The sequence below is a fragment of the Nelusetta ayraudi genome, unplaced genomic scaffold (genome assembly GCF_046127955.1).
Source record: "Nelusetta ayraudi isolate G7.1 ecotype Tasmania unplaced genomic scaffold, CSIRO-AGI_Nayr_v1 ptg000011l, whole genome shotgun sequence".
Lineage (NCBI taxonomy): Eukaryota > Metazoa > Chordata > Actinopteri > Tetraodontiformes > Monacanthidae > Nelusetta > Nelusetta ayraudi.
Genome location: NW_027466061.1, coordinates 8,212,980 through 8,489,978, shown reverse-complemented (window position 1 = coordinate 8,489,978; position 276,999 = coordinate 8,212,980). Strand labels below are relative to the sequence as shown.

The window sequence follows — 276,999 nt, the reverse complement described above, 5'->3', positions numbered from 1 at the left end:
CACCAGCAGCTCTCACACGTTCTCAGACAGCCACCGCAAAGCAGCATCAGCCTGCTGCAGTGCAGAAATGCACCAAACTGTTTCACGAGCATAAATATCTTTTAGCGCAGAACAACGACAGGAACTCTGATTTAAGATTTGATGCGATATGATTCGAAACACAAATTTGTCCTGGATTCCGTATCGGTAGCAAGCAGAGACAAGAAACAAATGCAAGAAATACAGCAGCATCATAACAGTGACTCAGCAGTGTTGAGTGTCCTGTCCAGTCAACACAGGCATGTGCACACCCATTGGTGAACAGCATCAAAATAAAAATGCCATTAAAGACTTTACTGCACATTCTAACAGCCTTTTTTAGGAATTTGATGGTGGCTGCGACAGATGAGTTTTTGGAATGGTTTGCAATAAAAAATCCTAATTGTCAGTGTTTTCAATTATTAACACTGTTTTGATGGCTAATTATGTCACACGTTCAGATGATTCATTGTCGCTGTTATTTCTAAGGTGTAAGACGCGGCTGTGCGAGAGGAGCAGTAGAAAGTGATGACAACAGTGAAAGAAAAGTGCCTCGAGCCAAAGTTTATCGAAGATTAAAAAAAAAGTATATCACTGAAAAACAAAAACCTGAAAAAGTGCTGAATATCAAGCGTGATAATCTCGGTTTTTCCGCTGCCGTGAGATCCGCCTCGCTGAGTCACAAGGCCAATGTTTTTCTTATTGGCGGGATGCCTCCCCTCCCCTCCTCTTTGCCACTCTTTTGAAACAGTCTCACTCAAACAGTTGCTTTCTCCACATGCGAAAAAGATGAAAAATGTCAGACTGACAGGAGGAAGGACGACAACGTCAGACAATGAGACGCTCCACAATTTTTCTCCGACCTTCAGGAGGATTTCTTTTTTTCTCCATCTCCCAGTTGGAGTGATTGCGTATGTTTACTTCAGAGATGAGCTTAATCAAATTCAGTCCTGAGACACTTCAACTGCACCTGCTGTTACACCTGCACCTCCACCTGCAACTCAACTCAATGTGTTCAGCAAAAATGCAAACGCATCAGTGAATTTTCATTTATTGCGCAACAGGTTTGTACGATTCAAAATAATTGGCATCTAATAAACTTGGTTCAGTTAATTATTAGACTTTTAATGATGACATTTATATGCATTTCTGAGCGCCCTAAAGTATTAAAGCCCTCATAATTCAAAATTCACTTTACCGATGCTTTCCTAAAGAAAAAAAAAAAAAAATGCCTTCAAGATGTCAATTAAGAGAAAACAAGAGAGAGGCTGTCCAATCTGGAGCAGACTAGCGCGTGACTGGGGCCCCTGGTGCAGTCCGAGCCCAGTGCTCAGGTGGTGGTGGCGGCCCCGATGACACATGACTGTTGGCAGCTTTCGGTTCAACTCGGCAACATCTTGAACAACCAATCACAGCGCCCTGCATGGGGCCCTGAAGATTAAAACCAGTGGGACTGGCCGTGCCCGCGAAGCCACTCTTTCACGCCTGTTTACACAAATATAACAGATGCACATGAATGTCCCCCTCATCGAGGGCAAATGTTGTCGTTTTTCAGTTCCGAAATATGTTTCTTGCGAATCGACTTGGACAGTTTGGCTGATGTGATTTTGTTTTTTTTGTTGGTGTTGTTATTATTTCTGCCACTGTCTGGCCAGAGGAGGCGAGTCTCCTCTGACCAGCCGCCGCTGCTGCTGCTTTGATACACAGCTGCAGGGAAGGAAAAAGGTATCAGTGCTTCTTTTCTGTGGATGTATTTTTCGTTTTTGGAGCACACAAAGATTCATCCACATTAAGCTTATGTCGATCTTTGATCTTCACCTTTGAAGAGATGAATCAAGCTCTTGTTGGCCTTCATTTGAGATGAAGCGTTTTGTATTCGTGGCTGGTTTCACACCGATGGCACGAAGAGAGGAGAATTTTAAAGTTAAAGTATCATATCATTTTTACTAAAGGGTCACACGCGTCGGTGTGTCTACAGCATGAGCAGAAAATGTGTGCGACACACTAACAGCGAAGAGAAAAACAAGGCAAAATTACATTTTAGTTAAAGAGCCACATTGAAAGTCGGCAGCTTTGCCATCCACACCAGGGCCTTATACCTGCAGGACGGGCTTTATTAATGTGTGTGTGTGTGTGTGTGTGTGTGTGTGTGTGTGTGTGTGTGTGTGTGTGTGTGAGAGAGAGAGAGAGAGAGATAGAGAAAGAGACTTAAAGTGAAGTACCACCGAGGCAGAGGGTGAAAAAAAGCAACGTGCATGTGCCCGAGTCAAGGCAGTGAGGCTATGCGACCCGTCTCTGTGCCTCTTTCAACCTGTTCAGTCAGCCGTGTGCTCGTCCTTGTAAACTCTCGTGCTACTTGATTACTTTGTCACTCTCTTTCACTGACTTTTGCTCGGTGGCGGGAAAAACACAGCGACGTGCCTGACAGAGGATGTCCATGCAGACGGCTGGGGGTGGAGACGCTGCATCCCAAAGAGGGAAAAATTACACGCTGTTGTCCAGTGAGTGAATAATGGAGCATCGCAGGCCTCATCAAGACTTCTGACGTGCCGGATTGTATGCGTCAGATCTTATCAGACAGGCTTGTCATCGTAAGGTGCTTCTTTAGAAAGAGAAACGTTCTCCCACCGGCTTGAAAAAATACATCCACCCTCCACAACAAGTTTGGAAATACAACAATTATATGCATAACAAAACCTTAAAGAGTTTTAAGGGAATTAAAATGTCACATCATTTTTTTCAATAAATTGAGTTTACCCAAATTTCTAAAGTTTGCTTTTTATTTTTCCACTTGCTAGGATGGATCCTGTCAGACAGTGCCCCCCCTTGGCAAGACCTGGTAAACAGATGTATGAATCTTGAAGACAACATTCATTGTAAATCCCAAAAAGAAATAAGGAAAAAACAGAAAGCGTATTATTCTAAGGCAGGAAGTTACAGACCACAGCAGGTTGCTATTGCAATGACGTGTACATTTAAAGAGGTTTGAATTATGTCTTTGACTGTTGTTGTCTGTTGGCAAACGGGGCACAGGTATAAGCAACAGCCCGTCATCAGAAGTTGCTTTGTGCTGCCAGTGGTTCATGTTTGACTGTACTAAATAGGCTGTACTTCTATTCACAACTTCCCAAGACAAAAACGTCTTTGTCCATCAAACATTGGGGAGTAGGGCCTCTCTGTGATCAAAGCGATTCAGGGAGTATCTGTGCAGTTTTAACTGCAGGACAGTGTTGGCACACCTGCTTCCCTGCTCTTTCATCAAAGTTCTCTTCCATATTCATCATAATTGTGTCCATTTGATCGGTGTATATAAGATAAGATAAGGTGGAGAATTTGGAGAATAACTGCCGGGGGAGACGCTGTGTCGTCACCTCTGAGCACTGTGCTGATTTTAATGGACAGGAACATGATGAGATAGTACAATGAAGCAGGGCAGAACAGCAGTGATGGGGCAGCAGAGGATCATGCAAACATAAAAGGCTGATGAAGGCTAGTGATGTTTTTTCTATGTTCTTGAATGTAGCCTCTTAATGATCAAACAGTCTCGTAATGGCTCTGGAGTTGCTGTTACACGGCTTGGTCTGTCTTTTCTTTGAGGTAATTTTAGTTCACTTCAAATGCTTTTTTACCCCTGTTGTTTCAGTATGACCCTTAAAAGTCAGGGCTTAACCTCCCTCTGAGAGAGAAGTGAGGCAGGTGGCAGGAGGGACATGACACATCTGAGGTCTTGAGTTAGGCTAGGAATGCATGCTCAAAGCTAACAGAGCTGTAATCCCATGGCTAATATTGACCTTGGAGTCTGGCTAAATATAGAGTGAAAAATCCGAGCAGTGTATTGATGTCTTTATGTGACCATGAGTCTGGACGGCAGCCCCCTTCCACCTTCCCCCTGCCCCCCCAAAACACACACACACACACACACACACACACACACACACACACACACACACACACGTAAACAAACATATATACAGTATATCTACTGTATACGTATTGTCAGATTTAATGTAATCGTTCGCTCCTTTATTGTGGCAGGACGAAAACAAGAGAAGTGACGTCATGTTCAAGGGCGGGACTACATTCTTGCTTTTTTTTTTTTTTTTTTCCCCACCAATGAGATGCCCGCCTAGCAAGATATGAAAATGGCGGCTCTCTGTAGCGAATTCGGGGACTTGGTGAAAATCAAGAAACAGCTAATATCTGTGATTTCCCTCTGTAAAGAAAGAGGACTTTTACACAGCGCCAAGTGGTGAGAGTGGACGTGTCAAACGTGTGATTAACTGCTTGTGTTTCAGTTCTGTTGTCTCGCCGTCGATGTCAACACAGCCAGTCAATGTTCCCGGTTGGCTAGCCGAGTTAGCGGTGCTATTGACAGGTCCATATGAACAGTTAGGTTTGCGTTCAAGCACCTTTACATTCCGTACACATTCAACAAAATGAATACTGCAATTTTAAAGATGAACTTCGGTTGACCGTGAAATCATTTTTATTAAAAGTCTGTAGCATTGCCTGTGAAGGCACCCAGTCAGCGCCCGCGTTTTGCACTCAGCCATAAATATTGTGTTTAGTACTGTTTAAATGCAAACAAAAATATTTTTGGTTTATTAGTTTTTGTCAGAGCGATGTGTTTGACTCCCTGTAACGCTAAAAGAAAAATATACTCCTCATCGATGTCCCAATCTGCTGCTGCTGATGATTTAAAAGTTGTGTTTTCCACAAATAGTGCCCCTACTTATAGCCTTACTCCGGAAATGATTCCTTTTACCTGTTTTCCCTTTCAGGGCCTCTGAGCTGGCATTTGCTTTGGAACCTCTTCCTAAGAATGAATTACCTCCATCGCCTCCTTTCATTGAGGTTTGTACACCACATTACACTTTTAATATTGTAATGTCTGCCACTAGTCATTTCGTCCTCAAAGTATAACAAGATTTACATTTCTGCCAGTGTGTTGTTGCACCCTAAATGTGGCAACAGTAGATTTAATGGATAGCTTCAAGAACTTTGTGATGGTTTGATGGTTTTTGTTTTTCCAAAAACCAAAAACATTTTTTATCTTTTAGATATTTTAATGTTTCTTCACTTTACTGCTGTATAATCCAGGAAAAAATAATTGAACTCTAAATCACTTCATATGTTCCACAAAAGTGGAAAATGAAGTTGCAGCCACAACTGATGAAGGTCGGTGTAATACCGCCCCCTAGCGACAGTTTGTATTGTAACAAACAATTGGCCATTAATAATCTCAAAAAACTTTATGAAAACGTTCTCGTTTCTCCCCCACTATTGTACTCAGGATTATATACAGTATAATAGTAATTACCTGGTAAAGATGTTTGGTATTATTTTCTTGTTCCAATCACAGGAAGATGCACAGGACTTGGATGCACTCACACTGGCCAAATCCTACTTTGACCTCAAGGAATACGATCGCGCTGCCTACTTTCTAAAAGGCTGCTGCAGTCAGAAGGCCTACTTCCTCTACATGTATTCTCGCTATCTGGTAAGATATTTTTAGTACTTACATTTTTTTTCCTCTGCATTTAATCAATTCATCAGCTTGCAAGGTTGTAAAAAGAAAATTTGGACTTTTTCTTTTTTTGTTTTTTAGTCGGGTGAGAAAAAGAAGGATGATGAAACGGTGGACAGCTTGGGTGAGGATTTGACTGCTTGTCCTTCTCTCTACTGACCGAACTGAAAGTTTTCCTGTCCTGCCAATCGTTTTCCTTCCTTCTGTGCGATGGCAGGTCCTCTGGAAAAGGGTCAGGTACGCAATGAAGCCTTACGAGAGCTGAGGGTGGAGCTCAGTAAGAAGCACACGGCAGGAGAGCTGGACGGTTTCACCCTGTACCTGTAAGAACATTTCTTTCAAGGTGTACTGACTTTCTCCTCAGCACTGTCATCATTTAAGAATGTCTCTGTGTGTGGGGGCGGGGTCGCAGGTACGGTGTGGTGCTACGGAAGCTGGATCTGCTCAAGGAGGCCGTGGAGGTGTTTGTCGAGGCAATTCACGCACTCCCACTCCACTGGGGAGCCTGGCTGGAGCTGAGTAACCTTGTTACCAACGGTGAGATGGTAAGCACCTCCTGTGTTCACATGTACACAACCATGGACAGCAGTGCAGCACACAGTATGCACCCATAATGAAACCTATGAGATTTAGAAGCAGCCGCTTGGAAAACATGTTGCAAGTTAATTTCTGTGCTGGTACGGCAATCAGAAGAATTGCAGTTGGACTCGTTGGCAGAGCGAACTGCTTCCATGTCAGTCTGCCAAGATTCCTCTCATTGCCAAATCCCATGTGGGAAAGTCCACACTGATGCTGGTCCCATTTTTCTGATGGTTCACTTGACTCCACATCTTTCTCCTGCGAGCTGTTAAATATTCTTTCTGCACTATTGCAGGTGCATGGTGGTGCTGGATGACAGCACCTTGTGGATCCACTCTTTAATTAAATCAAAGTTCCATAGTATTTCTGAATTGGCATCCTTTCATAAACTAAACGATAACAGAAAACACTCTCTTCCATCTGATGCCAATAAACATTTGTCAGTGCTGTAACAGAGGCACGGTATTGCTTCACAGAGTAGCAAAGCAAAATAATTCAACGTATCTCTCCAAAGGTTTGATTTTGTTTTTGTGTGTGTCTTTGTTTTCTCCCCAGCTGAAGTCGCTGTCCCTGCCAGACTGCTGGATTAAAGACTTCTTTATGGCCCACATGTACACAGAGTTGCAGATGATCAAAGAAGCGTTACAGAAATACCAGAACCTCATTGAGGCTGGCTTTTCTAAGAGCACCTACATCATTTCACAGATCGCTGTTGCGTATCACAACATCAGAGGTTTGTTTTGCACGTTGCCAATAAAGATGTTGCTCATCCAAAGGTTGTTGTGGGGCAGCTCTGGGACTCACAGCCCTGCGGCTCCTTTTTAATTTTAGATATAGACCAAGCTCTGGCTCTGTTCAACGAGTTGAGGGATCAGGATCCGTATCGCATCGACAACATGGACACATTCTCCAACCTGCTCTACGTCAAAGTGAGCACAACGCTCGTAAATTCACCGCCTCGTTCATTAACTTGAGAGATGTTTTGAGCATTGTTCCCCCTGTGTGTCGGCATGAATAACAAACAACATCCCGTCTGTGCATTAATTGATTTACTGCAAATGCTTCCTCAGAGTATGAAGCCAGAGCTGAGCTACTTGGCCCACACACTGGTTGAGATTGACAAGTACCGCGTGGAGACGTGCTGTGTTATAGGTAAGTCACTCGTGGTTTGATTACGAGATTGAGGTACTTAAGTTTTTTGATTGATATCTTTATTTCAATCATGTAAGTGATAAAGTAAAAAACAGATTAAAATATAAAAAAATCAATCAATCAAAACAAACAAATTAATAACTGCATCTGTAAGTAACTCAGTTTACATGAGTGAAAAGGAGTAGGAAGAAGTATAAACTTAGACTTAAACTTAAGTCAAGTCAGTTTCACCAGTTAACATACAAAATGCCAATTAGTTTTAGCTTCATTTGATTTGGTTGATCGGACTTCACACTAAAGGCATAATCCAAACCCTTTTTGTTCACCACCTGCAGGTAACTATTACAGTTTACGATCTCAGCACGAGAAAGCAGCTCTGTACTTCCAGCGGGCCCTCAAACTGAACCCTCGCTGTCTTGGTGCCTGGACCCTCATGGGCCACGAATACATGGAAATGAGGAACACATCAGCAGCCATCCAGGCCTACAGGTCAGGCTCAAGATGTTGCAGTTGGTGTGTTTATGGCACACATCATATTCACATGGCATTTACTGAGATTTTCTTGTTGTGAAATGAATTCAGACACGCTATTGAAGTGAACAAGCGTGACTACCGAGCCTGGTACGGCCTGGGTCAGACCTACGAGATCCTCAAGATGCCTTTTTACTGTTTGTACTATTACCGGAAGGCTCACCAGCTCAGGTACAGCAAAGAACCTTAATGATCATTCTTCACCTGTTTAACAGCAGTTGTTCATATGCTGCAATATATCATTTCATTTTTTTTTTTAGGCCCAACGACTCACGCATGTTGGTTGCACTTGGAGAAAGTTATGAAAAATTGGCGCAGCAGGTGGAAGCCAAAAAGGTACAAAGCAACTCTGAGTCAACATCGCTGTCGTGTGTGTGTGTGTGTGTGTGTGTGTGTGTGTGTGTGTGTGTGTGTGTGTGTGTGTGTGTGTGTGTGTGTGTGTGTGTGTGTGTGTGTGTGTGTGTGTGTGTGTGTGTGTGTGTGTGTGTGTGTTCTGACCTGCTCTGTGTCTGTGCAGTGTTACTGGAGGGCCTACTCGGTGGGGGACGTGGAGAAAATGGCTCTGCTCAAACTGGCAAAGTGAGTGACTGTGTCAAAGCTCCCAGGTCACATCCAACTTGACCTGGCCTGCAGTCACAAAATTCAATGTCTGAACATACTTTTTTTTTTTTTTCTTTTTCAACTTTTTAAAGGCTACATGAGCAACTGAACGAGTCCGATGACGCTGCCCAGTCCTACATGCTCTACATCCAAGACATTTATTCATGCGGGGTGAGTAACTGACAGATGGCACTTAACATAGATGATTAAACGCCTTGTCTATAGTTTCATATTTCCTTCAACGCAGTTGTCTTTGAGTGTCAACCAAGGGGACAAATAAAGTTAATTCAAATTGACTTAAAGGGTACGTGTGTAATATTTGGAGATTTTGAGAAAAAACAGTGACATCAAGTGGTTACATTTTAGATTGCAGCGCTCTTACGTCCGGTTCACTCTGGACGCGGAAGCGCCGCGAAGCGCCTCGCGCCATGCATTTAACGTCAGTTCACTGGACGTGGAAGCGAAGCGCCGAGCGCTTCCATTCGGCGCCCACGTTAATCAATGTGGTGGTTCACATTAGACGCGAGCAGGTGCGCGGCTCGCGCCATGCATTTGTCGTTTCGGCATCTGTTCTATTTTGTGCGCGAGCCGTGAGTGATCCTCACCAATAGTACAGGAAGTCGCTAAAAAAAAAACAAGAAAATCCGGTGAATTTTCAAAATAAACTAATTTCAAAATAAAAACCGAATGACAAATTCGATCATATTTGTATGTTGTATTTGTCAGTACATTGTATCAGATGAAGAAAATGATTTTTAAAAAAAGACAGCAGCTGAGCAGAAGCGCGTGTCGACCGTCGCGGAGCTGTTCACGTGTGGTGTGAACCAGTTCGAGCCTCGCTCGCGATTTTCGTCGGCGCTCCGCTTCGCGGCGCTTCCGCTTCCGCTTCCATTGAAATGAATGGCACAAGCCGCGCGCCTGTTTGCGTCTGGTCTGAACCACTACATTGATTAACATGGGCGCCGAACTGAAGCGCGCGGCGCTTCTGCGTCCAGTGTGAACCGGGCGTTATACTCCTCCCTCTCCCATGCTTGCCAGTGAACTACGGTGGCTAGCGCAGACTTGGGCACATGATTCACTTTCCTCATTGGTTTATTTGAGGACATGAGCGTTCACTTTAAAAGCGAAACGTGTTGTCAGACGGGATTGGATTGTCCACATCAACTTCCTTAGAAATACAGTAATACTGCAAGATGGCAGCGAGCTGGGAGCAAGACCCTTGCTCTATGTGTATTCTTATATATACTGTAAATAAGAACCGCTCTGTGGGTATGAAAGCCAAATTACTTTTATAGTTCTGTGAGTATAAACTTACAGAAATGTATTTATGGGTAGTACATTAAGCTTTTACCAATGCAAAAATTGTAAATCAAGCCAAATTTTACACACTGGACCTTTAAGGCAACATTTCCATTTGGCTGCCAGACAGAAGAAACTCCTTTCTAATCAGATTTCCTCTCAGGAACAACTGGAGCACGCCGAGGTCAGCACAGCACTGCGCTACCTGGGTCAGTACTACCTGAAGAACAAGCTGTATGACGAGGCGTCCCTCTGCGCCCAGCGCTGCTGCGACTACAATGACGTGAGTCTTCGCTAAAAGTATCGTAGCGCCTCGATCTCGCCGGCACTAACTGGTGTGGCGGTCACTTGTGCTTGCAGGCCCGCGAGGAGGGCAAGTCTCTGCTGAGGCAGATCTCCCAGGTCAGAGACCAGACGGAGCCGCCAGCAGCGCAGCTCTTCGCCCCCATCTCAAATAACAACACGCCAGTCAGGCGGGTGTCGCCCCTGAACCTCATCTCCTTCACACCCTGACAGACACCCCGCCTCTGAATTGTATTATAGTATTATTTGTATACTGTGACTTAATGTGGGAAGAATTTACTTGTTATTGCCATTAAAGTTGCACCTGTTTGTGTAGTACGCAGCCATGAGAGTTTTTTATGCCAACAAGTTAATAGATTTATTTTAAGGCCTTACATTATTAAAGTGGCGCTCTTTCTGAAAAACATGCTGATACCAACTCGTATCCTTTGTAAGCCGTTGCATTATCAATGTAAATCCAATTTAATCTCATTTTAAACTCAGTAAATAGGCCACATCTTAAATTGGCTGTATTAAAGCCAGCTATCAGCAATCTACAGTAGCCACAAACATGCATATACACTCGTCTTTAGTCAACTGCACAGATTTAATAAGAGAAGAAAAATACAACAGGGAACAGAAACAAAACAAGAACATGTGACTGTAAAAAGGCAGGGTTTTTTTTGAGAGTGAAAGTCATCAGCAGTCAGGTTCCTTTTACTTTTCTACCAGAATGTGGAAGCTATACAATGCACCAACATTTGTTACTGTGAGAACAGCAATATAGTTGCAGTAAATAGTGTCAAAAACAGTGCAGATTACATGCGTGGCGCGGCACACAGTCTCAGACCATCAGCCTAGGTGGAGTTTTGTTGGTGCACCTCGGTTCCGATAACAGCACAAAACAACACTATCAAGGTAAAGCCGTGATATTTGGTCAAGAATGTCAGAATTGTATTTGGCATTGCGGTGATTCAACAAAAATATATAGACACATATATAAAAACACTGTATATATATATATATAAAAAAAGTTAGAAGCATATGTATACATATATATATATATATATATATATATATATAAAAAACTCTGTTTTGCATAATATCCAGGCAGTCTTGCTGGCAGACAGCTCAGTACTTTCCCCTGAGACTGCGGGTGGTCAGGGCAGGGCTGGGAGGGGGCGACTGCTGACGAGAGCGCAGGATCCGTGAGTAGGGGGTGATGTTAGCGTCCTCCGCAGCGCGGGTGTTATATCTGCGGGTGGGGGTGCACGTGGGGAACAGGGACGTGAAGAAGGGACGTTTAACGGGCGGCTTGTTCTCAGCGTCACTCGGTGCCGCGGCCCCGCAGCCCCTCTTCTTGCAGGAACCCGGTGTGGCCGAGGCCAGCTGCTGCCGGATGGTCTCAGTCTGAGCCAGGGTCTCCACCTTCCGCCTTAAATCAGCCTTGACCAGCATGAAGTTGTTCTGCAGCTCCACCAGGATCTGGTCCTGAGAAGAAGTCAGTCAACAGGGTTAGAGGAGGCCAGAGAGGTGGCAGTTATGGTGATGGGCAGGTTGGAAGAGGGAGTGAAGGAGAGAAAAGTGAGGCTAGAGCAGGCGTCGGTGCGATCACGGCATGCAGTGGTGGTCAAGACTCGAGATTTCATTTTAAAAGCTCGCTGCGAATCGAGGTTATTGGAAGAAAAAGAGCAAAAAAGAGGGAACAAGATTTAGAGTTCAAAGAATTAAACAACAGAACTTAAATAACAATTTTTTAATAATAAATTATTCTATATAAAACTCCTACAGTTTTTACAGTCACAATTTGTAATCAGGAGAAATAGAGCAGAAAATATTGGCATATTTTTTGGGGGCTTTTTAAGGAAGAAAAAAACCCGAAATGAAATCATTCTTCTAAAACGTAAAGGCAGATGTTTTTTTTTTTTTTTTAAGTAAACAAAACCTAATGAAAGTGTAGCATCCCTCCAGCCTCCAGGGTCCTACCTGTTTGGCCAGCATGTCATCAGAAGACGTTATGGCCTGCCGCAGCCTCTCCCCTCCTGTGTTCCGGCAGCAGGCTCGCTCGCCAGACTGCAGCTCAGCCCCGAGCTTCTGCAGATCCACACGCAGCTGACGAAGGTTCTTTTGGGGAGGGAAAGAAAAAAAAACACTGCATTAAATCTAAAGTCTTGTGGGCTTCATGGTTTCACGATGGCGACAGTTAAAACACCGACCCGCTGGCCCTCCTCCAGTTTGCGGTCGGCGGTGCAGGTGAGACTTCCTGTCGAACCCGGAACTTCGAGCTGCATCTTCAGCTTCCTCAGCTCTGCGAGCGGAGAAGAAGAGCAACACGGTCAACATCACCCCGAAAGATCAAAACACAGCCATGGCAACGTCCTCATCCTGAGCTCACCCTGCATCCTGGCAGACAGCTCGGCGCGGCACTGGTCCAGCTCGGCCTGCAGCCTGCTCTGGTCTGCCTGGGTCATGAGGCGCTGAGAGCGGCGGGGCCCCTCCACGTCGACGGGCGGGACCGGCACAACGGCCTGGTCGGCCTCCTTCCTTTTTTCAAGGGCAGCGGACAAAGCTTCGATATCCTGGTCTCGCTCCTGAAGGTGAGCAAAGACAACAATCAGCGGGGAAAGACGAATTTCAGGTGGACTTCCGGTTGACAGCCATATGGAGGAGACGCAGGAAACTTGTGCTCCCGTTCGTTTTTACTTTTTCAGATATTCTTACCCCTACTTGACACGCGGTCGAACCGATCTAACCCGCTTGTGTAACTTAATCACAATGTCTTACTCAATATGACGTCGAAGAGTAGTAAATCCGGGAAAAAAGACGACTCGTCGGCAGCTCGCTTAACGCTGGACGCCGTGTCTACCATGCTAGACCAGCACAGAGAAGCACTGGCAACTGATTTCAGAGCCTCTTTTAGCTCACTGGAAAACAAGTTCGACAACATTCAGTCCGTCACGGAAGACCACGGTCAACGTCTTTCCTCTCTGGAGCTTGCCACTGATGACTTGAGTCAAGGGGTTGTTGACCTGGAAAACGTCTGCTCTGGACTAAAGGAAGACAACTGGCGAAGGTGGTTGACCTCGAGAGCCGGAGCCGACGGCAGAACCTGCGCATTCTCGGCCTAGCCAAGTCGACCGAGGGACCACGACCCACAGAATCTTTCTCAGGTCTACTTGCTGAAGTGTTTGGACGAGACACTCTCCCTTCCACGCCTGAAATCGACCGCGTTCACCGCTCACTAGCAGCCAAGCCGGCCCCTGGCCAGACACCGCATCCAGTGATTCTACGGCTCCACCGCTTCCAGGTGAAGGAACTTCTGATCTGCGAGGCCAGACAAAGAGGGAAGCTGGACTACTGTGGCCAGCAGATCCGGATTATATAGATTATATCAGTAGACCAAACAGGCTTCATTAAAAACCTATTCCTATTTTAATATTCGTTGTGTACTTGATAGTCTATACTTCCTCAAATGATACCCCTGAATGTGTCCTGTCCCCAGTCACAACCCTTGAACCTGATGAGAGGTACTCTCCATTACTATTCAATTTGGCAATAGAACCTTTAGCAATTGCGTTACGCTCCGGTAAAGATATTTCAGGTATTTCAAGTGTCCCTTTATGCGGATAACCTACTAGTATTCTTATCAAAACCACATACTTCTCTACCCCACGTGTTATCAATACTCACCCGATTTGGCTATTTCTTCTGGTTATAAACTGAATTTAAATAAAAGTGAACCTTTTCCGGCACTTGCACTTAACTACTCTAACCTTCCTTTCAAGATTCAAGATTTACCTCGGCATCACAATCACAAGAAAATATAGCAGTCTCTGTAAAGAAAATGTTCTCACTCTGATAAACCAGGTGAAGCAGAGCCTAATGCAGTGGTCCCCCTTATGGATTTCCTCGATTGGCCGGATTAATTCGGTTAAAATGAATATCCTGCCTACATTTTTATACATATTCCAGTCCATACCAATTTTTATACCCAAATCCTTTTTTGATTCCTTAGACTCCATCATATCATCCTTTATATGGAAAGATCAAACGTCCCCGAATAAGTCAAGTCCACCTTCAGAAACCAAACTGTCGTTTTTACTACTGGGCAGCCAATATACGTTGCGTGGTGTTTTGGTTCCACTTTTACAATCACACAGATTGTCCAGCTTGGGTGTGTATGGAGGTGAACTCAGCCATGAATCTCTCTATTCCAGGACTGCTCAGCTCCCACCTTCCCCTACCCCCAAACAATTCAAGTGACATTTGAAATGTATGTCTAACAAAGTGTCCTGTTGTTAGACATACATTGAGAATATGGGTCCAATTCAGAAAACATTTTGATCTTTATGACCTCTCTTTTGAGTCCTATCCTGTCTAATCATCTTTTCCAACCTTCTCCTGACGATGTTCCAAGTATCTTAAGGACTTGTACTTGTACTATGACATTTTTGCATCTTTCGAACAGCTACCTGAAAAATAAATCTGTTTTTTAAAATTATTTTTCTCATTTCTTCTTGCAATATTGTATACAGATGAACAGTTGTATTCTGTTTAAGGAAAAGAAAAAAAAACAATAAAAAGCATTTCAGGTGAGTCTAATCCACAACTTGCCGACCACAAAACTGCGGCAAACAGCAGTTCTGACCTTCAGCTCCTCGGTGTAGAACGTCTTCAAACTGTTCTGAATATTGTTTATCTTGTCTTCATATCTCTTCTCAAGGAGATCTTCCTGTGTTTCCAGGTTCTCTCTATTGGACAAAAAAAAAAAGCTACCTCAGTTTCTGGCATTTACAAAGAACCACTGAATGTTTTGAGTAGACTTTAATCCGTTTGTACAAATCAATCAGAAATTTGAGATTTTCAAAATCATAAACAAACCTTCTTAGTAACTGTAACTGTCACTAAGACTTTTTGGTTTACAGCCCCTTTGACATCACAGACACACGTACCTGAAACCATTCTGCATCTCATTAATGACCTCCATCATTTCGGAGACCACCTGCTCTCTCACATTTGCTTCAAGAACCTCCTTCTCTTCCCGCTGACGCTGAACCTCTTTCTTCAAGACATCGATGGCTTGCAGCAAAGCCTGAATGAGGACCAACAAACTTCCGTCAACATATATTAAAGGGAAAAAGAAAAAGAAAAAAACAAAGGAATTTACTGTTACTTTGTGCCATGTTACCTCGGTATCCAGCATTGTGATGTCTCCATCTTCAACATCGCTGTTCTCCTCCTCTTCCTCCTCCAATAAGGTGCTTTCATTACCATTGCCTGCTGGCTGGCGAAGCAGGGACAGGATGTAGGCCACCCTGGTCTTGGTGGATGGGCCGTGGACAAGCTGCAAAGATGCAACAGACCTTTTTTTCCCGTTGCTTTTTACTCCCTACACACTGACATGCGACCAACTGTTTTTTATTTTTTTGAGCGAAAGAACCTCGCGTTTCTTACTTGCGTGGCGATTGCAGAAAACTTGAGAGCTTGAAGGGTCTCATCATAGATGGACACGCACGGGTTGATGTTGACCACCATGCAGGAGGCTCCCCGGCCGCAGAAGAAGCCCTGCAGGACGCGGGTCAGCTTGCTGTCCCTGAACGGCACCACTTGAGCAGGACGAGACCTGGGAGGGAATTTAGTTTGTCAGTTCAAAGTGAGAGGAGGATGCGTCAGTGCTCATTGGAGGAGCTGGTCTCGGGCGGCAGGTAAAGACGCACTTGTTGCTCTGGTTGTGCCTCAGAATGGTGATGCAGCGGCCCAGAGTTAAAAGGGAGGTGTTGATGTTTGTGGCCTCCTTCATCCTCTCGCCGTTGACCTGCTCTCTGCAGCGTTCCGAGCCGGCCAGATCGCACACGGTCAGTCTAAGAGGGAAGGTGGCACACGCGGGTCTGTTCAATCAACTGGCCACACGTAAGTGACAATAGAGCACGTACTGGTGGTTAACTTACTCGCTAATGTGCCTGGCTGAGGAGGAGAGCATCTCTGGGTGGACGTGCAGGATGCGGACAGAGAAGATGCTGTGGCTGTGTGGGTTCAACATGCATGTTGGGGTAAATGTACAGAGACTTTACTGATTTTCACAAGAGGAAAGGCGTGTGGTCCCACCTGCGGCTGGAGTTTTGGTTCAGGTGCGTGCTGGCGAAGCTCTGATTGCGTTGGCCAGCTCTCAGAAGCCTCCAAGCTTCCTCGGCGCTGCGAACCTGGATCCACATCAGGTCTGGTTCCAAAGGAGAAAGGAATAAGTTTCTGAAACATTTTTCATATTCAGAGAGCCAGTTCAGGAAAAAAAAAAGAAGGTGGTTACTGTGAACCGTGCAGACGCTGTGTGTTCACCTTTCACGTAGGGGTTGCCATGCCTGTCATCGCTCAGCCGCAGCGTCACCCTCTTCTTCAGCGACAGGCTGTGTGGGGCGTCCAGCAGGTCGTACAGAAACTCATTGTAGATCTCGTAGAAGGACACCCAGATGGAATACTGCATTCCCTCGGGCAGGTCATCTCCTCCGCTGTGCGACAGGCTGTCAGGCTCCAGACAAACGCTCTCGCTGTCTGCAGATGGTTGAAAATAGTTGGGAGTGCTCGGGTAAATCACAATGGCAGAGTTCAGCTTGAAAGATAAATTTTAATGTGCTGCGACACATAACACTTCTCGTACTCACCTTCAAGCTGGGTGACCATGTGACTGGTGGAAGAGAGTCCTCCGATGCCACTGTCCCAGACTGAGGTGTTGCCACCTCGACGACAATTCAAACTCTCATCCTGGAACAAACAGTAAATACATCTATGTATTATGTTTCAATACTTTATACAGCTCTTTATTATCACTGTGATTTACGGTCACTTCTGAAACTGCCTCTTTGCACAGGTGAAGATGAGTGATTTTCTCCAAACCTCTTTCAGTAGGGAGTTTTTCCGAAATTCCTCCACTTTGACCTCTCCTTTGCTGAGATGCCTCACGTCCTGATACATGACAGGCTTCAGGTCCATCGCGTCATAGAGACGACCCTGCACTTTCTTGAAGAGGGACGATAGGGCCCGGGGCAGGAGGCCTGCCTCTCGTCCACTGCCTGTAGTGTCGCAGTGTTAGATTTGCTGGGCTGCAAGCACTGTTTCTACAGTCTGTGGGCAACATGTGTGTGCAGGAAGAACAAGAGAGCCTCACCTTGAATGGTGTAAGTCTTTCCAGAATTGGTGACGCCATAAGTGTACAGGAGTCTGTTTTCCCCATGAAGCACGTCCTTGACCATTTTTCTCATGGTGCTGTCATAAAACTGTTGCTGTGTAGTCTCTGGTGGAAAGATCTATGGAGGGCAATAAAAATATTACATTTTTTAAGATAAAAATCTAACTTGCGGTCAGCTCAATGAAAAATAGTTAGTTAATGAGTGAACTTGCACTATACATCATACAGAGATCCAACCTCCAGCCCCTACCTTTGTAAAACTGAACTTGTGCATGCTCTGTGTGATGCCCCGCTCTGCAGTCTTCATGTTCTGAGATTCTTTGGGCGCTTTGAGCAGCAGAGTCTCTTCGTTTTGAACAGACACACAACCCTGAAAGCAGAGGTGAACCTTGAGCACACAGAACAAGTGGACTATATCTAAAAAAAAAAAAAAAAAAGAAAAAAGAAAAACAAATAAAGGAAAAAAAAAAGCTGTCTGGTCAGTTGACGGAGAGGCGAGGCCAGTGTCACACCTGCTCTTCCCCCTTGTTTCTCTCTGCATCAGTTAGTGGACGGATGCGCAGAAAAACATTCATCCTCTCTGCGTTTCCTTCATCAGCGTTGCCACGGCTCACCAGAGGTTGAACTCCCACTTTCTGCGAGAACAGGGTGTTTCAAAATAGATATACATACATACTGTATGTCTTGCTGCTGTATGTGTACATATTTGGAATATTTTAGGACAGAATGCCAAGCATTTAAACAACCTTTGTTTTTTCAAAAGAAAATGATGGAGCAAGACAAAAGTAGCACGCAGCTGTTGACCCTCACCGGCTCTGTGATGGACAGCTGGCTGTCCAATCCCGGCGAAATGACTGATATCTCAGGCAGCCGTGGTCTGGAGGGGCCTCTGTACTCCGCCGCCGTCGACTCAAGCACGGCTATTTCCTCATCCTCGTCGTAGGGGTATCCACTTGGGGAGGACAAAGCCAGCGCCATGCTCACCTGAACAGTGCAACAGAACATTAAGACAATTCGGACTGGTATAAGTGAGCAGGAACATTTTGCCGTCGTGCAAACAAGGCCAAAGCCAGAGCTGATAAATTGAATAAATCTCTCAGTGAATGACTGAATTAATCCTTGAAAACAATGAAACTCACTTTACCCTCACTGACAAACACCAGCAGTTGGTAATTTTTTGCAGTGGTGAAAACAAGTCGCTCACTGAATTTAAAGAAGTGGTGTGTCACAAAATGCCATGGGTAGTTCCTGCAGAAACTTGCCAGAAGTTTTCCCGCCTTTGAAATGAACTTATGGAAAGTAGTCAAACCGGATGGAGGGCTGAGATCCTGTGGCGCTACTAGCGGTGCAGCAAAATTACATCACAGAGAGCTCTGAGGAAAAGGTCAACTGCACAGAAACAGACCGACGGGCTAAATTCTCATGACCTTCATACCGACTACATGACACTTGACGCTGTTGAACCTCATACATCTCTCTCTCTCTCTCTCAGGTCAAGTCTGCTTTGCTTCATGAGGAATGTTTAAGAGTAACAGTGCGTGTCCTCTAGAATAACACCACCACCATGAAAGAACAAAAACCTAGTGTTCACACGTTTCAGGAGTTCCCTTTTCAGAGGGCAATCTGTTCAGAATTTCACTGATCTCTGGCCGGTTTCGCCCTGAGTATCCACTGGAAAAAACCAAGGCACTGCCGCAGAAGCGCCTCCTGCTGGCATTACATCGGCATTACTTCTGGCTTCGGGTATGAGTGGAATACGATTGTATGTATGTGGACAGCAATTAATAGTGAAGTAGCCACGCGACAGGCAACTTTTGACCATTAACATTGAACAACCTTGAAGGGACGTTATGAGGCTTTAAAATTAGAACTAAGATAACCTTTATCCGCGTAATAAAAAACAAAAAACACAGGTTGGGTCATTGTTGACCATTGTCTTCGCACTAACGCGTGATTAAAGATGACGGGACATTAAACATTGAACTAAACTACACAGCAAACGCACGCACACGTTTATATATATATATATATATATATATATATATATACATATATATATATATATATATATATATATATATATATATATATATACATATATATATATATATATATACATATATATACATATATATATATATATATATACATATACATATATATATACATATACATATATATATATATATACATATATATATATACATATATATATATACATATATATATATATATATACATATATATATATATATATACATATATATATATACATATATATATATACATATACATATATATATACATATACATATATATATATACATATATATATATATATATACATATATATATATATATATATATACATATATATATATATATACATATACATATATACATATATATATATATATATATATATATATATATATATATATATATATATATATATATATATATATATATATATGATTGCTCAGTCGAAACAAAAAGCGACAATTTCTGAAATTGAGCGTCTCCTGCAGTCACGATAATGCAGAGAAAGCAGCCTGAGTGTTCAAATATCACTGTATCACTGGATCAACTCGAGACAAATATGGTTCGCCATTACACTGCCGTTGTCACCAACAAGGCACTCTAATGCAACGAAACCTTTTTTCTATCTCTCACCTCCACTGCGAAGTTATCGTGTTAGCTGTTCCTGACGTCGACGGTCACTCACCAAAACTCGGGCTAAAACCAAAAGGTGCGAATACAGCTGGTACCGTAGTGGCCTTGACGAAAACACTGAGCTCCCCTATGTAGCCAGAGGACGTTTAGCTTTTGAACGATGCGCGTCCAAGCAAAGAGTGTCGTTGATTGGGTAACGCTCATGACGTTAGATTCAAATGGCTGTCGCTGCCCGTTCTGATTGGCTCCTGATTTGTGCGCCGTTTAAAGTGTGCCCTCCTGAACAAGAACGTTTTTAATGAGTTCCCATCTTTGTTACGCAACGAGCGTCGACGTCTTCAAAAAAAAAAATAAAATACATGCACGGTTTAACTGACGCTTCAAGGTAATAATAATAATAATAATAATAATAATAATAATAATAATAATAATAATAATAATAATAATAATAATAATAATAAGTTGATTTATTGTAATAGATAAATAGAAATTATCTGCTGAGTTCACTTACGCCAACAGAGAGAAAGGCATTTGAAGCTGAGAATTCTGTTGTATTTATTGAAATTCATTCAAACATATTTTTTGTTACTGGAAAATAAATCAATTCCTTGTCAAATCTGCTTATAAGAACACCTTACATTTACATGATAATAAACATATTGCTATTATAATTTTATTAAGCACATTAGGAGTCACCTTCAGTGGATTCAAAGGCTTTGCGGCAATATAAAATAACAGCTACAAAAACATCAGTGGGCTTACGAAGATAAAACAACAACAACAAAAAATGCATGAATCCTGAGCAGTGGAAAATAGGACACTAATATCGTAATGCCACATCTATCAAAATGGAAAATCACTTTCCAACCGTTTGAATTTCCAAGCTTGAATTTGTCTTCCATTATTTGCTTGTAATTAGTTATCCATCCAAACTCTGTTCAGAGTTCTGCGCCATGGTTGTGGTGATACTGTGAAGACTGACGTGATGATTTGAGTTTTGGAGCCTTTGTTTCTGCACACTGTGCTGAACGCCGTAAGAGAAATAGATGATTAGACCTGTTGAAGAAAGAGTACACCTGACATGTTAGCATTTGTTGAAATAACGATTTTTTTTTTAAAGGGATATTTAATCATATTTTATTGCTTTTACAAACCAACTGCCATCCACACTGCATAGCGGATCCAAGTGTCTGATCCCAGTTGCACCATTAGGTAGATATTGACAAATGTGCTGAAAATGGGAAGTATTGGCACAAATGGAACCTAAAGAAGCAGATACACGGTCAAAGACAAAACACTTATAAATCACGGAGGTCTCTGATGTTTTGTTTGTGGTACATTTAGATAGATAGATAGATAGATAGATAGATAGATATATGTACTTTATTGATCCCAAATTGGGAAACTACACTACACACTACTTTTATTAGACATACCATAAAAGCAGCTTTAGATGGACTCTGTGGTTGTCTCCATATGATCGTAACAAGGAAGATCAACATTAGCAAGATCGCAGAGACACATAGTAAACTCCACCACTGTAGGCCTCTAAGAGAGTCTGAGGCCCTATTGATAAAGACACTGAGGATGACAGCTAAAAAGACTGAGAAAGACAAATTGTGTTTTAGCATAATTTACAAAGACAACTGCAACATAAAAGTGAGGGAAATATTGTGGTTTACTTACCAATAAAAACAGATGAAACAGATACAGTTTTTGAAGTCTGTGGAGTGGCTTGGAAAGGTGGACATAATATTGCAGTAGTAGTTAAAGACTGTGGATTGCCTAAACTGGAATCCATGCTGACATCTGCTTGGTATCTGAAAAGGTAAGTTATGTAAAATTAAAACTACAAAAAAGTGCTTTAACACAATATTTCTTTCTGCATATCCATGCAAAGGTGATAACATTTCATGCACCAGCAAAGAATGTGTATGTCTGTGAACATTGTACTAGGATTAAATCAGTAAGTTTTGCATCATTGTCAGCTGTAGTGAGTTATCATACCTTAATATAAGGATACATATGGCAACAAGTGTGTAAGCAAAGAGAGTTCCAATAGACATCATATCAACTAGGGCCTTTAGGTCAAACAGTAAGGCCATAATAGCTGCAAAGATGAGAAAAAAGTTTTTTTTTTCACAATGAAATGACAAGCCACAAGACTTGTACAAGTGTCATTATTATCAACTGTAGCTGATAATATCTCATAAGTGTGAGGTCAAAGCAAGCTGGGATGACATATTAAAACAAACAATGCTTTTGATAGGAGCAGTAGTGTTTTCACCTGCTACAACTCCTGAAGCCAGGGTTGCAATGACGGGACTCTGTCTGTCACTCATTTTACTGAGAGGTGTGAACAGAAGTCCATCTCTCGCCATGGCAAAGAGAACACGCGGCATTGGGAACATCGATCCTAGTAAACTGTTAACAGGTTGAAATGACTCATCAATCAACATTCAGCTATGATTACTTTGTTGTCACTCACCACCTATGCAGTGCATGTTTGCTTGGGACAAACAAAGCAAAATACAAACCAGCTGGAATTAGCTAAGTATTTGAACATTTAAGGTGAGGCCTTTGTTTGCACAGCACGGTGCTCATACCTTGTTGACAGGGCACAGAGGGATCCCACAGCCACAACAAACTTTGCAGGGTCCCATCCTATATATGTAAACGCTACAGGCAATGGACTGTGAACACTCAGCAAATAGTACGGCATCATAAGAGTCAGGGCAGCAGACACGCCAAAATATGCCAGGAAGCAGATGATGAGGGACACCACAATTCCAATAGGGATTGACCTCTGAGGGTTCTGGACTTCCTCTCCTGCAGCAAACACACATTCAGCTTTAAAATAAAGTCACTGCCCTCTACATCGCACCATGTTGCTGTGCTAACTCTCTGGAGTTTTGTTACCTGCTGTGGCAATGCAGTCAAATCCGACAAATGCATAAAAGCAGGTGGCTGCTCCTGCTAATGTCCCCTCGAAGCCAAAGGGGAAGAAACCTCCAGTGCCAAACGTGGTGGTCCCGTTCAGTGATGTACGGTTTCTGCAAGAAAAACACGATTTGCTTCAAGCCTGGTTCCACATGGAATTCTGCCAGATTGTTGGCTTGAAACTGTGTTTAGCCCTGGGGGCCGAGTTTTATCGAACAATGGAATGCAACAATATGAATAAACATAATGGCCCGTACTCATATTGATCCAAGAGAGAAGCTTCATTGAGGTGCCAGTTATTAATGTTGCCCATAATGACTCCCGAGAGGATGACAAACAGCAACACCATGATGTTCACAGCTGTGAAAATCTTATTGACGATTGCTGATTCCTTGACCCCAAATGCAAGAATTCCTACAAAAAAGAAATTATGATAACAGTGGGGGAAAAAAAGAGGTGGTGGGTTAAGTAGCGGGATACATTTGTTACTGTTGGAAGCAGTTTTTGCTAGATATGATAATGTGGGTGGCTTTAATGCATATTTCATCATTAATGCAGATTACTCATGTACGTCTGTCTTTCCAGTCTGTTGTTTTTTTTGTTTGTTTGTTTGTTTGTTTTTTACTACTGGAGGAACTGAAGACAGCTGCAACTTTTATTTATGCTCAAGAACGAAACATGAGCATGTGACCCTGGGTGACAAAACAATAACGGATACAGGATTTTACCCATTTGAAATGGAAGTCATTTATATAAACCTGCCTGCCAGTAGCAGTATTAGGCCAGCAGCAAAGAAGTCTGGATAGGGAGCTAATCCAGGTAAATCCATCGCGGCCTGTTTTCCCAGGGAGTTAGCGATTGCATTCCCAATGAGGTCGTCAAAGGTCCCGCTCCACGCTCTGGCAACACTCGATGTCCCTGAGCAAAGACAACATGGGCTGACCATCCACAGTATGCAATACAATACAATACACTGCACTACGCGTTCTATTCTCTGTACCTATGACGTAAGACAGCAACAGGTTCCAGCCAGTGATAAAAGCCCATATCTCGCCCACAGTAACATAGCTGTAGAGATAAGCCGAGCCAGTCTTGGGAACACGGGCGCCAAACTCTGCATAGCAAAGCCCAGCAAAAACGGAAGCAACGGCAGCTATCAGGAAGGCGATGATGATACTGGGCCCGGCCACAGCTCGCGCCACTTCTCCCGAGAGCACGTAGACGCCTGCCCCCAGCGTGCTGCCGACCCCCAGGGCTACCAGGTCCAGGGTGGTCAGGCATCGGCAAAAGTTGGATTCCTCTCCCTCGGGTTCCAGAGGTTTCTTGCGAGACAAGCTCTGCAGCAGTAGCACCGACCTTGAACCTGACATCCTAAAAAAATTAAATGATTAAACGATTAATTGTTTCTGACATTTTTTTTTTTTTTTAGGGTTTTATTTTAACAATAAAATACAATATGACGATCACTTCGTAAGAGGAAGAACAAAAATGAAGTGTGTTTTTCATTTTTTTTCTGCAAACAATAATTTTGTGAAAAGGAAACACATGCCCCTGTTTTTTTAAAGACGTAAAATGTGATCTATTTTTTTTTTCATTTCAAAAAATCTAATTTGAGATGTCAGACATTAATTTGCAATCACAAATTATAAAATACACCCTAAATGTGAACAATTTATTTCAAAACCGAAGAAAAACAGCAAGAGGGACACAAAGCAAATTCATGGCAAATTATTAAAAGCTCCAACAAAAGTAATTTGTGCTTGCAGTCCGGTTAATCCATCAGTAAGTAACCTGAACGGGCCCTGTATCCAGCCAGATATTAAAGTAGGTGGTAATTTACGGCTGTAATTATTTTACTGTTAATATGCAGTATCAGCTTTTCATTCCTGAGTAAATGACTGGTCTGCTGATATCTTTTAATTTGAAAAATAAAAAGACTAAACAAAGTTATCCAGCAGTTTAAGTAAATTCAGTTTTTAATTAGATTCTATTCAGTGGATGTCTTTCTTATCAAAAGGGAAATAACCTTACCTCTCCAACTGAATGCTGCTGCGATCTGAAACCAGTCTTCCACAACGTTTGAGCAGATGAATCCATGCACTGCCAAGTTGCCACGGCTCAACATTTTTGACACTTTATGTTACATTTCAGAAGCATGTGTCATTTCTGAAAAAGATTGCATTTACTTGAGGACATGTTGGGCCTGTCAGATCATAACATCTATTGGTACGTGTGTGTGTGTGTGTAAGAGGTCTTTCCTGATTCCACATCTGTGAAGAAGCGAGCCCTTCTAAAATGCACCGCAAACAGTTGTATAATTTTATGATGTATGTTTGTATTTGTCAATAAGTAAATATACTTAAATGTAAAAAAGATTAATGGCTTTACAGAACTTATCAAAATGTTGTTTTATTTATTTTACTTCAGTTTAACAGTTAAACAGAAATACCATTATAGCCATTAAAATGAAGCATATACTATCTGCTGTAATTCCCCTTTTTCTGGCCTTCATGGTAATAAAGAAATGCATGTATGCACATGTACATGCAGGGATGTCTTCAGCTGCAGTGCCCTGAAAACAGGGGGAGGAAAAAGAGGGACACCTCCACCATCCAGAAATAATAAGTAAATTTACAGAGCAGGCTTTTCATCCTATAGGGTCTAGCGGGTGCGTGATGTCTCATGGACACAGTGTGGACACAGGTTTCAGATAAGTCAACATATTGTAAACTGAAATGGTTTTCACTGGAAACTTCTGCTCGGCAACAAATTGAAGACTCGCTCATCAGGGAGATGCAACGGATAGCTCACTGACCTGGAGGGTTTTCAACACCATGCTGCAGTTCCTTTTTAGACAAGCTGACTTTCTGAACAATGCTCGAACCTGCATGATTGCACAGGGAAACCACCGCAAAAGGCCAAACGTTTTGTTTGAGAGAATAATAAACCAAGAAAATGGTTTTGATTTGCTGACAATATCAATGCACACTGTACGGCTGTTTATCAATGTGCCACACAGTTATCAATTCAAAAGAGAAATTAAAAATGTGTTGGTTAAGAAACAGTGTAAATAATTGCACAGGTAGCCGATTGTAACTCCATCTAAAAAGCTGTTATTTTCCAAACAGCCGTCCTGCCACTTCAGGTGGTGTTGACTTTACTTCAGGAGGAGTGAACTGTAAGACTTCATTAGCTGAAGGAAATGGACCACCCCTCTCTCTGTTAATGATTCATCTGCACAAAAAGCCTCAGGAAACTCACACCATCATCTGGTGAATTCATTCAGCATGTTGGAGATGTTGGGAAGAAGCCTGGAAGACCAACGTGAAGCTGCGGATGATCTGTTTCAAGTGCACGGTCATCACAGTCAGGAGCTCAGGAGGTAAAGTTTGTTGAGAGTTTATTATTCTTTTTTTTTTAATTTTTAATTACATTAAAATACCTAAAATAATTCAGTGACGTGAGCTTTATTAAACAGCATTGGTCATGGACAACCATACTTTCCCCCTTTCTATTAAAAACTGTAAATTATTCAATTGTGTTCCATAATATAACAAATATAGAAATATACAATTCTGTAATAACTGAGTTGAAACTAATCATTTTAGGTTGAAAGTGTTTGCCATCCAATATCACAGATTGGACCAATAAGCAATAATAGATTTAGCTGTGCACAGAACTCAGTATTGGAAGGAAAGAAAAAGTAAGAGTAAACAGCAGACTGGCTGGCTCAGTCACTTGTTTCATTATCTCAGCTCTGCCCCAGCATTTTTCCAGCACTATTTGCCAGATGCAGAGGGCTTCTCTCCATGGTGACTGGGTTCACTGGCCACAGCGTGAGGTCGAGGCTTCACAGGAAGGAGGGTCAGCAGAGTGTGACTTTAGTCTTAGCTGATGTAAATTTGCCGTCTATTTTGGTTTGAATGGAATAGCTTATGTTTTGTTTAAGGTTTTTTTTTCCCCAGCAAAATATCTGTGAGTTTGCTGTTGAGTAAGATGTGAATATTTATGTCTTGTTAAATACAATCCAGATGGAAGGGAGTTGGTAGAAAGGAAAATGAAATCCTACTCTAGTGCTGGAGTGGTAACTAATAGCCTGAGGTCATGATGGCCTTTAACACAACTGAGCACCATGGAATTAATTAGATGGTTTTTCACACCGTTGTAGTACAAAAAAAACTGTAAAACTATAGATGTCATTCTACCCCACTACCACTAAATAAAACTTTTTTTTCTTTTCATTTTTCTTCCTCCTTCAGTCTCATCAGTGCAAACAAAAGCAGCATGGAACAATGCAGGAGACAGACTGTTGGGAGAAGATAAGACCAAGTAAATTTAGATTCTGAGGGATTTCTTGAAAGCAAACTTACATATCAGAAAGAGAATAAAGATGAGACTGCTTCTGTTTTATCTGACACTGATGGAGTCCAGTTATGTCATTTCAACATATGGGCCCAATCAAAGGGCGCAGATGACCGGCGATATTCTGCTCGGAGGTCTTTTCCCAATACACTTTGGTGTCGCCTCCAAAGATCAAGACCTTGCTGCTCGGCCTGAATCTACAAAGTGTGTAAGGTAAAACAAAACTGTTTTATACACAATTTAAAATAAGATTGAAGATTATTCTGATATTAGTAATAGCAAATATGCCAAATTTATTTGTATCCCTACCTTGTGTGTTCCTCCAGGTTCAATTTCCGTGGTTTCCGTTGGCTCCAGGCTATGATATTTGCCATTGATGAGATAAACAACAGCAGTACACTTCTGCCTAACATCACCCTTGGCTACAGGATCTTTGATACGTGCAACACGGTGTCAAAAGCCCTGGAAGCTACGCTTAGTTTCGTGGCTCAAAACAAGATTGACTCTCTAAATCTGGATGAGTTTTGCAACTGCACTGACCATATCCCGGCGACCATCGCAGTTGTAGGAGCTGCAGGATCAGCCGTCTCTACAGCAGTCGCAAACCTTCTGAGTCTCTTCTATATTCCTCAGGTATAGTATAATCATTAATGCATCATCACAGCAAGTCAACCATGGCCTCAGGACTTAAAAAAAAAAAAAGATTGCACTTCTGTGTTTCCTGTGATTTGTGTTTTATGGAGAAATATGACTAATGGGAAGTGGCTAAATGTGAAAAAAAAGAACATAAACAAGGAGAACATACTTTTATCATTTTGGACGACTCAAACTTTTATTTTCTGTTTTAGATAAGCTATTCCTCCTCAAGCCGTTTACTGAGCAACAAGAATCAGTACAAGTCCTTTATGAGAACCATTCCTAATGATGAGTACCAGGCCACAGCCATGGCAGACATTATCGAATACTTCCAGTGGAACTGGGTCATTGCTGTGGCATCAGACGACGATTACGGCCGTCCGGGGATTGAGAAGTTTGAGAAGGAGATGGAAGAGCGAGACATCTGCATTCACTTAAACGAACTTATTTCTCAATACTTTGATGAACATGAGATCCAGGCGTTGGCAGACAGAATCGAAAACTCCTCTGCCAAAGTAATTGTTGTGTTCGCCAGTGGCCCAGATATTGAACCCCTGATCAAAGAAATGGTCAGCAGAAACATCACAGATCGCATGTGGCTAGCCAGCGAAGCCTGGGCCAGCTCTTCACTTATTGCAAGACCTGAATATCTTGATGTTGTGGCTGGAACTATTGGCTTCGCTCTAAAGGCAGGGAGGATACCTGGCTTCAGGGAGTTTTTGCAGCAAGTCCAACCAAGGAAGGACAATAACAATGAGTTTGTCAGGGAGTTTTGGGAAGAAACCTTCAACTGTTATCTGGAAGACAGCCCAAGACTACAAGACAGTGAGAATGACAGCACTAGTTTCAGACCTCTGTGCACTGGTGAGGAAGACATCACAAGTGTTGAGACCCCATACCTGGACCACACACATCTGCGGATCTCCTATAATGTGTATGTGGCAGTTTATTCCATTGCAAAGGCGCTTCAGGATCTTCTGTCATGCACACCTGGGCATGGACTGTTTGCCAACAACTCCTGTGCAGATATGAAGACAATGGAAGCATGGCAGGTAGAATGTTAACATTAACGGCTTGTGAAAAGTGTAGAATTTAACATTTCTTGCACATTTTTTTTGTTCATCCAAATATGTGGTTGTGCTTTGCAGGTCCTGAAGCAGCTGAGACATCTGAATTACACTGACACTATGGGAGAAAAGGTTCACTTTGATGAGAACGCCGACACAGAGGCCAACTATACGATCATAAACTGGCACAGGTCTGCTGAAGACGGCTCAGTTGTTTTCAGAGAGGTTGGATACTACAGTATGCACGAGAGAAGAGGGGCCAAGTTGGTTATTGACAAGACAAAGATAATGTGGAACGGATACAGTTCTGAGGTCAGTAAAATGTTGTTGTCGTTGTTGTTTTATGTGACTTAATCTGCATTTCAGTCTTTTTGTTTTAATTCAGCTGGTTCTCTCTTTTCTTAACATAATCAACTTAATTTTTGGAGCAAAGTTTTCGTGAGCGGGATTGAGGGGAGAGCAGTTCTTTGAGATAGGGAGGGGCATTGCCGTGGATGCATTGGTGGGTAAGTAGGGAGATTTTGGAGTCGATCCTGTAGGAAATGGGGAGCCACGGTAATGTCTGAATGATGGGAGTGATGTGCTCATATTTTCGTCCTCTCATCAGGGTCCTGGCAGGGCTATTTTGAATGTAATGGAGCTTCTGTAGGTTCTTGCTAGGGATCCCGGTGAGAAGTGCATTGTAGTAGTCCATTCTTGCGAACACAAAGGCGTGTACAAGTTTTTTGTGTGGGACGGAGTTTGGCGAAGTTTCTTAGATGGTAGTAGGCGTTCTTGCACAGGTGCTTAATATGGGTCAGATGAGGGTCCATTGTCACGCCAAGGTTGGTTACTGCTGAGGAGAGGGAGATGTTCTTGCCATTCTTGCCAGAGAAGGTGATGCTTGTTATGGAGGATGACTGGACCTGGTGTGGGGTGCCGTCTCAAATTGCTTTTGTTTTGTAGCAGTTGAGTTGCAGAAAATTGTGATCCACGCCTTTATTTCCTCCCGGTAGATGGAAATTGTGGATGATGATGGAGATGTTGACAGTGGTGCGCTGGCAGGAGGGGGGGTTTGGTCAGTTTCCATGTAGAGTTGAGTGTCATCAGCATAGCAGTGGAATGACATTCAATGCCGGCTGATGATACGTCCGGGGGTGGGGGTGGGGAGGTATTAACATGAATAATATTCACATTATATTCACATAATATTCACATGATTAATTCAAATGGTACAATGATTATTAAAGGTCCAGTGTGTAAAATTTGGCATTGTCTATATTGGTAAAAGCTTAACTTACTGCCCATAAATACATTAAGAAAAGTGTATACTCGCAATACAATAAAAGTAATTTGGTTTTCCAACCTTTAGAATGTTTACTATATTTGTAAGAATATACATAGAGCAAGGGTCTTGGTCCTAGTTAGCTGCCATCTTGCGGCAATATTTTTTTTTAGGGATGCCCAATATTTAAGGAAGCCTGCATGACAGGGCCCTTAATACAAAGCACGCTGTCAGGGGGGCTTCCCTTATTTAAAAAAAAATTACACACTGGAGCTTTAAATTTTTGTTGAATATGAATCACTCTAACTTTCCAAACCAAATGGTGGTATATATGGTATTTATGTACAAATGCTGTAGCTGTTGTTTTCTAATGGAACTTTCTTGTCATCCTGAAGGTGCCATTTTCTAACTGTAGTGAAGACTGTGAACCTGGCACAAGAAAGGGCATCATCGACAGTATGCCCACATGCTGCTTTGAATGCACTGAGTGCTCTGATGGAGAGTACAGCGACCATAAAGGTATTATGAAGCCCAACATGCACAGTCGCACGTTCAGTAAAAACCCAACTAAAGTTGTTCCTGTTTATTTTTCTCCCTGTTTTTCAGATGCCAGCATTTGCACTAAGTGTCCAAATAACTCTTGGTCAGATGGGAATCACACATTCTGCTTCTTGAAGGAAATTGAGTTTCTCTCCTGGTCAGAACCCTTTGGGATTGCTTTGGCGATATGTGCAGTGCTGGGTGTTCTCCTAACAGCTTTTGTGATGGGAGTTTTTGTCAAGTTTCGCAACACCCCAATAGTCAAGGCCACAAACCGGGAACTGTCCTACGTCCTCCTGTTCTCGCTCATCTGCTGTTTCTCCAGCTCACTCATCTTCATTGGGGAGCCACAGGATTGGTCATGTCGTTTACGCCAACCCACCTTTGGGATCAGTTTCGTCGTTTGTATCTCTTGCATACTTGTGAAAACTAACAGAGTGCTCTTGGTATTTGAAGCCAAGATCCCGACAAGCCTGCATCGTAAATGGTGGGGATTAAACCTGCAGTTCCTCCTGGTATTTCTGTGCACTTTTGTCCAGGTTATGATTTGCGTGGTCTGGCTTTACAATGCTCCTCCCTCCAGCTACAAGAACCACGATATCGATGAGATAATATTCATCACGTGCCACGAGGGCTCCATAATGGCACTTGGTTTCCTTATTGGCTACACGTGCCTCTTGGCTGCCATATGCTTCTTCTTTGCTTTCAAATCCCGCAAACTTCCAGAAAACTTCACAGAGGCCAAATTCATTACTTTCAGCATGCTTATATTTTTTATTGTGTGGATTTCTTTTATCCCTGCATATTTCAGTACCTATGGCAAGTTTGTTTCAGCGGTGGAGGTTATCGCAATACTTGCATCCAGTTTTGGGTTGCTGGCTTGCATCTTTTTTAACAAGGTCTACATCATCCTGTTCAAGCCCTCCAGGAACACCATTGAGGAGGTCCGTTGCAGCACAGCAGCCCATGCTTTTAAAGTGGCTGCCAAGGCCACGCTGAAACATAACACGGCTGCAAAAAAGAAGTCTGGCAGCATTGGTGGGTCATCTTCCTCGACTCCATCCTCATCCATCAGCCTAAAGACCAACTGCAACGACTGCGACCCTTCTACAGGAAAGAATAGGCCAAGAGTGAGCTTTGGCAGTGGAACAGTTACTCTGTCTCTGAGCTTTGAAGAATCCAGAAGGAGCTCTCTTATGTGAATGACAAATGTTTTTCAAACCTCTGTTTAAAGTTCATGCAACGCAACATCTTTCGGAACTGAGCCCGTGCAAATGGCTGGCTTGAAGGAGCCTGTCTGCACCATGGTGAAGAGCCTATTGTATTTGTCATGTTTCTTTATTATTTTTATCATTATTATGGACTGAGCCCGAGTGTATGGCTGGCTCAAACAAAGCCAGTCTACACTAAGGCAAAGACTCTATCGCATTTGTAATGTTTCTTTATTATTGTCATTATTATTATTTTACTTAGCCCCCTTACCATGATCCAAAACTCCCCAAATTTGGCACACAGGTCAAGAGTGGTGCTTGTGCACATAATTCACACAATTCAAACTCTGTAACCCTTGATGATTCCTGCTTGCAGGGCTTGGACTGTTTTTAGGATTGCATCTGGAGAATACAACCCATTTTAATACACTGCCAGAAAGATACTGTTTTAATAGGAATGGCAGATTCAGATCCACCCCTGTACAATCTGATAAAAAATAAAATATTTTGTACATTTAAAACAATCTATTTGATTCTGATTAGTGCTGACCCCGACAAGAGACACGGCTCGAACATGCTTTGAGCCACGTCTTTTGCAAGGGCGAAAAACCCATTGTTTTCCGAATGAAAAAAAATTGACCAGTTTTTAAACATCTTCTCTTAAAACCGCAAATGTTTGAGGCATGAAAATTAGAATAATATAGCCAAGACTGTGAAGATCAAACACTGCGGTGTATGTCAGCGAGATCCCCTCAATTTTATTTTTTTTTTGGTGAATATTTACATATGGGGTATACGGACAAGTGACACCATTCTTATGCATCTTTCCACCTCATTTTGACTCTTTTAATATAATCCAAAATGAGCAAAAATTGGAATGCAGGTCAGGACCGATGAAAAATTTTATAAAATGCAAAAATGAAAACTCTAGGTGCTCCATAAAGCCACCTACAGGCTTAAAACACAGACCAGGACTAGAATGACTTTAGTGGTTGTAGATACATTGAACAAGATTTTTTTTTTTCTTTTACAGTTCTTTAATATGGAGTTCCACAAACAGGTGGCAGTAAAGTTAGAGTGAAAGAGTTCCTACCGAAGCCGTTTACTCAAGGTTTTTTAAACTTCCGTATATGACAGGAAACAGTTTGATGAACAAAAATCTCCTTAGGATCATTTCACAAAAATACAGCATGTTCATTTGACAGCTCATATTGGTCCGGACAGCACAATTCAAGCCTTTTAAGGCAAGCAGAAGAAGTTTCATACTGAAAAATATTTTTAACTATACCGCACAATAACAGGAGGGTTAAGATACAGTCACACACCGAAGCAGTTTACTCGGTTTTAGGCTCTGCCCCATCAACCTGCTCTACATTCCATTTGTTTTTCTTTATTCACTCTTGTGGCGTTTGGCCTAAAGGTCCTGTACTTCTAGATATTGCTGATATGAGGATGCCCTGAAATCCTGTAATAACATCCTCTCCGAGATGATTTTGGACATGCGTGTCTTGATTTATGGTGCAGAAGAAGGTAGTTGCTTGCCACATTTTTGGCTATCCCCTTGCTGAAAAAGAACAAACCGCCGACTGTCTACTGGTATCTTGCAGCTCGCATATCACAAGTCTCTGACACCTGGAGACACCACAAGCCAATCTCACATGGTAATGCCATTTACACAGGAACTTACAGTACACAGATACATCCCACCGAGGAAGTGGGGAGGCCTTTCATGTTCAACTCAATGGTGTTTGGTTCAGAAAACAAAGAGACACACACACACACACGTACATATGTATATATATATATATATATATATATATATATATATATATATATATATATATTGGCCGGATTTATGATTTATATATAGATAAAGCTTGATTTACTGCCCACAAATACATTAATGCAAGTGTTTACTCACAGTACAATAAAAGTTATTTGGTGTTCCTACCCATGGAACGTTCTTCTGTATATATATATATATGTATATATGTATACACACACACACACACACACACACACACACACACACACACACATATATATATATACACACACACACATATATATATATATATATATATATATATATATATATATATATATATATATATATATACATATATATATATATATATATACATATATATATATATATACATATATATATATACATATATATATATAAATACAGAAGAACGTTCCATGGGTAGGAACACCAAATAACTTTTATTGTACTGTGAGTAAACACTTATTAATTAATTAATGTATTTGTGGGCAGTAAATCAAGCTTTATCTATATATAAATCATAAGTCCGGCCAAATATTTTACTTGTTGCCTGGACCTTTCAAAGGAGTCATCCAGTGCAGCTACATTCTTAAACTTTATATGTTTTTGAATACTGTGACTTCCTAGTTGACTTCATAATATTTACCAGTTTATACTTGTTTACTGTAAGAAATGTAGTGTTTGTAGGTGTGCCAATGAACCTAAATGTGAGATTAGGTTCAGATAAAAGTATTTTATGTTGGAGGGGTTTTTGTGACATGTTTTATCCTGTTGTGCAGGTCCCACCTCCCCGCACTGGTTTTACTGAAGAAACTTCTCTTCTCGACAAAGCCTCTCCCCGCCCTCGTTTGTCTTTACGAAGTTCTCCTCTCGACAAAGCTCAACATCAGTCGATTGATGTTGACTTCACACGCTATACTCGTGTCCTTGTTGGCTGGTGAACTGATGAAGGTATGTACGCCAGTGATTATAAAACGAACTTGATCTAAAATAAATAAATAAATAAATACAAAAATAAACAATATATATTTACATTTAATGAGAGGAAAATGTGGCTCTGACACGTATAGTGCGGCTGGCACGGCGTATTTATCCGCCGAAGGTTATGTTTTTTACAGGAGCTAGAAGTCTAGCTGAGCATCGTCGCACACACTGGCTGGCTAGCCACGTTAGCATCGCCATGGCTGCGTTGTTAGAGGATTTGCCGTAGACTCGTGTAAATTAAACTACTGCCAAATTGTTTCATACGTCGGTCTTACTCGACATTTACAGCCACACTGTCAATACGAAGAATCCGTTACTCGGACGTTTGAGGTGCCGCTCTGACCCCTGTGTAAACAATTACCGTTAACTAAACGATAGATAACGTCATGTTGTAATCAGGTCTTCTCCAGTTGACCAGCATCAGCGTCGTCGTGTTGAATAGACCAAGTAAAAAAACCAAGTAGTTTAAAATAAAACTTCGGCATTACCTACGAGGGGCAGGAAGCCATGAAATATAACGCCGTTATTACAACTGAGAGGGTTTCCTTGTTGAGATGACACGAAGGCGATCGTGTTCGTCGCCAGTGGGGGATAACACTACGTTTTTGTTTGCTACAGGCTGCTGCCATCGTTTGGCTTAATTAAAGAATGCCCACATTCCTCGAGTGTATTTTGTTTCAATGTAACTACAGTACTCGACGACAAACTAATGTGATTTGTGTATGTTTATTTCGCGATCAAAAGTGTTCACTGAGTTCAGGGCACTACAGGAGTCTTGCGCTGTTGGTGTGCAATTACAAAAAAGAGTTGGTCGCAAAGCAACAACAATGGACATCGTAGCTTCTTCTGAATCACATTGTCATGCAAAAACAGTGAGTTGGTTCAAGGAAATGTTAACCCGACATTGGCTGGCTTATTGTCAGTAGTCAATCAGCAAAATTGCCACTAATCAAATTGATCAGCATTTAATCTTATTAGTATAGGGGAAATGCATGGGGGTGAGTTTGGTAATGTGGCACTGATCACTCTCAAGGGGGTTACTGGGGTTGGTGTGAAGTTACAGGGTGTGACTCAGTGAGAGAAGTGCTGCAGCACAATAGGCAAAGAATTCAGGTGTGCGTGCACCAAAGACATCAGTATCCTAGGGTGTTTTTATTTTCAAATGGCAATATGATCACCATGAATTTGTTGTGTTTGTGTAAAAACTTTTCAACTGGTTGTCGTTTATCTCCACAGAATTTGTAGCATTGTCATTTCTATTCAATAGGTTGTTTTCTGTCCTCTCATTTATCCACAGTCACCAGAGACCTATTTTTGATTCAACCCCTGGAACTGCATTGGAGATGTCAGCGATGGACCCTCACTAATAACTCTGAAGCACTCCACAGCTATGTGATAAACATTCACGAACTGTAACTGGAACAAACTTTCCAGATTACCGAAGAAAATGACTGTTGTATGGAATGCCCATTAAGCACATCGCTGGCTGCTCTGGAGTTTTATTACGATGTGTAGAACAGGAAGAAAAAAAAACTTTGTTTATAACTGACATCAACCGCTGGTAAGGTTAATATTGATCCGCCTCAACAATGGGCTCCCGTTTGGCCGTGTGCAAGATCTTACGACGTGGAAAGTGCATCGCGCTGCTGCTCATCTCGTTGTGGGTAGTGGCGTGGATCACTTTTTCAGGGGAAAACAAGAAGTTGTTTCATGTTTTCTACCCCATGAGTCTGACGCTTGTCAGTCAAGACAGCACGGACAATACAGTGAACTTGAGGACGGCGGTGCCTGAAGACAGACGCACCCAACCACCCAAAGCTGAATGTCCTCAGGAGTCACCATTGCTCAGTAAGTGCACACTCACAGATGTCAAAGAGAGGTGTGTGTGGCTGTGTTTCAAACAGGTTTTTTTTTTCTTTCTTTTTTTAATCACAGTTCAGTTTTCATTTCCTGGACTCTTGTTGAGTTTGCTGTGTAGAATTCTTCTAGACTGCTTCTTTTGCATTTGTCTCATTTCCTTTACACTGACAACATGAATGTGAAGAATGGCACAGGTAAAGAAGATAATTACTAGGCAGCGAACCAGACAACCAGGGTGTGTCCCGGTCGTTCATCTGCTGTGTCCACAGGGACACTGGCTATTGCACAGGGCGTGTTCACGCTGTGCAATGTGATGACTTGACACCACCAGTGGAGCAGTACCTTTCGTAGCTCAACCCGCAGGCTGTGACCGCGATTTGTTTGTTTTGGGTTACAGTGGAAACAATCTGGGACAACATGGCAGGAAAAGGCTGTTCCGTCTGTAGATATAACTTTTCTTATTGTGAAGTATCATAACACTATCAGTTTTGTTCCTGGCAATTAAATGCAATACCATCCAATTTTCAATACCCACTTCTTCCTGAACTCGGGGTTGCAAATGTCAGCTGGAGCCTATCCCAGCTGTCATAGGCGAAGTGCAATACCTTTACCTGTAATTTCCTCCTTGCCCCAAAAAAGGTCTACAAAAGAAACTCCAGTAAACATTTTAGCCTGGTATCTTTTAACCAGCAAGGAGTCTTTATGAGTGTTGGGAGTGTAGCTCTAAATTCATTTTCGTCTCGCAACATTTTTCCGTCTGTCACCGGTGCCTAACCCTTAGGTTTAATGTTAAAACATTCACAGAGGGGGCCGTGAAGTTGTCCTTTGAGCCCACCCTGACTCTGAAGGATGTGCAGATGGAAAACAAAGCAGTGGCCAAGGGCGAGTACGAGCCCCCAGACTGCAGCGCCAGGCAGAGTGTGGCGATCCTCATCCCACAACGCAGCAGAGAGAGGCACCTCCTCTACCTGATGCACCACCTGCACCCCTTCCTGCAGCGCCAGCAGTTACATTACGCCATCTATGTCATCCAGCAGGTGTTGCTCAAGTCATCCGCTGCATTTATTACAACAAGTCAGTTCCGCTTTACTCAGGGGACCAGAGTGATATTTATCTTGTGCTTCCTCTGTGCAAAACGTTTGTCATTAACATGAAGGCTGGCAATGCAACTTTCAACCGGGCAAAGTTGCTGAACATTGGCTATTTGGAAGCGCTGAAGGACTACAGCTGGGACTGTTTCATCTTCCATGACGTCGACCTCGTGCCTGAAAATGATCGCAACGTCTATGTCTGTGACAGGCAGCCCAAACACTTTGTGGTTGGCCGGAATGCCACCGGATACAAGTAAGTACAAGCCACAAGTCAGTGATTAATGCTTACTTATTGTCTAATGATGAATGGACATTGCAGGAGCAACAAAATCTAACTTCCTCACAGCTGATACCATATTTTGCATATTTGTTTTTTCGTCCCAGGTTGCGTTACAAAGGTTACTTTGGAGGAGTCACAGCTCTGACCAGAGACCAGTTTCATCAAATCAATGGGTTCTCAAACGCCTACTGGGGTTGGGGCGGAGAAGATGATGACCTGCTCATCAGGTGTGGGGGACACACAGACAACTGCTTCGTAATATCAGATGTTTGGTTTCTTATCTTGATAAGCGGCGATGGTTTGTCTTTAGTCTAGTTCCAAACTAATTCTCAGTGCTGTTCTTTGGATTGATATAGAAATAGGAGTGAGAATAAACAGAGTTGTATTTAGGTAGGTTTTGTTGCACTTATTCTTACTAAATCAGTTTATAAAGAGCCCAAGATAAGTGCATGTAAACTAAAGGCTTCAACAGGTTTAATATTTGATTAAAAAAAAAAAAAAAAGAGTAACAAAATAGAAGATCAGATTTGGGTGAGTATGGATATCACACGTTAATGCTAAGTCCAGGTCAATAAAGTAAAATGCACTGCTTTGATGTTTGTGTCCCCTGCAAGGACAAAGTAATCAGGCAGACCTGTTAAAATCAGATATGTTGCACCCAGCCTCTAGAATAAATCTCCTGAGCAGACTTCTGTCCAAAAATGCAATGCACTAACACCTTTGCAAAGTCACTAATGATAACACAACACCCTTCCTGCTGATGTAATTGAATTAACTGCGGGCTGTTGTAGTTCTGTTTAAAGAAGAGTTAACATTCCTTCTTTCGTCAAATTGTGTGTGTGTGTATGTGTGTGTGCGTGTGTGTGCGTGTGTGTGTGTGTGTGTGGGTGTGTGTGTGTGTGTGTGTGGGTGTGTGTGGCGCCTCCCGCAGAGTCCAGCTGCAGAAGATGGAGATAGTTCGACCCCCAGCCGAAGTGGCTCGCTACACCATGGTGTTCCACAAACGAGACGACGGCAACAAGGTCAACAAAAACAGGTGCGCGATATGTTTGACCTTTTTAACCCAATAAAGATGCTGCCCACAGTGCCGAGCCCTCTGAACGACCTCTCTCTTCCCAGGATGAAGTTGTTGGTGCAGACGTCCCAGGTGTGGCAAAAGGACGGACTGAACAGCTGCTCGTATAAGACTCTGTCGCTAGAGAGGACGCCTCTTTACGTGAACATTACGGTGGACATTGGCAAGCCGTCCAGCTGAGGAGTCTAACTGTGATCAAATGGAAATGGAGGTATATTTTTAACAGTCTGTTATGGGGGAGGGAAGGTGTATGCGGGATGCTGTTACGCACACAGAATGCACATTGTTGTCATGAGATTACATATTGTGTACGCCGACGTTGAAGCTGGCGTTTTGCACATTTTTGCACATCATGTGGCCTTTATTTGTTTTTATAACAACCTGCAAACATTGTCCAACCTTTGTGTTTTTAATGACACTGGCTTGAAAATAATCATCTATTTATAATAATATATACTTCCAGAACCTGACTGAATATTTCTGAGCTTTCAAATTGCAGGTGTCGCCATTTATTATTCTTTAAAGCTTTTCTCAGGATCGACAGGCGTTTTCCAAATATTTCTCCTGTTAAGAGTTTGTCACTGGAGCGTAAACTTTATTGCATAATCAAACTTCTGTTCATGTGGATTGCCTTTAACCTGCCAGATCATTATCCATTGCAGTGCAAGGCAGAGAGAGTGCAGGCTACCTCATGGACATTGGGTTTTAATGTTACTGTTTATCACAAAATGTAGACAATGTGTAATCTGATGTGACGTGAACGTTGAATCAGTTCACCAGAATAATGTGCATTAAGTGACTTTTTCTGACCAGTAGATGGCAGACAAGAGAACATTATGATATGTTGTTTTGTTTTGTTTTTTTAGCATATCAGTTTTTATTAACTTTAAAAGTAATTGGTGTGAATGTCAGTGAGATCTTAGTAATAACATCCAAGGTCTTCCTCACCTCAAACTTCCCTGCTAAATTTCTTTATCTGAATCACAAAGTGAGGGATCAACTAAGCCAGAAGCAATAATCATTTGTGAAGTGGTGATAATATCTACTGCCGGGAAAGACTGAATGTTATTTTAAAAGACGGTGATACTGTGTATTGTGTATTATAAGTTGACACAGTGTCTTGGGACACTAAGCAAAGCTTTATGATGTGTGAAAATGTGAGCGTGTAAATGGCCATAGATATATATTCACAAACGACACCTTTATTGAGCCTGGTGAGTTAGCCTGAATTCCATCTGTCATGGAAAGAATAAGCTGAAAACAATTTTTTCATGAGATCTTCATTCAGTTGGTGGTGGGTTCATATATTCTTATATTTAAGATGTATAATATTTACTGGGCACCAGAGGGTTCAGTGGCTTCCTGTAAAGAAGATGGTGGCCCTCTGTGTATGGAGACTGTGTGTTCAGTTATGGCTCAGGACATTCACATCATTGCAAGTTCTAAATCATCTGCGAGAGTGTAAAAGGTATTTGTATGAACAACCAAACCAACCAGGCTGTGGCCAGTCTTTGTTCAAGGAGAGACCTTGAATGGGTGAATAAAGCCTCTTCAAATAACAATCAATTTGACCTGTATGAAAAAGATTTCAGTCATCAAAGGATCTGCCATGTTTGCATGCTACTGTAATGTCTGGGATTTATGGGTTGTAACAATTAATACAATACAAGATGTGTTTGCTTTTAATAAATGTTTTTCTTCCAATACGTATTGTTTGTTTTTGCACTCATTCTCTAATATTTGATAAGGGTGTGTGTGTGTGTGGGGGGGGGGGGGTTGTGTGTCGGGGGCGGGCACACATCTACAGTGAGAGTCTGTTTCAAAAAAAAAAAAATCACACTGACTGTACTGTGTAGTCAGTCAATGTGCAACGCTTGAATCTGACCACAAGGGGTCGTTCAGAGTGCAGTTAACCAGTGGACAGTCAACTATGGTCACTTCTAGTCTCCTTATGGTCTCATTTGTCGGTCTGCACGGCATTTAAAAAAGCAGAGGACTCAGGTCTCTCCTTATTTGAATTTTAGGACAGTTACAGAGCTTATGGCATGGGCATGCAGTGGTATTTAGTCCCAAAAGGAACTATTTTAATAACCCAATACAGAAAGTGGAAGAAAAAAAAGTTTCAACAAAATGGCTTGTGTTTTTCCTCTGTAAAATTGATATTGGTGTAGGAAAAAACTAATAACTTGAGGTTTATGACTTTGGCATTTTACAGGCAAAAAAATCAGTCAGTCCCATTTCTTCCAAAAGCCATTCAGCCTCTCAGTGACTCATTCTATCTCAACTAAGATTTGTTTAGTGGCAAAAAAGGAAGTTGCTAAGGAAAAGCAAAATGCCACTGTTATAGCTGACTCATCATGTTTCCTTTTTATAATGCACTATGTGTCATTGTTTCACAATCCGATTATTATGCAACTGGCCACAAAGCCAAAGATTTGCACAATTTTGTTGTGACTAGAAAAAAAGGACACATCCTGCTATGTTTTGTTGACTTAACAGCTTTAAAAGTTAGGGTTATTTTGAATCTAGCGTGCAATTTGAAAACTGTAATCTCGATGTTCCAATCAACAACTGAAGTGGGGGGTAAACAACCATGCTTTCGGTGCTCAACATCCCCTCGGTGGCATTTAGCAGGAGTTGAGTCGTGTTGCAGCTCAGTGTCAGTCAGAGGACATTTTCCAAAATTAAAACCATAATGAGCCCTTATGTTTGAGACACAATGAAACGAGTTCTCAGCATCGGCCTGCTTCTCCCCACCCCCTCCTGCCAAACCCATTGCAAAGAAAGAGTGGGATGTCTGAGGGCTTGTATGGACAACATGATGTCATCTCCTCTTCCTATGCTGCAACAAGAGCGCTTTGTCTAGTGGAGGCAGCCCACATGTGACACGTTTAGCTCAGACCTCCAGCTACCGACTCTGAAGGCTTAACAATAAGGCTGACCGCACAAGCCAATTGTATAAAACTGACAAATTAGGACAACTCCTCTGAGACCTCGACAATAGGTTGTTTACACACATCCACATGTGACGAGAACATTATGGAAATATGACACTAATAAGTAATCTGTCAACTTTATGCGAATTCTTCTAGACTAGTGGTTCTCATCTGGTGGAGTCTCAGGACCCACATTGTTGTCCTTGATCATGAAGTCACAACCCAAATGTTTTCCACAAAAATAAAAACACAAGCCAACTTTCTATCATGTCTAGTAAAAAAAAAAAGGCGGGGGAGAAATGCCTACAAAGCTGCAACCCAATCAAAACAGCCCGTTTTGGGGTCCCGACCCACCAGTTGAGAAACACTTCTAGACCAGCCGATGGATATCAAACTCACTGATCACTGGGTGGTATTTCAGCGCAACACAGTTCCACCTCTGCACAACAAGATGCAGATAAGGCAGCACCCTTTGTGTTTGGACTTCCCTCTGTGTGCGTTCCAGATTGATTTTTTTTTTTTTTTTTTTCAAGCGGTCACTTGAACTGTAAACACAGCCTGCAGATGTGTGGCTGTGTGCATCGTTTGTACTGTGTGTTGAGACTGTTGCTGGGACAGAGCCCTCGGTGTGAAAATAGTTCAACTGCTTGATTAGCAAACTGACCATAACCAGAATAACCAGCATGAGAATGGAACATTATTCACTGATATAGAAAAGTGAGAGACAGTTCCTAGCCTTGGAGGCTGCACAGATTTTACTTTTTAAATTTTCTATAATAAGTCTAATTTCTAAGACTGAAATAAAGCAGTTGCTTATTATCCCAAAAATAATAAAGACATCTCCAGAAAGTAGGATATTTAGTCGTCAATGGTTGAGTACGTTTTAGAGTTTAGATGGCAGTTGTTTCATTTAGTTAAAATAGTGATCAGGTTCTCTCGTCAGTTTGTGCCATCCAGGGTTTGGGTTTGTGCAGTTGATTTTTTATTTGTGCGGTTAATACAGGGGAATTCATCTTTGTGATTCTATTTTGGGAGGTTTGAGGAGCTCGACACCTGATGGGGATTTGCCAACAATTCCAGAGAGACGAGCTGCAACACTGAGGCTTTTTACCTCAACTCTGACTTGTACAGCTTCAGTCACGTCGTGCCATTTGGAACCGTTTTAATCTTTCTTGACTGAAGTTGTAATTGTGGGCCATGAGTGTCTTCACGTGTCAAACCAAAATTCAATCACTGTCTGGGAGTTTAATCATCATAAAACTAGCCGAGCACCAGAGCAAAGTGTCCACCGGGCAAAAAAGAAACAACAAAAACAAAAACACCAATTGCTTCAAATGAAGTTAATGCGCTGATTACATTGTCTCTAGAATTAAGTTGCGGTAGAGTTTGGAAAAAGTAAAAACATGAAACGCATAGCAGTTAGTAACCAGAACCATGTGTGTCTTCCAATTCCACCACCCACCTCCGACCCCTCCCATACACACGCAGCCTCCCCCCCATTTCCCATCTGTGCCCTTCAGGCCCTCGCCTCAGTCACCTCCCACTTCCCTTTTCCTTCAGTACCCGTCTGTTTTTGTTTTTCGAGCCCGGGCTCTTTGCACAGGAAATTGTATACATTGGGAGCATTCAGGAAGGCAGAGTGCAGCTTTCCCGTTAGCTCTGAGTCTGGGCACTTGTAAGAAGAGAGAGAGAGAGAGAGATGGATGAAAGGGTTCAGTAATTCCCAAACTCCTCGACCAGGACAGAAACAGAAGTCAGCTGTTCTCCTCCCCTCGCTTCACTTCCCTCCCCTTTTTCACAGTCTCAGCGTTTGAAAAATCCCTGCCACGAGGTCACTTCCAAAACACACAAGTCGCTAAAAAATGTCTCAACAAAGTATTAAAAATAAGGAATGAATGTTTCTCAGGAGGGTTGAAAGGAGGGATGAATGTGTGGTTCCTCAGATCACAGAGGAGCCAGTGAGAAGGGGAGACTGCGTGGAATGAGGGGAAAGAGGAGGAGATAAAGAAGGAGCCGGGCGAGGGAGAGAGTTTGGCTGGGGGTAAAAAAACAACAGGAAACCAGCCGATTCTAACGGTGCTCCTGCAAATCCTCCTGAGATAAAGCAGCCGGCTGCCACGTCCCCCCCTGGATCCACAGCCCCTCTGCACTTTTCTTTTAACATTGTCTCAATTACGGAGCGTTTAAAGGACTAAAACTTTCAGAGCGTGACGTCACTTCTGCTCCCAGCCTTCGACGGTGCGCTCGGTCAGAAGTCAGAATGTGAGCGGACACGAGCTTTCTGGGAGCCGACTGCTGCTGGGATTTCTTCACGCTTGATTTTATTTTTTTTTTCCTTTTCCTTTTCTACTGGGATCACAAACTCAACCTTCACCCGGAGGCCATATGGATCTATGGCTGCGTTTTCACGGATCTGTTTGCTGCCGTGATTTGGACCACTAACTGGAGCCACATGAAGAATAAAGGGACGAAGCAGAAGAGCAAAAAGAAAGGAAGTGACAATGCGTTCGGCTGTAACTTGATAGAACATCTGCAGAGTTCAGGGCAAGATGGTAAAGGCTTTTTTTCTGCTTCTTGAGAAATCTTAACTCTGTCCTTCACCAGCAGTTACGCAAACTTTTAAGCAGTTCCTCTAAATAGTTTCTCCACTCCCGTAGAAGATAACATTCCTACTTATTATTACTGCTATTAAAACGTCTCGGATGGCCATCATGTGGTGGACTGAAGGCAGAGAAAGTCTTAAAGGGAATGTTATGTAACCAACAATGACTTTGTTTCAAACTGGTCACACACTCACAACTTATTGCAATGCATTTGTTTTACTTTAAACACAGCCATTCATTTTTGCACAGTGGTATTAAATAGTCTATTTCTGTGATCCAGGGTGTGGCTCTCAGATTGTTCTGGTTAGTTTCCTATACGATGACTAAAGCTCCTGTGACTAGTCCTGTGTCTGGCTGGGCGGCGCTGCTGGATATAGATGAGAAAATAATGAGCCAAGCCTAAACAATGAGAGGAAACAAAATGCGTCAATTATTCAAATATGAAGTCAGAGCTTTTTCAAAACATATTATATGTATATATATATGTATATATATATATATATATATATATATATATATATGTGCCGCATAAATATATATATATATATGTGTGTGTGTGTGTGTGTGTGTGTGTGTGTGTGTGTGTGTGTGTGTGCGTATACATATATATAGTATAATAAATATCTGTATATATATTTATATATATATACATACATACATACATACATACATACACACACACACACACACACACACACCTAGTATAATGAAATTATTCTTTTTTTCCTCTAATTTGTTACGGTTTTTGTTTCATAGGAGCACTACCATGGCCACTATAGTATATATATATATATATTTTTTTTTTTTGTGTGTGTGTGTGTACATACATATCTATATTGTTGCAGTGTTTGTGATAACTCTAAGTAAAGACCTATGTGAGTGGTCACTCTGTGAGGCAGGGCGTTCAGGGCAGGAAGTGAGGGAGGAGGTTTAGGTCAGACCCTCCGTGCAGCAGACATATTGTGTTTTTAGACTGTGAAGCTTGGCTGCATTGTTTCGCACTGGAAGCTACTGACAGACCTCCAGACACATAAATCATCAAACATCAGGATGCAGTGACATAAAGCAAATATCTTCAAAGATTTTAAAGATATTACCAGAGAATTTACGGAGTCTATTGTATCCATGCCAGCAGCCCACTTGTGTTTTTAACCTTTTCAATTCTATTGGCATCTTCAAAAGAAATCCTTACATAGCATATGAGGCAGCACTCATTACTGCATATCATAACATTTGTGTTATGCTGCCAATCAAACATCTACAGGACAGCTGAACTTTAATTCACAGCCATATTTTTCCTAAGGGCGAAAAAACACACTAAACAAAGGCTTCAGGCTCAGTCTCAGAATCCTGCTTCTGACCACACTGGTGTCACTCACAAGTCCAATAAAGTCAAATAGAACGGTGTGTAATGACAGGCCCCTGGTGTTATTACTGAGAAACTACACAATGGAACGACTAAAATGCCTCCATTTTTAGGTTACATGGAAACATAATTACAATTGTTCCAAAGTGCTTATAATTAAAAGGGATGATTCTGCTGAAAGTCCTCTGTTTTCTCACAGTGACTCACATTTCCAGTCAAAAAAGAAATTCCCATGCAGTCAAAGGCAGAAATGTCAACAACCACTTTATTTCAGCTGATTCACAACCAATTGCCACTTTCAGGTCAAGGTGTGCGGGGGGCTGCAGTTAGAACACGTGACCACACACCTCCACCCCCGAACCCCCACCTCCGAAGCTACATGTAAACCGTGTTTAGTTGTTTATTTTGTTGATGGCACACGCAGAGCCAGCAGCGAACACTGGGTGGTGTCCTGCAGTTTAATGCTGCAGGTTGCCTGTAATATTTCAAAAGCTGTTTTCTATTAGAGGAAATGGCGTAAGTAATAGCAGCTACAAGGACTGGGTGTGTCAACCTTCCTCTGAAATAAACAAACCATTTTTCACTTCCTGTCACAGTCCACCTACAATCAGTGGCCCAAAGGAATAGAAAGCTGACACACTGGAGCAAAATTAAGTCAACGTTATTTGCATTGCGACTGCCCATGCAGAAAAGTTAACTTTGACTCATTTTCCTCCTTATTTAATTCAAAGAATCAATAGTGCCATGGAGATGTGTGCATTTAAAGTGTGCAAAGTGTTTTCCCTGTATCTGGTATTTAAGTCACTTATATATCATCATCGCCTTTCTTGACCTCAGTTCCTCAGGTTCTGAAGACTTGCGCAGAGTTTATTGAGGAGCATGGGATTGTTGACGGGATCTACAGGCTGTCAGGGGTCACCTCAAACATCCAGCGTCTCAGGTACACACGCACTATTGTTTACTACTACTGCTGGTCAAAAGTCCCTCATTGTTACAAGATAAATACATACTTATTATGTAAGACTGCCTCAGGATGCAAAATAACAGTCTGAAAACAAAGTAATGTTGCTAAACTGTAAAAAGGATTAAACACAGTGAGTTTCTGCCGAGAGCGATCCATCCATTCCCTGTTTGGCTTGCGCCACCTTTTATAAAAGTGTGTATTTAACTACACTATTGGTGAAATTCCACAATTTGTGATGTCACAGAGGGTGCAGAAACTGCTCTGAAACCATTTTCCATATTAGTGACCAGGCCAGGGGTAAATTCCTTCCACTGCCTGACTGTTTTTAAGGTACAACAAAGCAAAACGACAGTCTTCATTTCTACTGGAATTAAGGCTGATAAATGTGGACATAACACTCAGTGTAACATAGCATGTCACTCCAATCTCAACTCTGCCTTTATAATTGATCAAGCTATGATTGATAACAATGATATGATTCACTAATGTTTCTTCAGATGAGAGCATTCTTTTCTTTAGCTCCTGTGTTCTTCCCGCGTGGCATTAGTTGATTGTGTAGACCTCAGTGTGACAAGCACGGTGCCGCTATTTTAGCTCGCTAAACAATTGTGTGTGCATGTGTGTGTGCAGGCAGGAATTCATCTCCGAGGCGTGCCCTGACCTTACAAAGGAAGTGTACCTCCAGGACATCCACTGTGTGGGTTCTTTATGTAAGCTGTACTTCAGGGAGCTACCCAATCCTCTTCTCACCTACGAGCTGTACGCCAAATTCACCGTGAGTACATTCAAAGTCTGCAGTTTGTTTCCCCAGTTTTTAACAAAATCCTGTGACACTAAGTGTGGTTGTGAGTCCAGCGACACACAGAAAGGCTTTATAAACACCGACCAAGCCAGTAGGACCGCAACAGCTTCTCTGGAGAAAAAAAAAACAACAAAAAAAGAGGAAGCATTCACGGTCCTCAGCTGACTACAAACAAAGAAGATACTGTGTTCCAAGCTAAATTATGTGCATGATTTGTTATTGTTGGCATACTTACTCTCTTACAAAGATCATGAATCAACATGAAAGAGAATCTGAAACAGTCTTTTTCTGTTTATCGGTTAGTGTTTTTACTGAGTTGGTGCAAACATGATACTGAGAGGAAAGTGAGATGCTGAACTTGATATTTTTTTAAAATAACTGAAAAACCAACGTTGGTTGGTTGGTTGGTTGGTTGGTTTAAAATTTAACCTGGAACCCAAGCTGGTGTGAGAATGTCTGAGAGAAATTTTTGTGGCCGCTCATTCTCAATGTGAAAGAGTCTTTTGAGAGGAGCGGGAGAAAAGTGCACATTTGCATGCACGTCTTGGCAGTCACACATCTAGCGCTGCTTGAAAAGTGCAGTAGCGTGATGCAATATTGAAAACCATTGAAAACACACACAAGCGCACCACCAACAAGGCCTTTCTTTGGAAAACTGACTGTGTTTAGTTAAAGCGTAGGTGTCCTTGAGGCTGTGTGTATTTTTTTCTTTCTTCCTTTCTTTTTTAAACATTTCAAATCAAAGAAGAAGTTCCATTTCAAAGTACATGATCTTGTTTGGCTCTCAGTTATGGACAAGAGTACAGTGTTACAACATCTGCCAAGACTGACAAACAAACATTAACACGCTAAGGCATTTAGTCCTCGGTCACATGAGTTTGCATGCGTGCGCTGCGGCAAAGTCTCTTTACAGATGCTCATGCCGATAAGTGTGTTAGTGCAGTGGCGTTACAGCTTTAGTCCAGCGGCTCCTGTCTATTGCTAATCAAATCAAGGGCTAAAGAGTTTCAAGGCAGCTTTGGAGGCTGTACACTTTGGAGCATTCAGTCCATAGTTGTGCTTGAGAAGCTGTTTGAAGTTCGCAAATGTAAAGGCCATTTTCTAAAAGCTCCAAAACCTTTCAAAGCTCAGTCAAGGGTGCAGCACAGCATTATCTTGATCTCTTGTTTTGGCCAAATCAAAAATATGTGAACGCTTTCTGACATCTGCCTGGGTCCTCATGCAGGGAGTGGTCAGCATCCAGGGGGAACATGAGAGACTTTTATACATTCAGAGGGTCGTCAAAGAGCTGCCAACCCCGCACTTCAGGTGAACTTTGACCTTTCGCAATGGACAGATTTAAAGGACTAAAAAAATTTATGACGTAGCAAATGTAACAAGGATTCTTTTGTTGGCTCCTGCTCAGGACTCTGGAGTACCTCACAAAACATTTGGCCCACCTTGCCACATTGAGCAGCCAGACCAACATGCACACACGAAACCTGGCTCTGGTCTGGGCTCCAAACCTGCTACGGTATGTGCAGCTCTGATGTTGTGTTTGAAACTCCAGTTAATGCAGACAGAAATTTCAAGTTGTAACTGCTATGTGGGGGGGGGAAAAACTCCTGACAATCCGTTGATGTTATTTTCTCAGATCTAAAGATATTGAGACACTGTCAGGTAATGGAGACATGGCCTTCCAGGCGGTGCGAATACAGCAGTCAGTGGTCGAGTTCATTCTAAACCACAGGGAGCAGATCTTCAGCAGTGAGGCAGCGCAAATAAAACCAAAAGAAGGTAAGACTTAGGTCCAACATGTCTTGGACCTAAGGCATATTGGGATCTTGCTAACTGTGACTTGTTTTGTGCTTTTCCAGGGTTGGGTTTGATGTGCGCAGAGAAATATGCAACGCTTCCAATTAGCAGTCAGTGCGGGCCCATGAAACTGATGAGCCTGGAGGAGGCTCAGGCTCGTTCCTTGAGCCCAAACCATCCTGTGCATAAAGAACGGCAGCGGGAGAACAGCCTGCCAGACACCAGCACCGCTATGCTCTACCACACAGTCATCGACGTATCGGACAGCAAGTGCGGCTGCAAAATCTCGACAAGTACAGTGTTTTCAATGCACACTAGAAGTGAAAGTGAAACACATTTTTGTCCCGCTGTTAGGAGGAAACTGTCTGGGAAATCCAAGAAGTGGAGGTCTATCTTCAACTTGGGCCGCTCTGTGGACTCGAAGGGAAAACTGAGTCGGAACGGCAGCGTCTTCATAAGAGCATCAGGAGCAGGTAGGTTGTTCTATATCAGCAGTAATCCATCACCACATACGACTACAGGACAGTCGGCGCTAACACGGCAGCAACACTCAATACACTGCTCATAAAAAGATGTTAAATATGTCGTTGAAGGTTCTCAGTGGTCCAGGTCAGCTTAGTGTATAAGGGTTAAATTCAGGCAACTGGACTGGTTTGCTATCTTAAAGACATTTAGTTTTGTTGCCTCAACCTAACCCTGCTACACATATTATTAAACATTTCACTATTTACCAACATTGATGGCATGTGAAATACCTCAGATCTTTATTTGCCATATTTTTCAGTCCAATGTCCAGGCTGTGCAGCCTCACATGATTAACGATCCTAAAGGCTCTGCAGATCCCCAGAAAATAGCATATTTAGCCATCTGATGACAGGCTTACTTAGAAAAGAATGTGCAAATGTTGAACTGTTGTAAACTGTTTGACTAATTATGCCAATCTATTTTATTTCTCCAGAAAAGACCCCTCTTCGTCCCTCCCGAAGCATGGAGTCCTTGTGCTCTTTACCAACAGGTGGACCTAAAACCATGAACATATTTAAGAAAACGAAAATAGGTATCTCAATTTTAGAGTCTCATTTTCTTTTGGTCACGGACTGATTGTTTTTCACTCTATTGTCACCGTACAGATGATGACAGGACTGGAAGCGGCTCAGCCGGTGGTGTTTTTTCCGCTGATGTGAAATCCAGAACGTTGGGATCCGACTCACTCTTCGACTTGAGCGAACATGAGGAAAACTGGGAGTTCAAAGGGATCAAGCCGAGCGGGGCGACGGGCGGGTGGAGCTCCAACGTAGGCCAGAAGGGATCTCCAGGCACCGGCGCGGCCCCCCTGAAAACATTGCCGGAGCAGCTGAAGGTGTACAAAGGCGAGGATCTGGGCGGCTACAAGCCCACCTCCCCAAAGAGCAGGAGGATGCTGTACTCGCACAACAGCTCCTCCCGGCCCTCCTTCCCGGGAAGCTTCTTCCCGCTGGAGTCGTCTCCCCGGCACCAGCGGCGGGCCGTCAACATATCGGAGCCTTTCGCCGTGTCCGTGCCCCTGCGTGTGTCTGCTGTCATCAGCTCCAACAGCACGCCATGCCGAGGCCACGTCAAGGATAAGGCAGCCACTCTGAAGCCGTGCAGAGAGAGTTCAGGGGAGAGTAGTGACAGCGCCAAGAGCAACTCTCTGCCCCGAACGGAAGTCAAGAGGCAAGACGGAACAGAGAAGAATAACGCAGAGGAGTCGCCCTCCAGTGTCCCAGCAGAGGGTGGGCAGAGCTAATAACTTCACACAATTAAAAAAAAAAAAAAGAAAAATTGTATTTCAAAGCCCACTGTGTAAACTTTGGAAACATCAAATGCTAAGATATAATTTTGCCAATATAATTTCAAAGGCATGAGGCCATATTATATTGAGCAATCCAGTGATTGTCAGTCTGACTGGTAGGTGGAATCAGCCATCCTGCAGAGAGCAAGTGACTTCAGGTTCATTCTGTCAATGTTTTCTCTCATCAGCAAAATTCAATCTGTGAATCTTGACCCTGTTGTCAGTGCCTGCTTTCTATCATCTCAAATCTTTTCTCACACCACCTGCCAGTACAGGTTCGAAGCAAAAAGCAAGATCAGATCCACAGATTCGGGCTACTGCAGTAACCTGGTAGCAAAATATGACCACCTCCTTTCAAGTTGACCTTCTCCTTATCGAAACACAAAAGCTATTGTTACACTTGTTTTCCCTCAATTAATGTCACTGTGAATACAATATAAGCCAACAGATCCTTAAAAGTGTCACACAATGGGCCTCTCAGTCATACATATCTTTGTATCTTCTTGCATTTTACGATTTGTTCTTTTCTTTTTTTAAATTTAGACGCAACCGAGGAAGTGGTGCCAGAAAATCGAGGAATAAACACTTCTGAACTGGAACTACCTTCACTTGCAACTCCCAGAGAGGGCAGAGAAACAGCGCCACACCCTGGGAGAGAACAGCACTACCAGTCCATATCGAAACAAATGGAAATTAATGTTAGTTGTGTTTCTTTGTTTTGTTGTTTTGTTTTGTTTTTTAATCTGAGAATTCAACAGACTCTCATTTCTTATTCCCATGTATTCTCATATATTTGTATCTCTCATGTCCCTGTGCATATCAGGACAAGACCTCCTGTGGGAAAGAACCGTGGTCTGAACTCCACCAGGACCTGAAGATAACAGAACCCGAAATTGAACTGCTGGATGAAACTTTTAAACCAGTGTTTGGCTCCAAAAGCACCAACGAAGGTGCAAAGTTAACGATGGACATCAAGTCAAAGCGCAGCCGCAGCTCTCCGTCTCTGTCTTTGTTATTTCAGGAGCAGTACACTTCTCCCCAGAATCATGTTATGGGCGGCAAGACAGATTGTTCAAAGAAACAGCCCTCAGAGTCCAACCTCTCAGTCTGTCATCCCAAAAAGGCAGAAAACTCTCACCTTGCTGGCACGTTGAGTGAAAAAGAGAAGAAACTGCATCAGAAAACACCTTCCTCAAATGAACAGGACCCTGGTCCAAATAAAGAATGCCAACTTCCTTCAAAGGAAAGTTGTGCTGAGAAAGTCACAAATGCTGTGGCGACTGAGGAGACGCCATCGGTCAAAGGCTCCTCTGCGACAAGTGACGCAGACAGATGCGTAGAAAAACAAATTCCTGTGACGGGTTCCAACCTTCACTGTGACAGAGCAAAGAAAGGTGTGATGATAGAGTTGGATGCAGTTCAGAGGCTATCAGTCTGTTTGGAGGAGAGGCAAAACGCAACGGAGCTCCAACACCTCGCCAACGACGAAGGGTCGGGAGGAAACTCCGAGGAACTGGACTTGGTGGAGCCCTGGGAGGACATCACCTCCACCAAACAGTGGGTGACCAGTCCTCTGCACTCTCCAGATATTGAGGAGCTGTTCAACCAACTGTCTCCCTTTGCCTCACACGGGGAAACAATCGGTTTGGACAATCTGAGCACGTTGTCTCCCTCAACCGACGAAGGCAAGCAACCTGGAATGAGGAGCACTGAACATCTCTCAGGAAACATCCCGCACGCCCCCGGCAGCAAACCAAAAACTAACTGGACGTACCTGCCCCTAACAGCCACGAGAGTCGGCACCAATGGCGGCGCGGCACAGCCTCATGCGGGAAAAAACGGCACGGCGAAACAGAAGAACGCAGCGGCGTCTCAGAGGTTCCACAGGCAGATGTCGTACGAGGCAGCCCCTCCGGAAAAGAGGGAGGAAAATTACTTTTCCAAGCACAGGCCGTACTCCCTGAACTTAGACACGGGACATCGATGCATCCGAGACATTTCCAATCAGCAAAACCGCGACTCGTCTGAGTTCTCCTCTGGTCAGAGGGGATTCTTCAGAGGGGATTCTTTCCCTGGAACGGCGAGCAACGGGCTCCCGTCAGAGCTGGAGCTGTTCCTGAGCGACGGGCAGGCTCCTCTGCGTCGCAACTCAGCTCCCGTCAGCGTGTCGTCGGTTCGGACGGCCTTCATGATAAAGACGTGTCAGGCCAAAGCCGTGCCCGTCATCCCCCCGAGGGTGCAGTACAGCCAGATACCACACTCGAGGCACGAGGACACCGGCGAGGCGGCACAGCAGCAGGAAAAGGAAAAAGAGCGGTCCAAAGTTAGTGCGGAGAAGGGCAACGGCGCCGCGATGTTGGATCTCAAGGAGGAGCTGGAGAATAAAGAGCCATCCCCCAAACACCAAAGGCATCACGGCCACGAGAAAAGCTGGGAGCCTGCGAGGACGGCGCCGTCTTCCGAGGTGCCAGTCATCGCCAGGAGACCGGCACCCAGTCTGGAGGTGTTTGTGGAGTGTCCCAGAGCCAACAGGCCCAACCTCTTACAGAGACCGTCCTTCAGGAACCGGCAGAGGCCTCAGAGTCTCATTCTCCTCAGCCCCCCTTTCCCCATCATGGACTACCAGCCGTCAGGAGACGACAGCAAGCTGCTCTCGTCCATCAAGAGCATGAACGAGACGGCGGCGGGCAACGCCCTGTCCAGGGAGGTGGCCGAGGGGATCACGCTCCAAAACAAAATGACCATCCCCAAAAGTGGTCAGAGACTGGAGACATCGACCAGCTGCTTCTACCAACCTCAGAGGAGGTCGATGATATTCGAGAGCCGGAATCACAGGCAGATCGAGTGACTAGACGCGCAGCCACTGACTGCAAGGTTAGTGGTTGTAAACTGTTTTTGTAAAACCATGAAGTATTTGAAAAGAAAGGGTTGAATGAAGTTTGTGAAAGCCATTCAGTGTTGTTATTGTTTTTGTTGTTTTTTTTATTCACAGCCACATCTCATGGTCTGTTTTAACCATCCATCATACTGCAAACCTTTGTCTCAATGGTTATCAGTTGACAATAAAAGAACCAATGACTATGTTTACATTAACAGCATATTCTGATTAAGATCTATATTCTAATCAAAACCACATTCCAGATAAGCTTTTTACACGCACAGCAGCTATATTTCTTACTTTTTGTGAATCAGCAAATTCTGAGACCAAAGATATAGTACAGTACGATAGTAAAGTGGTAGACACATTAATATGATTCCTTTTTCAGTCTAAACATTCATCCCATTTGAGGTCATGAATACCCTTTCTCTCATTTTAGGCTTGTCTTGCATTGTTTGTTTGTTTTGGTTCTACGAATTGAATTTCTAACAACTGCTCCCCTGCACCTTCTCAAACAATGGACGAAAATGGGAAATGAGATTTTGGCATGACATTATTGATACACTATTATAGAAGCTATACGCAAACGGTTGCAAACTGCAGCAAATGTGGAATAAAAAGCGCAAAAGGAATTGGGATCCAGGTTTATACCGATTACAAGTTTTAGTAGATTGGTATTCTCCACTTATCTTAATGCAGTCATTGCTTGCTGTGCATGTAAACAGACATATCTATGTTTGGCTCTCAATGGTTTAATCTATAAATACATATGTGTTACAAAAAAAACAACCATTTCAAAAACAAGTAAAACCAATGTCAGTTTTAAAGTACATTCTTGATTTTCACAGTTGATGAGATGAGAAATCTGCAACTAAGCAGAGTGTTTCAGCGAGACAGTTCATTTCTAAACTGGAAGAAGTTCAATTTTTCCTGCTCAAGTGAAGTTATGCTGTATGTGCTGCACAATCACATTGCAATTGTTGCATTAAATAAATAACACTGTATCTTGATGACGGGATCAAAATAACATGGACACGCCTTGAAAAGCCAATGTGAAAAAATTAAGCCTGTATTTCGTTTTCTTGGCCAGCAGAGGGCAAGACTACTGGTTACAAAAATGCTTGAACGTCATGAACATTGCAGATTATTTTTTACACAGATAATTTTTACACAAAGAAAAAATGTTTTTTTTTTCAGAGCAACTCAAGCGCTCAGAAGGATTTATGTGTATCTCACGGTCACTTTCAGATGGCACTTGTTGTCTCCATGGGAAAGATGGTGAGGTGAAGTGTTTCTGAAGTGAGAAAATCTTTTGTGAAAAATCTAATGTAAAGTTTCGGAAAGAAAGCATAATCATGAAGAATTATCCAGAGGAAGCTTACAGTAAGAGAAAAGAAAACAAATTGGTATTCAGGAAGTCAGGCATTTTGACTGTTTAACAGTGTGAAAGCAATTCAGAAGATCATATCGATGAGTTTATTTATTGACTGTAACTTACTCAAACATACTGTATGTAGCCACAGGCTCGGTCATAAGTTGATGTCAATGTGGAGTCTTTAATCTGATATTTAAAGGATATTCCCCTCTCTGGTTAAATAACTGTAGATGATTTTAATATATCTTGTTTTTCATTTCTCATATTTACCCATAAAGGGGCTTAAAAGCTTTGTTTATTTTTTCACATTATTGTTGCTCTATTTTTATGGCCTTTATTATTTTGTGGTTCACATGCAGAAAAAACAGAGCCTGGCTGATCTTATAGGAACGTAAACTGGTGGTTGAGTGTGTGCACACTGACTGTATTCGATGTTTGGAGGTTTCTGTTGGTGCTTCGAGTCAACATTTGTTTATCTCTAGGATTTTGTCTCCTTGCATTTCACAAAAATGGGAAGTAATTATTTTTCCTGTTTGTACTACTTGTGCAAGTTCCTGGATGTATTGCGTGTGAAACTTAGTGTATGATCACGCATATTGTATTTTTCCTCAAGATGCAGATGTTATTATTACAGTCTGACAGTGTTTTTGTGCTCTGTTTGAAAGAGCAGGGCGGATGCTAACTGTGCTTTATTCAAGACAAAGTGACACCCATGTTTTTAAATTGCTCTGCAACTTTTGTATACTTGATACTGAACTGACTGACTGGAGCATCTGTGATCATCTGTAATGGGCCTTCTTCATTTTCTGAAGAAGGCCCATGGAGTTGAAAAAGTTGGGAAATTGTGGGAACAAACTGTTCTGAGTATAACACCATCAATCTATAGTGCTGCCAATATGTAACTTTTTTTTTTTTTATTAAAATCTAAGTCACAAACAATAATTTGCTGTGGCTGTAATTCTTCACCAATTATCTTGATTTCATCTATCTATCTATCTATCTATCTATCTATCTATCTATCAGTATGATGCACACACGATGCAGGACACAGTTAATTGCTGTGTAAACCCTTTATTTTCCTCTGTACAATCTTCTCCCTCATACAATTTCATCTTGTTTTTTATTATGTCCTTCAGGTAGTCATGTGCCTTGCTTGGGTCTACTAATTTAAAGATGCTGACAGAAAGACACGGTGAGTTTTAGTAGGTGCTTCTGAAAAAGTACCACCCCACACACCTCCCACCCCCTCCTGTTTTTCGATTGAGTCAGAAGAATTCCATCATTTTTATGCATTCCTTAAAAATGCAGCTCAATGAGGGGACCAATATAATAGAGACCTTGCTGTCGCTGAGTGAATAAGCGTCCAAGGGGCCCCAGAGGATGGTGGGGCCCTTAGCGGATCAGTGGCAGTTCTGCACCCATGTGACATTCTAGTTCAGTGCAAACCACATTAAACTGTCCCACTCCTTCCAAAAACCTGATTTAAGACCACACAGAGACAGTGTTTCCAGAGCTGGTTGGCCAAAGGAACTCATTTTAAGGTCGGTCCTATGCAGTGGATGTGCAGCGTCAACCTTGTACCTCGTCGCCACCAGATGACGCTCCTGCTCCACATTGCACGCGTAAGTAAACTACTAAACTGTAGAAACAAACTATTACGAAAACAGATTAAGTCAGCCTGAGGTACCAGATTTCTGAGAGTGAGAGGGGTGGGGGAATAAAGTTCTGTGAAAATGCGCAAATTGTCTTAGATTCGTGCATGTGCGTAAAAGATAAACTCGCGCTGACCTCTCTGCCAAACTCCTTTTCATAAAAATCAGACATTAAAACGAGCAGTTCCAATCCGCAGCGAAGTCGTGGACGCGGTCACGCTGCAACGTCTCTACGCATCTATGTTGCATCAATCACAGGTCGCTGTGTGAAATTCAAAACGCAGAAAAGCGAATCTTAATGCGCACGACGCGCAGTAGCTCGCTTAAAGGTAAATTATGCCTCACGAAAAAAAAAGAGCGAGTAAATGTGTAACTCAAACATTTGTGGGCTCACTGGCGATCTCGATACAGGTTACTTATCAGCCTCGTTGCTCTGTTGTCTACTGACGTGTTGACTGAGAGCAGGAGGCCGTTGTCAAATGACACAAGAAAAACGTCCACTGTAATTTCACCCACGCGTGACAGCAAATATTTTGGGCAAAAGGCCTCAATGTGAGGCATTCACTTCGGGCGCAGTGTTTCGGTGCACGCAGAGGTCACTTCCATGTCTGCGCAGTTCATTATTTCCCGACCTTTGACACCGCCTGTGTATTGGGGGCCGAGAATTAAAAAGGCGCATTCCGAGCACACTGAAAAAGGCAAGCGGAGCGCGGTGCGCGCATAGAATATTCAATTAGACAAGGGGGACGGGGGGGGACGGGGCGGCGGAGGCGAGGTGGAGCTGCGTGCCAGTCCTTCATGTTTCATTACTGATTAGCTGTTTAACAGATTATATACAGCTGAATGGATTCAAGTGTTGCTGTGTTAAAACAGGCGAACGTTTCCGCGCACGACGGCGGAATGAAAACGCTTTGCCACCGCACACCTTGGCCATGTTCTCTACTAAATCGTGCATGTGTCGTCTTCCAGCATAAGCATATAGTGCTTTACGTTAAACGGTGAATGGAAAGTTAAACTGTTTACAGAGTGCAGTGTTGCACTGTTTATCACTTTGGATCAAGTTGCGCAAAAATCTAAGCCACAAAAATGCTGTAAACAGAAGAGAAAAAAAACACATCTGCCTCAAGGTTTGGACAGAAAGATGAAAAAAATCCAACTCCAAGCCATTTTAAAGTTATACGTTCACATTTATATATTTTTAATTGTATATTAAATATGTAATGTCTTCCATTGCCAATTCCTGTTTTTTTTATTCCAAGAACCCGACTACACGCAAACAAATAAAACTCCTCAACACACCATAAAGCAATGAAATGCAAGATAAAAGTCTTCCAAACCATTAAATACGTGTTAAATAAACATCCCCTTGAGAATAGTCTCCCTCTCTTTCAACAATAACTCAATACCCTGCATGCACAGGCGAGGCTGCGAGCCTGGAGCAGCGGCCATTATCCTCCTTTAAAAGTGTATAAACAAACACTTTATACATGAACGAAGGTGTTTACAAGTTGCAAAACTATCTCGTCGAGGCGAGTCGGTTAACGTGTTTTCTTTACTGCACGCATTTACAAAGCAGGAGAAGTTTAAAGTAGTTGAATGTGCAGTGCCACAGCAAGCCACGCGGGTCCAAAAGAGCTCTCATTGAGAAGCCACGTGTCCGTTTCCAAAGCCTCTCCAACTTAACCACCTCCTTTGTACGACTAACCCACATCGGCAGCGTCCCTCCACATAAAGGGATTTGCAATTTCAAGATATTTCAGCTTAAATGTTTTTGACAGTTCCCTCGCTTTTACCTCGGCTTGGTTATTTTAACTGTGCCAAATGGGTCACCTTGGGTTGCTGTCTGCGCGCAAAGGGCTTTTGCGCGCATTCAGTCTGAATTTTTTCCAACTTTCCTTGACGGGGAAACCAGCTGCTGGTCGTGAAAAGACGGCTTATTAATTGTCCTTTGTCATGCAGAATTGCTTGATTTCTAAAGAAACGTACAAAGGCTCTTTTTCAGGATTCAAGTATTTTGTTTCGTGCGTATTTTCAAACCATCGAATCAGCTGCAGCGCCGCGCCGTCTACCAGACTCTCAGGTACTGACTGCCTGCTCCCTTTGTCCCCTTTTAATGCTGTTGTAAATCGTGCAGACTGATTTGTTACAAGCTGTTCTTTTAATCTGATAGATAAGAGACATGTCAAAGAAAAGCCGTAAATAAAAAATTAGCTAGAATAAAGACAAGGGCGAGTCTGCTAGATGGGCGCCTGTTGACTCAAGCGGCTCTCCAGCGTCAGGGGAGCCCTCTCCTCAGCTCCGTCAAGGTTACGTCCACAATTCCCTTTTCTTCTTTTTAAAAAGACACCGTAGTCCTTTTTGCTTCAATGAATTGATCGGCACAAAATTAAGAATAAATAAATTGAGCATTTGGAGCACCGAGCGTATAAGCTCCCCCAGGGCGCATACCCCCGGGCTATTGAATGGATAAAGGGCGCTTTGCAGAGGACGTTTGTGAGCAAAATGGGGCTCTTTGGTGCAATTAACAAAATAGTCTAATCCCATATCTTAACAAATGCAAATATTAGAGTTTTGTTAAGATGGATAAGTGAACAATTAAATGAAAGTTTAAGAGTAAAACCTTGGGTCCAAAAAAGGCACACTGACGCAGATAATGTGGCGTACGCAATTTAAGAACATTTTTTATCCTTGTTTTTAAAAAGTAAAGATACATTTAAAGGATGGTGGATATGATTTAGAGCCTATGCAGTGTAAAAGATGCAGTTCTGCGAACTGGTGCTGAGGGAGAGAGCAGCTGAAGCGGTGCGTAAAATAGAGAACAAACTGGAACTCGACGCTAAACTCCAGATTTGCCCCTCGTTGTGTGAAGTGAGAGCAGATGTCTGATTAAATTTTATTAAAAAAAAAAAAAAAAAAAAAAAAAAACATATCCACATGTTTTTCTTTCTTTGTACTTTTTGGATGGCGACTGAGCTTTTTTTGACCGAGTTTTTTTGTGTTTAGCATTTTCAAACTTTGCGTATTATTGAACTTGGCATGTTATTTCATTTATTGGGTTTGAGCATTTGCCATAAAATTCGCATTTTATGCTAATTAGTATCTATGGTATATTAGGCATGTAAAATAATTTTGTCCGTAGTAAAGAGGCTTAAGCGTGAAGCACCTGGAGCTCATAAAAGCGACCATAAACTTGACCACACTGGTGCGTTAACATTCAGAACAATGTGGGTCATGGACACCAAACTGTGTCTTGTGCTCATTTATTTTCATGTTAGATCAATATCTAAATATATGCATACTCCTCATGCGCCGATTTACGACCCACGATTATTAGCACAGTCACACGAGACGGATCACTTCAGCTGGGATAAAACTTGAAAAGAGCTCCAAAGAACCAGCGATATCTGGGTCGAGGTCCCCCAGGGAAAGCGCATAAAGGGGCCCCATTACAATGTCTTCATAAACCCCATAGAGATAAAGATTCCTGGGCATTTATTTGCTGCCCCGGGATGAGTTTCAGTTCATGCAGGCTAATGTTGGCCGTGGCTTCTTTTGGATGTTCAAGCACGTTTTTGCTCCAATGTCCGGTGTAACTCTTAAATAAATAATTTTTGCATATTGCGAGAACGGGCGTGAACCTTATTGATAGTCTACTGTTTTACGCGGGTCAACAACACATAGAATCAGCAACGCACTCGTCGGGAAATGTCAGTAGGTTACAAATGAAAAGAAAATACGAGTGCAGGCTAAACAGTCTGCACCTTTCCTGACACTGAGCGCAGCCACGACGTGACGTGAGAAATTAAGTCATATAATCTCTGACTAACGTTTAGCACAAACCTTGTTTGTTTTTTTGTTTTTTTTACAATATCTTCATCTGTTGTCACCAAAAGCTTGGTGAATTTGGAGACTGGAGAGGAAATAAAACACACAAGTCGAGCTTTACGCGCGCCATTGTGCGCGCACGATGATGCGCAAGGACACATTTAAGCCACAGGAGAACGAGGTCTTCCGCTCAGAAATATTTTTATTTAAGTATCAACATTTTTAAATAAATAAATATTTTCAAATACAGTGAAGATATAATTTCAGGGTGATATCAGCGATTTTACAATGAGAAACCTTCTCTCCAAATGTCCACCTGTCGAAGATCCACGAAGAATGACATGAATGAATTCAGTATACAAAATACCGTCTTCCCCCAAATACTAACAAACAATTATTATATTGTTCTTTGATCCCTTCGGCTTTGTTTTGTTTTTGTTTGTTTTTTACAAATATGCCTATATCGGATTGGCAACAACAAACTGACCGTTTTCAGAAAAAAACTACATACAAAACGTACAACATGTATACAGCTATACAATAACTCAGGGCAATTCCCTGATTAAATACTCTCTTTCTATTTACAGGTGACTGAGCACTGGAGAATCAGTCTTTTTTTTTTTTTTTTTTGGCTGTACTGAAATTCACAAGGACCAAAATGTTTGTGTAGGGGGGCAGGCAGTGGGGAGCGTTCAGGGCGAGACGGACAGGTCCACGTCCTCCTTCTCGGACGAGGATGGAGAGATGGGCATGTCGTCCTCCTCTTCCTCCGAGCATCTGGCGGCTGACAGAGACGTGCACTTGCAGTTGTGTGAGCCAGTCCTTTGGCCGCTGCTTTTGCCCTCCTTCTTGTGCTTCACCCGCCGGTTCTGAAACCAGATCTTCACCTGTTTCTCCGACAAGTTCAGGTACGTGGCGATCTCGATGCGCCGCAGTCTGGAGAGGTACATGTTCGAGGTGAACTCTCGCTCCAGCTCCAAAAGTTGCGTGCTGGTGAAGGCTGTTCGCATGCGTTTGCTGCTCTGAAGTTTGCTGTTGCTGTTTTCTGCGAGAGAAAAAAACAAAACAAAAAACACAAAGATATTGTCAGCAAACGTGCGCGAGTGTTGGCAACAAACAAAAAAATAGTTTGCGATGAAAAGTGCAAAACATCTTAAAAACTCACCGATTGAGATACAGTGGAACTGTCGTGGGTCCGGGACCGAGTAGGCAGCCTGGTAAATCCCCGGTGCGTGGCTGAGGTTCACGCCGTTGGGCGACGTGTGTTGCCTGGACAGGGCTGAGTGGCAGTACTGCGAGCCGAAGGGAGGGAACGCCGCCTTGAGGAGCGGGAGCGTCGGCGGGGACGGATGGAGCTGCGAGGCGGCCATGCAAAGAGGGCAGAAGCACAGCAGCCCGGCTTTCCTGGAGTGGCACGAGCTGGGCAACCCGTGCGGGTGGTGCGGCGCGTGCACGGCGTAGGGGAAGAGCGGCGGGTTGTTCTCGTTCCCCTTGTCGTTGGCTTCCCGCAAGATCAAGGAATCCACGAGAAAAGACCGCGGCATGTTTGCCAAAAGTCGAAAGGGAGGCTGAGATCGAAGCGGGAGTCGTGCGTCGGCTGCGTCAGGCTGCTGCTCTCCCCGGGACGGTGGACAGCAGAGTGGTGCTGAAGGCGCACCGAGGCTCCTTAAATAGCTGCCCGAGGACTCTGTTCGGCCATGTGACGGTTACGCTGCAAGCGGCCAAAAGCTCTCAATAGGGTTTTGTGCCATTCTCCCGGCATTCCCACTGCACGCTTCCCCATTATTTCACTTGTTAACTAAATGAACTGCATAATGTAGTCTATTCTTGTCAGCCCCACCCACGCCGCGAGAGGCGGCACTGCCCAATCTCTCTTTTATCATCACTCTCATTTTTATCACGGCGCACCGCTTCAAATTTACCAGAGAAAAAGGTTTCTGTCGAGTAAGAAAAGCCAGAGTGAGCGTTGGACTTTTGTCTTTGACTTTGCGCAGACTTGATCAAAGCGTGATGGTGACTTTGCAGCCGAGGTCGGAGAGACAACTTCACATTTTCTGGAATATTTACATCACATTCACCCATAAAATGTGGCAAATTAGTAAAATGTTGGGTGTTAACAACAGCGCGGCGTGGCGCGGCAGTCCATAATAAGTCACTTATGACCTGCATGTGCAAATGAGTAAACGCGAGTCATCCTCATAATAATCACTGCATGCTGCACATGCTCCGGCTAATCGTTTCTGCATTTACGTGCAGGTCTGACAGGTCTTCTGGCACTTGTGTGTCTTGCTTTCCCGACGGCCACTGAGCGCAAACATAAACGCAACAGCTGAATGTAAAGTTTATGCATATCCATTTTAAGGTTAATGTGTCATTTCTGGGCACAAAAAAGGGACAAGTCATTGCCTGAAGGCAGTGCTGTTAAAGAGCACTGATTAATTCCTTTGGCCGGGCCCCTGCCGAGCCGGGAGGGGGGAAGAATATGTAAAAATAACCAGGTTTTCACTCTGCGGCCCTTATTGAATGTCATTGTGGAGGGGTTTCAATGAGAGAGAAAGAGAGTCGAATTAAAGTGTGTGACAGCGGCGGATAGACGCAACAAAGGCGACTCTGTCATAGAGGAGCCCAGTGCGCGCCGCGTCAAGCCCCCGCCTCGCGCTCTGATTGAATTAAGTAATAGGAAAACATTTTCTTTCACTTTAAGGCTCTCCGGACAACACCGTCAAAGACATGAAACACTTCATATGTGAGTTAAAACAAGCGGAATAGGAGCTCACTCACCCAAGCGTTCCTTGAAAAAAAGTTTAGGTCGCTTTTTAAACTAATTAAATACGCAATTCTATCACAATAATGAAAAACGAATCCATCTGAGGTTTACTACTGTATAATCTAAATGCCTAAACACCAATGTATTTGGCTACTTAGACTAATTATTGACCAAGCATTATTCCCCTTATCGTCTCCATACGTCACCCACATATTCCGCAATGCAGAAATGTCTCCCTTTGAAAGAGAGTTTGATGTGCCCATCTCACAGCACCAAACTTCACTGAGGGAAGATCAGTAACTAGGCGGTGCCGAGCAAAATGACTGTCCTGCTGTCTGCAGTCATTTTTATTGTTTGCATCCAAGTCACTTCCTCTGTACGTAACGTGTCAGTCGCGCAACACTTGTCTCCGCCGCTTTTCTCTCGACATTCTTCAAGAAGCAACCAGTGAGTGGCACGCTTCCACAACTAGCTGAAAGCGCCATCACTCACAAACAAATGTCCAGATCGTGTTTGAATGAAAATAAAATAAAATAGTAGCTACATGTCGTTAAACGCCAGTAGCTTTTTATCGTTATCTTAATCTGTGAATCATACAAATTGTTGTTTAGTTTAGTTCTTTTTTTTACAGCCGCGGGTGGAGCGCGGGTGGTGGTGGTGGCAGATTGATGTATTGCTCAACATAAAGATGTTATCAAAGGCCCTAATTTTCAAATTATGTACAGCAGTCTCCCTGTGGATAGGAATAGAGGTTCCATGGGTCGTCACGCAGGGAGGCTCATCCTAATTTGCAATCCCAACTGGAGACTGACAAATAGTTTTGACCTCCCTCTGGAGGCGCGGGCCAGAAGTGCAAAGAAGCTCATTCGCCATACTCACTTGTTACAGAGCTAAATAATGGAGTGAAATAGCCCACTCACATTATAACAACTGTGTCTCTTTTTTTATTTTTCTGCTCTATAGTACAGAGCTGAAAATATATTAAAAAAAAAATATATATATATGTATATATATATATATATATATATATATATATATATATATATATATATATATATATATATATACGTTTATAGCCACTCATGACAAGGTTCATGTATCGTCACATACACATGCATCCTTGTATTATTTTTCTCGGAGCGGCCGGACTATTTCTGCCTCGGTAACTAGCATACAGCTGTGGGTTGGGAAAGCTTCTTAACGTTCGTGTTTGATACAGGGGTAACGCGTTGCCCCTGAAATAGTAAATTATTTATAAGATATTAAGTTGGAACAATTGCCATCACTCAAGTTCATCCCTGATGATGACACTGACCAGTGCCTGCTGTGCCGTTGGAGAAGCACATTTTCAGGGGGCTTTTACGCAATTATACCCAAAGATCTCGTGCCTGATGACAAAAAGAGAGCAGTCTGTTTATGGAGATGTAGTCAATATCTCCTTTTCTTTTTGGTATGAATTATTCATAGTTTAAGACACTATCCCCCCTCACTTAATATGTACACACACTTAAACACCCACACATCTCTAATACAAATGATGGTTTTAGCTGACAGTGTAACAGGATTTAAGGTCCCAGTGGGGTTTGGCCCAACCGCGGATGGGCGCTGTGACTGTCGAGGTGACACAGAGGGCCCGGCTGCCCCTCCTAATCTCCCCCTGAGGCAACATCACAGGCTGCAGATCCTGCTGCACCTCTATGGACGCACAAAGGCCCTGATTATCATTCATATGCTCAGCACAAACACCAGTCCAATAGATAACAGATGACACATAAGTACCAGCTGAATGGCGCAATATGTTTAGGCTGCAGGAGTCTATAGGGACCAATGAATCCTTAAGAGAGCGCCGAGGCTGACAAAGAGATGCGGTTAGTTGAGGTGCCCTGATGTGACAGATATAAGGCTCCACAGGTGAACGTGGCCTCCACTGAACCGTAGGAATCTTTTTTGTTGTTGTTGTCGTTGCAATTCATTTCAAAGAAATTACCAAAAACAAAATGAAATTGAAATAAATAAAATAACATAAATAATAAAGTGAGTACTCTTCATCACGCTTTGCGGTAACCAGTAATATCTAGAAAATGTTTGATTGTAATGACGATTATTTTGGAAATGATTATTATTATTTGGAAGACCGTTTAAGGCTGTTAATTACAGGTAATTAACAATTAATAGTTAATGACAAGTCTTGGTTTTGAAATAGATCAAATGGCATTTTAAAAGGTAGCAAAACAGACATTACAAAGCATTTTCAATCAATTTAAAAAATAAATATCTTGTCAAATACATTTATTAAATATTTTGTACTTTTTTCAGTCTTTTGTTTCAATTGGCATAATCATAAATGTTGAAAAATAATGTAAATTTACCTTTCATATTAGCAAGATAAATGACAAAATATATCAACCGTAAGCAGAATTCTGAAGAATTCTAATTATTAACTTTAACAAATATGTATTTTATATAAATGTATGAATAATCATATCATTAGATTAAATATAAACACCACTATCACAACTGTGTGCTTTTTTGGAGTTGCAGTAATATCTGTAAATAATAATACAGAACCCTCTGAACGATTTCCAAAATTATTTACAATTTCAAACCGGTTTTTAAAAATAGTTTAATTCTTCTCAGTAAATGTGATTTTGTGCTATCTATCTATCTATCTATCTATCTATCTATCTATCTATCTGTTTGTGTGTTTATGTTTTATGTTGTTAATCAGTGGTGTCATTAACACCAACCATCTATGTAAAGATTAGACATTTGAAATTGAAAACTCTTGTCTGTCTTTCTACATTAGTCTCCTCTGCAGTATCATTCAAATATGAATGATACTGCAGAAAACCCCCGAAGAGGAGCGCAGCAACATGGACGGGGACAACCTTCAGAGAAAACACTGGAACGTACGAGACTAGTCTACATTTCATATTTTGGATTTTACTTGCCGTCTGCCAAAACAGTGACTGCGGCTGCTGGGTTAATGCAGTCTGCTGTATGGAGCCTCACTGATGTGCTGAGGCGAAGGTCAAGTGTTGTCCTGGGTCCTCGCAGCTTTTTGCTGCAGCTTCAAAGCAGGCTTCGTTCTGCGACTCAGTGCTACTCAGGTTTGAACCTAAAGACTGAGTGCAGCAATAGAAAAATAATCCAACTATGGAGTGATGAGGCTGAGAAAGTTACAGTTTTTCTGTGTACCATGCAAATGTGTCTCAGTGTCTCTGCCATGCAGTACCAAGATCTGACTCCAAGCTTCCTTCATTCAATGTGGTTTTTTTTTGACTGCACACTGTCACTACACCCTGAAAATATTTACCTGCCGAGCATTTGAGGTCACAAAAAAGGCCTGGCGTTTGAATAGAATGTTTTTTCTCAAATTAGAACTCCTTTTTTATATTTGTAATCTTTGGTTTTATGTGAATAAAATGCTAATGCTAGTCAGGAATAATCAAGTGAATGTTGGACTTGCATTTCAAATACAAACAATATAAACAGAGGGACATTTTTTTAAGGAGAGTATGCATTTGGTATTTGTGGAATTCTTTTTTTAGGCAACTTCTCACTTCTGCTTTCTACACACACTGTGTACAATCATATCATCCTGTCCCTGACACATCGTATCTGCCGCTGCTGGCAGCTGAGCTGGAGCCCCGGCAGCCCCATCACACACATCAACACGCAAGCTCTTAAAAAATAATAATAAAAAAAAAAAAAAGACGCTAGACATACATGACAAGTGTGGCAGTAGTTTTTTCACCCAATGTCTGTCTGTCTGCCTATGCAGTATGTCTAACATTATTTTAACATTGAGTTGTTTGGCAAAAATGTCATCACACAAATGCATTTGGGGGATTTGGTATGGCAGCAAAACTTACATAAAAAATACAATATTACATTTTAACCGATTCATCTTGTAATTCTCTATGAAGCCCACAAATTTGTGGTTAATTTGTGCAAAATTGCGGTTTATGAATATTAGCACTTTTAGCACTTGTGATGAGTTTTACATGATAATAGGATAGATGCATACCAATGTGCACTGTTTAAAGTGAACCGCTAGCAGTTTTTGTGCTCCTGCTGCAGCAGAAAAGCCCACACTGAGGGCCTGGACTGTTGACTGACAAGAATAAATGGGAAAAAGATGCAAAAGTGACAGTCTGGACTTTTTAATGAGCCCATTTACATCTAAATGTGATGATGTTATGGGAACGTAGATGGCCAAGTTTCTCCTTCACGTTTCTTTAATTGAGTGAACAAGGCAAATAAGAACCAAATGTCCTTCATGCTGGATCCCATCCGATGACTGATGTGTTATCCATCTCTGTTGACTGTTATGCAACTTTTATTATTCCTCAAACTTTCCCTAACGAATGAAAAATAATTGTGTTTGGGTTTTTTTTGTCTTTCATGTATGAAAGTTTTGAGAGAAAAAGAATCCAACAGAGCCATTTGAGGTCTAAATATCTTTGGATGATTTTAAATTCCCTTTTGATGTGAATCCATTGGTTCTGCCATAGATATGTCTCAAACTTCCCCTTTGACCCTATTCATACAGAAGCCTTGAAATGCTCTTCAAAAGGGTTTGTTACCCCGCCGAGGTCAGTGGGCGATTACTTATGGCTGACTCACATTTTTTCCAAATCAGCAGACTTTTGGCCTAGAAATAACAGGTCAAACCAATGAATTTAATGAACTCTCACGCAGACAATGAATGCCTCTTGCCATTTGAACCCCAATAAAGGGATACGGGCAGGTCAGCCGGCCCTTTCAAGGGGTTTGTACACAAATGTGACAGAATGCGCTTGCTTCAGTGTCTGCGCTGACAAGTTGTTCAAAGTGCCGGGGATGTCATGTGATAGTGCCTTCGTCCGCAGCGCTCCCCGCCGACACCCCCACCTTTGTTGCTCACTTTGTGTCTGATGCTCTTTCAGCGAACAGTCCGACAAACACAAAAGCAGAAGAATGCAAACCTTTTTCTTTTTCTTTTTCTGGGGTGTGGGTTATCGTTGCCTCATTTCTCTCCGCAGCCGAACGCGACGCCGTTATGGAGCAACAAGCGGCAGAGACGTTATTGTGGCGGTAAACAAAGCCGAAGCGCAGCCAAGAACAACTTCTGACGGCGACTCGCTACTCCTCCCTTCTTTTCACCGCTTTGGTTTTCTGATCCTCCCCTCCTTGCCTCCCCTTATTCACTTTCCCGCTGCGCTTATTGTCACTTTCGTCTCTCCAAGTTTTCATTTTCAAAGCTCTGATGTGTCCAGTTGGTTTTCGCCGCCGGCTAATTTGAAAGGAGAAAACGTGGCATACTTTTCTTTCTCTCTCTTTTTACCCATGAATTTTTGGGGCTTTTTTTCTTCGAAGAGAAGTGCACCACTTTCGCGCAGCTGCCAAGCTGTGGTGTGAATGATTGAGAAAGAAACAGCTCAAAGCATATGGTATTTGTGTGTTCACTTAATTGAATCAATTGGAGGCCCATGGGAAACCACCGAGGGGGGTAAGAGCTCGGGAGGAGGGAGGTCAGGGAGTTAGAGCGGGAGGGAGGCGGGGGGAGCAAACAGCACAGAGATTCATGTAGCCATCATTCTCTCATTTTCAGGCCAGCGCCTCATTATTACCTCATTTTTGTGTGTGTTGTGTTTTTATCGAGCATAAGATCAAGACAAGCCTGGTCAGAAGAGCGGTGTGAGAAGAGGCAAATTCTCAAACCGCTTTTGCTCCTTTAAGTTTATGGTTTTCTCATTAAGGACCTCCTGCGGTTTGGCCCATTTCCTCTCCATTCAGCTCACATTAGCCTCCTTTCACAAGTCACCATTGTTTAGGAATTGTTTTTATTTTCTCATGGACACAACTGTTTAAATGTCAACACAAGCTCCCAAACACTTTGACAAGCTAAAGCAGAGTGGAAGTCCCAGTGTTCTTTTTGAGTGCAGAATGCAGGGAAGCCTGAAGAGTGAAAAAACTAAGAAAATAACCAACTACACAAATTCATCTAAAACGTTGAGTTAAAGCTTTCCTTGATCTTTTTTTTCTCCTTTTTAATCTAAACTTTCCCAGTCTTCAAAGTGGTTTCCTGGGTGACGGCAAAACTTTTGGGCCAATGAATGAGAAATTTGGGAGCATTTGCATAAGTAAGCGCAGACCCCCTGTATGATTTTCATAACCTAATATCCCCTTTTCTTCTCAAATTTCTATTGCAGGCACTGTGAATTGGGAGTCAGCCTTTGTTTGATGTCCCCCCCCCACCCCACTTTGCGCCTGTAGCACTTCATTTCTCCCCTCCCTCGTTCCGATGACCTCTGCCAGGGCTTTTTACTCAATCTCACACGCCGCCTTGACTAAACGGGCAATATATGGCTCAGCCTCAACTCTCCTCTTTTTTTAGTCGTGACGTAAGCAGCGTGGAAGAAAAAAAAAAGAGGTTTGAGCGAACTGGGTGTCTGAATGCAGCCGTATATGTGAGCGTCAGTGTGATGACGGGTCACTGCCCATCTCAGTTTTCCGCAGATGCGCTCTATTCAGGAGGCGACACGCGGCGGGACGCTGCTGGGAGGTAGTTACTTTTTCTCCATTACCATAGAAACTAACACAGTGGCTTTCAGCTGGTCCAGGCCAGGGGTCTGGTGACACCAACGTTCACACTGCTCTAAGTCCTGACAAACCCCCTAAATGGATCTTAGCAGTCTAAATAATGCCCATTTGCATGCCACGGCAGGAAAAAAAAACAGAGAGGCCTCCTTTGAAACACTTTTCATAATGAGCACAAAATAGAGGATGAAAAAACACTTGGTCGGGGCTGAAGGAGAATAAAAAACAGAAGCATCTTATGATGGGAAAGGCAGGCGGTGTAGGGCGGCCTATGAGTCGGTGAATGGTGGAGGAGGAAATTGAGGCTTTAGAAATGTTTTCATCGAGTGGATATTAGGGGAATATTGATAGGGTTCAAACTGCAACTTTGAGATCTTAATTTTTCAGACTCCACTGGAGCAGCCTCCCAAAGTTTCATGTAACTGGAGAAAACACGCTTTTAGAACCTTTCACAGACATCAGAAATGATCGGTTTCAGCTTCCATGTTTTGTTTGAATTTCAAAATTTTTGGAAGGTGACAAAAATCGGTCATCCATGAGTTGGTCTCAGCGACTCAACGCCTGGCTAGGGTGATGTCACAAAGGGCTAAGTTCCAGATATATGTGTTTTGGCATGAAAAGTGGTGCAGTTTTCAACTTTTTCACAAAGCACCATTGTCATGATCAACTTCATCTGTCTACGCAGTGCTGAAGGCTGTGTTTTACTTCTTATTCATATGATTGTGAAGTCCCAGGAAAATATTACAGAGCAGGCTTTCCAAAAATAACATATTTCCGCATTTGTTATGAACAGTATTCATGTAGCACTGATATAGATTATTTCCAACATATTGTTGAAGTTGCAAAAAGCTTTTTAGTTCAAAACTGAAGAAAAAAAAACCTTCATTACTGGTTGTTAATTGGCTCAAGTGAAAACGACCTTGTTTTTACATCACAAAAAGACAGCAGCAGGTTCACTAAATCAACCGTAAATCAATGCTCATCATGAATGTGGAGCGCTCCTCTTTCTGCAGCTGCACAACTCTGCCCTGTCACTGCCTGAAGTGCAATATTTTCTCCAGCGACTGATGTATATATTACATGGTGTTGGTAATAATTGGGCATTGTGGAAGGTACAAGGTCAGAGTTCACAATTGATCCTCTCACCCCTGGCAGGTGCAGCTCACAGGAGTGAGAGGAGGCGGCCCCTCATCTCTCCCACCTCTTCACGCTGCTCAGCGAGAGAAAGGGAGGAGTGTAAATGAGTGCTCTCCAGAAAGCCATCACCTGCTCCCTCCACCCTGAAATCCCCGACACTCTGCCAGGCAGAGATATCCTACGACCACGGCTCAAGTCTCTCTAACTCCAATTACTGGGGGACAGGACGGGGGAAGGAAGGAGAGTCAAGAATTTTAACCATTGGTGTCCATGCTGAGATTTTGTTTTTTCTTGTTTTTTGTTGTTGCACGTATGAACGTATTCATCGGCATCAAAATGTACATTTGTCATGCTTATAGAGGCAATTGAATTGGACTGGAAGAGGCATTGAGTTTGTGCGCACAGAGAGCCCAAGGGTGAGGTTGTGTATTGATGGGTGCCCCTCCCAGCTTCTCCCAGATTCCCCCTCTTTTGTGACTTTGAGTGAATGTATCCTCTTGCTAAGGGCACTGGAATGTCTCTTCTCAACTCGTGTGATGGATGGGGCCTTGTTTTGCACTCCTCCGCCCCTCCCTCTGAATCCCTCTTTCTCTCCGCCAGCCTTTGACTCTTTCATCACATCCTTTTATTCGGCACCAATAAAAGTCAGTGATTCTTCATCGGCCGTTGTGAAGATCTGAGGGCCGCTGTTATTTTTCATGAGGAGTGTGTCACACATCACCATTCAGCCCCTTCGTCACACAAATTCAGACACTGGCACAGAGGCTGAAGCAGGTGGAGATACACTATCAATGAATTAGTCAAATGAGACACTGGGCATATCCTTTAAACTCAATTTAAATACTCAGTTAATGTTGGTTAGTGGGCCCCGATTGCCACTCATGCACTGGGGTGATAAAATGTTTAATGTGGAACAGTCTAAAGTAAAAAATAAAAAAATACTGGATGCACACAATAATAACAATAATAATAATCATAATAATACAAAAACACTTGTTATTATTATTATTATTATCATTATCATTATTATTATTGTTGTTATTATTATTATTATTATTATTTTTTATTATTATTATTATTATACAAAAAACACTTACTACTGTAACATGATACAGCAAAAAGTTGTATTCTTTGATGTGTAACATTATAAGAGAGATGTATTTGTATTTCTTTAATAACAGTTTGAGTTGTATTAGTACAAATGTTAGCCCTATACTTTTAACAAAAGTAGCTAAGTTGCTATTCCTAAAGCTGAATCAACATCTTCAATACAATTGCAAAACATCTCGCTGCATGCATGTGGCATCACGCCATGGTCTGCCTTTCCTTTTGTTTTAGATGCAACTGTATCTAGTAGACTGTACTTTAGAAAGCATTCTGCTTCTCTCCTTTCCATTACTTCTACTTCCTGCTGGTTTTAACATCTGACGATAACCTCCCTCGCACCCAGACATCATTTCCCACCAAAGGCCTTGTGGAAAACAGGAGTGTCTCTATTTAAAAAGCATTATCCAACAGAGTGTTACATAAGAAGCTCCAAACAGGAGTCAGGCCTCGCAGGAATGAATCACCAGCTCAGTCAGCATGTCAAACAACTATCGTCAGGCACTCGTGGCACTTAGTGGCATTTTGCACAAGCTAAAAAGACCTAAATAAAGGCAGAAGTGTCACTTAGTTGAATATTAACACACTTTGCTTTCAGCTTCACATATAGACAAAAAGCTAATGTCAGTAATTGCAAGCAACCTATTGCAGGTTTTATTTTGGACTTGGTCCACAATCATGACCACACATTAGGACACTTGAAACACACAGATGGGAAAAATGCAGCAAGCGGGAGGAAACACAGTAGGTGTCAACAACAGATAGAACATGGATAAAACTTGCATTTCAGAGTCAATTATTATTGGATTTACAAATATTAACAAATAGCCACCGACACATTGAGTGAAGTCAACAGTTTTTCTACTTGTTGTGAGCACTATGAATAACAAACGGCACCATCACATGTAGGTAGATTCCTTTTGGCAACTCTGGCTTCTCTCACCACTGATGGAAATTAGTATTGCTGATAAAAGACACATATTTCTGTGCCACCAGCATATGACGACACTATTTGATTTTTTTTTTTTTTTTCTGATACGAGGCAGCCATCAGCTGACTGCTTCAAACACAAAGTGAATTTAACACAGTATCTCCATCAAAAAAGTCAACAAGTCAGTGACACCAGTCAGCTAGACCATAGGAATATATAATTTACCTTATCCCTGATTATTACAGATATATTGGATGTCTTTAACGTAATATACATATTTTGTATAGACTAGTCAAAAATTAAAGGTCATCTGTGTGCAAAATGTACATCACTATGTTTTCTGACAGTAACTTGTCTCTAAGCCAGTGAAGCCAGTTGGTTTTCCTCAGATTGTAAAAGCGCTTTGATTGTGATTTAGTGCTGTACGAATAAAAGTTGATTGATTGATTAATTGAAGACAAGGTGGTCTATCCTTCATTTCTTTTGTCTGCCCATTTCATCAAGTCTGTTTCAAATCAGCAATCAGTCAGCAATTTGTGACATCACAGAGGGCACTGATCCCTCTCTGAGGTCCGTCATACAGGACATATTCAAGTAGAACATTGCTGTGAGAGTCCAGTTTAATTAGTCCGCTTACTCCATTGCACAACACTTTCAACTTTACATGTGATTGACTTCTGTAATTTCTCAGGATGAAGTTTTGAAAATAAACTTGTGTTCTCAAACTTTTGATCGTAAAAAAATATATATATTAAAAAAAAAGTTACTTAAAACGCCATACCAACATCAGAAAAAAACATGAAAAACAATATCTCAAAAAAAGTCACATTATATTTTTTTCAATTTAAAACAAAATACTACAATACTTCTTCAGGATTACTAATAAAGTTTTATCTAAAGTTATCCTGTTTCAACAAATCATAAACTGTTTTGTATATTATCAGTACATTTTACAGTAGTGTATCTCTATATGAGGTTAAATGTTTTGTTTGTTTCCAAATGCAGATCATTTATTTGAAACTGTCTTTAATTTATAAAGGTCTCAAAGACATTTTTTAATTCCAATTCATACATTAAAAGTATATTTGAACCGAGGAGGAAGAGATGGGTGGTTGAGATAATTATGTGGCGGTGCTATGAATTCAACCCACATAAATTATTGACATAATTAATAATTTAAATACATGTAATATTCAAATAACACTGCATATTGACTTGTTAAATGTTGGAGGGAACACCAGGAACTGTTGACGCTACTTATAAAAACATCTGCAGCATCAACACTGCGCAAAGGTCTCACGCTAGTTTTGCCACTATGTGTTGTCATCCTCATCCTGCTCTCACTTGCCAAAATTTTGCTGGCAGCAAGTTAAGAGCTGCTCATCCTGATGCCTCCACTGAAGGCACATCAGTGGTGATCACAAGTTTCTTTTATCCATCTGCTATCTTTCAGAAATATATTAAAAATAATTGTATTAATATTTAATACATTTGAATTAAATAATGATTTTAAATCTTTATAGTGATACTATTTATTAAGCATGGCGGGAAAAAGGCATTTCTCAAAATGATATTGGTAAAGATTTTTCTTTATTAAAATATTTTTTTAACACAAAGTATATTTAAGAGAGGTTTATATTAGCATATTGCGGTCTGTGAGAATTCCTTCATTAGACAGAGGCAATGTGTTGCATTGTAAGCATTCAATCATTCATTCAATCTCAATAAATCTTCATTTTAAATTAATTTGCTCGTTAGTGACTGAAAGATGAAAATGAAATCAGTATTTTACAAATTATTTATACGTGACTGCTGACTCATTTTCTGCATTACCTGCTTCCAACAAACTGAAATGATGGCCCAGTTTTCAGACGCACTGACCAGCATATATCTTACAAACCTGTTAAATAATGCGTATGGGTTTATGCATGAGGCAAAAGTCGAAATGTGCATGTTTTTAATCAGTCCTGATATAACCTCTTGAAGCCCAGAAACACAGCGGAGGCATTAAAAACATAAAAGGGAAAAAGGGCAGTAATGAATTTAGAGGAAAATGGACATTAATGGTATTAGCATTACTCGTGTTCCATATAACAAATTATTGGAAATTTGACAAGCACACCAAATTATCTCCTCATGCCTGCCGGGAGTGTGGTGAAGTCCTCTCTACCTGCTGAGGAAAGACAATTTCTGCTCATTTTACTATTTTTAACAATAGAACCAACCCATTAAGACAAATTAATGTCATTATCAAGTCTCTATGAAAATGACAAATACCACCGTTTCGAGCAGCTTTAGAGGCTATTGACAATAATGAAATTCGCTGTACAGGTACTGAAAAGAAACACTCCAAGTAATTATTTTCTAGTAGCTTGTTTGTCTGCCATCCGTTCATTTGCTTTCAGCTCAATTATCTGACTCTGTGAGCATGTGGAGGCGCATAGTGCTCTGCGGCCCACAGAGCGAGGGCCCTAATTGGGCAATTACCGTTCTGTTTCGGGGCTTTTAGCTCCGGTGGAGAGTGGAGGGAGACCGCGCTGTGTAAAACCATGAGGACCTTCCATGCACAAAAACCACACATATACACTGTTTAAACAAAAACAAAACCCCACGTCCTCTATAACACCCGGCTATACCTTGCAGCACCGGTGCAGCCCGTGTAACAAACACTAAAATCATAAAAAGTGGCAGGAGCTACAAGCTAAAAACGTGGCCCTTCCACTGACACATAATGCAGGTGGCAACACAGAACCAGGGGGGACTTTTCAAACATGCGATTATGTCACCGTGCGGGAAGCTTGTGCTCGCAGACCTATGCATTCTTTGGCATTTTTTTCGATGGTGCAACCAGCAGCCATAAATAGCTGACGGCACAGGAACCGCTGGGGTCAACACCACTTTGAAGCAGTGCACTCAATCAGAAGGATGAAAACCACACAATTCATTTCAGATTGCGACAGGACTTTGGGCTGTAGGCAAAGAAAGCTGCAGAGAGAGAAAGAGTCCAGTAGTTCATAATGACTTAACAACACCCGATGACACTTCATCAAGGTAGTTCTCTGACTTGTACTCAGGCAAGGCAGCATCTCGCATTTGGCTCTGTCACCTGTTTTCAACAGCTGATCACTTCTTATCAGATTCAATCCATCCTCTAATAATATGACAAAACAATAATACACCGAGAAGAACATCCATGCAGTTCATCGTCCAACCAATATTTCATTGGGATGACAACATTACATTAGGTGAGTTGAAAAGTAACACCAAGGGGAAGTATGGAATGTACCCAACAAGAGTGCAAGTGATTTCACAGAAATCACAATACCATTCTGAACAAAACAGAGGCATCGAGCGGTGGTAATGTACAGTGGTATGCAGGATATCAATACACGGTTATGATGTGTGCACTTCAGGCAGCGAGACTGCAGCCCAGCATATCAACACCCTAAGATTAGTATTTGAAATCCAGATATCACTATTAGCGCTACAATTTTTCAGGCCCCAGCCATGTGGATCAATCCCACGACGGCGCCACTGCTGCTTTTGACTTCTGCATCTGCTGCAATGTGCAGGAAACAAAGGCAAACTCTAGACTTACCACCGATGGTATAAAAGTTGGAACCTGGCAATTACCCCCCTCCCCTCCCCCAACCCGCCCTCCTGAGCCCCCGCCACCACCGCCCCACCCCCTCGCTCATTTTCATATTATCCCTGCGCCGCACGCTCTCCCCCTCACTTTAACATTCTGTCACGCGCTCCCTGGATCATGTAGCTCGTGTTAATTAAACCCTCTTTCAGATCATTTCCTTGCTCAAGTGGCCTCAGTGCAGCACCCATTAGGCAGAAAGCTCTGTTATCTGAATTTCCAAATGTAGCTCAACATTTATTAAAGTGAAATTCATCCAGTAATTGCCCGCCTCGGTATGCCCCATGTCTCCCTCTTACCTCCAGGGCCACCTGCTCAGAGACACCTCCAACTATTTACCAGCATGACGCGGGGTAATTAGACCTCTCTGACCCCGTCCACTAAGAGCCTGGTAATTGCGCTAATAAAAAAAATTAACAGCAACAGCATGAGGATCATTATGTAAAAATACCAGGTAATGAAGCATTAGCCTTGATTTTATTTGGATTAAAAAACAGCTATAGGTATTTAAAGGTGACAGTGCCTGCGGAGACAATGTCTTTTCATTAAATCCCAGTGCGACAGAGGAGCAGCCGAGGGGAGATTTTAGCACAAATCTATCACGGTGATGGAACCATTTCATGTGCGAGCCGCGCATTTCCATAATCGCTGCCGTCACATAAACAACAAAGTTGTTTTGGTGCAATATTTCATCTCTCTATCAATGTAGTTTTGTCACTAAACAAGCTCTGTTTTTTTTTCCTTGAAGAATTGAATTTGACCCCATCTGCACCGCATTACCTATTTTTCTAAGAAAAAAAAACACAAAGTGGCATCAGTCCACTTTTTCAAGTGACTAAATGAAATCCCTTCGCACTGTGAAAGCAACTACTCCGTAGTATCAAATTGTAGATGGGTCCACTCACTCTAGTAAAGGCCATTAAACAGACAGCACAGAGTCCCTCAGTATTGTTTTTTTTTTTTTTTTTTTTGAATCCGGGATTTGTTTTCTCTCAGCGTTAACAAAAAGGGATTGAATGGGCGGGAAGCAGCATAATTAGGGCTATTTGCTGCTCTCATTATGCATTTTATTTTGACAGAGACATCTATTATCATAGACCTGTGTGACTGCGGGTTTCATCATGTTTGGTGTTACCACTTAGAATGTAATCAAATAAATATCTGAACTCAAACACGGATGAGGATCCATCCTGTGGAGACATTCGGACATGTGCAATTACATTATTGGTGCAAATGATCAGTATATAGCATTCAGAAAAATAATGAAGGAACCAGCCTTGATGGTTTAAAATGTAATCTCACAACAATATGGTGTGGGAGAGAAACATTGAGGCATTTAAGCTGCCATGGAAATGTGACCAATGCCTTCTTACATGAACAAAAATCAACCATAATGGATTTTGGCTTCAAATTGAGAGTGTAAAACAACCTCAGTGGAAGACAATCAATTTCTGTTGCCTGAGCGAGGACACTGTATGCCAAGAGATCTTTACATTATCATCTATATAGTGACATCCTATGGGCAAGTTGTGCAACTGCAGTTATTTAATGGACAACTTGGAGGAAAAGTGTATTTGACTGTATTTGAAGGTATTAACGTTAAAAGTAAGACAAAAAACATATTCATACTTCAGAAAGTTTTCATGAAGACAATCTTGAAATAATGCTGAATTTGTCCCAAAACGAGTATTGGAACTAACTCCATTTTACACAGACCAGACAGCTCTAAGCTGCATGTCTTCTCAGTTAAATCCTGTTGCCTGCTTGACCATTTCAAACAGGTTCAGCTGCGATCAGACAAACTGTGAAGTTTCATTTTCCTTAAATACCTGCTAATGGAGCCGACCTGTAGCCAAACGCACATAGCCGAGTTCAATCCAGATTAAGTCAAAAGTGAGGCTTCATTAGCATATGAAGGTGTTTGCGAACAAAGATCCTCACACTTCATTTAACATCAGGCCTGCTGATCTACACAGGCTGCTACTGAACCCTCCAATAAAACGCAGAAGGACGGTGCTTCACCTGAATCTCCTCTCTCCAACTCGCAAACACAGCGACGCTTATTGGCTTTCTATTAGTTTCACGTATCTTCTCAAAGCAGAGGTTTTTGTTTGTTTGTTTTTCTAATAGTGAGTTAAAAAAAAAAAAAAGTCATCCTGTATTTTTGGAACACAACTCTTGTTTCAAGAAAATTGATTGTGATTAAAAAAAAAAAAAAAAAAAAGAGCAGAGCAAGACAGCACAGAATGCTTTATTCACTTTCTGCCTTTCTGTAGCTGTTTCACATCGACTTTTGAGACATTTTACATTTTAAGAAAATCAAGAAGGAGAAATTCAACTCATGCTGATTTAGTCATTTGATCAATGGTACAATCTAAAGTTGGCCTTAAGTGGAAAATTCTCATTTAAATGTCATATCATTTCATTTGAGTTTGTTAGTTTGAGTGTGACCTCCATGCCGGCAAGGCAACATTAAACCCTGCCGAGTTCATTGAGTTTGCTTGTCATTTTCGGTGCGATACTGCAAATGTGTCAACATGCCGGCAGGTGACGTAAGGCACGATTAATGTGAGATCAATGACAATTAGTCCCTCATTTTGTCTTTTGTACATGCACCCCCCTTTTTTTCCAAGGATCTTTGTGCGGCCGGAACGCTGCTCTGTGTTCAGTTTTTTTCCAGTGAAATGGCTGAATAGGGAGCGGTGTCGTGGCCTCGCTCATTACCGACTGGCCTTCTGGTATTTACATCATCATGGCAGGTTGACCCCACAGTATTCATAGCTTCACACCTAACACCCATTCACTATTGAAAATAAACAGGCTGCACTGTCTCCTAAATGGGCCTGTTTGCTCTGAAAAGATACCAAAGGTTTTGTGGCTCAACGCAACTGTTTTGTTGGCTTGCTGCAACACATGGGATGCTGCTGCAGCCGAGGAGAATCCAAAGTCTTAATTAGGAAACGAGGGACATCGCCCTTCCCGCCTTGAATGCTCCGACACATCTTTGACTGCTGGAGCGTGCACAATTATCCACCTGCTACCACTTAATGATGGACTTTATCTTTGTTTTATCCCAACACTGATTTGGGTCTTTGCTAAAAGAATGTAAATGTGCATTTCGTGCACTGCAGCACGGCAGAAACTGACAGGCCACAGGAGAGCTGAGCCGTCGTCTACAAAATTCGAAGGAGAGTGAAATGCTGCAGCCCAGTTTTTTGTCCCCTTGCAACAGGTTGCTCTGGTGACCCAATTAAAAACTCTTATACAAAATATCAGTTCAGACAATCTGGAGTTGATTCACACAAATGCTAATGCTCGTGTAGCATCACAGTGAGAACAGAGAAGACTAAAGACAACTTTCAGAGCTTCTTCAAGCATCTTTTCTACGACTTCACTTTCCTGTCACTATTCTTTGCCAGACAATCTTTGGAAGATGCCCTTTTCCTCAGCCCTGATATGATTACCTATTACACACCGATCTGAACCAATGAAACACAACTCATCACTTGTTTGTTTCACAAATATTGTCAACACCATGAAGTTAAAGATCCTGCCGATTTTCACTGTGTTGTTTCAGAGGGAATTCAGCATATCTTATGTTTACTGCCCTCTTAGTTCAATTTACAAAATGATTGAAACTTTTAATCAGACTTATTCCACTTGCATACAAATTTGGGGGTCTATGCTTTAAATTTGAACTAAACTTTAAACTTTGAGAGTCCATTAAAATGCACTTCTTACAGTTTTAGCTGATAATGTGCAAGAATGGGAAGCAGTTTCAAGATAATCAATCACTTTATATATTATAAAATAGAAAATAGAATTCTGATGTTTCGTGTTTGGAATTTTAAATAAAAACTGAACTAACAAGAACACAGCCTTTTCATTTGAGTCTCTGAAGGGCCTTTTCCTTTGAAGACTGGCCTTGTGAGAAACAAACCCCCAGCCTCAGCAAAGTCCTACAAAGCACCAGCACTGAAAGGACGAAAAGTTCTGGCTAATAATAGAAAAGCAAATGTTGAGAAATGAGAGCTTAGAAGACTTGAAATTTTGATAGATTCTGGAAGGTTGCTATTAAACGCAATTCCCAGGAGGGGAGAGGAAAACAAAGGTGGACCGAGAGGGGTATCAACGCAGGTCAAATTGTGTCAACCTGAGTTACGTTCAGATGAGTGCACCGGGGCTGACCTGTGTTCCAAGTGGAAGCCCACACCGGCCTGTTTAAAAAGCCCAGCTTTCATTCCCTTTCCTTGATGCCATTATATCTCCAGTGGGCCATGTGCCTTTAGCTGACAGCCTCCCGGGCTGACGACATTATTTTTTTCACAGTCATCCGCCGCTGAAAGCGCCCAGAAATTGGCCACATTTGTGAAATGGCACATTTGTGCTGCGGTAACAAATTAGACTATTCACAAAGTCTGAACAATGGCAAGAATACCAGTGTTTGGACGATAACTTTCAAAGACCTGTTTCAGTGAATGAACACAGGCTGAAATGACTACCATTTGCATAAAAGGTAGGGTTTCAAATGGTTCAGTTTGTTATAACAACTTGTTTATATGATATCAGACTAGAGCTTCTCTTTGTATGTCTTAACAGCAGCTATTTTGGAAAGAAACAAAGAACTTTCATAAGATGCAACAATCACTGTTGCATCTTATGAAAGTTCTGTCCACGCAGCTTAAAGCAAGTTTTGGCACTTCGCCAAACATATTAGCACACAAAAGGAACAGGGTGTTAACGTACTGTATGTGAGCAAATGTAATAAAAAGCAAAAACTTTTTTTAAGCACCAAGCATCAGATTATTTTTTTTAACAAATGACCATATATGTTTGTTGTTGTCTTTACTTTAAAAGTGAGCTTTTTGAATTTGTAATGGGATTCTAAATTGAAAGTCAAAGGTCCAAGCGGGTGCACCTGCAGATTTGGTGGAATGTAAAGAAAAGAACTTGGTTTGCATGATAATAAATGAGAAACACTGCGTAAAGAAACAGTCATGGAAGAAACAGTCCAAATGAATCCCTAAGAAGCTAAACAAGACTACTTGGTCTAAATTCGTTTTTAGCTTTTAAGACCTCAGAAAGTTGTATTTGTGTATTTTTGCATGAGATTAGATGAAATTCTTTCCTCTAATGGATACGCTTACATTTCACGCTGTCTCATAGTGCCTATTGGCCAGTTTAACATTACTGTAAAGGAGAACTGGTTCTCTGTTAACTGATGGTGTTGAATAAAAGTAAATTAAAATAAAGACCAGAATGAAAATTAAAAAAAAGAGTATTTTATTTGAGTTTTACCGTGACTGTCGTGTCTGTTGGAGCAATAACTGTGTGAGACCAGATGGAATACAGAGGATATCTTCACTGGACCACTGGGTTCCCAATTCATTTAGTTAGATATCCACCTTGTGGTTGAACAGCAGTACTGCACCTTTTCCGCTCTTTTCTTTTTTGTCTCTGACGACACTTCAGTGTGTTGCTGAGTTTCACAGTCCTGAATCGCTCCAAAATACGATTTTTATGAAAAACTGTTCATTTTGCTAGTGTTAAGAACTCCGTAGTGCTCATCTTGATGTGAACATTAGGAATAATCAAACTACATGATTGGTGCTTCTCCCACTTTATGAAGTTATTATACTGAATTAAAGGGACGCTCATTTTCCAATCTTATAGTGCACTGGTGGTTTAGCACTTTATATGCCAGTGCAAATTATTGTTCTGAGCAATTTGATCTCCGCAACCCTGAGTTCAGGAAAATACAGGTATTGAAAATGGATGGATGATGGATGGACAGATGGAAGGAGCAATTTGGTTTATCCCGACATGAAGACAAACAACAAGAATTTCACAATAAGATAGAAAATAAAACACTGACTTTCAGAAAAAATATTTTTTTCCCGAGCTGAAAAAGACTTTCTGTGATCCTTTTTGTGGAAAATAACTTTTCTTCATCTGATAAACAAGCCAAGTGTTAACTTGTCCGAACAAAAGTGAATCAGGAACTGCATAAAACTGGCTGCTCATTCTCTCGTCTTTATATCTCTATTATAATAGAATCTCTCGGAGGCCTCACGTGCCTCCTGAGATCTGCACGGATGATGTAGGTGGACCTTTTTTTCCCCTCATTCTTTTCCAGCTGCACTTTATGGCCCGGTCTACTCTCTGGAGATATTGTCCTTTCTTCCTACCACCCAGCACACACGATGAGATTCCTCAACACGCACAGTCACACAGGCTTTTAGACACTCATTAGCCCGTACTAATACAATAAGTGTCACCTTCCATTACATGGTGCAGGGTGGGATATCAGGATTGGAAACTCACCAAATCTTCACACAAGGGGCGCCACCCCCTCATCCACGGCATTGTCTTTCAGCCACAATGTTGTATTGTTTTCTCTTTGCCTATCTCTTGCCTGGAATACAAATATACACAAAAACTATGCATTAAAACTCAAACTAGATTTTCTTCCACCGCTGCAAAAACAACTGGCTTGACTTTGTCCTTGAGGGTAAACGTGAGGTGGCGCATATTCTTTCATCATGTGGCTCTTGGTGTTAACTTGAGGTTGTTGTTTTTTTTTCAGAGCGGCAGCTGTTTAAGGATCCTCCCAACCCCCCCAACCCCCCCCCCCCCCCATTCAGGTCTGTTGTCTCGCATATGAACAGCACATGCAGACTTGTAGAAAATCTTAATTAAGAGTCCTAATTCTCCGTGCTGTCGGCCGACCGAGGCTGTGCGCTCACGTGAAGCCCCGCTGTTCACAGCATGAGGGTTGCTTGTTGTTTTAGCGGCTTTCACACGACAGGGTGTGAGGAAAGGAGGGATTTCTTTTTTTTTATTGTTTAACATATTTGAGTGGAATATTCTCATAGTGCACGCATATCATTTTTTGAAACCTATAAAGACATTTGTGATCAATTTTTTTTTAACCTAATTTCATCATACTGAATCTGTATACACGTGTTCAATTGTCTTTTTGGACGCTTATCATTGCGGTTGCTTTTAAAATGGTAAAATGAAGAAATTATATTTAGTAGACTTTAGGAAACCTTAACAAGACAGCAGAAGCTTTCGTAACAATGGATAAGATAAGATAGGATAAATATGAGTATTCAATAGAAATAATAAGTCACCCATAAGTATATTCCTGCACAATGTACTTAGGCCCATTTGTACATCGTATATCCCCACAAAATATCCTGCCACAGCAAAAGTGTCAGTGACTGTGTGCAGCTTGGGGAGATTCTGCTTGTGAGCGGCAGCAAAGGGCATGTGGTCTCCGTGTGTGCAGCAGATGCCCCGACGGAGACTTGCGACAGATGATCCGAAAATGAGCGTGACCTGTGTTAAACAGGCAAAGTCCCGCAGCACTGACGTTTGACAAGATGATGGGCGTAGGCAATCATTATTGTCTCCACTTAAACAAGCAGTAAATATTCAGGGCCAGCGTCGGTGGCATAATACAAATCGGCCTGAAGGGACTTTTATTTAAGACTTAAGGTGTGTCATGTGACTGGGACCAAACCTCAAACTCAGCTATTAGAATTAGGCCGAGCTTCTAAAAGTCCATCCTGCGCATCCACAGAAACAGTTTTGAGAGCGTAAGTTGAAATATTGATCCGGAGATAAAAGCAGCCTCATCTGCAAGTTCACAGCGCACGCACAGCGAGTGAACCTTCGACCTCGGCCCTTCCTGCCTGACAAAGGTGCCAGTGGTGGCGAGTTAGACATGGCGAGAAACATGCCAAGAAGATGCCGCCCTCCTTCCCACCCTACTACCCCTCCCCTTCCAGAACCATTTGGACCACAGGGAATGGGTTAATCACATTAGAGGCCCAGAAGAGAGATGGGAAGTAGACAGTACCGTGACAGCCGGGGTAGCACTGGCACGACTAATCCCGTTAGGCCGAGGAAAAAGGGGGACGCCATCGCGCCTACAAGGCTGAGAAAGAAAAAAACATTTTCCCAGGAATGAGTTCACCTGTATGGTAACACAGAGAAGTTGGCCTGTTGATGCCTATTAGAAGAAACAATCACACTTGGCACATACAAATGTTTTTTTTTTCTTTTCTTTTTTTTCACGCTGGGCACCACTTCATTGTCGGTGCGTGAAAGAAAAAACAACGGCGGCAGACAGTGGCATCGCATGAGATCCTCTTTCATGCCGCGGCGATGCAGCCCCCTTTCAAGCGAGTGCTATCAGTCTCGCAAACAGTGAGAAGATAGGGAGGGGTGCTGTAAGAAGGATAGGGCTTACTTCATCCGCCATTGTAAGTGCACCCGAGTTCAACCTTAATGTAAACCTTTGCGGGCAGGATATGAATAGGATGCTCTCTATAAAAATATATCCTGCTGGGTAATCCGGCAGATGGCCACAGCAGCGGACACTACGAGCGAGGCCAGCCATGGCAGGGGTAACAGGGAATGTCCGATCACTGAGCCACTGCTCAGCCTGGGAGATGTGGAGGCAAGATTCCTAACTCCCCTTAGCAACGCTGGGAAACAGAGCCGTCACTTTGGATCCATCAAGTTTCTACTTAAGCTGGCCCACCACTTTTCCCTCTCCGTTTTCTTCTCTCTTTTTTTTGTATCTCCCACTTTTGTTGCGGGGATTAAGCCAAGTGGTAAAACAGTGATTTAATGATCTTTCCATGGCTATGTGCACCACTTAAACCATGAGACAAACAAGCCGAGGCATTCTAAGAGTCACCCCCTTTTGAAGGCGGCTGCTCAGGAACTGTGAGGCTTTTGATACGGCATTAAGCTCCGGCTGATTATTTTTCCCACTGTCGTGTGGTGTGCTGCGCGCCGCTATGGGAAAGTTTAAGGGTTTTTGTGCTCTGAAAAAGCCCATTGTAGACAATGAGAAGAAAACAGTTGAGTAAATACTTGATGATAGCTTCATAATGACGAGGTGTGGTTTATTTTCTGCTAAAGGATGTAAAAGAGAAGAAACACTTACACACTTAAACATAATAATTAATAATCAATAGTGAAAGAAAAAACAAATAAAATTAAACAGTATTACAAAATTCTGCAGACTCTTTAACAGAAAATAAAATTGTAATTATTAAGTGTTAACGGTTATTATTATTATTATTATTATTATTATTATTATTATTATTATTATTAATAATAATAATAATAATAATAATAATAATAATAATAATGTTGGAGGAGGGCGAGAGAGCTGGCGAAAAGTATACAAAAAGAAGTGGAGGAGGGCGAAAATCTAAAAATTTCAATCAATTCAAAAACAAATGTAATGCTCAAATGTCTGCAGGCACATTCTGTTGCATAGTGTTTAGTGTTTACCTGGATTTCCAGCAGGACAGATGGGAGCAAGGATTCATCACTGAGGAAAGGTGCTTGTTTTTGGGGTTTTTTCAGCAGCAGGAGGTGATCACTAGGAGGCGGTGGGGGGGACAAGCTAAGCCAACTTGTATTTTTAGAAATCACGTACTTCACACATCTTATTAAAGTGCACTTCAGACAATAACCATCAGATGGCACCAAGTGTAAAATGACAGCCAAGTGTGACCATTTTAAGCGCCTACACCTTTTAAGCACAAGGGTTAATATTAAGCTGATATGGTACAAATTGCATTTGAGTACATTTGAGAAAGTTACAGTTCTGACACTTTGGCAAAAAAATAACATTTCTGTTTATGCGTCCATGATTATGTATCTGTTATGCAGACCAGTGAAGTGTCTTTTCAATACTCAACAGGCAATAATAAGATGTTTAAGCGACTGATTTGATGTCAGTGTGAAATGTCCTCTTATTTGCTAGATCTCATTACATAATCACAGTTTTGTTTTTTTTACTTGCAAATTCATCAAGTGACATCAGACATGACAAATTTCCGGACTGTGGAGCAAGAAAAAGAAGAAAAGGTAGATTTTTTTCAATCCTAAAGACTTACCATTAACCATGTAACAGACAGAACTCTGTGTGTGTGTGCATGGTGATCAATATGGAGTAGGACTAGAAAGCTATAAGAGGGCCACAATATGAGCGGAGAGGCAAGTCTGGCTATCTGTGTGTCATGGATAATGGAGGTGTTGTGGCCTAACCAGCGCGCAGTCGGTGGCTCAGCTGCTGGTTGGCCACAATGTGTGAAACTAGCATGGTCAACAGTAGCGGTAACAATGAGGATGTTAAGTACAGTATTGGGGTTAATACCTCAGAGCTGGCCAAGAGATTATGACACAGTGTAAAATATGGAAGAGCCTTCATGGAAATGTTTTGTGCACAGGATGAATAAATGTACTCTTTCTGTTTATCCCTCTTCAGTGGCAATCTACCTTTTTTCTCTATGCTTTTTTTTAAACATTTCTGCTTCATAAAAACAACGTTACTATCTTCCTTGTTGGATTGTATTTTTCACACGTCAACTCGATTCAAACATAAATTAAGAGATAATTTGCAGATGTCAGATCAACAACACCAAAACAGATTACAGACGTGAATGTAGCAACTATGAGTTATAAAATCATGGTGTGCTACTTAAAAAGATTTAAGCTCTGATATCTGGGTTACACTAGTCCATCCAGATGATGCCATCTGTGAGAAAAGAGCAGTGTGTTTGTGTGTGTCCGTGTCCATGTGTGTGTGTGTGTGCAAATCCATGCGTGCATGCATGTGTGTGTGTTGGCTTTCAGATCAAATGCAGTGTATCATATTTCTGTATTAATCCAGGTCACTCCCACTAAAATGTTACTATGTAACGCCATTTATAGATAGTTTGAGAAAAAAAACTTAAAAGTGTAAGAAACAACAGAACAGCCTCCAACAAAAGGTTTTTCAGATGAAATGCCCAGAGTATAAAATCATCTGCATGGAGTATAATAACAATATTTGACTTGCAGCTTGTCAATGCTGCTCCGCCATAGCTGTGCAGATCAGTGAAGCAAAACTGTTACACAACCTCAAGCTAAAAGTATTTGGTGATAACCTTGGCAATAAGATCAAATCCATGACTTGAGTTGTATTGTGTATTATTATACACAATACAACTCAAAACACTCAATAAAGGATGTGCACAACCTTATTCATTAAACGTGTTTTGTTCTTGGTATTCTATTTAATCTTGTGTACGTCTTTTATCCAGTGTAATCCCTAATAAACCCTCAGTTGTGGCACTTCCAATTTCATTGTATGAATCACTTAGCAGTGACAATAATTGTGATTTAATCATTTAGATTGAAAGTAAATAACTGTATCAATATCATATTCATAGAAGGCATCTCGCTGATGACTTTTGGTCCAAAAAAAAAAAAAAAATCAGGACTAAAAGCTACTGACGTTGAAACATGAACGTCGGAGTGCTGCCAGTGACCGCTGTGATTGGATGGAGTGGCTAAATCTGCCAACTAAATCCCTTCATGGCTCAAGCTGCGATTTGAACGAGAGAGATTTGTTTTGAGAGAGCCCTGCCGAGATGACCGCTGTCACCGTCCCACACACGACGGCCGCTGGCCAGCAACGAGATTGGTTTGTTTGGACCACGGAGGCACAACAATTAAAACTCTAAGTGATCCGTGTTGTGAGGGGGAAACGAGGAGGGAACGTTTGACAGCTTGACAAGCAGACGGTAAGAGTGATATATATGTTGTTGTTATTGTTGTTGTTGTTGTTGTTGTTGTTGTTGTTGTTGTTGTTGTTGCTTTCAGGGTACTGCCAGCGTAGAAAATGTATAGACTGTTAATGTTTCGTGTTAATGTATTTGTAATTACCTGCTGTTTGGTAGTTTTAAACTTTTGTCAAGAGGAATGACGGCAACTTCAATCACATAGAGCCGGGCGACGAAGGCTAGCATACAGTTAGCAGCGTGCCAGCTGCTTTGAGGAATTGTGGGAAATTTGAGGCCAGCGCGCCTCTCCTGACACCAGATGTAAATGCTTTTATATATACAGTATATATATGTATGTATGTATATCACGAGAGGCGCGCTGGCCCATATATATATACATACATACATACCTATATACATATATACATACATATATACACATACACATACATATATAATCAGAGTTCGTGTTTACCAAATGTTATCAAACTGAATCGAGATTTTCTTGGAATATCAATATAGTTATTAAAATAGGGCCTTACTGTAAGTGTCATTACTCCACACTAAGGCTCGTGCAGACGCTCTCGATGCTGTCTCCTGTTTCTTTCCTAACATAAAAACTATGCTGTTTTATTATATCCTAATTGCTGCTTATAACTCACTAGACTCTAGTTCTCTTTATGAAATAAATAATTCATTTCACGCTCTAGTGACTAGAGCGTGAAATTAATTATTTATTTCATTTATAACTTCTGTATTTTTGCGTACATCATTTAACTGGTTAAATAGAAATGCTGGTGTAAACCATCTTTAAATTAATTTAAGTTAAATTCGCCAAAGTCAAACAAATGGTCAACCAGTTGACTCTTCCTGACATGAAATTATGAGCTGGGCTGTACTCTGCACTTAGCTGCATTCTGTGCTTAATTCATTGTTCATCCACGTTGACTTGGGATGTTGCAGTTCTCTTCTCCACTGATGTGTCATTGCATCCCTCCAGCAGGTGCAGTGTCCACAATGTAAGAGGGAGCCATGCCATTGGTCAAGAGGAGCATTGAGCCTCGGCACTTGTGCCACAGCGCAGTGCCCGATGGGATTGGCAACGAGCTGGAATGTGTTACCAACAACACGCTGTCAGCCATCATCCGTCAACTCAGCAGTCTGAGTAAAGTCACACTCACGTTTCTTTTCAAGTAGTTCCTGTGTTAGAGAGTTTTAGGTGACAGCTGTAAAGAAACCAACCACACTTTTATCCAACAATATTTATTTATCCATCCATCCATTTTCAAAACCCACTTCTTTCTGCACTCAGGGTTGTGGTAATAATTACTTAATCTAATCTTAAATGTTGTTTCCATATATTTAACAAATATTGTGTTTCCAGCTTCTTTAGTGTAGTAGTGTTGTAGGCCCTCCGACGAATTAACTGTAACATTCTCACATTCTCATAATTGTCGACTGTACATTGGGAGTGCTCACATTAATCCTTGCAAGGTGATTATCAGAAAACAATGACCTATATCATGCTGTGACTTGATTGTGTTTGAAGGGAATGAAAACAACATGAATATCACAAGAAAGTGCAAGCAATTCACGTCAAACTTAATGTTACCTTTTCTGCATACGTTAAGTTCAAAAAGCTTTTGGGGGAAGTAACAAGATAAACACAATTTTGTGTTCACTATTTTTACTTTATGACATCTGGCTGACGGATATCATGATTAGTGTGTGTCTGTGTCTATGTGTTTGTCTGTGTCTATGTGTTTGTCTGTGTGTGTGTGTGTGTGTGTGTGTGTGTGTGTGTGTGTGTGTGTGTGTGTGTGTGTGTGTATTTAGTAAGGTTACGGAGCTTAGAGCTTACCGTAAGGCTTTGTGTCCCAGGCGGATAAGTCGGAGGAAGTGGGTGGAGACGTAAATAGAGACAGTCTAATGATAGACGGCACAGTTGGTGAATCGTAACTGCTCGACATTTCGAGTCTGCACTGTTGAATGAGTAAAACGTGATAAGCCGGTAACTCTAAGACAACATTTGTTGGGTATGAAGAAAAACAAACCAAACCTGCCTTTTCTAGTCCCATACTCTCCCCATTTTGAGATAATAGTTTTTAATTTCCTCTTGCAAATACAGTTGAGACACTTGGGCTATTTTTTTAGTTTGTTTGTTTTGTGGGAAGGAAAAAAACAGGGCACCCACAAGGCAATCTCACAGGGCAGAACAAACAACTGGCTGGGATGTTGTCACAACCCATAGAGCTACCAGTCTGGTTGGTAACAGTCCCTATTGTGACATCACAATCACGATCAGGCTGAACTGTGGATTTGCTGCAGCTTCCACTTCAGTCAGTGGAAGCTGGGAAAGAGGTAAAGGACAGGCCTTTCTCATCTCCAAGGAGTTGATTGACAGGATAGAGATAAGTGTGATTGTGTATTTACCTGAAAGGCTTCGTGTCTTTCTCTGCGGTGCAGGCAAACACGCAGAAAATGTATTTGGGGAGCTCTTCAACGAGGCCAACACCTTTTACGGGCGCGCCAATTCGCTTCAGGACCGAATCGACCGCCTGGCCATCAAGGTCACCCAACTGGACTCCAGCGTGGAGGAGGGTCAGTTCAGGCAATGCCATCTGTCTCGTTTTTCATCCACTGGTTAATTCCTGCTGACTTTGTGGTGACAGCAAACTCTCGACATCTCTGGTTTACAGTCTCACTACAGGACATAAACTTGAGGAAGGCGTTTAAAAGCTCCACCATCCAGGACCAGAAGGTGCTGTCCAAAGACAGCACTCCAGACTCAGTGGCGGAGATGCACAGCAGCAGTGACAGGCCGCCTCCTCTGAGCGCCCTCACCGCCTACAGGTAAACACTGCAACAGCCAAACATATTGTGTTTTTTCATCGGACGGCCATTTCATCTGCATTGTTTGTCTCTCACAGGGAGGATTCCACAGACGCAATGAAATTCTATTCAGACCCGTCGTACTTTTTCGACCTGTGGAAGGAGAAAATGCTTCAGGACACGGAGGACAAGAGGAGAGAGAGGCGCAGGCAGCGGGTGGGCGTGCACTCTGCCCTCCTTATTGTCCATTTATGTGTTTTGCGGGATATTTTTTCAAGGTTATTTTTTTCTCTCTATCCCTGTCGCATCATCCGACTCTTTCAGGAGCAGAAGCGCTGCATGGAAAGCAGCACTCTTCAGCGAGAGGTGAAGAAGGTGAGAAAGGCTCGAAATCGCAGGCAGGAGTGGAATATGATGGCTTTTGATAAAGAGCTTCGCCCGGACCACCGTCATCCACAAACCCTGCGGCGAGGAGCGTCGTCTGAGGGCTCACTCTCCCCGGATGGCAGGTCAGGGCTCCTTTTCTGATTGAGAGAAGAAAAGTGTGGTTTTTAAAATGAAATTAACATTTAAACTCAACCTTTTTTATTAGCTACCAGTTAGATACTAGAAGGTTTTCATTTAATTTTATTTATTTATTAATTTATTTTTTGGTTCTCAAAAAGAGCTCAAACTGGAATGATTGCTGTGCTTTTTTTTAAAAAAAAAGTTAAATCTCAAACATTATCTTGCGTTTGGATATATTATATAACAAAACATTTCTGTAGAAACATTATCACGAAGGCAAAATCTAGGTTCCTGGAAATTATTAGTGGAGATTATAGACAGAGCGTCGCTCAGGGAGGCGCATCCCATTGTCATGAAAACGACCATGTGACTCTAAAGCCCGCAGTGTTGATTTTGTAACAAACAAAATCCACCATCTGGGAGAGTGAAAGCGTCTGAATGACAAGCTCCCCGTCTTCGCATTGTTTACCCAGGCCTGACCTCCCCGACTACCCCATCCCTCCAGCGCCTGCCCACGCTGCTTGCAATTATGCCAAGTCTCGTGATTACGTGCCCGGGAACGCACACCCTTCACCACCTGTGGAGCATGAATACCACAGCATTGATGTCAACTACAAGAGGGTGTCCTACGCGGCGGTGGCAGAGCCTCCCACCACACACCGACCCAACGGCTCAATACGTCCACCTGCGGATTACAAGTATGTTTGTTTGTCACTTGCATAATCTGATGAGAGTAAAATGTAATGCCGCCCAAACGTAATCCTCTTTCTCCCGTTGTCAAGCAGCGCCGCCTCCCCGCCGCCCGTCCCCGGCCCGCCCATCCCATCCACCCAGACGGCCTTTGGTTTTCGTCTGGGGGCACTGCCACAGGCACCGCACAATGGGGATTTGCACGTGGGCCCGGGCTACCCGCTGCCACCTGTGCCCCCTCCTGGTCCACGCACGCTCCCTCCTCCTCCAGGCCCCCCACCGCCACCACTGCCCCCGCCGGCCATGGCCCTAGCGGGTCACGGCGAAGGAGGCGTGGCCGAGACGAAGCCCGTGAGAGACGCCCGGAGCGACCTGCTGTCCGCCATCCGCATAGGTGAGCCGCTGCGAGCGACGCAGTTAGAAATAGGCCAGTTAGTTTTCAGCGGTTCAACTCGTTGTTTGTCCTTCTCACACGTGCCACCGCCTCCATAGGCATCCAGCTAAAGAAAGTCCAAGAGCAGCAGGAGCAGCAGAGCAAGCGGGAGCCAGTGGGGAACGACGTGGCCACCATCCTGTCCCGACGTATCGCAGTGGAGTACAGCGACTCTGAAGACGACTCTGAGCTGGAAGATAACGAGTGGTCGGACTGAACATCTTCCCCACCGTTCACACTACGAAAGCTTCAAAAAACTGAACTTCCTTCTTTGGGTTAACACTTGGATTTCATCTACCAACGAAATGGTGCTTTTATCAGTGTGGGGTGCTGTGTGTAATTCTCCTGATAACTTTTACCAACTTACTGTAATGTTTAAATATTTATAGCGCAAAACCTTTCTCTCCATTGATGGCTGAACTTAAGGTGCTCAGTTTTATTTTGTGTCTGTAATTTCATAGAATTAGATATAATGTTGTGTTTTAAATAAATTCCATACATATACTGTGGGTCTTTCTAAAAACATTTAAGATTAGGATTTTTAAATTCCTACCTCAGTCTGACCATTCCACTGTTCTACTGTATGTATGTATGCATGCATGTATGTATGTATGTATGTATGTATGTATGTATGTTTTCATGACAGATTTCACGAAAGTTCTGTTTTGCCATTAAATTATTATTTATGTGTTTTGTTCACAGAAACGGACAGAATCATTATCTCCTTTTTGCTATCTTTTTACTCTTTCTCCCACTTCATAGAATTAGAAACTTGCCATAATCCACTAGTTAAAATAGTAAAATGCCTCCATGGCATTTTAAATGTATCATTCAGCTTAGACTTTTATTTTTTTAAGAATAAAAATAAATCATAGTTTTAGAAGAACATGTTTTAAAGGATACACACCAATTTGGCTAATATGTGATATCACTTGAAGGATGCTGTTAGTCCTTAGCGGAGCAATTTAATGTGTAGCAGTGGGGAGCCTCCTGCACAGTTCATAAATACAGAAACGGTGAAAGCACATTTGAGCACAAAAAGCTCATAAGCTGGGATGTTGATAAATAAAACACCAATAAAAAAAATGAAATAATAAGTTCATCACTCCGATCTCTTCAATAGCTCAAGGATAAGTCACAGTTCTCCAAGCCGATGTATCAAAATTGCCTCAAATATTACAAACAATGTTGAATTGCATCATTGTGTTTAATTAAATTGAAAATAGTTTTAATAATTTGGTATTTATGTGTACTGTATGTGCTTTACAATTATTACGTTACATGATCATTTTAGGTTCTCTGGCTTCCTCCCACAGTCCAAAAACATGCACGTGAGGGGAATTAGGAACTCTAAATTGACCATAGATGTATGTGTGAGTGCGAATGGTTGTATGTCTTTATTTGTTTCTCTATGTGGCCCTGCAATGAACAGGCGACTTGTCCAGAGTGTCACCCTGCCTTTGCCCTATGACAACGGGTATAGCTCCAGCAGACAACCACAACCCTGAGTGCAGGAAGAAGCGGGTGTGGAAAATGAATGGATGGATGATCTTTTTTTCTCTTAATATTTGCACAGAGAACTGAATTATTACGCGTCAAGGGGATTTTTTTTCCTCTTCACAGTATCAGTGTTTCATTTCTGTCCACCAGAGGGCAGTGCTGCAGTAAGTAGACGTGTGTCGGAAGAGGGACCTGATCATCGTCGACTAGGAAACTGCCGAGGCCATGGGCGCCATGTTGGCTCTGCGGACAGCCAACCACGTAACGTCGGAGACCGGTTGAGCCACAATGGTGATGTTTTCTTCCCGTGACAGGCAGGTGATTAGCACAGTCAAGCTCCTCCTGTGCCTGCCGCTCCACTAGGGACAAACCTGGAAAACTAAACATCAAGACAAGGTAGGACGCATTCATATATATCACACTTTTCGCATGCCATGTCCCCTGTCGTACTGAGTAGTTTGACAGTTATCGTCACGTCTTTTTTTTTAATAGCTTCACCTCTGTTCAATGGCGATGCGGATAGCTAGTGCGGTCTGCCAGCTACTGTACGCACGAAATCAGCTTTACTCCTAACGAAGCGTATGTTCCGCCACAGACATCACGCTGCCACTTGGCTGACTGCTTTCTCTGCGACGATGTGTGATCATTTACTGTATGTTCGGCTCAACGTAACGAAACAAAATACTGGAAGGTTGTGCCCTCTTGACTGGTTTAGCTAGTGACCTTACACTGGCAGCATTAGTCAGTCATTTAGCAGAAAACACAGCGCTGGTATTCTACTACATTGTGGGGGACTCTCTTGAATTTAACAGAATTGCTGCATCTGTTCATCGTCATTGGTTATCAGTTCATACTTGCTAGTATCAGACGCTGCGTGTGTGCGTTTGAAGAAGAAAAAAAAATGAAGCATATGTTTCTCATCTTTGCCATTTGAAGGAATCCTGCAGGACAGAGACCATCAAGATGGACACCTCCAAGCTTCCTAAGATTCAGGATGCGGAGCGGGAGAGCGAGTTTGGATACGTGCATGGTGTTTCTGGACCAGGTCTGCTCCACTGACCCTCTCTGGTCTTTTGACAGTGCTTGTTGACTCATTGACCAAATTTCACTCACTGTACACCTTGATCTGGAAATTGGCTGATGAACCGGATGTCCATGCATGCGTACATTATCATCAAATTAACATTCTAATGATATCATAGCCAACTTATCCGCATATATATATATATACATACATACATACATATATGGAACTACAGTTCTACATATCTTAAGGGATAAATACAATGTAATACCCTTTATATAATGTTCAGCCGTGTTTGGGTTTTATATGTTTTTCTTCATTTGTAGTATTGCATCCATTTTTGTGCCTTTTACTTTTTATTTCCAATCAATAGTGGTGACGGCTACCGCGATGGCTGGAGCAGCCATGTACGAGCTGGTCCGCGTCGGCCACAGCGAGCTGGTGGGCGAAATCATCCGTTTGGAGGGAGACATGGCAACCATCCAGGTCTATGAGGAGACTTGTATCCTTTCCACTCTGGCCTCACACTAACCACTTTACAAATTCTTCCCCAAAAAATAAATATAGTGACACGCCAGTGTGAATTCGATTGGTTTTCCTGAATGTGATGATAAGCCGGTGTGTCTGTTGGAGATCCTGTCCTGCGGACAGGGAAGCCGCTCTCAGTGGAACTCGGACCTGGAATCATGGGCTCCATCTTTGATGGTATCCAGCGTCCACTGAAGGACATCAATGACCTCACCCAGAGTATCTATATCCCGAGAGGAGTCAACATTGGAGCGCTTAATAGAGACATCAAATGGGAATTCACCCCCAGCCAGAGTCTCCGGGTATGAATCGCACGAGGTGCTGCACAAACTTTGACTGTGTGGGCTCTTTTCACACCATTTCCTCGTCTCCAGGTTGGCAGTCATGTGACAGGCGGAGACATCTATGGCATGGTGCTGGAAAACTCCTTAATAAAGCACAAGCTGATGCTTCCTCCTCGCAACAGAGGCACGGTCACCTACGTAGCGCCGCCTGGAAACTATGACGTCTCGGTGAGTGTTTGCCGGCAGTAAGACACACGGGACCATCAATAAATGACCAGTCGCGCTGACCGGCTGCCTCTGAACTGTTCAGGACGTGGTTCTGGAGCTGGAGTTTGAAGGCATGAAGGAGAAGTTCACAATGGTCCAGGTCTGGCCGGTGCGACAAGTTCGCCCAGTCACGGAGAAGCTACCAGCCAACCATCCACTGCTGACTGGCCAGAGAGTTCTAGATGCACTTTTCCCGTAAGTGAGGAGAGAACATCCAACTTAAACTCATTTGCCCGCCATAAGCTTTAGTTGCTCAAATGGAAAGCAGAAAAACCTCTGGCTGACTTGAATGATAATGTATTTTACAAACCTCGCCCATGTGACTGTCGCTCCGCAGCTGCGTGCAGGGCGGCACCACGGCTATTCCAGGTGCCTTTGGGTGCGGGAAGACGGTGATCTCGCAGTCTTTGTCCAAGTATTCCAACAGCGACGTCATTATTTATGTTGGATGCGGAGAACGTGGGAATGAAATGTCTGAAGTCCTGCGAGATTTTCCGGAGGTAGGCAAGGCACAGCGGGTTCATAACGAGGTTCATTCAGAGATCAGAACTCAAATGAACATCTCGACTGGCTTTTACATTTCCATTGTTCGATTTCACCACCTTCCTCCCCCAACAGCTCACAATGGAGGTTGATGGCAAGGTGGAGAGCATCATGAAGAGGACAGCACTGGTTGCTAACACGTCCAACATGCCTGTGGCTGCCAGAGAGGCCTCCATTTATACAGGTGCCTGGTTCATTTTATACACTAGCACAGGTTTTTCCACTGGGCTAAAAAAGCAGCGTGATGACTAAAGAAAGAGGAACAGCGCAACCAAAAATGTAACACTCCAGTCATGGTCTGCTCACGAGATTTTTACAGTCCACTTGAGGTCCCACACGTTGAATTACTCCACATTTCCATTCCAAGTCCTGCAAAAGTATAATGTTAAATACTCTTCACTGTTTGGAGAAACCGTTGAATGTATTTGGAAACTAAATGTGACGACCTGTGCAGGGATCACGCTGTCCGAGTACTTCCGAGACATGGGCTACAATGTGAGCATGATGGCCGACTCAACATCTCGATGGGCAGAAGCTCTGAGGGAAATCTCTGGAAGATTAGCAGAAATGCCCGCAGGTAAGTCAGTTTTTGTCTGCGATTGTCTTGTACTTGGTGTTCCTGGTCAGATATGTTGAGGCAAGAGTTGGAAGCAGTTGCACCTGTGTCTCGCCCCTCCCTCTGCAGACAGCGGTTATCCAGCCTACCTGGGCGCCAGGCTGGCCTCCTTCTACGAGCGCGCCGGCCGCGTCAAGTGTCTGGGAAATCCCGAGAGGGAAGGCAGCGTCAGCATTGTGGGAGCGTGAGTTTGAATTTTTTTCCACAAGCAGATAAAATCTGCGGGTACACTCAGCAGCAATGACACACATGTATTTTAAGGCAGAATGAGGAAGTATAACCATTTTTTGAGAAGCCGTTGAGCTTAGTTCCTTTTTCCATTTTTTTTTATCAAATTATAAAAATGCCAAACTTCTCTCTTTATTATTTCATGTCACATCTTTGGTAAAATTATGTTTTTTTTTTATTTAAAAAAAAAAAGGCAAACTATGATCTTCCGTCTAAATTTTTTTAACCTTTCAGTGTGTCGCCCCCTGGTGGAGATTTCTCAGACCCCGTCACTTCAGCCACGCTGGGAATTGTTCAGGTAAATTTCAGGTGCATTTCAGACATCATGGGTCTTTGTCTGTGTCTTTTTTGCATGAATGGCTTTTTTAACTGGAAATTTCCCCACTGTGGGACTAATAAAGGAAATCCTATCCTATCTTACCTCTTTTTTCAGGTGTTCTGGGGATTGGACAAGAAGCTGGCTCAGAGGAAACACTTCCCCTCTGTGAACTGGCTCATTAGCTACAGCAAATACACAAGGGCTCTGGACGAGTACTACGACAAACATTTCCCAGAGTTTGTTCCTCTGCGCACAAAGGCCAAAGAGATTCTGCAGGAGGAGGAGGACCTGGCTGAGATCGTGCAGCTCGTAGGAAAGGTGAGTTCCAGACGAGCGTTTCCTCATGGCAGGGTGTGAACTCAGCCTTGAAAACCAGAGGACACAACATATTTAAGATTTGATTTAATTCTGAACTCAGTGTTTGGTGCAAAAGCTTTAAACTCAATCCATTTGTGTGTATTCCCAAGGCTTCCCTCGCTGAGACCGATAAAATCACTCTGGAGGTTGCCAAGCTCCTTAAGGACGACTTCCTGCAGCAGAATGGCTACACACCCTACGACAGGTGAAGACAAGTCTTGTCACCAGCCCCAGTGTTGCCGCCTTATTCATTCAGTTGGCCTGTTGTAGTAGTAGTAGTGGCCTTTCCCCCTTCATATGTTTACATTTACAATAATTAAGAAATCAATTGTAGATACTCCTTGGATTTTGCAGCAAATGGCCAAAATCATTTAAAGAAGCAAGCAGTAAAATAAAAGTCTGTGTTTCTCAGTAGCTAAAACGTTTAGCTATTTAAAAATATATATCACTTTTATCATCACTGAAAACTGAAAATGGATGTCATGGTCTCCTGAGCCTCAAATGTCATTTTGTCTCCGTGCAGGTTCTGCCCCTTTTACAAAACCGTCGGCATCCTCTCGAACACCATCGCCTTCTACGACATGGCCCGCCATGCGGTGGAGTCCACGGCGCAGAGCGACAACAAGATCACTTGGGCCATGATCCGCGAACACTTGGGAGAGATCCTGTATAAACTCAGCTCCATGAAGTTCAAGGTATTTCACCCTGCCTTGTTACTTTGTTCTTTTTCTTCTCATTAGTTGAGCTGAAGTTTCCGTCCATGCCACAACGCTGTGTTTTATGTGATTCAGGACCCTGTGAAGGACGGCGAAGCTAAGATCAAAGGCGACTTCGCCCAGCTGCTGGAGGACATGCAGAACGCCTTCAGGACCCTCGAAGAATAGGCCACTCCTCCCAACTCATCCTCATCCCAGTGCAGTGCAACAGTGCAGATTTAAGTGGCCCGTGTTTTAAATGTCTGTATTGTGATCTACTTTGTTTCTCGGTGTTTACGCCCCCTTTCCTCCCCCCAAAACATTCCAAGATCTGCACAAATGTCCATTTTATCTGTTGATTTTTATCTTGATTTATGTACTTGAAAACCCAGTACTGAAATCTCTTATGTTTATGGTCTTCAGCTATCCCCTCGCATCCCCTCTACTTGGAGATCACAGCAGTTATCAAACTGTATCAAAGAGTAAGAAGCTTCTCACAGATAATCAACTGAAATCGTGTACAAAGGTAAAGGGACAAAATGCACTGCGTTGCTGGATATCAGGGGCTTTAAGGCATTCTTCCACCTCTTACCTCTTTTGTGTGATCGTGATGTTGTGGACTATATACTTGAGAATATTTGTAAAAATGTGAATGAACGAGTCGGTTAGAGTTGTGTTGTAACAGACGTGTCATTATTATGTTCAATGGAAAATTATTGTCTCCTGAAATAAATGTAAAGAACCAAACTTGATGATGTGGACATCTTGCTCAATTAAAATGATTTGATCACACACACACACACACAAGATATGGATGCGTCTTTAGCCACTAGGTGTAGCAATTGTAACCGTTACGTAGCGATGTGAGACAGCAAAATGTGCTATTTTTAGTGAGTTTCGACTACACGGGACGCCCAAAAGGCAACGGTCTTCAACGCTCTTTCAAAACATCCACAGGTCTGTTACTTACTTGGGTTTAGCGGTTGCTTGAGGACCCAGGCTTGAGTTGCAGCAAGGGACTAAAACGTGACATGCAACGCTCTTTGTCGGTCTGATAACTTTATTTAGAGGCGACAAAATGTTGGTGAATTAAAATGAGTGTAATCTAATATAGTAATATAATTTAATATGTTAATGTTTATTTTTCTTATTTGATCCGAGAAAAAAGATATATGGCTTTGACTTTGATACGTGACTCATTAACTTAAAGCAATTCAGTCTTTAATTATGTGATTCTAAAACTTTGATTTTGATATGCAACATATCTGTTATTAAACAAATAAACACATAAATAAATAGGATGAAGCCATCACTAACGCCTCCCCAGATTGTGACGACAATCATCAGAGAAAAGAGTCTGAGATGTGTCTACTTTCATTTCTAATGAGACTTTAGGCTTTAATTAATGGTGCAAGGGTTAATGTCCATTGTTGAAACCAGATGGAAGAGCACACTGACGAGAGAAATAATGGTGATAATAATAATAATAATAATAATAATAATAATAATAATAATAAGTGATTTTCAAACATGTAAAATTACTTAAACTGTGCCTTTTGTCGACAGTGTTGGGTAATTTGAATTTAGTTAGGAAAAGTCAGACACGCTAATAGCAAAAGCACAGAAATCCCACTCAGTGGGGGAAAACCTACTTTAAAATAACTTTGCAAGATCAATAACACTAACACCATGACACATCCAGAGATATTCAAAATGCAAGGCAACGTTTCAGACTGCATCAGGTTGAAAAGATGCTGTTCCGACCCGGCTGAGACATGAGGAGGAAAGACTGCGTGCAGCAGAGTTTGCAGCAGCGTTCAGTAGCTGCTGGAGTTTGCTGATGCTTTATTTTTTAGTCCATCGTCTGCGTGTCTCAAAGCATTAATTCCTCTAAAACAGATTAGAGTCCGTATCTCAAGTTCCGGGCTCCATCAAGACTAATGGAAGCAAAAGCCACAGGAGCAAGAGCAGCATCTTTCCCTCTGCATTGATTCAGGCCATCAACACTTGCTGTGCAGTGGACATTAAGAGCCTATCTTTCTCTTATTGCTCGCTCTCTCTTGACTGGCTATGCATGCAGTACCTGATGTATGAGCATGTACTGCACAAACATCCTTGCTTTTAAGACAACAGCCGCAGCAGCAGCACCTCTACTGTGAACTCCTGTATGGTTGGTCTCTCGTGTCAACAAACAGATTGGTCCAGCCGGTGCTGCATGTCTCTGGTTACACCATGAACTTCACTTTACTACCTGCTCATCTTCCTCATGCGCATGCCTCTCTGGACTTTCACTTCTGATAGATAATTTAGCAAAAGCAACTTTTGTCGTTAATCATATGTCATTAATCAAGGTTTAATTCAAGTCCCATGCCGTTCATTCTCCTCATGGTTTTAACGGAATTGTCTTCATTCTAAGGTCTGAACACTAGACTAAAGAAGACAGCAAGTGACATGAATAATCATGAATTCAACATTCAAGATCGAAATGTGAAGGAGTCACTCGGCTCTCAGAGAAGGTGAAAATAGAAAAAATAAAAATGTACGTGCAAGTTGTTTTTTGTTTTGTTTTTCAAAGAAATATAGCACACATAAAAATAAAATTAAAAAATAAGATATCAAGTCTAAAAGATTTAAAACACCTCTATATTTGCAGAATTAAATTAAATGAAATAATTCATAGACTGAAAGTGCTGTCACAAAAAATAATGATGTGTGTGTGTATAGTGTCCAGGAACACTGGCTCTTATTAAACATAACACACACACACACACACACACACACACACACACACACACACACACACACACCCTCCTCTGGACTTTTCCAGGTTGCCTGCAAGGAAATATGATCCCAGAGGGTGGGGCTGCCCCCTGGATCACCACTCACTCTCTCATCTTGGAGTGCCTGTCATGCTTCTCCTACACACACACACACACACACACACACACACACACACACACCAGCAGTCCACTCAGCTAAGCACAGCCCAGACAGTCCTGACTGCTGCTGCCAAGCTCCTCTACATGGCCCTTCAGCAGTAGTGTCAGAGGTACGACGGGCTGCTCTGACTCTCCACTCAGGTGTTCCGGTGCTGAAGCCAGAAAAGTAGACTGAGCTGGAGAACAACTTGTGAACTATTTCATGACCTGTGGAGAGGATGATGGCACTTGCAACACAATTCCTTCCTCTGGGACGCTTCCAACGCGGCAACCCAAGCGGCGAGAGCCATTTGACTGCACCGGTGCAGCGTCACCACAGCGCCAAACCGAGGTGCAATGTTCCAGCTCTTCTTTTTTTCTTCTCTCTCTCTCAACGCAAGAGACTGTCGAAAAAGTAGGCTGCCGCTGCCGCTGCTGATTTCTTTATTTGCCACTCAAGTCATTCACAGAAGGAGCTTGGTGACAAGGAGCTGTGCACTCGATCACATCCCTCCAAGAAGGATTTTTTACATTTCACCTGGAGAGAATAAAGTCTGCGATCTCAGAAGAACCTCAGTGGTGGTTTATGTTTTGTGCTGAAGACAAAAGGTAAGTTGGCCAAGAAATGGAGGAAAGTCTTTGGGGCAAAGAAGTGACATAAGTTTGCTGTAAAACGTAATATTCAAGCAGCAGTGCTAGAAGCGACGACTTAGAATAGAATAGAATGATATTGAATAGAATAGAATAGAATAGATGTACTTTATTGATCCCAAATTGGGAAACTACACTGTAGCAGCACTAAAAACAATACTTAAAATAAACTATTCAGTAATTACAAGAAACATACAAGTCAATCTATATACAAACAAGTAAGAGCATATATGCAAAGACAGTCAATGGTTATTCTATTGTTATAATGTTATTCTATTATGATTTTTATCCTAATCGAAGTGACAAACCTAATTGAAACAATAACCCTACTTAAATCAGAACATCTCTGCGTGTTGGACTTGACTCTGTGGCCCAGATAGCTTCTGTCCCTGTAGACACAGTGGCCTTGTTTCAACAAATTACACAGGAGGCTCCTGGGGACTAAGATCCTTTTTTTTTTTTATTATTTGATAATTTTTAACACCTCAACTGGTTGAAGCGGTTTTGATGCTGTAGAGGGATTTAGAGTTCCGCTGTGGTCAGATTATAATCTTGATCTGAGGTGAGATTTACTCTGGAATATTAGTTTTAATCATATTAAGAGTTGGGCAGAAGACATCAGCTAAGCAGGTGGAAGTTAAAAGGATTGAGAAAATGTACATACCGGTAGTGGCATGTTTTGTAACGTCTTATTGAAATGAAAACCGAGTTGTTGTTTTTTAAAGATGATACAAAAAATGAAAAGAAAGATTTGGGATTTTAAATGCATTTGTGTGTTCTAGTGGGGCAGTTTCTTTTGATGCGACGTACCAAGTGTGAAATTTTTCCCTTTACTGTAGGCACTTTTAGTTGGACTGAGCGCCTATAAACTGTTAAGCAAGTCGTAATGCAATGGGAAAAGTTGAAGCCTCCGGAGCCAGACGACCCTCTGTGTTGCTGTGAGTGTGACGTCTGCCAGTGCACATGCTGCTGCGACTGTGAGGATCTGGATGAAGCCTTCAGCAGGTACGCAAGACTTGGTGAACTGACAACTGGCCCTCTGACTCATTGTTGAGAGTTATTTTTTTTTTTTTTTTTTTAATGCATTGAAAATATTATATCTCTGTCAAGGCTTTTATTGGCTTTCAGATTCATACTGGGTGGATTTACTACTTGAGAAGGAGATTGATGGAGCTTCACACGTGGAACACAATATAAACCAGAGTGACAGGAATAGTTGAATTAGTGCCGGTGGTGGAGAGCTAGATAAGAAGACCCCTCTCGAATCTGTCACTGAAATACGACACTACAGCCGGCAGCTGCCAGGGCAAAAATACTGGCTTACATCTCCCTGACAAAAAAAAGTCAAACACATGACCCTTTGGTGCATCACATTGTCATTTTTACTGTTGTTGTTTTTAATTGATAATTCAATCAGTGTGACTAAAAATACAATTAGGGTCTAAAATTCTAAATGTGACAGCAATATTAAAGTGTTTATGAAAGGACCTGGTATAAAATCTTGATAGGGTACTTTCTAAGTAGACTTAACGAATACCCCTAAACATGCTTGTAAATATATTCATTCATTCATTTTCCATACCCGCTTAGTCCCGAGCTCAGGGTCAGGGGGGTCTGCTGGAGTCTATCCCAGCTGTCTTAGGGCGAAGGCAGGGTGACACCCTGGACAAGTCGCCAGTTCATTGCAGGGCCACATAGAGACAAACAACCATTCACACTCACATGCACACCTACTGACAATTTAGAGTGTTCAATTGACCTCACGTGCATGTTTTTGGAGTGTGGGAGGAAGCCGGAGAACCCGGAGAGAACCCACGCAGACACAAGGAGAACATGCAAACTCCACACAGAAAGGTCCCAGGCCCGGAATCAAACCCACAACCTTCTTGCTGTGAGGCGGCAGCGCTAACCACTGTGCCACCGTGTCGCCCGCTAGTAAATACAATTACATTTTGGATATAGTTGTAGCAAATGAAGACACGCTGGTAGAGTTTAGTGGCTCTTTTAGTTTCACACTCTCAGACTTGTTGGTTGTTGTATTTTTTACTTCTTATTTCAATTTTTGCATGTTCAAAACAAACTTAAATCATCATCATCATCATCATCACCAAACAATGGCTTCCAGCTGGTGTCAGTGCCTTAAGGAAGCTGAATAGTTCTGAAATGACTGACTGGGAATGCTTCAGTTGGGAGCTTCACATTATGCACGAGGGAGATTTAAAAAAACAAAAAATCTTCAGAGTTGTTGCTGACTTGACGCTGGCTCCTCCCTCCAGGTGGCTGAAAGACATACCGTCCAAAAGCAGTGGCCAGTGTGCCGCACTGGGAGCCATGGTGGACCACCTGGAGATCTCCATGGTCCCGGCCCTGGTGCTGCTCCCCCTGCTGCTGCGAGTTGCATCGCTGCACTACCTGCTGGGCGTGGTCATCCTCACGTCGCTGCCGGCCCTCCTGCTGTGGTACTACTACGCCACGCACCGCAAGAGGAGGCGCACCCTCTTCTTCCTCACGCTCTCCCTCTACTCCCTCTTCTACATGTACTACCTCTTCCTCACCGAGGTTTGGCCACGCGGGGACGTGAGCCCGCTGCAGCTGTGCACCGTGACAACGGGCATGATCCTCATCATCGTCTTCCTCGTCCTCACCAAGAGAGGCCCCGGGTTTGTGAGCGCCTCCCTCCATGAAGCGCACAAACGCAGCCGGGAGTTAAACAAGGACGTGGACGGCTCCATCCAAGTAGCGCCCTCGCCCTCGGGGGCCGGCGCTGCAGCACAGGAGGCCCCAGCAGCCAAGTGGAGCAGGTGTGCTGTGTGCAAAGTAATGCGACCACCGCGGGCGGGCCACTGTCGGACCTGCGGAGTCTGCGTCCAGCGTCTGGATCACCACTGCATCTGGTGGGTACACGTACAGTTGTTGTTTGTTGCATTGTAAGTGCAGCTGCAACATCTAATGAGGAAATCATTTCACAAACAGCCTCTTTAAACTTAAAATAGTGTTTTTACGTTCTCTAAATTTGAGTTCAATTGAAATTATAATGACACATTTCAGCAAACAGATTTTTTGATAATACTCTCCAGGTTTCCAACAACAATTGTGGGGTTTATTTTTATTTCAAAAGTTCAGCTTTTTTTAAAAACCCTTTTTTGAAAATATTTTTTAAAAATACAAAGACTATCCCACAAAAATATGTAATTGAACTTGATGCAAAGCATTGAAAACTTAAGAACCACCTATTAACCTCGCAATCATGAGTGCAGGAGAAGCAGTGACACAAAATGGAGGGATTAATGGAAACTATTTCTTAATAATCTAATTTAATCATCATGAAAAGTAATATTTCAGGCCTTCTGAACTGCATCCATCCATCCATTTTCAATACCCGCTTCTTCCTGCATTCAAGGCCACAGGGGTCTGCTGGAGCCTCTCCCAGTTGTCCTAGGGCGAAGGCAGGGTGACAGCCTGAAAAAGCCACCAGCTCATCGCAGGGCCACATAGAGACAAACAGCCATTCACACTCACACACACGTTTCCAGTTCCCACTTCACCTCACATGCATGTTTTTGGAGTGTGGGAGGAAGCCAGAGAACCTGGAGGGAACCCATGCAGACACAGGGAGAACTCCACACAGAAAGGCCCTAGACCCGGGTTTGAACGACAGCACTAACCACTCCACCAACATGTCGCCCCTTACACAACACAAAACAATAACAATGTGTTTGCTAATTTTTCTAACCTGCTCTTAGCATTACACACCGGGTCCTGGCAGCGTGTTGTGTGTCTGTGACTGGTGTGTGCGTTCTGATGCTCCACAGGATCAACAGCTGCGTGGGCCAGGCGAACCACCGCAGCTTCCTGCTGACCCTCTCCGTGTTCGTGGTGACGTCGCTGTACGGCATCAGCCTGGTGCTGGGAAGCATCTGCCCTCGGCAGCACGTGCTGACAGCTCTGCTCTACTGCCCGGCCGTCTACGCCCAGTCCAGGTGCGGCACCACGCCGAATTCCCTCGGCCCCGCCCACACCACTGTGTTCAATAAGCCACCCCCACCCCCGCGTCCAATGTGGTGGCCCATTCATTGCTCACCCAGCGCATAGGTCGAAATGTCCACCGTTTTGGAATGGCTTCAGGGTTACTTCCACATTATGCGGCCCATAGAGCATGTACAGTAGTGTCACTTCCCATCATGCCTTCAATCAGTACGGCAGGGAAATAAACTCTTCTGGGGATTTCCTGGACTTTAGACAATTTTTAGAAAGATTTTAAGTCCATGACTTAAAAATACACAATAGAAAGATTTATGATAACGTCACGTCAGAGGCGTCCTGTCAGCCATTTTAGTGATGTTTATTTTTGTATCGCATCCTATGGGGAAAATATTTTTTGGGCCTCATGGAGTTTTTGGCTGCATATTTCCAGGCTGGTATCCAGTTCTTATAATACATCCATGACAAATAGACATCAGTAAAGTTCCCCATCATTCACTCATGAACTCTTAAACTTTGCAGCACGGCGCTCTGCTTCACCTGTGCCTGGTACAGCAGCATTATCACGGCCGGGCTGCTGTACCTGTGGGTGGCGCAAGTGCTCAACATCAGCTTCAACGTGACGGAGCGAGAGTCTCTGCTGGCCCTGAGGAGCAAGACGGGCCGCAGCCGCCTGCAGGGGTTGGTCGTCGACACGGGGGAGTATTCGCGCGGCTTCTTTCAGAACTGGGTTGAGTTCCTCACCATGGCAGACGCCTCGGCCGCTCATCGCTCCAGCCTCACAGATGTGGTCTAGTTTTGTTTGGGCTTTTTTCAGCCTCCACAAAGAAAACTTGCAGTGATGAGACTAATAAGCTGATTACTTTTGAGGGCAGCGTCTTTAAAAAAGAAAAAGGGGTGAAATTTTTCATATGTAGATCATATTGCTGATGGTTTCTGGCTTTTAATGATTTTTTTTCTTCATTAAAACCTTGTACTAAATTCACTAGTGACTTTGTTTTTGTGAAGAATTTTATTTATTTTTTTTTAAAAAGGAGGAGCTTCAGTCCAAAACTCAACAAATTCTCGCTGAGACATAATGTAAAAATAAAAAGTTCCATGTTAAGCACAAAAGGTAATGTACAATGATAAAACCAGAACCTTTCTGAGGTCAGGTGAAGACTGACAAACATGCAATGTTAAACATCATTTAACATTGCAGCAGTTTATTGTACATGATTATTTTGTAGCACTATCCTTTCAAAGTAAAAATGTTGGAACAACAGCAACCCTTGAACAAATGATGTGACTATAAATTCCTATTTATAGCGCACTGTCATATGCACCTACTTCCATGATTCTGATGCAGATCTAAACAGTCTTGTCAAGTCAGATTTCACATTCACGAGTATTCAGAATAAATAAGTATAACAAAATAGTGAAGGGAGAAAAAAGCTGCAATGAAAGAAAAAAAAAAACACAGTGACCAACAGACCGCTGACTCCTGTCAGATGATGTCCAATTGTAACTTTCTCAACCACTTACAGTTCTTCCATTTTCGTGACTTGTGCAATCTTGTATTTCCTATATTTACTTAATGTTCCTGCACACAGAGCTCTGTTAATGGTGTTTAATGGTGTTTAATGGAAGACCAGCCAGACTTCATGCAACACAGAGGAAATACTTTCATAAAGAGTCAAGACATTATTTATTGAGGCAAAAGACAAAAATCTTCCCGTGAATAATGCATGCAAATCAATGTTGAAAAGTAGATCTGTTCAGCCTTGAGCAGTGGAGAGAACAATCTAAGCTTAAAAAAACGCACTCTCTTTATTCACTCTCCTCCACTGTTACACTCCCCATTACTTTCCCATTATCATTTAATACACATCTTGAGAGGAGCCAATCAATAGAGCTGTTTAAACCAATGCATTTAAATCACTCAGTCCATCAACTGACGCCGTTCCTTCCTACTGCCACCTTATGGTCAGCTTGTGCATTACAGCATGATGGTCTGATTGGTTCACCCATACATTTTACCCCACTTTTGCTATGATAGCATTTTTTGTTTGTTTTTAGTTGCTCAGACATAGATTTTTTTTTTTTCAGGGGATGGGGGAGGACTTTATGAATTTGATTACTGCTGGTTTTACGTAGTAAACAAAAACTATGTGGTTTTGTTGGCTAACCTTTTCGATATTGTGCCTCTACCAGGGGCAGAGAGACAATGTGATGTGTACTATGTTTGATGTGTCAACATTCCCAAGATGGAATGAGTGAGCCTCCAACAGTGCGTCATTTCATGTCATCCCACCTGAACAAACACATTGTGTAATTCTTAGCATGAATCTGACTCTTAATGTCTTTAATATAAACTATCAAATATGTGTCAAAGGGGATAAAACCAGGACTCACAAGTCCAGAAGTGTGGTTACATTTAGGTTTCCCACATGTGATGATGGTTTGAAGGAAGTAAAAATAACAAAAAAAACACTGAAGTTGAACATGTCACTTGGTTCAACATCTGCTGTCAGCATTGAGCTCTTTCTCTTCCACATTCCATTGGCGAACACAGCTGCGAGATTATGTAAAGACTTCCGTCCTCTGACAGTCGCTATGTGCAGATGTCTGAAAGGCATCTTGTACAAATTTAGATTTGAAAGCCTGTGATGATTTCACGTTTATTTAATTTTATTTTTTTAAGAAACGATTCTTATAAACGGTTCTATAAACTTTCATTCTGGCCCTCAAACAGACATCTTCAGGAAAGACAATATGAAATTGACCAAGATTTAAACAATATCAATTTGACAACTTGCTAAAACAGCACAGTTTGACAAAACAGCACAGCGGACACGCATCAGCACAAATGTTGACAGCTTGTGGATCACTGCACACATCAAGCGTATTTGTGCAGCTGCTGACTGTTTGAAACTTTTTCAGGCATAAAGTACTTTTCCTGACAGATTAATTTGTGTGCACGTTCTCCGTAGGCAAGAACCTGTACCTGTTTAAACTGGCACGGTATGTACTCGGGAGGAGTCTCAGCACTGTGACATGTGTCGGCCTGTGTTGTTTCCCTTGGTCCCTCTTCTGCTCCTCAACATCACTTCAGGGCTCCTGCCCATTCAGCTGCAGGGACTTGGAAGACGAAAGCTACAGTAGGAGCAACATCACCAAAAATAGTAATAATAATAATTTTTATTATAATTATTATTATTATTATTATTATTATTATTATTATTATTATTATTATTATTATTATTATCATCACCACCATAAAATAGGTTAGATGCCTGGTCTGTGTGGATAGGATTGGTGAGGAAAGCATACTTTACTGATTGTAGGTAAAAACTCAGTATAGTTGACTCATGGCAAGTCTTTGCTGATTTTCTATCAGTCTATCTGTTTATTGCACACGGGAAGGAACTGGTAGGGTAAAAACTATTATCAGAACAGACTCAAGTGAAAAGCATTTTAAAATTCAGTGCACGTAATTAATGCAACGTGACAAGGTCACATTTTGCTGCTGCTTTCTGTGACCTGAAACTAATGAGTATGACCTTTAACATCATGCAAGGAAAATCCAAAGTACTGCAATCAAATCACTCATTCATGTTGGTATAAATCGTAAATCATGGTAAAGAATCGGTTTGGAAAAACTGAGCATTTTGTGCTATGGATGTAAACTGAGGGTAAAACATGCTAATTTTTTTTTTATCATTAATACACAAAGCAGCTCCACCTAGGGTAGAAAAATAAAGTTCTGGAAATGGGTGTAATATAGGAGCATTGTGTATGATAATGCTAGAAAGAGTGCAAGTCAAGTTTATAACGAGGTTCTTTTTGCATTTCATGCACATCAATTGGTCATTTGAATCCATTAAGTCAAATGATGAGGGCAACGTGTTTCCGAGGGAAGCGTTTATGGATCGATGGACGCATTAGGAACCAAACATGCCAGGGCGCCGCTCATTTTGCTGCAAATGCTGACAAGGGAATTTTGTTCTGGGCTCTTTGCACAGAAAGAGCCAGATTGACAGCCGCTGCCTTGTTTACCACTGGGGGATGTTCATGTGTTTTTACAGCTCCTGAACAGGTTCTGTTGTTCCTTGACGCGTTCCTCCGCTCATGCATTCACTGCGCGCTGCGTGCGGGGGCACAGCTCAGCTTTGTCCTGGCAGGACCGCTGCCTCACTTTGTGGCCGTGAAGCTGTTTGTTCTGCTGAAGCTTCTCGTGTTCGAACCCATCCCGGCTGCAGGGTTTGTGCGAGTTTGAGCGCCAGTGAGTGCGTGAGAGCGAGAGGGAGAGAGAGAGAGAGAGAGAGAGAGAGAGAGAGAGAGAGAGAGAGAGAGAGAGAGCTTGATGGGAGGGAAAAGCTCTCGCAGTCTCACTATAAAAAGGTTTGTCAGGCAGGAATCCGACCACAGACCATCGAGGCTGCTTCATCACTTTTTATGGTTTTTGTGTGTCACTGATTGTAAGCGATGACTTTGCTGCTGTCTCTGCTGGGAGTCGTGCTCTGCTCCTTGGCAGGCTCCTCTCAGGTGCTGCCCCAGGCGGACTTTAACACACAGGCGGTGAGTGGCATCATCGCGTGAGCTAAATTCCATTTTCCTTTAGGGAAATGTAAATCTCGGTTTATTTTCTCATGAAGCGGTGCTTGATTGAGATTTTTTAGAAATATTTGAATTACCATTGAAAGATATGTGCATTCCATTATTGGATGTGTACCCCTTTAAAAACAATGACCAATGTTTTTTTTCCAAAGTTTTTCTCTGTACTACCAACACAACAACATAGTTCAAATAGCTCCACTTCAAGCACCAACTGCAACTGTAGTAACACTTACTTTGAATAGAAATTCTTTTAAACACGAAAGCATCAACTAGTAGAAAGTACAGATATTTGTGTACGAATGTAGGGGAGTCAAAGTAGAAAGTCATCAGAAAAAGAAATACTAAGTGACAAAGTATACTTCATTACTTCCTATATGTATGCACATATATATATATATATATATATATATATATATATATATATATATATATATGTATATATATATATATATATATATATGTATATATATATACATATATATATATATGCGTACATATAGGAAGTAATGAAGTATATATATACTATATATATATATATATATATATATATATATATATATATATATATATATATATATATATATATATATATATATATATATATATATATATATACACACATACACACACACACACACACACACACACACACACACACACACACAAATATTCTATGTATGGCACATTTTAAGTGCTGAAATAAAATGAACTTTTCTTTTCTTTTTTCCCCCAAAATACAAAAGTGTGCTTGTTTGTTACATTTTTGTGAAAATTTAAGAGGCTTTATGATAAAGATGTAAAGGTAAAAGTCTTGGATCATTCAGAGATTAAAACAACACTTTAATAAAGTTAAGATGCAGTCTATATGTAGCAGCATTCCTCTCTTCAAGTCACTCGACTGCTGTGTCTCAACCTCATTTCTGCGCAGGCCGCAGGGAAGTGGTACCTGGTTGGATTTGCCACCAACACTCAGTGGTTTGTTAGCCACAGAGCCAACATGAAGATGGGCACAGCTCTGTTCACCCCGACGGCGGAGGGCAACCTGGAGCTGTCGTACAGCAGCCTCAGGTAAGAGGGAGAGGAGGAGGAGGAGGAGGACGAGGAGGAAGAGGAGGAGGGGGAGGATGGGAATCACACAGAGTCAATCAGCGGGTCAAATGTCCATGATGGCTTTCTGGCTTCTCTGCAGAAGCGACGGCTCCTGCTGGAGGATGGACAACCTGGCCCGGAGGACCGACGTGCCTGGGAAATTCTTTTACACAAGTAAGCGTGAGTACACACACACACACGGTCACAGGAATTCATGAATGACTCGGCGGAGTTCCCGCTGTCACGCTGCCCCGACGCTCCTTTTTCCCCACCAGGCTCAGATAGCGACAACAACATGATCATCGTGGACGCAAAGTACGACGAGCACGTGCTGGTGCACGTCATCAAGGCGAAGGGGGACGACGTCAGTGTTGTCAACAAGCTATACGGTAGGTTGTTGCTATCGTCATTACCAGTCGTGCTACATTTAGCAGATAGTTCGGAAAACAATGCAAATTGTTTTAGTGGATCACAACCAAGCTGCCCCCCTGTGTTCTTCAAAAACTACCCAGAAAAACAGCACGTTTAGCCCTCTGTTTACAGCATGCCACAAAAAAACACAAGGTGTCAGTGTACTGCTGAAAAGCTCAATGCTTTGTTGAACCTTCCACATATTTGGAAGGGCAAAGGAGGCCAGCAGAAGCTTGTTCAAAGGCCAGGGCTTAGAGAACAGCAGTACAATGCAATATTCACATTTATACAAAAGTGCTGGCTTCTCTCATGTCTGATCAGGTTCTCCACAGACAATACTGCCGTTAAGTATGAATGGTGTGAATTTTGTACAGTATGGAGCATTTAATCTGATCTGTAACTGTAGGTTTTTAGTTGCTTCCACAAGGTCCACTGTAACTCATTCAAGTCGTGGTGTTTTTGGCAGGTCGCAGCCCGGACCTCAGCACCGACCTGCTGGAGAAATTCAGGCAGTTCTCGTTGGAAACTGGCGTCGAGGCGGAAAATATTGCTTTCCTCCCAAAAAATGGTACACACGAACGGAACATTCAAATGATAACATTTACAACGATGAGTGATCTCAAATCTAATCCTGTACTCTTGCTCTTTGCCGTTTATTAGGAGAATGCACATCTGCTTAGTTTCCTGGTCATGGCGAGTCAGTGGTGCTGTCTGAAGAGGATCGCTGCAAAGAGGGTTTTCTTTGCCTTTTCCTGTATAAGCTAAAGAAAATAAAATCAGCATCTCTAAATGAAAGTAAAAAGAATTTGGAGTCCGGTTGCAGTGAAGTCTTGAGCAAACAATGATCTATCTGCTTTAGACACGAATCCTGTCATTATAATAGTTTGCAATTTTCTTCATCTGAATATCTAAAATAAATGTTATTTGATCAGTTGATAGCAACTGCTGTTTCTTTCAAAAGGTTCCGAACTGAAAAATACAATGCAAGTTGCTTTACTTTAGAAACGCTGGCTTGTGTTCTTGATTTGTTTATGTTCTGCCAAGAACTAGAGCTAATCTAGAGTTCCAAAAGCAAATTTCAAATGTTAGGTAAAAAAAAATTGAAATTTCTATCGATTTCAAAACAGGCTACCAATTCTGTAGCTTAAAACTTAGGAGTATGGATCTCAGTGTCCATCCTCCTTAGTTAATAAACAACCTACGTTGAGCTGTTGAGCAAATAAAGCTAATTACAGCTAAAATACTTTGCATTTATTACCTTTTTTAACAAATACAATGAAGTACATACATAACAGCACAGTTCGGATCTTTTTTTTATCAAGTGTTTACATCTACACGCTTTGTACAGGTTTGTATACAAAACAATAATTTACGTCCCATAGAAGTCTAGTTACACGCAACTATACAACAACTTGTAAATGAAATAAATATATTAAAAAAAAGGAGTCACAGGTGATAACAAAAAAATGTAAAAAGCCATAGTACAAGTACATAATCAGGACTTGACGTCTGCAGTCCCATCTAAAAAGACATCTTCCCTTTCAATGGGTAAAAGTACATGTGAATCTGGATGACGACTAGTTCAGTCGGGAGATATTCAACAGCAGCTCCGCAGCCACTGACAGACCTTCAAACAACACAACCATAGTGTGTTTATCAGTGTGGCACGGATGTAACCTTAAAAAAAACACAAAATAAAAAAATAAAAAAAAATCAGACAGTGATGATGATGATGATTATGATGATGATGAGACATAAGTGCATGTTTGTGTTTCATTCACTACCATGAGACATCTACTAGACTGTATAGTTTGTGTTGTCTGGATGGTCCGACACCTCCAGTGGACAAAGAAGGAGGAGCACTTTCTGAATTTCTATCAAACTGCTGTAACCCAGCAAAACACTCTGCGTTGCGGTTGGCCGATGGGAGTCGGAGCACCAGGAGGCAATGGCAGACGCTTTGGTTGGTCTTCTGATCACACTCGCCGTCACGGATCCCACTTGATTACTGCATTCAAAATGATCTATACCGACATGGCAAGTGCTACCGGGAAGCAGGCCGCTGTGTGCGGTACGTTTCTAACCAGATGGCCCAACAGAATGACACTTCGGCTTGAGACGAGTGAGTAGGACCATCGTGAATTACAAAAGGCGGCTGCCCGCGAATTAAAAAAAAAAAAGAAAAGAAAGGAAGAAGTAGGATATCTACAGAGAGACACCAGCGCGATCTGCCATGCACGCTGCCACCAGCGAGGGGACATGCAGTTTAAAAAAGTGCAAGTCTACGAAACGGTTTCGTAGCCGACTGCAACATGGCACCGACGTTATGTACACGAGTATACACCTTTTTTTTTGTCGATTTTTTTTTGTGTTTTTTTTTTTATGAAACAAGCAGTGGCTCTGAGGATCGAGTGGAGAGCCAGGTAGCAGAGCAGACACACGTACACCATATCAACTACGTGTGAACAGCGCAGTGCCGATTGAAGGGGCGGGGCCGTGATGGTCACTTCAACTTGTGTGTGTGTGTGTGTGTTTTGTTTGTTTGTTTTTGAAAGCGTGCGGCTGGTCTGGAGTCACTCCCCCTGCACCACGTCCTTGTGGTGCCGCATGATGTGCTGGTTCTTCTCCGAGGGCCGGCGGAAGCCTTTGGAGCAGATCTCGCAGCGGTGCGGGTAGTCTTTTGTGTGGATGGAGATGACGTGGCGCTTGAAGCCCGAGGCGTCGCCGGTGCTGTAGTCGCAGTACTGGCACTGGTAGATGCGCCTCTCCTTCTGTCCCTTGCCGATGACCACCGTCACGCTGCTGGCCAGGCTGGCGGCGCTCACCCTGGCGGCCGGGCCCGCCCCGGCCGCCCCGGCCGCCCCGGCGGGCGCAGACTTTTTGGGCGTGGGTGCCGGCGGCGGCGCGTGCGTCTCTGTCCGCTTGACCTCGCTCTTCTCCGGGGAGGTCTGTTGCTGCTGTTGCTGCTGCTGCTGTTGCTGCTGCTGCTGCTGCTGCTGCTCCTTGGTGTGCACCGACAAAATGTGGCGGCTGAGCACGAAGGGGTCGGCGTTCTTGTAGTTGCAGTGGCGGCACTGGTGGAGCTTCTTGGTGCGGTGCGCCACCGAGTGCTTCTTCAGCTCTGACGGCCGGTGGAAGCCCTTCCCGCAGATGGCGCACTTGTGAGGGTAGTCCTTGGTGTGCACCGAGATGATGTGGCGCTTCAGGTCGCTGGAGTTGGAGCTCTTGTGGTCGCAGTGGGCACAGTGGTGGGTCTTGTTCTCCTCGTGCGTCAGTCCGTGCTGCGTCAGCTCCTCCTCCTCGGCGAAGGTCTGGAAGCAGCGCTCGCACTTGTACGGCATCTCCTTGCTGTGCTTGGTCTTGACGTGCGTCTTGAGGTTCGACGAGTCTGCCGACTTATAGTCGCAGTACAGGCAGGAGTAGGGCTTCTCGCCCGTGTGCGTGCGCATGTGTTTCTTCAGCTCTGACGGGTGCCGGAAGCCCTTCCCGCACTCCACGCAGATGTGCGGGAAGCTTTTGCTGTGGACGGCCAGCAGGTGGCGGTTGAGAAGCCCCTGCTCAGCCGTCTCATAGTCACAGAACTTGCATTTATGCATTTTGGTGGCCGGCGCCGACGCCGCCTGCGGCAGCTGCTGCGACTGCGGCTGCTGCTGCTGCTGCTGCTGCTGCTGCTGCTGCTGCTGCTGCTGCTGCTGCATCTGGGTCTTGGGCTCTCTGTGGTGGTGCTGCAATCTGTGGGAGAACAGCGCCGACTGCTGGTGGAAGTCCTTGCCGCACATGTCACACTCGAAGGGTGCCTTGCTGCTCAGAGCGTGCACCTCCATGTGGTTGTGCAGGCTGGCCTTCTTGTTGGTGGTGTAGTCGCAGTCCGTGCACTGGTACTTCTTCCTCGTCAGGACGTCCTGGTGGTGGTTCTTGGTGTGGCGCTTGAGGAAACCCCGCGACTTGAACTTCTTGCCGCACAGCATGCAGGGGTAGACGGTCAGCGGCTGGCCGTACGGGCCGATGATGATGGCTGGCGAGGGATGACAAAAGGGGGGAAGCGTCACAATGGTCAGTTCTTGAGCGCCGGGCACAGCCTGGAATGTGTGTTTTTGGAGGAGGGTGCAGCAGGAGCTGCGACTGTGCAGTGCGGTAAAGAACAACAACGCCACACTTCTCTGAGTCATATATAAGAAATTTGTCTAGACCAGCGGTGGGCAAACTGTTCGACTGGTGGGCCATATGGCTTCTAAAAATTTGACAGGAGCAGATGGACGGAGTGTTTTGGTGACCCACCTTATAGGAGGAATAAATGTATCATGTGATATGCAGAAAATGTGCTTTAATTATTATTGAAAATGAACAAAAGTGTTAAAACAAAATGTGTCTTTATTGAAATGACTCTTCAAACACTGAAAAAATGGATGAAATACAGCTGATTTATTACTTACTATTAATATCATTGCTTCAAGTTTGGCGGGCCGGTTTAAAAAGCTTAATGGGCCGCATACGGCCCCCAAGCCGTAGTTTGCCCATGCCTGGTCTAGTAGCTAAAGAAGAATCTTTCAGACTGGGCATTTTCCTAGTCAGCATAATTAACATTAACAACATCATGTCTGAGGAACAGGTGAGAAAGATACTGGAAACAAGATGACGCCACTCTTACAAACAAACAGAACCTCTCCAAAGTCCAGGCTTCAGTGCTGTTCTCACCTGTCTGTACCTGCCGAGGCTCTGACCGCCTCCTGCTCTTGTTGCGCTGCCTGTTCATGTCGTCCACTCCGTCGGACTCGTCGATGTGCAGGAGAGCGCTGGCTGCGCCGTTCCGGTTCTCGCAGCTCTCGCTGTCCTCGGCGCCTGTGACAGCGACGCAGTGCGTGAAAAAAAAAATCAAATGAAAGGAATAAATAAACAAACAGCAGATTCAGCCAGATGATTGCAGTTAGGTGATCATCATAAAACTTCATAATCTTGGGTGAGCTTTTCCTTTGAGTCTGGATACTTAGAGCCATGACCGATACAACAGCTTCTAGTGTTAAGGCAGTTTGCCAGACAGGAAGTGGCCATGAGCAGCTACCCAGGCTGTATTTATTCCTTCACCTCAACCAACAACTCCCCCTTCCACCAAATTACACATGAGCCAAAGATGTCAAGTCACTAGTAACGAGTGACAATAGTTTCTATTCAGCTGGCTGCTGCAGGTGGGAACGCTCACCGTGGTTTCCTTGATTGTGATGAGAATCCCCGACAGACATGTAAACCATCTTCTCCCTCAACGTTTGGCCCGACGCTTCGGTCAACGCCATGCTCTCCGCGTCTCCATCGCTGACGTCAACAGACTCCCCTACGAAATGACAACGGGCAATAAATTACCACAGAAGACAGTCGTCGTTGGTTGACGTGCACACAAATCATGTGTTATAATGCAGAGACAGAGAGAGACTGAGTCTGAATGCGACTCACCCATGTCGTCTTCCCCAGAATCAGCCTTGAAGATGTAGACCTTTATCACCTCCTGCCCGTCCTCGTCCTTCTCCACCTCCTGGTCCTCCACCGCTCCCTCCACCGTTACCTCTGTTCCGTCCTCGGACACCATCTTGCCAGCTTCGTCCACTATTCAGAGGGCACATGGAACAATACTGTTGACCTTTCCAGTGTGGAGCTCGAGATAAGAAGAATCTAAGACATGACTATTGCCCAATTGCCGTTAGAAAGAAGCAAATGCTGAGGATCTTTATCTTATCTCACTGATAGGGTAGATCCTGAAGAGTCTAACAGCTGTTTTGCATTTAATGTGATGCGTGTCAGCTGAGGATCATGGCCTGGGGGGGAACATCCACATCCACATCCATAATCCATATCAAGCAACAAACATTTGACACTGAAGCACAAGAGGCCACAGCCAACACTTCTTCAACACGTCCACTGATGTCTTCAGTTTTGAAAACAGTGATGAAATAATGACGTGAAGTCATTTTCTGTTCATACGCAGAGTGACACAGGAAGTTAGAAAAGCTTAACAGTTACCACCGGCTCGGAACGACTGACTGCAATGTGCCATATTATGCAAAGTCCACTTAAGCAATGTTTCCCAATACGCCTAAGTCTCCCTAGCCTGTTCAATACACTCCCCAAACAGGAGTCAAGTCCACCCTGACAAGTCCACTGTTTGGGAATTGTCAAACTGCAACAACATTCCATCCTGAACCAGGACCTGCTCCATGTCATGGAACAGTTCCGAGAGGACCAACACATCACCAGGTTTTTGTGACAGTGTCCACCACATCTTGAAAGCATTTGGGCTTCTTGGAGACTTGATAGGAACCACCTGTGTTCCAGACATACATCACCTGGAGACTTTGTGTAAACGGGTTCCTCGTGTTTACCAGAAGTGAAAGAGGACGGCTGAGCCGAAGCCCGACGGAGCAGCAGCAGCACACTTACAGGATATCATGAGATAGTCCCCACAGCCGTCTTGGTCGTCCTCCTGCTGCTCCGGGTCCATCCCATCTTCGGGGATATCTCCCATGGCAATGCCTTCCTCCTCGCCCTCCAGAGCCATCACGCACGTTTCTACAGCCACATCCTCGTCTTCGTCGCAGTGCACGTACTCGGACACCACGTCCTCGACGGCGTCCTGGATGACGAGCTCGTCCGGGGCAAACCTGTGCACCGCCATGCCTTCACCCTCGCCCTCTGACACCAACACAGTCTCTTGAAGCTCCACAACAAACTCCTGGCCGCCAGCGCCACCCTCATCTGGAAGGAGCAGGATTAGCCCATTAACCAGAGGACAGTCAAGACCAACGCTTCATTTTATGTGCATGGTTTGGATGGCGCTGAATACGACCGACTGTTTGTGTGGTCACTGTGCATATTGATTTGCTCTTGTAGATTATTATGAACTTGTTATCAGACATGTTGAGGTATTTTCAAAACTAAAATGTGCCGGCACAACGGAAATGAAACAGTATTGAGAGTGTGGCTAGTTACCCGATCCGTGTAGTATTATTTTGGGCTCATCAGAATGTATTGAAAGCCTGGTGACATCCTCGTCCATTTTCCTCGCGCTGCATTTGTTACTGGAGCACTGTAAACAAAACAGAAACACTTGAAATCTTCTTGCTGGCAGGCAAAATTTAGCAAACTTGGGTAAAAGTCACACATTTATATTTTTTACAATCCACTGCTTATCAACAAGATAGAAATGGGACAGCATTATGCAACTACAGCTGGCACAGGTCATATCAGAAAGACACCCATCTAATTGTCAGGGCAAGCTCCCAGTGCAAGTTTATTCTCTTATGCAATGCATTTATTGCCTTATGGTGAAATAAATATGTGTTTGGCAGCTTCACTGATCTTCTTGTCTTGTCTTGTCTGGCTCACATGTATGGCGGTCACCAGCCCGAGTTGCACAACCACCGCAGGCGCAACACGGTGCAGACAGCTTTTCCTTCCACTGCCGTTGTGGTGGAAAATTCATTGTGTTTGGTCTTGGTGACATATAAACACAGTTTTTAAGGATGGAACTTAGCTGCCAAAATCAATTTTCCTTCTAATAGAGTTTGTAGTTGTAACAATCGTTAATTTGAATCTGTTGTGTCTGTGTACTGCAACCGTGTGTTAAGCAAAAACACCCAAAATGGAACATATTTATCTGTCTTGAGAACAAGCTTCCCCCTTTTTTCAAAGAAACAAATAATCGGTCACATCCAAATCGGTCTCAAATTTAATTTGGCTGTTGCAACTAACCTGAAAAAAGGCAATTTTTGTTCCTGTCATTTTTACAAAAAAAAAAACAAACAAACCCAGAAGGACAAATACATGCAAAACGACACGGTGTTGCAATAGTTAGCACTGTCACCTTTGTGTGTGTGTGTGTGTGTGTAATTTCTCCAGGTACTCTGACCTCCTACCATGGTCCAAAGACGCACATTGCGCTCAATGGCAGCTCTGAACTGGTGGTGATCTTAAGAGTTGGGATTACCAGAGGCTATTTGTCTCTGTGCCTGGCCTTCGAATAAATTGGCGACTCCTCCAGTGTGTAACCCCCACCTTCACCCTAAGACAGATGGAACTGACTCCAGCACCCCCGACACCCTGAGTGTAGGAAAGGTAGTGAAATTAAAAATATATATATATGTTCAGATGTTTTACAGTTTGTTTGTTTGTTTGTTTCCTTCCATCTTGACTACAAAGATAATTTAAGAGCATTTAATGTAATCCAGTTTTGACAGATGAAAAGGGAAACCTCGCTTAAATCGCATAAAAATACAGCGCTGTGCTCACGTGATGACATGAAGTGAAAGGTGCGTTGGTGTGAATGTCATGCATTGCAGAAGAACACACGGGCTTTCAAAATGAATAAACATTCCAAGTCAAACTGCAACACGGCTGCGACAAAAAGCTGTCGGCTTTTCTCACACACACACACACACACACACACACACACACACACACACACACACACACACACACACACACACACACACACACACACACACACACACACACACACACACACACACACGGGGATGCGGAGATGTAAACAGTGGTGAGGTTGGCAACCCAGTGCACCATCCCCCCCACCTTCAGGTGGAAAAAATGATGACAGCCGAGCATGGGGAAGGATATGGTGCACCGTCAAACAAAAAAATAGGGGAAGCTTGCAAATACGCTGAAATCTATCGGTGTAGACGGTGATGAGATAGGGGGACGGAGGAGACGGACAACGGCAGTGTGTCCGTCTGACCACTGGAGTAGCGTTAGCACTCGTTAAAGGCGCTGCGTCCGACTGTCACAAAACACTTGTACAAAATAAAAGGTGTACACAACGCGCTGGTGTGCCGTACAACGCAAATGCACACTGATGAGTGGGTGTAAAGGAGGTCTACGATGACCGTTGTGTCCTTTGTTGCGCTGCTTCAAGGGAAAGAAAGGAGGGAAGAAAGGATTCTCTAAACCCAATTTTCGGCACTCTAGCGCCCGCCATTTTGTTAGCTCGCCGTCTGGACGGATGGTAATTTAAATGCTAAGCGAGGAGAAAATGTCGAATGTGCCTCTGTTGCGACTTATGTTCCGTGTTCGTGCTACACAGCGCAACGTTAATGTGTCGCATATGACACTGACCGCCGACAACCAGTGGACTCGGAAAACCCCGCTCCTTTGAAGAGACGAGCTAGCTAACCGGATAGGCCACAATTGCCAATTACACGGCCTCAATAAAGGCCCGGGCCCGAGAAGAAAAGGCCCAGCCCTTTACGGCCTCTCGGCGACAATAGTGTTGTTAATTTAAACAATAATAATAATAGTAATAATAAATTGCACATGCATGCATGCAAAAACAAAGAGAACCGAGCACGCACAACCAGCACAACGGGAGCTCTACGAACAATCGCCGCAGCAGCAAACGAAAAAAAAAGAAGCCGCGTACCAGAGTAATGCTGCAGGGGTGGCCTCGGTCCGCTCCTCGGCTTCCCCAGGCCGCTTGCTTTCCCCCAGACTCGGGCAGGATTCAGTCGGGAATTTTGTTATATTTGGGCGGGCCGGAGAGAAGCGGGGAAGGAGGGGTTAGTGGCTCTTTCTGGAGCTCTGCTGAAAGCAAAGCGGGTCGTCTGAAGCCAAATCTTGTCATGCTACAGCCCCCCGCTCCTCCAGCGCCGAGGCCGCCGTCAGCACGACACGTCACAGCCCAAGAGCGGTAGGAAAATGCGGAAGGGTTGCGGTGGAAATCACAGCGGCAAGTACCAAACCAAGGCCATGATCTGAGGACCACCGCGGTGTGTTAAATGAGCAGGTCGTCAAAGCGTCAATATGTTCTCCCTCCAAGGCAGGTTTTGCTTGTAAAAAGAAAAACAATATATATTGATTGTTTCGCTTCACACAAAAGTGTGACGCACCGACCTGGTCATTAAAAAGTTGGCTGTGACCTTTAGACCAAGACCACCAAATATAAAAACCATCAACTGACTTGTTGGCCCCTGGAATTTAATTTTCATTCTGACCATTTTAACTGTTATATCATATCATGTACAAATAAATGATTATAAAACACTTAACAGATCAAGTGTTTAAATTATTTGATATGTTCAGAAAATGTTTGTGGGCTATGCAATATAACTAGTATTTTCACTGCCGCTCTGGAACATAGCCAGTAGTTCTATTCCAAAGGATGCACTTCTTAATAATCATTACAATTTATTTACAATTTTCCATTTTCAGAAGAGAATGAAAAAGGGACAACGTGAAAGATTCAGCTTTAATTCAACTGTCAAATGATGGTCCATTACATACTGACACGAGAGTGATTGTAAGGGAATTACACAAATACAGAGTGTGGATTTGATCAAAGTGTAATACTTGATGTTTAATTTTAAATCACACTTCATGTATTTATTTATTTTTTACAAAATTTAAAACCAACCAACCAACAACCTTTAGTTATCACTTACAGTACTTTTTATTTAATGTGACTTTCATAGTACAGTATGATTAATGGGTATTTCTAGATTCGAGCTGTTCCGTTTAGTTAAAGTATGTAAAACTTTTTCCTTGTTCCCTTTTAATACTTGTTCATTATTCATGCTTATCAACTGGTTTATGCTGAAGCAGATGGTTATGTTGATGTAAACATTTATATTTACGACTTTAGCCACAGGAAAAAAATGTAAATCAAAACCCACCAAAAGAAAAAGAAAAACACACAATGCCAAACCAAGTGTTAGTTGTTAGTGTTGATTATTAACAATGTTGACTCATTTTTGAACAAAATAAAAACAACAAAATAACTGCTTTAGCTAAACTATTTTAGTCTTGATGCCAGTTGATTTCTTTTTTATTAATCTATAAAGAATGTGCACAAATGCTGCTACAAAGTCAAGTCATGACAGTACAAGTGAATGAACAGTACGCTCTATTTTGCAGACATCTTCAGTAGTTCCTCCTTTTCAATCTCAAACAGGCGCCAGCCTTCCTCGGAGGAGATATCAGCTGCTCCTCTACGCTTGTAGAACTCTATGGACTTGGTGTTGTTTTCTGCAACTATAAAATGCATTCCACCACAACGGGTCTTCACAGCAGTCTACAAGTAGGAGGATACAATTAAAAAAAACATTAAACACGTACTTTGATCCAAGTTAGAATTCAGGCAAAGTTGGAATTTCACACTAAAAATAAAATATATACTATACCTCACTAAGGACCTTTAGAATTTGTGAGCCTATTCCAAGCCCTGAAAGATGAGACATTATACAATGAAAATGTGCTGTTGCAAAAATTAAGAAGTTTAGAGTCATCTTCACTTATTCATTAATCTGTCATGACAATTATCATGTCTTAAGCCAGCATTCACAAACGTACCACGGAAGTCCTCCATGACATAGAAGTCCTCTAAGTAGAGAAGCTTTCCAATCCAAGGGTCGTATGTAAAGTAGTACATGGCAAAGGCAATCACAGTGCACTCTGGAGGAAAACAACAGGAGTTATAGGTGTCATTTCAATGATTAACTCAATCCTAAATGAGGAAATGTGTTGTTTGTGACAGATTTTTCTTACCATCTGTACTGTGTTCTTTTGGGCCTTCAGCAACCAGGCAGTGATAGAATGGGTGCTCCCCGAAGCCATCTTCAAGCAGATCTACAAGTAACATTTACTTTAATGAAAATGGCAGGAGCAATTATATGTATTTTGATTAAAAAGATTGCAATTGACTAAAGCACCTTTCTCGCTCAGCATAACCTTATCTTCCATCTCTTCGAATTTAGCAAGTTCCTAAAAGTGAAAAAAAAAGAATGGATGGCAATAAAACTGGGTTAATGAGCCATCATGTGTTAAAATATAGGCTTTAAAATGTTCTCACTAACCTTTATGAGTCGCAGGATATCGGATACGTCTTTGGGTTCAGCTTTCCGTAATATAAAACTGGCCATTTTCTTTTTTTACCTTTCTTTCCTTTGCTCACTAGTCCTCTGAATGTGAAAAAAAGCAAAATTTGTTTCTTCATCCGCGTCTCAGGAGTCAACCCCCCGCATTGGAATACGGAAATCCAGCATGCAAACGTCAGGGATCTATTGGACAAAGTGGTACAGCAGCTTCAGCAGCCTGGCATTTATGTTTCTCTGGAGGCGGTGAACCAGGTCAGTCATCCATATTTGGTCACACAGCATTTCACATCCTGTTTTTATGTTCCCACTCCTTGGCTGTTGACGTCATCGTGGAGTGGAATGTGCTCAATTTGAAAGTCGTTCAAAAAGTTACATATTAACCTAACCTGCCCTTGCTGGGCACATTATGCTTCGGTAAGTGACTAAACATTAACCCATGTATGAATATAAGTATGACAACAAGGTGGTATGCACTCATACATTATGACTTTGTTTCTCAATTACCTTCACTGAAGAGGTTATGTCCCATCTGCCTGTCATGAAAAAAACTTCTTAAATGCTTTAAAAGAACTTGTAGTGCAATGCGATGTCCCTCTACAGCACAATATACCCCTACTACCAGAGTACACAAGACCCTGGTAATTTAAAGCATTTAGAACCAAACAAAAGCTATAAAATGTGAGTGGCCATGATTCCAATATCAATGCACCTGTTAAAGCCCTTAAATTAAAGCTAAAGACCTACACTTTAATCTCATTCTGATGGGCATTTTATAATGAAATCTGTATTCGTGATTTTCCTACTTGTTGAAAATGTGTTTTGTTTTTTTTCAAAGGAAGGCCTTGCCTTTTTATTTTTTCAAGGCAAAATGTGATGTTGCTTAACATCCATCTGGCAAACGTGGGTAAATTCACACAACTAATCAGAGGCAAGAGAGGCTTTTAAATACTGGTGACTGAGAGAAGTGCAAGTATAATGAGAAATAATTTAAACAAGACAGTGTCTTAGGAAAACACATTTTATTTTGTCTTTCATTAAGTGCTTGATTTCACAGACTTGGACATCACAAAAAGATCAGTTCAGTTTATCAAAATACTTCAGCTTGCCCGAAGGGTCTGGAATGATCTGTGGAGTCAAATTTGTTTAATTAGAGACATTTTAAATTTAAAGGCGCAAACTCAATTTGTCCTTGATGCAAGTTTTGAGATAAATTTTAGAGATACTCATTTTGAATGCCCACATTTCTTGCATTACTTTGGAAGAACCTGGCTTGCACTAAATCTAAGAAATCTATGCTCAAAATCTTATCTATATACAAAATAATTAAGACTTTATCAGTGTTGGCTTCATGGATACTCACTGTGTCACTTCCTGGCTTCCATCCTGCTGGACACACTGCAAAAACAAACAAACAAAAAAAAACAGCGTCTATAAGTTTGTAGGCATTACCATATTGTTAATATATTTTTATTAGATGTATATATGCATACAGGATGAGAAAAAAAATCTCTTCACGTATGTAAGCATGTGCATAAAAAATAACTACTATTCCGTACCTTCGCCATGTTTGTCTGTGTACTGGAAGGCCTGCACCAGTCGCAGAGTCTCATCCACAGATCTCCCCACAGGAAGATCGTTCATAGTGATTTGCCTCAGGATGCCTTTGTCATCGATGATGAAAAGTCCCCTGAGAGGCAGTCACAAAGCTTACAGTAAGTTAGCTGATCCATAGTAGTACTCATGAGTGAGTCAACTGTGACTCACACACCAAAAAAAACGAAGAGTAAAAGGCACCTCAGTGTGTGTCCCTGGTCCTCCAGATACACTCCGTAGTCCTTCGCAATCTGGTGAGTGAGATCCGACAACAGAGGGATTTTCATTGGTCCAAGCCCACCCTGTTTCCTCGGTGTGTTGATCCTGGTTAGACAAGACATTAGACCGAAGACGTACAAATTATACAGGTTTAAGAAAAGAACAATAATTTAAACCAGGGGTGTCAAACTCATTTTGGTTCACGGGCCACATAGAGGAAAATCTCTCTCTGCTCTGCATCAACTTTGTCTGTTTCGACAGAGACATTGTGGGGCACTGAGGGTAGCCAATTGGAGACGTTCTGGGCAATGAGGGCAGCCAATAGGAGACATGAGTGGCTGTACTTGTTCCGGTTTGCTCAGCTCCAGTATTGAGTTTCTTTGCGAAGCATTGCGACACCGTGTGATTTGCAAAATCATCTTGCGGGCCGGAAAAAAACAGCTGGCGGGCCGTATGTTTGACACCCCTGATTTAAACGGCATTTTCATTCTCTCAAAATATAATACTTCCAAATGTCAATATTTTTTTCTTTAAGCAGTGGCTTTTTAGAACGTTTGTATTGGTGGGACCACCACAGCACTTTGTTGGAATGATGGGGCAGCAGTCTTACCAGGCCAGGTGGGTGAACTGAGAGTCCACAGAACAGGCAACAACTTGAGTGTTGATTGCGTGGAACTCGTGCACACGATCGCTGAATGCAATGATCTCTGTGGGGCAGACGAATGTGCTGCAGAACACACAAGAGCATGCATTAAAAACATGTATATTTTGCGGGATAATGACAGCGACTTTGTTGAGCGGGTTCCAGACGTTACTTACAAGTCCAGGGGATAAAAGAAAAAGACAACATATTTCCCTTTGTAATCCGACAGCTTCACCTCCTTGAATTCACCGTTGATGACAGCTGTTCCTTCCCACTTGGGTGCTGGCTTTGAAACTGAAGTAGAAAATGTCATTAGCATAAAATGAGGAATAGATCCATTGCATCTACTAATAACAAAACAAAATCAAAATGGAAATGTCCTGTTAATGGTCATTATCTTGACTTACTCTTCTATAAATACATTTTATCCACCAGCTTTATAAATTAATTTGAGGTATTAAACAATGTGCAGAAATAGAATTGCCTAGCAAATTGCTGGTATGTTATCACAGAGGCAAACATTAGCCGAGGCACAACTTTAAAGTCTTAATTTGAAATGCAGGTGCAGTTTCTGACATCTGACACGATGCATCACCAAACGTGTTATTTTAAAACATTTGCATGTCACATTGAAATGTTTGCATTGGTGTCAGAAAGAGGTCAAATGTGCCTCTGAGTTCACACGCTGCAGCTAGTCGGTGCTGCCGCGTAGAGTGAACTGTGAAAACCCATGACGCCACATGACACGAGGAAATTATTATTACAAGTAGAACAAGGAAATGTTTTGGTGGACACAACTGGAGGAACATACACAGATAAATGAAGGTCCGGTGCGACCTGGAACCTTTAGTGGCTCGGCGGCTAAGTTTGAAGTTATATTGCACAAACGAACGCTATCGAAACTGCGTTCAACGCAGAGAAAGGGGGCGGAGAGCCAGAAGAGCCCAATCCAGAGAATATGAAGGTATGACGTGTCCAACAAAACCATGTCAGCGAAAGTTTATGAATAATGACAACCACCACATGTGCATTGAAACACGAATAAATGTTGTTGTTGTTGTTGTTGTTGTTTTTAATTAGCCAAGGGATGCAGACAAAGCCGAGGGTTTGGCCTATCGTGCACTTCAGTGGCGCCTTGCCTCAAGCTGCAGCAGCTGTCTGCAACCTGCGGGGGAACAAACGCGCATCTTCGCGCATCGACTGACGCGACAAGCAACTTGAAAGTCCCGCAGATGGACTCGTGACGACAGAACTCACTCTTGGCCTTGCTGAGGTGCAGGGAATGGTCAGACACTGGCACCCGGAAAGCCTCTCCAGGGTAGACGTGTCCCCCCGCGTAGTTGTGGCACTGGGAGTTCTTCTCTTCGGCGGAGGTGGCCGCATTGAGGAGGAGAAGAAGCGGAGCCACTCGGAGCACACTGAGAAGCCTCTTCTTCTGGTTCGTGTGGAAGACTGACTCCATTGGGCTGTCTCAAGGCGTGCACGTAGTCACTGACTGGCAGCAACGCGTTGCAGCGGGACTTCGAGTGGAAGGATTCGAGGGGGAACTTCTTCCTGCTTCTCTTCTTCTTCAGGAAAGTTTCGGTGCAGCTGGCAGCTTTATTGTTGCACTACTGCCATCTTCTGGCATAAATCTAAATATCCTGATTTATGTGGCTTATCATAGAAATTAAATTAAATTTCTCAAAAAAATAAATCCCCAAAATATCCCTAAAAACAAAAATATTTACTTGATTATTTTATCTTGTGTAATCGTACCTTAGAATTTTGATAAATTCTCAAAGGTAATTAAAAAAAAAAATTGACATCACCCATTAGAGTAGACGTTTCTTTTTTCTGCACCACTCAATTCTGATGAAATCCAAGCTAAAACAACCCATAAAAGGAAATATATTACTGCTTTACTCTCAATCATTTTGGTCTGTTAAAACAACAGAATGAGGAAATTAGTTCAGACCTGTAAAAAAAAAAAAAAAAAAAAAAAAATCCACCTTTGGTGCTGAATGACAGAAGACACAAATATCTTAGTCCATTTTAATGCAAATTATGCACACATAAAAACAGTGTTTTCATGAAGCATTTCTTTGCCACCTTCAATGTAACAGTTTAATATTACAAGCAGTTGTTTTTACAGTATGTCAAGACATTTTCAACTTTTGCTCTTCCTCTCAATTACTCATTACTTTATTCTTTACCGTCTCAAGGCTGGCACATACAGTACATTGTTTTGATGTTATGAAGGCTACCTGAGAATTTAGTGCAGAATCTGTTTGAGCACTTGACAAGAGAAAAAGAGTAGAATTCAAAATGTCCATGCATTTCTTTACATTTCAGGATTTTAATGTGCCACTGCCATCAACTTGTCAGCAAACCATACCAGTGGCACGTGGCGCTACAGATGCACAGAACCAACATTCCTTTTACTGACATCCAGTGAGGAGAGACGATTGGCTGATGAGTGCGATCCAAATAAAAGTCAAGACATTCACAATCACCATGAATGGTGTGTCCATTTGAGTTTACATTTTATGGTTCCTAAAGGATGTCAATCAGAAACTACGAAGGCCTCATCCACATATGAAATAACAGGTTATGTTTGCTACACATGATGAACGATACCCCCACTAACTCTGTATTTAGCACAAGAACATAAACTCAGTAAACATCTGACTTTCTGGATCACAAACTCAGGAGTGTAACAATGATGGAGGACACATTCATCCCTTAAACATGTGATCTTCCATGCACATGTGTAGTTTGGCAAGAAAAATTACCATTCCTAAACTTTCCCCTTGGTGTTCTCAACTCTTGTTTACATGTTGAGAAAAAACATCTTGAGTCACAATGAGATTATTGGTTTGAAAACCCTGACGCTTTTAAGATTGTATTTAAATTGGGTGATTAAATAATATGATCATAACTTTACAGATACTGAAAGGTTTAGTGCTTAAACTTCAGTACAAATAAGTTTCTCTTACAGTTCAGACATTCTCAGATGAAAAGTGATGAATGAACTATGACAATTTTGTACCTTGAAAGTGACCAGAGGAAAGTCATGGAAATGGGGGATGTTTAGCTTCACAGGGTCAATATTTGCAAAGCCTTTAGATTTATTAAGTGCTTATACTAGTGGATATGTATGAAATGCAAAATAAAATAAAAATATGAGCAAATCTCCTCCATAATTGAACTTTAATCTCATACAGAGGCCAAATATCCAGCAGATCCATAAAGGATGAACTAAAAATAACAGGAGAAATAATAAGAAGCATAGATGGAGTAGTGTTCTTCTCCTATTGGTCAACTGTATAGCACCAAAATAAATTGACTTGCTGATTCTTGAGGCTCTGTGTTTGAGGCACTCTGTTGTTGTACATGGCCAGAGGTGAGTAGGTGGTTTGCATTATATAGGAGGGGTAGAGGTGGGTCTGAACTTGTAGGCGCGGCTGATTGAAAAGAGTTTAACTAACAGACTTCAGCTTTGACCACGGGTTTGTGCCGCGCACTTCCACGGGTGGATTGTTGTGAAAGATGTGGTTGCACAGTTCATCCAGTGGGGGTTCGGGATCAGTGGTGGCAAACTGAGCAGCGTCCTCAATTTCCTTCCTCACCGCCACGTCAATCTCCTGTGGACACAATGTGGGCAAGGCAGGATTATATTTGACATCTCGCATTAAAGGTATATCTGTGGCGCTGAAAGAGGTGCACAGGTAAAGTGAATTTAGCAGAATACGGCAGCTTTAATATAATTTGTGAATTATTTCAAATATCCATTTGTACATTTTATGTGTTCAAATGCAAAAAAACAATCAAATTGAAGTACTAGACTATAAGAACTACTATCAAATTGAAGTACTAGACTATAAGAACTACTAAATACTACATTTTAAAATATTCCTTAAAACTCAATGCAACAATGTGACGCATTCTACTCCAAACAGCTTTACCTTGAGCTCCTCCACGCTGGCCATGTTGTTGCTGAGCATGCGGTCCTTCAGCAAGGAGATGGGGTCGCTCTTGCCGCGGACCTCCTGGATCTCCTCGCGCGTGCGGTAGCTGAAAAGGGAGAGATTGGTGCAGGGATGTTGTAGGGATGCACTAATAATCATCTTTAGAAGCACACCCTGAATCAAAGGGCTACAGCTGGGATCTGCAGAGTGGAACATCTATGCTTCTTACACATGCATGTTGCAGGCTGTTGCGTTGCTTTCTCATTGCATAAGAAAAGTAATTGGGAAAAAGGTTCTGATTGATTTGCACTGGCAAAGCAAGTGTATTTAAAAACTCAGCAGACGCGTTAAACACAAAAGATATTTATCAAGCCGCTAACACATTTGCATGTTCTGTTTTGTGAAGTGACGGCAAGTAAATTACAACCCTCCTAAAGTAAACATAGCTTTGATTGTTGGCAAAGCATTGAGGTATAATTTCTACTATTATTACAGTAATACAATATAATAATTTCATAATGTTTAAACTTGGACCATTTGCAAAATCAGCCGTGAGAACACATTTGTGGACACAGATCTCTGTTCATATGTATATACCAATTTTCCCCATTAATAGTGAGGTTAGTGTCTTTGTTGAGTCCATCCCTAGTCTGTTGTGAGGGCATTGCATAGGCACTACAGCAGGAAGGGACGCATGTTAACACTACTGACAAAGGCACAAGCAGGGAGCGATAACACAACAGGGATAGATGTCAACACATAAATACAACTATTATTGAGAGAGCAAACAATTTAGGCAAATATTTTAAACAGCCCAGAAAGTAAACTATGAACACAAAACATGTGAATACCAGCAGCGTTTGACTGATTTACCTGACACCAGGATCACTCATACTGTGTCCGTGGTAGCGGTAGGTTTGAAGCTCCATGAGAATGGGACCCTGGTAAGAGGAAGGAAGAAAATAAGACAACAACAATAACGACAACCATTTTTTTGTTTGTTTGTTTGTTTTTTATAAAGTCTATTATTTGAAGTCACCTTGCCCGATCTGCAGTGTTCAGCTGCAACCCTGGTGGCTTCCCGGACACACAGAATATCCATTCCATCCACCTGAAAACAAAGTCAACACCCACATTTTCACCAAAATGTCTGTGAAGATTCTCAGTCATCCAGGTCATCTTATAGTAGAAAAGTTAAGTTATTTAACCCTTCTACTTCAATTTGCTATTAATGTGCGGTGAACCAGACAGATTGCACATGGACATCATGTAGCATGAATTGCTGCTTCAGCGGCAACTTGAGACAGTACCCGCAGGCCTGGAATGAAGTCTCCTCTCTTGTAGTAATCTGTGCTGGCTGCGGCTCGCTCCACGGATGTGCCCATACCATATCTGTTGTTCTCACAGATGAAGATGGCAGGGAGCTTCCAGAGTGCAGCCATGTTGTAGGTTTCAAAAATCTGACCCTAAGAAACACAAGGAGATATTAGATATTAGAGTACAAATGTCACCTGATAGAATCAGAGTCAATTTCTGGCAATACAGATTTGTTCCAAATAAGTTCTATTTATTAATTTTAATAGACTTGTTTAATCTACTGCTTTATGGCATATAGTAACAAACAGGTCCCTCACGCGAGACCTTTTTGTTGTTGCTCTATTTAGAAATATGCCATAGACATAATGGGAACAGTACTTTAAGATATGTGTAGGTGCTGCAAAAATGAACAATTCTAAGACTGATAGATGCAAATGATCCTGTAATTTTAGTCAATTAATGCTTTTCAGTCTTACCTGGTTGGCGGCACCGTCACCATATAGAGCCACGCACAACTCATTGTTGCCGAAATACTTGCAAGCCAGGGCTACACCAGCACCCAGAGGAACCTAGAGGTTGTTAAACACATTGCATCAGTCCTGTAGTGAGGACACAAGTGTCAATTCTAATGACAAAAAATTAAGAACAACAGGGGCTCTGCCACAAGATTTTCACATCATCGAATTTCAGGCTTTTGTCTTTTCTCCACAACTACATCCAACTGTCTGCTTACTGTTAAAATGTTTAACATTTAAACTTCCGTACTCTTCTGTACCCATTTAACATGCGAATAATGTGGCACCTCAGGGAGGAGTTGTTATGAGTCAAAACAACACAGCAGCAAGTGGAAAGAGAGCAACACCCAAAAAGCTAAACGTTATTTTGCACGCAACGCAAGATGTGCAAGGTCTGTCATGCTTGTTGTCAATAATTTTAGTGATGTTTCAGCACATTTTCGTAGTGTCACATCCCAATATAAACACACACTAAAGAATCTAAAATCACAGATGCTTTAAAAATATATATATATATGTACTTGTGGTGTCTGATTTATTTGATATTCCTTTTTTAGAGAGACAAGAACTACAGGCAGCATCTGCCAGAGTTTGGGTGATGTACCTGAGCTCCAACAATGCCATTGCCACCGTAGAAGTGTTTGATGTACATGTGCATGGAGCCTCCTTTGCCCTTTGCGATGCCTCCTCTCCTTCCTGTAGATATCAAAATAATAAGCAAATAGACAAGTTTGCATCGTCAAAAAATAACTGAGATTATAAAGTCATGAATCAGCTGAAAGTAAAGTTACAACGTCTTTGTACACACCAGTCAGCTCAGCCATAATCTCCTTCACAGTCCCTCCCCTGGTGTAGGTGTATCCATGAGCACGGTATGCAGTGATGAGGTGGTCTGACAGATTAATGGCTGCCTCAATACCAACTGCGCAGGCTTCCTAAAAGCAGAAGCAAACATCTGATCAGAGTGTACGGAAATGATATTTTTTTCTTAATTCCAGTATCATTCCCCGAGAAGTTCAAGTACTACTTCAGTTTAGTAAAAATGTAATGAGACTTAACCTGTCCATCATAAAGGTGGCAGAATCCTCTGATGATCTTCTGTTTATACAGCTGATCTGCCTTTAGCTCCATACGTCTCATGGTCTGCATGGTGCGGTAATACTTCAGGCCCTCTTCCCGAGTCAGGACCACCTGAGTGGCCGGGGCCTCATCCAGTTTGTGGATGTCACATTTCTGTGTAGAACAAACGTTGAATGACATCTCTGCACACACCAAGGAGACACACTGTGGTGCTTGAGTGTTACCTTAATTTCAAAGGTGGCCTCGGTTGTGAAGTCGGAATAGGTGCGTGCTGAGATGAGCACTGCAGCTCCCTGCTGTGGGACAGAGGAAGGAAACAAATCATTATGCCAATTGAACCTAGTGTTTTCTTTACATAAGGATGAAAAAGTTGCCAAGTGAGTCAGAATATTCCACTCCTGAAGGAAATCTGGGGGCTTTACCTGAACTTTTGTGTGCACACATTGCACAGACAAGAACATCTGTCACGGTGATAAACAAGGATCACATTCATATTTGAAACATTTCTTCAAGGCCAATCATCTAAATGTTCAATAACTTGTTTATGACTTATGATCCTTGGTGCAATGAATCTACTACGGCTAGTTTATGAAGTTTTGTCGCCGCTGCTGCCGCTTTCAAAGAACTGAGCAAAAGCCGTGATTCTGTTAGAAAACGGCAGTGTAATCAGATAGCAACAATCTGAGGATTTTAGTTAGTTTGTTTGTTTTATCAGGTCGTGACTGACAAAACGCTGAACTCTCATAAAACATTTTTGGAATTGAAGTCAGAATTCAGCCGCGTTAGCAAAACAAGCTACCATACGGCCTTGAAAGGTCAGAACACCGATGGCAGTCTTGTTTTTCCAATTACAAATTCTGACCTTCAACGAGACGGTGCAATGCTGCGTGTGGTCAACCTCACCCCGAGATTAAAACTTGTGTACTTACACTCCTCTGAGCACCAGCTTTCAAAGCGTTAGAGATGTTCGCCAGCATCTTGCCTCAACTAGCTCAAAGACCAGAGAGAGACCGCACCGCTCCGTCCTTCTGACAGCTCCTGTCCTTCCGGTGGCCCCGCTGCTCTTCTTCTCTGCTTTAGAGCGTCACGAGGCACGCTGCTGCCACCAGCAGTCTACATAACGCAATAGAACTGAATATCGTAGAACGTAGCTTTGTTGTTGCTGCTTCTTTAAAAAAAAAAATTGGTATTGTAGCTGAAAAATATAAAAAGAGTACACAGAATATATATATTCATATTTCTATTTCATACATTTGGCTTTTTATGTCTTTCACCTCTGCTTCCGTTTGCTGTTCTTATCTAGTTATTTGTATATTTACGAGAATATTTGATTTTCCTGAGAACATTGTCTGAAAGGATCGATACAGCTCAATCTAATCTAATCCAAAATAATCTACACATAATTTAAAGAAAATTAACAATAATACAAAAATGAATATGCTGAACTGTTACAACTGTGAGGTTGTATGTTCAACAGTGCTGAGACTAAAAGGTAGTATAACAAAAACAACACAGTGCTAGTTGCTAGAATTTACAAAGGAATGCTGCATTTTCAGTCTGTGGGTTTTCTGGACTTTAGGGGAAGGCGAAACGAAAGGTGTCTCTGTGTCTGTCAATGTGATTGTCTCTCGGTAGGGTTATTATGGCACTAGTGACCCGCTCCGGCACCGTACACCTGCTACTGCACAACCTTTTCGTCCTCTGCTGCACAGTCATTGAACCTTATCGTGCAGCAGTTGGGCTCTCCATCGTAACTGACAGAGGTCGGCCAGTGGGTGATGACTCACTTGATGGAAGAAATCAGTGGTCCATGTGTGGTGAGCCAAGGTGTAGACACTGGGGAGCTTAGAGCACTCTGCACTCTCTACCTCAATTCTCTCTGCAGAGGATAAAGCGAGCTGTGCTTGTATGTATTTATTTCCTTTCAGTATTGATGATAAAATAAAATAAAAAAGTGTACACGTTGCAAGAATGCTTTAGGACCAACTGATGGATAAGTACTTCAAATATATATATATATATATATATATATATATATATATATATATATATATATATATATATATATATATATATATATATATATATATATATATATTTTTTTTTACCAACCAAAATAAAATGCATCCAAAATTAATAATATTAATAATCATAACATGACAGAAACTTGGCATTTAAATCTGAAAAGGTCTAAAAGAGCTGAATGGTAATCTTATTGCAAAGTAGGAAAAACACTTCATACCAACAGAATTAAGATCTAGAACCAGATTTCGTCGCTGGCCGTATTTCACCACAGGCTTGTCAACCACTTTTAGAAGCAAACATGGACAAAAACAAAACTAAAACCAACACAGCAAAATTGTACCATTGGCATCACTTCTTGTTGACAGTATCTTATCTCTGCCCGTGGGCCCAAACACTGTCATTTGATCCATAGAGCAAACGGTTGATATAATAATAATGGCATTTATTGTGGAGCGTGGACAGGAAATACCCTCCATCCCGCGGTAATAGGCTGATAGCCCGACTGTCGGGGGCGGGCTTAGGGCTGTGACGCACGGCGTGCACGATCGATCACGGTGAACTCGACCGAGTGTGCATCATCTCTGACTCGAACCCTACTCGAATCTTCCTTCATCCTGACAACACTCCGGCACCCTTTTACCACGGTACCTATCCTTCACAGTGACCTCCCGAGACCGGTTCGGATTTATTTATACATGACACTTTATTCTATCCGCTCCAAGCTCAGTTTTTGCTCCATTGGAGGGAAAATCTGCTGCATAGGTATCGCTGCGGATTGTTTTGGGTCCATACCTTCCGCGGTGTGAGACGATGTCTGTGACAGCTGCCACGGAGAAGAAAGCCAGCCCGCCCGCTGCGGTGACAGGTAACCTGGGCGCTTTGACCACCAGGGGTGTTGATGTTCTCGTCGCGCCGAGCCGCGTTAGCGCCGCGATTTGAAGCAGATCCTCGACATGACGCAACTGCTTTCTGTGCATCGACGCTCCTGTATGCGGCGAGAATCAGGCGCCAGTGCCTTGCTGATTTGCTTTGTGATGGATGCTTCTACTCAAAGCCTTTGAGAGAGGCGGGGGTTCATAAAAGAAAAAGAAAAAAGGTGCGCAATATTATTTCGTGAAAGAGCATAGACCCATAACGTTTTAACAGTTACTTGAAAAATTAAAATAAATAACACGACTAGCAGATCATGTTTTGTTTGTATGGGGTTTGCATTTTGTAGGATTTAGAGCTACATGAAGAGAGGACAACATCAGGCTCTCCCAGTCTCTTTTTTGTGATGACGCCACTCTCAGTCTGATCAGAGTTCAGAGGGATGGCGATTGAATTGGATTGGATTTGACGTGATGGGTTTTCTACCAGCCGCAAACTGTTATTGCGTCTTCTACTTGCACAGATCAGACCCTCGTTAAAGATGAAACTCACATCTTGATAGAAACGAGACTTGGCGCATTTGCATGAGCGGCTCTGTGTCATCAGAAAGGTGAGAGGATTTGTCATCCTGGTGCACTGCTCCTGTGAGAATGCACACCATGCAAGGACACTAATGAGGCTATGCTTTAAGGACTTGCGGGCCTGTTTTTATTGCACCAACTAATGCTGAATCAAATTCTGTATAGTTTGAAGAATGATTTGTCATACCTTTGTGACAATGACAGGTTTTCAAAAGCATTTCCTAAAATCTTTGTGTGAGAAATAAGAACAAAAAAGCATCAGCATTATTGTTATTTATTTTCAAGCATCTTTCCACTAAAACCCTGAAAAGCTGGAGGATGTCATTGTGCTTATATATACATACAGTATATATGAAGAAACCATTTTTGTTCAGTGAAAAGATTATGCTTAATGCAACATCTGTTGTGGTTCACAAGACTGAGGTGTAATTTAACTGTATAAATCAAACATTCAATAGTCTGTCTTCTTTTTAAACAAAATGTTCAGTAGGTGAAAAGATGATGCCGCCCTCCCTCAGCGTCTCTCCTGGAAGGGGATCTCCTTCAAACGGTCCCTGTTCTCCAGCCAGAACAGGGAAAACCAGTGAGTTATCCTCATCCCTTTCTTTTTCATGCTCTTCCACTAAGTGGCTTCATTGGAATAAAGCTGATTCACAGTATCGCGGGACTTAATGCACAGACATGTCACCGAGCGTTCCCTGAACAAATCACGCCAGACAAATGTGTCTCAGTGCTGCTCTGCTATCAAGTGAATGGAATCAGGTTTCGGCACCGGCTCAGCAACACTGAGCGCAAGATTCTCTCAGCATGTGTGGTGTGGAGTGATTCTCGGGCCAAGGGCGTGCTTCCTCTCTCCCCGCACACTGCTGCAGTTTTGCCCTTGGCATGGGGCTACTTGGCATTTTGCAACACAATGCGATTAACACAGAGCAGCCACTCATAGACCAGAGAAAGGATGGTTCCTCTGCTGGTACCAAAGCAGCACTGCAGGTCTGCCCTGTGGCTCGGATTTCATCCTCTTTAAACAAAGCTTTGCACGCTTTTTCCCTTCTCCCCCCCCACCACCGTAACCTCACCCCAGCTCCATCCAACGCAGAGAAGAAGCCCCACATTAACGGACACGCATCCCCGTCACATTTAGCCGCTAACCTGACTAATACCCACGCAGGTAAACAGAGTAAGTCTAAATATTTGCTTCATTCCACCTGTTTTTTTTAAACTCTGAGTGTTTGGTGTTTTTTTTTTTTTTTTTTTTTTTAACTTAAACCATCTTCTCTATTTCAGATGTGGAGGGTTTTCTGAAAACAGATGACAGGATGAGATTAGCCAAGGAGAGGCGTGAAGAGAGAGAGAGGAGCCTTGGTAAGACTTCCCCAGGGCTTTTTTTTTAGTTGGCAACAGTTAAAATTAGGAAGTCTTCAAAATGCCTTCAAGTTTTTATTTTGAACTTAGTTTCCTGTCCTGTATAGTTTTATTCCATTGATTTTTTTTTTTCAGTCAGCGTAATTGCTTGTGGGAAGCTTGGCTAGTTTATCTTGAGTTCACTGAGTTTCTGATGTGATGAGTCATGTCACTCTAGAGAACGTGATAGTAGCGCAGAACAACTGGAAAGTAGGTCTCTCACTCACTGTTAATCGGAAAGCTCCAGAGATGTTTCTTTTTTCGAAGATAGCAAGGATTTCTAGTCGATCACTTGTTCCTGTCATGTATCAGCTAAAACTAGTTAAAGCAGCATCAGCAGCATCGCACTGCGGCGTGGCTGAGAGTGCTTATGGGCTTGTTTCTTCTAGCGGCCCGGGAGCAACTGATCAGGGAGAAGGATCGCAGGGCACGGCTGCAGTATGAGCGGACGGTGGAGGAGCGCTGGAGGAGGCTGGAGGAGCAGAGACAAAAGGAGGAGCTCCGCAGAGTTGCGGTGGAGGAGAAGAGGAGGCAGCAGCTTGAGGAGGAGAGGGTGAGCACGTTTAGAGCGCACACAGACATCACAACAGAGATCTGAATGCATTTGCCCTTTGCTTGCGTCCGAGAGATTTTCCATGTGACCTTTTCCTCTTAGTGTATAAAGGCCATAAACAGTAAAACTAGTTGTGGGATGTTTAAATCAGAGCTGGCTCCGCTGTGTTGCGTTCAGGAGCGGCTGGAGGCCCTTATGAGGCGCTCGCTGGAGCGAAGCCTCCAGCTTGAGCAGAGGAACAAGCGATGGAGCCGAGGTGGCCACTCAGGAGCAGGTGAGAAGCGAAGATAAACGGGTTTCGACAAACATGTTAATCCGCTGAACATGAGAAGCAGCGGAATATGGATGGAAATAAAATATTGTTGTAATTTTTTGGAGTGAATTGGATTCACTCAGCATGATAATTAGGAGTTTTATCCACCTGGTCCTTGCCAACAGCCTCGCTTTTGAAGATTGCATGGAAAAAGAACATTGGATCAATGTTGCATCCCTCTAATAAAGGAGAAAAAAACGAATTGAACTCACTGGCATTTGAACAAAAAAAAACAAAAACTGTTCATAACGCTTTGACTGCCTACCTCTGCTCTGCTCCGCCTGCCGCCTATAGGTGAAAGTGAGAATGCCCCGCTCCCTTTCTCCGCTGCCTCCACCTTATCCCATGGCATTGCCTCCCCCCTTCCTGCTGTCAGCGAATCCGGTAAAGTTTAGCCCCGCCCCCTCCTTGCCCACCCAAATATGCCTGCTCCCTCCTCCTCTCCATCTTGCTGTGACCGTGTTTGTGTTTGTCTCTATACTTTTGGGCGGGCTGAGAAGGACAGTTGTTGTCTTCCTCTTGTGATGCATGTCAAGCCATCAAGAGATACAGTTCGGACCATTTTTTTGCTGTCTTTTATCTGCAGTGTTTTTATTTGTTTTGTTTTTGTTTTTTTGAGCTATGAGAGGGAACAACACCATGGCTTTGTAGATTCAGCGGCTGCACATTAACTTAAACTCTACACATGTTACCAAGCTGAATCAAGCCGTCAATTTTTCTTGACTTCTTAACCAGTCAGCTTCCAGGGATGAAAAAAAGAATATCTCAAACCTCTTGCTTATATTAGATCCTAACACATGTTTTCTGTCTTTAATTTCATAACCTTTCAACCACCCAGTGTTTTAGCTGAACACTTACACTCCGCACACACTTCCTTCTTTTAATCAACCCCAGGATTAGTGGCACCCAGATTACTAACCTCTAAGTAATTACACACAGTCTAACGACAACTAGAGCTTGTCACACATTTTCTTGCTGCTTTCGTTTCCTTTCTGTTTTGGATAATGTTGGATGACGGGTTTAAAGAAATGACGGTAGCTAAGCGCTGCTGACTTTGTGTCCATCGAGCGGACGATTTGGGAGATTAATCGCACATGACCTAGAATAGAAATATGCGCACTAAAATAGACTGAAAGGCATCCTGCTGGGGATACTGTGCTCTCCAGAGATTACACTTTGCTCGTGGTGAGAGATGACAGCAAAGTGACTGATTCTGGTGCCGTGCTTTTAGCTCCACTTTTGCGTCCATCACTTTTGGGAACGTGAGTCTGCACAAAGTCGCTGTGTGTTTACAAGTGATGTCATTTGTTTGTGTGCGGTAAGGACAAACATGCTGGAAAATGATTTTGGGATTTCTGCTCTCAAACATGCTACCAACTGTGTGCTTGTATTTCACATAATAGCAGAAACAAACCCAGAATTTAATAAATGAAATCAATAAATGGCATGATTTGCAAAAAAACAAACAAAAAAAAAACAATCCCACAGCAAATGGTTGTTAAGAGTTGGGATGTTGAGATTCCTCAACCAGAAAAGAGACTGATTCTGCAGTGATTTAAGACAGAATTTTTAAAATACTCAAATTCTCAATTCCTTTTCTATTACCTTCTCCAATGTTGCTTGGTTGTGGAAAAAAACACTTTAAGCTTCAGTCTGCTGCAGCACACGCTGTCCAGTCACTTGCCCCGCCCCTCGGCTTCTGTATTAATATCCTTCTGTCACTTGTCCTCTGTCACCATTTGGTTTGACGCGCATCCTGTTTGTCGTGGCGCAGCCCCGTGCAGCCCCCACAGGTCACCTTTCCGCAGCTCGCTGAACCCTGCAGATCACAACAGAGCGGGATTTCAGGGTGGCTCTCAGTCTACTCCCAACACCCCGAAGGTCAGACTGCTCAGACGCCGCACCGCTGTGGCGCTTACGTAACATCTGTGAGTGTCCTTTAATGGATGGCTGCAAGAGCTTATGTCTGAAATCACATGAACTTTCAGAAAGAACGTCTGCGCAGAGAGAGAAGAACAGAATCCCCCGGTTGCGGCTCGCCTGTCAGGAGATCAGACTCCCCTGCTAGTATCACGAAGCACTTAGCATCCCCTTCCACCTCCAGGTAAGAATGCCTGTTTAATGCGGCTTCAGCAGGTCAGCTGAGACCATTTTCTTGTTTTTCTCCCCTGGCAGTGTCGTATTTTTTTCTTTCATTAAATACTGTAACTTCTTATTTTTTAACTAAGCATTTCTGTTTTTTGGGATTTTTTGTTTGTTGCAGATTGACATCAAGGATCCGTGCCCAATCTCCCAGCAGTGTTCATCACTACTCCCCTACTAGACAACCATCCAAACCTTCCACCGATGACAAAAAAGCAGAGGAGAAGAATGCTGAGAAAGCGCTTAAACATGAGAGTAAATCCAGCACACAGCCGTCCACGCAAGGTGGAAACAGTGTCCTTGACATTGAAGCCACTAAATCTAAATCTTGCAAAGGACAGACCTTTGAAAAGCACCTTCGAGGGAACTCCTCCGAAAACGGAAAAAGTCCATCCCCTGACAGAAAGGGCCACATGTCTCCCAAAGTGGATCACTCAGACAAGAAGGTGCAGTGCAGTGCTCAGAACGGGGATAAGAAGAAAGGTAGGATTCAGTTTGGCAATTGGAGAGTTTTTTTTTCATCGTCAAGTAATGCCTTTTAAGATGGTGTTACAACACTGCTTCCTTGCCTTTGACAGAATCAGAATCTGTCGTGTTGACAGTGAAGGCGGCAGCTGGCACAACAAACGCAGAGGAGGCCACCAGGCTACTGACGGAGCGAAGGCGTCAGGCTCGTGCTCAGAAGGAACAGGAGGAGAAAGAAGAAAGGTACATTCCCTTTTTGTTTTTTGTTTTTTTTTTTTTTTTTACAAATAAATAAATAATATCTTCATGAAAGCATGATAAAGCCTTTGGTGTTCAGTGGTTTGAATGCACTTTCTATGTCAGACTCAGGGAGGAGCAACAAAAGAAGCAACTCAGGCAGGAGCAGCAGCTATCAGAGGCAAAAAGTCAACAAGTGAAAGGAAGCAATGAGGAAAATCATCAGGGACTGAAACAAGAAGAAAAGCAAAAGAAGGAGCAACAGATGCCGGTGGACGTCGAGGTAGGAGATTCGGATCCTTTGTGACCTCTCGTTACTTTTCAGGCGTGTAAAGCACATGATGCATCTTCTCCTTCACATTTGACCAGAGGGAAAAGGTGAAAGTGCAGGACGCAAAGCGACAGCAGCAGGACCGGGAGCTGCAAACACAACAAGAGGAGGAGGAGCGGCTCTTAAGAAAAAAGGTTGGTGTGAGGAGGCTGACGAGGGCAATGGGTGTAAGAAAAGCAGGCCTTCTGATCAGGTGTCAATATGTTTCCACAGAGAATCGAGGAGATTATGAAGAGAACTAGGAAGGGTGAAGCTGACCTGAAGGTACTGTAGAGATACTCTCCGCTCTCGTACAGTAGTCGCCCCCACCGCCTTTAAACACCGGCTGATTGTGCCTGTGTGTTTTTCTTGAACTTTGTCTGAAATCTTGAGTTTCTCTTGTCGCTATATTTATTATTAAATTTTGCTGTTTGTGATACTTGGGTTTTGTGTCATTGATTCAATCATCGTCTCTGTCCTGCACTGAATCAGAAGGAGGAGCAGGTGGAGACGAAGGCCGTCTCTGCGCCAGGTTAGTGTGTTATGCAGTCGCCCTTGAAAATCCCTTGTTTGCCTGCCAACCCGCCTACTCTACCCCTCTCAGTATGGCCTTGCAGCTGTAAAAATGCAAACAAGGCATGCGTGGATTATGATTTAATTCATTGAGTTGCTTTCTTTCAGCATGCACAGCAGCAATTTACTCTTATTTTCTTATGAGTTGGTTTGTGTGACTTCCGAGCTGATAAACACATGCCAGTATTTCCCCAGCATTCTGATGTTTCTGCTTTCTGAATAATTAGCTTGATTTAAGTGGACCAGACACATTTATCTATAGTTATTCTGCTTGTGCTTTGAGGCATATATTAAAAAAAAAAAAAAACATCAGTCATACAAATGAAACATTTTCTGTACAAAGAAATGACAGCCAAGGACTCTTCTATTGGTGCTGACATGGCAACTTTCAGAGTGGACTAGAGCTGCGGGAGCTGACTGTAAAATTAACTGCTCTTGAAAATACCCTTGGAAGATTTCTTCAGAGAGCACTCTGCGCAGTGTGGCTCTACTTTATTTGGACAGTCCAGCGTTAGTTCCACTGACTGAGTACGACCAAGTACAGTCCCGCTCAGCTTCAGTGCAGTTTTAGGAACTTGTTTTTTTCTGTATTTGCAGAAAAAAAAGAAGGATGCAAAACCTCAAAACAAAAAATTCAACCATTGCATATTTGGATGCTAAATATTTGCTGACAAAATATACTGATAATGTATAATTTTTTGCAGGGTCATTTTGGATGATCATTTGAGCCAGCTTCCATTTTGCTCCTGTTGTTTTCTAATGTCTTATTCAATTCAGTCTTAGCAGGAGCAGTTGGAACAGAAGCAACATGATTTAAGTGCAACTGTTCAAATAAAGTAAAGGCCACTGTTGTATTTTCCTATTTTTCGCAGGGAAAGAAAAGACAGTTCAATCAATCTCTCAGGTGAATGAGCACACAATCAAAAAGGTTGAGTTTCAGGTCAAACAGCAGGGCACAGTACCGACCAACAAGGTGGACAGTGCATTAATAAGGACGGAGGCAGCAGCTGCTGCAGGGCAGACTGAAGACTGTCGGAAGAGTATGCCAGTTAAAACCAACATTCATCCAGTGACACCCGCCCAGAGTGCTCCTGACACCAGACAAAACAGCCGAGAGCTCATCAGCCAGTCGAACAGAGAAGTCAGAGCTGGTACCCTCAAGCAGCAGGCGGTAGAGATGGAAGTGAATGTGAACAAACAGGACAAAGTTAAAGCTGAAGACCCCAAAAGAGACAATTCGGCAAAACTGGCTGCAGGTGCCAAAGACAAACAGAATGGAATAATGAATGGGGTGATGAAAGGTCAAGAACGTGCCTTAATGAGCAGCCGTAAACCTGCAGACATCAGCAAACCCCAAAGCAGGCCGACAGCTGAGGGAAAAGCTAATGGTGGCTCACAGTTGGGGGCTGTGAGACCCTCAGTGACACCCCTGGCTCTAAGACACCCGACTCCGCCCGTCATCAAGCTGGAATCGTTGAATGTGAAGGGTTCTTGTGATGAAGTGCAGTCCATGGAGGTCAGGTAAGTCATCATGTGACTCATATTAGTATTACTATGATGCCCTGTAGAATTCCAAGTCCAGAGGAAGTGCTTCTCTCACTGTTTTAATTCCAGCCCAGCATCCAAGGAAGAGTTGATTTCAATCCCAGAGTTCTCGCCGGTCAACGAGACCCAACATGGCGGCGTCAGTAACAGCCGAGCTCTGGAGGACCTGCTGGACCTGACCGGCAGCCTCACCCACAACAAGCTGTCCCCCATCGGCCCTGTGGGAGACTGCAACAAGAACCTCATCGAGGGAGTCGTCAGTCCCATTGTGGACTCGAAACTTGTGGCTTTGCCACCATCATCTTCAAATAAACTTAACATCAAGTAGCGCAGCCATGTCTTCCTCAGCCTCTTCCACTCTTGCCGGCCCCCTTTCTCCATCTGTCAGCCTGCGGGTGAAAATTATTGTCATGCCCGTTCAGCACTATGTTTATGGAAATAGAGCCATAGGGATGGAAGGTTTTGGTTTGTTTAATCACAATATCAACTGGCAATTAAAACGACAAAGGGACGAAGCAACGTAGGAATGAGGATCTGGGAAAACTGCCTGTGGACTTGCAGAAAACAAGAAAATACAAAAATCTGGATTTTTAACATATGCTCCCTCAGTTCCAGCACTTGGTGACTGCGCAGAGCACTGATGGTTGCATGTGCCCATCTGCCTTTCCACATGCCTTCTCAGGCCTTCAAACGTGATTTCACAAGCTGCAGAGACTGACATTCAGAATAGTTGCTGTTGTTTGTGTGTTTCTCCTGCATGAGTGAAGAAAAGGGTGTGGGTATCTGGTGAGAATCTCAGGTAGCGTTTAGTTTATAAAGCAGCAAGGTGTAGTCGTGGATATGTCTTCAACAGTATGGCTCAGATGCAATTTCTTATTGTAATCGTCCTTGACCTGGGCTGTGTGACAATATGTGAGTGAGGATGATGAAGCCAAACCTGTACTTTTGATTGATAGTGCGTATTTAAATCATGGCAACAGCACAAATATGATGTACTGCATTACGCTTGGAGCTGAGCGAATCATGCACTCATATAGACACAATTGTAAACTGTCTAGTTTAAATTGTCTCCATTAGTTACATTGAGTATAAGATATATGACTGCAACCTGAGCAACATCCTGTCATTTAATAACATTTCTCTAGTTGTGCCTTGCTGTGTAGCGCCGCTGCAATAATAGATGCATTCATCCGTATGTCACTGAGAAACAAAAGGTACCTAAATTGAGATAAATTGAGATAGATTTTTAACTTTGTATGACAGAAAGGCAACTGAGGAGAGTTATGTCTTTACATTGAAGATCCACATTTGCACTGTGGCAAGAAGGATTTCATGTTTTTCTCCCTCTGACACTCTGTGCTGTACGGTCCCAAGAACTAATCACTAAACTGTGGAGCCTTTACTGACTTGACCAATACCTAAAGTTACTAATTGTTGATGTTTTTCCATCACTTCTTTCATGTCTATATGCTTGTTGTTTATTTTAGCAGCAGTGTCATGGTATGGTTTAACTTGTCCCTGAACTCTGGCCTACATGTAGCATTGTGCTATTGTACTTCTGAAACTCGTTGACGAAAATGCTGCTTAGGAGTTAACTTCCAAATGTAAGGAAAATTCAATGAAATTACATCAAAAATAAAATTCTTGTTAAGGTTATGTGATAATGTCTAAAGACAATTTGCATGGTTAGCATGATCATAGCTGTATTGTCCAAAACAAATAAAGTATTAAACTAGATTACTCGTGTATTTTTTTTTCACTTTGTCTTAATATCTATGCAATAATTGGCAAAAAGGCATACAGTAGATTTGTGGATCTATGGCAAAAGAGGATATAAAGTTAGTTAGTGTGACAAAAGGAGATCACGTTAGTCTTACAGATACATTTCTATGGGCAAAAAACTGTCAAAAAAAGAGGGAAAGGCACAATAATAAGACATTAACATCAAATGATAAATGACAAAAGAAAAACAAAAAAAAATATTTTATTTAATACATTCATTAAAACAGGCAAAGAGTAATGAACAGCATGGATTGATAAATAAACTCGCACCTTGCAGTTTGTCAGTCATTTCAGAAAACACGTGATACTAATAACATTGAAAAACAAAAAAAAACATTCAGAGATCGCGGGAATAGACTTTAAAAACCGAAGAAAAGGGCTGTTTCAAATCCAACAGCAAGGTAAACGAATCTTTTCATGACGTTTTCTGTGATCAACACTATGACATGTCATTAACACTCCGAAACGATAGGTGGCGCTTCAGTTTTGCTGTTAAGCGCGTCAAGGACGAGGCGCAACGAGTGAAAACGAGTAAAAACAACTTGAGACGCGTTTTGTACTGCGACAGGAGGCCTCGGGTAAGTAGTTTGTGAAGTTATTTTCGACATTTGTCGGCAATAATTTTCTTTGTACAGTTTTTTTTTTTGCCAAATGAATGCAAATGTATTCGTGTCTTGTGACCTACTATTCAAGCCAACGGACTAAACTAACAGGCCTATTCAGATGTGGCCATCGATAAGGACGCTAGCTTTAGCCTCGCCCTGATTTACTCGTTTGGCATACCACAGCTCATAACCATTATTTGCGCCAGTTTCATAAACTTGGATGTGGTGATTGTTTTATCGACAAATTGCATGAGCTCTTCCATTTGTGTCTGTCGCCAAGTTTGGAAACACGAGCTATCCAGATACTGCGGGACTGTTTGCAATCCGTCTCTCGTTTCCTTGGCCAAACCGATAGTAGTCCTTCGTCAGCGGTTTCTTAAATATACTTCCCCTCTAATTTTAGCCATTTCTTTCTTTCTTTCTTTCTTTCTTTCTTTCTTATGAAATACTAGAGGAAGTGGGGGATTTCTCATGATGACCTCTCAGGACATGGTTTTGATTCCGAATCATTTTTTGTGCCTGCATTTGGCCACTTGAGTGGCGACAGCTGCTCGGCATCGTAGATCAAAGACTTCAAGATTGCGTGCGGTCAAAAGATCATTGTAAAACGCTGTACAGCAAGATCTCTGCAACCAATAAGTGTCTGCTAGGTTTTCTAAACGTGTACAATAGATTTTTGTCATTAGAGGAAGATAGCTTGGTCCCTGTCGAATGTCCAACTTCAAACTAACTTCACCGCGGTAATCTAGGTTTCGTTTTCCAGTGTGACAGCATTACTCAAGAGTGTCATACTGTCAATGAATCACAATCTTTTTTAAACCATTCTCTTGCTGATTGCAAAGGTTTTTACTTGCTGCTGCCGAAAAACGACCAAGCTGATAATTGACTTGATGTCTCGAATAATAGTACAGTCTACTTGCAAAATAACATGACATGTGCTATTGTCCACTCATGAATATGAATTACATGTAGATGTTTTGATTAGGTTTTTTGAAATTCTTAAGGTTAACATTTGTTTGTTTGTGTTCCCACCCACAGATTATTCTCTTATTATTAAAAATGGTCCGAACACATTTTGGACCCCCCCACTTCAAGTCCAGGTAATACTTTATCTTTTTTTAAATTTACACCTAAAGATTATGTTTAAATGGGTTGTATTCTGGCCATTTACAAATTTAATAAATTCATTTTGATGGTCTACTTCCAAGAATAAACAAGTTTCGTTTAAAAAGAACTTGTTTCTCCGGCTCAGCCTAGCTACCTTCTCCCCTCCCCCACCTGCTGTATCTCTGGCACCGCCTTGAACAGCCCACTCCTTGTTGATTGGCCAGCCACTCATTGCTTTTGCCTACTAACATGGATCTGCCTAGTAGCTCTCAAGTTGAGGGGGCAGTGACATCTCACCCACTTAAAAAAGATTAAAAAAATAAAAAAATAAAAAAAACAAGTCTGCGGAGATAATCTGCTCTCCCTCTTATATAGGAAGTGGAGCAAATCCAAGCTGCTTATTTCAGAGCAGTAACACAGACAACGCGAGCCCACCTAGACAGTTGTCATTCTTCATATTTGATGTCTAGGTTGGCATGCCAGGAACACAAAAAGGCATGTTAAAAATGATGCCTTTAAATTTCTATTATTTTGTTGTTGTTGCATCTTGTGTCAAATTTTACAACTTACCATTTTTCATCTGTTCAATCAGACCTTATGGACATGGTCGTCCACACGAGGAAAACTACGACACCAGAGGACGACGGGATGTCCACAGCTATGAAGAGAGGACGCATTTTAGCTCAAGGGAATCCAGGTTCAGAGGACGGCCCATGCGTCGTGGAAGAGCCACTTTGATTGTAGAGGAAAGGCATCCACGTTTCAGTGACTGGAGGTCCTACAATCAGGATTCGTTTGAATCCTACCCTAAAACAGAAGCTTACCATAGCCCACGGAGGCCTTCTCATCCCAAGTCACACCACCCCCCTCATGACCACCCTGATTCATACCCTCACAGTAGATCCCAAAGGGGCCCACCGGTCCACGGCCACCATTCTGGTCACAGGTCACCATCCCCAAGAAATGTTCACAGCCATCCATCTTATAGGAGGCCAGGCTCGCCACCACACAGCCGTGGCTCTTTCAGGGGTCACAAAAGACCAGGTTTTTTGCATCAGGAGCAGTGGAATCGACACCCTCGTGGAAATTTCAGCTCCAGAGGAAGGCCCCGGGAGTACTCAAGTCATGGCATGAAGCCCTGGAATGAGGGCGAAGAGTTCTCTCATCCCTACAATGGAGAGCACAGGCCCTCTGGGTCACAGAGGAGCCCCAGGGAGATGCATGGGAGAGGCCCAGTGCCAGAGAGGTACAAGAGTGAAGCCCCAGCTGGCTAGAATTATTATAGAGGAGGCCACAGGTTGGCCACTTGCTTGCATTACCACGGGTGGTAGATAACACTGCTTTCCTGATCCACCTTGTAATTAAGAGGGAGTTAGAGGGGTCTGAGTTTTGTGGTTTCCTCTGCCATAAAGTGGAGTGTTGATTCTATCATTGTTTAACCATTCCTACCTGTTTGATACTGTCACAACATTATGAAGAGGCTGCTTTAAGAGCCAAGTTGTAAAATTCCACCTCCCGCATGAAATGGAAATGGATCTATCATTGTAATGATTTCTCTATTATCTGATGGATATACAGGTGGTCATCTGAGCGAGAGCCGAGGCGTCAGCGTGGCCCAGACGAGAGGCAGGGCAGCAGGTCTCGCAGTAGAGAGCGGGCACAAGACGTGCCGCACCAGCCCCCTTTCAGGTCCCCTTCATGGAAAAGAGGTGCATCGTACTACCAGGGCCCTCAGGAGAGGTACATGGAAGGACCCCGCAAGAGGAGGATGTCGGACTTCAACGCGCCCCCGTCGGACTTTGCTCTGGATCATGACCATCCGAAATACCCCCGGAGAGAGAGACCACAGCTCCTCAGTTTCCCAAGGCCATATCGTGGTAAACCCTTGTTTCAAAGGGGTAGAGGTTACCTGCTAAAGGGCAGACAATTCCAGGCAGAGTCTCTGATGAGGCTCAGAATACCCCCATACGTGAAACCCAGGTTTCACCTAGGCTACCCTGCCGCACGAGGAAACATACGTGCCATTCTTGCAATGAGGAAGAAGCGCTTCCAGCCGAACGCAGCCCCCCTGAGAAAGCTGGCACCAGAGACAAAGCCCCAGCAGTCACCCTCCAAAGAAGAGCGCAGCCCCAGCACCTCCTCCAAAGTCTCTGACTCAGACAAAGAAAAGATGGAGTCACACCGATCCCTGAGCACACGCAGGTATGGTATTATCCTGTTAGCACTCTTCGCAGGGGCTTGATGGTGATTGAAAGGTCAAGAAAGAATTGTCTCTGTGTGAAGAGAATCCCAGCTGTGGAGAGAGATGTCGCCATGCACTAAATATTCAACGCTATTGCAGTTTGGGACTGCAAAAATGTTTGAACGGCCACGTGTCCAATGTGTGACAAATGTCGCCCTGTCAAGTGAGCTGAAGGAAAGAGCTTCATATCAGCTGTCCCCCACAATCAAAAGGCAATGCGGTTTAAAGCCTGGCAGATGTGATGCTTGAAACATGAGAGTTGTTGATGCGTGTCAGAAGATTCCAAAGTTTATCGGCTTTGCATCCCGAAAGAATTGCTCCCGAGCATTAGAGAGGACCCCCTTCACTCACGAGAGAAGACAAGCAGTGTGAAGCAGGAGTTAGAAGATAGAAATAAAACTAACTTGTGTGTGTGAGAGAGGGGTGGGGCACATGAAGAGGACCGCATTTGACGAGATCTGCAATGAAATGTCCACCATCACAGCAGGTTATTGGCCATTTCTCACCCTGTGTGGATCAATAAGTGCATAAATAAGACGTCTTAGTCTACAGCAAGGCCCTTGCATTCAATGTCAGTTTGAATTTCCACTGAAGAATGATGATGATGATGGAGGAGGAGGTAAAACTGAAGAGGAGTCTCTGTCACCACTCATCAGCTCAGGGATTTGGCTGAAGTTGAATTTACAGATAAATAAATATTTCTGATCTGTTCTCAGCAACCTGCTTTAATGGAGTCCAACACGCTTAAAGTCAAAATGGAAGAAGCCCGCAAATAATTTGTTCATACTTGTGTTCATAATGCTAAAGGATGGATGTTACACACTGCTGAAACGGCCAGTACCTTGGTTTGCGAGGGCAGATACCATCTTTGTAGTGAGGAGAAATCTGACCAGAATCTGTGCTTTTCCTGGGAAACCCCATCATTTCCATCCCTCTAATCTGTAACATCTATCCGAGGCTTCTGCCTTTCTGCAGCCCACAACCTTGAGGTTTGGTGGAAAATACTTGGGCTGTTATAGCAAGTCAGAAAACATTGAACCTGTGACCACACTCTCTCCAACTACCCCAAGATGATGGCTGCCAAACCTGACGGCTCGAACGATTGGTAAAGTAGAATTTGGTTCAGAAGATGAAGAAAACCCTACGTTGTGAGACAGACAGACAGACAGAGGGGTCGGATCCAAGAGTAACTGAGAGCCTCTGCAAAGGTTAAGCAGTCAAGTCAAGTCAAGTGGTAAAAGGCGGTGGAAACAGAAAAGTGTGAACACCTGTATGCTGATCGCGCAGGTCAGCTGAGATCTGATCCTTGGCCTTATTTCAACAAAGATGTCAATCACCAGCCTATAGCCAACCACTATTTGTTCGGTGCCCCGCAAGACTATTGCCAGGAAATACGGTGGTATAGAGAATTGAACTCCCAGATTAGCCTGCCAACAAACTACCAAGGTGTGACAAATGAAAGGTGATGATTATTTGCAAAAAATGTGACCGGAGAGCACGCGGCCCTTGCTTGACCCCTTTGTGTTTGCAACAGAAATTTTAAATTTAAATTCCCCCACAACATCCCCTCTTATTAAGGCCTGAACTCCAAAGAACAGAACAGAATAGCAGACTTGCTGGATCACCTCGGCAGAGGACCGGAGAAGCCCATTCGCTGGCGGTATCAGCAATATGGACGGATTGAAACCCTCCTTAATAATTTACTGGTGGCTCAAGATTCAGTACATCCTGATGCACATCCAGGGAATTAAAGAAAATGTTTCGGACGTTTATGATTGAAGGAAATGCAGACACGACCCACAGAAGCCAATGAGAACCCCATGAGAGTTAACCGTTGCCCTCCTGTGCTGCTGGGACGGACGATGGAAGAGTTGATCTGATCTTAACGTTGTCGTCCTAATTTGCCTGCTCTCGCGCTCGCCCAGTAAACGAAGAGAGCTCAGATTGGTTCAATGTACAAAAAGTAGGAGTAAAGAGGCGTGGACATTCTTTGGTTTTTGTAAGTACTTTTATGTGATCCCCATAGTCTTATTACATGTATGCTTATGAAACAGAAGCCCATTGCAGCTGTTTTATTTAATTTCATCAAAGTTTTGTCGGACAATTGGCTTTCCTGTGCCAGTTTCCTTCCTAGAATGACGGCATGCGGTGCACTCGGGTTTCACTTAAGATGTGAAAATGCCAACATAGGCCAGGCGTTAATGTCGTGCTGAGACTGCTGACTAACGCCGCCACCGATCTCCACCCAGATCTTCCCCCATAGAGAAACAAGACCTGGTTGTGTTGTCTCACTGGGACTCGTCCTCCAAAGAAGGCTCTCCCGCCGAGTCTCACAGCGCCAAATCGCAGGATGGTAAGTGGATTATTTTTGTTTTCCACTGTAACACAAAAGCAAGCCAGGTGAATGTTGTTTCTGTGTGTCTATAAGATTCTGTTTCATTTCTGCTTTGTTCAGAAGATGAAGAAAATGAAGATGATGACGACGACGATGATGATGATGACGACGACGACGATGATGATGATGACGATGACGACGATGAAGATGCAGAAGTCAGGGCATCCAGGCATTCAAAAAGATCAAGATCACCTGAGCAAAGACGGTGCTATTTGGATAAGAGATCATTTAGGTACTTAAAGAACTGAGTGTTTAGTAGTTTACCTTCCCAAACAAACTTTATGTAGTGAGTTTGATCGATATTTGGTTTATATCTCGTATTTTTCTCCCCTTTCAGGACATTTAATACGATGCCAGACAACCAGCGCTCTGGGAGGCCCTTCAGAAGAGCTGGACCTGGACATGGACCTGGCATCAGGAGACCGCTGATGGTGTGTTTAAGTTGCTTATGTCCCTTTCAGGAAAAAAAAAACCCTAATCACTCACTTCCATTCGTTAACATTCTAACTAACTAACTTTCAAATTTCTTGCACCGCTTTTCTCATCAGGAGACCATAGTGCCACATCCTTTCCCATATCAGAGGCAAGCCTTCAGGAAGAGTCAGAGCATCATGTTGAAGTACCGCAACCTGAGGATGATGCGCCACCGGGTGCCGTACAGCAGAGGACCCAGCCATCAGCACTGGTGACCGACGACTCCGGCAGTCTGCACACAACATTCTGGACACTTTTGAGCGCATCCTGCTGCACATCCTGCTCCGCGCCCGGCGGACCGCACAGTCTCAACATGGCTCCGACCTGATGCATTTTGAGGAAGTGTTGTTGATTTGGTCTGTTTACTACCATGGTCATTTATTCGACGTGACTTTTATGTTTTACAGTATTGGCTACATTGTTGCATTGAACAGCTCCCGCTGTTCTCAGTGTATATTGTTTCTGCCGACTGTGGTTCTGGCAATTGCCATCTGCCATCATCGGTTTTTAGAATTCTCTTTGTTGAAGCTTTGGATCGTGACAAAGTCATTGAAATATTTCTTTTATGCCAGTGTATGGATCGTCTTATTTTTTTGATATTTTACTAATCAGTGGTGTTTTATTAAAAAGCTGTGTGCTGTGGTGAGGCATCAAGCCACTCCTTGTAAAATTGTACCATAAAATGTTCAGCTTTTGGTTTGAGAAAAGAAATTAAAATCTTATTTAACACTAAAACTCTGGTTTAAATGCTGTTTTTTTTTTGTTTTTTTACTTGTTAATTCAAGGATCAGTCAGGTTTAATCAAATTCCTTTTTTGGTTTTGGCAAAAAAAAATTCTGCAGCTGTTATTCTATCCTACCTTCAAAACGGCATTTGATTTTTGTCAGGCAACCATAATGTGAATATTTACTCCTTAATTAAAGAGATGCGTTTCAATACTTTTACATATTTTATTAAAATGACAATCTAGCAATCATGTAGGTACAAGAAGAAGTCAATACACTCTAGTGGTGAACACACACCCCTGGTATTTTGGGGATCTCCCCTCGGTGCCGAGCTAATTTTAGCCGAGATTGCACTGCTCCTCATCACAACATGCCCTGAACGCCGACACTGCACCACAATGGCCGGTGTTGAGTTACTGCAGATGCTGCTGTACTTCAGCGCTGACGGCGACCATGCGAGGTGAGTGTGTGCGCTCCTGCTCCGCGCCTCATAACTGCCAATAACTTGGGCACTCAGTGTTTGTGTTAAACTAACGTCTGCGTTATCCCGTCCTCGTACAATTGTTGCAGTAGTTTCTTTCTCTGCTCTTGTGTGTTAAGGCCCAGCTGAGTGAAGTACAGCACAGAGTAGCTCCCTTTCAGGCTGGAAGACAAAGTGAACTTGAACAAAAAAGTTTTGAACTACCCAGCAAGCTTGTTCATCTGGCCGGCTGACATGTTTAACTCTGTCTGTTTCTAGATGTAGAACATAAAGACTTCCACTTGTGTTACGGCTCCGTGGTAATGGGCAGCTATAGCTCAGCCCTGGTGCCCGGTAAGACTCACAACTGTCCTCTTGTCCGCTGCAGCTTCAGAGTGAAGTGCTGCTGCTGTTTATGTTCCAACGCTATATGTCAGAGATGTCAAAGTCTTTGCTGCTGGCTTTTGGAATCCAACACATCTGTTAGAAAATAAAAAAAAACAAACGATAATGGCCTGTTATGTGCTGCTCTATCGACCCTGAGCTGTGACGGCTGCTCTCCATTCCCCCCAAAGAGATGGAAGAGTTCGACTCCATCGTGTCCATAGCTGAGAGGCTGAACAAGCAGGTTGCTCCTGCAGTGGAGGAGACGTCACAGTCTGAGCTTCAGACTCTGGGAAGTATACACTTTTAATTGAACTAAAGTTTGTTCACTGTGGGCTCCACAGCCTTTTAGGGACAATCCTCATGTTTGAATGGGGATTAAAACAAGGCAGCTGTAAGGTAGTCACAGAGGGACGATTGAACACCTGGCTAGAAGAGTTAGTACCAAGCTGGGAGAGATAACAGTAAGTTGTCAGAGCCCCTCGTGACTTCTCTGGGGGCGGTTCATCTCAAAGTTTCCTCTGTGTTGTAAAAAGATGTAAGGATTCAATTCACATGTCTCCAGAGTGTCTCGCCATGCTAAAGAGATGTATGCAGGAAACACTGCTGAAGTAAATTTCAAGAAATGCAAGACCTTTACATTTAGTTTGACAACAGTGTAACTAAAGGAGAATGTGAAGTGTGTTCTGGTTGTGTCCCATCTGTCCTTGAGATAAATTTAACCTCACACACATGTACATGCACACACACACACACACACACACACACACACACACACACACAGCCATGCAGAGCAGCCCAAAGATATCCACTCCAATTCCTTACATAAGCTCGATGTCTTGCTTGTCCTCAAGCCTCACTGGCTGCAAGATTTCCTTTTATTGTTTGTTTTTGTACCAACAAGATCTCTGAAACTAGACTTAAATTACAGGTGCCGCTTGTAATGGAAGAGAAAAGACGAGAAGACCAGAGTGGAGAGGTGGATTCTTCAACGCATGAGGAAAACTCTGAGGGAGCGGCACCAGTGAGGAAGCTGAAACAGTTCAGTTGGCCTCTCGGAGTGTTCAGGCAGCTGATGTTGATTTTTTTCTTCTCTCTCTCTCCAGGCAGCAGAAGCCAAAAGTGAGGCGGCGGAGTCCTTCTCCTCTCTGTTGCCAAAGGCCCTCTCTGCTGTGCTGCACCCGGGCTCGAGCCCCCCCAACCCCCAGCCCGGCAGAGAGCGGTCCAGACGGAGCTCGTTGAACCTGCAGCAGCTGCAGGCTGAGCTGAGGGACCTGAGGGAGCAGTTTGACCAGATGAAGAGTCAGCACAAGTAGGACGTCCAAACCTCTGACAGTTTCTCACCCTACCGTCCTCTGCTTTCTCAATTTACGAGGTGTTTTTCCTTCTATTACCCATCAGCAAAGAGATCAAGCTGCTGATGAATGAACTCGACGAGGAGAAAAGGATTCGCTTGACTTTGCAGGTGCGTCGCAACAAAGCAAGGGAGGTTCCAGTAGTGTGCTGCTGGGGTGTTATTGTGTTACCAAACTTATCATACAGCAACTAATATTTGTCTCATCAATATTCTGAATTTTCCTTTTAGATGGAGATTCAGCGAATGAAGAAGCACATGTCAAAATGAAGTGTAGCACCTCCTCATCCTGAGCTCCTAGCGTGAAGTCCTCAGCTATGTGATGTTTTGTTTTGTCTATTTATTAATTTATTAATTTATTCGTTTCTATCGGTCAAAGATCTTCTTGCAGGCTTTGTCAGTCTCTCGGCTGAGTCACTGCTGAAAGTGCAAAATGTGAGGCGCATATGAGCCTGTGAAGAAACCCAATCGTGAAGAAGGATCTTTGACTGGGGTGTGACTGCAGCCTGACAGTATCAGCGTCAACATCCTGCAGTGGTTGATCTGATTGTTCATATGAAGAGAATTAAAATCCTGTCCGGATTTCTACTTCATGTGTTGTTGTGGAACTGGTTTAGTTGTTTTTAATAAATCCAGCAAAAAGACATGTAAAGTGAATATCAGCATATATGAAGCCTTTTAAACTAGTCTTTTATTCACTTCAAGTATTAAGACATGATCATTCAGGTTCTTCTTTATGGTGTACATGAGTTTTTTGATCATGAGAAAATTGACCAAGCTTTAAGTCCACCTGTGTGTTGTCAAGAGTAAAGTGTGATGAACTTATTAAAAACAAAAACAAAACAAAAAAAAACAACATCTTTTTTACGCAGATATTTTTAATTGCTAAAAAATAATTTGACTTACAAGAATAAATAGCCATCAGTCATGTCACATGTTAAAAAAGGCATCAGTAGGTTTGGCTGCTGGGACATGAGGGAAAACAGTTGTTAATACTTGTTCTTGTTTTAACTTAAAGAAAACAGTCTTGTTATTCTGCAGTGTAATGATTTTGTACTGGAGTGTAGCTTCAAGAGCTGGTATTGAAGCAAGCTGGAAATATAAAAATTAAAAATTCACTATTTTTACTCCCATAGTCTCGTCCACTTGTGATGCCTCTTGTCGCCTCTTTAAAAATACAGTTAAGAATTGTCTTTCTTAAAAACTATTTAGAAAAAAATATGTATAAATTCTCTTATTGACATATGTGCATGGTGTGATTTGTCACATTTGTCCACAGCCAGGTTTGTTCTTGTGTTGGCTGTCCTGGATGATCCCGAGCAGCAAATGTTCCTCTCAGAAATCGGATTCTTCACAGGGAATGGGTTTGAAAGTAACCTCTTTGCTCTCCTCCAGGATGAGGTCATATCGGCACAGTGGCCTGTGAAGCGTCAACAGCGTGAGAAAAACTGAGGCAAAAGGGGAAGAAAAAGCTGACTAGTTTGCATTTAAGACAGTAAATAAACAAAAACGTCACTCACTTCTCAGTGCTATTCACGGGGGTGAGACGAACTCTGAGCACGCGGAGCTTATATTTGGGCTTGAAAGCGTTTCCGGTGGTGAATTTGAGAGACATGCTCACCGCCGACCTGATGTCTTTGTCGAACTGGGCGAACAGCTTGGTTTCTGTGAACCGCTGGAACTTTGTAGCCGAGCTAATGTGGCACATTAGCAAAGACAGCGACTTTAGGAGGCAGCAGTAACACACAGCAACACGACATGAGTAATAAAGTGGGGACTCACTGCTCGATGCTCGCAACCGCCACGTTCTCGCCTTTGCGGAGTTTAACAGTTATGTAGCCCCACCGCATCTCCTTGTTCCATATCAGCAGGTCCACCTTGTAGTTTGTTGCTGGGAGGAAGAAAATTTACATTCATGTATTTTGTTTGGTTTCAGTCATGTAACTGCTTGTGCTCACACTTCAAGTTAGTTCGCACCTTAACGAAATATCTTCAATGAGATTAAAAACACATTTTGTTCTCTGTCGATGTAGTGTAGTTACAGTAACTCCCCACTAGATGTCGCAATTTTGAGTGGCAGCGTTCCCTGCCTATACCCATAATAGACTGTTCAAAACTATGGTTCCACGTTAGAGCAACTGCACACTGTTTAGTCTTAATGTTGTTTGCTGAGTAGAAGTAGGAACATGTTACCTCACCATTGCATTTACCACAGACAAGCAAAACTGTGCTATGGGCACCTTAACTGCGCGGTTGCGGTCTTGTGCTACTTACTGCAGAATGGCGAAGCGCTGTTGGTGCTAAAGTAAGATTTAGTCTGGCCCAACTTCAGCAGGGCATCTTTCCACTCCACAGCGTCGTAGCCTGCGTGCGAAGGGAGCAGTTACATCAGTCTGGCAACCACAATGTCACCACCACATCCTGGGCGAAAGTTAAAATGGCATTTAAATGTTAAAATGAGTTGGTGTTGACATATGCACTGACCTACTGCGGGGCATCCAGCAGCGCCGAATTGGGAACAGTCCACGCATGACCCATCCAGAAAGTCTTGATAGGAGGAGCAGGGGAAGGCCCTGCTCACACACGTCTGTTTCAGAGACTCCAGGTAAAGAAACACTGACCTTTGGTGGTCGCATTTGAAGTAGGAGCCCCCTGTGAGAGGGCAGACAGGAGGGCAGGATGACTGGATCACATTTCTTGATGATGGTAAAGGTATTTATTTAGGTTATTGTATTTTATGCTCCTAAAAATAACTTCATATATTTGATTATTTTTCACACCCTTACCTGCAAAGATGACTTTTGGGCATCCAGGCTGGTCCGTTCCACCGTTAGCGTAAAAATCAATGTGGCCTATAGGTGCTCTGAACCCCAAGGCTGTGAAAGTAGGTAGCACATGGCACCTGGTCAAAGCCAGTCTCGCTGCAGTTTGCTTTCAAACCATGAAACAACATCCACAGCGCCTGTGTGACGCTGCGTTTCAGTGGAACTGACCGTCTATGTCGGTGTGCAGCACGTCCACAAACTGGGCATCTGTGTGATCCAGTCGCTCGTCTGCTGGCTTACCAGTGAACATGGGCCCTGCAGCATCCAGACCTGCAGCATCACAGTGAGAGGATTCCAGGATTATTCCTTCACTTAGCTTTGAAAATAAATAGCGCCGTCCTGAAGTCTCACTTTATCTGCATTAGTAACACTAGCAATCTTCTACAGAAATAAATAATGATCACAGTGACTTCATTATTTACAGCTAGATTAGGTGTCTACAAAATACGGTAATGAAAGAGGTTGAGAGCATCTATTTTGCATCACTACTTATCCAGCACCCTGACACAGGAGCTTGGGGGTACCAGTCCACAAATCCATTCACGACATTGTGTTTAAACTAATTAGACTGCCGCTGAGATGTGTGTGCGCAATAAAATGAACACAACTTCTCATTTTGAAAGGCGTTTTTTTTCTGCAGCACAATGAACTTCCTCCTTATACTACTACACTAAGTTTCTAACTGTTAAAATAAGAATGTATTTTTTTGGTAGATAGTGGTGGGCAGATCCAGTTCTCCTTTTGTGTGCAGTGAGGCAACATATGCGTTGTGTAGCTTGGTTAACAAGATTTGTTTCTCTGCTGTGGACGTGCGTGCAGTGACTTGATGTAAACTGATGCTCGGTTCGAAAACAAAAAGAAAAAAAGAACCAAGTTTGAAAGCAAAACTAAGACTCATGGGTTGCTGCAGATTGCGCTATCAAAGCATTAGCAACATATGTGATGGCTCAAACAGGGGCTGAAATAAGCAAAAGGACTCAACAATCAACTTGAAAGTTAACTGTCTTTGATTTAATTATTTAATTACCCAGTAACAAAGTTTCCTGTTAGAAGCTATTTAGTAGATTATTATTCAAAACACACATTTCCAGAGCATTTTCTGCTGATGTGGTAGAAGTGATACGCTTCAGCCCTTACCTGTAATTCTTCCAATTGAACCGTTCATGCTGGCGCCCACAAAGCCTGATATGTGGGCCCCCAGACTGACTCCGATCATGTGGATGGAGCTCGGAGAGATGCCATGTTTCTGAAAAGAAGACGCCCGTTAGCCCCGTGTCACACAACCCAGTCGAATGGATCACACCTGAGAGAAGCTCCCTGAGACACTCACCTGGATCATTTTAACAAAAGCTGTGAGGTTGTCGGCCGTCTTGTGCGTGTTCTCCACCGCTTTCAAATAGTTGACATTGGCAGCTCCGTAGTTCCAGTCCACGATGATGAGATTCATGTCCTTGCGAGCCAGCAGCTGCTCGATGATGTTCTGCAACCAGCCCGGCGGAGACCCGGTGGGCCGGTACCCGTGGACGAGGAAGGTGGTGGTCCTGGAGGCGTTGAACTGGGTTTGGGCCGACAGGTTGGTGTGGGACATGAAGTGGCCGCAGGAGACATTCTCCCTGGTGTAGAGCAGCAGCCTCACATCGACGTCGGTTCCAATGAATGCGTGGCCGAGATTCAGGTCCGTGAACTCATCGCATTCCTGAGCTGGAGGTGGAGAGAGGATGAAACAGGGCAAAATGCTGATCCGTGCAGGTATTGTTTCAAACAGAGGTTGCGCAATCCTTTTTATTTGCCACACTCTGTCGTCATCATTGGCTCACAGCGGCAGCTAACTTGTCCGCCACGTGTGAATGAGAAGAAATGTATGTTGTAGAATAATGAATCTAATGAAGCTGCTCCACTGGAGTCCATCATCCGGTAGCAATGGGGGGCTTGTCAGCATCACACTGAAACCGTTTTCTAAACGTGTCCGCCGTGTGTGTCCACCAGATGTGTCAATGTTCAGCGAAATGTACAGATGAGCAACAGGTAGAACACGACTGAAGATAAACAGCTACACTCGGAGACGGTTTACTCAATAGAAAAACGGATGCGTGCTTGTGACCTCCGTGTCAGCTGAAAGTCCCACGCTCTCAAAGTCCTGAGGGTGACGCTGACTTGGGTGAACCAACAGCGACGCCATGTACTGCTTGTGTGGTTCTCAAGAAATCACACTTCCTCATATGTTGTTCCCCCGCACGTCGCTCTGATATCCCTGGCTGTGTGTTTGCTCTTCAGGCCCCCTTTTATTACCTTTGCATACTTGGAGGTATATGAACAGGAGGAGCGGCGTCAGGCACTGCCACAGTAGCATGCTTTCACCACAGCAGCAGATCTGGAACACAGTTATCACACACAGGGTTGTTGTTTTGTTTTTTCTACCCTCCTCCTTGAGCAGCAGGTGGGAATGTATTTAAAACACATAATTTGAGTCTCAGCAGTTCACACTTATGAAAATTGAATGTCAACACTATACCACTGTCACGGCTGAAGAGTAAAGCAAAGTGCTAGCACTTACCCTGAGGTGAGGTGGAGCTGGTCCCGTGAAGGAAAACACGCTGTAACTGACATCGAGTGTCGCTGTCAGGACTGGAAATCAGCTGATGGCCCCGCCCACTGAGATTAGTATCGGCCAATTAGGTTTCGATCACAATTGAAAACGACAACCTCGCGGCCCCCCTTCTTTCTCGGTGAACGTCACGATTCTGATTCGCGCGTTCATCAGAATAGACATATCGAACGAATAGAGCGTACGCACCTCTGCGGGGGGACGCAGTTTCCTGCCGTACTTTCTGCGCCAGATCCGCTCTCTTGAAAACTCTGGAGCCAAGGAGCAGGAAGTGAGAGCAGTCTGCGAAGGGCGGCCGAGCCCTTCCCAGGGGGTGGGGGAGCGCGCCTCCTCCCGCCCCGCGGGTCATTGTGAGCACAGGTGAGGCATTCCTCTGAAGTCACTGCTGCCCGCAGAACCGGTTGTTGCGCGGGTGCATTCGGCAGCGCACTCCCCGTCTCTTTCCCACTGTAGGTCTGGCAAGAATGCAAACTAACGTAACACAGTGGGACGTTGCATCTGTTGCATGCACGCACCTCGTGTATCAGAATGACTCACAATATTATATTAATTCATTCATCCATCTTCTATACCCGCTTATTCGTATTCAGGGTCACGGGGGTCTGCTGGAGCCTCTCCCAGCTGTCTTAGGGTGAAGGCAGGGTGACACCCTGGACAAGTCGCCAGTTCATTGCACGGCCACATAGAGACAAACAACCATTCACACTCACATGCACACCTACGGACAATTTAGAATGTTCAATTGACCTCACATGCATGTTTTTGGAGTGTGGGAGGAAGCCGTAGAACCGGGAGAGAACCCACGCAGACACAGGGAGAACATGCCAACTCCACACAGAAAGGTCCCAGGTCCGGGCCCCGGAATTGAACCCACGACCTGTGAGGAGCCACCGTGTCGTCCCCAATATTATATTATATTATATTATATTATATTATATTATATGAATCGTTTGCCATGATAATGAATCGGTCAAATAAAAACTGTGAGGCTGTTGTGCCGGCATTTCCAGCTCTGTGACAGCGCGCAGTGCAAAGTCCTGTGACTGCAGATCAAGGGTCCGTACGTTCATAATTGTTGATGAGGGAAGGGAGGTGGAAGGGACTTCTGTGCATGTCTTCCTACCTCGTCCATCATTTGACTCAACCACATGAAGTAATAATTACAACAAATGGAGGCAAGTCATCATTAAATTCTCAGCAGATGTGACTCACCAGAGTGTTTTATGATACAGTTGTCAGGCATCCAGGTGCCTGGAATAGGTCGGCTGCATGCACAAACCGCAAAGTCCCACCATGACCTCATTATCTAGTTTACGATGCAGGCTCCAACCTATCACGGTTCATAATCCGTTCTAAGTGCAGCTGCCAAAGTTTGTTCATTTGAGGCACGTAAAGACTTCCATATTTAGTTGTAAAACATGAAACATCTTCAGTTTATTTGAGACATATTTTGCATGAAACAGTTTTTGCAACCATCTCAGTCAGTTACATCTGTATTCACAATGCAGCTTGTGTAAACAGATGACAGATGATAATAATAATAATTTACACTTCAATATATAAATACCTTTCATTTGGTCTTGGTTGTATTATTGGTAAACACATTTTTGTATCTTTTGTCATCTAACATGACAATCTGTGTTAATTAGTTGACACACAATAGCAGACGGCACTTAACACTGGTGCCAGGAGCTGAAGTTATGTAATACTGAGCACAGTGGTAGTTTAGAGACTTTCAATATCTTTGTGACAAACATTTCACTCTTCTTTGCTGGTCCTTCCTTCCTGCAGCTGTTAGACTCCATAACAAACTGCAGTGAACCAGTTCTACCAACTGACTCAATAAAAGTGCAAGAAAGCACAAGTATTTATTTATATATGGCCATTAATTATAGTCTTTAAATTTTTTTATTCTTTCCATATTTTTATTTATTTATTTTTTATTCTTTCCATATTTTTATCTGTAATTCCTGCTGCTGCAATGTGATTGTTAAAATTGTGAAAAATGTTCTTCTTATATCTTCTTCTGTTTGGTTCCAAAGGCTGCCAGTGGTGGCCATGTCCACAGTCACATTCTAGGCTTGATCATCTTCAGACTCTCTTAGAGATAAAATCTCCTGCTATTTTAAACCACTTTTCTTCTGCTGAATATCATGCTTGTCAGTCACACATGTAGTTGGAATGTGGACAGTATTGACGACAGGAACAATCTGTATTTCTGAATTTGTCACCACGCCGGCTTGAACTTTGCCCGCTACAGAGTTTCGTCATCAGGGTCAGCCAAGCAGACGAGATGAGTACTTAAAAACACTTGCGGGCTTAGAAATCCTTGCTGGTGGAGCAGTCAGACTAGTTCAGAGTAGCATCAGCAGTACCGGGGACAGAAGAAGCATGGCCAGGAAGAGACGAAACCGAGGAAGTAACGGTCCACAACAACAGCAGCAGCAACAACAGCAACAACAACAACAACAGACCTCCCGAGGTCACAGAGGAGGCAATTGCAGGGTGTGTAGGATTTCGTTTTAAGGTCATATATGTATCTTTTAAGGCTATTTCAAATGTGCATAACAAGCTTAAATACTGAAATGAATTATTTAAATTTATTAAGTTTTCATAATTTAGAAAAATAATACTACAGTCAGCTTTTCGTTTTGTTATTTATATTACTCACTATGCATGGAGCTTAAAGTGGGCCAAGCAGGACAACACAGACATGACTCATCCATATGACTTCATAACAATAAGGTGACAAGTTGTTATTTTCAAGGAAGTCAAACCAAATGTCTGACTTCTGCTTGAGTTACTTCTGATGCATTGTGAGTCATGAATACAGTTTGACTGTGCAAATATTAATACGTTTCTTGTGTTTTGTTTTCATTTGTTAACTTGATGGAAAGGAGTGCATATATCAGGCAGCTAAGACAGAAAGTGAACCTATAGCAGAGCAGTATCTCAGTTCAAAGTGCATTTTTACAGTACGGCAGTAAAAGTTGTGGCCTGACTATTCAAAGTTCAACACTTTAAGGTGGCGTGTTAAATACTCAGGTAAGCTCTGATATGGTTTTATTATATAATTCCAGGGAGTGGTCAAACCTCTTTTCAGATATTTGAAAACAAAATATCTTTTGCTGTCAATTGCAACACATGGAAAGAATTGTTGATTTTGACACTGATGTATGATTTCTGTTCCTTGTGAGTCCTTACCTGCAAGTCAAACAGTGCCTATTCACACTTTTATTGACCTACACTGCAGATAATCAATTTTGTTCAGATGCAGGCTCAGCTCCATTCTTTATACCTTTTTAAAATGTCACCATGGAGTTCACAGGCCATACTTATGCATGCTTTTCGCTTCCTATCAAGAAAACAGGACTTTGGAAATAAAAGAATAGTGGGGGACATTTGTTTTGATTCAAGCTAAAGAGCTACATCACATCCCTGAACCTTGGTAATTATGCCATGGATAGACAAAGGCATTACATTATGTAAACCCAATGTGGTCCCTGCCCTCTGTCTCGCCTCTGGTTTCAGGCTCTGCGGGAGCCGGCTGCGTTTTCCAAGCCCACAGGCTGTGACACTGAGGTCCCATACGAAAAAGTGACCCTTGCTCAAGCACGGAAAGGGACACCAGGTAAGGCTTGCAAAAGACGGTCTGTTTACACTGTGTGTTACACTAACCATGGGTCTTTGCATGAAGTCCATCCAAGCTTGCAACAGCAAATCCATTTGCATCACTGAGACATGTGGCTCCTCTGAACCATGATGAACAGTTTCATGCTTTAATCATTGTTTATTGAAGTCTCAGTACACTGATAGAATACAGGGGTCAGCTTTAGGATAGAAAATATTGTAAGAGCTTGCTTAAGTGATTTTGAATACACATTTTTAAACTAATGTTAGTGGTAGTTATTTGGATCTCTTTTATTGCTAGCTAATCGTCCAGTGCGAGTTTATGCCGATGGGATCTTTGACCTTTTCCACTCTGGGCACGCGCGAGCTCTGATGCAAGCCAAAAATGTTTTTCCCAACACACACCTGATTGTTGGAGGTAAGTTAACTTGTATTAAAATACAAGATTATAAAATAAACACAAAAAAGCATTTTAAAACCAAATTAGTTGCTATGAGTCAAACGTCAATGATAATTTTGCCAAAGTAAAAACCACTTGAGTTTTACTTCCTGTCCGCTTGTCTTCATTCAGTCTGCAGTGATGAACTCACCCACAAGTTTAAAGGCTACACGGTGATGACAGAAGACGAACGCTACGACGCTCTGAGGCACTGCCGCTATATTGATGAGGTGTTGCGCGACGCCCCTTGGACTCTCACAACAGAGTTCCTCAAGAAACACAAGGTCAAAGGTCACACGAGCACCGCACAGCTGCCCACATGACAGTAAAATGATACAATAAAATCAATATCTGGCCGCGAAGAAGTCTGAACACAACACTTTCACATCCGCAGATCGACTTTGTGGCCCATGACGACATCCCGTACACATCCGCCGGATCACAGGATGTTTACAAGCACATTAAGGAAGCAGGTAAATGTGCCAACGTCGACATTATGGCCCATTTAAAATAATCTGGTGTGCTGCCATTTTGACTCGTTTGTTCAACAGTGTATTTATGTTTCAACATCAGGGATGTTTGTGGCCACGCAGAGGACTGAAGGCATCTCCACATCTGATCTGATCACTCGGATCGTCCGAGACTATGACATCTACGTTCGACGCAACCTGCAGCGAGGCTACACAGCTCGGGAACTGAATGTTGGATTCATTAATGTAAGGCATGAAAACATATATTGGCTTGAAGGATCTAATCTTGTTAAAATATTGTGTGAAAAAGGATTTTTTTCCATAAGCGGCTTCAGTGGAGCAGCCTCACATGATTAATTATCCTGATACTATACAGATCTCCAAAAAACTGCAAGGTTAGCCATCTTTTTATATGCTCATGCAAAAAGTCTCAGGTGCACCTTCCTTTGTGTTTGGAGGGGAATGAATAAAGGGAAGATGACTGGAGATGTCACACTGTGTGTAAGATCACGAGGGATGTTTTAGAGAATGGCAGAATTTAGAGCACACTCTCAAAAGTGGAGTAAACGAAAGTAGTAAATTATGGACTTTTGTCATAATAATTCACTGACACAGCAAGGCACATCTTAATCGATTTATATTCTTCTTCTTTTGTTTGGCACTGTTTTAACAGTTGGAAAGCACCCGAAGTGGCATTTTAAGTGTGCGAAAAGTGGCCTATTAATAAAATTTGAGTGATTTGATTAGAAAGCATTTTGAAACCTAGAAGCTTTAAGATTCAAGTTGCTCACTCACTTCATATCTTATTTACAGGAAAAGAAGTACCGACTCCAGAACCAGGTGGACAAGATGAAAGAGACGGTGCGCAACGTGGAGGAAAAGTCCAAACACTTTGTTTACAAAGTGGAAGAGAAGAGCCAGGACCTCATCCACAAGTGGGAGGAGAAGTCTCGAGAGTTTATTGGCAACTTCCTGGAGCTGTTTGGACCGGATGGAGCTTGGGCATGTTTACTTTGACAATAATCCCTAAAATTCATAATCATATCCCACTGATACGTATGCTCTCCTCATTCAGTTTTTTGCATTAGCTTGAGGCATTTGGTTAATTATTTGATATGTAAATATATAGAAAAGGTATGCATTATAACTCTATTATTTGTGTTTATTTGTGAGCTTTAGCAGTGACAGGGATTAGAAATAATAGGGATTCTTATTTTGAACACTTGATACAGATACATTTTCTCAACAACATCCTTCTCTGTCTTTTTCCTTTAGCATGCCATCCAGGAACGCAGTGGTCGTATGCTGCAGGCCCTGTCACCTTACTCCTCGCCTCGTGGCTCGCCCAGCAGCAGTCCCACCAGGAGGCGCTCGGTTTCCCCTGACTCTTCGGCCATCTCCACCCCTCCGCCCCCTTCGTCCATTTCGTTGCCGTCTTCCCCCAGCTCTTCTAAAAAGAAAAAACGCTCCTCTCGCAAGGCTTCTTCTGCAAACAGTAAAAATGTACACTGAGGCGATGGTTTTGTCTCCCTGGTGGTCTCTCAATTTAAGCTGTTTATTTAAAAGAATGAAAGAAAAAGAAAGGATGATTTATTCAAGTTCAAGTGCAATGGAGTGCAGCGTAAATAACAGAAGAATAAAGACATGCTTAGGTGCAAATGGTCTCTGCCATTATATATTCTTGATCTCAACAGTTTTTTGTTTTGTTTTGTTTTTTACAGTAGTACAGATTAATAACTTTTTTCTATGAGAAAATAAAGTCCTGGGCGACACAGTGGTACAGTGGTAACTGTTGCCTCAGAGCCACAAGGTCGTAGGCTCGATCCCAGGCCTGGGGCCTTTCTGGGTGGAGATTGCGTGTTCTCCCTGTGTCTGTGCTCCAGCTTCCTCCCACTGGCCAAAAATGTCAGCTGAAGTGTTTATGTTTGTTTGTCTTTCTATGTGGCCCTGCGATGAACTGGCGACTTTGCCCTATAGCAGCTGGGATAGGACCCAGCAAACCCTGCGACCCAGAGTCAGAGGCGGTGCTAGGGTCTCTTGGGGCTCCAAGCAAGAAGTTACCTTGGGGCCCACCTTACCAGTGCACGCCGAAAAAAATAGATTTTTACACAACCAAACGCACAATTTCCGGGAAATTTGAGATAAATTTCTCAAATGGGACCACAGTCCCCCCCCAAAAAAGCATGTGAGGTCAACTGAACACTCTAAATTGTCCATAGGTGTGCACGTGAGTGTGAATGGTTGTCTGTCTATGTGGCCCTGCGATGAACTGGCGACTTGTCCAGGGTGTCACCATGCCTTCGCCCTAAGACAGCTGGGATAGGCTCCAGCAGACCCCCGTGACCCTGAGCTTGGGAATAAGCAGGTATAGAAAATGAATGAATGAATGAATACATTAGTGGTTCTCAAAGTGATGTTCAAGGACCACAAGAGGTCACAGAAAGCCCAAAAGCCTATGCCTATTGTTGTTGTAATATATATATAAATATATAAAATATAAACTGTTCTTTATTACAAAAGTGCAATGCAAATTATCTGAACTTTAAATATCAAAAAAATGCAAACCTGAGTAAATAGAATAGTTAAGGCCAAATCAAAAGAAAAAAAAAATTATATATATATAAATATATAATATAAAACATTTAATGGTGGAAATAAATATTGTCAGATGAAATACAAAATGTATAGCTTTTCATACAAGCAATTTATTAGTATTATTATCATTAGGCTATTATTATTATTATTATTATTATTATTATTATTATTATTATTATTATTATTATTATTCTTTGTCAGTCTGCCTGCCTTCATAGGATTCATCATAGCTTAATTGTTACCTTAGTTAGCTGTGTTAGCCCCTACAGCAGACCTTGGCAAAGTACGGCCCGCGGGCCATGTCTGGCCCAATGTGTGTCTCTGTCCGGCCGCGTGAGGCAGTCATAAATTACGCGATCTACCGGTCGATAGCGAAGGAAGTTTGCCTCGATCGCATGGAGAGACAGAGTCGCGAAGATACTTTCGCGGGTCCGCGGGACTTCAGCGCTATTTCCCACAATAACTCTTCTTCATGTTGGCTGCACAAGCAAGTTTTGGTAAGTTTGCAAACTGTGACAGAAAGTGTGACGTGATCAGTATCACTTGTCGCGCGGTACGTGTTCAGGTGCAGGCTGAAGGCAAATGGGGCGGGGTCCTACAAGGGGGGGTCTGCTGCTGCGGTGTCATGTCATTGCAAATTGCGCATTGTTGTCGTTGCTGTGGTGTTCATTCTGGCAGCCCTTGGAGCCCCCCCCCCCCTAGTGGCCGGGGCCCCAAGCAACTGCCTGGCTTGCCTGTCCGCAAGCGCCGCCCTTGCCCAGAGTGCAGGGGTAAAAGCATCGATGGGAAACAAAACGGCAAACGACGAGCCCAACAATCCTGCATCTGCAGTTAACCCTTCATAGCAACAAAATGTGGAGTTTTCCCGCCTCCATGTGGGGACACTGTTTAGGTCACCTTTCAATCACGGATACTTTACGGGTTCTGTTAAACCGGTGGTTCTCAAACTTTCTCTGTCACGCCCCACCTTGGAGGAAGAACATTTTTCATGTTTTACCTTTAGCATTAAGGTAAAACATTACCTTTATGTGATATTATTATTATTTTTTTTATCATGAACATTCATTTCACTTTTCTCTTCATTTATGAAATCATTTATGTTGTTCAAATGGTTTTGGCAAACCACTTTTGTAACATCCAATAAAGAAAATGAACCCTTTTTTTTTTTTTTATCAATAACACTCCCTCTGTTTTCTATCAAGTTATTCTGTTGCGCAAATAAGTATTCATTCACTTCACAAATACAAAAACAATTGAGTTAAATATGTAGATAAAAGAAAAAATGCAGGTATTTGGCAAAAGTACTGAGATTGTGAGAGTTACTGTATTAGTGGCTGCAATGGGCCTGTTTTGCTTTGCGCAACATCTCAAAGTGGGGTTGCAGGCTTGATACTGCCACTCGCAGATCAGGCTCAATGTTGGGCTTAGCTCTGTACTTAGCTTTCAGTATAACAGCGGAAAAAGCCTATTTCACAGAGATAGGATGTGGCGAAAGGAAGCAGAATTCCCACAGCCCTCTGTCCAATGACAGCACTTTTCCTCGGTACAACCTGTCACCTGGCTTCGCTGTGAAAGAACACAGCTTTATGTTGTGCTCCCATCTCCTCACAAAGTGCAGAGAATAGCCGCGTTTTCAGGGGTCTTGTTTTGATGAAATCGACCACATCAACAACATCAGTCATGCGACAACATGACTGATGTTGATTTAATTAAATACTTTTATCAAAATAACCTGTACAAGAACCAGAACGACTGGCTTTATTTATAGGCTATAAGCGCGGTGTATCTCAATGTGTTCTAATCAGTGTGTGAAATACATGTCAAAATAATGATTTATTTATTTTTATAAAATAATATTAGACAGGATGCATTTTAGCGAACATTAGTGACAATGATATGACATTTTTGAGCTTTTTAAAAAATATATGAGACCCCCCCTTATAGATGCTTTCAGGGGGTCTTATGGGTTAATGGGTGGGGGGGTCCGACCCCCCCTTAACCCCCCTGTATTTCGCACACTGGTTTTAATCATCCGAGGAAACGCAGAGTGACGTAGGCAACGTGTGACACGCTACACTACTTCCTTTGACCCACATTTCAGAAGCCCAATAGCTCGGGACACTGCGAGTGGGTGCCCGTGAACTATCTTGTCGCCGCTGCGTCTTTGGCTCAATGGATATGACGTCACCGAGCCTAATGTGTCAGTCGGATTAAAGATGGCGCCCCGTCATGCGCTGCGCTGCTGCCGCCGGGCTCTGAGCTGGATACCGGTGCTGTTTATCAACCTGGTCGTCGGCTGGTCCTACTACGCCTATGTGGTCGAGCTGTGTGTCTGTAAGTGCTGCCACCTCCACCGGCTGTTTCGGCGTCTGCGAGGCAGGAAATCCGCATCTGGTGACATTTTAGTGTCTATGCACCACTTTGTATTAAACTTGCGGCGGTTGTGGTATTTAAAAACCACCTCCTGGCTGCGAAAATAACACGCCCCGTAAACGTCAGGGCATTGTTGAGCCAGATGCTTTTATTTGTTTCTTTCGTGTCATTTAATTGTCAAATTGTCAAAATTGTCGGAATGGTCCAATTGTTGTCATTTACCCGTGACGTGCTTTAATACGATGAGACGGTAAACTTGTTCTGCGGGAGTAGCAGAGATGTCGGCTGTGTTGTTTATTAAATAGCAATTTATTCTTCTAACGTATAATTCAAAGTTTGAATGCAGCTTCAAAAAAATAAAATAAATAATAATAATAATAATAATAATAATGATAATATGTATATATATGTATATATATATATATATATATATATATATATATATATATATATATATATATATATATATATATATATATATACGTATCATTTGTTCTGCTATTGTCATTCTAAAATTGACTTGCATTGAGGTGCATTAAAGTTATGAGTACAAAGATGAAAAAAAGTTCATTTCAATAAGAAGTCAGTTTTGGAAAATGACTTTCTTGTATCATAAAGCTATGAGACATGTTCACACAATTTAACCATCCTGGGTGTCACGTGATCCACACTGTTTATCGGCGTGTACTTGGATTGACACAAACACATCAGTCATTTAAACAGTTGGTGTGGTGTGAGCGTTTAACGTTATTCAAAATAACTATGTAGCACTCGTACACAGCGTCTCAGTGCCTATTTACGCATGAATTACGTTCCCTCCAATGACGTAAAACACATCTTTCTTCCTACCAGTCACGTGTTTTACAAGTGTCAGCACACTTGCCTGGACTTGGCCTTATGGCCTCGTTCTCAGCTGTAAGACCTGAGTCTGCAGCGTGGATCAGCTGAGTGTGCCGTGACACTCTGTGCTCTCACTGTACCTTTGTTACAGTGGCATGGCGTTGGGACGGATGATCCCATTATGAGGCTCGCAGACAGGCTGCACTGATGTCTCCCAGTCAGTGGCTGCGGTGGGAACAGGGACATCCCCGCTAACACAGGGCTCTCTGTCACAGGGGGGCGTCACCGCTGGCCGTGCCAGCCTGCTGCCACATTGTGCAAGATTTTGTGTGTATTGCGCATTTGTGTGTTTCCTTAATGCGTACTAATGTCTCTTTCTTTACCTCCTCTAGACACAATCCCAAACAATGCAGAACGAAGTAAGGAGTATTGCAGTTCGTCAGAGATTATTGAATACTTCGCCAGACATTCCAACTACAAACTCTTTCCTCTGTTTTCCAGTCAGCTATTTGGTCGTCTTCCACATTTTCCTCATGCTGTTTATATGGTCTTACTGGAAAACGATTGGGTCCAAAGCAACTGGCCCTTCAGAAGCTGTAAGAATCCCTTCCTCATTCCCAGACTGTTTGCTCTTTTTTCATTCTGATATGAAATAGATTTACAGAGCCACATTGTTGAACGTGTCGGTGTGTCTTTCTCTCTGTCGTTAGTTTATTTTGCCCAGAGCAGAAAAGGAGTTATATGAGCGGGAGGAGCGCGTGGAGACGCAGCAAGAAATCCTGAAGAAAGTGGCGAGGAGCCTGCCTGTGTACACTCGCACAGCAGGGGGAGGTGAGGCATCCAGCACAGCAGCACAATAAGCAGGTCGGGCTTAAAGATTCTCACCGCAAACAGCAATGGCCTCTTTTGTCGACCATTTCATTTTGTCAAAATTGCCCAGTGGTCGGTGTTGAAACTGCATCAAGGTATTGCAACCTTCCTCCGTTGCGGTTTGGGCCTCTTCCCGTTAATAATAGTCACCGTTCCTTGGATTTTTTAAATATCCTCTTTCAAACCATTGTATAAAAATTGCATCTGGCCTGACTTTTTTTTCTCCATCTTTTCCCAACAAGCTATCCGATACTGCGATCACTGCCAGATCGTCAAACCAGACCGCTGCCATCACTGCTCCACTTGTGAGATGTAAGTGCTCCGTGTGCTGTGTTTGAACAATTTTTTTATTTTTTTTAGAAGTTCTTTATATTCCCTAAAGAAAGACTTTATTATTATTATTATTGTTATTATTATTGAACATTCCTGTATGCAACATTTCCTCACCCAGTGTGTGGCCCAGCTTCACAGGTGAATGCTTTCTTGTTTTCTTAAAGGTGTGTGCTGAAGATGGACCATCACTGCCCCTGGTAGCTTTCTTTTTTCATTGAATTATGGATTTTATTTTTTTTTTCAGTTTTCAAGATGCTTTCATGTCTGAAGTAAATAAATAATGGCCCATTATTTCAGCATACTTAAGTAAACATCTGCTGTTGTTTGCTCCATCCAGGGTGAACAACTGCGTTGGCTTCTCCAACTACAAGTACTTTGTGCTGTTCCTGGCCTACGCCTCCATCTACTGTGCGGTGATTTGCGCCACTGTTGTGCAGTACTTCATCAAATTCTGGACAGTAAGTGGTAAAAACATCCTCTTTTTGTTGTTTTGCCACCAGCTTCCATCTGAGTGCTTTAGCTTTTTTTTAAGCATTGGCGGCCAAATTACAGTTGTACACGCTGGTAGGAAAAATAAGATTTATGGAATTCATCATGCTGACGTTTTTTTTTATTTTTTTTTTTATAGAGTGAGTCATGGCTAATGTTGATGCATCAAATCGGTGAATTATCGGCATGAGCTCCATTTTTATACCCATGTCACGAGATCAGAAAGCAGAGGGCTCTCATCAGGAAGCTGTATTTTGCAGTATTTTCCTAATGGAGTGACGAAAAACATTACATCATTGCAAAAACACAACCTGTTCTGTCGGAGGTTGTTCGACCAACTATCTGCTGGTGAGATAAACCCCTCTGATCTCTTCCCACTTCCACAGAAACAGCTCCCCGACACGCACGCCAAGTTCCACATCCTGTTCCTCTTCGTCGTGGCCGCCCTCTTCTTCATCAGCATTGGCTCTCTGCTCAGCTACCACCTGTGGCTCGTGGGAAAGAACCGAACGACTATAGGTTTCTGTCGGCCGCAGCAGCACCTGCATGGTTTTGGGAAAAGGTCCTGCTCTCACTGACCGTGTGTTGTGTCCCTCCTGTCAGAGGCCTTCAGGGCTCCCGTCTTCGCCAACGGCCCCGACAAAAGCGGCTTTTCTCTCGGCTTCAGTCGAAATGTAGCCGAGGTGTTTGGAGACCAGCCAAAGTACTGGATGCTGCCTGTTTTCTCGAGGCAAGTCCACTTGGATAACATTAATCTAGTCAACGTCGGTCAGTAGCCACTCCATGCTAACATGCTAACTGATTCCCCCTGGCAGTCTGGGTGATGGGCAGTCCTTTGTTACCAGATTGGTTCACATAGATCCCGAACAAGCAAACAACATCCTCCAGCAGAACGGTAAAATGTGAGTACATCCCTCTAAAAAATGCTAAACCGTAATTTTTTCCATTGAGTTCATCTTGGCTGGATCTTTTGAATTTCTGATATGACATTCATCTCAGTCCGCCTGATGGGGAGTCCAGACCTGGTGTTCACTCATCCGACAGCAGCAAAGACAAAACTGGTGTGTTGCAGATGCCTTTCCTTCATCTAGTGTCTATAAGTCAAGTGTGTTTTGTTAACTGGCCTGCTGTGTCCTGTCAGGGGCAGAAGCCCAGATCGTCTCGGTCACCATGGAGAAGGAGCCCTAGAGCAGGTTTGTTCAACTTGAGAATAGAAAGTAGTCAAAAAAGCATGGATAAAAATGTTTCTATACTTGCATGAGGTGGTATTTTGGGCAGTTTGAAGAATATTTCACAAAATTTAACAGTGGATGTAGCAGCCAGCACAAAGTTATGTTGCATCTTATCAGAGTTGAGCATTTTGGATCTGCAGTTCTGGACACTGGATCACCCTCCAGGAATCTCTTCTATGCAGCCGCTTCCACAGATAAGAGGCTTATCTTTTCCTTGAAGCACAATGCATTGCCTTTAATTGGCACAATTGACAGCAAGTGCAGCTGTTAGACTGAGAACAAACCTGCCAGAATACACACCTTCTTGAAGTGACCTGCCACAACGGAAGTTTTGCACATATTTGTAGGGAAACGTAACTTTTGCAACTTTAACTTACACTCTGTTTTGGCTTTAGTGTCCTGGCAAAAGTCAGGAGAGGAGCAGCGTCGATGCCTTAAGCCAGGAGCAGCAGCACCTGCACAGGAGCTGTCAGCTCTCGGCCAGCGTGCTATAAAAGGAGCGCCACGGCAGGACTGTTCTCATGGTGCCACCGACTCAACAACCACCTCAAAGACGGGATTCACAGGTTTTTGTCTTTGCTTTGAACCAAAGGCATTCAAAATTGCGCCGCTACGCTAACATTACATCTACCGTGTCTGCTTTTGTTTACATGGGTTCACCCTTTTACATTTCAGCTTGAGAAGCGTCTGTTTGTCAGAGTTAATGAAGGGATAATGCCTAAGACTCTCATGGCACGGTAGGAGCTAGTTTGCAGGTATTTTTTCAGCAGCAAGCTCAATACATCAGATTCAAATGTTCAAGCAATTTTCAAGACCGGCTGTCCCAAAGTTTTATTTATTTAATAAATGTGATTGAAAACAAACAAACAAATAATGTAAAAAAATAAATAAATAAAAGTTTACACACTATATTTTTATTTATACATTTTCCAATATTTATACAAGTTCTATAAGCTTAAAATGTGATGACCAAATCCACTGTAAGAAATCTTAAACTAGTTTGTTTACCTTATATCGGTTCTTCTCTAGACCACCAGCTCCAAACTATTGAAGGGCCTTTTTGAATTGCACTAAAAATATTTATCATTTAACTCAAAACTCTTTTCAATGATTTGTTATTTAACATATGTCCTATTTATTTAAATGCTTTCTGTGTGTTGTATGAAGTGTTGAAGGTGTCGAGGGTGACAGTCTGCAGGATGTTCTCTCTTCCAACATCTTGCCCCTTTGTTGTTTCATGCATCTGTTTCATCCCTGCACGTCATGAAACTAAACCTGTGTGTTTTTGTACTGTATAATTAATAAAAATAAGAAAAAACAACATTTAAATCAAATAAAAGGAAGTTCAGGGTCATTTCAGCTGCTTTGTCCTTGAGGGCCGAGCAGAATAAACGAGATGTTCCCATAAAGCAGTTACGACCGAACGCAGTCGTGTCATAAATGCCACAGTCTTCCAACACGTCCCGTCACATTTCAGCGCTCCTCTGCTGTAAATGATGCACTGAGGGGTGAGCCGTCGATGATGCCTTCAGGTAACACTAAGTGTGATGTGTGTGAATGTACCTTACGCAGCTTCACTGTTAATAAAAGTGATGGCACAATATGGTACAATTGTTTACAGTTGTATCAGCGTTTGTTCTGCTGCAATAAACATAATTTAAAAATAAGTGTGGTGTACGTTTTTCATTAATTCAATGCGTTTACCTATATCCCTTGTGTCTGCAAAGCTAATGACTATCAGCAGTAATTATTCATTTTTATCTCATCATTTTGACTCACCATCTACATTTTGAGGCGACACAGTGTAGATGGTGGTGCAGTAGTTAGCACTGCCGCCTCACAGCAAGAAGGTTGTGGGTTGTGGGTTCGATTCCAGGCCTGGGACCTTTCTGTGTGGAGTTGGCATGTTCTCCCTGTGTCTGCGTGGGTTCTCTCCGGGTTCTCCGGCTTCCTCCCACAATCCAAAAACATGCATGCGATTTGAATTGGGAACTCTAAATTGACCGTAGGTGTGTATGTGAGTGTGAATGCAATGAATTGGCGACTTGTCCAGGGTGTCACCCTGCCTTCGCCCTATGACAGCTGGGATCGACTCCAGCAGACCACCGTGACCCTAAGTGCAGGAAGAAGCGGGTGTTGAAAATGGATGGATGGATGGCTGGATCTACATTTTAATTCTTTTTACTGGTGGAAATGGGCTTCCATAGATGCCACATCAAATGCAGGTCAATGACTTCCTCTGCATGCTCTGCTTTCAGACGATGTGCACTAAAATACACAATTCTAGAAACCAGCCCTTTCTGATGTCACAAAGATGGTTGATACCTCCCCCAGGTCTGTGAAAATTGCCCCATACGGTTCATCTAGCCACCCTAAATGTTAAGGTAGCAGGAAAGCTGTTAATCGGGTGCGCAACATGCTATTTTCAGGGCTAGGGCTACTAGATAAGGCGACTTTACTGAAATTTGAAAATATGTCCAATACAGGATCTTTTAAATGTTTTGAAAGCAACAGACTTAACATTAACAAAAATGCTGCGGTAACTGTGAACAACAACCAGGGCTGGGTACTCCATTTGTGCAGTGTCACAGGTAGAGTGCAACAGACTTGAGCCCAGAGGTCTGACCCTTCGTCTGGGCTGAGATGATGTGAGCCAGAAATAAGACGCAGCGCGACGCTGGGAAGAGAGGTGAACAACCTCGGTGCCGTGGACTCTCCTTAACAGGGCAACAAATGAAAGCACAAACGTGTCAATGCTCTTGTAGCGGTGAAGCCTTTGTCGCAACCTTGTAAATAATTCTTCAGGACTTTTTATTGGGCTGTTTTATGGATACTAACACACTCAAGGATCTCTAGCTCTCTTTAAATTAGGATTTGTTTTATTTGGCAGTTGTGAAAACTAGCGGGTTTAGTCCAATCTAACATTTGATTACATGTCTTGCAAAAATGAGTAGTTGGAATTAAATGCTTGTATACTCATTGGTCTTCAAAAGTAGTGAAAAATGAATTAATGTTTCAGATAATAGTTTTTGGTCAGTGATTTTCACATGTTAATATGCCAGATGCAATAATAGGACAGCTGCTATAGAGTTTGTTGCATTTTGTTTCTCTTTAGATGGAAAAAGTTGAGAGATTTGATCTCATGCACAGGTGTAAGTGTAAAATGATAAGAACCCAAACAAGCAAGTTGGACGATCAGGTCAGAAACACATTGGGTGTCTCCTGATGTCGCCTCGAAGAAGGAAAGGTTTAACGTGTGAACCCTGGACCTGGAGCCTTTTCTGTGTGAAGTGTTCATGTGCCTCCACCATCCAGGAGGGTGAGCTGTGATCATGTTAATACATGGATATATGCTCAGTCACAAGTATTTTGATGTACGTTCAAACGTCAAGACAAATTGAAAGTCATACAGTTGCACGTGATGCAGCAGTTCCACCCTGGTGGTTCAGACTGAGGAAGAAGTCCACTGCAGACTATCATTGCCAAGGGGCAGTTAGGGTGCAATAAAAGCAGCATTCATTATCGTTTGAGCTGAAATATATTTGTTTATAGCGACTCACACTGTGTGGGAGGAGATCAACACTCCCTGCCAAAGTTCAGCCCTTCAGACGCGCTCACTCTGCCGCCTCTCACTCTTTTCCCTCTGACCCCGGTGGGCTTTTAACGATTCCAGTCTGTGAATGAATCAGCGGCAGCCCTTACTTACACACCTGCCAGGCCTCCCGCACTCCACAGAAGCCACCAGCGGAGTGAAGTACACCTGCAGCTACTGGAAGCTGTGACGCTGTGATGTGAAGACGGATCGGACTTGTTCCCACTTTGCAAGCTGACCTGAAGAGACTCCCTCACTGTAGGCTGATTTTTATACTCATCACGAGGTGCATCGTCGAGCCATGGAGAAAGCCCCCAACAACACCATCCACCCGGCCTGTCTACAGGAGCCGCCGCTGGCCATGGAGGTCATCAGGCGTAAGTGGCCGACATCCCGCTGGCTGATTGGTTTTCCTTATCAAGCAGCATGAGACAACAACAGTTCAGCGAGCCGTGTCGCTGCTTAGTCTCTCCCCGTCCCTTCAGTATTCTGGCATTTTGTTTCTTTTGGGCAGATGTCTGAAACTACAAATTCCAGTCACTGCTACTGTTAAACATGTATTTGTAACCCAAACACTGTCTGTTTCTTCGTGTCCGAGCAGAGATGGATGCTTTCAATTTCAGCCTGTACATCATGCTCAGCTGCATGTCCTGCATTTCCCTGCTGCTCTACCTGGAGCAGTGCATCTACATTTACACAAAAAATTCCTACCCCAAGAAGACCACCATCATCTGGATAAGCGGCGCAGCACCAGTAAGAATTCACACCTGTTGATATATATGTGTGTGTGTGTATGTTTTTTTTTTCAGTTTGCCAGTTTAATATGGTTTGTTGAACTGTGTGATAAATGACATTATCATTCATGTTTCAGGTCATTGCCACAATGTCCTGTTTCGGCTTGTGGATTCCGAGGGCAGTCATGATCACAGACATGACCTCTAACTGGTGCGTTGTTTTGTTTTTGTTTTTTCTTCATATAAACCTTGGAGTTACAAAAAAATATCTTAACCATCTCTTTTAAAAAGTGTGATGCAGTTAGGCATTAATACCTTGTCTTTGGTAGTTGACAGAGAAGAGGAAAGACTTCTTACACACTCAGTAAATAACTATTTTCTTTTTTTTTTTAACCGAGTGACAGATTTGCCTCTTAGATTTTTTTTTTTTTTTTTTAGAAGTATACTATTTAGGTCCTTTTAGCACTTTGAATTGACTAGTTTATTCCTTTATTGTCCTTTGAATATTATTTCATGTTGTGTTTCCAGAGATATACTGTTAATGGAAATTCTAATCAGTACTGAAGTCTGTTGTCTGTGAGGTCAGTGACCTCAGCACTTCTTTATGACATGGAAGTACATTCTTTATTTCTACTTCAAAGGCATTCTTCTTTATTAAACATGCATGGAATAAAACAAAAGCAACAATACACAGACCTGTAACTAAACAAACTGCCTCTAAACCTAACTATACCTTGTTAATAGCAGAATGACTTGCAGGGTCAGTGACATCTTGTGTCAACGCTTTATTTGAACTCAATGATGATTACACTTCAACTACGTCAATGAATCATTACACATACGAGCCTTCAAGCATACTTGAGCAAAAATGTGGCAAATCTTCACAGGATTTCGCCCGCTAGCAATAAATTTAATGGGTTTGCAGCAGAGTTCAGCTCAGTTTAATGCTGCAAACTCTGCAGCTTCCCATCGCTCTCATGTGTCGTGGCAAACCGTCATTTCCATAATTGTGAAGGAATAATTGTTTTTTTCCTCTGCAGTTATTTTGCAGTGGTGGTTTATAAAGTTCTGATGCTGCTGGTGGAGGAGTTGGGGGGAAGCACAGCTTTCCTGCAGCGCTTCTCCGGGACGCCCTTCCGGATCAACACTGGGCCCTGCTGCTGCTGCTGCTGCTGTTTACCTCGTGTGCCCATGTCACGGTGTGTCAACAAACACTGACTATTATTTCTTCCTATTATCTACTTTGCCTTGGCTTTTCTCTGTTTTTTATGGTCTAATGTAGTGTTTTTCAACCACTGAGCCACAGCAGACTATTATACCGTAGCACACTAGTGTACTCTGAGATGTTGTCAGGTGTGTCGTAATTACTTAATTGGTAGCACTTTATTGGTCTACTACTACTACTACTACTACTACTACTATTACTACTACTACTACTACTACTACTACTACTACTACTCCTACTACTACTACTACTACTACTACTACTACTAATAACCACAGTCTCCTGACTGCACTTTATCAGCTTTATGTGCATCTAAACAGGCCCAGGTTTCTCACTGAGTGAGTATAAATGAATGAAGAGACTATATTGCCATTATTAGGCTTAAATATGTCAGTTTTAATATTTTTGGTTGGTGGTGTACACAGGGTTTTGTTCAATGTAAAATAAATGTGCTGGGGCTAATAAAAGGGTGAAAAACACTGGTCTAATGTGCTTTCAGGCATGACTTTATGTATTTTTTCATAGTTATTTTCTTTCTCACTTTTTTTGTAGCTACCCTGTAGTTCCAGAAAAAAAACTGTACAAAGTGTCAAATGTTAGCATTTGCAAAAATCAAGCTAATGCCTTTTACTGATTTCTGCTAAATCTAACATTGCATTTGATTTATTCATGCTTATGTGCTTTTATGTATTGGTTTACCATCTGAGCAGCACTAATTCACCACTTCCTCTCACCAGGCAGCTGCTCTTCTGGCTCAAAGTGGGTGCTCTGCAATATGCAATCCTCAAGACGGCTCTCTCAGTTCTCAGTGTGGTGCTATGGACCAATGGCAACTTTGACCTCTCCGATGTAAGTCCTGACAAAGGTTCAGGACTGCTTTCACCCCTCCTAACAGCAGCGGAGGGAAATTAAACTTACTTCTCTTGCAGCTGGAGATCACTGGCACAGCCATCTGGATCAACCCTTTCATTGGCGTCCTCACCATCACCTCTCTGTGGCCAGTGGCCATCGTCTTCATGAACACCAACAGCCTTCTGCGTAGCCTCAATATTGTTCCCAAGTATGCCATGTACCAGGTAAGGTTGTACAGCGTTTAAATTCTGCTCTGATTTATTATTTTAAAAAGCAGAAATAATTTTGTCAGAGCGTTCCCATTATCAAAAAACAAAAAACAAAACGCACAGTAGATATTATCCAATGGCGTAATATTGAGCTCCTGCTGAAATACTTGTCCAACTATTTCACGTCATGATCAAACAACCTTTAATGCAGCTCATGAGTTTCTATCACACCAAATGCCAACAGATGTGATGCAGATTTTAATGAAAGTTCACTGGCTGCTTATGATTTCCAAATGTTATACACAAAGACAATAGCTTAAGGCGAAGCGATGCTGTGCACCTCTGAATACAAGTAACTGTTTTTTTTTTCTCCTCAGCTGATTCTCGTCTTAAGCCAGCTGCAGACATCAATCATCAACATCCTTTCCCTGAACGCGACCATCGCCTGTGCTCCCCCTTTCTCCTCTCAAGCTCGCGGATCCTGTAAGAAACACCCACACAATGTGTCTTTCTTCATCCATCTCTGAAATTGTGATACATCTCTGCATCTCTCTGCCCCTCAGTGCTCAGTCAGCAGATGATGATCATGGAGATGTTCATCATTACGCTGGTCAACCGCTTCTTGTACCGCCGCTCGTACGAGCCGCTTCCCTCCGAGACGCACGACAACGACAAGAACAACAAAGCCAACCTCAGCGCTGCTCTGATGGAGGCGGATGTCTGAAAGGAAAACAGCATAGGCCAGCACTGCGCTTTCATGGTTCATAACATCAGACTATAATTGGTTCAACAAACTCTGGCAAATATTTTTCTTACCGGATTCTGACAGTAAATCACCTTTACAGGAGACAAATCCTACTGAAATAACTAGTTTTTCTGAGGTATACAAAAAGCTGTTCTTAAAAGAGTTGCTGGATGTAATTGTTTACACTTTTTAAAGCGTTAAAAGTAAAAATAAATGTTTATAACTTCCTGACTGAGGATATGTTAATGTCTTTGAAATGTCTTTGTCCAAATAACTTCATATTTCCTGACCTGGCCAGCATAAAAGGGAAATATGATGAGACTTTTTTTTCTGGTTGGACACTGTGGGAGATTCTGAATACTGCAACAACAACAAGCAACCTTAGAGTCTACTGCACCACTGTGTCATTCTTTTGTCATTTAATTTGTACTACCTAGTTTAGAAATAGTTTTTATTTTATTTATTTTTTTTTAAAGAAAATAAAAAAAAATATTTTAATTAAACAAATTAAAACACTAACCTATTGGAATTGAAATATTAAAAACGTTCCCTCCACATGTTCCAAAAACAAGCTCCGATTTTATAATTATTTTTAACTCAGTAACTTGCAGCTATACCGTAACGCTCAGCTTCAGTTAATTTACTCGAACTAGACAAGAGTGCCCTCCTGTGGCCAAAGTAATCCACTGCATTTCTAAAAGCAAAACGAAAAAAACAATTTAACAGAAATCAGACATTATTCTTATCATTACAAAAAACAAAATAAACAGCACTTAAATCGAACAATCAAAACATTTCTCTTGACTGATGAGTTCGTTTTGAGCGTTCCGAAATGTCTGATGAATTATTTCATTTCATTCGAAACTATCACAATACAAGTACACCGATGTTTACACAAATGAGGTGGAGGTTTAAATTTGAGGAAGGCTGATGCAAAAAAATGTTATTGTTTCATCATCTATTGTTTCACGTCCCTGACTCACTGGGGGAAACTGATAGAACAAAATACCAGGCGTTGTTGGTTAAAAATAGAGATTTATTCATTACAGATAAATTAATTATTAACTAACACGTGCGACTGCAACTGATGTCAAAAGTTACCCCCAGCCCAAATCGAGTTACGCACACCAAAGGAATACAATTACAGGCCAACTTGCATCTGCGAATAGGAAAAACAGCTGTCGAAGCTCATGATTAGCAGACTCTTCCGGTCATTGGCAATCTTTAAATACCCCGGACGAGCGTTTGTTCTGGGATCGCGTCAATCAGAGACCTGGAAGCAAGGCGCAGCCGAGAAGACTGCGAGGAAAAGGCGGGGCTAAAGCTATCACCAACCAATAGTTCGGTAGACCGGGAGGAAGAGGCGGAGGTGAAGCTGTTAGATCGAGTTCCGCCCACGGATGCAATACAAGAACTGGATACCAGACACGGATGTATAATAAGAACTGTTTTTTCGGGGGCGAATGAATGAATGAATGAATGGGCCGTTCTTACGAATTGGTGCAAACTGCTGTTCTCGAACAAAAAACAAATTAAAAAAGCATTTAAGAATGCACATTTTAAATGTTTACTAAGATCCTGCAATTATCAGTTGAAACCCAAATTAATATTTAAGATATCAGGATTCTTTGTAAAAGGGCATGATCAACTTTATGCATTTTACAAAGAAAAGTTGGATTCAGAAACCAGTGATTCTGATAAATCACATTTGAAAAATTTGTTAAAACCTATTTATCCAATCCAGACCCTAAACCTAACTCCAATCCCAACCTCAACCTCAGCCCCTACTCCAACACCAACCCTAACTTCAATCCCAAACATAATGCCAGCCCCAACCCTAAATCCAACCCCAAACCTAACTCGAACCTGAATCCTAACCCTAATCCTACCCATAACCCTAACCCCAACCCCAAACAATCCTAACCCAAACCTTAACCCCAGCCTCAACTCTAAATCCAAACCCCAAAGCTAACCCCAGCCCCAATCCGAAACCCCAAACCTAACCCTAACCTTACCCCCACCCCAACTCCAACCATGACCCCGGCCCCAACCATAACCCTAACCCTAGTCCGACCCTGACGGCAACAATAACCCTATCCACAAAGCCAAACTACCAAAATAATAATAAAACAACAACAACAACAACAAAAACTTTAATCTGCCTGATACTTACCAAAATGACAGTCCTATCATAGTTCAGCGTGACACTGATTGGGAGAGAACCAAGAAGACCATTTGTCTTAAAATATATATATATTTAAAAAAACAAAAAAAAACAAAAAACAAAACAAATTTCACCGTAAACCTTGTGCAATTTCTGCAAAAGATAAGAACAAAGTGCATGAGATTTCTGCAGTTATGTGAAACGTCTGTGGTGATTTGTGATAGCTGACTTTGTGTCAACATCTGTGTGTTCACAGCCGCCCCAGTATTTACATTGAGGGGCCCCAGCCGGACCGTAACTGCACGTACTGTATACTTGGAAGCTATCGGACACATTCTGGATTCCTTCTCAACAATTTGGCTGCAGAATCCAGACGTAGTTTCTCCTCTGCACTGGTCTGAGGTGGTATAAATTGCGTGCAGGATTTAACAGTTTAACAGAACTGAACGTAAACGATCCATCCGTTTCAGCAGCTATACGCTAAATTACGTAACCGCCCTTACACTGCGGTCAAGCCAGCCAACAGTTCGGCAAAAGCGTTCGAGCTAGCAGACACTCGCTTTCTGCTTGCTTTGTGTACACCAGGTATTACGGTAACTGCTAACTGCTTCGCACAATGGCAAAGGAAGAGGGAGAAGCGTGTCTTTGTACTGGATTTCAGATGACTATTCCTGAAAAATTCCGAGTTTTCACGCCAGTTTTTCATCCATAAAATCACATTTTTGGATGAACCTGATTTTGAAATACTACATCAGAAATATCTGACAATTATTGTGGAGCATCCTGGTGAGGTGTACTACCAGCGTGCAGTGGAATCGTGGCGTGAAAACTCGGAATTTTTCAGAAATATTAATCTGAAATCAAGTATAGTACAACAATAAAATTGCAATTTTTGGATGAGCTTTATTTTGAAATGCTACATCGGAAATGTCTGAAAATTATTGTGGACTATCCTGGGGAGGTGTACTATCAATGTGCAGTGGAATCGTGGCGTGAAAGCTCGGAATTTTTCAGAAATATTAATCTGAAATCAAGTACAGTAAAACCATAAAATCACATTTTTGGATGTGCTTTATTTTGAAATGCTACATCAGAATTGTCTGAAAATGATTGTGGAGCATCCTGAGATGATGTACTACCAGCCTGCGGTGGAATCATGGAGTGAAAACTCGGAATTCTTCAGAAATATTCATCTGAAATCCAGTACAAAGACACGCTTCTCCCTCTTCCTTTGCCATTGTGCGAAGCAGTTAGCAGTTACCGTAATACCTGGTGTACACAAAGCAAGCAGAAAGCGAGTGTCTGCTCGCTCGAACGCTTTTGCCGAACTGTTGGCTGGCTTGACCGCAGTGCCCTTACGTAAGAACGCCCTCCTCCGCCACGCGTGGCTGTAATGGTCCTCCTGCGAAGCTAGAAGAAGGAGCTTGCAGCACGTCCTCCTCTCGAACCGCCGACATGCCTGATGTGAAGATCCCGAGCTCAGGTGAGTCTGCTTCCTGCTCGGAGAGACAACGCGCACAGTGCGCGCGGCTGTTTGTTCACTTTCCCATCTGCGCAGCGACTGCGCGGACCGAGCGGTTCATTTTACCCGAGACCCAGTGCAAGTGCACGGCAAGAGTGCACGGGTGTTATATTTCAAATCAGCCATGGGTACGTATGTATGTTGCATTAGGTCGAATGTTTCCGCTTTGCATCGCTTCCAGGGTGATTCGCGAAGGTGATCAGTCGTCACCCTGCCAGTTAATTGCGCAGTATGAATTGTTTTCGATGGCAGAGGTGCCAGGTTTCAACCACAGAAGCTACGCTATAAATAAAGAGGGTTGTTGTTGTTATTGTTGTTGTTGTTGTTGTTGTTGTTGTGGTTGTTTAAAGCAGTTTGTTTTCATCTGAATATTCCAGAACACAATAGTCTGATGTGGGTTGTAGCCACCTATTAATAAAACGTCGTGTTATGCTTAAAGAGTGAGACTGAAACGCCAGGGGTGAGATGCCAAAGTTGCCCTGACGGATAGTTGACGAGGAGGCAGCGGCAGCCTACGTCATCAACTATCCAGCTCGCCGTGCATCTAACCTAAAGTGTGTAACGCTGCGTGACGTGGAGTTTCTAGTGTGTGTTTGCATCTGTACTGCAGGACATGTTGTTCCCTGTGCTGCTGGGAATGTGCAGACAATAATTAAAGTCACATGTGTTGCTCCCTGCTGGTCGGCCATATTTCTTGTTTGGCTTCTGATCTGCCCACTTCTGTCCAGAAACGGAAAATAAGAAGCCACAGTGTCCCAGCCGAAAGACTGAAACAAACATCGGCCAGAAAAAAACTCCTGAAGTTTAAAAAAGATAAACCATTGCACCTTAAATGTCTCCTTTACTCAGCAGGTTAAATAACCCCTAAAATAATAGACTCCAGTCTCCTCTAAAAATTTCCCCCTTTGTGACATCACAAGTACCTCTCTCTTACGTCTATTCTCCTCTTCCTCCTCCTCATGAATAGAGATCTGAAAATGAGCAAAATTTTGGACGTTCTTAAAAGTTTTTTTTTTCGTCTGTGTATTTTCACAGCGGATGAGACCAAGGGTGATTGTGATGCCGCTGGCAAGGACTGCAAGGTCCCTGAAAAGAGGGTGCTGCAGACAATAGCGCCACTGGTCCGCTCAGTGGAGGAGACCCCCGAGCCCATCACTACTGAAGTACAAGGCACCATTCCCGCCTGGATCAATGGAAACTTCCTCCGCAACGGCCCGGGAAAGTTTGAATTCGGAAACACCCAGTGAGTTCAGAAAATGTGCCGTTACAGTTCTACGCAAAACAGACAAGGAGGAAATTCAGCAAAATAAATAAATAATAATGCACACCTGCGTTCCCTACTAGCTACAACCATTGGTTCGATGGAATGGCCATGCTGCACAAGTTCCACATCAGCGGAGGCCAGGTGACGTACATGAGTCGCTTCCTGAGAAGCGACGCCTACCAGAGGAACAGCGAGCAGGATCGCATCGTGATGTCGGAGTTCGGCACCCTCGCCATGCCCGACCCCTGCAAGAACTTCTTCCAGCGCTTCATGTCGCGCTTTCAGATGATTCGTAAGTACTTGTGTGACTCCAAGCATTCTCAAATGATGCTGCTGCATTTCAACGTGAGCCAAAAACTGAGAATATTGTTCATCCGACTCCCACCTCGTTGTTTGGATTCACTAGAATAGGAAACTGGAGCAGTTGAGGCGTGTTTCAACACATGCACCCGTACAACAGCGAGCTGCAGTTTGTCACACAGATCACCAAGTTGGCTGCTAAAGGGAGAAATAATGCCATTGTTCTGCGAAAGCCTCAGTTGAGCCCTTTTCATTCTCACATTGCTGCAGAGCCCACGGACAACGCCAGCGTGAGCTTCGTCACATACAAAGGGGACTACTACGTCAGCACAGAGACCAACTTCATGCACAGAGTGAACCCAGAGAGCCTGGAGGCAGTGGAGAAGGTGAGGACGTGCTCTTCTCCGTGTGTGTGTGTGTGTGTGTGTGTGTGTGTGTGTGTGTGTGTGTGTGTGTGTGTGTGTGTGTGTGTGTGTGTGTGTGTGTGTGTGTGAGATAGACCAGCCAATCAGTGCGCAGCAAGGAATGATGCAAAACAATACAGCCGCGCTCTGCGTTACCTAACAGATATTTTGACTCCATGTGCACCATCTGGTTGTCGTAAAAACCCCCTCTGAAGGTCAATGTTCTGTGACCTCTCTGAAGCCATTTGAAAAAACAATCATCATAGGGTCCATGTTTTTTAATTGGGTTATGAGCTTTTCTTTTATCTCTTGCATGTTTTGTTTTTGTTCATCATGTTTTCAGAGTTTCCTGTTTTCATAATCTTTATTTTTCTGTCTTTTGACTTCAGTTCACTTGTGAGTCAAAGTTTTGCTTCAGTTTCAGACGTCTTCATCTCTGATGCCCCGTGGTGTCGCCTGACTCCTCGACTCTGGGTTAATATTTTCCTCAGCTTTGCGTGTCATCAATGACTGTTCACTGTCCCTTCTGTCTCAGGTGGACTGGAGCAAGTTCATTGCCGTTAACGGCGCCACTGCCCACCCACACTACGACCCTGATGGCACCGCCTACAACATGGGGAACTCCTACGGGAGCAAAGGTTTGTCTCTTCCCTGTTTTACAAGAAAAAGCCAACTGCATTTTATAACATTTCTGGCGTTTTTCTTTTGCCCATGAGCAAGTGTGCGCTAACGTCTTCGATGTATATTTGATTTCCAGGAGCACTCTATAACATCATCCGAGTTCCACCGGAGAAGACGGAGGCCTCAGACACCTTGCAGGGGGCCAAAGTGCTCTGTTCCATTGTGCCTAAAGACAAATCCCACCCCTCCTACTACCACAGCTTTGGTGAGTTTGGCCTTTGTCTGTCTTTTTTCAATGCCATCAGACTACAAATCCCCACTGACGTCCCTCTCATGGTTCCAGGCATGTCTGAGAACTACGTGGTGTTCATTGAGCAGCCGATCAAGATGGACCTGCTTAAAATAGTCACATGCAAGTTGAGGGGGAGGGCTCTGGGTGAGGGCATCTACTGGGACCCCAAGCAGGAAACCGTCTTCCACCTTGTGGACAAGCGCACGGGCAAGGTGAGGCGTGAGCGTGATGGCTCGTTGATAACCTTCTGCACTGTAGCTGGATCACCCAGACTGCAACTCTGGATCAGAATCAGAACACTTCACTGATCCCCAGGAGAAAATACCCACATTAATGCAACATTTACAAATTAAGCTAACATTAAGATTTTGCCATTATATGTCTTTAAATTAAAATGAACAGGAGTAGATGTACAAGTGCAAAATAACAGTGTACAAGCAAATGCAACGTGAGTAGTGCAAGACAATTGGCTAAGGTAAAGAGGTGTGCAAGATGATTTTTGCGCTTGCTAAACAACAGTGCTGATCGAAGTGGCGAGTTGATGTGATGACAGAGTGATGGCCACAGCTCATTTGTCTGCAAACCTCTGAATCAGAGCGTTTTTATCTGATCTGAAAATCACCTTGGATGTTGCAACCAATCAGCAGCCAGCAGCAGTAGCATCTCCTGAAAGTATTAAGCGCCTGCTGGTTGGTGTATTAAAAGGTGTAGTTCTCTTAAAAAGATATTTCACCTATTTATTACCCATTCACCACTTTGCCACTGGCAGCTCTGGTGATTTTTTTTGAATGCCAAGGAACTGTTGAGGAGTCACCATGCTGTCATGTGTCTGGATTTACACAGCAGCTTAATTAGACTGTAATTTGTCTGTTTCAGGGCTACATTTTTTCATGTTTTTAATGTATTCTTTGTCTGTACTGTTTTCCCGTTTTCTGCTGTGCTGCTGTGACAAATCCATTTCCACTCAGGGATGAATAAAGTCTACCATACCCTTCCTTAAATATCCACTATAAGTGTGTATATGAGTTCAACAGAGCTGCTTGTGTTGACCGGATACTGGACATTAAGTTGCGCCTGCCACTTCATGGAGAGAGACAGATGGCTGCCCTTTGTAAAGTTATTTAAAACACTGCTGTCTATCAGAAATGACAAAAACACTGTCTAAGGATTGCATTGTGGAAGATGTATAAGCAGACATTAGGGCTACGGTCATCACTCTTGGTCTATCTGGTGAAGCTGTAGATCACTAGCAGTGAGAAAATCAGATTTTTCCGCATGAAAACTATTTTCATCGACAGTGTCCAACTTTAATGACTCGTGCGTTCTGCCCCCGCAGGTCAGCGCGCTGAAGTACCACACCAAAGCCATCTCCACCTTCCACCAGATCAACGCCTTTGAGGAGGACGGCTTCCTGATGCTGGACCTGTGCTGCGCAGACGACGGCGGGGCCATCAACAATTATCTCATCCAGAACCTGCGCAAGTCAGGGGAAGCTTTGAACGAGGTGAAAGAATCACTCACACAGGGATTTGCACCTGGATGCCGAGCAACGTGCAAAATGCGGACGTACTGCATTCTTTCTTTGCGGTTCTGCTCGCAGGTGTATGACAGCCTGTGCAGGCCTTACCCACGCCGCTTCGTTCTGCCTCTCCACGTCAGTGACGAAACGACAACGGGGCAGAACCTGAACACTCGGCCCTCCAGCCAAGCGACCTGCGTCAAAGTCAGCAGAGACAAGGCGAGTCAGCACGGCACGTTGTCACGGCAGAGTTCGACTGTGCAATTGTTCCACGGTTCCCTCTTTCAATCTCAGTGGAGCTGTTGCATCGTGGGATGTTAACTTTTAATCGATTATTGATTAATTGTAGGGCTGTCGAAGTTAATGCGGTACGTTAAGTAAAAGTTACATATAGAGCAGGGTAAAAAATTTGCAATTCATTTGCGATTAATCGCGAGTTAACTCAGGACACTATGCGATTAATTGCCATTAAAAAATTTTACTGGACAGACAACGCTAATTAATTGTCAATTAAGAATTTAATCGATTAAATTAAATTAAAAGTTGAAACTAAATGAATTTTTTTTACATTCTTTTTATTTATAAATGGCATGGTATTTACCTGTAGACGTAGAACAAGTTACTTTTAACCCCTTTTACAAAAAAAAAAAAATTGAAATTTGACCTATTTAATGTGACAGGATAAATGTTTAGGGTGTTGTTTTTTTTTTTTTTTTTACTGTTAAATAATGTTTTCCTTACACATTTTTCATTGTGAAATTTAGGTTCTCATGAAAAATCGCCGCTTATCAATTAATCGTTAATCGATCGATAAGGTCAATCAGCTAATGAATTGACGAAGCAGCATCACCTCGTTGCCGTAGCAGGTTCACATTTATTTGTATTTTACACAGTATTTCATTGCACAGCGTCTGTCTCATGGAAGCAAGTCGCCCTGTTGGCCAGCAAGATGATGTCTCCTTTGTGTTGTTTGTTAACACAAGGTACGAGCGCCTGTGTTGCAATAACCACAGAACAGGTGGAACCAGTCAGGAGCATCTCACCTGAACATCAAACACGTAGTACAGTTAAAATTGATATGCCATTAACCATGCATGGATTGTAATCAGGACGTGCGTCATGCTGTGCACTATTGCACTCTTTGACAAGAAAACAGCAGCGGACTCAATACCTCAAATTTCCCCTAACTTTTAACCAGCTGGGACTCTTGTCTTGTTATTTTGGAACTAATTTGTTTCATTGAAGTGCTCAGTGACTTCCTTAAACCAGCAGAGGTTGCCAGAGAAACTTGAAACACACGAGATGTATTCCTGTTCCCTGGAGGAAGCTGATGCCCAGACGATTCACTGCCTCACTGAAGGGACGAGAGCGTCGACGGCTGCTTATTTCTTTCCCTCCTTCCTTGTGACCTGCCTCTGACAGGTGTTCTGCCAGCACGAGAACCTCCATGGAGACGACCTGGAGCAGTACGGCGGCCTGGAGTTCCCTCAGATCAACTACAGCAGGTGCAACACTCGGCCCTACCGCTACTTCTACGGCTGTGGTTTCAGACACCTGGTGGGAGACTCGCTGCTCAAGATGGACCTGGAGGACAAGACGCTGAAGGTGCGTGTCCATGCAGGAAGCAGCACCCCAAAATAAATCAAAAAATAAATAAATACACATCCAATAGCTGGCAATGATAGTGGACTGCACACTGATGCATAGAGATTGCAAGATTGCATGAAAGACTGCAGATGACACTGCTGTCATCACACAGAAGAACTGACTGATGGAATTTGTGTCAACCAGCTGCTAAAAGCTTTAAAAATGCTAAGAGGTGAGTCCGATGTGCCATCGAGTAGCTGAATTGCGGCCTCTTTAAATGATGTTCTTCAGGTCTGGTACCAGGAAGGTTTCTACCCATCAGAACCCGTGTTTGTGGCGTCACCCGGCGCTGCGGACGAGGACGATGGCGTCATCCTGTCTGTGGTTCTCACACCTTCTCAGGTACATCTGCTTCTGTATCGAGGACACAAACAACAACATGTCCAGGAGCTCCAGCGCCGTACCAGCTGAATCCTTGCGACAATTTTAACTGTAGTGTTAGCTGGAATCGTCTGAGCTTCAGCTGCCAGCAGGCCTGTCGCTGATACTTTTCCCTTATCTTCATGAGTAATTCATCCCCAAAAATTCATGAGTGGCCAACAAAAAGTCATCAGATTTCAAAGATGAATATGCACAAATTTAATTCTTCGATTGAAAGTTTTGAAATGCAAAGAGAAAAACACATTTTGAAAGTGGAACAGAATGATGACACCTTGGTGTGGTGTCTGTCTCTGTAGTATTTTTTGGTGCCAGTGTTTTTTTCAAACTGGAAAACAGGAAAATCCTGCTGTGTAAACTCAGTCTGTTTTTTTTAAGCAAGAAAATATTCCAACGTTTTCAAACAATGATTTATTTGTGCTGCTAAAGCCAGTTCTGTAAATGAGCTCTTTATCACAAACATCACATTATTTTTCAGGAGCCTGCAAACAGAGGTCTAAATACAATGTTGTCTATGGAGTTTTGCTTAATTAAAGGTCCAATGTGTTAAATTTTCAAGGAAGCCCGGTATTTTAGGAAGCCCGTCTGACAGAGTGTTTTGTATTTTGGCCACCGCCAGGCTTCCTTAGATACTGGGCTTCCCTAAAAATGGCATAATGTATATTCTAAACATATGAGAACCGTTATAAGGGTAGGAAAACTACTTACTACTACTTACTTAACAATTATTGTGCTGCAAGTATACACTTTTATTAATGTATTTACGGGCAGTATGTCATGTTAAGCTTTTACCAATATAAAAATTATCAATCAAGCCAAAGTTTACATGCTGGACCTTTAATTGTCTAAAGCTGCTCATCTGGAGTTTGGGATAAAAAGGAAATAATGTGACGCCAGGTGGGACCCTAAACGCAAATATACATGTGAGTCATGTTGTAACTGGCTGTGTTGTTCTCCGTCCTGACAGCCTGTCTGCCAGCTTGAATCTAATCTGCGGTGTTTGTTTCTCTCTTAAACATCAAGGACGGAACAGCTTTATTTATATGGCGCCTCAAGAGCAGATGTCACAAAAAGGTGTCGCAACTAAACGCGAGATAAAAAGAAAAGTGACTCTGGAGACTAGGAAAAACAGATGATGAATAATTAGGGCTAAAATTAGACCAGGCCACAGCTGTCTGATCGAGATAGCAGAGCAACAAACTGTTAGATGGTAAGAAGTTCAGTAACCCACCAGCTCTGGCCGGTGCAGAAACTTCTCTATGTGTTGATCATGTTGATGTGCCTGATCATATTTCACTCTTCTTCAGGATAAAGGGACATTCCTCCTGGTTTTGAATGCCAAGACGTTTGAAGAGCTGGGAAGAGCCAACGTGCCCGTCAACATGCCTTATGGCTTCCACGGCACTTACAGCACTGCGGCGTAATGGTGGTGCGGTCACATTCATTATCGGTTCAAGTATTATAGTATCTCATATATCATCATAGTATTTGATATGACAGGTATGTCAGTTATAACCACTATATTTCTCAGTGTTGGCCTTTGTCTTACTGCCCGTAGTCACTTGAGACATAATGCTGCATTGTTACTGACTGAATGCTGTCAAGGTACCTGTGTATATGTAAACCTTTTATGCCAATTCTAAATGTATTTCAGAAGAGCATTCCTGATTGTCATAACCAATGTGCCTAAGATGACAAGTGCCAAATTCATCTTTTGTTTTTTATCTTTATCATTATTATTTTTTACTTTTCAGAGCGTTGTGTTACAGTTGGATGAACTTTGTACTCTGATGTTCTTATATTTTTCTTCTCCTGCTCTTTCTACTTTTTTATTTTTCTTATACCTGCCGCTGTACCGCTGTCTTTATCGCTGCGTCTGAGGGCGACAGGTTTGGCGATCACTAAAACACGTTGTTAGAAGCCACAAGTTTCATATTTCACAGTATTTTAACACAATAAAGGAATCTAAATTGCAAAGTGGCTCCAGGTAAAGATTTTCTTTCAGAATGTATGAAATCTTCACAGCAGCCACTAGAGGGCATCATGTCACCCCATTCCAGGGCGGATCGGGTCTGAATCTTGATTTCATTAATTAAAGGACATTGCAGAACATGCTGCTTCATCTCAACAACAACCCGACTCCTGTTTAAATTTTCTGTTTTTCACTCTGGCGGTTCAGTCTTTCTGCTCCCCAGCTGTGTGGACTGTGCAACCCAACACGTCCATTCTCAACACAGGAACAACAACTGTATGAGCCGTCAGACCTGTGACCTTCTGACAAATTAGATTGTCTGGAAACTGACCAGGCGCCTGGCATTTCCAAGTCTGTGACCTTAATGGCTGCGTTTTTATGAGTCAGCCCGAGCTTGCAATAATAAATAAAGTAAGGCGGGTGAAACAAAAGATCTAATCTAATGTGGTTCTAGAATGATCTGGAAGCAAGAGACGTCACAATGGTTAACAGAAAACCACCAAAATCCAACATCTGCATTGCGATACAATGATGACATAAGAAACAATTCCATTTTTTTAAACAATCACATAGCAAAACATTTGTTAGATTATAATTTACAAAAAAAAAAGAGGATGATTTAAATAACATTTATTTTGGAGGGGGGGCTTTCCTGTTTTTGTCATAGCAGCACTTTCGATTTAACGTGTTCAGCAGGTTTATGGATGACTCCAAACTTGTTCATTGTTTTTATTAAGCGAGCAGCTGAGTGTGCTCAAGGGCTCTGCGGCAGCACTTTTGTAACGTTTTGCAGCCATAGCATCTTGGCTTGGGCAATCAGATTTCTTTGCCTGATAGTAGTTTGCATGATATCAGTTGTGGCATAAGTGGCTTCAGTTATTTTTGTCCATTTCTCACTTGAGCTATAAAAAGCTTGGAGAGACGCTTCCTTTGTGTAAACAGAACGTTTGAAGTGAGACGTAGTCTGGAGGCATCTGCACTTGCCACAGACATCAGGACCCTCGTGAGAATTAAGATCATCCTTTCTATTCCTAAACTCAAACCTTAACAGAATGAAACATTATTTTAGAGGTCCAAGTCCCAACCAAAGTTTTCTCATTAATCTTGACATCAGGGCAACATTTATCTAAATGAGTAAATTAATCTCAAGTGAGACTAATCAGTGTGATTGCATGAAAACACACACGCATAGAACTCAGGGGGAACCCAAAAGGGAAAAAAAAACCTGTGTACCCCAATGTACAAAAAAGTGGAACCTTGACATGCACCTGTTGTGTTGGTTCATCACCGAGGCCTCTCCAGGGTGCATCTGCAGGTGCCACCCAGGGCTTGATGGCAATAATAAGAAGCTCCGGTAACGTGTGTGCCAGGTATAACCTCTGAAACACACCTGATAAACATAAAATAGGTGAAATAGTTCTCAGTTCTTACAATAGTTCTTTTTACAGCATTATGACATTTAGTTCATTAATCCTTGGAAGAAGAAAGGAATGCTAGAAACGTATCACTGGAAAATAAGCTAAATATTTGAAAATTGAGTGCTGGAAAATGGTGAAAGCGTGTCATAAAAAGATATAAATGAAGAGTCAAAGGTTGCTGCTTCTGTTGCATTTAGGATATCAGGCTTTCCCAAAGTGTGTGTGAGCCAATAATTTATATTTTTTAATTCATAGAATAACTTCTGGATGCACAATGCAGTGAAGCCGTCAGAGGTTCATCAATCATTTTATTCAATTCTTTAATAACAATTTATTGTTAGACCTTTTTTTTTTCTCCCAAACTGTCGTGACTATTCCTGCTTCTAAATAGTCAACAAAAACAGCCACGTTCAGATTCTTCTTTTTTTACACTGAATTTTTCAATACACTTAAAATTAAACGCTGCTATTCGCCCACACTACCCAACACTTCCTGCTTTTAACTTGAACCAGATAAAGCAGGAAATGTTTGCAATTTCAGCAAATAAAGTGCAACAACCACACTAGAGAGTGTATTTGCGGTATTTTTCATCATCTGAGACATTTTTTTGAGCAGGGTGGGGGTCACAGTTTAGTTCTGTTCTCAGGATAATCATCCACATGTGAGGAATCCTGCTCCGTGTCCGACAGAGAGACCGCCCTATACTGTAACTGTATGTGTGTGTGTGTGTGTGTAAACATTTTTTTTTGTTGCCATTTCTTAACCTTGAGAGTTGTGAGCAATACATCTGTCTCCCAATCATATCTCTAAATATCACACACACACACACACACACACACACACACACACACACACACACACTGAATCCCTGCTGCAGCCTTTTCAGTGCGTCCCGCCCGAATCACATTAACCCATAAAACATGTCTGACATATTAATCAGGTCTGCATGTGGGGGGAACTCTACTATTGTGCTGCTGGTTGGGGGTGGAGGGCTGAGTGGGTGTGGTGGGGGCGAGGGGGGTGAAGGGGGAGGCCTCTCATTGGGTCGTCTTACGCATCCTGGCGGCCAATAAGAGATGGCTGGATTGCTGCTCTCCTAGCAACAAGACTCCATCTGCCGGATCCGTGCAATCAGTGAAAAAACCCCAAAGCCTTCATTTCATTATGAAGAAATTTCAAGTGCAGAGTTTGGCGGCGGCGGCGACAGAGAAACACATGTTCGTAGTTTCCCACATCACTAACGTCTCTCTCTCTCTCTCTCTCTCTCTCTCTCTCTCTCCCTCTCTCTCTCTCCCTCCCTCCCTCCCGCTCGCCCCGTCTCTCCATCTTGGCTGCGGCACTGAGTGCATTCAGGCAGCTCCTGTCTTACCATCTTAAAGGAACAGCCCCTGCATATTTTTTTCCCCCCGCGCGCTCAGGGGCATTGTGGGTAATGGTCTGTACTTGTTGACCTCAGACTGCTGAATGGTGGGGCCTCTCTCAGGAGGGAGAAGAAATACCTTGGCACAGGGCTATCATTTCCCTGAGACACTAGCGAGCCCCTCAGCTACGAGCCTCTGTCTCCGCAAATGTTGCACTCGCCCTGAAACTAATGAGTTTAAAAAAAAAAAGAAAAAAAAAAGACAAACTGTAAATTACCACGTCAGCATAAATTAATGCTATCCCATCACAAACTCACAGAAACGAGGGAAGAGCAGCGGAGGTTTCGTGTGTCAGAGACAGAAAAGTTCATCCGTTCAGCTCAACAGGATTCTCCTTGTTTCATCTTAAAGGACGTATAAAAAGGCTGCGATTCCTCTCCGGCACCTGTTGCCAGTGTTCCAGCAGTGCATGTGCGCATGACGCCGCGACCTCTGACCCTGAATGCATTCCTGTCCCCGCCGCTCCCCTGGAGCTGTGGGGAGCAGGGCACAAGCTGCACGGCGGCCACAGAACAACACAATAAGTCCACAGCTTTGTAGAGAATTTGCATCGTTAGTCTTATTTTATAATTTTTTTTTGTGTGTGTAAAAATCACCATGACGTCTCACTCTTTACATGTGCGCGCATTCAAACTTGGGAGCAGGAGGGTGAAACGAAGAGACGCCGCAAAGCGTCCGTCTCATGGCCGTGTGAAATTCGACATGCGCCGACGCTCCGGCGCTTTCCGCTCGCTCAGACTTTTTTTCCAATTTAGTGGAACAATATCTCACGCACGTCGCAGGTCAAGCTGGGGTGGCGCGCAGACAGCCGCCGCCGCCGCCGCCGCCGCTTGGAGGGGCCAGATAATTAACCAGCACTTACGATGTCCCCGTCCTCTCTCAGCATCTCCGGCCCCCCAAGTCCCTGAGTGGACCAACAGAAGGGGGACAAAAGCCCCCGACCAGGTTCACTTCGGCCCCTCTGAATGAGGCCGGACAAGGAGAGAGAGAGCAGCTCGCCCTTTGAGGTGCCCCCCGACCCCCGTCCGCCACATCCGACCGTTACAGTACAAGTGGGTGGAAAACACACAGGCGCCGTTCAACCTTAGGCGACCCTTGCTCTGCTCAGCCCCCCCGCCCTCCCCAGGAGGAATGCTGCTGATGGGAGTTTTTAATATTCGCCGGCCCTGCGTGCCCTCAAATTTGGCGGCGCGGCGTTAACACAGGCTGACACCTCAGATTAGCCACAGACATCAGGAATGCTGCTGCCTTTTTTGTGCCACGTGGACTTCGGCCAAAATGGCCTTCGGGTTGCAGAGGGCCGGCGTGACCCGCGGAAAGCTGGCGAGGAAGACAGACTCCCGTCGGCGTCACCCACTGCCTCAGAGCGAACACGATGCACCAAACGCTTTCTCCCTTTTGTTTGGCCCATTATGAAACACGAGCAGGTTGTTACGCTGAGGCCTCGCCAGGTCGGACAAATACAGAGACACTCGGGGGACAAAAACGTTTGATCCCGCCTCGACAGAATTGTCTTTACAGGAGGCAAATTTTAACGCTGACAAAGTTACAAAGAGGCCCTGTGATGAACTGGCGACTTGTCCAGGGTGTCACCCTGCCTTCGCTATGCCTATGACCGCTGGAAGAGGCTCCAGCAGACCACCGCAACCCTGAGTTCAGGAAGAAGCGGATATTGAAAATGGATGGATGGATGTAAGTCACAAACAGTTAAGTTTGGCTGCGAGTATGAGATTAAACTGTGATGCATGATGCACATCAGTGTCTGTGTGTTTTACCCCCTCATTAACAAAAATATGGTCTTACATGCTATCGCTTGAGACATTTTGAGCAACAAAAGCTGAGGCCACCTTAGAGTCAGTGGTTGTGCAGTACAGCACAAAACAATAAATAAGTAAACAATGAATAAACAAATGCCACTTATGATTGAAGAGAGGCCTAAATGTTAATTGGTGTCTGGAAATGAGACAAGTGAGAAATCACCCAGTCAAAGTCTGAGATGGACAGACCCGAGCGCAAGCCTTCAATAGAACAGACATTTATTAAATTAACTTCTGATGGAGTGACAAAAAAAAACCAAAAACCTTAGAGGTTCCTTATCAGCACCTTGCTGCTGCAGCGGCATGATTTACTGGCATCTTTTGATCCCTCTGACAACCTGAAAATGTGCAAATTTTAGAGCAAGAGGAATAAAAAAAAGACAACTGAACAACTTTGTCATGAAAAGGAGCCAGTTGAAAAAGGATTCACTCGGAGAATTGGCCACAATCATGGTAAAAGGTTCAAACATAAAGAAGTGCAGCAGTTTGCTTCTCTAAAATGCCACGATGAAAAATCCTGACTGCTGAGCGTCACATGCAGATGGAGCTGTCTGCAAAATACAGGGACAAAATTATCTGGGCGAGAGACTTGTGCAGGTGCGGAGGTATGAATCAGACTTGTGATGCTCCACTAAGAGGACAGACGAGACATTTGGCAATCAAGTAATTGCAGGAAGAGAACAAGGAATTGATTCTTTATTGGTTGGGAAAATAGAAAAGCATAATTTTGTGAACCTTGAGTGAACGCAGGAGGGTGAACTGTGTCTGTTGTGCCAACAAACTCGCGGCTGGTGAGACTCTCCTGCTAATGCTTCTGATTTGACGTTGACTTAATACGTCTAACTGTGCAGGAGCCGACATGGAATCAGTTTCACTCCTGACATCAACGCAAACAGATGCAATGCAGAGTCTCGTGTCAGTGATGTGACAAACCAAATCAATATTAATTAAACTTGAATGTTGCTTTCTCGGTGCGGCTTCAGAAATCCGACTCAATGACAAGAAAACAAATAAGAATGAATTGCAAATCATCCCTTTTTCCCCTGGAGTTAAAATATAGCTTTTGGCTTGAGGTAAACTTTGGGAAACGACTCAAAAATGAGAGCAAGAAAGTACCGCAAATCCCTCTAAAACATATGAAATATATAAAAGGCAGGACTAAAATCAGAGTGTAATTTAAGGCTTGCTCTACTTTCCCGGCGAGCTCAGCCCGACTGTATGGCACTCAGCTCTATAACTCAGTCCCCAAATTTGCATATCCTTCATCAAATGTGCCTGGAGCGTCGCTTTGATGAAGCTGAAAGTCTAGTCAGACGAGTTGCCTCCGAAAGGAAAACACACACACACACACACACACACACACACACACACACACACACACACACACACACACACACACACACACACACAAAGCTACAATGCAGCTGTTACGCAATTAAATAACTGTGACTCATCCCTGTGTGAAGGAGCTTCAGAGTGACGCCACGGAGCATCACCAACCTCTGGACGCGTGAGACACGCTGGATCAATACTCTGCTTGGCCTGAGAGCACAGCTGCCGCTGGAGAAGCCAGATCACAGGAGCTCACCCTGTGGACGGGCCGACCAGCAGCTGCACCGAGGGAGGGCAGGACCTGAGTCGGCGGATGCCACGCGTGGCCGACAGGCTCCATCTGCTTCCTCCAGTCTTGGAACCTTCGCCAGGAGCCGGACTCATGCTCAAAAGTTGGCCGGGAGTTTGCGATCTAAGTGCTGGTTGGCTGGAACTCAGGTCATGAGTCAATTCAGACTGTCAGTGATGTATAAATAATGAAAAAAAATACATATGCTAGATGGAAAGTTCTCTCTTTAATCAATGTTCTGTATTTCAAACGAGGGGTTGCTGCTGGACTTCTGACACTCATACCTGGATGATAAATGAAAGAAAAAAAAAGTAACACACGGTGGGCCCTCGTATAATTTCTATACCAATGCAAATTCCGTGCTGAAAATTATCCATTCATTCTGTAAAGGATCTGCACTGACGGTGAGCAGAGTGCACTTCTTACTATCGCAGCCGGGTGACAAGGCGATGGGGGCGGGGGGGACTGACTGAATGGGACGTGGCGTATTGCAGTCAACGGTCAATGACGCTCACAGTTTAACCGTCTAATTACAGGAAGAATGTCAAACTTCAATACTTAACACATCCCCGGCACAAAGACGGAGGCGTGGGCAGCTGCACAAGGCTGCAGGACGTCGATGGCATTGATTAAGGAAATGAATCAGTTTGCATAACGCAGCAGGGCACGCTGCAGTGAGGCACCGCCAGAGCCATCGATCACCTGGAGAGCAGCGAGCAGCAGCGAGCAGCAGCGAGCAGCAGCATGTCCCGGAAGCCTGTCGGACGGGAGGACACACAGTAATGTCTCACAGCAAAGAGACGTTCCGGAGGACAGCAGCATTTACTGAGGTCAACACTCGCATGTTTTTTACTTAAGAGATTAAGAAGTATGGGGAAAAAAATGTAACTTTAAGTAAATACAATTTATAATCAGATTTAAAGTGCACGTACCCACCAGTTATTCTAGACATTTTGGCTCCCTGAATCGAAATTGCCTTGACTTGTAAGATGGGTTTTTACACATTTTATGTAAGAACAGATAACGAAGGACGGACATGAAATCAAGCAGGTGAGAGGAGAGGAGGAGGAATGGCTGCACTTAAAGGTGCAGCGTCCAAAAAGGAAATGTTCTAATTTGCTCTAATTTGGCATTGACTGCTGGCCACCTGTTTTGCATTTTCCGTTTATGCTGATTCAAGTGAGGCCCCAGGATGAGGGCTTTCAATGCCCTTTCTGACCCAGTTTGAAATCATGAATTTAACATGAAATATCTGCAAACCAATTGGCTCTTCAACCATACTTCATTCTTTTTTTAGATCCTAAAGGCAAGTTTATTTTGGTTTAACCGTTTCATGTCAGTGTCAAAGTTCTATTACAACCAACAATGCTGCACAATTTTAAAGGAGTGAGGACGCGTCTCTGAGGAGCTACGAGCAAAAACACGACAGAAGCCCCTAAGTCAGTGAAGAATCCACCAAAGTACTTCAGTTATTTTGCAGCAGCTGGAACGCAGTTAGTATTGCAACATCACTGTATTTCAATGAGGAAGTGATGACAGACAGCAGATCAAACTCGCATGTATGACTCCCAAAGTGTTGTTTTAGTCATTTACCATTTGAATGGAAATGGAGAAGAAAAGAATCACAACCAACGCGATTGATTTCCAGACAATTTATTTCCAAACAATTTGTCACTCAGGCAAATTCAGTCAGAGAAAAGAAAAGAGGGCGGGTCTGCCTTTCAGCAAGAGACACTTTTCACACAATTTACATAATTTCTTCACTCACATGCATGGCTGATCATTTCTGACTGTCAGGTTTGGTGATTTTCATCTTCCCTGAATTATTTACCAATGAAGATGATCTCCAATGTTTAAAAGCCATTGGCATTTTTAATCAGTTAATTTTAATACATAATGGATTTTTTTGTGAAAACATTACAAAAGTGATGAATAAATTATATAAGTGAACGCCACTGGCATTGTCTTTGTGCATCGAAGAAGAAAGAGCATAAATACAGAACAAAAACATGAATGTACATACTGCATGTCTTTATTGCTCATCAAACATTTTCTGCCTCTTCTTTCCTGCTTTCCTTGCGTCTTTTCTTCCATCCCTCTGCGGGACGCAGCAAAGATGTTTTATGCTCGCAATAAAAAATGGGACACAAGTGAAGAGAATGGAGATCTGGACGTTGCCTGGATTCAAATTTGCTCGGACAGGAAGCTGCAGTAGTTCTAGTGTGAAGCTGGTGAAGATTGAACATCTTCATATAAAACTCTGTGTTTCCTGTATGGCAGAAAGCCCACAAATGACTCTAGCCATCAGCCGCACATCACGCTTTAAACATCTGATGGCTGTTTGATGGCATGCGATGGCGTGAGACATTTAAATTAATGGTGCCATTTTAGTGAGCAGTCTAAGATCAGCCGTTGCTCCTGAATAAAACAAGTCTGAGATAAATGATCACACCTTCAAACACATAAAAGTAAACTTTGATGGTCTTTTTTAAAAGTTAACTATGTAAAAATAAAATGAGTGGGATTTAGATGTATCTCACTGGAAACTGCACCCGATTTAGATGGAGACGTCAAGTGATCTAGGTCATGTTAGTCAGGAGCGGACGATTTAAAGGTAACTGGAATTCTTTCGAGAACCTAAAAGAAGGTCTGGTGAAGTCATGAGTGCAGTCCAAGCAAGAACAAATGAGGCTCTTTCAAAAATGTGGCTGCCTTTAAGTCAAGGAATCAAGATAATTTCTAAGGCATCACATCAAGCTAGCCCTTAAAATAGAAAAAGTTCAGTTCATCATTCAGAACTTGGATGGAAATCTGTGTATATAAAATGTCTGTGGATGTTCACTGATGAGCAACTGCTTGAGTAAAACTTCAGGGAAAAACTAAATGAAGCTGTCGTGTCACGCCGAAAATTCTGCATGTTGTGAGCGGCATGTGTCGTCGTTTAATCTTTTTGTTTTGTATAAATATAGTTATAGTGCTTGCCGTTGCGCTGCTGTTACTAAGTGCGAGCAGTGAGCGAGGTTAGTGTGACAGTGCATTAGCAGCCAGAATCCATTCCCTGCATCCCTGGAGAGAGCAGAGAGGGCATATTAACATTCTCCTCAGAAGGGCCACAGGATCTGCCTTCAATGCAGTCTGAATCCAAACAAAAGATGTGCGTGCGTGTGTGTGTGTGTGTGTGTGTGTGTGTGTGTGTGTGTGTGTGTGTGTGTGTGTGTGTGTGTGTGTGTGAGTGTGAGAGTGTGAGAGTGTGAGACAGGCTCAGGGAGACGGGCTGGCAGCATGTAAGACGATCAGAAATAAAAGCAGGAGCTAGAAGGAATGGCTCGAGAAGCATTTCAACAGAATACATAATGTTACCGCCCCTGCTTTTTGCTTGTGTTTGATAGTTTTTATCTTCCAGTGGAATTTGCCTCCTTTTCACAGCTTGTGTCTTGAAGTTGAAGCTGAAAAATGTGAGCCTGAGAGTTAAAAATTAAATATATACTGACTGTCTTTCATTATCTTGTCTCACAAATCACTATGAGACATCACATCCTTATGGCCCACTGAGGATTTTATGATTAAAAGATTTATGGAAAATACAATTACTTAGAGCAGGCTGGAATAATTCAGGAGAAACGTCATATACTGTTTTGTAAGTAATAATGCATTTATCTTCTCCTTTGAAGTAATTTTCTTTACATTTTCTGTGTCTGAGATAAAATGTAAGATGGCCTTGCTCTGAAAATGAATCATTGAGCAGATCTCAGCACTGGTGGTGCCCGTCTCGATCACTGTCACATGCAGTAGCAGCCTGGAGACCACAACAGGCTTTCTATGCATAACCTAAACATCTGGCCTTCATAACTGAGTGACTGAAATCGCTTTACATTCCATGCGCAAACTGCAGCCTGTCATGCAATCTATGTCTGCCCTGCTGCTTTGGGTCCTATTTCCCTTTGGCCCTATTCTTATATTTACGATAACAAGGCAAGGAGGCCGATAACTACTAAACACAACGATAATAACTGTACTATATCCGATTTATTCACATTGTGAATGTCGATGATGTCCAAATAGCTGCACACATGGATCTTGGCATCTGACGTGACTTTGGTAGACGATTTCATCATATTAGTATATTCAGGTCAGTTGTTTGCCCAGATTGCCATGGTGCTCTCCATTCCCAATGCAAAAAGTCTAAGAACCTAATAGTGCTAATCTAGCTCAGTCCATTACCCTAAGGCAAAACTCATCTTTGTGAGGACTTCTGAGCACCTTGTATTTACACCTTAGTAAACTACAGTGCCTGATCATGAGATTAGTTTCTGTACTTCCTGGTTCTCATCCACCTGCAGCAGTTCATGTTTATGTGCTTCTGTTTCCACGAGTTCTGTCTGCATTGTGACAATTCTCTTGCCTTTCTATGACTCAGTGACTGTAAACTTTGGAACACACCACACTTACCTGGTTGGAGGCTCAGCTCCCCATGCCTTTGCCCTCAGAACTGGGAAATAATAACATTGAGAAAGAGTTCACTCACTCCTCACCTGTTTTCTCCAACCCTCTTACCAAAGTCTGAAAAGTGTTGATGGAGGCACAAAAGGCTGTAAATACTCACCTGGTCTCTGCCAATGCTTACCAAAAGTCCACCTGTCCCTGCTCGTGTAGATCTAGCCAGCTGGTGGTAGTTTGCAGGTGCTTGTGTCAACAATTGAGTCTAATCCCACTCATTCCACTACAGTTTGGCCAATACAGTCTCGGCTCCTAGCATAACTGTTATTTTAAACCTGGTGGGTTTGCAAGATTTTTTTATGCCCCAAATTTACCATCTGAATAGACGCCAAATGAAGGTCTCTTCCTCTCAAAGCAGTAGAACGTGAAAATCTGTCCTCCATTCTGAGCTAGCCTCTGCTAACAACTCTTTCTTGGTACCAACTTGGAACTTGACCTTGAAGTACTCATTATTTGGGTTGCCAAACTTTAACCTTTGTTGAAGCACATACTCAAGCCATTCCACTAAAGAGGAAAAGCTTTAAGGAGGTTCAAGGAGTTCCTTGTATCCTTGGACCAGTGGTCCTACTCATCACACCAACGCCGTGCAACCAATCTCTCACTTTCAGGTAGTCCCATGGCTTCTCTACCTGGCATGCCATGGTATCCCCTGTGGATATATTTTCAGAATTAGCTATTCTTGAAGAAGTCCAGAGTCCTGCAGACCTGCAAATCCACCAGACCTTCAAGACCTTCTCAGTTCCTCCACCTCCGCAAGATCCCCAGCGTTCAATTCCTACCACGTCAGAATATATACTGCAAATACTGCAGGAGAAGCTACTCTGATCTCCAATGGTCCCCAGTGTTTCAACCGCAAGGTCCAAGGTCCAGGGTAATGATCTGTTTCCAACTCTGCTGTGTCTGTTGCTGGCCTTCATGCTTGCTCTTCCAGTTACCAGTCCAGGCCTCCTGATCCTTCTCACTAGTGCTTCCTGACCTTATCTCCCATTGCAAATGTCTTGGTTTGCGTGTTGGTTTATGGCTTTGTACAAAACAATGCAATAGTATACATTTGCACCAATACGCATCAGTTTCGTATAAAGAAGCAATAAAAACAGCTGGGTTATGACAATCTTGACTTACAGCTGTTCTAAGATAAGCACCTGTTGCTTACACAAATGACCTTAATTCTAGAGTTTTCTGTGTTTTCTCTTTAACCCAAATGCCGTTCATATAATATTGAAGAACATCGCTAGAATTGTTTAGATTTGTATTCTTGTAGCGATGACCAACTTGCGGCTTGGACAGAGGGTTTTAAACTTCCTAAGTGCGGCAACTTTATAGAATCACTTGGGACATTTTAACCTGAGGCAAATCAAACTGCAAAGCTCAGTGTTCAGCGACCCAAACAAAGAATGTAAATAAATATAAACCGATACTCTTTAGATGTGGATGCATTCTTGAGGGACAGTTTGTTTGTCTCCATGCCTTTTGTGAGTGCATTAGTATGGTTTCTACTTGGCAGTGAGTGTCTGTGAGGATTACAGACCCCTTGAACTCCCTGCTGTACCACTCTGGCCTCCACCTACTCGCATCCATTTGTCTCTCCCTAAAGCACTATACAATACGGCAATTCTGCCTCAATAAATATTTATTTTTTCGCTGCCTAAAATGGTTGAGGAAAGCACCATGTTTTGTGCAATACCCTGCCAGTGCTGCAGATGTACTGGCACAGGCTGGATGAAGACATTTGTGAGCTAATGGCACTGAACACACTCTAATTATGTTCAGACTCACAGAGTGAAGTTCATGTGTTCGGATTCAGCGTGAGCACGTGCAAGGCATTTTTGGGATATGATGATGGAGGTTAGAGTCCGCTTACATGTGGTCAAACAGCAGACTTTCGGCCAAAAGCAATTAAAATGGGGGCTTTCTTGTCTCTGCCTCATTTGGTGCCTGTTTAATGGTCACAAACATATGGAACACATTAATATAAGACACACATTAAATCATCAAGCACAGAGCATAAGCTGATCTTAAATGAAACTTCTGCAGTCACTTACTTACTCTCCAATTCTGTGTAAATAAGAAAATGTGGATGATGTTGTCATGCAAAAGTATGTTCATTATGGGATGGGTTTGACAGATCAGAGCAAACTTATCAGTGAGTGACGGAATTACGTTTTTTTTCCATCCATGTACGTTGATTCTGATTGAATACATCTCACCCAAAAGCCTCTCCTTCTATTTGGCCGGCGAATGCAGTTTGGTGTCTGATCATGTCTGCAGCCTCAGCAAACTGTCGGCACACGCCTAAAAGTTGCAGGTGCGCGCAGATGCGAGATCTGCTTAACGGACGAGCGTTGGCGGAGGGAGAAGCATTGAGACAAAGCGAAGGCAGAATTAGCAATCGGACACAAAAAAAGATTGGGGCAAAAGAGGGAAAAAGTGGCCGGCGTGCACATTTGCAACCGGGTTTGACTATTTGGTTGGAGCGCAGCAGAGGCGTGCATGGCGGCAGCGCAGGCAGAAACAAGATGGCGGCTGTCTGCAGCGGACCAGCGCCGCTCGGTCCGGGGATAAAAGAGACAGAAAGGCGCCCGGCGGCACCTGCTCAGGGCACTTTCAGAGGGTTTTTTTTTTGCGATGACACGAGGCGGCGGGTGCCGGGTGGAGCCGGAGGGCAGCGGAGAGCCGGTCGGGGAAACGGGAGGGTGAGAGAACAATGGAATGGCTGCCGTACTGCGGCGATAAGGGGAACAGGAAGCGGGTGAGGAGGGGGCACGGGAGGTAGACACACCTGCTGCAGCAGCTACTGCAACAAGCTGCGGATAGAGAGGCGAGCAAGTCACCTCCGCCAGCGTCTGGCGTTGGGGGAGGGGTAATGTTGGGTGGTGGTGGTGGTGGTGGGGTGGGGGTGGGGGTGGGGGGTAAAATTGGTGGGTGGGAGGGGAATCTCGGGACTTGGCAGGAGCGAGACGGCAGCAGAGCGGAGCAGGAAACGACCAAGCAGGCAGGACACGGCGCTGACGACGGACACTCAGCCGGTGACATCTGCTGCTCACTCACACAGCAGCAGATGTGTGAGTGAGCAGCAGGACACATAAGAAGTCCAACCTAAATGCGGTGACTTTCCTCTAAGGGCATGTCAAAAATAAATAAATAAATAAATAAATAAATACTGTAAATGCATTAATAAATAAATGAATCCCCAAAGACTGGAGGGGTTGTCTGCTGTCGCTTTGCTATCTGATAGAATTTGAAGCTGTTCATTAATTCGTTAAATCTGAAAACGCGACACGCCTACATTACCTATTCTTAAATGCATGAACTCATGATTTGGCCAACAGCAGCAGCAGCAGCAGCAGCAGCCTGGTATCAATCTTTCGCTTTGTTTCCCCAGTCACTAACTATCATCCCGCCTGAACTGCACCTGCCGACCAGAGTATAATACTGCAAGAAAATGAGTGGGATGGAGGATTCACACCCAGCAAGATGTTGGGGGGCTGGGGGGGTGGTGGGGTGGGGGTCTGCAGTCTTCTTAGCCGTCAGCCATTTTATAAGTTGGAGAGAAAAAAGTGAGTGAAGCTGTGCGGCGTGGCTCTGGTGGGAGGTCTCAGTCATGTCCGGAGTGAGTGAACGAGCACAGAGCAGTTTTAACACTGCACATGTTGCACCGATTTTTTTTTTCTTTTTAAAATTGAAATTCACTCAGCAACAGACAATCTGATGTCAGATTCCACTACCAGGTTTTGTCTTTGTTTCTGTAGTCCAACTTGCCGCCCGGCTTGGTTTTTCCTTGTTTTTTTATTGCTGAACAAGGCAAAAAAAAGCCCGACACCATGACCGAGTGCTGCACGTCTCGCTGAAGAGGGGAAGAAGGGAAACCCCAGTCAAGTCGGACGAAATGGCCATACAACATTTGTAATTCAACAAATAAATACCAGGATGTTAAAAAGGACAAATGTGTTGGTGTGCAGCTGAACCGTGGGGGTCAAAGAGGTCGGCTGTCCCGCAGAAGCAAGTTTCATAAGGAGGTAAAAGCTGACATGCAGTCAAATGTTAGGCTTGTTTCCATTTAATAAAACAGAGGCTGATCTGCATTAAATGCTGCTGGAGTCAGCCTGAGCCGCCCCTTCACAGAGCCGCGTCCTCTCAAGCGGTAATCTTAAACCAGGGCAGAGGGCCAAGCCTCCTATAAGATGCGGCACGCTTGGCTGCTTCTGCAAAGGCTCGCTGGGAGAGTTTGAGGCATCACTGCGGTAATATTTCCGTTTAATTAATCTCCAAATTTCATAAGCTTGGGAATGGTTCTAAAAACAGCAGCGGTTTCCTGAACCGTTCAACTTGACATTTGCTAAAAATGCCTTTCGACTCGACGCCGAAAATAGTCTCTCGGCTCAAAGCTACCTGTCTCTCAACCGCACAAGCGCTGCATCACATCCCCAACCAGACGAGGAAAGAATTGGGACAGAACATCAAATGGTGTCGCTGTTTGACACCGTTTGAAACATGAGGAGACTCTACAGTAGTAAAAAAAAAAATGAAACCAAAAGGAGACGAGTGACGGTGGGAGTGAGAAGCTGAAAATGAAAGAGTTTGCTGTGGTCACTGACCATCGAGCCATTAGTGTATAAAACACACCACATTTAACAATGGCAACATCCAACTTCAGATACTGTCAAGTGCACACGTTGTGCTGCATCCCAAACTGGACCAAATTCCTTCAGTCTCTTTCCCCAAATCACAAAACACTGGATAAACTACCAAAACAGTTGCAGCAGTTCTCTCCTGTTTTATGAACGATAGCGGAACCCATTGAGTTTTTCCCTGTTTGGCACCTTGAATTCAGACGACGGTTTTCATGAGGTCAAACACAAGTGTACTGAGCTTTTCCATGTCACGCTCCAAACAGTACTTTGTGCTGCTCTCAAGCTGAGGCCTAGAAATCCTGGACATAAAAAAAACATAAATTATACATCGAACGTCAAACCAGGTAAAGAATGTGTCAGGCTAACGGCTAAAAAATGGCGTGCACCGTGCAGTTCCAGTCTTATTCTGGATGCTACGACATTATCCGGCCAGTTTTGGTTTGGGCTTAGTTTTTTTGATTTGTTGCGATTCCATCCATCAAGCACGTGCAACCTTTGTGCGTCCACTCTGAAACTCTCCAGACTGTCCCTTTACCGGCATTGCAACATTATGGTACAGTGGGCGTAGCCGGCGGCACCGATTTATCCGCTACCTGCCGTATCACCCCACCTTAGCTGGACATCCCATGAAGCAACGCGGCACACCCCCCTCCCCCTCCCCCACTTCACCTTCGCAACCAACGCCTCAGATACTCTGACCCCCTGCCCTACCTGCCAAATTGTACCAAAAGAAACCTAAAGTCTGAACCCCGACCTGCTATTCGACGCCCGATCCAACGCACGTTCCCGTCACGGCGCCTCGCTAAAAAAAAAGAGAATTAAAAAAAAGGGGAAAAGTGGAGCTGATCTCCTCTGCCGCGCGTTCCGTCTTTCCGCCATGTTAGGCTTTTGCTCTTTTCTTTTTTTTTTTCCTCCCTCTCGCAACGGAGATGTGTGAGTGCCCCTCGCAGCTCCCAAGAACCCAACCCGTGCACATGACAAGCAGAACCTCACAAGTTAGGGTCTCAGGGAATGAGAGAGGTACAGATGGCGTAGTGTCCGGCCTTGGCTGCGAGGCGTCCGGCCGCTGCTGTGCTGCTCCGGCCCGCTGCCTGCGGCCGGGCCACACAATGGCAGCTCCCTCCGCACGGCTTTGTGCTCCGCTGTTCTGCCACCGCCGTCCAGCCAGTGTGGGCTCGTCGGCGATTTTCGTTTGACCGTCCCACCACACACCGATCCATCCATCCATCCATCCATCCATCCATCCACGATGCTACATGCGAGACGGCGCGGAGGGGAGACGGCGAGCCGTTGTGCTACTGGCAGCACCAGCACACCACATGCTATAAATCACGAGCGCATCCCATCATACATCAGCAGCCCTGATAGGAAGCCGATCACGTTTCATCTCGGCGAATGTGAACATGCGCACGCACACTCATTCTTACTGTAAGCACTGAAATGCCACACACGCCCGGACAGACAGCACTTTGTTATCACATGATGCTCATAAGAATGGCTCTGCCTCAGCGTATTTTGGCCTCACTGCTGCTGCTGCTGCTGCTACACCCGGGCTCGGCCCAGACACACACACGGCGATGATCTTTGATTTTTCACTCCAACCACATACGCGGCAAACCCGCACGAGCCAGCAGTCTTATACGTCAAATACATACGGCCGGGCTCTCTCACATTTAAGATAGAAACGTTAATAATCAACCCTCCCTTTTCATCAAAATAAATAAAAAAGGCTCCTTACCACGAACCGCAACGTGAGGCGTCCACGCGACGTGCACGCCGGGACTATCGGCCCCTTCGAGACGGCACATGTCAATCATGCAGCTGATTTTTTTTTTTTTTTTTTCCGCAAGGGAAGCTCATTCGTCAGGTAGGCACAATGAGAGCCGGTCGGCCGGGGCGAGACGAGCAGGAAGGAAGGGGAGGAGGAGGAGGAGGAAGAGGAGAAGAGGGAATGGAGGGAGCCGGGAAGGAGCAGCGAGAAGACTCACCCAGCTGCCTGCGGTGGCTGCCGCAGTCGTCTCCACGCGCGCCTACGGCGAGAACACAGGAGGGGAGGATGCGGCGAGACGATGTGAAAAAAGGGAGAGAGACAGAGATGGTGGGGGGGAGGAGAAAGAGGGAAAGGTGGAGAGAGGGATGGTGGGAGAAGTGACGGTTCACGCTGCGAGCCCGGGCTTTGTCGGGTGGATTATTGGGACTAGCACACGAGGCTGCACCGGCAGATTGCTGCTGTCTCGCCGTCTGCTGCTCAGACATGCAAGAGCGTAAGCACGAGCAGCCGCGGCGAGAGAGAGAGAGAGAGAGAGAGAGAGGGAGGGAGGCAGAGAGAGGGAGAGAGCGAGAGACGGAGAGAGGGATCGAGATGAAAAAGAGGGCTGGCGAGAGGTGAAAGGGGTGGAACAGGTGAAAGATAAATACACACACAGGATTTAGCGTTGCAGGAATCAAATCAAGAGAGAGAGAGAGAGAGGGAGAGAGTGAGAGAGAGAGAGAGAGAGAGAGAGAGAGAGAGAGAGAGACGGTGCAGCGGGAGCAAATGTTGCTGTGGTGACGACGAGGAAAAATACGTCCATTTATTTTGTCGACGATAAAACAAACAACAAAAAAAAGCCTGCAAGCAGATGTCGAAAATTGTACGCTTTGCAAGAAATATGCAAGGCTGCCGGGCTTGTGCTGCTGTTGCTGCTGCTGCTGCTGCTGCTGCTGCTGCGCTAACCGCTGCAGAACATGAAGACGGGGAAAAAGTAAAAAAAATAAATAAAAAAAAAGAGAGACTAAATACAAGGGCAGCGAGAGAAAGTGTAGGAAAGAAGAACTGTACAGATAAACAGACAAAAAACAGTGATGAGTTAGTTGCAAATGATCAGCCGGCGTTGAATGGATAATTCTGTGCATTCATGAAAGTTTCTTTTTTTCCAATCAAAAGCTTTTTTTTTTTTTTTTTTTCAAATCCTCATGTCTATATCTCACAGAAACAAACAGACGCTGTATTTGGACTTGGCATTCACGCTTGAAAGCAATTAAAAAATAATAATAATCACAAAACAGAGTTTCCAAATCGCCTGTTGCTGTAGTGCCTGTGTTCTCTGTCCATGTGACAATACTATCTTATTTCTTATTCCTCCTCTGTCTGTCTGGCCGGCCCCATCTCTGTCACATTTTCTTTTTTGCTCCCACTGTCTATGTCCTGGTCTCACTGTATTGCACCTCTCTCCCTCTGTGTGTGTGTGTGTGTGTGTGTGTGTGTGTGTGTGTGTGTGTGTGTGTGTGTGCCTCTGCATTTTCTTCCTCCCTCCTCTGCCTCGCATGCTTCGTGGATCGCAGGCTAAAGTCCCCGGGGCAGCAAAACTGTAGAGTCTGTGCTTGCCCCTCTCTGCCTGACACACACAGCAGCAAAGCAGCAGCAGCAGCAGCAGCAGAAGAGCGGGCAAAGAGATATAAAATGTACCTAAAACCATAGACAGCGTAAAAGGCCGGCGAGAGGACAGGAGAGGAGAAGAGAGGACAGGAGAGAAGAGGAGAGGAGAGGGGAGGAGAGGGGAGGAGGAGAAACGGAAAAGTGGAGAGAAAGAGTGGCACAGAGAACAAAGACATACAGTACGGGTGAAGAGACGGACACAAGGCAAAGATTCACAGTTACATTTTTCTTCTCTTACAGCGCCTCTTTTCATGCTCCTTTTCACTTGAGAAACAAAAATTCAGAAAATCCCCCCTGCAGTCGGCAAGTCCGCTCTTCTGTTCCTGTCCCTCTCTCTCTCTCTCTCTCTCCTCCCTCTGTGTCTGCAAGAGCAACTGGGTATTACGGCGTGCGTCTCGTGGAGAAAAGGGGGAGGGAGCAAAATTGAAAAAAAAGAAGAAAAGGAAGAGTGGAGGAGGAGGAGGAGGGGGGCTGCAGCGCCGACTAGATGTGGGCGAACTTTACGCAAGATCCACGAGGTGACTTTAGTAACTTTCACAAAGGCTGTTGTGAGCTCCACTGTGCCTACAAATATAATAAAAACCAGCAGCCAGAGTGTCGGGTTTTCCACCGATCAGGCCACTGGCAGTGCTGGCGGTCACGCTGCCACCTTACATCCAGAAAGACAGGCTGACTGTTGGTATGTTTGCGAAGGGCTCCAAGACTAAAAATGGCACCAAAACACGGCTAGCTTGAGTGCAAAACAAACAAATATCGCTGCCATGGCGGATCAGCCCATGAGTCCAAAACCAGCCACATTAGTCAGTGTCTCCAACTGTTCCCGGATTTATTGTGTTGTATTAAAAAAAAAAAAAAAAAAAGAAATGAAAAAAAGAGAGAGAGGAAAAAGTAGCATATGTTGATCTGTTTGGTGGGATTATCAGAAGACTCAGAAGGCAGCAAGACAAACTAAATTTGTGTCCAGTTTCATGTTCACAAGATATTAGATATTAGTTGAGCGAATATCTTTTTGGAAAAATATCGTATTGAGGCGTTTTCCATCATCAACGTTCATCATTTCCACCTCTCCTCACCAGAGCCTTTGTTTCAACTCTGATGATAGCTTACATACATCTCCAGCTCACCTAACCGTTTGAGTGCGGGCACACTTGACTTCCAAACTGACACCCTGCTGGTGGAGACTGCCAGAGGTGAGTGATGTTGTACCTGACGATGACAATTAACGTCGCTTGACTTCAACACTCTGGACTGACATACCAAGAATATCTAGATCCAGATTCTGCCGGAGTCTACAGAGAGTTTAGAAGTGGGGAGATCTGCTCAAACTTTCTTACTGCCGCATCCAACACGGGCCTTTCACATTCACTGACTGGCAGGTGGACACATTGAACAGTAACAGAGTTTCTCTCGCAAGGGTAGGCATCATGTATCTGAAACCCAGAGGTTTGTCCACGGAATGGGACATATCAAGGCGACGCCTTCATTTGCCTGTTTTAACCCATTAGGAGAAGCTAATATCTATCTATCTATCTATCTATCTATCTATCTATCTATATATCCATTTTCAATACCCGCTTCTTCCTGAGCTCAGGGTTATGGGCTGGAGCCTATCCCAACTGTCATAGGGTGAAGGCAGGGTGACACCTTGGACAAGGCGCCACTTGAACTTCAACTAAAATTCTAAATCTAAATATTTAGACATAATACTTTGCAGATACTTTCCTTTCAAACCAAAGACTGTATTCTTGAACTACTTCTTCGGGCCTACATTTATTATTTTATTAATACAGACAAATACTTCTGGACATCATAATCCTCATTGAATACAAAGGGCTGGGAGTTTTAGACCCTTGGAACTTTTGTTTTTGTGATGTTAAAATGAGCCGATAAAGCCTCTCTAATGCCTCCAAATGACCACAAACTGAAACACGACTTACTGGGAAAAACAAATCTAAACAAATACAGAATGCTACCAATTGCAGGAAACATGATTCCTGTTGTGTTGCTGAAGAAGAGTGTTGACTTGCTGTATTTATATTGTGTTTCAACAGTATTTCTCTTATTCCAGCGTTGAGGAGACTGAGTTAGATGCATTTAACCTCAAGTAGGAGCAGAAAAGTCCAGGACAACTCATGTATTTTTTTTCTTCAAAATAGTAGAATAGAGGAAACTGCTTGACAAGATTAGACAAAACAGCTGATGCAAAACTTTTCAATCTCTTTAAAATCCATGTCATGGTACTGGACAAAAAAATGAAGTTGGATTTTTAATACCAATAATACCCAAATAAAACTTCTATTTATGAGCTGAGCCCATTCCCAATGTTCTATTCTATGACCAGTCTGGTAATAGAAGGGGAAAAAATGAGAATCCTTTATTGTTGTTAATGGAAAGCACAGTTTAATCATAAAAAAAGTTTGTTAAGATGTTGAAAAGTGAATTTGCACAACAGCCAGCATCAATACATACATACCAACATACATACACTTACAGTGCAAAAGAGAATGGAAAATATAGATTGAAAAAGTAAAAGGCCAATATTGGGCTGATATTCCTCTGCTCAGATTGAAAAACCAAAATGCTTTAGACACTTTTTCAAGGAACAAGAGCCCATCAACTCTCTCGTCCAGGCGCTTATATTTTCAGAAGTTACAACAAGTACAGTATAGTCAATGTAAAGAAGAAGAGAAAATCCAATTGGCTCCATTAAAAGAAATGTCTAAATTCACACTAAATGAATACAGTTTTCTCTAGACTGCCCTATATGTTTTGAAAATAAATAAATATCTGAGTCGAGGGAAGTCTTTTGGGTTATACGGTCAGAGGTCTACTTTTGACCTTTTCTTTTTCCTTTTTTTTGGATAAAATTAATAATAGTATAGTATTACCAGGTTTCTACAAAACAACCAAAATACAAGAAAAACAAAAGAAGGCAGAAACAAGAGTCAAAGAGGGAGAAAGAGCTCAAGGTCGTGAACCAGTAAAGGACAGGATGGCGAGTTGGGAGCTAAATTTGTATTTTATCAATATTCCCGCCGCAAAACTGGCAGTAAAACCCGACAGGAGACACGATAGAGAGTGCAGGACGACAAGACAAGGACAAAGACAAGGAGAGACTCCGGCAGCAGGGCTCCTCTGACGGACGGCCTGCAGGAGTCTGCCATCAGTGACACAGTGACACACACACACACACACACACACACACACACACACACACACACACACACACACACACACACACACACACACACACACACATCTGTGCGGTCCCAAACGATCATCTTCTCCCTCTCCTGGTTTGATTTGAAGATGCTTAAAAAACAAAAACAACAACAACGACTGAACTGCCGGTCAATTCCTCCTCTTTTGTGTCTGACTGAGATCCAAGATTTACTCTTCAATTTCTCTAATTTCATCACTGGCTCATGGCTAACATCACATGCTGCGGTGTGCCAACGACATCACATGCGGCGCCTCCGCTGTTCCGATCACGGCTTTATAAAGTGCCTTTTCTCTTTAACCCACTCCCCTCCTCCTCCTCCTCCTCCTCCTCCTCTTCCTCTCCAGCAGCAGCGTCACCTCGAGACCTCGGCCACACGTTCAACCAACATCAGCACAGCTGAACGGCACTATTTATAGGCATTTTTAATGAAGACTAAAACCTGCACTTAAATTCTAAAAGGAGGGTGGAGTGTGTGTGTGTGGTGTGTGCGTGTGTGTGTGTGTGTGTGTGTGTGTGTGTGTGTGTGTGTGTGTGTGTGTCAGTGAGTGCGTTCGGGGGTCACCGGGGAAGAGCTCCGCTGTGCCTCCCGCTGCACACCGTACGTAACAGACTACAAAGGAGCACGGCAGAACATTTCTGACACGGATAAACAAGTCAATTTTTCCCCTTCCTCCTCATACCAGGACAGAAAAAAAAAAAATTGAGAGAAGTCAAAGGAATCCTGAGTCTACTGTAACCGACTCCCTCTTTCAGGCAGCAGAAGCCGCCCCACACCGAGGGCCCCTCGCTTTATTCTGGCCCGCGGAGCTCCTTACTCCACCTCCGTCGAACCCAGTGGCCTTGGGACAGAGAGCAGAGAGTTTAAGTGAAAACAGCCTTTCATCATCCGGCCACTCGGGCGCTTTACATATCTGCGCACAGCGCCGCACTGTACTACGGGGAAACCACCCCTCCTTCGCAGGGCTGTGCCCACACTTTATTTACCGCTCACAACTGCATAAAGAATCCCTTTATCACGCCACAAACACAGACGCGTCTGCGGCCGACACATCCCGCTCACTCGGCAGCACACCGCTCACGTTCGAGCACATTCTAAAGGCCTTTCCCGACTGTTTAATCGCCGTCCGCGATGAAAACAACCCACAGCCGGGAGTTGTCCTGAAGAGCAGCGGAGAGCCATATTGTTCCACAGATTCATTCAATCGCGTCTCAATTCAAACATATCAGCGCGTTTAAGTTGCCGTCAGGGACACGGATGATTTTCTTTCTGTGGTTTGTGGCTTTTCTGGACCCGCAGCAGCGAAAGTTGCGTCTGGCCCGTTTGATCACAGCAGCAGTCTGTGCCACACCGCTGCACGGAGGAAATGCAGTGTATGTTTTTTTTTTGGCCAAAGGGGAAACTGAACTCTGTACATCTTTGGCAGCTATTAGCTTCGTCCTCTTCGTTCTTCGTTCCCCTGCGGCTGTGTGGTGTTTCCCTTCACTGTCACGTCTGTTTTCATTCCCCCACACAGACTTCACAGCGTGCAGCATGTTGTTTCTCGTCTCCCAAGTCTTTCTTTTTTTTTTTGGCCTTTATTTAATTGATCTTCATAAAAATGACGTAAGAAAAAAATGGAAGCATTGCAAATGTTGCAATGCTTCCATTTTTTTGGTTCATTTCCGCACGTCTCAGTACATGCTGGGAAAAAAAACGAATTGCGATTGAAAACGGAGCAAGGACATTTAAAATACTTTATATTAAAAATGTGGAAACTGCTATTTTAAGCAATGTATTTGCGTCTAAATAATCAACACCAGTGTGAGGAGTCTAAAAATGTGTCAAAAAAAAAAAAATGGATGCGTCAGTGTCTGGAGTGTGCAGTGCATCCTCAGGGAAAGCTAGGAGGCTGTACAGTTATCTCCTGTGGTGTCACTCTCAACTATACAACCTACTACCTCAACCTGCGGAACACTGGAGCAAATCCATCGCGAAAAAAAAAAGAATCCAAGAACCGTTTCTACTATTTCAAAAACCAAAAAAAGTTGTCGCGCTCAATTAGCTTCCGCAAAATGTCCGTTCCTTGCAAACACAGCGAAACAAGTGTTATTCCAGAATGGTACGCGGCCAGAGGTTATTATACTGCAGTCCGGGCAGCACTGATCCACTGGCCTATTTCTGAAATACTGTAACATGGCCATACAGTCTGAGCCGCCTCCTTTGGGTGGGGTCACCCTGTATGAAGTGAACACGTGGGTTGAGCCGGGGGAGAGAGTGTATTCATTCTATAATCAAGTCTGACAATTTCATCCTTTTGAATTATCGAGTCAAACCCCACCCTAATAACATTAAATCAAGCTAGTTTGATTTTCTCTCAGGTCACGTGCAGTGTTGGCCAGGGAGACACATACCTATAGATACGAGCTTGTGCAGCCAGTCACCACAAGTTCGGATCTACGGGTTTGTGGCAGCTGGCATGAGGCGGTGGCCATGCAAGAGCCGGACAGCAAGTCTGCCACCTTCTACATCACATTTCTATAACACTCAAAACCGGGGAGATTATGGACACAGAGATGTTGACCATTTTGTAAATCTGCGTCAAATAAAGTCTGTTGGATGTACAAGGATTTCACAGTTTGTCTTATCGTCGCAGAAAAACAGTAAAGCTGTTGCAAAAATGAGCATTTTCTCAAAATTAATCATCATGTGATCACGATAAAAAAAAAAAAAACATCTTCCCATGTCTTTTATGAAATAACTCCTGCAAGTAGTACGTACAGGACTTCATTTCTTCTGTGTGTATCTTGTAGAGGAGAAGTTGAACGTGACCCTTGGTACACTGAGCAGGCCAGAGCATATGACTTCCACACCAACGTGTTCCTTTGACCCACTGAGTAACAGGAATATTTATTTTTTAAACCATTGCCTGCCATCCCCTCTGAAAATCTATTCAACGTGTAGTTAAAGAGACAGAAAGTATTTTTTTCCGCAGCGCAAAAATTTAAAATAAATAAAATGAAATAAAATACTCGCGTATGAAGTGTCCGTCAGGCGGCCGAGTCTATTCTGAAATATCAAATCTTATTTAACAATAAATTCTTCTATTTTCATAAAAAAAAAGTGTTTGCACATACAGTTGGACATCCGTCGCTTAGCATTTTTTTTTCTCCAGAAAGAACAACAATAAAAACCTGCAACCTTGTTTGAATAACAAATTGCATATGTGTTCAAAACAGAACAGAATCCTTGTTCATTAAATTTTTTTCTTCTATGTTAATTAACCACAGTTGGTTGTAAAATATGATCCTGCTGTACCTGGCAGGTACGCCTCGTGTGGTACCCATGAGAAAGTACACCCACACAATGAAATAAGAGAGTCTCCAACATACCAGAAGGTCACCGATTCAAAGTGATGGTCAGCCACTCCTGGGAATCAGATGGAGGCTTCAGTCGCACAGCAGGCCGGCGCTTCAGCATAAATCCAGAAACCTACAAAAGCAAATACACAAATCATGAAAAACACGCAGAAACGAAAAATGCTGAAAATCTGTAGCAGCGGAGAGGCACGCGGTTCTGAAACCCCACACTTACAAACACGTGGTTATCCGAGCACACTTTAAAAACGTGTAAAAAAGAAAAAAAAATACAAGAAGAGCAATAATCAATGGCGAAATTGAGGGTTAGAAAAAAATTCTAATGCAAAGTAAAAGTGGAAAAACATCCCCTGGTTGTCTTGCGTTTCGCCTTCCTAACCCATTGTCCAGTGCCCATTTTCCGGGGTTTAAAACCTCAAATCGCCTTAAACAAAAAAAAAGAAAAAAAAAAAAAAAAAAAGGTACGGCAAGAGAGAGAGGCAAAAGGTTGACTGTGGTAAGATGTGGTTGAGGAGGAGTCGCAGCACAGGGCTGGCTACAGAAAAAGTGGAATTTGTGACCAAGCAAAGGGAAGGGTGGTGTTTTCTTTCTTTCGTTTTTCTTTTTTTTTTGGTGCTTCATTCTGCCTTTGCTTTTTTGGATCCCAGCAGGATCCTTGGCTGTAGCTCTGCCTCCTCTCAGTGTTGCCAAAATTTTTGGACATATCCCTTTGTCTTACACTCTGTTGCATAAAATCAAATTGAGAGATGAGAAAAGACATAACTTAAAAAGACTGGGGTGGGGGTGGGGGGGAGAGGAGGAACGGTCAAGCAACCTGCAGCACGAGTTGCTGAAGAAAAGGGACCCAGCGTGAGTCAAAGTGCTTAAAAAAAAAAAAAAAAAAAGGCTTAGCAAGCGGCATTAAAAGAAACGCAAAAAAAAAAAAATCACCAAAAAAAGTCAGGACGGAAGAAGCTCGCTTTCGCGTCAGAATTTTCTCTCTCTCTCTCTCTCTCTCTCTCTCTCTTTGCAAACACGTTATCTTCCAAACGCGAGCTTGCAAAACGATTCTCCTCCGCCGCCTCAAACACGGCAGCCGAAGCCTTCCCAAAGCTTTGCCACGTAGTGAGAGAGGGAGAGAGAAAGCAGCTACTTTTTCCCCCCCTCTCTCCAAAATGGCTGAGGGCCGGGGGATAGCGGCTACGAGCAGCGAGGAAGAGCGCTGCTCTCCGTCCCCGCTCAGGGGAGGGCTGGGCGACTCAGCCAGCATCGACTCCCCACGTTTCCCACTCGTCCTCACGCCTAATGCCCTTTGTCCCATGAGCCGTCTCCCCGGCCAGACAAATGGCGTACAGCTGTGTTGTCAGTCCGGCAGGATCTGGGCTCGGGCCACCGTGCAGGGGGAGAGCCGCCGCTGTAAGTGAAGGAGGGCTGATGCGGTTCACTGTGAGCCGTTTGTCTCTTGTCATCTGACTCACCGCTGCAACTTTTAGCTAAATGTCTTCGGCATCTCATGCTAGGACAAGAGATGAATCGCTATAAATGCCACATAGTGACTGGAGCTGGGTGCGTATGCAGTCGGGATGAATGGATTAAAAAAAACCACGAGAGCACAAAGAGCACTCAGAGAGCACTAAGATCACAGCAGGTGCCTGCAGCTGCCAATCACTGTGAAGACCAACAGCAATTTTAGAGATGAATTTGGCAATAAAACCAACAACAGCTCAGAACTGTTTTATTGTTTACACAACTTCCTGATTGATAAACAAACAGTGCGCACATGCACATGCGTGTATCAGTTTATGGAAGTCCACAGTTTTATTAGAAACACATCCTAGCTGTTTACTTTGTTGGGGGAAATTTATTTTTATTTTTATTTTAGCAGTGAAACACATGATGATGCAGTGGACACGGGGGCGTACGGGGTTTCACTCTCTTTCGTACACAAAAACGATTCTCTTGTCCAAAATATTTGAATCTCTCATCAGAGCAATTAACCTGCTGTTGGGCTAACCTGCGCTAACACGCTGGCATTATTTGAAATTTTTGAAGCAGCTGTTGTGCAGTAAGACGATATTCACAAGTATGCAGCTGCACTACTGGAGGGTCCTCGAGGGAGATATAATGACACGCACTTCATCTGCATAAGGAGACCCGCTATGACACATTTCACCTACACTATGGATTATAATCACTCAGTTTTTAGCAGAAGAGAAAAAGACTGCGGCGTACGCCTTCCGCCACCTTTTGAATAATAAAAGAAAAAGGGTGGTGGTGGCGGTGGGGTGTAATTTAAGAGTGATAAATGCACCGATAAACTAGTTTTGCCACAGCATGCCAATGGGGCTGCTGTCAGCTCCACGGTCACCACTTGAATCTAAATGAACACATTTGACTTTCAGGATATTGCCAAGAAGCCCTGTCACAGTGCCGACGCAAGAAAAGGACCTCTCCAAAACAGACGGCTGCACAACACAGTGGGAGCCACATGGGCCGAGCCCCACCCCTGCTTCAAGGTAACCCCTTCCAGGCACACTGGCAGTCTGGGGGAAGTCGGGAGGACAAAGTGTGCCGATCCACGAGGGACAAACTCCACAAACCTTGATATCGGCTCGGTGTAGTGCGGCGGATAAAAAATTAAGGATTTGGTTGAATATTTCATTTCTCTTCTGAAAGTCTATCCCTCTCCTAAAACACAAGCTTTTAATTAATAATTGCTTTGCAAGGAATTTGTGAGTGCTGTTATAAATGACATTTTTTGTTTATCATTCATCAGCGCGATTTTAATCATTGGCCATTAATAGTTCCATTTTATACCAATTTTCAGGCCTTTATTTTTCGCCCTGGACTCCAGTGGAGCTGCCTGACACTGTTAATTATCAAAAAAACAACAACAACCAAACAAACAAAAAGCAAACCCTGAAGATCTCCAGAAAACAGCATATCCAGCTCTTTGTTCACAGCCTTCACCACAATGCTTCCTGCTAAAACTGATGCTATAATGTGACTTCACAGGGGCAAAACAAGGCAGACGTCAGGTGATTTTCTCAGAGGGCGGAACAAACACCTGTTAGCAGTAATACACGACTTGGGAGAGACGCATGGCCCTTTGTGACATCACAGAGGGTGGGTCTCAAAAAATAGTGTGGCACACATTTAAAAAAAAAAACTAAAATAAGCAAGTGAAGGATGAACTTTTGTCTTTTCTGCAGAGTTCAATGTCAAAATATTCCTTCAGGAATTAGGAATTACCTTTAAAGCCAAGCGTTTCTACGAGGCTGAAGCAGAAGAATTTGTGCATGGATAATATTAGTCCCACCACACTAAAGTGTTTGGTATTCCTGTTCTGTTTACCATTATCTCCAATTATGTGGCCTCATTATCATCCATCTTGAGCCTACAGAAGCTTTGGCCACGGCCTCACATCAGTCAGTAAGACAGAACTTTCTATTAAGAAACAATTATTTCCCGCCTTCCCTCCTTTCTCAGTAAATGAACTAATATGTCTTTGTGAATTACAAGAGTTCTAGTGAAAGATTCATTACTGCACAGTCACCAGGGGAGAAACACTGACTCCTCCCATCTGTGTGGGAGGTCTTTTCGCTCTGATTCTGTCCCACATTTTGCAACGGGGAGCCACCCATATAAAAGAATGACTGCATTTTGAAAAATCCCAATACGCTTTTTCATCTGGGGTGCGAGCAATGCCAGGAATACTCCTTTATATTGACACAGGATGACCTTTTCAAGCAATCTTCGATGACTCATATACAACAGGCCTTGTTTTTTCTTCTCTTTTTTTTCATTAAATGGCCTTAAAAGATTCCTGTCAACACGCCCTGGTCTCCTCAGACAATATTTGACCCTGAATATATTCAGGATGAACAAATATGACAAACTACGGGAGTCCTAACTGGTCAGAACCTGATGGATACATGCAAACAAAATGCTGCACCTCTTAGTTGGCATGTAAATTTGGCATCCTTTCTTAGGCTAAGGTCAATGTCCAGTTAACAAACCACAGGAATAAATTTAACTCACTTCAGCTGAACTCGTAACTTCTAATTACACAGTTTCTCTGTTCTCAGTTTGTATTTAGAACACTGATTCATAGATGAGTCAGAGATGCCCCTCCTCTCCATCCTCCTCTAACAGGAAGTTCAACAACAACAATCTTTACCGTCACATTTAAGACCAGTCAGACCAGTCACTAGTTCTGGTGATTTGGTGCTTTCCGCAGCACAGGCGCATCCCATAATTCTTCTCTTTGAGATGTGTGTGACTTGTCCCTTGGCATTTTAAAGAAAACCACAGTCCATTATAAAAATGCATCATCCCAGTGGGCAGATACGGCAAATGGCTGACTTTAATGGTTTGAATAGTCCAGTCAAAGCAGGAGATAAACGCCCACAACTCGGCCAGTTGGCTGTATTATCAGAGCAACTTAAGAAGCAACTTAAAAGCACAGTCACAGTATTAAAATCGCTCCGTGTGGCAACACCAGAGGCATAAAAGCTCGTGCTTGTGACCACGATATGAAGTCTAATGTCATGTAAATACACGCTTCACTGGTTTTCAATCTGGGTAAAGAATTAAGAAAAAAAGTAATTTGCTGTTGGTTCATGAATAAATATCCTCCTTTGAAAAGAGCCACAAGTAACAGTTCTCATCCTACTGAGATCCAGTTTGAATGATACACATTCATTACTTTTTTTATGAAAATCTAATGGGACACTTTGTCTGGCAAAGTGTTTCCTGCCCAAACAGACATCAAAAAAACATGAGCTTAAAAGGAGCAGAAAAATAAATGAAGTTTGTAAATCACGGAAGGAGAAGTGAGTTCAGCTCTCAGGTGATGGCGAGTTTGAGAGTAGAACAGAAAGAAGCTCAGTTACCATTTGAGAGGAAATTACCAGAATTATTTATGCACCCAAGAGGCTGAAAATGAACAACACTGCAGCCTCGCTTATTTTCGAAGTACATTCCACGCACATATGTGTATATGTATATACACACATATATATATATATATATATATATACATATATATATACATATATATATGTAAATATATACACATATGTATTTTAACTACACTATTGCCGACATCCAGACTCAGACATGAGAGTGGTGGATACTCCGTCCGTTCCTATCGTCCTTTTTATCAGACACAACTCTTGCAGTTGCTTGTCCCTCACTGTTGCCTCCTCTCGCTTTTCCCCTTCAAATATTCTGCTCACGCACGACTGCGGCACCCTTTCTCCAGTCCTCCCCATTAATCCACACCACAGACATCTTGGCCCAACGTCTCGTCTCTCTCTCACCCACTCTCTCTCTCTCTCACACACACACAACACACACACACACACACACACACACACACACACACACACACACACACACACACACACACAGAACGTGTACTCCAAACTCTCCAAGTCTGGGCCATTTCAGCATCGAGTGCCCGAGCATTTATCACAGGTCACGAGGCCCGCTGCTTTTACTGACAGCGGAGGGAGGAACTGTTCCGATCATTAACCTGACTACAAGTAGCGATTTCACACTGAAAAATTGCTTGTGCATGTAAAATAACCTGCGTGAACATCATCACTGCGAGGTTGGATTCCTCATTATTTAGCACAAAGTTATTTTTGATTGCTTTTAGATTAAATTCACAAAGGTACATAAAGTACTCTGATGATTCCTGATTAACATTCAATGCGTTTTTCAACTTTGCACCAGTGTATTTTCAGCACGTACAAGCGGAGCGCGTGAACTGGTGTGTGTAGTGCTCGGGGCACGCTGGAGAATATGAAAAGAACAGCAAATCACTATATACAGACATGAGAGGTGTTCGCCTCACAAAAAGGGTAGTTACTAAAACTCTGAAGTAAAAAAAAAAAAAAAGGAAGTCAGAATTGTATCTGGGGGTGCACTGTGGGGAAGAGGTAAAACGTCCAGACTCAAAATGAAACTCTCTAACGAAAGCATAAAGTGCATCAACTATTTAAACGCATTGTACTGCCAAGGGCAAGTGGATTTGTTGAAATTCCACTGTTGCACAATTGTGCTTTATATTTCACCCAGCAAACTAATAAAAACCACTCCGGTGCAGAGGTCATGTCAGGATAATGGGCAATCCAGCACACACGCACGCACGCACGCACACACACACACACACACACACACACACACACACACACACACACACACACACACACACACACACACACACACACACACACACCTGTATGTTCAGCTCTGCTTAACATTTATAGCCACCATCAGCCGCTGGAAAAACATTCCAAAACAAACTCCAGCCACAGACCTGGCTGAAGGGAGCCACGTCCGTGATATGTGGCTCCCTCTGCCCTGTTTGTGCCTTCTGGCCAGTTTCAGTGCAGACGCTGGCTCCAACTCAAAAGACGGCCAAATCTTTGGAGATAAAAACTCTGCTTGCTTTTCTGCTCAGGAGACGGTATCTGTTTTTTTTTCCTTGGGGTGGTGTGGGGGAGTGGGGGGTGGAATAACATCTTCTATCGATGAAACAACAGACTCCATCCCACACAGGATGCACCACGAAGGAGACACATTTTTATTCAGAGAACCTCTGAAGACACGTTCCATGTATTATAACACATTGTAACACATATCCATAATTGGATGCGCATTTCGAAGCACCGTCAGAATTGTTTGGAAGATGTTTACTGTGAGGGAAAAGCTGCAGACAAGGGGACGAGCTCTAATACCACAAATAATTACTTCATTTCCATTCATGCGCATTATCCACTGGCACTAATCACTCCAAAAGAGTAGCCAAATCTGCATTATTAACACATCTTCCGTGAAAGAAGGAAGAGAGTCGTCCTTCGGGGTGGGTCTGGGTGGAGGTAAAGAAAAAAAAAGAAAAAAAGAGAAAAGAGAGAGATTTGCAGGCAAACTAAAAAAAGCAGACATCATCATCATCAGCCTCGCAGAAAGAAGAGAAGCGGCTGAGCGCGGCCGACGTGAGGGGAGAAAACCTGAGGAGGTCGACCTGCTCTCTGTCGCGGCTGGAGAGTACTTGTTCCTGACACTGCGGCGCTAACAAAATGCAGATGGGGCAGAGAGACAGTATTTCCAAAATACTCTAGTAGAGTATGAAAATCCTGGGTGCATTGTGAGTTCACCCCCCCACACACACACACCACCACCACCACCTCCATCTCTGCCTCTCGCCTGAAATGAGGGCTCAAGTTAAATTTGCCTGCAGTGTTGGGAACGAGCCGGCGGCCCTCCTCTCCTCTCCCGCCAGTCCTTTCTCTCTGCCGCCCTCCACTCCTGCCATTTCAGACCTTTATTTCCCTGCCCTCTCCCTCCTCCCTGATCCCCCCCCCCTCTCTCTCTTTCCCTCATTCATTCAGTTTAATTTTAAACTCTGCACCGACAGAGAGGCAAAGAGGGGTAGCTCCATGGTTACCTGGCACCGAGCCATCTCATTACACTGCCAATTGATTCTGGCCTGCCGCCACGTCCGCTGCCTACCGACCACCCCCCCACACCCACCCCAAACCTCCTCCTCCGACCGGCCACCCCGGCCCAACCCGACACCCCCCATCCCCTCACCCGTCTGCAGCAGAGAAGATTTTAGAACACACAGAGAGGAGTCGGCTCGCATCCATGCACGGCCGCACAAACAAATCAATCCCGCGCTCGCCGTCGCTAATGCATAGGCTCCAAATAAGCAATCTCCTTACCGTTAAGTACGTTTATAAACCCGTCGTTAACACAGAAGGCACATTAGCGCGGTGACCAACAACACAAACACAGTTGGGGGGTTAACGCGAGGGGGCTCGTTTTGGACGATAACGACTGGAACGTTTATTTATTATCGGCGAATACGCCGATAATAAATAAAACTGTATCATGTTAAGATATCGTCAATTGATTATTTTCCCAGCAAAAAGGCAAAAAGATCAGATCAGCTTCTTTCGAGGGGACGACCTCGCACATTTCAAGGTTGCATGAAATATAAATGAGATGTAGTAGAGCAAGACCCGACACCAGTCAAACCACACGCAGGACAAATACATTTTTTTTAATTGATCATTTTTATACTTACGAAATAAAAAAAGGCATGACTGATGAAAACTGAGAAATACCCCAGATTTGTTGACATTGTGTCATTCTGTTACTTTTCCTCCAGTCTTAGGTACTAGCTCACCAAAATAGTCATTTTTAGTTAACATTTCTTCATGACTAACTTGTGTCTTTGTAAATGCAAAACCAAACGAAGCGTAGCATCACACAGACATGGTGCCTGTGAGGTCGGCTGTGTTTATGGCCTATAAATGCTGTAACGCACCACTGCAGAACGGGAACTACCCAGAAGGCACTTTCAGCCCTTTGGTGTTTAACCTGAGTGAGAATTTGAATTCTATACGTCAAATGTAGCATGCACATTTTTTTTTTCAAACACATTTTTTTAACCACAAAGAATGAAAAAAAAAAAAATTAAATGTGAAGCAACTCATACAAACCAGCATTAAAGTGTTAAACAGAGAGAGGAGGTAATCACCATGCTCCTCCTGGCACCTTGTAAGAGATGCACTTGTGACACTTGTTTCACTCCGCTCTACATACCAACAAGGAAAAACACAGTTTGACACTTACTAAGATGTTAAAACAAAAAAAATGTAGACACTTGACTTTAGCTTCAGACAATGACACAGAGCTTGAGTGGACTCGCCGATCGAATCGTGCCCTTAAAGGGAGCCTCTAAAGTCCGAGCGCCAAATCATTCCCTGAAAGTTGCAGTCAAATGAGCGGGGATCGATGTCTAATGACTCATCTTGCAGCGCGAAGGCTCAGTAAGTGGCAGGGAGTGGCAGGCAGGGCAGCATCGCTGCGGAGACATCTGTCTAGGTGTGACTCGGACAGAAAGCTCGCCCCACAACCGGCCGCCGCTGCAGCCGACAGATGCCGAGGTCGTGGCCTGGCGGCCGCCGGGGATTTGAGGGGATCGCTGGTCAAAAGGGATCATAAAGCCAAATGGCATGTGTCGACTGGGTCGGCAGTATCCTCATATTTAACAGCCGTTCATTCATGCACAGTCAGCGTTCGAAAGGGACGGACAGTGGCTTATATATATATGTGTAAATATATTTTATAGTTAAAAATAATCAAAAACAAAAACACAGATCAGAAAAATAATGTTTATTCAAATAATATCTTTCAGGGCTTCATGACTCGACACTTTCACCTTTAGGTGACTAACTACTAATTACAAACATCATCTTAATGCTTTGGGGTAGACAGGCTGAGGGAAGGTCTTGATTTAATAATATTTTGACATTGCTGCTATTTGGATTTATTATCCTGAAGTAAATTGTTCTGGATAAAAATGTTTTCAATTGCTTAATTATGATGAAATTATTTGCTTCATCATTTTGTGACGCATCACAGTTAGCAAATATGTGAGGACCTTGTTTCTCCTGAATTCTCTGCCACACATCAAAGGAAAAACTATAGAACTCAGTCAAATCTTCCGGCATAAAGAAATATCCTAAAAAACATTGCAAGCACTTAATTGACCGGAGCCTGTTTTCTTATTACTGACGGTATTGACGTCAGCGTCAGCGTATGATTACAAGACTGTGAGAAGAAAAAAATGAATTTTCAGAAATGTCACCATAGCTAAATAAGTATCAGCAATTGTTTGTCTTTTACATGCCCGTGTATTTTCTGTTTGGCCATAACCCTCCCTTAAGATTAATATCAGTGATGCTGACTGATGTGTTTATTAGGCCCCAGATGTTTACTAGAAAAGGTGGTGGGCGAGTTTTCCTTGTTTGAGTCCGTCTCTCTGTCTCTCTCAGTCTGTCTCTCCAGAACCGAGGATTAGAGATGGGCCTCCCTACTTTGGGGCCCCTTTCCTGTACATGCGCACCGGGTTGTTTAAGGACACAGTGAACCAGGCTACCCGAAGAGAAGGGGGCCATGCAAGGGGAGCAATGACGGGACGGCCGAGTGAAAGAAACTCTGATGGAATCCTAAGAGCTTAATCTGCCTGGCTTAGTACAGGAGGGAGCCGAGCGCCGTGCGAGGGACGGGACGGGATTGGCCCGTGCGAAGGCGGGTGGGGAGTGGGGAGGGGGGGTTGGGTTGGGAGGGGGGTCTGTTTCCCCGGGAGAGGAGTCACATAGAGTAATGGAGTTCGCCGGCGAAGGGGAGGAGGAGAAAAATAGGCGCAGGTGCCGCAAAGCGCGCGGCAAAAGTCTGTCCAAATCAGCCTTGAAATCAGGGATTAAAAGGTAAAAAATTAGAGCGTCTCGGGGAGACAGGACGAGACCGCCTGGAGGAATTGAAATAAGCAATTAGTCGGATTCCAGAAACGAAATAAAACCAACAAAAAACCCACACTTGCTTCAGCGCACGGCGCACCTGCATTCCTGCGAGAATAGGAGCCGCCATGCAGACCCTCTCCCATGCAGCCCAGCCCTCCCTCCCTCCCTCCTTTCCTCTCTCCCTCCTTCCCTCCTTCCCTCCATCCCTCCATCCGTTCCTCCCGGGCTCCACTTTCTCGCCCCTCGTTACCTTTACCGCCCTACTCCCCCCGCCACCCCCCCACCCTCCTTCTGTTGCTCCCTTTTCTCTGTGTGAGTGTGTGTCTGGGTCCCCGCTGGAGAGTCTTTGTCTGCGAACAGTGGAGCCCGCACCGGCCCATGAATGGCCGCACTGTGAGAGCGGCTCTTTCTCTTCACACCACTTTCTCTTGCCGAAATGCCTGAGCAGTGAGGTAAGAAGTGTGTGCGTGGTGTGTGTGTGTGTGTGTGTGTGTATGCGCGTGCAAGGGAGAGAGTGAGAGAGAGAGAGAGAGAGAGAGAGAGAGAGAGAGAACGTGTGCACGCGCGCAGCCGCACCAACATTTTCTCACTTTCGCCACAAGTCCGTCTCTGCACGGCCGCGACGACGCATACATCAAACTTTACGTGCACGCGCACTCACGCGCACGTACGGGCCGAGTGAGTCATGCGGCGATGAAAAGCCAGCGTTTTGTGTGTGAACTCTCTCACCCTGGACTCACATCCTGAGAGCCCTTTCTCCTTCATCAGTCCCTGCCAAGCTCTCCCTCTAATTAAAGACCATCGGGTCCAATAGCACCGGTCCCCCCCCTCCCCCGTCCACCTCACCCCCGTCCCCCGCCCTCCTTCCCTCTGCGTTCCCCCGGCCATGCCCCGTCTCCAGCTCACACCGAGGTCCCACCGAGCAAAGTGGAGGCTATTCGGAATGCGAATGACGGCGGTGATTAACAATTTCTCAGGCTTTCTAACACCCCCACACCTCCACATCCCCTCCCAAACACACACACACACAGACACACACACACACACAGACACACACACACACACAGACACACACAGACACACGCACGCCCCGTTAATGGCCGAGCGGGCCGGACCTCTGTGTGGACTCGAGCAAAGGAGAACCAACAGTTTCAGTCACTGCTGACAATTTTTTTTCAAGAAAATCAGCCAACGGGAAAATTAATGGATTTTTGTGGTGTGTTCAGGAGTTGCAGAGCATTTCGCTCCAAAAAAAAAACAAAAACAAAAAAAAGATGCGACGACACAAACAGAACACCAACCGGAGTTAGTAAAGTTAAAAAAATACAGAAGAGATTAAGAGAGAATCTCTTTGTCAGTTACAGTTTAATGGTCGCTTTAAATCTTTTCAGCAGATCTTTGTTTTGCCAAGTCTGGTTTTTACTGCCTCTTGTTTCATGTTGCTTTTACAAACCATCTGTTCGTCTGGGCCACATTCTTTTAAAAAAGAAAAATAATAAGCTCTCGGGCTAATTTTACAATTTCAAAAGTGTTGATGGTCTGAAGATTTTTTTTTTAAATCCAAAAAACCCAATGTGGAGCGGTGGATGGACACACCCCGACTCCCAGAGTGTCTGTGAAGACATATGGCCAGTCTGTTTTCATATCAACAGCTGTTGGTGAGCACAATCGTCTTCATCTTCCCTTGACAGTGAATTTTATTAAAGATCACAAGATCACAAAAATATCTTTTGCAACCCACGTGCTCTTGCCGCTGTTTTGGCTTCACCTCAGAACGCGGAGCATGACGCAGCAGCGGGCCAATATTCAATACAGTCAACGCCGTGGCGCCAGCAGCTTTGTCCTCAACAGTCTCAAAGTGCAGAGGTTATTCAACAGAATATGGAGCACTTTCCTTGGCCGTGATTATTTGCCCCAGGACCCCTGCAGCCAGCAAGCCAAGCATGTGAGCGAGACGCCCCTTCCATCTGTGAGCCAAGTACGCTTCCATTGCCATTTAATTCGCTCAGTTTAAGTACTATTTTGGGTTGCCATATTTGCGCGACAATTTGATTTGCATAAGCGTCTCGCTGAATGGGCCACAAAAGCTCGTGCAACCAAGCTGCATTCAACACTGTAATTATCTGGTTCAGTGTTGGAGGCAAGGCTGCTTTGCCACCCCTATCACAAGGCTAAAAAGGGAGACAACAACAAAAACAACATCAGCGGCTACAGGTGAAAGATAAACACTGGGCATCACTTTTGAATAGACACTCGCAGGCTTAGTTAACAATAGCAGGTAAACCAAAGAAGACAATTAAAGGTCATATGAGATGCGGGTCACAATCTACCAATGTAGAGATTTTTAAAAAGGCAAAGTTGTTTTAAAAATAGGTGAAAAAAAATAGACACACATTTCTAAAAAGAGCAAATTGTAAACTTGTCTGTGTTGATTTTAGACAAGTAGAACACTTGTAGTTTCAGAGCGCTGGCTCACAGGCTTCTGTCAGTCAGTTGAGGTAGATATTTCTCTCCACTGTCAAAACAGGCTGCCTCCCATTCTCCCACCCAAAGGCCAAGCTTGAAAAACTCCCTTCCGAGCTTCGGGAGTGACATCACAAGCACCACAATCTCGCAGCAGCACTGGCGTTCTGCAGACACGCCCGCCACCGCCGCCGCCGCCGCCGCCGCCGCCGCCGCCTCTCTCACAACTCACTCTCTTCTCACATTAGAAGCTGCGCTACTGACTCATGTCGGCAAACGACGACGGAGTAACTTGGTTTTTCGGAAAAAGGCCAGAAGCTATGCAAACATTGCGAGACCGTTACACACGTCTGCCGTCGTGGAGGAAAAGGGCAGCCGATGACGTGAGAAAGTAGTAATCACACAGTCACTCCAACACCGAAATCATTTTCACTAGCACTCAAAAGCTTAAATTGCATGACACGACCCACCTGTTTTTTGATCCATTCATAATACATAATATATTTGACATTGAACCAAATCCACTGGGTGTCAGAGGTTGTCAAGTCGAGTGAGAAAAAGCTGAAAAAAATCTTCTGTACGCTGAAGACTCTCACTTCTCAACACCATTCACAAAACAGAGTTTAGTTCATGTTGGGATTTTACTTATATTTTTGATTGCTATGATAAATCCAAAGTCAAGGCTTATTTCTGGTGGTGCGGGGACTCTAAAAGGGTCAAGTGTTAGAGGTTGCTATGCAGTTCCACCATACAAACCATTGCATTTACAGAAAAACAACTTTTAAATAGCTCTCCACTGTAGTGGCCTCTCTGTCACAGGGTTAATGGAATGAGATGGAATTATTTTTGCTGTATAGCCGACGTACCTTATGTCTGTATTCTACTATTTTCATAGTTTCTTTGCATTGAAGATGTTTTAGCTCTTAAAAACACACACAAGGTCAAGTTTAATTTAGCGTATGAATGCTTTCAATTTGCTTTTTTGTGCAGCTGTATAATCCAACCTCGACAAACATAGAATTTCAATTCATACCTTCCTTTTTGCATTCAACCGCCGTCCAAAATAATTTTGGATCCACTTTAAAACGGCACTTATTTTTTCCTTGACCCACGGTCTCTCCTTCCCCAAAATATTATGAAAACTGGGCCCGTAATTCTGCTGACGAACAGAAAACAAACCAGCAAACCAGACTGAAAACACAACTTGGCCTTCTTGGCAACGATAACATAACTGACCCGAAGGACTGAAAGATAAGCGCAGCCCGCTCTGTGCAAGGAAGGTGGAATGTGGAAATTAATTAACTGGTGCCTCGAGAAATATGAAATTTGCCAGCAGGAGCCAAAAACGAGTTGCAGAGCGGTCAGAAGCTGAGGAGGGAAAGACTCTCCTCTGCTGAGACTGAGGATGTTTTACAGGGATTGTGTCTTGATGGCTGTAGGCTCTCTGAAGCCAATAAAGACAGGATAATGAAATATAACTGTGAACATTTCTTTCCAAATGTTCTTTTTGGGTTAATGGTAAACTGCAATTTTTCACTAAAATCTTGACACGTAGCAGAATCTTGCCTGTTTCTGTTGTTGAATTCAGGGGACATGTACCTACTAAAAGCTTCCAGATATACAAATGTTGAAAATAAATGTCGTTCTGCGTGCGTGGGTCAAACCACCATGGGTAATACAGCAGAAAGGATGGCCGTGTTTTTTGTTGTTGTTGCAATTATCCAAGAATTACCAGGGACGCATTAGTTCCACAACCTCCAAAGGGCACTGCTCCACCATCATTGGAATGATAAAAGATGGGTGTCTAAACAGGTGGCAGCTTAAGGGTAACCCTAATGCAAAAACAGCCTTTTAAACAAGAACATTAAGAAAACCTGGTCTCTGTTTAGTCCAGGCAGTTTTTTTTCTCCACAGATATTGAAGCTAACCCCCCCCCAAAAAAAATTAATAATAAAAATATAATTTTAGATTATTTGTGCAATAGACAAAAAATGTAAAAACAGAAACAGAATGATCTCAGTTCGACACTCGTCACTATTTCAGATGTGAACAGTAACTCCAAACATGCATCTCACATTCACTTCATTATAGAAACAATCTCATTGTGTACATGCGCCCACAGCCACAAAAACGGAAAGAGTTGTTTTACTGAGACCAGCTGAAGGTCAGTGGGCGACAAATGGCTCAGCAGTCTGTCCGTCCTTCTCGACAACAACCGCCTTTGTTTCGAAGCACAATAAAATCAGACTGCTGGATGTGTGCGCTTTTCCTTTCCCCGTCCCATTCCAGACATGATTTCAAACAGCAAAAAGTCATCATGAACAAGCAAAAGGCAATAAATGTCAGCAATCAAGTGACTGCAGTGTGTGTGCGTGTGTGTGTGCGCGCACTAGACACGAGGGTGTGTAGACATCCTTGCGGTTTCCAGATCTATTGTGTCTGCGTGTGATGACTCAGTTGCACTTTCACTTGTGGTGAACACAACAAAATGCCGGTCATCCTGACCACATTTCCACCAACAAAACTCAGCCTGAATCATATCCTCTGTGCAACACACACACACACACACACACACACACACACACGTAAAACCAGTCGGGAACAAATGCGCACATTTCTTTCTCTCCATCTCTTTTGCACTAGTGAGGCCATCATGCACGAGGCCACACTGCTGCTCGTCAGGCTTTCCAGTGCGTGCCGACAAACGGACAAACGGACAAAACACAAGAAAGAGTTGCATTACCTCATGGGTTATAAACTACGCTGTGCAACGAGAGGGGGATGGGATGGTTGGAGGCAATGTGGTCTGCAGTGTCAACTCATCCTCAAAATGATTTTAACCTCCAATCATAGAGAAGAAAAAAAAGAAAAAGAAATCTGTGTCAGCCGCCGGCCGCAAAGCATGTGCTGTTGAGTGTGGTGCTCGATGAAGCAGCTTCAAGAAGGCCAAAACCAAATTAAGCTAAACATTAAAAATAGTAGCAGGCAACCTCACTCTAAACCCTTTCCACTTGCACGATTGCTTACATTTATTCAGGCAATGAACTTTGCAGCTGCACCGCTGACCTGTTGACGCATCACAACAGGTCAGTATTACAGCAGCCAGCCATGCATTAAAAAGGAGTGGCTATGAGGTAAATATTACAATAGGTTGCACTGGGACCAAAAATGAAGAGAGGATGCAAGTAAATATGACAATAGTCCCCTAAAAAAAAACAGACAACTTTAAAACCTGTTTTTATGAGCTCCTGACCACATGTCGCGACACTACATTAACACTACATTAACACTACGGTTCCTCTTGTGCAATCCGATGACTTTATAGCCTTACGTGATCTGGTCTGAATGCAGTCTGATAGTTGCCAGTTGGAGCATGACGGTGCACAGCTGGATGAACTGGCTTTGGGATTATCTGAGATTGCATCCAGCCATTAATTGAATGGACTCGTACTCTACCGATACCTGGCAGCATGAAGAGTGAATCTTCTTTGTGTTAAACTCAGCTCTTCACTGGAGAAAATCTTTTCACCATTTGAGCAGAGCCTCTTGATATTTACGGTTCCCTCTGATGGTGGGTGGGCACAAAGATGACATGTTAACAAGATGCACTTGGCAGCTGTTTCCAGCAAACTTTAAGAGGAGGGGTGGGGGGGGTTTGCTCGATGCTGCTGGGATATGGTACTTCTCTTGCAAAGCATCTGCTTTCCCTCCATGAATCAGGCAGTGGTGTGATGTAACGATGCCTTTTCTTTATTCTATATGAATAAATGAGTGTTGCGTACAGAGGCGCCTCAGTTGCGAGCTGCTGTGCGATTTCAGTCTAACAAAACAATTGAAATCCTCCGCTTTGAGGAAACAGGCAGCACTTTCTGATGTTGGGAGGCATATCAGCACCTAACCTTCTCCTTCCATGATGACAGGCATGCCCGGTTTTCCAATTACCCAAAACGCTTGATGTCGCAGCTGAAAGGATTTTTACTCAACAAAGGCAAAAGTGATGGGCTCTAAATAAGTTGCTCATCCTGCGTCAGACTAAAGCACAGCATGTGTCTGTCGCCTTGATCTTCATCTTGCGTATCGGCGGCGGGGGAATAAAAACCCGCAGCCATTGAAGATGGAAGAATTCATTCATCAGACAGAAATAATGGATAATAAGAATTAGTACAGAGACAAGAAAGACAGGACAGCAGCAAAGGTGGGTCTCCTCTAATGTGGCCTGTATAGTTTGGCTCATAGGCCTCAAACCCGTTAGAAATCTCTGAGAATTGAGTTTGTCGCTCCAACTTTATACAAAGAGGAACCTTAAATACCAACCATACTGTGTGCCCCCTTATGGAATTCATGGAGGTGTATGGCTTCATTAAATGGCCGGGAGAGGCCTTCTCCTTCCCACAATACCGGAGAAAATTCTAATCTCCCTCAGCCCCATTCACTTATTCAACATTCCATTGACCTTGTATGAATTGGTGAATGACTGCCATCCATATTTATTACCCAGGCAATCAAATGCTTCAGATCACGGTGAGTGTTGGGGCAATCAGAAGTTGAAATCAAAGGGGGAAATTAGAAAGTAAAGAGGTGAAGAATAAAATGACTGGTTTCCAGAAAGCCGAAAATCTCCTGATTTATTTAACTTTGTCTGTTTCATTGGTCTTTTCTTTTGGTCTTTTCCCTTATGTTCATATACCATTCTGGAGATTGTCAACAGAAGAATATACTATTTCAGGGTCGGCCTTGATCAGGAGGGAGACGGAGAAGAAGAAGTGACGCTAAAGCAGAAAGAAGGGAAAAAGTTTTCAAATATTATCAGCGTGGTATAGGAGGATTGTCACGTAGCGCCTGGAGGGTTGACAATACATTTCAAAATCATTAACATAAAGTGACGGGGACTCTTGAATTGCCAGAGCCCATCACAATGCCAGCTGCAGCGATTTGAACAAGTTGAAGGTGATGGCGAGAAGCCTGCAGAACAGCAGCGTCAAGGGCACAGCACACATTCAAGCAGGATGGAAGGGAGACGAGGCTCCGAGCGAGTCCTCTGCAGCCGCGCTCGCAGGGCTGCAACTGATGGTGATTCCAACAGTGATTCAACTCACAAACACGTTCTTGAACGATGCTGTCACTGCACTGCTTCTGACCATTTGTGCCATTTCCTAGTACTACTCCTTCTTTGCTGCAGTGCTCCATGATTGGCTGGATGTGCGACTCAAATCACTTTGTTGCTATCAAAATAAGGAGCGCAATTGGCTAGCGAGTGCCACGTCATCACTCATTACCGCACATCCTCCACCCAAAATTTGTTACATCGAGTGGAGGGCGTGCATGCCAGGGGAGGAAAAGGAGGAGAACACATCAGGGGCAGGTGAAAGAATATCACAGAGGAGAGATGCCAATAAAAGACTTATTTCCTTTTAGCTTCAGTTTGTGTCTCTGAACCTATTTATTGTATTGCTATGATTAAAAAAGCGGTTTTGGAACTTCAGTCCAGCACCACAGCAATGAAATTCACAAATAATCCAGCCATTTTTCAGATAAGTCAAAACCCTGGCTCAGCAGAGAAATTCCAAGGCCGACACATCAACGTCGACCACACGCAGAAAAGCAGAGCAGCCCTGAAGGGAAATGCTCACCAGCAATGAGATAGAGAGATCAGATTAAAAGTTTACCTCCTTTACAAAAAAATTGCTCAGTCACTTACATCACACCAGTGGGTGTGACCTCCACCTGCAGGTCAGTGCAGGAAATAAGAGTCAACTTACCAGGGAGGATCAAGGTTTTTGTCTTCCATCCCTTGCAGTTGTTTCAGCCTCCTGAAAAGAAAGGTAGAAAGAAAAGAAAAGAAATAAACCTAGTACCTTGTATTTTTCAAATATATTATGATTCCCAAAAAAAATTGCCCGCTGTTATTCTCCGGAGCCTGACACACTTCAGTGGCCATATCGAGAGTATAATTGGTATCAGAGCGAGAGAGTGGCTGTTTTGCAGATTGAGGTCAGGATTTGGCATGGAGCGTTACATAACACGGAATATAGGCCAGAATCATAGTATTACATATGAGAGTTTGGTTCAAATGGAAGTCACGGTGGCGGTGAGAGGCAGGCTGATGCAGACTGCAGACTGCAGCCAGCGTCTGTGTTTTCAGGCTGTGGCTCGGCACTCTGAACAGACAGATGTGCCCCGGAGAGCCGTGTTTTCTCCTCCCGCCTCGTTTCATTTCCCCCAACCCATCAGTTGCCCCCCCCCCGCCCAGTTTCTCACCCGCGCCCAGAAATTCTGTCTCCGACATTTCACATTCAAAAATTCCCTTATGACGCCGTTGCCACGCTTTGATGCTTCCACTTCCTCATTTACTTGAACTGTGACAAGGTGACAGACAAGCGCACGCATAAAGGAGGGAGACAGACAGACAGACAGACAGACAGATAGATAGATAGATAGATAGATAGATAGATAGATAGATAGATAGATAGATAGATGGTGTCTGTATCAAATATCTTGTTAGTGTGTCATTCTGTCATTACCACTTCTGTACCCCCCCTCTGCCTTTGCTCTAGAAGGGTGGGATATCTGCATTGGTTGCTATGGCACCAGACATTTCCTTGTTTCCTCAGACAACGGCTAGCTGTGACTGTGTGACTGCGCACAAACACACATACGTGCGTGCATCCACGGGCGATGTGCACGCGTGGGGCCCACGTACATTCCCCTCGACAAGTGCCGCAAGAAAATAAATAAATAATAAAGTGATAATCAGCAGTGTTTGGCTCACTGTGCTCTCGCTGCAATCAGCCTTGTAAATCCTCCACCTGATGACTCGCTTGATTTATTCATGAGATGTAAATGGTAGCAAAACTGACAGGCAAGTAGCAGGGAAGTGAAGTATAATTCTGATAGTCAAAGATCCTAGCGTTTGTGCTTCTTGCTTTTTCTAAATTGCACACACACACACGCACACACGCACACACACACACACACGTGATGCAAGTGTTCATCTTGAGGACGGGGGTCTCCATTTGCACTGACCTGCCCTCTCTCATCTGTTTGCACTCCAGCAGAGGGCGGTGTTAGCATAACGCAATGCTGTTCCTCTTTAAAAGCATGTCCAAGTGTCACAGCCTTTCAAAACATGTAGATATTTGTCCTATTTGACAAAGAGTGATTGGGAAAGCATTCTGCTTCGACCCTGCACTCAGGAAAGAAGAGCGCTCTTAAAGGCACAAGCAAGTTCAAATGCGAAAGACTGATGTTTTAAGTTTTCATAAGCAAAAAAACAAACAAGCAAAGAGTTCAAGGGATAAAAATTCCATCTAGAATAAGCTTGATCCTTGGTGAAGGTGAACTCGTGGAATCTAAGAACTTGTGTGTCATGTTTAACTGTGTTCTGAAGCTGGTAAAACAACGGAACTGCCCTGACAGCTATGGTGCCGAAGAAATGAAGAATTTGAGCGCTTACTGTGTGTGTTCACATGCACTTGCGCGCGAGCGTGCATGCAAGTTCGTGTGGAGGCTCCAATGCTGGGTGAGAGAGGTGTGTTTTTTTCCATCCTGTGGGGCCTCAGGCAGGGGGAGCGTGAGGCGGAGCACTGGGAGGTGCAGCAGCTGAACTCGGTGCACTGTAACAGAACTAGGGCTGGGAGGTCACGGAGTCCAGCATTCCTCCAGAGCGCTGTCTATGCACACGACTGCCGTTGTGCTATGGGAAGGTGGGAGGGGGTTGCATTACTACACTATCAGATAAGACTTATTGCATGCATTTACAGGTATGTTCATTATCGACCCAGGGAGACAAAAGCCCTTTCTCTATTGTTCCAAAATGCTGAAAACTGATCGAGCAATCGGAATCTGTCTAACCTTTTCATTCTTACTGGAGATAAGTACACGCAGGAACAATGGCATCGTGGTGACCTAACCCAGCAGTAGGATTTTTTCCTTTGTTTGTTTTGCTGTCAGTCACTCTCACCTCCGTATTTCATGCATGCAGATATGTAATATGTGAACTTGAGGACGGCCATCGCTGCAGTGAACGAAAAAAGAAACTTCAGTTTGAAGCTCTGAGACATTTTCGTCTGTTTGCTGAATAGTCATAGATAGTCATAGACCACAGGCGCTTAACGTCATCACAGGTGGGGTTAAACTGAAAAGCACTGGTTCAGCTTCATCTCAAGCGGCCTCAGTTTATTGGTTGTTTACGCAAGGCGAGCTTGCACTTTACTGAGATGAGTTGCTGCTGGCCTCTCCGCCGGGCTAATCTGGGCTGAACTTTGACTGTAGCTCCTCTGTCCTTCGCCTCTCACATCCCGCAGCCTAGAGGCCAGCTGGTCAGCTCCAGGGGAGCACAACAGAGATGGAGAGTGACACCCAAGCCCTGGAGAGACAGTGCTCTGACTGTACTGTGGAACAGGGAGGGGAGTTATGTCTGTCAAAGGCTCCATTGTTTGTCAGGCCAGCATGGTTCCACGTGCAATGCATGATTCCCGTCGTGGGCCTGAACTATTGCTCTGTCTGACCTAAACTGTCCAGGAGGATGTGGCTGTGGCCTCCCAGAGCAGGTTAAAATGTAACCGTGTCCGTGTTTTCTCAGGAAAGTGTGTTTATCTAGAGGACCAACATGGAGGCCCTTTTGTTTAACTAAGTAGCGCGGCTCGCCCTAAAAGTAAAGCTTTCTGAAACACACAGGAACCAGGTGGCCCTTCTCTGTTTCATTTACTGTTACAGCTAGGTGCAATTTGTGCGAGCATGTATGCTCAAGTGTTTGTTTACATAAGCGCAAAAAAGAGAAAAATGCAGTAACGTGGACAAATGCATGTCAATGAGAGTGAGTTGAGTGACGTTTTTCCAGCACTGCCGTGCAAACAAAGGCTCAATGAAAGTGCACACACACACACACACACACACACACACACACACACACAAGGAGAGCTGGTAAGCACTCAGCTCCTCCAGAGGCTGAAGCAGCTGTCGCTAATTAAATGGAAGTATGCAAATGCTGAGGTAAACAGTCAGGTAGAGTGTGGCGCTGTTAAAATAAAATCACGGTGTTCTTCGACTAACATCATCCTATCATTACAGTGCACACACGGCCGCTACAGGTCATCTTAGTTTCGCATAGTTTAGAAATTTAATTAGCGGTGGAGCTAATGAGCTGAGCAACTATGAACCAAACTTTTTATAGAGCTGGACAGTGCTGACAGGGATTTAGGTAAAATGCTAGAAAAGAACTGTGGACTCCTTATGAACTGGATTGTTAAATAAAATGACAGTGCATCAATTATTCTTTGTTGTCAAGAGAAGGGCAATCCTGAGTGGATAGGTGAAAAATGGAGGCAGAGGTTGAAGGGTCCCACAAGGGTCAACTGTAAAAAGCCATCACCATGACAAATTATTTGGAAGTATATTTAAATGCTAAAAAGGGCACAATCAGAAATCTAATCATCTTAGATTTTAAGTTTATGCAGATGATACGGCAATCTATTGCTCTGAATGCTGAATATCTTAAGGTATTACAAAACAAAGTTATTTTTAAATTGAATAAATCACTGGATATACAATATTTCAGTGTACTGCAAATAATCAATAACAGTCTATTTTCTCCTCTATGACAAAAAACATTGAACATTACATTTTCATTGCAACCAATGTTTTTCTCACCATTTTACAGGTCTCTGCAGGAACTTACTTTGCTGAACCTGAAGCAAAAAGCTCCAACTCTGAAACAGCAAACCTGCTGGACTGCTTTTTGTCGTGACACTGCATCCACAAAGACTGAATACCAGATTTAATTGGCACAGCTCCAAATGCTTTGATACAGTTCTCACAATGCATATTTGGCCGATATGACCTCACTTAGGCTCTTGAATCATAGTTGCTTTGAAAGGCAGATGCCATCCACTGCTGCGAGTTTTCGGCCTGCCACAAAGTGATTTCAGCAACCACATTGTGACTGGATGCTTGTTTGTGTCTCGAAATGACTTGATTTTCGGTTTTGGAATTTATCTGACAGGTCTGACCTACCAAGCATTCTTAATGCACATGGCTAATGACTTTGCCTCCTGGCCAACACATGTGCAGCCCATAACAACTAAATTAAGAGACATTAGAGCCAGCTTCAGACACCATGCCCGTTACCATGGGCTGAACTTCAGGCAGTGGTTTGGCTTTTGGCCAACAGTACAGTGAGGCAAGAGGGAGCAACGCAAGTTTATTTCTATAGCACATACCAACTATGTGGGGATTCCAAGTGCTTTAAAAGGCTATCAACACACTCCCCTGACTGGCAGTGGTAAAAATGCAGATCCTAAACCTAATACTGTTGCAGGACACATAAGGATTCCTAATGTCCAATGGGTCCACTGATACTTTTGACAATGCAATGACAACTCAATGAACTCTCATAAAAGATGTCAAATTCAATACATTAACATGATATGGTCTAATCAAGAATTTGATCAGCAGTGTTTTGATTCGGCAGTTTTTTGATTGAGACCAATACACATACCATCAAGATAATCATGTTTTACCAAGCAGTGGTCCAGCCTTTCTAAGAAGTTTCCCTTAAAAGGAGAGGCTTGAGGTGTGCCTGACACAGTTTATTCCACATGTTCATGGACTGAAGGTTTATTTGTTCACAGAAACAAAAGACATATTTTTTTAATTTAAATTTATTGTTTCCCTAAAAATTTCCCTAATATGAGACTCCTGTAAGCCAACTGCACTGATGAGTTCATTGATTTTTTTTATTTTTTATCAGTCAACCACATCATGTGTACTATGTATTCATGTCAAAGTGAAACCGTTGTCTTAATTTATCCTCCACAACAGCAACAACTGACGCTAGACGTTATTGGAAGTTATTTATACCATTCCCAGTTTCGTAGAGCCATTTGCCATTTGCCAATGCCATTTACTCTGCATCGACTGTCTCTCCCTTCTCCTCGCCTAGACACGACAGAAGCTTCGGTTAGTGTTACCACCAAGTTCAAGTGTGAATGGATGGCAATTAGGGGGTGCTGGAATGAGTTTTGGTTGAAGGCATAATTGCCGGCATAATCACAGCCATGCTTATGGAATGACAGAGAGCCACAGGAAGTGCAAGGTTACCTGCTGTTTGCTTTTCATGCTCGCACAAGGGCATCAATCATGCAGGGAAATAACCGTTCCCATATTGCACATTTATGCACGGACACAGCAAAATACAGACTGAAGTTAGGCCGTTGAAGAGGCCAAATATAGTCTTCATAAATAAACTAAGTCATCAAAGACACAATTCCATCTGAATTACTCAAACGATTATCTAATAAAAAATAAAATAAATAATTGTAGCTCCTGCTAAGACTTCTGAGTGCTCGTTTTCAACTTGTTATCTCTCTCGCACCACCATTATTCTCCGGGACATCGTTAAAGCTAAATTCAAATATTCTGCTATTACTCTGGGAGGTTGTGTATGAAGTATTGCATCCCTTTCGAACTGATTAAACAACAGCCCCTTGAGAATCAGAACAGCAACTGACAATGTCTTGTTCACAAGACAGACAGGAAGAGCAGCAGCTAATGTGACTGGAAGAGGTAAAGGGGAGGGACAACAGAAGTATTTTAAACCTACTTTTCTAATAAGACATTTTCCATATATTTTACTGATGTTCAGAAGCCAGAGTCTACAGATACAAACAGGAGTTCTGTGTCTGATGATCCCACTTGAAAAGAGAGTGTTTGTTTTTCTCGCTGTCTCCTTGTATCTCCTCTCAACCTCAACAGTTTATCTATTTCACACTTGGGAGGAGTTCTGCTTGGGACCCAGGGATGTTAAGCGCTGCACAGTCTATGGTGTGATCGGCACACAACACATTTTAAACAAATATCATATGCCATCTGTTTCACATTTAGCGTTTACCTCAAAAATGAAATGGAAATATGTCTTACATTTGTTGGCCCTTGTGCAACAGATACTTTTGAAACCTTCTAAACACAGACACAAAACAGGGTCATTTATGTCCCTTCTTACACCAATGCTTCATCACAGCAACTGCGTAATTTGGAGCAATTTCACTGCCTGGACAGCTGCATTTAGACAGACTTCAGTTGCAAAGTTTAGAATGCAGGATGAGCCTTTATTTAATTTTGAAACAACCAGTGTTGCTAGCAGAAGCACACTGAGGATCATACTGACAGCTGCCTCAACCAAGTAGCAGATCTGCAAAGTAAACATGGCATTAAGGTGCAATATAACAGTACATAAACAATATTAATGGTCAAACTCCAGGATGGTGCATATCTTAAGCCACTGTTTCCATGGTGGTACTGACGGCGTCATACCAGCCAAAGGCGAGGACGTTTCATGTTTGCCCACGCTCTTTTCACCCGCTGCTTGAAATGGGTCGGATGAGCCTCATCCGCAAAGCCATCTTGGCATTTAACAGTGCTGAAGCCTCCATAAGCCACAGTGGTCTCATTTTCTCTCTGACTTAAAAAAAAAAACCGCTGTGGTTTGTGTACACAGGGCTATTATTATCTAGGTTTCTCTGTGTGTTAGCACCATACCAGGAGGAGGCTGATAATCAGGGCACTAAACGCCATTAGAATGCAGTGAATATTGATTAAGCATGTCTCCTTTCTGTCCCTGGCACACCTAATACAGTGCTTCCTGCAGGTCAGTTATGGGATTGAAACTGCAACTGCATATGTAGTTTAACACTTGCAATAAGGAAGTTTTCGATTGACTTTACAAAAGGCATATTCATAGAACCTCTTATCACACTTAGAAGTCTTATGATATGTTTATCAGGATGAACTGGCTCCCCGGGGGAATAATGTAGGAGGCGCCACATGGGTGCAACTCAAAGGTCCAGGAGGTCATGCTTAAGTTTTTCAGCGAAATCGTCAGCCATCGCCTACCAGGAATCTCTCTTCTCGCTCGACTCCTCCAACACGCCCACTCTGCCTTTGATTAGCAATATCGTGACAGAGAGTGCTACGGTTGCAAAACAAAATAAACCGCCCAAAAACTAGAGCATTTTTTGCTGTGTTTTCTTTTTAGATGAGCTGATTTTGTTGTCGGTTTCTGTTTAGACCTTCGAGCTACGACATCATATCTTCACAAGCTCACCAGTCTGACAGAAAAGCAACAACCTATTTCAGCTCAGACCACCACGGAAACGCTGAACCAGTTCTAACCCTGGCCTCACTCCTTTGGCCATAACATGGCAGCATTTATAAAGATAGCAAAATAAACCTGTACTTTTCTCCACACATATTCCCAAAGTCTCACTTGAGTTTTGAGTAAACCTGATAGAAACTTGTGTGCAAGCAACCATAATAACACTGACTATTCACACCAACCCCAATTTTATTTATTTTTTTCTCTTTGTCTAAAACAAATCTCAAATGTCTACAGATTATACGTCTGAAGATAAAAATACACCTAAGTGGCGATTTAAAAATAAAACCTTGTTTTTAGGCTTATACCTGATCTATATTTTGTGGCCCTCCGTCTATTGTGGCAGGCTAATCACACCAGCTGGAGTCCGGCCTTTCACCCAGGTGGCTGCTCTGCGTGAGTTGCTCTCTTGCACACTATAGCTCTGTCACGTGTGTTACCTGAGGAGAATCAGGAACATCTGGATATGCTCTGAGGGCTGTAATTTTAGGAGCTTTCCGACACTCATAATCCCTCTCACAGTGTGTTTATTTTGGTCCCTTGCCCCCCCACTTTCTCGTCAATAGGCAGAATTCTTAGAAGCAATCATCAAGTTACTGACAGAGCGAGTTTCTGTGAAGCAGAAAGGGATCAGGTCGGGACCTTTCAAGTACAGTGGGCGTAGATTTCTTTTCCAACGAGGGACAAAGACCACGCTAGAGCCATATCAGCTGCAAGACGTGCTCACCTTTGTGGACTCTGATTTAAGGGAATTGTGGATGATTTGTCCTTCATATTGTACTGCTTCTTTCCTTTCCATGGCAAGGTAGGAGGCTTACAAAAATGTACAACCTGTGTCCATGTTGCACAAAACAAAAAAGGCCTTCTCTCAGAACAAGCCAATCTAAAGTGATTTTAAAACTGTTTTTCTAATCAGAGAAAAAATATTCAATTTAGATTCTGTATGTTTTTTTAAAAAAAAAACCTTACTGTAATAATAGGTGAAATCTATGCGTGTATATCGCTTTGGCTGTCACGCTGCTTTTTAAGCAGTGGAAAACAACTGCAAACTTTTAAAAAAAGAGATGAGGGAGGTCAGAAGGGCAGAGCGGCACGGAAGAAAAGGGGAAGCGGCATGGTGATATTTTACAGCTGACAGCAAGCGTGTGGTCTGGCGGACACACCAGTGTCAGACTTACTTTACGAGAGTTGTTTCGTTTACGAGGGGCCGTCTGACCCTCGCAGAGGAAAAATGAGCAGGTTCAGGCAGTCATCTTTACCCGCTGGTTTGGCACTAGGATGCGGTTTCGTTAAGTGTATGGCAACTGCTCCGCATGTGAGCACACATTTGAACAAGCGCAGCATGTAGACAGGTGCCTTTTAATCATGACTGACGTGGCACAAAAGATTTTCTGCTGCCGACATAAGTCATGTCTGTTTACACACAGACGAGAACACTACAAGTGGGCAACTCGCACAAATGTGTCCCTAAAAAGTTAATACGCCTGCACCATCATCGCAGAAAATGGACAATTAAACTTTCAATGTGGAAAAAAAAACACTTTAATAAGCTTATTCTACTCCACTTGGCACTCAGCCTTCAGTCAGCTCAGCACGGTTTGTTCCCTTCACCTGTGATGTGAAAACAATAAGGATGAGACAGATTCCTCGAAAGATACAAATAAAACCAACTCATATTAAATAATGTCTTGTCTAAATCTTGATTGAAATGAGCCTCTGGAGGTGATGGCTGGGATTAAATGCATGTTTTCCCAGCATAGCTAAGTGTCTTTAGTTACCGTCATAGTTGACATGACAGATTTTGAAAATATAAAGTTGTCGCTGAGACTTTGGCCTTTGTTGCCTTTGTTGCCTTTGTTTTGAATCAGTGCAGAACTAGATTCAGCAAAGGGCTTTATTCCAGTCAGACTTGCACACTTTAGACCTGATTTACTAAGGTCCAAAATGAGGGTCACTAAATTGCGAGCGCACGCTTGTATATTACGCGTCGTTGGTTAGTGTGTTGTACGTGATCTACTAAGATCGCATGTGCAATGGAAAACAGCTGCAAAAATGGTCAAGACTGGTCTGTTTGAATGAGGTTTTTGCTGCGGCTGCCGCTTTCTGTCAGAGAGAATATGGGACAGCGGATGACATGCAAGCGAAACAACAGTGTAGCCATGCAACTGCAACCAGGACTGTATAGTCCTACAGGTGAGAACTGCAGCCTTTGATGCTCGCGTTCTATTGGGACACTCGGGCCATTGTGATCGCCAGCTGTTCTGGACCGGCAATAAGCACGTTCACACACACATTAATGAACTGTTCTTTGTTTGTCATGGTGTTTTTAATTTTCTTTATGTGCTCTATGGCAAAAAAAACAAGAAAAATATGCTTTTGCTATCCAACTAACAAAGGGCTCATGGCAAGCGGCTTTGAATCAGATTGCTGGTGTCTGCAACCCAGTGAACATTTGTTGGTCCTTGTGTGGCCAGTGTTTTACACAAAAGTTAATACATGCCTTTCAAGAGGATAAATAAGAACACAGAAATAGCAGCTATCAGTTTCAGCTTTGCTAAAGTACAGTGACATTTTTGGACACACAAACCTGTAGTAAATCAAGCCATTTCAGTCTTACATATAAGCAAAGGTAGAATAAAAATCTACAATTATTTAGCCTGCATTTAGCAGATCTCCTTTCACTGTCAAGTGCCTCTAGCTAGTTAACAAAAATCCTCACTTCAGAAAAAAATATGCCCTTTGTGATGTCACAAAGGGCATTAAAACTTAACAGGTACCAGTCCTAGGTTAGAGACAAATCTAATGTTTATTCCCCTCTGGGCCACCTTCTTTCCAAGCACATGGAAGGTGCAACAGGTACAACAAAACATCAGTTTTAGCAGGAAGCTTAAGTTAGATAAGTAACTTTATAATAACATTATAATAAATTATATATTATATATAAATAACATTAGTTATTTTTGTTTTTCTTGAGATTTTTTTGGAAATTTGAGAGCAGTTTGAATAATTAATGTTCCCAAGTTAGCCACTGCTGGATGCCAGAATGAAAAATAAATACCTCAGAATGTAATGTTGAATAAATACGACAATTTCTTAAGATCTGAGCAGTGTGATAAATAATGTACATTCACATGAATAAAACAGGCAATTATCTTCTTTATGTTTGCATGCGATGTGTCTTCCCAAACAGATAATACAAGAGGACAAACGACTGATGCTGCCGTGAGCTCCCAGAACCTCAAGTTTGGTACCCGCAGCCACTCGGTGTCAGCCGCCGGCCTCTCCGCCGTGGCAGTGACCTTCAAGCCCGGCTGTTGTTATTTTCCATAGAGGTCAGCAGCTAAGAATGTGAAGCATGCAACAGCCTCAAACGTGCTTTTCTCCTCTCAACAACCCCCACCGCGTTTCTACAAAAACACATCTGCTGCTCCTCCTGTACAGTAACTCAGGTTTTACCTTGAAAACAATTTAATGATTTCAGAACTTAAATTAGCTGCATCACTTCTAGAAAAGTTTGTCTTGCCTGGCATTGCTGTGGCTGTCCCTCACTTTAACAAGTCTTAGTTTCGAAGCCGAGAGGGGAGTGAGCAACAGTGCTAAACCATTCGGAATCTGGTCAGTGTTTTCATGGCCAGTGATCTCTGGAAGGAGCTGTCAAAAAAAAAAGGAAAGCTATTTTATTCCGTTTCCCCACAGGATATCCTTGGACAGCACGAACCTCACTTTTTCAAACCTTCCCGAAACAAATCTGAACGTGATGTTGCCTGATAAGTCTCACTTTTGTTTTCTTTGATAAACTGTACATCATAGTTCCACTCGTGAGAAAACAAAAACGTGGGCATTATATTTTTTAATCCAATTAATTTGAGCAAAATTATTAACTACACTCACAGTTTTCTTTCAACATATGCTCTTTCAAACATGCATATGAATTGTATGTTCAATGGCATAGTTTAGACAGCTTTGCCTAGAGAACAGCTGGAAGCTTCAATAAAAAGTATATTAAAGGCAAGAATCTTTAATGTGTTGAGACACTGAAAACACACTTTTGTAAACAGACCACGTGTGAATTCATTGAGTTAATGCTGCACTAGATTTTTTTTTTAAGGAAAACCTAAAAATCTAAACTTTTATCTATGCTTAAATTAGAAAAAAAACCCAGATGAGTTGCCTTAAACACAAGTTTAAAACGTAAGTATGTATTCCAAATAAACAAATAAACAATACTTCTGGAGAGTAATATCTTTTTAGTTGAAAAATAGTTTTGCCTACATTCGTGGCTAAAATTGAACTGTTGTTGATCTATTGTTGCTGTCAGTGTTGCGCCCAATTTTTTAAAGAAATATTCATATTAAAGCAAGATTCAGGTTAAAACTCATCAGTCTTTGGTAGTTGCTATTGTAACTCGCTCTTGTTTATCTGAAAACTAAATTATTCCCTAACCTTTGGATCTGGACAGCGATGGATCTTCAGTCGTTTAAGCAATTCTTCATTTGCAGTTGGCTCCATCCAGTCATGACTTCTCATCGTTTGGCTGCCAACAACTTCACTTTTTACCATCACTACTCAACCACACAACTTGACCTAGTTACTGTCTTGAAAAATGAAATATCAGTAAAGACAACACTTGCAGCACATGCAATACACAGCAGCTGTTTCTTTTGGCCAACTTCCCTTGACTTTACTTCCCTTGTATTTGAATTATCGTGATTCAGCAACGAGCAGCGAGACAACGCCACAATGCAACAACATAAACTTGCCAACTGTTGCCGACCCTCGGTTAGGTATTATCTTTCACCAGCAGCACTCCAGAGTTGTTTACAATGTTATAATTGGAGTAGGACAGTGACGATAGACAACTGGTTTATAAGTGGACAGCTGTTATTTGAACTAGAAGTAAATCCTGTGTGCACTTTGGTGAAGACATCACTCTGTCCTTTCTCTCTCTCGTTACCGTGTGTGTGTGTGTGTGTGTGTGTGTGTGTGTGTGTGCATTATTTTGGCACATGTGAGATGTCAAAACATATGAGCCGGAGAAAACAAGGCATGCACACAGCAGAGCAGAGCAGCTGAGATGCAACCGGCCAGCACATCACAGAATGCAACAAGACACAAACACACAAACAGACAGAAGTGCACTCCTACCCCCCCCCCCCCCCCCCCTCTCTCTCTCGCACACGCACACGCACACGCACACGCACACACGCACACACAGTCAGAAAATAAATAAAATAAACAGCACATGTAAATAGACACGGTGTGACTGCTGCAGACTTGTACAGTTTAGTGACCGTAGCAGAGCTGCAGTTGTGTTCTGAGGGGAAGGTAGAAACTTCCCGGCTCCCGAAAACAAACAACGCCGAGTTGAGCCGCGTCTCATCAACTCACCCCATTTCCAAGTCTGCTCGTGACAGTCCTCCACACCAGCCGGGAAAGTTTGCTCCTCTGAGTTCTCCCGTCTCAAGATGGAGGCAGAAACTGTCTCCAAACACACTTGCTGTGTGTCTTTGTTTTGCCTTGTTTCGGAGTGCGTGGCAGGGTCCAGCTCTGCCTCCCCGCTGCCGGCTGCACACGAGCCGCTGACATGACAGCACTGACAAACAAGCGGACAGGGAGAGACGCACACAGGTGCATGCTGAGGCGAACACAAACAGCACAGTATGAGGCGACTCCTTTGCCAGTTCCCCCTCAGCCTGGAGTCTCATGGGCGAGCTTACTCCACCCCCCGCCACACTTCCCCCTCCCTCACACCCGAACGGCTCCAAGACTGAGTGGGGATGCACTCGGAAGTTACACTTGGACGGAGTCTTCCTGCAAGTCGCTGTCTTTGTGATCTCGCTCTATTTAGAGTGGAGCAGATTAAAAGAAACAACAAAAATAAGAGGTGTGAAATTTCATTCTCGTCAAAATGAACCAAAAATCTGGTACAAACTGCAATCAGTACTTTTTTCAACCCTAAAAGTCTAAAAGCCCTAAATTGCAGACAAACTAGAGGAGAGATAGTCTGATGTTGCTTTACATTTGTCTTGAATATGAAAATCATCTAACTGGTCACATTTCAGGCACATGTTGACTTCCCTATTGACTCATTTTGGAGTTAAACCAGAATTTCTCAGAATTGGTTTGTTCAATACCAGTGTTGGATGAGTGGCAATAATTTACTAGTAACAGGTAATAATTTTCTAATAATAATTCTAATGACTAACACTGGTAACATTGCATAACTTTTCTGGAACTTGTAGAGTTGTTTGTGTCCTGACTGTAAACATCATCACTAATGAGTTATGTGTTACTTTATGGAGTCGCGATCCAATGCTAATAACATAATAACATAACAATAACAAAAACTAGCTTTGACTCGTCACTAATGAGAGTGTGCTGTATAGTGAACATAAGTCAGGTGAGCAGAATGTTCAACTTTTGCAACATGACAACACAACAGGGAAGGAACAGCCCACAGCTGTCAGCCAATCACAGGGCTCCTTCTGCCCAGACACTTGTGACTAGCTGCCTAACTATAGGCATAGTCTAACTAGGTCTGTCATGATTAGGAAGCTTACTGAAAAAAACAACAACAAACATTTATTCCAGTATTCAAACAAGTTATTCATACCTGTTATAATAATGATAATAATAATAATAATAATAATAATAATAATAATAATAATAATAATAATAATAATAATAATGAGTCCAAACCCATTCAAAACTCACTGTAAACAATATCAGTGACAAAGTCACTTGAGATAACCTCAAGTAAAATTCATGTGAACGATCACAGGATAAAACAATACTTTGGTCACATGAAAAAATTCATGTGCTAATCATCAAACACAGCCTTTCCTACTTTTCACATTTGAGCCTGACATTTTTTCCAATATACAATGCGCACCCAGTAAGCCTGGGCCCAGCACAGTATGGAGTAGTGTGCACCTTGAGAACATGGTGAGACCAGCCAGGGTCTTTCCACACTGTGAGCTGCTGCAGCTTTCGGTTGTTATTTCCTGTTCTATTTTGAAAGTTCTGTACTCGTGTTTTCTCACTTCACACTTTCTGTCTCCTTTACTTTTCTTTCGGCCACGACTGTCCGCGCCGCTCTGGGTGCTCTCCCCTGTGCCTTTGTGCACAAAGGTCCACGTGTTTCTCTCTTATTTTTACCAGTCTGCTGTGCGCCTTAGCAATTTTTGTTGAGCTGTGAAGTGTTTTCAAAATTGTTTGTTCTTGGATATTTTGATCTTGCCTCTATTCTCTGATTACCTGCCTTTGACCATTAAATGAGCTGACCCAGCTGTGTGCTGATCCAGTTCAGACGTTGAGCACAAACAAACAAAATTTGACTGAACTGAACTGACTTGAACTGTAATGTAATTATTGCCTCCTTAATAAAAAAAAAAAAAAGATATATGTTGAATCTCTCTCCGTTCAAGATGGACTGCCTGGTATGTTTATCTATTCTTGATCTTTTAAAAACATTTTTATAATTTTAGGAATTTAAACTAATTTGCGTGAAACACTAGAAAAACACGAACTTCCAAAATTCACAACAGGAATCCAAAGAAAAAAGGAAAAATAGCTGATAGAAAAATCAAAGCAAGATGGCTGGAAATTTATTGAACATTGTGGAGCACTCACTTAGCTGGAGGGTGAGTGAGTGCTACAACTTCTATAATTAGGTTAATTTAATGTTACATGCTCAGTGTCAGCGAGACGTGCGGATAGGACGCTTCTTAAGATCATCACTTCGAAAAAAAAAAAGTAACAACGTGGTGTTTGTTTGGTGTGATGCCAAAAATTGCCTCAATTAGCTAAATAAAAAAAAAACAGTAACAATCAGGGTTTACAAAAGAAAATAATTATTGAAGTGGAAAATCTGGCTTTAGATATAAAACCGCTGCTAGATAAGATGAGAATATCTAGTCATCTGAGAAACCAATTGCTTGTGTAGGAAATATTCAGCTGAAGGGGAGCACATTTAAATCCAAGTAAATAGATATGTACTGTGTTTACAATCATTGTACTGTAAAATTCATAAAGGAATTTAATTTGAAAAGATTTAAGGGAAGAATTTTGTAGGTTTTTCATTAGATTGCACAGGGTTTTCTCTAAGTGTTGAAATTATAAATAACTTGGTACCTTGTGCTTGTGGTCTGTGGAAAAACAGTGGAAAAAGTGTTCTGACTATGTAAACAACCGGACTGGACTACACTGTACTGGACTGGACTGGACACCTACCTGCTTCTTGCAGGGATGTTGTCCAGCACTGCAGTGACTCCTGCATAGAAATTTATAAATTAGATTAGATTTTATTTAAGTACGTCGTACTAGCGGTACACTCTACATTATTAACCCCATGTCCATGTTTATGTGTGAAGCAGGAAGTTTTGTTTTCATTTTTAAAGACAGTCCTTTGTTCTTACTTTGCCTCCTCTAGTTTTTGTGGTTTGGCAGAGGTTTTTAAGCAGAATATTTGGAAGCTTTTACTAACTCAATATTTATTATTGTGTCATTTTAACCCAGGATTTTTCACATCCGGCCCCTCTCCAGGACAGAATAGTCTTGGAACTGTAGAGTTTGACAGGCAGGATAGATTTCCTAGAAAGCCATTACAGATGTGAAGGATGAGTGCAGGCAAACGCTGTTTTCAAAAAGAGTACAGAGGGTTTAAAATAAAACAAAAGGCGTCAATAGTTGTTTTGAAACCACCACTGCTTAGATTTTTCCCTACAATATCTTACTTCTCGTGCATTTGGGGGACAGTGAATTAATATGTTCATGTCCTTATGGGTGCATATCGTGTTATGATAAACAAACCCATCCAACAAAAAAAAAAAAAAAACACGGTCTTTTTAAATTTGCGGATACATAAATATGTATTTAGTTTATTTACAGAACGTACCCACTGATTTGTTTTTGTCTATTGGGAGTAGTGTTACAAATGAATCACTCTTGGCGATAAAATTATAATTAGCTGTTTTGTTTTAGGTTTTCGCTCACACATCAAATGCGGAGTTCGGTACTTTTTGATCGACTGCCATAAGGGAGGTCAAATAGCACCATCTTGTGGTAAGGATGTGGTACTATCTTATCTGTGCTCTAGCTCTCTTAATTACATCATTTACCATCTTACCCGCCACTCTTTCTTTAAATCAGAACATTAAAAGCATTCAAATACATTCACTTTACACTATTGTGTTTTCATTAAAAACTTGAAAAAGGTATTAAATCACAGAACTTATACGTGTGATATTAGGCAAAATAATGTTGGCAGTATGGTTCAGCTCCCCACACATTCACTTGCTTGTTGATTTTGTTGTCAAATAAACTCACGTTTGTGAACTCCTAGGCTGCCAGGAATCAGCAGGTGTGTAAACCTGGGTGCAAGATAAATTGCCTGGGGGAATAGCCACTTTTAAAGCGATGTCGACTTTGAATTATCGCCGTCAAATTATGACCGTCAACTGGCTAATCGAAGCAGGGGTTTTTGTTTTCTTCTCGTGTGTTGCTCCGCCTTCACTTATTTCACGCCTAAATGCATGCTAAAGAACGATCGGCTCACAAGTTGTTTAAAAAAAAAATAATAATAATAATAATAATAATACATATATATATATATATATATAATCATCGTTTATGTACGTACAAAAAGAGCGTGTCGTAAACGCATTTAAAGAAACATTATTTTCAGGGCAGCACAACACCTGGCCTCACCTGCGTCTGAGAGGCGTTACCAAAATGTGTGGCCTATATCAGTAGTTTAATTACTGCATTGCACAATCTGACTGACAAGTCCCATAGGTCAATGATGTTGGTGCAATACAAATTACTACATCTTTAGGTAGTTCCTAGGAGTTAACGCCAGATAATAGAGGAAGTCAAATGTCGACTTAGTTCTCGCGTTTTCTTAGAAATGTTCACCAAAAAAAACAACCTAAATATACATTTGACTTGCCGCTCATTTACTTTATGTCGCCCCATTTTCATCGGTCATGGTCAGCACACGCAGGATTTAAAAATACAACTACAGTAATAGCTCACTATTAAAGAGTATTAATTATTTTTAAAATAGTGATTTTATTTTAAATAACAGGAGAAACTATGTTGTTTTTATGCTGCAGTAGCTTAGACAAAAGCAATTTTTAATTTATTTTTGATGGTATCATGAATTTCTTTTTAGTCTTACAACAAATGAGTGGTACAGACATATAATAATGAAATTGACTTACAAACTAAGTTATTTAAAAAATAAGAATAATAAAATAATTTTGTTTCAAAAGCAGCATGCAAGTCAGAACTTCTTTCGAGGCAATGTTTGCTCCCATTATATTGATCAAAACGGTGCGAAAGCGAGTTTAAAGGATCTGTGTGGGCACATGAACGTTAATTTAATGATATGACATTTACAGGAGTAAAAAAACAGGTATCATTAACAAGCCACTGCAGAGGCAGGAACAATGGAAATCATCATCTTTCCTCCTACTGATTGTCAACATTTCTGTTGTGCTTTCTTTCTCCGCAGGAGGTTCGCAGCTACAAGTTAAATAATAATTTCTGACACATTGAAAAATATTTTCGTTGTACACGTCTCTTAGATCCAATTCTTGTCACAGTGTGTGAGAAGACAATGCAGCACAAAAGTCACCACGGCTCTGTCTGAGGAGGCGCTTCGTAATGACACCTTCACTTGGAAGAATCAAATCTGACTCATCAGCACCTTGATGTTTTGGAAAACTCAACAAACCACTGCACAGATGGCTGATTCTTTTAGCTGTGCACTCCACACAAGCGGTATTTTCTCTATCCTGAGCAGTGTCTCCGAATACATTTGCTTCATTTCATTGCTATGTCGCTGATAAAAGCAAGATGTTCCTTTAATTTCATCAGTTCTTTTGGTCAATCATAGCAGTGTGGGTTGATAATAAATATTCAGCAGTTCGGGTCTTCAGGAAGATACATGGAAGCATGTCCTTCAGTCTTGCATTAGCATTTCTCGCCAGTTGAAACTGTGATTGGGTCCATGAGTCAGAGGCAGAATGGGTGGGTCGACCAGCTGCCACACCCCGCTGTCTCCCATTTCTTCACAAGCACAGAAACCCAAATAAGGAATCTGCACGGAAAAGGACACATATGTTGCACATCATGAATGGGGAAAAGAATGATGATAAGACAGGAATGATGAAAAATGCGTTGTAGCCAAAGAAGCAAACCAACCTTTCGGACAACTTGGACAAAGTCTTTTGAGTTTTGTGGGGTGAGACCTTGTATCTGGCGAGTGCAGGCCTCCAGTGAGGAGGCATGGGCTACAATCAGGACCGTGTTCCCTGTTTGAAGTGGAGGGGGAAGAGCAGCATGCCGTGAATGCCATTAACTTTCTACACTATTTTTGGAGACTCGTTTGATATGCAGCTTGAAAATCTTGGAATAATGTGCAATAACTAACGTAGTTAGGAAGACTGAGAAAAAGACACAAATAAGGACATTCAATTTGCAGTTTACTAATCGTAAAACCTTGACACATAATTACAATTCAAATTTACCAAGGTTTTTGCACTCTGCCAGAATCTCTCTTGTAACTTGGAAGCTCCTGCTGATGTAGGTGTCGTAGGACTCAGATACAGTCAACTTATTAACTGGAAAATGAGGTCTAGAGAGGAGAAAATGAGAATTTGCTATGCAGCAAATCAAGCCAAAACAATAAATATATATTTTTATTATATTTTTTTTGTACCTGTAGGTTGTGTCCACACACAGGTTGGCTGTGGCCAGTTCAGCTGGGGGAATCCAGATGGGTAAACATGTGCCTGAAACCCACTTGGTCCATTCAAACAATCCAGGCTCAACACGGATCTTCGTCTTTCCATCCAGTTGCAGTCCTGACACGGCGGCAAGGAGGTGGGAAAGAGAGATATTCTAAATGAATCAGATCACATACCAATTCCTGCTATGTCCTTCTTGTTTTAGAACTACAAAAGTCAAACTCACTACAGTAACAGATTCAAGCTCTATCTTTTCCTGTCCTCATTAGGTTTTGAAGTAGCCAATTAATATTTTACATGGCAAAGCCAAATCATTTAAAACTTTTACACACAACAATTCTTAAGATGAAGACTGGTATACATAACACGGATGTCCTACCCTGCAGAATGTTATGAGCAGTTTGGACGCAGCGGAGGGAAGGCGAGCAGTAAACAAAGTCTATAGTTGTGTGGCTTTCCAACAGAGCTTCACCTACAGAGGGCCAAAACAAACACAACAAAGCATTAATCTTCTTCTTTAAAAGCATTTTTCAGTAGTTAATGGGCGGTGGTATAGAGAAAGTCACATATAGAATAAAAATGAACTGACCAACGAGACGGGCCTGAGTGGACCCAAACACAGTAATTGGACAATCTTTATCATAGTCCCTGTGTCCACCACCCCGAGAAGGAAGGCTGGATGGCATGTTGAGATTGGAGCGAATATATCGGCCTGCACAACCAGACAGGAGAAGCAAACGTTCAAGTTTCAGGCATTGCAATGACCTAACGCTCAAAGATTTTCATTCATCTATGGGGTGCATGTTAACCTTTGGAGTCAAAGCACTGTGAGACCCAGTGTTTCCCAAACACCACATCCATCCTCTCGCCATGGCGACACACAAACAGTCGCATTTTGGACAGCGAGGACTGACTGGGCGGTTGCCTCAACACCTGAGATCAAGAATCAGGATGAGTAATGACACATGGATCTCACATTCTTGACATTAAAAGTGGCAACTAAGTTGTACCTGCATTGGAGGGCACAGGCCAGTGTGGGCGGAAGGGTCCATAAGGCTATCGAGCAGACTGTCATTGAGCTTTCCATCAAATAAAAGGCCGCTAGCGACGCCACCGGAGTTGGACGGAGAGGCACAGTTGAGGACGGAGTGGGACCTGATGTTGACACAAACAACAAAGGAACAGTTACAAAAGACTGCGCCGAGTCCTGCAGCCTTGAACAACAGACAGGAAAAAAAACATGCAAAGCAAGGGACTGCCGTAGCACGACCGGGAAAAAACACATTCCAACAGAATTGTGTGACATCTTGCCACTTCCAGTCCTCACCCATGAACGACCCACGTGTCCGACTCATCGGCGCGGGTGACGTAATTCTCCGGCAGCAGGCCCGATAACCCCGTGCCGAGTGAAGTACCGTATACCCAGCCTTCACTAGCGCTGCTCTGCTCCACCGGGGACATGAAGATAAAGTCTCCTTGCATCAGCTCCAGCTCGTCGTCGTTCTGAGGTACGTACGGGTACATGACCTGCAGGGTCTGCAGGAGGCGGAACGTTGAAGGAAAAGCATTGGAATGAATTGTTTTTTTCAAAAAATGTTCTGAAAACATGAGTCACTTGAGTTTAGTTCAACAGACAGGCAACACTCGTGGATGTTAACAGGAAGCAGAAATCTACCTCGTGGTTTGCAAAGCGGATATCGCGGGAGAAGAGCACGGCGAGCCAGTCGCACCCAGAGGACAAATCCACGCTTTTGGCTAACTTCTCCAAAACTTGGAGATGACTGGCTTGAAAGTGGTACGCCAAAGTGACGTGGAGTTGTTTTTTATGAGGCTCAATGTGAACATCTGAAGAGATACAGAGACATACGCAGAGATGAAGTACAAACATTTATAATTACAGGAGAGATCCTTTTGTGCTCTTTCTTAATTTAATAACCTGCTTTAGCAGTCGCTTCAGAGGCAAAGTCCGCGGCGAAACTCTTCAGCACCTCGGCCACCTGCTCCTCCACAAAGAGCCCGATGAAGGTTGAGGAAGTGTAGAGCTCCAGCGGGAGGGGCGGGGGGATGTGAGTCTTCCACTTGGCCACAGTGGCCTGGAGAACATCGGACAGAGCCTCCACCTTTGCATCAGCACACTGGAGAGGAAAAAAACAAACAAAGAAAACCCATCAGCATTAAGGAAGGACGCTCACTATTTCCAGAAACCTGCCTCCAGTTGTCAAACCGACCATGAAGAACTGGCACAGGGTGATGTGGGGGAAAATGTTGTGGGCCTTGTTCTTGCCACAGGAGAGGCGCGACTGCTGCCAGAAGCTGGAGAGTTGTTGGAGCAGCGGCCCGCTGGGTCGCAGGTATAACACGTACTCTCTGGGCAGAGGGTCGTCCAAGAAGGGGTCGTCCACGTGGGAGAAGAGCCTGGAGCAACCCAGAGGGCGGAAAAGCCAAGTTGGTGAGTTAAAGGCCCCACGTTGTCTTTCCCTTCCTTTTCTAATAACAATACAACCGCACCGTCAACAAACTCCAAATGGAGTCTGAATATACAATCATAGAGAATTCAGAAAATCAGCCATTTGTGGTGTATCAAAGATGGTGTATATTGTGAATATCCACAATATACACCAGAAGAAGCTGCTTTTGTAAAGTCTGGGATAAAAACAACATATCTGAAAATGGGAATAATGGATGGATGGTTAATGAAACAGCAGGGGGCAGCACTGTTCAGTTAGCAAAGATGGTGAGACAAGAGGTCAGGTCAGAGTCGGCTTTGTTTCCTGTTCCAAGAGGCCTTCCAGTCAAACAACAATAACTGCAAAGGAGCAGATGATGACTCAAAGTGTGTGTTGCTCTCACCAGTCACAAGCCGCCTGGACATTTTTCCCTCCGGTCGAAACCAAAGCTTTCAATCTGGGGGAGCAGAGAGAGACAGGGAGAAGAATCAGGGTGGATTAAAGCGGGAAACTGCACCATTTCTTCATGACACTGAAGAAAGACTGGAGTCGTCCCTTGAGATCAGAAGAAAAAAACAAACCATTGGAACATACAAAACAGGAGTGTTTAATTCAAACCAGAGTTTTGAGGAGCTTAGAATCATTTATTAAAAACAATTAAAAATAATAATTTGAAACCTCTCTTAAAGAGTTGCACATTGAATAGAAATGAAAGGTCACCGATTGCAGTCGCGCTTTATCTGTGCCACTGTTACTTTATTTCTGAATCAAGAAAGGCCTGATTGGACGACGACTCCTGAGTCTTCCCAATCTAATTAGTGTCTTTTTATAAATCCTCTGCTACTGGTGGCTGCCTCTAAAGGGATTCGCCGATCCTGGCGGCTTTCGGCAGCTTCCAGACACCCAGCACTAAGTGGACGTGCATGTGACAGTCACGCCAAAGGATCACAGTCACTCAATTCAGTCAATCAACAGACTGGTGGCATACACTTTTCGCAGACTTTGAAAAAGCAATTTTAGCTATTGTTAAATCTGTCCCACTGGGAGAGTGCTATAGGGGGGAGAGTCCCCTTAATCCTGGGGGGGAGAGGAGTGATGTACAGGAAGGAAGGGACAAAGCTGCAGCATCACAACAGATGGCTCTGATCTACTTTAAACACACACACACACACACACACACACACACACACACACACACACACACACACACACACACACACACACACACGGTGAACTTTGTTAAAGCAGAGACAAAACTAGGATTAAAGTATTTTCTTCATTGAAATTTCATTTTTTTAGACTCATCTATTATTTTTGCAGCCGTTAAAGCCAGCAGCCTACCGTCTGCACGATGTCTGAGACAGAGATTCATTAGCAGGCAGCCACTTTGTGTCGTTCTTGTTCTTATTCCACCTGGCGATGTGCGGAGGAGGGAAAGAAGGGGATTTGCTCTTTGAATGGGATTACAAGCAGATGTGACCGAGACATCGGGGAATCAAATCACAACTAGAGCACACACTACTTGCTTGATCTCGCTGGTAGACCGAACCCTGGCAACATGGCGTAAAACAAAAAGGAAATTCAGGTGGAAAACAGCAACAGTACCAACAACGCAGCGAGCTCGCAAGCCACACCTGCTGCGTACAGAAGTCAAATGTAACGGGCGGAGGGGAGGGAGGGATGTAGCAGAGTGTGAGTAACCTCAAACCTCAGTGTAACTCAAACTCGCTTGATCACACTTTCTCAGCACAACACTTGTGCTTTCAGTTATAAAGAAGAGAAGCTTTTCGAAGCCCAAACTGACAGAGGGGAGCTCAATGCTGGCCAAAATTAAAAAATTAAGTTGGCCTTTCTCAGGTGTTTCCACTCAATAGTTGGACAACTGGACGTTTATAAGTCAAAGTTTTGTTCACTCTGTTGCACCATTTACAGGACAGCGATGCATAATCTAATCTAACAATCTACATCTGACCCAGAGGAAATTTTCCTTCTTTTAATCAAGAGCTCAGACAGCTAATTTTGAACATGCATTTCCTGTTTGTCGCGAGAAAAGTCAAAACAGATTATGTGAAGAAGGAAGCAATGCAAGGAAGAGAACAGTGCTCCAGACCGTTTGCATAAAACTGTCAGACGAGGGCTTTTATTCCGTGTGAACATGGCCCGGTGCTGCAAGTCATATTGGAAACAATCATTTCATCCACATATGGAAACTGTTTTCACTTCCTGTGTCCACATCTAAGCCCGATGGTTTTAACCCTCAGGCAATCCGATACATGTTTAAACAGAGGAGTTTTTCATTTTCTTTTTTTTTTTCCAGACATGGAAACAAGTTTTGCTGTGTTTATTACGGCTGACCTCGTTACTTTAATATCTTCCTGGTGGCTTGAAGAAAAAAAGGTTTCCCTTTTAATACAATCCTAATTTATTGTGACAAAATCCAACAAGACCATATTGTTCACGGAGAGAAAAGGAAAAATCACAAATTAAAGCCAAACCGCATTGAGTGTCGTGTCAACAAAAGCCATGTCACTCTTTTCCAAGGCGCACACAAAAAATGTGCGCACACAGACTCGGCAATACGCTCCCAAGGGACCCTCCCTGACTCAGCTCTCCAGGCAAAAGAACATTTCCTGTTTACAAGCCTGAAGCAAACACTTATCCCGGGCCACCGATCGATCCGACAGCGCTGAGAGCGTTGCTGACCAACACCACGCCGTACCTGACTTGTGCTGTTCCCCTGCTGTGAACATCTGTTCAGTGCTGCTGAAGCCAGAAGGCAGCTTGCAGCCTTGGCTCAACTGCTTGACCAACTGACATTCTCGAATCTGACCAAATAATAACCAAAGAAACAGTCTGATGCTGGGGAGACGCTCTTAACGGCCTGATTACAGACAGAATAGCTATTGTACTTGAAAGGACATCTGCATTTGCACGAGTTTAAAGGGTAAAGGTCAGAAATGCAGCTTGCTCAGACATCCAACAAAACCAAACAATTTGGTGCGAAAAACCTGCAAACACAAAGTAGGAAAGCCTGGATCCGCTCAAATAAAGTCAACGCAGACCAGTTCGGACGTTGGATCTCTTCATTTCAAAATTCCTACGACAGGGACCGCAACATTTTATTTGCAGCAAAGACGTTGACAAAATTGACTCTCTAGACTCTCGCTACTCTACGTTCATTCACTTCCAAGCTGACAAGGGGGTACGTCAGTCTCTGACAAAGCCAACTGTGTGCATCCCGAGTCAGCGTTCATTACTGTGCCTGGAAGTACTACACTCTATTATTCCAGCAAGAAATTAGCCGAGACGTCCACGAGGTCACACAGCGCAAGTTAGCGACTGACACCATGAAGTGAACTGTGTTGGCCTCTGCACAGCAAACTGATGCTATGAATAGTCTTTCCCAGCAGTTTGGACTAATGGTTATTAGGGTGGGTTTTTTATTTTATAAACGCTAACCTGCTGGTTAAGCAAAAGCTTTATTTTTAGTCCCGTCTGACGTCAAGTCAAACTACACAAAGCAAATGTTTGACTGGAAGTACACGCAGGCACAGAGCCAACACGGCTCGGCATCACAGAGCATTCTTTAAAAAATACAAGGATGGGCCATTTGACGTGGACAGCGTGGCTCCAACAGCTACGTGCCAGTGTTTGGAAAGCACACTGACAAACAAGTTTAAAACCCCCAACCAAATCAACCAACAAGTGAAGTGTGAATCGAGCCTCATGAGTGTTCTCCTCATTCACTCTGGCAGTTTGACTTGCTTGCTGTTCAGTCTTAGTCAGAGAAATGTGTCTCAGTAAATCATACCCCTTATCTGCAAAGCGCTGCTAGAACCGCCCTCAAAACTGAAGTCTCCACAGACTTCAGTGCTCAGCAAAGGTCACAAGCCACATCCGGAAATTGCCGACTTCCTCTTGGCCGTCTTGCATGCAAGCTCACCAGTTTCTTTGCGCAAGCTGCGTGCACGCTCCCACGCGGTGACAAACCCAATGCATGGGTAGTCTACTATATGAGATGCAGTGCATGCGTTAAATAACACGTAAAATGAAGTTTGTGTTTTGCTGGGGTTTTTTATGTTGTTTTTTTGGGATTGACAATGAAGTAGTTGTGGTTAATGCACTGAACTTTATGAAACTGGTGTAGACAGGAAAATACCACTCACACTCACTTCCTTTACAATTTCACAGACTGCCTGTGGTGTTGCAGCCCGGTGAGCTTCACAGTCTTTGTTCAAAATAACATGAAAAATAATCACTGGAGTAAAAAAAACTTGAACAGATTCTGAAATAAAATAATGTAATAAAAAATAAATACTAAAATAATAATAAAACAGTTGTAACATCTGTGCCACCGACAAAGAACTGCATTTTTAGTCTGTCTTCTCTTTGCTTGATGGCGCTCACAACAGCAAGAATCTGCACCATTGTCCAAACCACACTGATAGGAACACACACTGTGAAACTCAGTTTACATTTTCAAAGCCTATATAGATCAGCTTTGCCTAAATTTATTGGGAGCCTGTTTGTGCAGGATTATAGAAAGCAAAACAGAAAATGACATCTTATTATTTTTTGCCAGATGGCAATAAATCAAACCAACAAAGAGATATCTTTCTGTAAAAATTGATTGCTGTGCTTCTAGAGTAGCATTTCTATATAAAATGAATGAACATTTTTTTCCACATGAAGTTCATATATCAAGGGTGTTTCTACTCTGTGGGAAAAAAAGAAACAGTACAGGACATCATTATTTAGGAATTTAATTGTTTGTTGACCTCCAAACACTTTGGGCTTGTTCCAAAAAGAATCAATATAGTGTAATATAAAGAAGAAAAGAGTGTTTCCGATACAACACAACTACAATTTTGAATTTTCCACATATTAACATTACCCAAGAGTGAATCTGTAATTTGGCCAACATAGCCATTGGAAAACTTTGCGTTCCATGCCAGAGAGAGGACTGTTTTAAAAGCATCTGAAAATCTGTCAGTTTTAAATGTTTTATTTGTGGTCCTGGTCTGCATCTGTCTGTGTTTGATTATATTTTGGATTTGAGCATTTGCTTCGACATTACTCACATTTTTGTTGTTGTTGTTTTACCCGCAGAAGTTTTTTTTCTGCAGTGCTCTGTTGAGAAATGTTCATGCTTCGTGCCTGACTGACACAACCGCAGTCAAGCAAAATGTAAAAATTGGTATTATTAACTTTGGCCACTTCCCATTCTTCTCATTTACATACAATTATGTGTTTTGTTTTAGACTTCACTTTCAACTACTGGCAGCAACAATACAGTGCTGGTAAAACACAATCACCAATGCACATTTTTGCAGTTCGTTGTGCAGGCACTGAGCAGACAGGAGACAGACAAGTAATAAATCTACAGAACAATAGTGTATTTTAGATGTGCCTTTGATCTCTAGGGCTCTTAATAGCTCAACACCTACGGTGACAAGGTTACAAGGAAGTACCGTTTAGAACAAATAGTGCTTGCACACTAAATCCACTAACAAATGGTAAGTCATTAATCCTAAGAACAGACACACCATCATGCAAGTGGCTTTCTGCTTTTTCCAGATTTCTGCCAGGAGATGTTTTTATCTCACTGTCTGGACATGAATTGGTGAGGACATAGAAAGTCTAAAAAGATAAGGGTACGATGGCCTGTGTGAGTGTATAAACACACCAGGAGTCTAATGTGTGAGGTTGGAATCCTCTACAATGAGGCAATATGAACTATGCTTGACATAAATGCACGTTGATCCACCAAAGCATAATGCAAAAGCATGCAGCTAGCTAGATATTTTAAAAGACAATGCTCACTGTCCTCCATCCTCTTGTTGTACACGTTTGCTACTGCTGGTGCAAGTGCAAACTAAAACAGAGGCCTGAAGTGTTTGTACTTCTCAGATAAGTGAAAAAGAATCTTTTTTTAGAACTGGGATGGCAACACTGTCAGGTACTGTTTGATTACGGCGGTCAACCCTGAATGACTCAGCACCAGCAGCAGCGTGTGTGTGTGTGTGTGTGTGTGTGTGTGTGTGTGTGTGTGTGTGTGTGTGTGTGTGTGTGTGTGTGTGTGTGTGTCGCAGTGATTGATTTGCTCACAAGTGATGCAGAAAAAGGAACCAGCCCAATTTACTTTGGCTCCCAAAGTGAACCGAGACCAATATTAACTTGTTTTCTGTAACTTGTTTCTTTGTTTTCCAACATTGGATCTCTCTTAGCCAGCTGACAACGGAAATAAATTTCAATTTTCAATCTTATCCCTTCAGATTATTCATTTCACTATGTTGGGACCTTAACAATCTACCAGAATTTTGCTGTTTTGTTATTTTGTTCCCCGTGACCCTGATCTCAGGAAGAAGCGGGTATAGAAAATGAATGAATGAGTGAATGTTATTTTGTTTAAGTTTTGCAGACGTGTTTAACACACAGAAGGTCATACACATTTGCATAGGCAACCAAAGGTTTTACATAGAAGTTGAAGTGACATAAAATGTCAAAACAAAATTAAGTAAATTATTTTTTGTGATCAACATATGGGCTGCACACGCTGCATTAATGCTAACATCTTTTAACATTTTAAACTAGAGCTTGAACATCAAATACAATGCGGGGATTTGCTCTCTTTTGAGTTATATATATATTGTCTTGGAACTCCTTTCAGGCCACCAAACTGCAAGACATGAGTCATGAATTAATTCAATTAGAGAAGCCTTACTCTATCTCAAATACATCAAAGAAAGTAACAGCAAACTTCTTTTATTTCTGTGCTCTTTTCTTGGATACTTAGACACTTCAACGACCTCAAGAAAGGCGTCAGATATTGAGGAAGGAAGTAGGGAAACGCAGCAGAACGATACATAATGGAAACATTCAAACACTGCGAATGAACATGACATGGATAACCCTACAGCAGCGTCTCATGTGTTGTATCCCAAGGCAATCAGAACTCTCTTCTCTGATGCAGCGTTGTCTCTGACATCGGACCAGCCAGACTTTCAGGGAACAACGCAAACTAATTCTGCCTCATTATAAATTTATGGGCCCCGCTCAAATCAAAACGTATTAGTGTGCCATCAATAATAGATGAGAGTCTGCAAATATAACCAAACTCATTCGCTTGTTTCGTCTGCAGCAGCTCATTAGGCGAGGAGAAGGAGGGAGCTGCAGTCAGGATGGATGAAAGGCTGGATGACCTCAGCCAGACTTCCGCAGGATAAAAAGGCTTCATTTTGGAGATACTGTATCAGTCTGGCCAGGAGAAGAAGAAAGAAAAAAAAAAGTCTGCTTCCAGTCTACTTCGAAAATCTCTTGGCTGTCATCAGTTGTTAAACCCTTTCCTCGTTTAACTCGGAGAGACAGTTTTATATCCTGCCCTGAGTCACAGATCAGGGAGTTATGACTGTTATTCTGAGACTGATGCTACTGAGAGTCTTCATGCGGGAGACCTTCCAAGGCATGGGGCACAGTTGTCACAGGCACGTGCAGAAAGGCGTTGTGTATTTTTGAGATTCTGTTAGAATCAATGTTATCAAGAAAATGTGGCCATTGCTGATAACACAGACAATGAGAAGGACATGAGGAGGGGCCCGCAGCAGGTTGGGGCTGACGTGTAAAATAATGAGCTGCAAAAGACTTATAATCAAAACTAAAACATATTAAAAAAAATAAAAATAAATCTTGTTTGAAATCCATTCAGCAGGAAAAGAGGCGCGCAAACAAAATACAAACAAAAGGAATTATACATTCAAAGAGAATTTGGGAGGTAACTTTGTTTTGGTGGTTGGACTCTAAGAGCTAATAGTTAGTAAATGTTTTAAGGCTTAACATGCTGTGTTTCCCGTAGGGCAGGGGCTGGTCATGATTTGAAAAGAACATATTACTACTCAAGAAAATAAATGCTAAATTATGCGCATGAACAAATCCTCCTGGGTTATTAATATTTTGGGGGTTCAGATTCTGCAGTCAATTAACAAACATGTTTTTAGTGTAGATACATAATGCATGACAAAATTCAGGGGTCAACATTACATGTCTTCGAGCAACTACTCTCGTGACAAAATGTGTAAGTAAGCATGCAGAAACACTGAATGTGAATGTCATTTCAGGCTGGAAAGACTTGGCATGAAGTCTTTCTGAGGGGATTATGTCTCTTTCTAGTGATTACTTCAGCAAAACTGCTGGAGCATGGTCAAGAAGTTTAAATTACAAATTACTTGTGCTGTCAATACCAGCTTCAAGTAACTTTGAATGGCACACCAACATCAAAATGTTGCGTAAATTTAAACTCTTCATTAATGATAAGCATTTACTTGATTAAAATGAACGTACTAGGTCAGATTTAGCAGCATCCCTGGGCACATGTTGTGGTAATACTTGTTATGACGCATATGTATACCTCTATTGTTTGGAGGATGAAAATATTGCCTCCACCCCTGTGAAGCATTTATTCTCTTAGCAACTCTGCCTCACAAAAATAGTGACGTAATATACTTTGGTCTCTTTGTTAATTTATTTCTAAATCGTTATCTGTCTCTTTAAAATTTGGGGCCGGGCAGCTCAAAGCAATGTTTTGTTTTTTGTTTTTTAAATAAAAATCTACATAAGTGATGTTGAATACCGTTACATAATCCCAATGTGGGACAAAAAAGCAGAGGTTTCTGAATGGCAACCTAAAATGAGATCGTGTGTTTTCAACTGACGTGAACCCTTTTTTTATTTTTATTTTTTCTTAAGATAACGCAGAGCTGCTGAAGTCCATGTGTCGAGACTGGAACTTTGGGAGAGAATGATGAGGGATGTTACAAGCAACCATAGCCCCCAGTTGTGATGTTGCGTGTTTAGGTGAGAGTGTGTGTACTCACGCCCTGGTTTTGGGGAAGCCCATGGACAGCAGCACGTCCAGAGCGGACCCATGTTTGACGGTGCCCAGTCGGGGCTGGCGCTGCCTCCGCGGGGTCACTTTGGCGTACAGGTCCTCTTTAGCTGCCATAACTCCCTGCTCCATCGGTATGTCAGCCCCGCTGTCAGCGCTCTTGTCGGCTGTTTGCAACTCAGCGATCAATTTCTTACACCCGGGGAGAAGCTGGGACAAAAGCGGCGGACTAGTCAATTCACTCGCGTGAAGCGAAAGCGAGTATTAAAGTCTGAAACCTTCCGAAGCATTCCTCTGGTGCGGATGAAGGCTCCGAAGCGGATCGAGCTGCATACATGAAGTCAAACCCATCAACTGCGGGGTCAGCCATAGGAAGTCATAGCTGCTCTCTCGGCGGACCGCAGTGTCCGGACGAGGTGAACATGTCAGGTTCCGGCTCGCCCCTCACATCCGGTCCGCTAGATGAAGAGAGGACAAAATAAAGGCGATTGTGAGAGCTCTCTATTCGCACGGTGATGTCTTGTTTATGAATGGGTCCCGAGTGAACCGACCGATGTTCAGCTCAAACGAGGTTGCAGCTCCAACCGAGCAGCCCTCTTCCTCTGTTAAAGGGACAGTACGTCATTTGCGAGAACACCGGAAATGTAGGCTGGGTATGAGTGTATTTGACGGCGACGCACTGTTTCCTCGCTCCTACTTGCTGTTGCCCCACTTTGAGGAGGGGGGGAAAGGAAAAGGCGACTCTCTGACAATTTGACGAAGAGCGACGTGATGGAACTTGACGGTGGAAAAAGTTAGTCACACTTCCTGTCTGTGAAACATGGGTGTCAACATTCGCCGCATGCGCAGTGCATAAGAGCGCGCTATAGCCAGTTGTCATGGCAATTTTCCTGCGACACACTTTGTAAACATGTTCTTATGGTACTCTAGCTTGTAGTGAATATTTATACTATAATTAAATGTATTATCTATATAATATTTATAACTGCATAATAATTTGCAGGAAATATTAACCATACTAACATTATCTTATAAATTGAGGTGAGTATTTTCATTTATTTAATGTGTGCATGTAATGCTAATCTAAACCATCAAAATTCCGAACAATAATCCCAATACAATGGTATGGCATACATGTTTAAAAACAAACCTTCAAATGTCTACCAGCCTGTAAATACTTGGAGCTGACAACATAAATAAACACAAGCACTTACTAAAGATGTTAATACTACACATATAGAAGAAGTATCAAATTGAAAGAACATAGAATGTGGAGGATGGCATTTTGTTCCCACAAAGGGAGCCACGTGTACTTTTAAATGAACAAACTTAAAACATTAAATGTTGGCGAGTTGGATGTAAAAAATAAAGACATTGTCAGGACACTTTTGCATTGTCTGTATTTAAAAGGCCTTAAATCCTGTTTACTGGGCTGTTTATTGTGGGTTGATTACAGAGAGATAATAAGATCAACACACACTTTTTGTTACCTTTTATTGTCTCCTTCAGTAAACAATATTTTACCCTATTACTGCAGTGGGGGCAGGCGGAGAGTGAACATTATTATTTTTTTTTTTTAAATGATTCAATTTTGGATAAAAACAAATTTGAAACCATTTGCTGACCAAAGTGTCCTCAGATGCCAAAAAAGGCACAAGGCAAGCAAAGTAGACACATTACTTAATAAATATTTAACCCGAGTCTGTTAACACAGTAAACGTGTCGAGGCCAACTCTTAAACTACTTCAACATCTGAGCAGTATCTTTTTTTTTTTTAATGCCAAAATGGTATCCAGTGGGAAATACATATGGCCAGAGGATCATCATGTCCACATGTTTTGGATATCAATCATAATTTGCATAACTTGAAGAAGAGGCTAAGTAAACCGTGTAGATACATTGTTGCTGACCTGTTTGTTTACTTCAACATCAATTTACATAGCTGGTACATTGTTGACAGAAAATCTGTGCCATATGCCACATGTTAATTATTCATTAAAACAGGTCCACCTCAAAACAGAAACATTGACAATATTTATGGGGGGGGGGGGGGGTACCAGGTGATGATGTTATGCCAGAAGACTCAAAGACAACAACTGGTTTTAGAATTTTTTTTTTACAATTTACAGGTATAAAAATCCAACATTAAAAATTTAATTGAAAACAGGAAATATTCTAAAAACCAAAAAAAGGCAAAAAGAAACTCATAGCTATTATGCAGTGATGCTTCAGGAACACTGCCTTTATCGACACTCAAGCTTAGGCACACATATGGACTGAACACGATATAAATTAACAAATTGTGTCTGTAAAATGTGATTGTAAAAATACAAAAACATAATGTAAGGGTGGGGGGGATCATGTATTACTGTACTGGCATTTTTCTTAATGGTGCCAAGTTTACATATTGCTGACAGGACAACTGAACAGTAAAAAAAACCCCAAAACAACAAAAACTAAACAAAACCAAACGATTGTGGGTTTGTTTTTTTGGGAAACAAAAAAACAAACTCACAAACTTCTTAGAACCAGAATAAAGTTATAAATCTTACACGAAGGTCTCTTTATTGGTGTCTTATAAGTTATTTCATGTAATCTACACACAACTTTACCAGCTGACAGATCAAGTGGAAGATTTAGGTCAAAGTCAAACAGTCACAGTGCATAAAAACTTGAATCATGGATCAAATAAAATACCAACACTAAAAAGGAGGGTTGAGTACTGGCGTGAAGTGTTGTTGCAGACTATACCACAAATGATGACTTCTGTCTGAAATCCCCCTAAAAAAAAAAAAAAAATGATCAAAACTATAGCATCTTTCTAAGAGACCAGACAAAGCCAACATACATTTCAGTCACAACAGCCTTCTGTAACAGTCCTTCAAATTCAAAAGCCGATAAACTTACATCATCATCTTCCCCGCCGTACAATGATGGAGGCTGATAGACCACATTAGTCTTTGGTTTGCTGCAAGGGGAGATAATAAGATAGATATTAGACTAGTTTGTACGCAACCCCTGAATTCCCAAAGAAAATTATGTTTCTTTCCTTGTGCATTCAAAACATGTATTTTGTAAACGCAATATGTAATACTGACTTGTCAGCACAAGAAAAATAACCATATTTTTTTGTGATTTTTGTTTTATGGGACTTCATGCAAAAATAGAAACCTTAATGTAGATTATACAATTAATTAGACCAAGCACCGCATAAAAGAAAATCCTCTTACCTTTCATTCTTTTCTGTAAAGGGAAGACAGAAAAAAAATCAATGAGATTAGGTACTTTGCCCTTGTACTCAACTGATATCTTTGGACCCAATTTTAAATTAAGTGAAGATTGAGAGCATTGTGTCTTATAAACAGTATATGTAAAGATGTAAATTCATATTGTATGTGTTGTCTAGTCAATATTGAATAATTTGCATGATTTGTTTTCATTTACCCTGTAAGTGAGCCGTGAATATGGTTAATTGCCTTGGTAATATATGACAAAAAGCCTGTTTAATATAATACTCATAATTGTCTTATCTTTCAAAGAAAGGAACACTGAATTCACTAAGTGATTATTTGTCTGTATTGGACCATTTTGTAATAATATCTTTTGTGTGTTGAAGAAGAAGAAGAAGAAGAAGAAGAAGAAGAAGAAGAAGACGAACTTTATTTAAATTTGCAATTTAGTTATCAATGAAGTTGATAACTTACTGGCCAGGTATCCTTTCTTGTGAGCATAAAAAAGGCCAAATCCCAGAAGGGCCAGAAGAAGCAGAACCACAATTACCCCAGCGACGATTCCTCCAGTGTTTAAGTCACCTACAAAAAACAACAATATTATTTTGATTTAGTTTGTTAAAATGTAGAACATCTAGTATCTGAAATAGCTGCAGACCATGAAGTTAAAGGAAACCTAAAATAAGGGCGTCGTCTTTTAGATTCTAGTCACCTTTGGCATAGTCAAACAGTGACAGTAATAGTGAGATGAACATGTCAGGTCAGGCTACAATCTATTTAAGAAATTAGAGCAAGGAGCACTCACGGACTTCCATTCTTGTGCCTCTACAGCGCTGAGGAGAACCTTGATCGTTTGAAACCTCGCAGACGTACTGACCCGAGTCAGTCTTGGCTACTTTAGGGAAGTCCTGAAATGACAGTCAGAAAACAGTTTTCATTTCAAAGGTCTTCAAAAGCTGCGCCTGAAGTGGGAAAGAATCTGTGATGGGCCGTTTGCACAGCAACCTGTTTGGTAAGGAGGAGTTGAGTAAAAGCAACACTGCAGTTTTTTTTGTACCTTAAAATGGAAGCGTTAATATTCTGATTTAATTGACCTTTTTTGATACTTTTGTCCACTGTTCTGGACTGTTGACCCGAAGTGCATAAAATCCGCCACCTTTACCTGTACTCCCTGTAACCTATGTCTTGCAGTGGAACTTAACCCACAATATTTTTGATGTTATACCAGTATCTCTAGGAAATTTCCATCAATATTGGTTCTATGAATTATGTCTATAATTGGATCACTTACCAAGACACCAGTAGTTGGATCCAGCTTGTAGGTAGAATTCTGGAAACCTGAAACTGTGCTGGGTTTAACTGGCAACAGGACACCATCTTTGTACCAGCTGTATGTAGGTGGAGGTGAACCATCACCATCTTCACAGGTCAATTTAACTGCATGTCCCGTTCGCATGGAGGATGGAATCTTACAATGAGGTGGAGATGGGGGAACTGTGGGGTACAACGTTCAGATATCAGCAGGTCTCATTTATACTGCAATATTAGCAGTACATAAAAGTGACAAAATAGGAATGGAAACATGAGTTTTTGGAATGTAATTTGAAAAACTCTCACCAAGAACGGTCAGCTTTACTCTGGCCTCCCCGAACTTGTTATTTCCAGACACCTCGCAGTCGTACATTCCATTATCCTTACGGGTGACTTTGTTCAATCTCACGTTATGATTATACATTACCACCCGGTTGGCATATGGGTCTGAGGGAGAATTTCACAATAAGAAGACAATTTAATGTGGAAAAATACAAGATCAGAGCCTCAGAACAAGCACGGGAACAGGCATTCATAATTTTCAAAAGACTATATCTCATTAATACATATAAAATAAAATAAAATATTCAAGAATTATTAGAATCCCACAATAGCAATTGGTAAGTTTGTCAGTATTATTTTCAAGGAAAATGAAACACGGGGAATCTACAAAGTGCTTTTCTAAAGTACGAGATCATCCATTCATTCACTCACACACATAACAAGATCTAGGAAAAGCTAAAGATCTACTCACCTGTTAGCTCACCACGATAAAACACATACGTCTGTGAACCTTTTAGGTCCTGAAATTTCCACTCAACTCTGGCCTCTCCACCAAAGTCAGCTGAATATGTACATGTGAGGTCCACACCTGAAACAATGAACACATTAAACCTCAAAAAAGCCTGAAACGTCTCTGGAAGTTTGTGATTCAACAAAATTAGAAAGTGTCTCATAATTGTTAACATGTAAAAATTAGAAATACTGTTTCACATGACATAAAATCATCTTAAATTTGCTGTACAAACTTTACACTTAAAGACTACTCTCAAGCCCTGGCTCAAGCAAATAGCTTCCTGCACATTCCTTTTTAAATGTAATTTGTTATTAAGTCGGGCAGAAATATACAGAATAAAGCCCCATCTTTTTTGTTATTTCAGAACTCACCCTCATTCTCTTTCACCCTCACATCTGGGTTGTTGGACGTGACCGTGAAGGCAGTTACACCTGGACACAAACAGATACAAACACATCAAATCAATAGCTTGTTTCTCCATAGCAGGAGTCACCAACCTTTTTGGCATTGAGAGACACTTCATGGGTTCTGAGCCATATGAAGGGCTACCAGTTTGCTACACTCTCCTGAAATAATAAACTCTCTTAATGAGTTATATATTATACTCATTAAGAGTGTACTCATCGATGTGAAGACACTTATGACGTTAATGGTTCTCAATAATTACCAACAATGACTTAACAAGGTAGGATAAGATTGAATTTTAGATGCAGCTCAACGAGTTGTGCAATTTTTCAAAAACACCTGCGGGGTCCTCATGTGGTCCTTGGGGGCACGACGTTGGTGACCCCTGCTCCATAGCAATCTGGCATATTAATTAATCTGTAAACTCTGCATTAGCACGCTGTCATCCAAACCAGAGCAAACTGTTTTGTACAGCCAGCTGGAGCAAATAGTAACATAAATAAAACTTACATAAAAAAAAAAAAAAAAAAAAAAAAAAAACACTTACAAGTTAACGTTTAAAAAGTTAAAGTCACTGAATGACAACTGGGAGCAATGTGTTTTGACATCACTGATTGTGAATCCCAGCAGAGTGCATCTGCCAAGGCCACGTGAACTTCTTGGACATGGTTTGACAAAATCAAGGCTTTATTTAAGGTTCAGTTCAGCTAACAACAACAAAAAAAAAAACAAAGAAGTCTTCTTTCATCTACAGCAAGCCTATTAAATGTAGGTCAATAAACAGAATGAAAAGTGGTACCATAAAATGACACGCAGCAATTTCATGGCAGTTGACTCAGAAATTATTTACGAAAGCCCTTTTTTTAAAAAAAAAAAAAAAAAAAAAAAAGAAAAAGAAAAGAAAAGAAATTTAACTCCTTGGGAGATGAGGACCAATGAGATTCTTAGTTTTTAGAAGTTTTTTTTCTTTCGAGAAAAGAAGACTGACTATTCACAACATGAGACTGAAGTGCATATCCCTTGTCACACACTCGGCATGCTCATCATACTTCAGGGTGTGGACTGTCTCATTCCTGATTGCTGAGAAAGAAGACTTCCGGCGAAACTGTCAACAGTGAGCCTGAAACTAAGTCCAATAGGGAACAGTCACTGTGCTCCCCTTAACAAACACATTCACATTCCTGTCACTTTTATTTCTATTTAACCACTTTAGTTTCATTAATGATGTGACTTTATACGTTACTTGTATTCTTTAAACAATATTGTATCGGTTTAACTTCATAAACAACAGCACTTGATTAAACATTAACTGTCGACAAACAGACACACTACTGATTAGACACATGCAATTTGGAAGTTGAAATCAGTATGGTGGATTCTTCAGGTTGCAGCAGTGTGGATGTTGAAGGAATCCTCGTTGACACCGACTCAGTTGCATAAAAACAGGTTTATCACAAAGAAGTCAGGTATCAAAACGGGCGTCTAGAAAGCCTGGGGAGTTGTGTGTCCAGATGTGCAGAAGCTCTCACAATCTCTCAGAGAATAGTTAGAACATCACCTCCTTATACCCGCAGGTCTCGTCATCAGGCACATTCCATATAAAGAGGACAAAGAGACAATTGTAACACAGAAGGTGAAAGAATGGGAAAATTACTGGCTAGAGTTGGAATGTATGTTATCTACACAGTCTTCCTAGGGAGTTGAGATGAAGCCTTCCAAGGGAAGTAACCTAATGCAGGTGCTGCGCTAACGAGGGGTCTGTTCGTCTAATCAGGCAAGAGGCCTGCAGGAGAAGGGCCAAAGCTTCAGACACTACATTAGC

The 276,999-nt window shown here is 42.9% G+C and overlaps 24 protein-coding genes and 3 long non-coding RNA genes across 45 annotated transcripts in view; 14 read left to right on the top strand and 13 right to left on the bottom strand.

Moving 5' to 3' along the window:
- Positions 1-4,120: 4,120 nt before the first annotated feature.
- On the top strand, positions 4,121-10,324 carry cdc23 (CDC23 (cell division cycle 23, yeast, homolog)). The gene is made up of 16 exons (XM_076020559.1): positions 4,121-4,267; positions 4,800-4,872; positions 5,381-5,518; positions 5,627-5,669; positions 5,763-5,868; positions 5,958-6,090; positions 6,680-6,857; positions 6,956-7,053; positions 7,195-7,276; positions 7,612-7,765; positions 7,859-7,978; positions 8,068-8,143; positions 8,325-8,386; positions 8,500-8,578; positions 9,870-9,989; positions 10,067-10,324. The coding sequence occupies exons 1-16, from the start codon at positions 4,155-4,157 to the stop codon at positions 10,217-10,219; spliced, it is 1,728 nt and encodes a 575-aa protein (XP_075876674.1). The 5' UTR covers positions 4,121-4,154; the 3' UTR covers positions 10,220-10,324.
- Positions 10,325-10,574: 250 nt separating this feature from the next.
- Positions 10,575-19,995, bottom strand: kif20a (kinesin family member 20A). Of its 2 annotated transcripts, none has more exons than XM_076020554.1 (19): positions 19,842-19,995; positions 17,979-18,152; positions 17,681-17,803; positions 17,419-17,538; positions 17,148-17,286; positions 16,877-17,052; positions 16,645-16,744; positions 16,322-16,534; positions 16,094-16,205; positions 15,937-16,011; positions 15,706-15,849; positions 15,443-15,611; positions 15,177-15,332; positions 14,941-15,080; positions 14,637-14,739; positions 12,384-12,579; positions 12,205-12,296; positions 11,975-12,112; positions 10,575-11,479 (listed from the first exon to the last, which is right to left on the bottom strand). In XM_076020554.1, the coding sequence occupies exons 2-19, from the start codon at positions 18,144-18,146 to the stop codon at positions 11,120-11,122; spliced, it is 2,724 nt and encodes a 907-aa protein (XP_075876669.1). In that variant the 5' UTR covers positions 18,147-18,152; positions 19,842-19,995; the 3' UTR covers positions 10,575-11,119. The 2 variants fall into 2 exon arrangements, with proteins under 2 accessions (XP_075876669.1, XP_075876670.1); XM_076020555.1 differs by lacking the exon at positions 10,575-11,479 and adding an exon at positions 11,487-11,649.
- Positions 19,996-20,406: 411 nt separating this feature from the next.
- On the bottom strand, positions 20,407-24,151 carry LOC142884718 (cationic amino acid transporter 2). The gene is made up of 11 exons (XM_076020563.1): positions 23,782-24,151; positions 23,544-23,699; positions 23,039-23,195; positions 22,761-22,894; positions 22,448-22,670; positions 22,129-22,265; positions 21,849-21,951; positions 21,528-21,661; positions 21,278-21,444; positions 20,996-21,104; positions 20,407-20,897 (listed from the first exon to the last, which is right to left on the bottom strand). Exons 1-11 carry the CDS (start codon positions 24,149-24,151, stop codon positions 20,761-20,763), a joined length of 1,827 nt encoding a protein of 608 aa, XP_075876678.1. The 3' UTR covers positions 20,407-20,760.
- Positions 24,152-26,057: 1,906 nt separating this feature from the next.
- Positions 26,058-32,003, top strand: casr (calcium-sensing receptor). Its single transcript, XM_076020534.1, has 7 exons — positions 26,058-26,163; positions 27,041-27,356; positions 27,470-27,776; positions 27,992-28,831; positions 28,928-29,158; positions 30,506-30,629; positions 30,717-32,003. The coding sequence occupies exons 2-7, from the start codon at positions 27,172-27,174 to the stop codon at positions 31,850-31,852; spliced, it is 2,823 nt and encodes a 940-aa protein (XP_075876649.1). The 5' UTR covers positions 26,058-26,163; positions 27,041-27,171; the 3' UTR covers positions 31,853-32,003.
- Positions 32,004-34,443: 2,440 nt separating this feature from the next.
- b4galt4 (UDP-Gal:betaGlcNAc beta 1,4- galactosyltransferase, polypeptide 4) lies at positions 34,444-40,646 on the top strand. Its single transcript, XM_076020535.1, has 7 exons — positions 34,444-34,601; positions 35,932-36,482; positions 37,299-37,531; positions 37,651-37,838; positions 37,970-38,092; positions 38,797-38,901; positions 38,985-40,646. Exons 2-7 carry the CDS (start codon positions 36,224-36,226, stop codon positions 39,118-39,120), a joined length of 1,044 nt encoding a protein of 347 aa, XP_075876650.1. The 5' UTR covers positions 34,444-34,601; positions 35,932-36,223; the 3' UTR covers positions 39,121-40,646.
- A 3,204-nt stretch (positions 40,647-43,850) lies between these two features.
- Positions 43,851-56,409, top strand: arhgap31 (Rho GTPase activating protein 31). Its single transcript, XM_076020533.1, has 12 exons — positions 43,851-44,428; positions 46,683-46,785; positions 47,440-47,584; positions 48,837-48,919; positions 49,017-49,124; positions 49,245-49,387; positions 49,468-49,675; positions 49,760-49,878; positions 50,364-50,420; positions 50,536-51,159; positions 51,762-51,916; positions 52,042-56,409. The coding sequence occupies exons 1-12, from the start codon at positions 44,329-44,331 to the stop codon at positions 54,064-54,066; spliced, it is 3,870 nt and encodes a 1,289-aa protein (XP_075876648.1). The 5' UTR covers positions 43,851-44,328; the 3' UTR covers positions 54,067-56,409.
- A 4,962-nt stretch (positions 56,410-61,371) lies between these two features.
- Positions 61,372-64,021, bottom strand: gsx1 (GS homeobox 1). Its single transcript, XM_076020532.1, has 2 exons — positions 62,114-64,021; positions 61,372-61,993 (listed from the first exon to the last, which is right to left on the bottom strand). Exons 1-2 carry the CDS (start codon positions 62,490-62,492, stop codon positions 61,641-61,643), a joined length of 732 nt encoding a protein of 243 aa, XP_075876647.1. The 5' UTR covers positions 62,493-64,021; the 3' UTR covers positions 61,372-61,640.
- A 2,537-nt stretch (positions 64,022-66,558) lies between these two features.
- On the bottom strand, positions 66,559-86,679 carry LOC142884200 (uncharacterized). Of its 2 annotated transcripts, XR_012926134.1 has the most exons (4): positions 86,437-86,679; positions 84,986-85,063; positions 83,443-83,533; positions 66,559-69,658 (listed from the first exon to the last, which is right to left on the bottom strand). It is a non-coding gene; the product is annotated as an uncharacterized LOC142884200 (long non-coding RNA). The 2 variants fall into 2 exon arrangements; XR_012926133.1 differs by lacking the exon at positions 66,559-69,658 and having other exon boundaries at positions 82,896-83,533; positions 86,437-86,548.
- A 1,818-nt stretch (positions 86,680-88,497) lies between these two features.
- LOC142884698 (actin-binding protein WASF3-like) lies at positions 88,498-93,897 on the top strand. 2 transcript variants are annotated; one of them, XM_076020531.1, is made up of 9 exons: positions 88,498-88,718; positions 89,698-89,862; positions 91,164-91,298; positions 91,397-91,550; positions 91,628-91,745; positions 91,854-92,038; positions 92,510-92,734; positions 92,822-93,120; positions 93,219-93,897. In XM_076020531.1, exons 2-9 carry the CDS (start codon positions 89,730-89,732, stop codon positions 93,374-93,376), a joined length of 1,407 nt encoding a protein of 468 aa, XP_075876646.1. In that variant the 5' UTR covers positions 88,498-88,718; positions 89,698-89,729; the 3' UTR covers positions 93,377-93,897. The 2 variants fall into 2 exon arrangements, with proteins under 2 accessions (XP_075876646.1, XP_075876645.1); XM_076020530.1 differs by having other exon boundaries at positions 92,819-93,120.
- A 1,003-nt stretch (positions 93,898-94,900) lies between these two features.
- On the top strand, positions 94,901-100,270 carry LOC142884697 (V-type proton ATPase catalytic subunit A). The gene is made up of 15 exons (XM_076020528.1): positions 94,901-95,055; positions 95,597-95,704; positions 96,057-96,185; positions 96,299-96,513; positions 96,586-96,723; positions 96,806-96,957; positions 97,100-97,262; positions 97,381-97,489; positions 97,760-97,882; positions 97,991-98,105; positions 98,384-98,447; positions 98,583-98,786; positions 98,936-99,030; positions 99,349-99,520; positions 99,617-100,270. The coding sequence occupies exons 2-15, from the start codon at positions 95,623-95,625 to the stop codon at positions 99,707-99,709; spliced, it is 1,854 nt and encodes a 617-aa protein (XP_075876643.1). The 5' UTR covers positions 94,901-95,055; positions 95,597-95,622; the 3' UTR covers positions 99,710-100,270.
- A 2,251-nt stretch (positions 100,271-102,521) lies between these two features.
- On the top strand, positions 102,522-114,105 carry LOC142884692 (palmitoyltransferase ZDHHC23-A-like). Of its 3 annotated transcripts, XM_076020523.1 has the most exons (10): positions 102,679-103,047; positions 103,929-104,094; positions 105,366-105,983; positions 106,902-107,069; positions 107,593-107,830; positions 112,598-112,737; positions 112,859-112,938; positions 113,034-113,147; positions 113,636-113,737; positions 113,830-114,105. In XM_076020523.1, exons 2-10 carry the CDS (start codon positions 103,976-103,978, stop codon positions 113,847-113,849), a joined length of 1,599 nt encoding a protein of 532 aa, XP_075876638.1. In that variant the 5' UTR covers positions 102,679-103,047; positions 103,929-103,975; the 3' UTR covers positions 113,850-114,105. The 3 variants fall into 3 exon arrangements, with proteins under 3 accessions (XP_075876636.1, XP_075876638.1, XP_075876637.1); XM_076020521.1 differs by lacking the exons at positions 112,598-112,737; positions 112,859-112,938; positions 113,034-113,147; positions 113,636-113,737; positions 113,830-114,105 and having other exon boundaries at positions 102,522-102,790; positions 102,899-103,047; positions 107,593-108,060; XM_076020522.1 differs by lacking the exons at positions 102,679-103,047; positions 103,929-104,094; positions 105,366-105,983; positions 106,902-107,069; positions 107,593-107,830 and adding an exon at positions 111,445-111,630.
- Positions 114,106-114,405: 300 nt separating this feature from the next.
- On the bottom strand, positions 114,406-122,949 carry LOC142884691 (zinc finger Y-chromosomal protein 1). Its single transcript, XM_076020520.1, has 7 exons — positions 122,588-122,949; positions 120,145-120,241; positions 119,596-119,910; positions 118,615-118,764; positions 118,367-118,495; positions 117,865-118,008; positions 114,406-117,184 (listed from the first exon to the last, which is right to left on the bottom strand). Exons 2-7 carry the CDS (start codon positions 120,209-120,211, stop codon positions 115,743-115,745), a joined length of 2,247 nt encoding a protein of 748 aa, XP_075876635.1. The 5' UTR covers positions 120,212-120,241; positions 122,588-122,949; the 3' UTR covers positions 114,406-115,742.
- Positions 122,950-123,545: 596 nt separating this feature from the next.
- Positions 123,546-125,691, bottom strand: LOC142884696 (diamine acetyltransferase 1-like). Its single transcript, XM_076020527.1, has 7 exons — positions 125,541-125,691; positions 125,016-125,219; positions 124,872-124,923; positions 124,708-124,788; positions 124,513-124,614; positions 124,344-124,384; positions 123,546-124,234 (listed from the first exon to the last, which is right to left on the bottom strand). Exons 2-7 carry the CDS (start codon positions 125,079-125,081, stop codon positions 124,067-124,069), a joined length of 510 nt encoding a protein of 169 aa, XP_075876642.1. The 5' UTR covers positions 125,082-125,219; positions 125,541-125,691; the 3' UTR covers positions 123,546-124,066.
- A 349-nt stretch (positions 125,692-126,040) lies between these two features.
- Positions 126,041-129,058, bottom strand: prdx4 (peroxiredoxin 4). Its single transcript, XM_076020526.1, has 7 exons — positions 128,749-129,058; positions 127,668-127,785; positions 127,459-127,575; positions 126,831-126,953; positions 126,593-126,723; positions 126,397-126,431; positions 126,041-126,161 (listed from the first exon to the last, which is right to left on the bottom strand). Exons 1-7 carry the CDS (start codon positions 128,951-128,953, stop codon positions 126,111-126,113), a joined length of 780 nt encoding a protein of 259 aa, XP_075876641.1. The 5' UTR covers positions 128,954-129,058; the 3' UTR covers positions 126,041-126,110.
- A 453-nt stretch (positions 129,059-129,511) lies between these two features.
- Positions 129,512-135,439, bottom strand: pdha1a (pyruvate dehydrogenase E1 subunit alpha 1a). 2 transcript variants are annotated; one of them, XM_076020524.1, is made up of 11 exons: positions 135,283-135,439; positions 134,578-134,649; positions 134,333-134,506; positions 134,082-134,208; positions 133,878-133,969; positions 133,235-133,327; positions 132,752-132,907; positions 132,481-132,552; positions 132,315-132,382; positions 131,439-131,547; positions 129,512-131,117 (listed from the first exon to the last, which is right to left on the bottom strand). In XM_076020524.1, exons 1-11 carry the CDS (start codon positions 135,328-135,330, stop codon positions 130,953-130,955), a joined length of 1,176 nt encoding a protein of 391 aa, XP_075876639.1. In that variant the 5' UTR covers positions 135,331-135,439; the 3' UTR covers positions 129,512-130,952. The 2 variants fall into 2 exon arrangements, with proteins under 2 accessions (XP_075876639.1, XP_075876640.1); XM_076020525.1 differs by having other exon boundaries at positions 134,578-134,646; positions 135,283-135,412.
- A 1,456-nt stretch (positions 135,440-136,895) lies between these two features.
- map7d2a (MAP7 domain containing 2a) lies at positions 136,896-147,105 on the top strand. Of its 6 annotated transcripts, none has more exons than XM_076020515.1 (17): positions 136,896-137,243; positions 138,317-138,412; positions 138,911-138,997; positions 139,114-139,191; positions 139,620-139,783; positions 139,961-140,057; positions 140,391-140,480; positions 141,871-141,977; positions 142,085-142,200; positions 142,360-142,721; positions 142,817-142,961; positions 143,073-143,223; positions 143,310-143,405; positions 143,485-143,535; positions 143,743-143,782; positions 144,696-145,344; positions 145,438-147,105. In XM_076020515.1, the coding sequence occupies exons 1-17, from the start codon at positions 137,189-137,191 to the stop codon at positions 145,694-145,696; spliced, it is 2,643 nt and encodes an 880-aa protein (XP_075876630.1). In that variant the 5' UTR covers positions 136,896-137,188; the 3' UTR covers positions 145,697-147,105. The 6 variants fall into 6 exon arrangements, with proteins under 6 accessions (XP_075876630.1, XP_075876629.1, XP_075876628.1 ...); XM_076020514.1 differs by having other exon boundaries at positions 138,911-139,006; positions 143,746-143,782; XM_076020513.1 differs by having other exon boundaries at positions 138,911-139,006.
- A 524-nt stretch (positions 147,106-147,629) lies between these two features.
- Positions 147,630-154,708, top strand: LOC142884685 (uncharacterized). The gene is made up of 8 exons (XM_076020507.1): positions 147,630-147,728; positions 148,794-148,855; positions 149,455-150,108; positions 150,441-151,064; positions 153,354-153,457; positions 153,560-153,731; positions 153,837-153,930; positions 154,048-154,708. The coding sequence occupies exons 2-8, from the start codon at positions 148,815-148,817 to the stop codon at positions 154,186-154,188; spliced, it is 1,830 nt and encodes a 609-aa protein (XP_075876622.1). The 5' UTR covers positions 147,630-147,728; positions 148,794-148,814; the 3' UTR covers positions 154,189-154,708.
- Positions 154,709-154,788: 80 nt separating this feature from the next.
- LOC142884688 (SH3 domain-containing kinase-binding protein 1) lies at positions 154,789-157,588 on the top strand. 3 transcript variants are annotated; one of them, XM_076020512.1, is made up of 6 exons: positions 154,789-155,158; positions 155,438-155,512; positions 156,474-156,566; positions 156,649-156,854; positions 156,944-157,007; positions 157,128-157,588. In XM_076020512.1, exons 3-6 carry the CDS (start codon positions 156,486-156,488, stop codon positions 157,164-157,166), a joined length of 390 nt encoding a protein of 129 aa, XP_075876627.1. In that variant the 5' UTR covers positions 154,789-155,158; positions 155,438-155,512; positions 156,474-156,485; the 3' UTR covers positions 157,167-157,588. The 3 variants fall into 3 exon arrangements, with proteins under 3 accessions (XP_075876627.1, XP_075876625.1, XP_075876626.1); XM_076020510.1 differs by having other exon boundaries at positions 155,734-156,566; XM_076020511.1 differs by lacking the exon at positions 155,438-155,512.
- A 182-nt stretch (positions 157,589-157,770) lies between these two features.
- LOC142884686 (lipase member H-like) lies at positions 157,771-162,653 on the bottom strand. The gene is made up of 12 exons (XM_076020508.1): positions 162,516-162,653; positions 162,276-162,373; positions 162,011-162,092; positions 161,052-161,422; positions 160,859-160,967; positions 159,890-159,991; positions 159,683-159,772; positions 159,381-159,548; positions 159,171-159,260; positions 158,679-158,787; positions 158,417-158,590; positions 157,771-158,316 (listed from the first exon to the last, which is right to left on the bottom strand). The coding sequence occupies exons 3-12, from the start codon at positions 162,069-162,071 to the stop codon at positions 158,232-158,234; spliced, it is 1,359 nt and encodes a 452-aa protein (XP_075876623.1). The 5' UTR covers positions 162,072-162,092; positions 162,276-162,373; positions 162,516-162,653; the 3' UTR covers positions 157,771-158,231.
- On the top strand, positions 162,554-168,693 carry LOC142884687 (choline-phosphate cytidylyltransferase B-like). Its single transcript, XM_076020509.1, has 9 exons — positions 162,554-162,686; positions 164,587-164,831; positions 165,858-165,957; positions 166,258-166,374; positions 166,528-166,679; positions 166,790-166,868; positions 166,969-167,111; positions 167,679-167,867; positions 168,141-168,693. Exons 2-9 carry the CDS (start codon positions 164,718-164,720, stop codon positions 168,375-168,377), a joined length of 1,131 nt encoding a protein of 376 aa, XP_075876624.1. The 5' UTR covers positions 162,554-162,686; positions 164,587-164,717; the 3' UTR covers positions 168,378-168,693.
- Positions 168,694-171,500: 2,807 nt separating this feature from the next.
- Positions 171,501-177,264, top strand: LOC142884684 (palmitoyltransferase ZDHHC20-A-like). 3 transcript variants are annotated; one of them, XR_012926196.1, is made up of 12 exons: positions 171,501-171,794; positions 173,066-173,092; positions 173,175-173,269; positions 173,384-173,504; positions 173,786-173,855; positions 174,041-174,073; positions 174,214-174,334; positions 174,752-174,884; positions 174,969-175,267; positions 175,365-175,426; positions 175,507-175,558; positions 175,738-177,264. XR_012926196.1 is itself a non-coding variant. In XM_076020506.1 (12 exons), the coding sequence occupies exons 1-12, from the start codon at positions 171,677-171,679 to the stop codon at positions 175,551-175,553; spliced, it is 1,041 nt and encodes a 346-aa protein (XP_075876621.1). In that variant the 5' UTR covers positions 171,627-171,676; the 3' UTR covers positions 175,554-177,264. The 3 variants fall into 3 exon arrangements, 1 of the variants encoding a protein (XP_075876621.1); XR_012926195.1 differs by having other exon boundaries at positions 175,715-177,264; XM_076020506.1 differs by having other exon boundaries at positions 171,627-171,794; positions 174,969-175,095; positions 175,181-175,267; positions 175,507-177,264.
- Positions 177,265-178,507: 1,243 nt separating this feature from the next.
- On the top strand, positions 178,508-183,514 carry LOC142884199 (organic solute transporter subunit alpha-like). Its single transcript, XM_076019718.1, has 8 exons — positions 178,508-179,566; positions 179,791-179,942; positions 180,061-180,134; positions 180,964-181,122; positions 181,886-181,997; positions 182,078-182,224; positions 182,587-182,692; positions 182,773-183,514. The coding sequence occupies exons 1-8, from the start codon at positions 179,491-179,493 to the stop codon at positions 182,931-182,933; spliced, it is 987 nt and encodes a 328-aa protein (XP_075875833.1). The 5' UTR covers positions 178,508-179,490; the 3' UTR covers positions 182,934-183,514.
- A 2,937-nt stretch (positions 183,515-186,451) lies between these two features.
- LOC142884683 (carotenoid-cleaving dioxygenase, mitochondrial-like) lies at positions 186,452-195,042 on the top strand. Its single transcript, XM_076020505.1, has 12 exons — positions 186,452-186,601; positions 187,676-187,883; positions 187,985-188,196; positions 188,475-188,590; positions 189,144-189,246; positions 189,366-189,494; positions 189,573-189,733; positions 190,858-191,025; positions 191,122-191,259; positions 192,463-192,645; positions 192,919-193,029; positions 194,373-195,042. Exons 1-12 carry the CDS (start codon positions 186,574-186,576, stop codon positions 194,487-194,489), a joined length of 1,674 nt encoding a protein of 557 aa, XP_075876620.1. The 5' UTR covers positions 186,452-186,573; the 3' UTR covers positions 194,490-195,042.
- Positions 195,043-217,366: 22,324 nt separating this feature from the next.
- Positions 217,367-221,814, bottom strand: LOC142884682 (uncharacterized). Its single transcript, XR_012926194.1, has 3 exons — positions 220,655-221,814; positions 220,453-220,552; positions 217,367-217,922 (listed from the first exon to the last, which is right to left on the bottom strand). It is a non-coding gene; the product is annotated as an uncharacterized LOC142884682 (long non-coding RNA).
- A 34,897-nt stretch (positions 221,815-256,711) lies between these two features.
- ubash3ba (ubiquitin associated and SH3 domain containing Ba) lies at positions 256,712-270,229 on the bottom strand. Of its 4 annotated transcripts, XM_076020500.1 has the most exons (16): positions 269,987-270,227; positions 269,771-269,893; positions 269,425-269,645; positions 260,958-261,011; positions 260,336-260,522; positions 260,044-260,242; positions 259,783-259,952; positions 259,435-259,643; positions 259,118-259,262; positions 258,917-259,040; positions 258,697-258,819; positions 258,487-258,579; positions 258,080-258,224; positions 257,889-257,995; positions 257,563-257,672; positions 256,712-257,458 (listed from the first exon to the last, which is right to left on the bottom strand). In XM_076020500.1, exons 3-16 carry the CDS (start codon positions 269,565-269,567, stop codon positions 257,321-257,323), a joined length of 1,947 nt encoding a protein of 648 aa, XP_075876615.1. In that variant the 5' UTR covers positions 269,568-269,645; positions 269,771-269,893; positions 269,987-270,227; the 3' UTR covers positions 256,712-257,320. The 4 variants fall into 4 exon arrangements, with proteins under 4 accessions (XP_075876615.1, XP_075876614.1, XP_075876613.1 ...); XM_076020499.1 differs by having other exon boundaries at positions 269,771-270,227; XM_076020498.1 differs by having other exon boundaries at positions 269,425-269,893.
- On the bottom strand, positions 265,302-269,418 carry LOC142884681 (uncharacterized). The gene is made up of 2 exons (XR_012926193.1): positions 268,728-269,418; positions 265,302-268,678 (listed from the first exon to the last, which is right to left on the bottom strand). It is a non-coding gene; the product is annotated as an uncharacterized LOC142884681 (long non-coding RNA).
- Positions 270,230-271,330: 1,101 nt separating the features above from the next.
- The window catches only part of f11r.1 (F11 receptor, tandem duplicate 1), a 6,711-nt gene continuing 1,042 nt past the window's right edge, over positions 271,331-276,999 (bottom strand). Inside the window, exons 2-10 of the mRNA XM_076020502.1 lie at positions 275,144-275,203; positions 274,731-274,847; positions 274,283-274,423; positions 273,957-274,159; positions 273,471-273,573; positions 273,140-273,247; positions 272,666-272,678; positions 272,343-272,403; positions 271,331-272,216 (exon numbers count right to left, since the gene is read on the bottom strand). Of these exons, the coding sequence (XP_075876617.1) occupies positions 272,181-272,216; positions 272,343-272,403; positions 272,666-272,678; positions 273,140-273,247; positions 273,471-273,573; positions 273,957-274,159; positions 274,283-274,423; positions 274,731-274,847; positions 275,144-275,203 (842 nt within the window). The 3' untranslated portion in view covers positions 271,331-272,180. The remainder of the gene's footprint in view (positions 272,217-272,342; positions 272,404-272,665; positions 272,679-273,139; positions 273,248-273,470; positions 273,574-273,956; positions 274,160-274,282; positions 274,424-274,730; positions 274,848-275,143; positions 275,204-276,999) is intronic.

Bases quoted from the DNA above. Each gene is read 5' to 3' on its own strand.
- cdc23 (XM_076020559.1), top strand. From the start codon at position 4,155: ATGAAAATGGCGGCTCTCTGTAGCGAATTCGGGGACTTGGTGAAAATC. The intron at 5,869-5,957 runs GTAAGAACATTT...GCGGGGTCGCAG, and splicing joins GACGGTTTCACCCTGTACCT to GTACGGTGTGGTGCTACGGA. The intron at 8,387-8,499 runs GTGAGTGACTGT...AACTTTTTAAAG, and splicing joins GCTCTGCTCAAACTGGCAAA to GCTACATGAGCAACTGAACG.
- kif20a (XM_076020554.1), bottom strand. From the start codon at position 18,146: ATGGCGCTGGCTTTGTCCTCCCCAAGTGGATACCCCTACGACGAGGAT. The intron at 17,539-17,680 runs GTGTGACACTGG...CTCTGCTTTCAG, and splicing joins GAAACAAGGGGGAAGAGCAG to GGTTGTGTGTCTGTTCAAAA. The intron at 11,480-11,974 runs GTAGGACCCTGG...ACTTCTTCTCAG, and splicing joins ATGACATGCTGGCCAAACAG to GACCAGATCCTGGTGGAGCT.
- LOC142884718 (XM_076020563.1), bottom strand. From the start codon at position 24,151: ATGTCAGGTTCAAGGTCGGTGCTACTGCTGCAGAGCTTGTCTCGCAAG. The intron at 22,671-22,760 runs GTAACAAAACTC...TGTTTGCTGCAG, and splicing joins TGACTGCATTGCCACAGCAG to GAGAGGAAGTCCAGAACCCT. The intron at 21,445-21,527 runs GTAAGTAAACCA...TGTCTTTCTCAG, and splicing joins TGTTTCATCTGTTTTTATTG to TCTTTTTAGCTGTCATCCTC.
- casr (XM_076020534.1), top strand. From the start codon at position 27,172: ATGAGACTGCTTCTGTTTTATCTGACACTGATGGAGTCCAGTTATGTC. The intron at 28,832-28,927 runs GTAGAATGTTAA...TGTGCTTTGCAG, and splicing joins AGACAATGGAAGCATGGCAG to GTCCTGAAGCAGCTGAGACA. The intron at 30,630-30,716 runs GTATTATGAAGC...CCTGTTTTTCAG, and splicing joins AGAGTACAGCGACCATAAAG to ATGCCAGCATTTGCACTAAG.
- b4galt4 (XM_076020535.1), top strand. From the start codon at position 36,224: ATGGGCTCCCGTTTGGCCGTGTGCAAGATCTTACGACGTGGAAAGTGC. The intron at 37,532-37,650 runs GTGTTGCTCAAG...ATTAACATGAAG, and splicing joins CCATCTATGTCATCCAGCAG to GCTGGCAATGCAACTTTCAA. The intron at 38,093-38,796 runs GTGTGGGGGACA...CGCCTCCCGCAG, and splicing joins GATGATGACCTGCTCATCAG to AGTCCAGCTGCAGAAGATGG.
- arhgap31 (XM_076020533.1), top strand. From the start codon at position 44,329: ATGAAGAATAAAGGGACGAAGCAGAAGAGCAAAAAGAAAGGAAGTGAC. The intron at 46,786-47,439 runs GTACACACGCAC...GTGTGTGTGCAG, and splicing joins TCAAACATCCAGCGTCTCAG to GCAGGAATTCATCTCCGAGG. The intron at 51,160-51,761 runs GTGGGCAGAGCT...TTTTAAATTTAG, and splicing joins CTCCAGTGTCCCAGCAGAGG to ACGCAACCGAGGAAGTGGTG.
- gsx1 (XM_076020532.1), bottom strand. From the start codon at position 62,492: ATGCCGCGGTCTTTTCTCGTGGATTCCTTGATCTTGCGGGAAGCCAAC. The intron at 61,994-62,113 runs GTGAGTTTTTAA...TTTCTCTCGCAG, and splicing joins GTTCCACTGTATCTCAATCG to AAAACAGCAACAGCAAACTT.
- LOC142884698 (XM_076020530.1), top strand. From the start codon at position 89,730: ATGCCATTGGTCAAGAGGAGCATTGAGCCTCGGCACTTGTGCCACAGC. The intron at 91,299-91,396 runs GTCAGTTCAGGC...TCTGGTTTACAG, and splicing joins GGACTCCAGCGTGGAGGAGG to TCTCACTACAGGACATAAAC. The intron at 93,121-93,218 runs GTGAGCCGCTGC...CCGCCTCCATAG, and splicing joins GCTGTCCGCCATCCGCATAG to GCATCCAGCTAAAGAAAGTC.
- LOC142884697 (XM_076020528.1), top strand. From the start codon at position 95,623: ATGGACACCTCCAAGCTTCCTAAGATTCAGGATGCGGAGCGGGAGAGC. The intron at 96,514-96,585 runs GTATGAATCGCA...CCTCGTCTCCAG, and splicing joins CCCCCAGCCAGAGTCTCCGG to GTTGGCAGTCATGTGACAGG. The intron at 99,521-99,616 runs GTATTTCACCCT...TATGTGATTCAG, and splicing joins TCAGCTCCATGAAGTTCAAG to GACCCTGTGAAGGACGGCGA.
- LOC142884692 (XM_076020523.1), top strand. From the start codon at position 103,976: ATGCAATGGGAAAAGTTGAAGCCTCCGGAGCCAGACGACCCTCTGTGT. The intron at 107,831-112,597 runs GCCGCTCATCGC...ATTTCTGCGCAG, and splicing joins TCACCATGGCAGACGCCTCG to GCCGCAGGGAAGTGGTACCT. The intron at 112,939-113,033 runs GTGAGTACACAC...TTTCCCCACCAG, and splicing joins ATTCTTTTACACAAGTAAGC to GCTCAGATAGCGACAACAAC.
- LOC142884691 (XM_076020520.1), bottom strand. From the start codon at position 120,211: ATGGACGAGGATGTCACCAGGCTTTCAATACATTCTGATGAGCCCAAA. The intron at 118,765-119,595 runs GTAAGTGTGCTG...CCCTCTGAATAG, and splicing joins GGACTATCTCATGATATCCT to TGGACGAAGCTGGCAAGATG. The intron at 117,185-117,864 runs GTGAGAACAGCA...ATCCCTCGCCAG, and splicing joins GCCTCGGCAGGTACAGACAG to CCATCATCATCGGCCCGTAC.
- LOC142884696 (XM_076020527.1), bottom strand. From the start codon at position 125,081: ATGGCCAGTTTTATATTACGGAAAGCTGAACCCAAAGACGTATCCGAT. The intron at 124,924-125,015 runs GTTAGTGAGAAC...TTTCACTTTTAG, and splicing joins ATATCCTGCGACTCATAAAG to GAACTTGCTAAATTCGAAGA. The intron at 124,789-124,871 runs GTGCTTTAGTCA...TGTTACTTGTAG, and splicing joins GGTTATGCTGAGCGAGAAAG to ATCTGCTTGAAGATGGCTTC.
- prdx4 (XM_076020526.1), bottom strand. From the start codon at position 128,953: ATGGAGTCAGTCTTCCACACGAACCAGAAGAAGAGGCTTCTCAGTGTG. The intron at 126,954-127,458 runs GTAAGACTGCTG...TTGTCTAACCAG, and splicing joins CAGTTCACCCACCTGGCCTG to GATCAACACACCGAGGAAAC. The intron at 126,162-126,396 runs GTGAGTATCCAT...TTGACTCCACAG, and splicing joins GGAAGCCAGGAAGTGACACA to ATCATTCCAGACCCTTCGGG.
- pdha1a (XM_076020524.1), bottom strand. From the start codon at position 135,330: ATGCTGGCGAACATCTCTAACGCTTTGAAAGCTGGTGCTCAGAGGAGT. The intron at 133,328-133,877 runs GTACATCACCCA...AACAACCTCTAG, and splicing joins ATGGCATTGTTGGAGCTCAG to GTTCCTCTGGGTGCTGGTGT. The intron at 131,548-132,314 runs GTAAATCAGTCA...CTCCCTTTTCAG, and splicing joins ATGAGTGATCCTGGTGTCAG to CTACCGCACGCGCGAGGAGA.
- map7d2a (XM_076020513.1), top strand. From the start codon at position 137,189: ATGTCTGTGACAGCTGCCACGGAGAAGAAAGCCAGCCCGCCCGCTGCG. The intron at 137,244-138,316 runs GTAACCTGGGCG...CAAAATGTTCAG, and splicing joins CCCGCCCGCTGCGGTGACAG to TAGGTGAAAAGATGATGCCG. The intron at 143,224-143,309 runs GTAGGAGATTCG...ACATTTGACCAG, and splicing joins AGATGCCGGTGGACGTCGAG to AGGGAAAAGGTGAAAGTGCA.
- LOC142884685 (XM_076020507.1), top strand. From the start codon at position 148,815: ATGGTCCGAACACATTTTGGACCCCCCCACTTCAAGTCCAG. The intron at 151,065-153,353 runs GTATGGTATTAT...ATCTCCACCCAG, and splicing joins CGATCCCTGAGCACACGCAG to ATCTTCCCCCATAGAGAAAC. The intron at 153,732-153,836 runs GTACTTAAAGAA...CTCCCCTTTCAG, and splicing joins TTGGATAAGAGATCATTTAG to GACATTTAATACGATGCCAG.
- LOC142884688 (XM_076020511.1), top strand. From the start codon at position 156,486: ATGGAAGAGAAAAGACGAGAAGACCAGAGTGGAGAGGTGGATTCTTCA. The intron at 156,855-156,943 runs GTAGGACGTCCA...ATTACCCATCAG, and splicing joins CAGATGAAGAGTCAGCACAA to CAAAGAGATCAAGCTGCTGA. The intron at 157,008-157,127 runs GTGCGTCGCAAC...TTTTCCTTTTAG, and splicing joins GGATTCGCTTGACTTTGCAG to ATGGAGATTCAGCGAATGAA.
- LOC142884686 (XM_076020508.1), bottom strand. From the start codon at position 162,071: ATGCTACTGTGGCAGTGCCTGACGCCGCTCCTCCTGTTCATATACCTC. The intron at 159,773-159,889 runs GTCAGTTCCACT...CTACTTTCACAG, and splicing joins GCTGCACACCGACATAGACG to CCTTGGGGTTCAGAGCACCT. The intron at 159,549-159,682 runs GTAAGGGTGTGA...GCCCTCTCACAG, and splicing joins CCCAAAAGTCATCTTTGCAG to GGGGCTCCTACTTCAAATGC.
- LOC142884687 (XM_076020509.1), top strand. From the start codon at position 164,718: ATGGCCAGGAAGAGACGAAACCGAGGAAGTAACGGTCCACAACAACAG. The intron at 165,958-166,257 runs GTAAGGCTTGCA...TTTTATTGCTAG, and splicing joins AGCACGGAAAGGGACACCAG to CTAATCGTCCAGTGCGAGTT. The intron at 167,868-168,140 runs GCATGTTTACTT...TTTTTCCTTTAG, and splicing joins TTGGACCGGATGGAGCTTGG to CATGCCATCCAGGAACGCAG.
- LOC142884684 (XM_076020506.1), top strand. From the start codon at position 171,677: ATGGCGCCCCGTCATGCGCTGCGCTGCTGCCGCCGGGCTCTGAGCTGG. The intron at 173,093-173,174 runs GTAAGGAGTATT...TCTGTTTTCCAG, and splicing joins CCCAAACAATGCAGAACGAA to TCAGCTATTTGGTCGTCTTC. The intron at 173,505-173,785 runs GTGAGGCATCCA...TTTCCCAACAAG, and splicing joins CACTCGCACAGCAGGGGGAG to CTATCCGATACTGCGATCAC.
- LOC142884199 (XM_076019718.1), top strand. From the start codon at position 179,491: ATGGAGAAAGCCCCCAACAACACCATCCACCCGGCCTGTCTACAGGAG. The intron at 181,998-182,077 runs GTAAGTCCTGAC...CTTCTCTTGCAG, and splicing joins GCAACTTTGACCTCTCCGAT to CTGGAGATCACTGGCACAGC. The intron at 182,225-182,586 runs GTAAGGTTGTAC...TTTTCTCCTCAG, and splicing joins CCAAGTATGCCATGTACCAG to CTGATTCTCGTCTTAAGCCA.
- LOC142884683 (XM_076020505.1), top strand. From the start codon at position 186,574: ATGCCTGATGTGAAGATCCCGAGCTCAG. The intron at 188,197-188,474 runs GTAAGTACTTGT...ACATTGCTGCAG, and splicing joins GTCGCGCTTTCAGATGATTC to AGCCCACGGACAACGCCAGC. The intron at 189,495-189,572 runs GTGAGTTTGGCC...TCATGGTTCCAG, and splicing joins CTCCTACTACCACAGCTTTG to GCATGTCTGAGAACTACGTG.
- ubash3ba (XM_076020499.1), bottom strand. From the start codon at position 269,567: ATGGAGCAGGGAGTTATGGCAGCTAAAGAGGACCTGTACGCCAAAGTG. The intron at 260,523-260,957 runs GTGAGAGCAACA...GGGTTGCTCCAG, and splicing joins GTCCAGGCGGCTTGTGACTG to GCTCTTCTCCCACGTGGACG. The intron at 258,820-258,916 runs GTTAACATGCAC...CTGGTTGTGCAG, and splicing joins ACAGTGCTTTGACTCCAAAG to GCCGATATATTCGCTCCAAT.